General features: G+C 43.9%; 3 protein-coding genes and 1 pseudogene across 3 annotated transcripts in view; 1 reads left to right on the forward strand and 3 right to left on the reverse strand.

The window, feature by feature from the left end:
* IZUMO1R (IZUMO1 receptor, JUNO) overlaps positions 1-538 on the reverse strand; it is a 4642-nt gene extending 4104 nt beyond the window's left edge. Inside the window, exon 1 of the mRNA XM_045790846.2 lies at positions 487-538. Coding sequence (XP_045646802.2) covers positions 487-537 — 51 coding nt within the window. The 5' untranslated portion in view covers position 538. The remainder of the gene's footprint in view (positions 1-486) is intronic.
* Positions 539-60816: 60278 nt separating this feature from the next.
* Positions 60817-106201, reverse strand: PANX1 (pannexin 1). Its single transcript, XM_045790776.2, has 5 exons — positions 105713-106201; positions 80041-80177; positions 67504-67727; positions 65842-66500; positions 60817-65318 (listed from the first exon to the last, which is right to left on the reverse strand). Exons 1-5 carry the CDS (start codon positions 105891-105893, stop codon positions 65239-65241), a joined length of 1281 nt encoding a protein of 426 aa, XP_045646732.1. The 5' UTR covers positions 105894-106201; the 3' UTR covers positions 60817-65238.
* A 3616-nt stretch (positions 106202-109817) lies between these two features.
* On the reverse strand, positions 109818-196570 carry HEPHL1 (hephaestin like 1). Its single transcript, XM_045790844.2, has 20 exons — positions 196401-196570; positions 183357-183601; positions 175856-176068; positions 174967-175146; positions 171245-171499; positions 161731-161899; positions 159238-159377; positions 158955-159086; positions 157167-157378; positions 151909-152059; positions 148520-148732; positions 143537-143750; positions 138397-138536; positions 135563-135703; positions 132084-132190; positions 119834-120056; positions 118414-118553; positions 112415-112577; positions 111875-111946; positions 109818-111780 (listed from the first exon to the last, which is right to left on the reverse strand). Exons 1-20 carry the CDS (start codon positions 196568-196570, stop codon positions 111578-111580), a joined length of 3483 nt encoding a protein of 1160 aa, XP_045646800.1. The 3' UTR covers positions 109818-111577.
* A 20931-nt stretch (positions 196571-217501) lies between these two features.
* LOC123787883 (cardiolipin synthase (CMP-forming) pseudogene) lies at positions 217502-218084 on the forward strand (annotated as a pseudogene).
* The last annotated feature ends 70274 nt before the right edge of the window (positions 218085-288358 follow it).

The raw sequence follows: 288358 nt of genomic DNA on the forward strand, positions 1-288358 counted from the left end.
CCCAAAGCCCGCTGCTCAGCACAGGAGCGAGGAGGCTGTCTTTCCCCCTGGTCTTTGTTGAGCACTGTGTTTCCAACTCTGTTCTGGGTAGTACTGGTAACACGAGGGAGGAGAATGAGAGACTAAAAGAAGAAAGGCAGAAGAGCACCCTGTCTCAAGTGCCCAAGCTTTGGGAAACAGGGCTCGCTCAGCCTTCACCCACCTAGGAGCCCCTGGCTCCCACAGTCCCCTGGGCTTTGCAGGAAGGCTTGTGGCCCATCACAGTGAAACTGAACATCCCTGGCCTCACCTGAGTTTAGAGCGGCAAGCATGTTGGGGATGGGGATCTCGGCCCCACCTTCCGAGCCCACCCTCAAGTCCACATCTGCAGCTGCCCCCACTCCGGTGTCAGGCACAGCTGCAGCCATCCAGTGTCTTTAAAGAAGCCAGTGTAACAGGGGAAGAGAGGAAAGATGCTACCCCTTCCAGAGCTTTCTTCATACTTACTTTCAAAGCAGGAGCCGCTCCCTCCCACTTCCGGAGATAGGAGGCTGCCATCTTGCCCATTTATCACCCCCTGTGCTTCCCCGCAGCCCAGGTGTGGGCGCAGAGCTCCAGGTGGCACCTGTTACCCGGCATCCACCTCCCCGAGGCGGAGGGGCCTCCTGTGGCTGGAGCTCGAGGCTTTCACTTTCTTAGAGAAGCAGAGACCGGGTGGTGGGTAGGATCCTGGGCTCTGGTCAGCTACTGACTTCTGCTCTTGGCTCTGCTCCTGGCCAGCTGGATGCCCTGGAGAACGTGGCCAACTCTCTCTGTAAGTTTGTCTATCTGTATAAAGGGCTGTTTCATAACAGGGGTAGCTGGGGAAAGAGATGAAAGAGAAAATTCACAGAAAGGACTTGGCGTCGTGCCTGGCCCAGAGTAAGTCTTTTGGCTTTAATTCTTTTCCTTTATTCTGTGAAGCTTTGTCTCTGGGCCCTCCACCTGCCCCTTTGTCAGCGCAGACCCCAGGGATGCGTCACCACCATGGTGGCCTGAGTGACAGACACCTCTGTCAGCGCACAGGAGCTAAGGTTCATGCTGGGGAACAAACACAGCGACCCAGAGATAAAGCAGGGCCTTGGAGACCCAAGAATTTAAATGTGTGACCAAAGCCCAAACCAACAAAACCAAAAAAGTCTCCCCCACAGCCCACAACACGGCCTCCCTGAGCCTGCAGAGACCCTTGTCCTGTGAAATATTCTGCAAGTGTCCACGGTAGTGATCACATTCCCAAGAACATCCTTCTCAAGCAGGAGAGGCTGGGAGGCTCGAGCAGGACTCTTGGGAGAGGCCCAACGGTGATGAAAACGCCGGAAAAGAAGCCCCTCTTCTTGCCTGTTTCCTAAAACATGTCCCCTCTCCGAGGGACAAGCAGCCCAAGGGTCTGAAGTATTACCAATACCTAGGAAATTAGAACAGTAATTTTATACTTGAAGCAAACAAAGCCCACTCCAGGTTGCTCAGCTACGTGGCTGCTGTGCGGACGTGAGTCAGCACGCCGGAAAATGGAGTTCTCCGCACCATAGTAACCACCACGGTGTGTGAGCGCCACGAAGGATCCCGGCGCTGGGCTGGCGCCTTCGCTGCATGGTCTGCCTCGCCCCCAGAAACGACCCAGCCTGAACGCCCTCCCCGAGTTAACTGTGGGGAGCCTGAGGCTCAGCTGGGGGAGGGGCAGAGCTGCATGTCTGATGCAGAAGGACCAGCTGAGCGAGCTCCCTCCAAGACTGAAGGGGTAGATGCTGGCCGGGTCTCAGGGAGGTCTGTTTTGCAGAGTCAAATGCCAGAATCAGGTGGTGTGTTGGGAGGCATGTGTCTAGCTGTATTTGAGAACAGTGACGATTACTGGCCTGACCTCCCCAGTCCTTTTTTTTTTTTTTTAGATTTATTTGAGAGAGAGATTGAGAGAATGAGTGGGAGGAGGGGCAAAGGGAGAAGCCAACTCCCTGCTCCGGGAGCAGGGAGCCCAACCCCAGACTCGATCCCATGACCCTGGGATCATGACCTGAGCTGAAAGCAGACACTTAACCAACTGAGCCACCCAGGCACCCCAGCTTCCCATGTCCTCAAGCAAAGTTAGGAGTCCCCCTTTTCGGGTCGGATACGAAATGGTAACTGCATTTCTGGGACATGGGTCTCTCTTCATGGGCATCCCCTGGGCAGGAAGAGCAGACAGGCCAGCCCTGTTCGAGACCTCACAAACACGAGGTTCGAAGCCTCCCAAGGCTGTGGGCGTGCCAGGGACAAGAACCCAACGATGAAGCACAGAAGTAATTATGGAAATGGGAAACAGGTTCTCTGCTGAACGTCCTTCACATGGAGGGAGGAAGGGCGAGGAGGGGCTCGCTAACAGTCTCTAGGACAAGGCTTGCAGGAAATGAGCTGAAATTACAGTCCGCGCAGGTGCCGGGGAGGGAGGGATTCCGGAGGCTGCCTCTCCCAGAACCATCCGGCCAACATCTGCCTCAGCAAAGAGGCGGTTTGCAGCCCTGGAGGAAAACTCATTTTTGCTTTATTGTGATTGAGTCTTCCCGAGAAATCTGTTTTGTCACTGAAAGCTGATGAATTAAAGCTGGCTGTGGATGAAGAAGGCATTTGAAGCTGCCACCCGCTAACAATTTCGTCCTGAGAAAACAGAACACTTAAATTGACAAGAGCAGAGCCACAGCGGTGCTTGGAGAGGGCTGGCGGGGGACGACGACAGCGGGTCTGTCCAGGAGCAGCCCAGCCCTCGCAGGGAAGTAGTCTCTCTCCGACTCTCCCCCCTGCTTAGAAGTGCCACAGTGCTACGGCCCACTGAGTTCCAGAGCAGACAAAGCAGGCAAAGAATTCGTGCCAGGAACCTCCTGGTGAGAATCTGAAGTCAGAGGCCCATTGAAGGGGACACTGGTTTCAGAGTTCTTCATGGGTCTTATGAGACCTTTTCACCCTGAAATCTATTGGCCATCTTTGCTCAACTCTTCATTAGTCTGTGGCCAGGTTTGTTGTTTATCCCTAGCCTGCCTTCCCGCCACAGCCATTCCATCACCAAACTGTGGACGTCACTTCCTAGATAGCTCTTGAATTCACATTCTCTCTCTCCCTGTTTCTCCCCAGTTTCTGGGCTATGACCACCTCTTGCCTCAATTACTGCAATCACGTCCTCACTGGCTCCCAGGCCCCTTTCCAAAACATTCTCCAAGCAGCCAGAATGATCTCAATTTCCCTCTATTTCATTATGCAAATTTTCAAACATAAGGAAAGTCAAGAGAATTTTACATTGAGCCCCCCCCATCCCCACCACTTCGATTTTACCATTACCATTTCACTGTATTTTCGTTGTCCCACATCTAGCCAGCCTTCCAGCCTTCTAATTACCCACCAGGCTTCTTTTTCATCATGCATTTCCAAGTAAATCACAGACCTCGGTGTACTTCCTCCTAAATAATTTGTGCATCCTTATCATTAACCAAGTTCAGTAGTTGCCTGCAGGTGTTCCCCGCCCCCTTCAGAATGGAATGATCTTTTTAAAAGGTAAAGGTGGTTAAGATTTTCCTGTGTTTGAAAGCCTTCCAGGCTTAACATAAGTCCCAAATCCTAACCTATTTCATTAGGTCCCTGTTTACTTTCCGTGCTAATCTGTTGTGCGTCCCATCTGCAGGCAGTCCTCAGGCTGACCTTGTGACTGCCCTGTGCCCTCACTCTGCCTGGCTGTTCTCTCCAAGCTCACACTCTGTGGCTGCTACGTCCTACTGACCCCTCAGCTCAGAGGACAGATGGCTTCTCAGGGAACTCTCGTGCCCCCCCCCACCCCCGCCCCGGGATCGGTGAGTTCTTCTCCTGGGGTCTTATGCCGACCCCTGCCGTGGAATTTACCGCCCATCATTGTGAATGGCTGCTTGCAGCTCAGGCAGGCAGAGTACCGTTCACAGCACCAAACACAGTGCCCGGCCCAGGGTGGCTGGTCAGTACATGTTTGTTGAGTAAATGAGCAGAAAATACCTGAGTAGAATAAAACTGTGCACACAAGTGCATGGGGGAGGAGCAGAGGGAGAGAATCTCCAGCAGACTCCCCACTGAGTGCGCAGCCTGACCCGGGGCTCCATCTCACAGCCCTGAGACCATGACCTGAGCCAAAACCAAGAGCAAGATGCTTAATGGAGCCATCCAGGAACCCTTAAAACTACATTTCTTATATACACTGTTTCAATTCATGTGCTTTCCTAGTTTAACCTGACCTATTACCTCTCCTTGCCTCCCCCCTTCCTCTCCTCCCTTTATTCTAGCCTCACCTATGCTTGCCCCCTCAAGTTTGAAATAACTTCTCATTTTCTGTTCCCTGTCCTCTCTTCTCACCCTCCTCCTCTTTCTCCCCTCCTTCTCCACTCTGCCTTCCCTCACCCTTCAATTTTCTCCCTCACCCTTGGACTTTCACATGGGATCATCTCCGGTTTCTAGTGATTTCTGTGAGATTTCAGTGTGTTAATGCTGGGGCATTTCATCACCCTTGAAAAGCCCACTTTTTCGGTCTAATCATAACAAAGGAAATGAGTGTGAAGCCTGTCAGGTGTTGAAGAGAGTCCAAGTAGGTGGAGAGAGAGAAAAACCTCAAGGTCCTACAGGAAAGAGATGAGCTGAAAATCAGAGAGGGGAGAAAGGTATGTGACAAAGAACAAATGTCTTTGGTCTCCTACTTATTTTTCTTCTCAGGCTGCTAGATTCTTCTCTCTTCAACACGGTTTCCCCGTTGCCAGTGTCTCTTTGTGACATTCAAACCAGGCTGCTGCTGGGTGTCTGGGAGACCGTGTTAATAAGTCACTGAGGTTTGTGGGCAGTTTAATAATGTGCAGCTGAGATCAATCCATCTGCTTTTTCAGTCCTCCCAACTTTCCTTCCCCCAAATATCTCTTGACTCAGAATTGTTCCCCAGCTACAGACCTGTCTCTCTCTCTTTTCCAGCCTTGCTTCCTAAAAGACCTGTGTGTGCTCATTGTGGCTTCCGTGGGTCACCTCACGTTCACTCATCAGTCACTGCTACTCAGCGTCTACTCACCATCCCACAGAATCCATTTTGGCCGAATTCACTAGCAACCTCCAAACTGTTCTATACAACGGGAAGGGTGATTCTGTATCATACTTGACCTCCTGGCTGCCTTTGACCAAGGTAATCCCTCCAGCCTTCTTGAAATTCACCTCCTCCTTGATTCCCAGGGCTCTACTCTGTCCTGGTTTCCCTCCAACATCTCGACTTGTTCATTCTCTGTCTCCTTGGTTGGCTCCATTTCCTCCATCTGCCATTTAAGTGTTTTTGTTTTTTTTTTAACTCTGTCCTTGAGTCTCTTTTTTTCCCACTGTATATACTCTCACTGTGCAAGATCTCCTATATGCAGATAATTTCCAGATCTCTCTCTAGTCCTGATCTATAGAATGCCCGGGCTGTGTGTGTGTGTGTATGTATCTGTCTCCAGTAGTATTTTACTTGGATTTCCGACAGGCACCTTACTTTCAATATGACCCAGTTGTTCTTTGCTCCCCATTCAATCTGCTTTTCTATGTTGGTTAATGAGACCTTATTCTTCTAGTCATCCAGGTCATGGCCCAGGAGTTGTCTTGGACTCCTCCCTCACCTCAAACAAATACTTTAACATGACATGCAAAATTCTTCATGGCCTGGCACTCAGTTACTCTGGAAACTCCTCTTCCTCCCATTCCCATCCTCACTCCATGCACTTGCCACACTGAAATATTTGCTGCTGTCTGAATTTGCAACTGCTCTGTACCTTCGCACCTACAGCTCCATCTGCCAGGAATGCCCTTTCCCTGCTTCTTCACTCAAGTTCTCCTCCTATGGGGCTTCACTCCGGCATCGTCATCTCTAGGCAGGCTACCTTTGCCCCTCCCTGGGTTCAGGTCCCTTCTGTGGACTCCCATGGCTCTCTGTACTCCTTTTTAGTATTGCATTGATCACAAAGTGGCATAATCTTCTGCATATTTGCTTGTCTCCCCCTGTAGATTCTGAGTTCCCTGCAGGTGAGGACTTTATCTTACCCTGCTGCTGCTAGCCCCTAGTTTATGGTGCATAAAAAAGCCTCTACATGTTTGAAGAACTGAGTGAGTGGTATGCACCTCATCCGACAATGCACAGGGGCCTGCACCTATATGTAGAACCAGTCTTTCTGAGCCCCTGGACAGTGCTCTTTCCTCACGGTCCAATTTCCAGCACCCATCCCTTGAATGTTCCATCCTGCCTGCCTAGTATATTTAAAATAGAAAAGTTGTTTGGAAAGGCTCAAACCTATCAGCAGGTCCTCTCAGAGGATCTTTTAGACTAGAACAAATTGACCTGGTTATGATGCATATGGTTTAGTGGTCCTGTCAAGACATGGCTGTTTAGAGCATAACTCTTAGCACCACTGTGCCCTCCCTCCATTCCCCCCCTCCCACCATCTATGGGATGTGAGCCTATGCTGGTGTTAGCCTTAAAATCATAACCACAATCCTATCTTACCTGGTGAGAGAAAGAGACAGGGTCCTGAACCCCAGCTAAACTGAACTCTCTTTAATAATTTCAACATTCTGTGGTCATTCTTGCCCCAGGTCTTCACACATATTCTTCCCTTTCACTTGGGACCTTGCCCCTACCCTCAGTGCTCTTAGTGCTGCTCCTATCAAACACCTTAGTTTTTAGGTCTCAACTTGGAGCAGTCCATGTTCAAGGAAGCCCAAGTCCAAGTTAGGTGTCCCTCCTGGTGCTGTCACAGCCCATGATGCCACACTATCCCGGAATTGCCTGCTAAAGTGACCTCCTGGCTGCCTTTGACCCAGGTAATCTCTCCAGCCTTCACGTGTTCCCTACTGGTCTGAAAGCTCCTGGACCAGTAGAAACTGTGTCTGTCTGTTTCACAGCTGTGACTGAGTGCCTGGTACATGGTGGACACTCAGGTGTTTGTTGAATGAACAAGTAATTTTTTTGGTAAGAAGGATTCTCTTTTTGCTAAGAAGCACACCAGGACAAATTCTGGGAAACCTCAGAGTGTTTGTGTGTGGTCAGAGTGATAAGAGTTATGTATATGTGGTGTGCAAGCTTGTGGCTTCCACCTTTTTTTTTTTTTTAATTTGTTTTTCTGTCCCTCATTCACCTCTCACTTATTACTAAATGACCTGTGCTTGGAATGTCTCATCTTGCTCATTTTCTTCACTCCTCACAGTCCTGATAACCATGAAGCTTGGCAAATGTGGTTGGTGAATTGTTTTTCTCTTGGACATGTACACAATTTCAACTTCAAAGAATAGAATTGGGCCAATTGTATATTTATTTTCTTTGGTTTATGAAATACAATCTTTCTAGATTTGTTTTCATCTTTATGTCTTGGTCTTGATCTTACATTGAAAATGCCTGAGAAAATGCACAGAAGGGTTAGAAGGTCCATAATGTGTTTTGTTGTTTATGGAAAGAAAGTGGTAGAAAGCAAATCATTTTAAACTGGGAAATATTTGACTCCTTATGCCCTTGTGCCTACAAATGAAAAGATGGAGATGGGAAAAATCAATTTTGCAAGAAACTATGGGTAAACTGCCTTCTGGTAATGCCATGATTAAGCAGTTGCCATTTCTAGAAAAGTGAATTTTGTGATTCTTCTGTGACCTCTATTATAAAAAAAACCACTATAATATAACACTATGTGAAGCTCTTGAATGTATTGTGTTTACTTAAGACTTAATTCTCTGGAAAATGTTAATGGTTGTGAATATTCAATTACTTCAGTTTACAAAACTAGATTTTAATTTGCTAAGTGTCTGCTCACACTTGAGTTGATGATTCTGGTTTTGTTGTGTTTTTTGTGGTTTTTTTTTGTTTTTTTGTTTTTTTTACCAAAGCCTTTAGAACGTCTGGTTGCTATGGATACTGGGGTTTAAGAGGAACCACTGAGTCATCTTACTGTATTGTTCTTAAAGACAAAGCACTGCACACATCCACAGAAATGTGGAAATATCTCTATCTTCTCTATCTCTCTGGCATGGTGGTTTTTCTCAAAAGAAGTTTTCTGGACTTTCTACTGCAGGATGATTGGTCCCTTTGGGTAGAGTGAAGAGACACAAGTTACCACTGGTTATTCTGAGGGCTATGGCTGCCCCATTCCAGGAGGAAGGGGAAGTCAACTGAGGTTTCTCAAGCATTACTCTGTTCTAGGCCATGTGGCAAACTCTTGGTAGACCTCATGTCATTGCCTTATGTGCTAGTCAGGGGCAAAGATGTGTCCAGTTTAATACTGTACACTACATAGTTTGTATTGATTAATACAAATGATTGCTGAATGAATGAGCAAATAACCCTGCACAGGTATTATAAACCCATTTTACAGATGACCTCGGACAGCTTATACAAGTTTTTTGAGGTCTTATTGCCTTATCCTCTAACATAAGATGTATTAGTAATAGTTAACTTTATATCACAGTATTTAAGTTATAGGATATCAAAGGAGAAGAGTGAATATCACCCTGGGATCTGAATCCTCTTCTGGGGAATGGATTAGCATATATCTGGCCATATATGAAATAATTGTATCTTGTGGAAGTATGACTTTATTGTCTTTACTTGGAGATTAAGTATGGTTTAAGATCTGTATGGGTGCCAAGTTGACAAGAGTAGACTGTGATGGTCAGTTTCGTATGTCAGCTTGTCTAGGTTATTATCCCCTGTTATTCAGTAGCACTAATTTAGCTGTTGTTATGAGGGTGTTTTATAGAACTTATTAAAGTCCATGATTAGTGATGGAATAAACAAGGATTCGAGACTAGGTCTATCTAGCTTCAAAGTTTGTGTTCTCCTGTGTTACATTAAACAGCAAAAAAAAGTTCTGTTGAATTATTCCTTGGCCCTTAAAGCTTTTTTTTTTTTTAAAGATTTTATTTATTTATTTGACAGAGATAGAGATAGCCAGCGAGAGAGGGAACACAAGCAGGGGGAGTGGGAGAGGAAGAAGCAGGCTCACAGCAGAAGAGCCTGATGTGGGGCTTGATCCCATAACGCCGGGATCACGCCCTGAGCCGAAGGCAGATGCTTAACTGCTGTGCCACCCAGGCGCCCCTTGGCCCTTAAATCTTATAATACAATCTGCATGCTTGCAAGGACTCTGGGCCAGGGATGTCACTCAGGCTGTTACACAGCAACCCTAAATACCATCACCCCATCTACCATCATGGAGAATGTGGGGTATAGTAAACCTCCACATTATGTTTAACTCTTTCCTGCACCATTTCCTAAAGTATGTTCCCTGAAGCTCCAGTTTCCAAAATGACAGATTCTTTCCATGAACAAAAAATTGGGGGATATATTCATGCTCTTACCACCTCCCGAGGACTCAGTGTATATGCATGATAAATTACAGATTTCAAGGAATTCTCCAGTAAAGACATTTCTTGAACTCCTCATAACCCAGCATTTCCAAACATATTTGACCACAGCAGCCCTTGTGTGTGTTCTAACCATCAACATCATGGTATGAGTGTCTTGCTGGTCACACTTAGGGAAATCTTGGGCAGCGATGTGACACTAGGCATCAGTTTCACAGCAGCAACAGTGGGAAAGGTGCTCAGACCATATCAAGCTCCTGGGCCATGCGTATTTTTTAGATGATGTTTCACATTTATATTACATTTTTGCTAAAAGTCTTGTGTGGGCTAATTTCTCTTCAGAGGAGCCTCATTTTGCCCATAGGCTACATGTCAGATTCCAGTGAAAGACAATTCTTGCATTTTTCAGCAGAATAACCCTGAGAATCTCTAAATCCTTCTTTCATTTTTTATCTTGTGTACCATTTTGATTTCCTTTCATTTCTTTTTTGAATATTTTTAAAGTTCTTTTTTAAAAAGCTTATTTATTTTTTTCAAGTTATTTTCTAAGTGATTACCCTGGGGACTACAATTAACATCCCAAAATTCTAATAATGTAGTTTGAATTGATACTAACTTAACTTTAATAGCATACAAAAAGTCTGCTCCTGTCCAGCTCCATACACCTCTGTGTTGTTTTTGTCACAAATGACATCTTTACACATTGGTGCCTGTTAACATAAATTTATAATTCTTGTTTTATGCATTCATATTTTATTTTTTATTTCATCTTATATTTTTTTAAAGATTTTATTTGAGAGAGAGCGAGAGTGAATGAGCACGAGCAGGGGTGGGGAGGGGCAGAGGGAGAAGCAGACTCTCCGCTGAGCACGGAGCATGACATGGGCTGGATCCCAGGACCCTGAAACATGACTTGAGCCAAAGGCAGCTGCTTAACCAACTGAGCCACCCAGGCATCCCTATGCATTCTTATTTTAAATCATATAGGAAAAGAAAGAGGAATTACAAACCAAAAAATACAATAATACTGGTTTTCATATTTGCCTATGTAGTTACCTCTACTGATGTTATTTCTTTATATGGTTACGAGTTACTGTCTGGTGTTCTTTTATTTCCTCCTAAAAGACTCCCTTTAGTATACCTTGTAAAGCAGGCCAACTAGCAATAAAATCCCTCAGCTCTTGTTTATCTGTGAATATCTTCATTTCTCTTTCATTTTGGAGGATACTTTTTCCAGATATAGCCTTATTGGTTGGGGTTTTTTTTCTTTCCTTTTCTTTTTGTCAGTACTTTAAATATGTCATCCCATTGTCCTCTAGCCTCCATGGTTTTTGATAAGAAATCAGCTGATACTATATTGAGGATCCCTTGTACCTGACTAGTTGCTTTTCGGTAGCTGCTTTCAAGACTGTCTTTGTCTTTTGACAATTTGATTACGAGTCTCAGTGTGGATGCCTTTGAATTTATCTTACTGGAGTTCATTGAACTTTTTGGAGGTGTAGATTCATGTCTTTCATCAAATTAGGGACTTTCGGGACATTATTTCTTCAAATATTTTTTCTGCCTCTTTCTTTCCTCTCCTTTCTGAGATTCCCATAACGTCTATGTTGGTACATCTGCTAATGTCCCACATGTCCCTTCAGCTCTGTTAATTTTTTTCTTCTCTTCAGACTGGGTAATTTTAATGGAGCTATCTCCAAGTTACTGATTCTTTTGCCTGTCAGATCTTCCTGAACTCCTCTAGTGAATTTTTCATTTTAGCTGTTGTACTTTTCTGCTCTAGAATTTTTATTTGGTTCCTTTTATTATTGATTGGTAGTCTCTATTTGTTGAGATATCATTCCTCTGGTTTCCTTTAGTTCTTTGAGCATGTTTAGGACAGTTGTTTAAAGTCTGTCTGGTAAGACTAATGTCTGGGTTTCCTCAAGGAGTTTCTGTCAATTTATTTTCTTTTTCCTGTGAATAGGCCATGGTTTCCTGTTTCTTGGCATGCTCCTAATTTTTTGTTGAAAATTAGGCATTTTAAATATTACAATGTGATAACTCTAGAAATCATATTCTCCCCCCTTTCCATGATTTACTGTTGTTGCTTATCGTGAGCTGCAATCATCCACTTGGTGAATTTTCCAAATGATTTTGCACAGTGTATTTCTTGTTATGTGTGCTCATGCCTTCCATTATTTGGCAGTGACCTGAGAGATACTTCCTTAAATGCCCTGGAGCCAAAAAGAAAACAAAACAGAAAATACTTTATGGTATTTGCAGGCTTGCAGATTGTTTCTCAACTAGAGCCCTCAATGCTTAGCCAGACCACCTACAACTGTCTTAACCTTTACCTCCTTTTACATGGAGCCCAAAGATCAACCAGAGGTATAAGCATAGGATCACCTCAGGCTTTTTCTGAGTATGTATTCAGACTTGAGCGTGCACATGGCCCTCCAGGCTCCCTGGCATACCCGGGAGCCCTTCCAAGCCCTTATTCCTTCAGGTATCTTCCCCTTCAGATTCCTCTTTCAAGCTTTTTGGTCTGTCAGTTGCTTATTCCATTCTCCAACCCTTTCCCAGATGACTGTCAGTAGTATAATGCTTTTAAATCCTTTGACAAATGCTGTCCAGAAGACCATTTCATCCCTGAGAAAATTCCAAGAGGATCAAAACAAAGGCAGCCTCTGAGCCAATCACTTAGGGAACCACCAGACATTTTTTTGATAACAAAGTTTGAATTTGCCCATCTGGCATTATTAGCAAGCTGCACTACCAAGAATGTGAGTCATCATCACCATGGCCACTGGCCAAGTTAGGGAATTGGGGATGGTAGATGGGTAAGAAAAATGCCACATGCTCTTACTAAAATTTAGCAGCTGCTGCTTCATTAAGCATTCCCCTGGTGGTTGCAAGTCTTTTTTTATTACATTCCTGATTCTGGAGGTTTTTGCCAGCTTAATGTTTTCTTCAGTGGAGGGATAGATAGTTGGAGCTCCCTACTCCACTATTTTTGCTGACATCTGTCCTCCAATATCTAACACATATAGAAGCAGAGATGCTCTGATTGGAGCAGGGATAGGAGGCCTGGAGTTCCACTCTTGCAGGTAGCTATTCCACATTATCCCTCCTCATATTACCTGAGGCCTTTGTGGCACACAATTTAAAACCACCAGTACAGAGATTAGAGCATGAACTTTTGGGATACACAGCCCTGCCTGCCTGCTTGCTTGCTTTTTCATTTTAGTTATGCATTTATTTTTTCCTTGCTCAATAAATATTTATTGAAGACCATGTGCTAGGCACAGGTTTGAACCTCGGCCGACGGTTTATTAGCTGTGTGACTTTGACGTATTCTCAACAAAATCTGTTTCTTCCCTGCTGGTGGAGGGCTAAACACAGCCTGACTTCAAGAGTGGCTGTTAATGACTGGGTTTAGTACTGAACAGGTTTCCCATAGTTTCCACTAGCACCACTATAACATGTTTAAAATCATATCATTCAAGTCAGCAGAGAAAACTGTATACACTTTAAATTTTCTCTAAGGCCAAACACTTAATCCATTATACAGATGGTGTAATGGCGAAGAATGGAGGCTTTGGAGCTAGACTGCCTGCATCCAAATCCCAGTTCTCCCTCATATCTGTAGTGTGACATTGCGTAAGTTGCTTAATTTCTTTATGCCTCAGCTTTCTTGTCTGAAAAACAAGCATATTAATAGTACCTAGCTCATCATACTCTTATGATGTATAAATAAGATAATTTAAAACACTTAGAACATTGCTTGTCAAACAAAAAGCTCTCAATAAGTGTTGCCTCTTATTATCATTTTCATCATTTTTGTTTAAATGGTGCTTAGATAATATTTCCAGAACTCGGGGGAGTGGATGAGGAAAGCTTGGGTGAATTATAAGAAATAAAACCTTTGCAGGGTATGGGTAGGAGAGAGAAAAAGAGAAAATAGCATCTAGAAGGTGAACCCTTCATGGATTCATTTAGCTCTTACTATAAAGCAGGGTGATTGTATTCATATCCTTGGGTCTTTCCCTGCCTTCTCTCTACGGCTACAGCAGGTACACAATCATGATTGTGGAATGAGCAAATAAATGAATGGACGAGAAGTGAATGACTGATAAGTGAATCATTGGTAATGGAATGAACCACAGTCATGTTCCTTTTCACAGTCTTTGACACTCAGTTTATCATACTTCACCCAGACGCATAAGTCTACTTATTTTAGTCTCTTTCAAATGAAGAATATGAGTAGTCACCATACACTGCCCCCTCCTTCCTCCCACACCCACCAAAAAGAGGATTCTTAGGCTGTGGCTATGCTTTCTGGGCTTTGTGATTCTGTCCCAAATCCTCTGTGCTTCATAGGTCTACCCCTTACTTCCCTTCTCCAGTAAGGAACAGCAGGAACCCACCCGGCTGTCATAGAGAAAGTTGATGTTATCAGCAGGTCCTGACATTGTCCTGACAAGAAACAAAGATGGCACCATGTGGCCCTGCTTTCCAGAAAGATTAGAGGACAGTCACAGGAACACTGGGGCATTCAGGAGTAGCAGGACTGAGTTTTCTTGCAAGAACTCTTGTATTCAAATTTCATGATAGAATGTCCATATGAGGTCATAGAGTGTTAGCCTATCTGCTGGGTATTTCTGTTCCATGTTGATCCTAAGGTAGGCACTGGTTTTCTGACATGGCATTGACATAAAGTACCATGGGATGAGATGGTCCAGGGTATAATTTCAGAAATCTTTCAGGGGTGACCTGGTATAGGAGCTTTCCTTCAGTTTCCTAATGCACTGGAAGGGGAAGGAGGCTGGGCTCGCAATTTGGTCAGACCAAGTAGGTAGCAACAGTTCGGTTGAGCATAGGACACAGTGAATTGATTCCCTTTCCTCTCTCCATGTGCCACAGGCCCCTCTAACCCTCCTAGGCTCCAAAGGAGGTCACACTCCTGTTCTGTAATCTCTGCATCAGGAACAAGGTAAAGAGAAATGGGTCTGCCCCATCTCCATTTTAGGATGTGTTTTGTTTCACTTCCTCTTAATATTTACCAGATTTAAGGTTCTGGCTCCCAGGCAGTTTTTAGCCTATTGGCAATTTCCATCCTTATTCTTATCTCTCTCTCCACAATATTCTTCCTGATGTGTCCTTGGTACTTAGAGGGTCTCTTCCTGTAAGAGTTGAGATGAGGTGGCAAGCACTTGGGACTAATGCTAACACCACTTCAGTGATTCTTTGCAGTTGTGTTGTCAAACTTGTTCTAAAGCTCTCTCCAGTAGCTTCTTCTCCTGTGGCAAAAAGGAGTGCAAAATGGTGATGATGGTGGTGAGGTACGGGAAGGGAAAGAAAAATATAATTGTAGCACAAGTAAAGCACTTAATGCATTTTTGTAATTTCTATAAATGCAATTATAGAAAATATAGGTGATTGAAATCCACACACATAGCTTCTTCAGTAATACCATCCTTCTCTAGAAAACTTTTACTCAGACTGCATAAAAAGGTTCATAGCAGGAACCTTATCCCACAGAGTGCATGTAGTGAGGGACCTCATGGCCCAGGAGGCAGTATTTGGGATATTTGGGACTGGAAATTATAGGCTTGGGTTTCAGCTATGGCTTTGCCATCAACTCTGGGTGACCTTAGGTAAATTACATTTCTGGGTCTCAGATTGCTCATCTGTAAACTACAGATAATAGTACCTATCTGGCAAGGTATGCAAATTAAGTGAGAGAATGTGTATAAAGTGCCTAGCACAAGGCCTGGCACTGGGAACAGCCACTCCATGGGTACAAACCCCTTTGTTAATGAAGCATAATTTAGGTTTGCCTTGAGGACCTCATTGGTGATGAAAACGAGAATGTGCTTTGGAACGGGCCCTCCTAAGTGTTCTTGGGGTCCAGCACAGAAGGTCTGTTAATGAACAGCCCATGTTTGGCAAACAATTGAATTCAGTAATGAGTTGACGGAATGTGGGGAAGCTCTTGTTGGGTACAGTCTGAGCTTTGTGAAGAGTTCCCTGCTAGCTCTTTGGATGGCCTGCTTCATTTGCATTTATATTCAGGGGATCTCAAAATCCAAAAAGGAGGTTGTGGATTTGGCACAATTTACTGGGCTGTCCTTCACCAAGTTAAAACTGTTCTCGTGGTTTCTGACTTGAGGGGGAAGGAAGGGCAGATTCAGGGGTCTGCAGGAGCTTGGACCTGGGGTTCCAGCAGGGGGAACATGAGGGCAAAAGGCATGGAAATTAAGTTTCTGAGACCCGGGAACCCCTTGGAGTCAGGGAGAAGGCTTATTGCTTGTACCTGGCCGGTACTTGATGCAAAGTTGGTACTTAGTGTTTATGCCTGAAAGAATGAAAGAGAGCAAGTCCTAAGCTGGTGGGGCTGCGGGTCACTCAAAAATCCATACAGCTGAGCTCTGCTTTCAATTTTTTCATTTACTGAGTACTATATTTAATTACATATAAGGCATGACCAACCAACTTTGACAATTTATATTTTATTGATAATAATAGCTGTAATTTATTAAACACTACTTATAAGTCTGGCCTGTGCCAAGCACTTTACAAATACTATTAAATTTAATACTATAGCCCTGTGTCAAATCAAACTTCACTGGTTACCTACCCTTTAGCCATATCTCCCTCTTACTTGGTAAAATGGTTCTCAGACTCAATTCTAATATGGGGGTGGGGTCATTACCCACACCACCACCAATTCTCTGGGGACACCAACTGGGTGTTCAACACATCAACTCAGTTCTATCACTATCTACCTGGAGATAATATTGGACCTCACAGGTTGAGGGTTCAGTCCCATAAGACTGCCCCTCACCATCCCCCCACCCCCTCTTCAGATGTCAGTCACATGGCCAACTTACCTGTGCTTCTGACCAGCTGGCTATAAATCAGAGATTCCCAAGACCCCCTTCTTTGGTTCAATTAATTTGCCAGATTGGCCCACAGAACACATAGAAATGTTTTATTCCCTAAATTACCACATTATTGTAAAAGGATACAATTCGGGATGAGCCAGCTAGAAGAGAGGCGTAGGGCAAGGTGCTTGGGAAGAATGCGGAGCTTCCATGCCTTCCCCAGGTGTGTGGCTCTCCCACATCTCCACATGTTACATCAACCCTGCAAGTCTGAACCCTGTACTCTTGGGTTTTTATGGGGGCTTCATTACATAGGCGTGGTTGAGTAAATTGTTGACCATTGGTAACTGATTCAGCTTCCAGCCCCTCTCCCCTCTCCTGATGGGGAAGGAATGAAAGTTGTCTCCCTTTAATGGAAAGGTGGGCTCCATGGGCAGCCAGCCCCCATCCCTAGGTGTTTTCCAAAAGTCGCCTCAATAACATAACAAAGAGCGATAAACTCAACACAGGAAATTCCAAGGGTTTTGAGTTGTGTGCCAGAAATGGGGACAAAGGCCAGATATATATTTTTCATATTTCTTATAATAAATCACAGCATCACATTAGGTAACTAAACACTGACTCTTCTTTTTTTCCTGAACTGCAATGTGCCCAGACTCAAGATATGAATTCTGTTTGGTCTAAACTAACAACAACAACAACAACAACAACAACAACAACAACAACCCTATTCCCCAATTTCCCAGCTCCTTTGCTATAAGAGTGCCATATGTCTGAGTTCTGGCTACTGGCATCTAAAGAAAAGTCCAGTACAAGGACTACGGAGGCTTTCTATTTTCCTGTTAAAAGGAAAGATATAGGTACCTGGCATCTGGAGCCACAGCAGCCATTTTATGAGCATGAGGCAATAAGGTTGACATAAAGGCCAAAAGAATCAGGGAAATATTATTGAGGTACTGAAACAACACAATTAGTCACCACTTTCAGAGCTTTTAAGTGAGAGAAACTATATTCCTTTTTGTTTAAGCCATTGAGTCTGATTTCTTTACTTGCAGCCAGCCAAATGATAAAAAATGTGTCCTGTGGATACTGTAATTTTCATTTCTGGATGAGAATATAGATTAAAGTAACTAGCTTAAAGTCACACAGCTGGTAAATTGTGCAAAATTCAAATCTAATTCTATCCAAATTTAATACCCGTCTTCTCAACCACTATGTTATGTTGAAATTATCAATGTAGTTAATAAAAAGTATGTTTCTCAGTTGCTGGGAACTCTAAAAAAAAAAAAAAAAAAGAATAACACAAGAGCAGAGAAGAAAAGGGGAAAAGGCAGGCTCCTCAGAGCCGTTGCTATATCTGGGGCCCAGGTCTTTCTGAATCTGGGATGCTGATCTCCAGTTAGAGGCAAGAACTGTTCTGCAGACATATTTTCTCTCACATCTGGGAAGTTCTCCCAGCTGCTGAAGGAGATAGGTGCCCACATGGGGTGCGGCCAGAGAGGGAAAAGCTGGGATTGAGGTTTTAGTGTACTAGCTCTGCTGGGTTGGTGAGGGAGCCTGGAATAACCCTGGAGAGCTGCTAGTCCAGGGCCTGGATTGAGACCCAGCCTTAATGCTGACCTAGTGGGCACAAAGTCAGGGGGCGTGGCAACTCAAAGCAGATGTGACAGGAGCCAGAGATGGCACTTGCTTGTAGCATGCTTATCACGTAAACAGAAAGAAAGAAGAATCTGCCTGAAAATCATATCCTAGAATGTGTGGGTAGTGATAAGGGGGTATGGGCCTGCCTGGGGGGTATGGGAGGCAGCCGGATCCTGCAGTCCCAGGGTTTTCTACCTTGCCCTCAAGGATACTTTCAATACCAACTATGTCTAGGCACAGGAGAACAAAGATGAGTTTATTTCTGTACAATGTGCCAGACTCTGAATTAGGTACTTAATGCATAATATTTCATTTAATTCCCACTGTAACACAATGAGGTAATTAAGATTATTGAGTTGTTAATTTTTAAAAATTAAAGCGCAAACGAGTCAAGAAAATTCTCAGGCTGCACAGCTAGAAAATGGTAAAAATTAGAACTCAAGTCTAAGTCAATCTGCTCCCAAAGCCCATGGCTCACTACACCGACTCTCAGGAAGCTCAGCATGGAGGGAAACAGACCCATCGCTTCCTACACAGCAGAGGGAAGGCAGGAATGGCTCATGGTTCTTTGTGTTTGAGCTCTGCAGAGGAGAGGATTGATGACAGGTCTGGAATTAACAGTGCTTGGCAGCTGCCACCACCCAGGATGGCAAGGTTAAGAAGGGGAATTCTGGAAACGTCGGCCAGTAGAGGCAGCTCCTTTTTCTGAAATCACTACAGCTCTGATTGGGATGGTCAGGCACAGACTCATCTTCCCTCTGCGTTTCTTCACTCTCCAGGAGCTGTGACCCAGACCTGTGTCTCAGCACAGACTGGAGGTGGAGGCAGAAATGACTGCGTGAGTACATCCGCTCTAAGGATGGAAGCAGAGGTTGCCAGCAAATAGGCCACAGAGCAGACATGCAACTGAGCTCAGCTGAGGTCATGCTTCGTTGATAGGATTTTTTTATGGCTCTGAGTTCATTAAAGAGGCTCTCCATTCTATGTCACCGAGTCCCTGGGGTGGGCTTGGTTCCTGTACCAGGCAGCCAGAAGCCCCTCCAGATAGACCAAACGTCTTCTCAGGCAGGCCTGTGATGCTCATCCTTTCCTGAGCAATGCCTGCTATTATCACCACAGTGCATCTCTCTCACCACAGGGCTTTGGCTGTGTTGCCCTCCCTTTTCCTTCACCACACCCCTGCCTTGCAGTCCCTCCTGCCATTCCCTTTGGAGCCGCTCTGTTTACTTCTCTAAACTCCACACCAGCTCTCTCACTGCCCGCACGCCCTTTCCCTGCCTTTGGAGCAGATCCATTCTGCTCTGTGCCTCACTGGTCACCTCAAATCGAATGCCCCCAGAGACTATCCCAGACCAGAGCTGGCCTGTCTCAGTGTCTTGTTCTCTCTCACATCACCCCATCCTGAAATGGACCCCTTCTGACAACCATCCTTCCCCATGACTCTTCCTGCTCCCAAAGTTCTAGAGCTATGGAGGACCTGGCTGCAGGTAGTTTGGGGGAGAATGACGAGAGGGATTAGAAGGAGTCAGATGAAATGAACCTCTGGACACACCTGTTTCGGGGTCATTGTTGCCCATGGTGGTTAGATTCCAACATACTATTAGATATGTGCTATAAGAGTGGTTGAAGTACCCAAACACGTGTTTTTGTATATAGACAAGTATGTACTTTCTTAAACAGCTTTTCACAGTGCTTTTTAAAATATATATATATACTGCTCAAAAAAATGAAAAGTCAACTTATACCAATAAATAAAGCAGAAAGGCCAACACAGTATATTTCTAGAGGCTTATTTTATATCATACCACTATTAAAATATCCAGATGTACAATTATAGGACCAAAATCTTCTCAGTGTATATTGAGGCAAATGACTCCCAGCTGCACCATTTCACATTCTTTGCACAAAATTTGGGATCAGAAAGCCCTGACATCAGGTCTTTTATGCAGCATTTAGGCTTAGTGTAAGCCAACCTGATTGTGCTGGTTAAAAATAGCATTATTATAGTTTTTAAAAAATATATATTAAAACAAACCTTCTACTTAGAAGAGTTCAAAGTAGTGCAAAGTGAGTCAAAAGAAAAACTAGTTTCTTAAATTCTGCTACCTTATCAACCATCTTCGAGGCAAGCGCTTTTAACCATTTCTAACTTTATTTTTTGTTTTGGTTATTACCATAATTGTAGACACGTCTTCCGCTATTTCCCTGCTGTCAAAGAGGATGAATTTCGGTCACTTGCACACTCCCCCACATTAGCCTGTGAGCCCCAAGAGGGCTGTTAGCATTGTAGACATGTTTAGCATTGTCTCTAAGACCCAGAGCAATGAGTGGCATGTGGAGGGCATGTAATAAGTAATTGTAGACTGAGCTAAACAATATACTCCAATCTATATGTCTGGTTCAATGGACTTGACATGATCACTGGAGGCGAATGGGCACATTAGAGCCAATGCACCATTGACTGTTTCTTTTGTCAATTATAGAATATCATTTTTACCAGGTTATACCATTTGAGTTCTTTTCTATACCTATAATTATATCTCATGTTCTGTCTACAGATTGACTTTAAAAAATAAGATACCACCACCAATATTATAGTTATATATTTTTCACTTATTGCAGACCCAAGTACTAATTAAATCATATGTTGCTAGTCCTGTGCAGTTCAAAGAATATACAAGCCTGTGGAGCAAATGAATTCTCTTACATTCCACCATTGCTCAAAACCATGCCATTTTAAAGTTTGCTTCATCTTTCTACTGGGATTTTTCTCACATTTATTTGTTTTTCCTGGAGTTTCTGATTCTTTTTTTTTCTTATTGAGAGATATAAGTGCCTTTTGGAAATTAAGTTGCAAGATATTTCCAGGTTTTTAATGCTATCTATTGAGCAAAATCCATTTTTTTCTTGGAGATAGTCATCTTGGAGTACTTCGACTTCAAATTCTAGCTTGGGCTAATTGTTTTAGAAACTCCTTGTACAGTAGTCATCTAATATTCCTTTTCATTGTATCTGTGGAGTAATTCTTTCTGTTGTTGTGGTTGTAGACATGCCTCCAATCCATATTGTTGTGGTTTTATATATATATATATATATATGTATATATATATATAAAGATAGCATGAGCGGAAGGGAGAGGCAGAGGGAAAGGGAGAAGCAGACTTGGCTAAGCAGGGAGTCCGATGTGGGGCTTGATCCCAGGACCCTGGGATCATGACCTGAGCCAAAGGCAGATGCTTAACCAACTGAGCCACCCAGGTGCCCCCCACATTGTTCTTAAATGAAACTAAAAAAGCTTCATTCCTCAATTTCCAAATAAATTCCCAAGTCATCATTTTTTTCAGAAAGACTGTGGGACGTAAACTGATTGACCCCTTGGGGTTCTGAACTGAATTCAGTCCCCATGGTGACTGACTGCAGCAGGAACTGGCTTCAAGGCCTCATGTGTGTGTCGGCTGGAGGTCAGGGACGCCTGGGAGACTCATGGTGAATGACCGACCTTGGATTCACCCTGTCTCACAGTAAATGCTCCGGAACATGCTGGAGTTGTCATCAGTTGTTCCTGGTGGGCTGGCAGAACGGGGAAGAGGGTCCGACACAAAAACACACCAAACAGAGCTCCCTGAACGGGGTGCTCTGCTCAGGCGGGTGCAGCAGCAGCTGTGTACCTGCAGGAAGACGTGGAAGCCAAAGGGTTTGCGCTCTGGGTGTGCAGCTGCCCGTGCGCCCTGTGGCTGTCATCGTCCCTTCTGTCTGCATGGAGGGACCCCAATGCTCTGCTTGTGTCCGTTGCCTCGTTCCAGCCATCCCTTGGGACAGCCATGCCAGTGTGCATCGTGTCATGAGGTCCATTTCTCAGTACTTTCCAGGTGGTGCTAGATTATACTCCAGCTTCCAATATTGATGGTGCAGTGTCGGCAGTCAATCTAGTATTTCTCCCTTTGTAGTTGACCTACTTTATGTGTGCTTTATTTTTTTTTTTAATGGCGGCTCTTAAAGTATTTATTCTTAGTAAAATTTTATACTGATGTATTTGCATATGTATCTTTTTTCATTCTACTCAGCTTTTGGGGGACACATTTCATTCTGAAGATGTGAATGTGGGGGGACTCTGGGAAATGTATATGTTTTAACTCCTCAATTATGTCCTCTTTCATGTACTGGATTCAGTTTTTCTGGGATGCATGTTGGCTGCCTGGCTTGGTGCTTCGTGTCTTTTCTCTCATGTTTTGTATCCTTTTTCTTTTGTTCCATGCTCTTGACGATTTCCTTAATTTTATTATCCAGCCCTACTATTAAATTTTTATTACAGAAATCACATCTTTAATTTCCAATCATTTTCTCAATGTCCTATATATTAGCAGCTGATTCATGTTCCATTGATGTAATAGCTTCTCAAATCTCTGAGCATTTTAATAAAGATTGTTTTAAATTTTCCTTCTTTTCCCTAATATTCTGTTTCCTTTACGGTCAGATTTTCTTTTCTTTTTTAGAATTTTTTTTTTTGAACGAGTTTCTTGTTTTGTTTTCTCATCTTGGTCCTTGTCGCTAAACCTATTGATTTTCCTCAAAAAGATTGTGATCCTGGATTTCCTTTTGTATTTATGAAAGACTAGGTCAGTTAATAGAGATGCTGGCAGAGGTTCTGCCATTTCTCCAACATACATGTTCCCAAGTGAGAAGGGCTGGCTGCGAGCTGTGCCTTGTGCAGAGTACATTGAGTGAATCACTCTGTGTGTGGGAAGCAGACAAGCAAGGTCACTGCTCACCCCCATCTCCATCCTTACACATAAATAGATTAACTCTGAGGTGGGCAGCAAGCTCCCACACTGAGAGCCCTGGTCCCTCTAAGCAGACTCTTCCTAGTGGAGCAGGTCTCAGGTTTTGCGTCGGGAGCAAATACTGTGAACTACTAATTGCTCTGTGTGCTGAGGGCCTGGTGGTAGAAACAGAGAAAGGTATTTGAGTAACTGACTCTGCCGTTCAGTGGGTTCATTGCAGGACATGCCCCTTCTAGGCAGCTATATCCTGCCAAGGAGAAGGCAGTAGGGTATGGACCTTGGGGATTCGTGTGTACACACACACACACACACACACACACACACACACACACACACAGAGGAGGTAGAGATATGGGGTGGTACTGGAAGAATGAATGATTCACTGGTATTTGATTATGTGTCTGTCTCTTGATTAAACTGTAAGCAATTGAAAGGCAGAGATGTCTTTCTCGCTTGGCAGAACACCGAAGAGAGAGGTTGGGCTGCAGATCTGGATGTAGGTGTCGCCTGCAGGGATGGAATAGTTGGGACTGAAGAGACGGATGAGGCCCTGGAGAAAGAGTCCCAGAGAAGAGGACAAGGACAGGGCCCCGGCCTGTTCAGTCCATCGATCTTTACTGAGCACATTATTCTAGGGCCGAAAATACAGTCTGGAGCAGACAGCCCAGCTCTGCCATTTTCCAGCAGTGAGGCCCAGGATGAGCATCTTGAACTCTCTGTGTCTCAGTTTCCTTATCTCTAAAATGGCTATAATATTAACACTGAGAATTTTTAAAAGTTAACAGATGTCAAGGATTGAGAGCACACCTGACATACTCTGAGGGCAATGTGTGTTAGTGGTTGTTAGAGTTGAAGGCTCAGCCGTGCCCGTGGTAGTAGCTGTTATCATAAGCGCTGGGCATGGAGTAGAAGCTGTATATGCAATAACGAGTTAAATACATCCTTACCCTCAATGAGGAATCTAGTGGTGGAGACAGCGCGCAAGCAGCCTATTACAAGCGCCTGATCCCTGTTACCGTGGAGACAAGGGCAGGACACCTCTGGGCCTGTAGAGGAGAGGTGCCATCCCACTTACAGGGTGTCGGGAACTTCTTCCTTCCCCTCCCTATGTGCTTTTGCCTTGCCCCACCCCCACGAGCCTTCCGGTTGCAATCCCTGTGGCCTAGAGAGGCTGGCCATCCACGCTTCCTCCCAGCCCCCAGGCTGCAAGATACGTTTGCCAGGGCTGGGTAACCCAAGGCTTTGCCTTGTGGACTCGAAAGCTACCTTTCAGGTACCCACCTTGGAGCTCAGTCTTGCTCGGAATGTAGCCAGTCCCCTCCTGGCCCTGGTTTCAATTTCTTTTGTCCAAATTGCCTTTTGTAGTTTCCATAGACATGAAGGCTTCTGGCCGGGCCCATCCTTGTGGAAACTTCAAGGAGATTAACAGGCACCGTTGCCATATTTTATTTATCTCTCACTTTCTTTTTTTTTTTTTAATTAATGATTTTTTTATTATATTATTTTAGTCACCATACATTACATCCCCGGTTTCCGATGTAAGGCTTGATGATTCATTAGTTGCATATAACACCCAGTGCACCATGCAATACGTGCCCTCCTTACTACCCACCACCGGTCTATCCCATTCCCCCACCCCCCTCCCCTCTGAGGCCCTCAGTTTGTTTCTCAGAGTCCATAGTCTCTCATGTTTCATTCCCCCTTCTGATTACCCCCCCTTTCTTTATCCCTTTCTTCCCCTACCGATCTTCCTAGTTCTTATGTTCCATAGATGAGAGAAATCATATGATAGTTGTCTTTCTCTGCTTGACTTATTTCACTTAGCATTATCTCCTCCAGTGCCGTCCATGTTGCAGCAAATGTTGAGAATTCGTTCTTTCTGATAGCTCAGTAATATTCCATTGTATATATGGACCACAACTTCTTAATCCAGTCATCTGTTGAAGGGCATCTCAGCTCCTTCCATGATTTAGCTATTGTGGACATTGCTGCTATGAACATTGGGGTGCATATGGCCCTTCTCTTCACTACGTCTGTATCTTTGGGGTAAACACCCAGTAGTGCAATGGCTGGATCATAGGGTAGCTCAATTTTTAACTTTTTAAGGGACCTCCACACTGTTTTCCAGAGTGGCTGTACCAACTTGCATTCCCACCAACAATGTAGGAGGGATCCCCTTTCTCCACATCCTCTCCAACAATTGTTGTTTCTTGCCTTGTCTATTGTTGCCATTCTAACTGGCGTAAGGTGGCATCTCAGTGTGGTCTTGATTTGAATTTCCCTGATGGCTAATGATTTTGAACATTTTTTCATGTGTCTGTTAGCCATTTGTATGTCATCATGGGAAAAGTATCTGTTCATATCTTCTGCCCATTTTTTGATTTGTTTGTTTCTTTCTCGTGTATTGAGTTTGAGAAGGTCTTTGTAGATCTTGGATACCAGTCCTTTATCTGTAGTGTCATTTGCAAATATATTCTCCCATTCCGTGGGCTTCCTCTTAGTTTTTTTGACTGTTTCCTTGGCTGTGCAGAAGCTTTTTATCTTGATGAAGTCCCATAAGTCCATTTTATCTTTTGTTTCTCTTGCCTTTGGGGATGTGTCATGAAAAAGGTTGCTTTGGCCGATGTCGTAGAGGTTGCTGCCTATGTTCTCCTCTAGAATTTTGATGGATTCCTGTCTCACATCGAGGTCTTTCATCCATTTGGAGTTTATTTTTGTGTATGGTGTGAGAGAGTGGTCAAGTTTCATTCTTTTGCATGTAGCTGTCCAATTTTCCCAGCACCATTTATTGAAGAGACTGTCTTTTTCCCACCGGATGTTTTTTCCTGCTTTATCAAATATTAGTTGCCCAAAGAGCCGAGGGTCCATTTCTGGGCTCTCTATTCTGTTCCATTGGTCTATGTGTCTGTTTTTGTGCCAGCCCATGCTGTCTTTGTGATCACAGCTTTGTAGTACAGCTTGAAATCCGGCATTGTGATGCCCCCAGCTTTGTTTTTCCTTTTCAACAGTTCCTTGGAGATTCGGGGCCTTTTCTGTTTCCATACAAATTTAAGGACTATTTGTTCCAGTTCTTTGAAAAATGTCCTCGGTATTTTGATTGGGATAGCATTGAAAGTGTAGATTGCTCTGGGTAGCATGGACATTTTAACTATGTTAATTCTTCTGATCCATGAGCATGGAATATTTTTCCATCTTTTTATGTCTTCCTCAATGTCTTTCAAGAGTGATTTATAGTTTCTAGAATATAGGTCCTTTACGTCTCTGGTTAAGTTAATTCCAAGGTAACGTATGGTTTTTGGTGCTATTGTAAATGGGATGGATTCCCTAATTTCTCTTTCTTCAGTCTCGTTATTCATGTATAGAAATGCAACTGATTTCTGAGCATTGATTTTGTATCTCGCCACATTACTGAATTGCTCTATAACTTCTAATAGTTTGGGAGTGGATTCTTTTGGGTTTTCCATATAGATTATCATGTCATCTGCGAAGAGAGACATTTTGACTTCTTCTCTGCCGATTTGGATACCTTTGATCCCTCTTTGTTGTCTGATTGCTGTTGCAAGGACTTCTAGTACTATGTTGAATAATAGTGGTGAGAGTGGGCATCCTTGTCGAGTTCCTGATCTTAAGGGAAAGGCTTCTAGCTTTTCTCCATTGAGAATAATATTTGCAGTAAGCTTTTCATAGATGGCTTTTATGAGATTGAGAAATGTACCCTCTATTCCTACACTCTGAAGGGTTTTAATCAGGAAAGGATGCTGTATTTTGTCAAATGCTTTTTCTGCATCAATTGAGAGGATCATATGGTTCCTGAGTCTTTTCTTGTTGATATGATGTATCACGCTGATCGATTTGCGAATGTTGAACCACGCTTGCATCCCAGGTATGAATCCCACTTGGTCATGATGGATAATCCTTTTAATGTACTGTTGGATTCTATTAGCAAGGATCTTGTTGAGGATTTTGGCGTCCATATTCATTAGGGAAATCGGTCTGTAATTCTCCTTTTTGATGGGGTCTTTGCCTGGTTTGGGGATCAAGGTAATATTGGCCTCATAGAATGAGTTTGGTAGCTTTCCTTCTGTTTCTATTTTTTGAAATAGCTTTAGGAGAATAGGTATTATTTCTTCTTTGAATGTTTGGTAGAATTCCCCAGGAAAACCGTCCGGGCCTGGAGTTTTGTTATTTGGAAGGTTGTTTATCACTGACTCAATCTCTTCATAATTAATTGGCCTATTTAAGAAATCAATTTCTTCCTGTTTCAGTCTTGGTAGTTTATAGGTTTCCAGGAAGGCCTCCATCTCTTCCAGATTGCTTAGTTTTTTGGCATATAGCTGTTGATAATAGTTTCTAATAATCCTTCCAATTTCATTGGTGTTGGTCATGACCTCTCCTTTTTCATTCATAATTTTAATAATTTGGGTCCTTTCTCTTTTCTCTTGGATAAGTCTTGCCAGTGGTCTGTCAATTTTATTGATTCTCTCAAAGAACCAGCTTCTAGTCCTGTTGATTTGCTCTACTGTGCTTCTGGTTTCTAATTCATTGATTTCTGCTCTCATCTTGGTCAACTGCTTCCTTGTGAGTGGATTAGGCCTGTCCCTCTGTTGCTGTTCCAGCTTCTTGAGGTGAGAATATAAAAACTGCATTTTAGATTTTTCTATTCTTTTATTTAGGCTTGGATGGTTATGTATTTCCCCCTTAGGACTGCCTTTGCAGTATCCCATAGGTTTTGGACTGTTGTGTTTTCATTCTCGTTGGTCTCCATAAATTGTTTAAGTTGATTTTTGATTTCCTGGTTTATCGAGTCATTCCTGAGCAGGATGGTTCTTAGTCTCCAAGTGTTTGAGTTTCTTCCAAATTTTTCCTTGTGGTTGAGTTCCAGTTTCAGAGCGTTGTGGTCTGAGAATATGCAGGGAATAATTTCATCCTTTTGGTATCGGTTGAGACCTGTTTTGTGTCCCAGAACATGGTCTATTCTTGAGAATGTTCCATGGGCATTAGAATAGAATGAGTATTCTTTGGTTCTGGGGTGTAGTGTTCTATATATATCTATGAGGTCCAACTCGTCGAGTATGGCATTCAAAGCCTTTGATTCTTTGCTTAGTTTTTGCCAGGGTGTTCTGTCTATTTCTGATAGTGGAGTGTTGAGGTCCCCTACTATTAATGTATTTTTATCTATATGTCTCTTTATTCTGGTTAAGAGTTGGCTTGTGTATCTTGCTGCTCCCCTGTTGGGGGCATATATATTTATAATTGTCATATCCACTCGTTGAATACTTCCCTTAAGAATAATATAGTGTCCTTCTGCATCTCTAACTATAGTCTCTAATTTAAAATCCAATCTATCTGATATGAGAATTGCTACCCCAGCATTCTTTTGAGGTCCATTTGCATGAAAGATGGTACTCCATCCCCTTACTCTCAGTCCGAATGCATCTTTGGGTTCGAAATGAGTCTCTTGTAGACAGCAAATGGATGGGTCATTTCTTTTTATCCAATCTGCAACCCTGTGGCTTGTTATGGGAGCGTTTAAACCATTTACACTGACACTAAGAACTGAGAGAGAGAATTTTAATGATGGCATGTTGCCAGTAAAGTCTTTGTTTGTATTGGTTGTGACTTTCTGTTCTGTATCACTCTTGGGGCCTTTTTACCTTTATAGAACCCCCCGTAATATCTCCTGTAGGGCTGGTTTTGTGGTTACGAAATTGGTTAATGACTGGTGATTCTGGAATGTCTTTATTTCTCCATCAATTTGAATGACAGCCTTGCTGGATAAAGGATCCTTGGCTGCATGTTTTTCTCTGAAAGAGCTTTAAAAATGCCCCCCCCCCAACCCTTTCTCTCATTCCAGGTCTGTGTAGACAGGTCTGACGTAATTCTGATGCCTTTGCCTTGGTACGTGAGAAATTTCTTTGCCCTGGCCGCTTTCAATACTGTATCCTTGGATCTAATATTTGCGAATTGCACTATGACGTGATGTGGCGTAGGTTTGTCATGGTTGAGCTTGGGAGGGGTCCTCTCTGCCTCTTGGACATGAATGTTTGTTTCCCTCGCTAGATTAGGGAAGTTTTCAGCTACAATTTGTTCAAATATCTCTTCTAGACCTCCGTTTTTCTCCACCCCCTCGGGGATGCCGATGATTCTGACATTGGATCGTTTCATTGAGTCAGTAATCTCCCGTAACCTACATTCGTGGGCGTGGATTTTTTTAAGACCAGCTTCTGTTTTCATTTTTTCCTCTATTAACCCATCCTCCAATTCACTAACCCGTTCCTCTGCTTCGGTGACCCTGGCCATCAGAGCCTCTAGTTTTGCCTACATTTGGCTCATAGAATTTTTAATTTCTGTCAGATTCGCTCTCATTTCTGTCCTTAAGGATTCTATATTCTCAGTAACCTTTTCGTTAATAGTTTTTTCAATTCTACTCATCATTTTGACCATCGTTACTCTGAATTCCATTTTTGATACTTTGGTTACATCCGTATCCATTATTTCTGTGGCAGAGGCCACAGACTCACTGTCTTTTCTTTCCTGGGGTGCTTCTCCTTCTTGTCATTCTGATGAGGAGATGTTGCGGGGTTGTCCAGAGCCCAAATTATTGACTGGGTCCCAGGCCGTGCCCCTTGTTTTATAGGGATCTTAGGGATGTGGGCTTCTTCTTTAAAGATTTTATTTATTTATTTATGTGGCAGCCAACCAGCGAGAGAGGGAACAGAAGCAGAGGAGTGGGAGAGGAAGAAGCAGGCTCCCAGTGGAGGAGCCTGACATGGGGCTCGATCCCAGGACTCTGGGATCACGCCCTGAGCTGAAGGCAGACGCTTAACGACTGAGCCACCCAGGCGCCCCTAAAACCAAACTTGATATACAACAGATTCCATCTGTGTATTCATTATGTATTGCTGTAGAACAACTCACCCCAAAACTTAGCAGCTTGAAATGATCAAGATTTATGACCTCACTGTTACTGTGGTGGAGGCATCCAGGTACAGTGTAGATGGGTGGTTCTGACTCAGGGCCTTTTACAAGGCTGCAATTAAGGTAGCAGCAAGGCTGACCAGGGAAGGATCCACTTTCAAGTTCATTGGCTGTGGCCAGGCCCCAGGTCCTTCCTGGCTGTGGGCAGAAGCCTCAGTTCCTTGTCACATTATCCTCTCCATACGGTAAGTACACAGCACAGCAGTCAGCCTCTTCCAGAGTAAGAGCAAGAGAAAAGCAGAGTCTCCTGAAAGCCACGATCTTCTCAACCTCAGCTCCGTAGTGATGAACCATCACTTGTGCTATATTGATTTGTGGGAAGTCAGTCATTAGGTTTGACCCACACACCAGGGGAGGGCATCGCACAGGGTGTGAATGCCAGGAACTGAGGACCATCTTAGGGGCTGCCTGCCCCAGGTATAATGTTATCACGGTCTAATGCACTTTAAATCTTCAGGATTTAAGTCCATGCGTTTTGACAACTGTATACACCATGTAACCATCACTCAAGGTATAGAACATTTCCATCCCCATAGAAAGTGTCCAAATGACCCTTTCCAGTCAATTCACCCGACCCCCATCTCCCCACACACACCCACACACCCACCACCTGCTTTCTTATTTCTATCACCATGGATTCTTTTTGCCTGTTGGTGGACTTCATATAAATGGAATCATTCAGTCTGGTTTTTAATTCATGTTCTTTCATCCATGCTTGGTTATGTGGAAATAAACAAAGACCGCCCACATGAGGACAAGTAAATGCTATTTATTCAGAGCTTGCTCTGACAACGGAGTCAGCCATCATTGCTTGGATTTTGGCAGAGACTCAAAGGCAGGCAAAGGAGTGGAAAAGCTTTATAGTAAGAAGATAGGGAAGGCCTCGGGTGTGCATCGTTTGGAGGGTGTTTGCATGGGGACGCTGGAGATAGGGTAACCAGAAGCAGAGTCTCCCTGTGTAATTGATGAGGGGAACATATTTGGCTTTCTCTAGGTGACCCTGAGTTGGAAGTGAGGACAGAAGTTAGGGAAACTATCAGTTATTGATCAAATCCTGACCACCTGGGACCTGTTGCTACAGGGGTTTGCTTTCGGAGACTGGTTGCTACAGACTGTGGTTTGGCTTCCCAGGCTGGTCCCTGTGGAGTCCTATTTCAACATATGGTTTGGCCATTGTCCATTTGGGTATTCAAGTTTTTAGTTGCCTTCAAGGAAGTGAGGAAAGAGATCTGGGCTCAGACATCAGTGTTTGGTAAAAGCTTTCCTGAGCATCTTTGAGGTGTTGGAAAAATGAAGGGTCCTGGCTTTGAGGGCATCTCTGGGCCTGCTGCACAACAGAAAAACCCAGGCCGCCCCAAGCTCCTCCCTGAGCACCCTGTGTCTCCCGAGCTGGTGTCGCCGTGCCGCCTCCGCTTCACCTCAGTGGTGGCCGAACTCCCACTCAGCGACTGGTGTTTGTCCATCCAGAAACTGGCAGCTGAGCTGATTTTCCTCTGTAGTCCTGGCCTTACCTCTCAGGTGGACATGACTCTCACCCCGTACCCCCTTTTCTCTAGTCAGGACGCTCAGTCTCCATCTAGCTTTGAGCAGAGAAAAGCCTCCCCTAGCTGTGTGTGCTATTGTATGTGACTCTCAAGTTATTTCCAGAAAGCTTCACTTCCTTAAAGAGATTTTCACCTCCACAAAATCAGAGTCCCAGTCTATTTCCAGGAGGGACTAGCATACAGTTGTGCAGACAGTAGGCAGAGCCTGAATGTCTTGATCTGTAAGATGAGGTTATCTATAAAAGATCTGGATGTGCAAATTATATCCTGGGTCAAAGGAGATATTTGAAATGACGCATACAAGGTGCCCAGAATGATCTGGAACATAGCAAGTACTCCATAAGTGGTGGCTATCTTTGGATCCATTGAAACCCAGGCATTGTGACTTCCAGACCCATCCTTCCTCTAGATCTCAGCAAGTGCCCAAAGCGACCATGAGACTCAGAACTCTTCAAGTTTGGATGTGGAAGTGCTGAGTGATTGGCTTCACTGATTGACTACTAATTGCGAGCTCTGCTCAGGAAATGAATGTTTTGACCAGTGAGTTTTGCAAGGGCAATTACCATGAGAATGTTGTGTCAACATGACCTACCAGAAAACAATAGGACCTGAGTCACCCAGAGCACTCCTGATGTGACACTCAGGACCCCATCAGCATGAGCAAGCCTCTGGTCCTCCTGCCGCGCCAATGCTTAACTGACTCTGTGGAAGACATGACTGGCTGGGCTTGACCCCCTCTCCTCCCTTCATTCCCCCAGCTCTTCTGAGCAGATGGTGAGGACCTGGTGTTCTGGACTGTGTGCCACGTGGGCAGCCTGTCACTCAGCAGGAGGGACATTTGCTTTGCGTTTTGTCTTCAAAGGAAACTACAACTCTCAGATGTTGCGGTATTTCCAGTTCAGAGAGAAGGCAGAACTTCCCAAATTCCACCTCTGTTCAGTCTCTTCTGTCAAGAATGGAGAGTTGTAAGATTGGAAAGGACGGAGTCACATTAGCCGGAGTGTCTAGAGATCCAAGAGAAAAAAAGATCACAGGAGAGCTCAGAATTCATCTAAGCAGCTCCGGGCCCTCCCCAGTAGAATATTTTCCATTGTGCTTGGAGAGGTTGCAGATGAAATTTTGGAACGTTTGTTGGTGTGTCAGGGAAAATGGGTGGAAGAGAAGTTCAAGACAAAGGAGGCCAGTGTTATCCCATCTATTTTCGTTACGGTGACACCAGCTGCTCTAACAGAGAAACACCGCAGTCTCAGTGGCTTAACACAGTAAGGGGTTCCATCTCCCTAAGGCACAGTCTGCTGTGATTGACATGGCCCAGCAGCCTTCCACATCGACGTTCAGGGACCCAGCCTCTTTCCACCTTGTGTTCCACTCTCTTTGCAGGGGTCAGAGTTTTCCCCGTTCAACTGGGAGAAGGGAACAGCAATTATAGGAGAGGTACACCTGCTTCTTTTTTTTTTTTTTTTTCAGTGAGAGAGGGACACAGCAGGGGAGTGGGAGAGGAAGAAGCAGGCTCCCAGTGGAGGAGCCTGATGTGGGGCTCGATCCCACAGCGCTGGGATCACACCCTGAGCCGAAGGCAGACGTTTAACGACTGCGCTACCCAGGCACCCCCCTGCTTCTTATCCGAGTCTGCCCAGAAAAGACACACGGCACTTCTGGCCATATTTATTTCCTTGGATGGAGCTCTGTCACACAGCCACACCTGACTGCAAGAGAGGTGGGGAAGACTGTCTAGCTGTGTCCCAGGAGGAAAGGGAAAGGATATGACAAAGCAGAAAACCAAAAATTTAAAGTTAACTGAAATAAAGATGTCAGAGTGCAATGCCACACCGAGTCTCATTCCTCCTGAACTGCTGACTTTGTTTTCTTTCAATAACAGTCTGGATCTTCTTGCTGATGCTTCTTCTATCTTCACTTTAGCCACTGCAAAGCTCAACTGTAGAACTTAACAGTGTCTGCTTCTATGTATAATCTTTTTCTTCTGGCCTTATGTTTATTTCTTTGTACTAAATCTGCATTTATTTTCCCCTTTCTCAGATTTCTTTCTTTATTTTGGAAAGATAGGTTTGCCTATGAAGCAGATGATTTCGGGCTCCCGCCTTTGGGGTAAGCGCAAACCAAGGTTCAAAGTCTGGTGGTTTGTTAAGGCTCTTACAGATTTGTTCTGGGATCTTTGGGGATCTAATTTCATAAACTGGTAGAAAGGGCTTTTGCATTTCTGTGTGGTTTGGAGGAGAAAGGGGACATAAAGGATGGGAGAGCTGTGTGCCCTGGGGCTTGGGAAGACTGTCAGAAATGGTGCCCAGGAGAGAGTGGTATGGTCTGGCCCCAGCCTACATAGAAGCCTCTGTGAGAATACTCAGGGCCTCAGGCTGCAGGGATTGGCTCAGGACAGACTTTATAGAATGGGGCAGCAAGGTGACAAAGTGCAACCAGAGGGAGGGGACAAGGACCTAAACCCTTTCCTCGGCTGCAAACCACAATGCAGCTTTGGCAATGGAAATGCAGGGAGCCTACCAGTGGAGAGTACTCTCGGTGTCACCAGCCACAGAGGCGGTAAGATGTGGCCCAAGAGAGAGAATATGGTCCTCTTCCTTGATGTGGAGATCTCTAAAAAAGAGCTTCAGGTTTGTTGTTGTTTGGTTTGGTTTTCGAAGTTCGAAGAGGCTGCCACTATAGTTAAGAGATGAAGGCTGGTGTGAGTGTGACCTCCTCACACTATCAAGCCAATGAGGGACTTGGGACATTCCAGTTTCATTGTTTTGTAAGTTACCTCAAACCTTTTGAAAATGAGATGAAGCTTATTGTGAGTTGAGTGTCCTCCAAAAGATATGTTGAAGTTCTAGCCCCTGTACCTATAAATGTGACTTCTATGATGTAATTAAAAGATTAAAAAAGAGAAGAAGAAGAAAGACTGCCCAGACAAGCTCCTTTCAAAGTTAGAAATGAGTGCCTGTATTTTATTCCTTTGGAGTCTGGCATGAGATCTCTGCCCCCAATTTGCCTGCTGCATTTCAAATAGCAGAGTGATCATCAGACATTCAGGAACACCACAGGGAGAGCAAGATACCTCTATGAGGGCTCTTGGGGAGCTCAGTTGGTTAAGCATCCAGCTCTTTTTTTTTTTTAATGTTTGTTTATTATATTATGTTAGTCATCATACAGTACATCCCTGGTTTCTGATGTAAAGTTCGATGACTCATTAGTTGCGTATAACACCCAGTGCACCATGCAGTAAGCATCCAGCTCTTGATTTTGGCTCACATGATCTCAGGATCATGAGATCAAGCCCCACCTTGGGCTTACTGCTCAGTGGGGTGTCTGCTTAGGATTCTCTCTCTCCGTCTCCCCCTCCACCTACTCGTGCATGCGCTCTCTTTCTCAAATAAATAAATCTTTTTTTTTTTAAAGTTACTTCTATGAGACCAGCAGCTGAGAATGAGGGAGTCTCTTATTCCTTCCTGGACCCCCACCGTGTGGTGCCTAACATGGCATAGCTGCTCAGTAATGGTGTAATTCATTTATCTGTTATGCCTTTTCTTCAACTAGAATACAAGTTCCTTGAAAGTGGGAACCATGTTTTATTTTCTCTGTAGTCTTCTCTGGAAGCTATTGTTTTTTATCTCCCCAGCATGCCTTCATTTCTCTCTTCTTCCAGTAAGGGGGTGTTCTTTCCTTTGGAGATCTCTTCCTCACTCTGTGTGGTACTGGTAAACTTTTACTGATAATGATTTTCCCCATTCAGAGGAGTGGGCGTGTGACCCAGACAGGGAAAACCATAATTTGATACTCTTTCAAAGCAATGGATTAGTCCAAGGATGAGCACATGATTCAAGGTCAACCATCAGAGCCTTCATTAAATTCTCTGAATTGGAAGGGACAGGCTAACCCTTTTTCTTGGATTCTGAGCTGAAAGAACATTGCTTTTGGGCTGCAGCAGCCAGATTCCCTGATACCAAGTAAACCTATCTGCAGGAAAAAGAGTGAGGCCAAGACAAGGAGAATTGAGCAGTGATGTGTAGAGTGAGGAGCCTTGAGTCCTTGACTCCAGTTCCTAGCTCTTACACTTCATCCCTTGATTCTGTCGCCTCCCCATGACTGCTGCAAGCTTTGTAATTCAATAAGTCCTACATTTTTGTTAAGTTAGTCTGAGCTGAATTTCTATTGCCTGCTACATGCCAAAGTATATATGGTACATGTGTATAATGCCCATTGCAAATATTAATAGTGGAAAGTATTTATACATGCTATGTACCAGATATTGTTGAAATTCTTTATGTATATTAATTCATTAAAAAATAATGCCATTAGGTAAGTACTGTTTTTATCACCACTCTTTTAGGGATTAGAAAATTGAGGTATAGAGGCCAGAAAACTAGTAAGTAGCAAAGCTAAGATCTAAAACCAGGAAGACTGGTTCCAGAATATGAGTTCTTAACAGCTACGCTATTTTGCTTCTTTTAAAAAAAATTTATTTGTTCATTTATTTATTTATGAGATAGCGCATGTACATATGAGCAGAGGAAAGCGAGAGAGAGAGGGAGAAGCAGAGTCTCTGCAGAGCAAGGAGTCCAATGTGGGGTTCAACCTCAGGACCCCAGGATTATGACCTGAGCTGAAGGCCATTGCTTAACCAACTGAGCCACCCAGGCGCCCCACTATTTAAACATAAGGTACTTACTGATATTCCGTAGAGTGAACGAATGGCAGAAAAGGAAAAGTAGGAAAACCATATTGCTTCAATGGCTGTAAGGGGGAACTAATGCTGTGTTCCACACATGAAGGCAGAGGAACACTCCTGCACTGAAAGACTAGAAGGAACCAAATGTCCATCAGTAGGAACTGAGTACCCTAGTACTCAGATTGTGGTCTCTAAACACTATTTCTCAATAATAGGAATCAGGGCTCCTTGCAAAAATGACAGTTTCCATATCTGAGGCAGAAAAATGCACAGGTGGAGTGTAGAACATCATGTCATACTGGAATGCAAAATATCTTTTTTTTAAAAGATTTTATTTATTTATTCGATGGAGATAGAGACAGCCAGCAAGAGAGGGAACACAAGCAGGGGGAGTGGGAGAGGAAGAAGCAGGCTCACAGCAGAGGAGCCTGATGTGGGGCTCGATCCCAGAATGCCGGGATCACGCCCTGAGCCGAAGGCAGACGCTTAACCGCTGTGCCACCCAGGTGCCCCTGGGATGCAAAATATCTATTGAAAACCAGTAAGCCCTTGTCAAAAGAACTCAGGAAGTAACCTGAAGAGACTAACTGGCCGAAGATGGGACAATTTGAGCAACAATAAGGATATTAACTATAATGGATTGAAACACATTACATAGGTTTAAATCCATGTTTTTTATTATATAATGATGCCAAGAAAAACTTTATTGATCATCTTTGAAGGATGTTCTAAAACCAATTCATTTGAAAACTAACAAGTAAAGGAAATGACCTTTTTCCTGTCTTTTCCATGGATAACAAATGGTCAATGAGGGGAAGTTTCTCTCTATATAAATAATGAAGGAAAGAAAAACCTAGAGAATCACTGTTTGCAACCATTAATTAATAGATCCAGGCAATGATCAGCAACAACTGCTGATATCACAGAGAGAGAGAGAGAGAGAGAGAGAGAGGACCAAACCTTATACACCTCCTAGAGGAAGTATCCAACACCCCCTCAAAGATGTCTTGCCAAAAATATCAGATGTGAATCTGATTAAGTCCCTAGACAGAACCATCAATTTGCAGGAAATACAGAGGGCAGAGAAACATGTTAAATGATGCCATACAGATGCTATCAGCAAAATCAAGACTGTGGGAAACTCTACAGGACAAGCAGCTTGTTTTCTTCAACAAGGAATTGCAAGGGCAAGAAAAAAAGAGGTGGGGGGTATTGCTGGGTCAGAGAGACTTGTAAGATATAAAACTAAATGACAGTGAATGGGTCTTAGTTGGAACCTGGTTCAAACAAGAACACTAAATTAACAAAAAGATGATCCACTGATAGAATACTTACATTGATAGAATACTTAGGAATTATGAATATTAAGGTATGATAAATATATTATTTTTTTAGAGTCCTTATCTTTTAGAGATACATACTGAAATATTTATAAATGAAATTACATGTTGTCTGGAATTTTCTTCAAAATTATTCATGGAATGAGAAAGAAGTATGTGGGAGTATAAATGAAACAAGATTGGCCATGAGTTGAAAATTGTTGAAGCTGGGGAATGGGTCCATGCATCCATCATACTATTCTTTCTACTTCTGTATGTTTGTCTGTAGTAAACAATTTATAAATATATACCCACATGGGTCAAGACCGGCTTGGAAAAGGGGCACAACAGAGGCTGCATACTGGTGGATGGACATCAGTAAGGCCAATTATAAGGGGTTGTGGACCTGGGGAAGAGCCAGGTCAAAATGGAAACTGGGACTCAGCATGGAAACTTGCATCCGGGGTGATTGTCTAATCCTTTGCTTCTGTGCTTACACAATTCCTTCCATGCACCCACTTACCAATCCACCCCTTATTCCAGGAGTTACCTTCCCAGACTATGTATCTAAGTACCCTATACCCCCACTCACAAAGCCCCCATTTACTACTGCCTTGGCTTTCTTCTCTTCCTCTATGCCTGAGCATGAAGATGAAGTGGTGGGTAGGCCTGTATCTGCTCAATGACTAGGTTGGCGTGAATTAGTGAAGTTGAGTGTATCAAATGGCATTGAGTTCCTAGAATTCAGTAAACTTCTTGCTGGCATCTAGGGACTTCTATGTCTCTGTACTATATCTTCACAAATCCTAGTCCAGCCCTGTGCTTTCAGTTGGTGTTTCATCTGCAGTGCTTTTTAATCTGATTTACAGAGTGTGAAACAAATGTATGATTAACCCAGAGGACTGATATTTTCCAATTTGACTTCATGACATTTCTGGTCACCTCACTTTTTCCATGGAGTGAGGGGTAGCTCCTCTTCCTCTATGCTTCATATGGACCATCTTCGTAAATCCCCATACAGAAGGTACTGGAATTCCAAGGCAATTTAATGTTCAGAGGGGTGTATCTGCAAACCAAACAGGAGATGAGAGTGGGTAAACTAAGTTAATTGTCTTCTAATCCCATAGCTTGTTTTCTTTAAGTCATGTACACAATCTAAAGCATTGTTCCCAGAACTTTTACATGGTACAGACCAGTGGGGTAAAGAAAAAAATACCATAAAATTACAGAGTGCTTTTTTTAAATATGCCAATTGCCCCATTCAGATCTGTCCCCCCACCCTCTTCCCCTGCCCCATCACTGTAAAGCCTCATTCGAATGGATACGAAGAATAGATTTCCCTTGTGACAGCATATCATTTAGAAATATCATGTATATTAAGGGAAGGAAAAGTCAGAATCGACACTTATTAAGCATCTTTAATATACCAGGCATGGCTGTGTTTATCATTATTTACATGCATTGTCAGTTAATAATATAAGGGTTTATAGATGATTAAATGAGATCGCATATGTTAAGTGCTTATCATAGAAACTGACACATAGAAAACACCAAAAAATGTAGCGCTCCAAAATACATAAATAAGAATAGATTTTATTATTAATTATGAAGTAGTTATTCCCCTTATTTTATAGACAAGAAAGCAGAGGCCCAGAATCATTTAGTAGCTTTCCTAAGATCACAAAGCTAATGAAGAGTAGAGCTGGGGTTTTACTAGGGTTCCCATGAGTAGAAAGCTATGTCAGTCAGAGTTCAACCAGAGAAACAGAACCAATTAGAGATATGTAAGAAGAGGTTTATTGCAAGGAATTAGCCTAAATAACTGTGAGGTCTATGTAGGCAACTTGGAAATGTGCAGGATAGGCCGTCAGAAAAGGCAGGTGGGCATTCTCAGGCATGGATTGAGCTGATGCTAGAATCCATAGGCAGAATTCCTTTTTTGAGGAAGCCTCAGGTCTGCTTTTAAGGCCTTTCAACTGATTGAACCAGGCCCACTCATATTATCTAGGATAATCAACTGATTCTAGACCTTAATCACATCTACAAAACACCTTCACAGCAATACCTTGGTTAGTGTTTGGGTAAGTAGGGACTGTAGACTAGCCGAGTCAACACTTCAAAAGACCATCATAGTGTTCCTTCCATTTTGCCTTCTAAATAGAAATTCAGAGCAGGAAGTTGCCTTAGACCTTATAGATTCCAACTTGTGCATTTTAGAGGAGAGAAAAACAAGGTTTAGGGCCATGCAGTGACTTAGCCAAACTCACACACTTACCAGAGCCCAGGCCTTCTGGCTTCAGGGCTCTTTCCACAGTAACACCCCACGCTCGTCAACAAGTATTTGCTGAGTGGCCGTCCTGCACCCTGTGAAGGACAAGCTGTGACAGAACATCATGGATGCTACAATAGATGTGCGTGCAGCACACGAGAGAGGCACAAAGTGAGAAGATAAATTCCTTGCAGAGGAGTGTGGTAAGGAAGGGGCTCATGAAGGAGGTGAAGCAGAAACGTGGAAAACTTGCTAATGTTGGCCAGGCAATCAGCAAGAGAAGAGGTGTCAGTGATAGAGAAAACAGTGGGAGCAAAGGCCTGAAGTGGTGTTTACCTGAGGTGAGAAGAGAAAGACGATTAAAGTTCTGCCTTGGAGGAAAGCACAGGCTTTTTCACATTGTATGCAGTAAAACTAGTTGAGTCTATCCGTGTGTGCTCCTCTGGGCATTAGCGATCTCTCACTTTATTTTGAGAAGCATTGCCTCAGAAACCCATAAAAAAAGAGGCAAACAGGTATTTCATTTTTAAACAAAGAGGAAGATGGGCAAGTCTGGCAAGAATGTAGCTAGAACCGTCAAGTGTGTATGGGGCGCCTGGGTGGCACAGCGGTTAAGCGTCTGCCTTCGGCTCATGGCGTGATCCCGGCGTTATGGGATCGAGCCCCACATCAGGCTCTTCCGCTATGAGCCTGCTTCTTCCTCTCCCACTCCCCCTGCTTGTGTTCCCTCTCTCGCTGGCTGTCTCTATCTCTGTCGAATAAATAAATAAAATCTTAAAAAAAAAAAAAACCATCAAGTGTGAAGTGAAAGTCACAGTAAGGAAGAGCCGCATCTCTTCCATATAGGACAGAACAGGGTGTGTCTCTGGGGATTTCACTCTGCCATTGTCTGGGCCTCTGGCTGGAGTAATGTGAGGATTGCAGGGTCGCCATTCTGTTCCACAAGGACACTTTCACCTGGCAGAAAGGAGAGCCTTGGTGATGGGATGTGGGAACATTTGCCACCTTCTAACATAGAGGGGCCATGAGAGCAGCCCCATTGTTGCTCCCGTGTGCAGTGAACACTTCTTTGAAGCAGCCAAACATCTTGAGGAAATTGTAGCTAACTTGGATACTGCTTTTACACAGAAGACTTCAAGGGCAGGAGGACCCGAGCTCTCGGAATTCTGAAGTGTATGTTCTCAGGAGCAGAACAAAGGGCGAGTGGGGCTCCCACAGGCTCAGCGTAGCACAGGAAAGAGCCCAGCATGTGAGTCCATTGCAAACTAGTTGTGAGGCCTCCCTGAGCTGCACAGAAAATGAGAAAATACAACACCCTACCTCTCAGGGTTGTCGTGACATAATGTAAGGGCAAACATCCCATGTAGTGCCTGGAAAATATTTGTGGAATTTAAAGTCCTGGAAAATCCATACAATGTGCCACCCCCTAAGTCCCCACAGTTACATATAGTTAGATACATATTAAGGAAAAGTTCAAAAGGGACTAAAGCTATTCAAAAGTTTTCCCTGAGCTCACCCATCCTCCAAGGTAGTTTTCTCAGCTAGGCAATCCATAGCATCTGTGTACACACTCACCATAATACAAATTAGACTTTCTTATAAGTACTGGTTAATCGTTGTGCTCCCCTAACGGACTGTCAGCTATGGAAGGGCAGGACCATATTCATCTTGTTCTGCACTGTATTCCCAGAGGCTAGTATAAGCCTGGCACATGGTAGGTGCTCAATATTTGCCAAATGAATAAGGGAGTGTAGAAGGGAGCAGGCCGTCCCAGGTGCTTTGCCTTGGTCTTCTGGACCTCTGGCCTGGCTACGAGCATAATAAGATTTGGGAGGAGCATCCAGAGGAGCCAGAATTAAGTGACGAAAGACCCAGACCTACCTTGGTCTAAAGTTCATTTAGATGGTCTAGCCAAGCCCCTGAGGGTAGAGGGTAAGGATCACTGGATCAGAACTTCCCGTGAGAATACTACAAGTGCGCTGAGATATTGATCCCCTTCCGCCCATGAAGGAGGGCTTAGAATAGCTGGATGTCACGGGTTTGTCACCTCTAGCCAGAAGCAGGCCCAGCATTTATCCCAGAATGCCAGGTAAATATTTTCATGCATGACATAAAATAGAGAAAAACACGTTGGAAGCACTGCATTGGATGAATAAGGATATGGTCCTTGGCCTAGGGCATGACAAGCTCTTACTTGGGAGGCACTGGACATTTGGAACCTACAAGAATACTTCAAAGGCAGGGATAACTGGAGAAGATTGAGCTGCCCAGGAAAAATAGTAGAATAGGCTCACGGGATCTGTCTGTGGTGCTGAATCAACTCCCTGCCAGGTTGACCCTTCTCTCTAACTTGACCCTGATCTCTGGTACTTTGACCTCTTCCTTTCTTGCTGGTCTTGGAATCATGATCTTGACCTCCTCTCATTTGACCATCGCAATCCATCATGGGAAATTCATATGGGACCCAGCACACAGCATGTACCACACCTGTGGGGAATTCTGCCCTCAGCCATGCAGGAATCTGACCCTTCCCAACTCTCCTCCTCTGGGCTGTATCTCCTGGCATATCCATGGTTTAAATGTGGTAACTAAAGGCTCCAGGTACCAAGGAGATTGCTGAATTTGAGGAGGGAAGTACAGTTGGGCATGACTTCCTGGGCCTCTCAGAGAACCAGTCCGAGCTGTGAGGGAGAGAAGCCCAGTCCCATATAAAGTCTGTCAGAATTAATTAGGATGGGGCTAGATTAGGCTATGATAACAAACAGTCCCCAGATCTTGTCTGCCTACAGTAAAAGTTATGTTCTTGCTCTAGCAAAGTCAGCTGCAGGACCATGTGGCTCACCAGAGTAAATGTCTTCCATTTGTTGTCTCATCATTCTGGGCTGTTTTGATCTTGTGGCACCTCCATATTAAAACTTGCTTCTATGTGTTGGAAGTTGTAACAAGGAAAGAAGGAGAGCTGATGAGTTGACCACTAAGAATTAAATGCTTTGGTGCAAAAGTGACACAAATCTCTTTTCTCATTTTATTGGCCATATCTAGCCAATATAAACAATCGTGGCCAACTCCAAGGGAGCAGGGAAGCACAACCCTCTGTTTACCTTGAAGAGAACCCGATGTTGATGATCATTTGTGTTCTCTACCACACTGCCAGGCATGGGGCCTCAGGGTAATGAAGTTCAGGTCAAACGCATCTTATTTGAGTCCCAGCCGTGCCATTCATAAAATCTAGTCACTCCATCTCCCTAGTCTGATTTTTTTTTCTTTTTGTGTAAAACGGAGAAGACACCTGTTCTTCCTGTAGAGACATGAACTAATGTAATTGTGTTTTTAGAACTGTAAGCATCCACTATTGATTGTTAAAATTAATAGAAGCCCTTGCAACATTTAATAGAAGAGGGAGCTGAGGCCTCTAAATAGAGAAATAACAAAGTATGAAAATACCCTTAAGGGAACTATTTCTAACAGCTAGAATTAGAGAAGGAATTAATTTTTCATTAGGTTCTTAGTCCTTACTGCCTTGTACAGATATTTTTATACTTCTTTTATTCATGAATTATTGATCGACTTGTCATGATCATGTTTAAGATTTAGGGAACAATAAATAGCATCCCTCTTGTCTACCTGAGTTTAGGAACCAACTGAAAAATAGAAAGGAGTCAGGTTCAGGTAGAATAAAATACTTTCGTTAGTAATAAAACTGACACTGGAAAATATGACAATAGGTACAACAGTGGATTTCTTAATACTGAATCCTAGAATTAGACATACCTCCTAATGTCATTTAAATATAATCTAAGTGATGAGGGAAACGTAAGCAAGGAGTCATGGAGTGCCAGCTCTTTGGTACCAACCATAAAATGAGTATAGAATAGAATGCAGGACCATCATCCGTGGGCATACAGGTTGTGCATTGCACATTTCTACAGGGTGTTATGGTCTATGACTTCCCCACCCCCGAGAATTCTGTAAGGAACAGCCTGAAGGGCTGTACACAGTGACCCTTGTAGAAAGAATGGACACCATTTGGGGGGGTCTAAACTTCTTGGAGGATCAGATGAAAAACAGAGGTATCAATTATCCCTAGAAAGATGTACATGGGGACACCTGAGTGGCTCAGTTGGTTATGCGTCTGCCTTCGGCTCAGGTCATGATTTTGGGGGTCCTGGATTCGAGTCCCGTGTCAGGCTTCTTGCTGAGCAGGGAGCCTGCTTCTCCCCGTACCTACTTCTCCCTCTGCTTGTGCTCTCTCTCTCTCTGCCAAATAAATAAATAATATATTTTTTTTAAAAAAGAAAGATGTACATGCTTCTGGTGGAATTCTGAAAATAATTTCAGGAGTGACAGTAAGAGCCTGAAGCCCATCTCTAAAGAACTAGCTAAGAATTCCTTGAGAAGATGATCTCCAGAGTCCTACATTGCTCTGATATTCTGTGATTCTAGGGCAGTCTGGTTAGATTGCAGGGTTGGCCTGGCAACAACCTGGAGAAAATGCATCAAGGTAAAGAGAAAAGACCACCTGCAAAATGCAAGGCATACTTTAGCACTGAGGCAAATGGCCTAAGACTCTGAAAAGCTCATGCAAAAACCTACAGTAGCCATTAGGTTAGGCTTTTGAAATGATAGATTTGTTTCTCTTTCTTTTGACATTTAAAAATTGTGGTTATTTTTATTATTTTTATTTTTTAATAATATTTTTTATTATATTATGTCAGTCACCGTACAGTACATCCCTAGTTTTTGATGTAAAGTTCCATGATTCATTACTTGCGTATAACACCCAGTGCACCATGCAATACGTGCCCTCCTTAATACCCATCACCGGCCTATCCCAATCCCCCACCTCCCTCCCCTCTGAAGCCCTCAGTTTGTTTCCCAGAGTCCATGTTTAAAGCAAAAAAAGAAAGTGATAAACAACCCCCTGTGGTTTCGTGCTGTTGGCATATATTTGAGAACAGGCTTCGGTTGCTGGCTGCCGCCTGGAGCAGAGTTCTACATCACTTTCTGATTTGTCATTTCCATGGCCTCTCCAGTGGCTGCAGTCACGCCCACTCAGCCTCCAGGTCCCGCCCCTGCCCTGGTTTTGCTTCTGAAATCAGGTGGAGGAGAAAGTTAGACAAGTAGGGCTATGTGAGGGGCTGACGGTGACCAAACTTTGAGATCTCCGCCCAGGGTGTGGTGGACCCCCTGCAAAGACTTAACATTTCAGGTGTTTTATATCCATAAACAAAGGTGTCTCTTTCCTTCCCCCTCAACTTTTCATGACCCAATAATGCAGTATGTCCAAGCAGATTTTTTTAAAGACTTCACTCTTACTATGAAATGTATCCTAATCTTCCCGTGGGAAGAAACATTTTGCTTCCCCGTAGCTACAGAAGCACGGAAAGGGTACACAAGGCACTGATGTTGATGCCCTGAGGACGCCAGAAAGTGGGAGGAGGGAGAATATGGACAACAGACTGATATTTTCTCCGGGTAAGAAACGCCCTTCTCTGGGAGCCCCTGAAAAGTGAGAGGGCAGGACAAATGCCGCAGTCACCTGCTGGGCATGCTCCCTGGGAATCCTAGCTTAGCCTGGGCCAAACAGATACCTTATAGAGGTGCTTAATTTATCACCAAAAAATTGGTGCCTTCCATTCTATGCAATGGTTTGAACCAGTTGTTCTCAAGCTTCAGGATCATCTGGATGGTTGTTAAAATAGTTGGTGAAGACAGCTGGCCCCACCCCCAGAGTTTCTGAGTCAGTAGGTCTGGCGGAGGGGGGGGGGGGGCAACCAAGGGTTTGCATTTCTACCAGCTGCCTGGTGCTGCTGCTGCTGGTGCAGAGAGGACATCGTGAGAACCACCGGTGCAACTGTTTACATTTGCCCATTCCCTCTCTTTGTTTTAATTTATTTTTAATTTTTTAAATTTAAATTCAATTAATTTACATAAAATGTATTACTATTTTCAGCGGTAGAGGTCAGTGATTCATCAGTCTTCTATAATATCCAGTGCTCACACATCATGTGCTCTCCTTAATCACTCCAGGCAGACAAGGGATACACAGAGAACCAGAAGTGCTCATTGGGCAGTAGGGGGGACAAGCTGAGGTACGGGAAGCGGTTGAAGGAGCAGCGTGTGTCTAATATTGGTTTAACATATATAACAAGGATTCAAACTCTGAGCTCTGAAAACACGCTGTTAATTGTATCCAGCATGCCATCACCAAACCTTCAAATTCAGGTCTCCAGTTTGAGTCTCTATAATACTCATTTATCACATCGCATAAAAGGAAATAAATGTGGAAAAACAAGCATAGCCCACCACGCAGATCCTGGATATTGTGTAAATTATACCACAGTGCTTGCTGTAAATTTCCAAGGCAGAAAATAAGTAGTTACAAGAAGAATGGAAGAGGAAGGTGTCTCACCATATGGGAATGGGAGACAGGGTTGTACCATTTCAAGAAGGAGGGCATTTAGTAGTAATACATATTTATTGACGAGGGAATGGACACATAGCTGTGTTATTTAACAGTGTCCAATTCAAAACTGTTGAAAGGACTAACAATGGGGCAAACCTGTGAAGGCTATGAGCTCACTGGTTTTCAGATCATGCGAATCAGTAATCCCACTGGACCTCTGCTCTGTCATACGACAATGGAGGACGATGCTCAGCTCCTGCCAGGACATTTTGAGATGCAGTCATATGTTTCTGTGAACTGAGAGGAAGACGGCAGCTCTAGAAAATTCTTAGGTGGGACGTTGCCATGTCATCTTGTTTTGGATGATGGCTTCTGACCACCAGTGGAAAGCTTGGATCCTCCTGATTATCTCTACATGCCTCATTGCAAACCTCAGCCTCTGAATGATGACCGCACTTGGGCCCAGGCTGGCCCAGGCACATATGGGTTTCCTCCTCCACCGCCAGTCTCTACCCGCTCTGTTCCTGCCGCGCCGGAGCCTGGGACCTGGCCTGCAGCAACCCGGCGATTCTGACAACAAAAGAGATTTAAGATGTCTTCTCTTGCCCAACAACATCCCGTTTTTTCCCCTGCAGAAAATTCCTGACTTCTGGCAAGATTGTTTCTGGATGTTATGTTCATTTTATGGCTACATATGTCTTATAAAGCTGAGACATAGCTTGGCTGTGGTCTCCCCGTCTCCCCTGGCTCTGCTTTAGAACTGCCTGAATTTTATCTTCATCGCATCCTTTCGATGGGTCACATTTGGGTCACAAAAAGTTATTTCTATGGGCAGTTTGGACTTCAGAGCCCTATAAAACTCTGGGCGAAGCCCAGCAGAACTTTTGCATTAAATTTTAGTAGTTCACTCTTTTAATAGGCTCCATTAACTGCACAGGGGTGCCTGGCTGCAATCCGTGTCTCTTTCTGAAGCCAAGCAGTTCATCCCAAACGAAATCTGCTGGAATCAACAATGAGCTTTGAGGCAAACACTCTATCTCCTAAGTAGCTTCAAATCCATACAAGGAAAAAATGCACATGAAGCTATCCACGGAAAAAATAATTCTGTTTTTGGGTATGGGATTTGGGCACACTCAAATCGAAAGCTGGTTTCTTAAGGATGTCATGTTCTGTACATAATACTGGTAATGAAAGGAATGGCTAACTTAGATGGGGCTCCCTCCGGCCTAAGCTTCCTGTTACCTGATTTAACCACAGCATTGGAAGCGGTAGCATCTGCCATAGGGTGTGGATTTCCACGGGCCTCTGTGCTTTCTGTACATGATTCAATGGGTCTTCTCAATAATTCTGTTCTCACCCCCATTTTATAGATGAGGAAACTGAGGCTCTAAGAGGATAAGACCAGACTCCTTTGGGTGTGGATTCTAGAATCATCAGAAGCCTACATTCACTGGGCTCCTTTCAGAGTCAGTAAATTGGATAGATTCCCATTGTGAAGCGACCACCAAGAGCCTGAGAAGGTAGTAAAAGCTGACTGTCTGAGGGTTACCTTGTACGGCAAACACAAGGGGTTTGAATGGAGGAAGGAGAGCTAACAGACCTACTGGTGCTGGGCACGGGAGCTCTTTACATGTCTTCCCTCAGGTAAGCCTCACGAGGGCCTTCTGAGGTAGGTGATACTATCTCCACTTTTCAGTTGAATATGGAGTTGTAAGGAGGTTGAGGAACTCTGAAATCATGCAGCAAAACCACACTAGGAGCCAGCCTGCCAGCCTTATAGCTCCCCGCCTTAACCCGCTTTAAATCCACCCGGAAAACAATGCCTCTCAAGCCAGCACTGCTTGACTGAAACGTCACAGGTTGCTAGAAAAATATATGTGTTGGAAAACTATGACACTCTTCCTCTTCCTGAATGATTTCATCCTAAAAGCATTAAGTGGGCAGAGCAAGGCCCTGGGGCGAGGGAGGCAGGACCCAAAAGGAAGAAATGGGGAGAGCAACAGGAGCAGGGGCCCACCTGGGGCCTCACTCCTCCAGCCTCGAGGCCAGGAATGGGTGCGCGGCGCCCACCCTCAAGAAGTGGGGCCCACCCTCAGGAAGTGGGGCCCTGATGTGGGACCGTCGCCTCCGTCAGCACAAGGGCCCGTGGGCCGGGGGTCCCTGGGAAGCTTCTCTAGCCTCCGCTGCAAATGCTCCCAGGCTCACGCCCACAGGGCCCATCTGGCTTATCTTCAGGCGCTTGCTGAGTCAGGGACACTCCTGCATCGTTCTGGAAAGCCCCAAGCTACTGTCATGACCCTCCCTGTCTGTGGCCACTCCTGCGAGGTGAGCCGCAAAGCCTGGGGATTACGGGCATGGTGTCCAGCGGTTCTTGGAAAAGGTGAAGGTTTTCCTGTCTTAGCAATGACCTTTCCAGATACTTCCCAGCCAAATGTCTGGCCACTGGGTTCTATGAAGATACTCCAGTTCCCCTTGCCCTCAGCTGTTGTGAGTGGGTTTCTATTTGAGGTAAGATTAATAGCTACTATTTGCTGAGCTCCGGTTCAGTGCCAGGTGCCTCATTTCATTGAATTTTCACAACAGCCCTCAAAAGGGGACTCTGGTACAAGGAAAACATTTTAAAGGACTTTCACACAGTCCCCTCCTGTAAGTGTTAGAGCTAAGGCGCCAAGCCAGATTTTCTGGTCAGAACTCAAATTGAGCTTTTCCAGGATGCCAAGCTGCCTGTCATTTTGCTCCAAGGTTTGGGGTTTTCTCGTTTTCAAATGTGGCGTACTTTGAGGACAAAGAAAATGCTGTTAGAGTTGTTGTTGTTGTTGTTTTCCAAATTAGAATTAAGCGTTTCCTCTGTGTCGGCACAACGTTCATTGTCTTTATTTAGACGATCTACTTTGATCCTCACCAAAACCCCATGATGATATAGATATTATAGATAAGGAGACCGAGGACCAGAGGAGTTAGGGACCAAGGTCATACAGAGGTCAGACAGAAGTCTGGCAGCTTCTCTGAAGTATCCATTCCCTTAACCCTTTGATTAGGTCCGTCATCTCAAAACAAAGGGAACATTCTAACAAGATCGTGAAGGTTTAGCGAGCTACTGTATATTTTTAAATGCCTGGCATACAGGTGCTCAACAAATACTAATTCCTTCTTCTGTCTGGGGTCCAAGGACCTAGTGCCCGACAGTATGATTCCAGAAGCACAGACGTTAGACCTCGGAGGCTGGTTAGTGTGAGCCCCAGACTGAGGAGACAGCTAGGGGCAGTGAACTGATGGATGGAAACAAAGCCTTAGTCCTTCTCAGCCTCCCCCCCCCCCGCCCCCTTTGGCCACCAACATGCCCAGGAAGCTCCATGAAGCCCAGGGCCCACTGGTTTGTTCAACTTTACATCCGCCATCGGTCACGGCAGGAGTTCGAAAAGCCTTTATTCAATGAATGGATGCCAACCTCATCTTGCAGCTGAGCTGAGTTTAAAGTCGTGAATTCTCCTCCCTGGAGCTTTGTATCTAGGGAAAAACCGATCATCTTTGGCTCCCTGCCCCAACTCAATCAGTGTTCAGGGGTGACTCACTGGCTTGGTGAGGAGCCCAATTTCCCAGCTGATGGTGCTGCACACAGACTGCCCCCAGCCAAGTGGGGGATTAACCAGCTGGCGTAGACGGCAGGCATGGAAGCAGGCCCAGTACAGTGGAAAGAGCCCTAGGGAGGCAGTAGGTGAGCTAGGGGCTTGTACTTGGCCTCCTCTCTCTCTCTGGGCCTTATCGCTGTTCACGAGGAAGGGGTGGACCCAATGAGCTCTGACCACAGGGCTTTATACACCAGAAAGACAACCCGAACCGGAAGGTGAATACATGGACATGAGAATCGCTGTCCCCGGTCGGTGTTGGTCTTCACAAAGAGCTCAGCAGGAATGTTTGCCCGGAAAGGAATGTTTACCGACCATGGTGCTAGTGACTTGCCTTTGTGCTTTTCTGTACGATCCTCCAAACAAGCTTGTATGGAATACGCTCGATCAGTAAAAAAGGAACCAACTACTGACACATGCGGCAACTTGAATGGATCTCCAGGGGTGACATGTTGTACGATTCTACTTATACAGCATTCTAGAAATGACAAAGTTATAGAGATGGAGACTAAATTAGTGGTTGCTAGGGATTGGGAAGGTGTAGGTGGGGCCTTGACTCTAAACGGGTAGCATGAAGTTCTTTTATAGATATAAAACAGTTCTGTATCTTTTTTTAAAATTTTATTTTATTTAAATTCAATTAATTAACATATAGTGTATTATTAGTTTCAGAGGTAGAGCTCAGTGATTCATCAGTTGCATACAATGCCCAGTGCCCATTACATCACTTGCCTTCCTTAATGTCCATCACCCAGTTGCCCCAACCGCCCACCCTTCTCCCCTCCAGCAACCCTCAGTTTGTTTCCTAGAGTTAAGAGTCTCTCATGGTGTGTCTCCCTCTCTGATTTTTGTCTTATTTTTCCCCTCCCTTCCCAATTCTCTGTTTTATTTCTTAAATTCCACATATGAATGAAATCATATGATAATTGGCTTTCTCTGATTGACTTATTTCACTTAGCATAATACTCTCTAGTGCCATCCATGTCATTGCAAATGGTAATATTTCATTTTTTGATGGCTGCATAATATTCCATTGTTTATATATGAGTCACATCTTTATCCATTCATCTGTCAGTGGTCCTCTGGGCTCTTTCCATAGTTTGGCTGTTGTGGACACTGCTGCTATAAACATTGGGGTGCCCCTTTGGATCACTATATTTGTATCTTTGGGGTAAATACCTAGCAGTGCAATTGCTGGGACGTAGGGTAGCTCTATTTTTAACGTCTTCAGAAACCTCCATATTGTTTTCCAGAGTGGCTGTACCAGTTTGCATTCCCACCAGCAGTGTGAGAGGGTTCCTCTTTCTCCTCATCCTCACCAACATCTGTTGTTTTCTGACTTGTTAACTTTAGCCATTCTGACCGGTGTGAGGTGTTATCTCGTTGTGGTTTTGATTCATATTTTCCTGATGCCAAGTGATATTGAGCATTTTTCCATGTGTCTGTTGGCCATTTGGATGTCTTCTTTGGAGAAATGTCTGTTCATATTTTCCGCCCATTTCTTGACTGGATTATTAGTTTTTTGGGTGTTGAGTTTGATAAGTTCTTTATAGATCTTGGATACCAGCCCTTTATTTGATAAGACATTTGCAGATATCTTCTCCCATTCTGTGGTTGTCTTTTGGTTTTGTCAACTGTTTCCTTTGCTGTGCAAAAGCTTTTTATCTTGATGAAGTACCAATAGTTCATTTTTGCCTTTGTTTCCCTTGTCTTTAGAGACATGTCTAGCAAGAAGTTGCTGTGGCCGAGGTCACAGAAGTTGCTGCCTGTGTTCTCCTCTAGGATTTTGATGGATTCCTGTCTCACATTTAGATCTTTCATCCATTTTGAGTCTATTTTTGTGTATCATATAAGGAACTGGTCCAGTTTCATTCTTCTGCATGTGGCTGTCCAATTTTCCCAACACCATTTGTTGAAGAGACTTTTTCCCATTGGATATTCTTTCCTGCTTTATTGAAAATTAGTTGACCATAGAGTTGTGGGTCCATTTCCAGGCTCTCTATTCTGTTCCATTGATCTGTGTGTCTGTTTTTGTGCCAGTACCATACTGTCTTGATGATCACAGCTTTGTAATAGGACTTGTAGTCCAGAATTGTGATGCCACCAGCTTTGGTTTTCTTTTTCAACATTCTCCCAGCAATTCAGGGTCTTTTCTGGTTAAATACAAATTTTAGGATTATTTGTTCCAGCTCTGTGAAAATGTTGGTGGTGTTTTGATAGGGATTGCATTAAATATGTAGATTGCTCTGGGTAGCATAGATGTTTTGACAATATTTGTTCTTCTAATCCATGAGCATGGAATGTTTTTCCATTTCTTTCTGTCTTCCTCAGTTTCTTTCATGGGTATCCTATAGTTTTTTATATGGATGAGTACAGATCCTTTGCCTCTTTGGTTAGGTTTATTCTTAGGTATCTTATGGTTTTGGGTGCAGTTGTAAATGGGATCAATTCCTGAATTTCTCTTTCTTCTGTTTCATTGTTGGTGTATAGAAATGCAGCTGATTTCTGTGCATTGATTTTATATCCTGCCACCTTGCTGAATTCCTGTATGAGATCTAGCAATTTTGGGGTGGAGTCTTTTGGGTTTTCCACATAGCATGTGATCTGTGAAGAGTGAGAGTTTGACTTCTTTGTTAATTCAGATGCCTTTTATTTCTTTTTGTTGTCTGATGGCTGAGGCTAGGACTTCTAGTACTCTGTTAAACAACAGTGGTGAGAGTGGGTATCCCTGTTATGTTCCTGATCTTCAGAGAAGAGCTCTCAGTTTTTCTCTGTTGAGAATGATATCTGCTGTGGGCTTTTCATATGTGACTTTTATGATATTGAGGTATGTTCCCTCTATCCTTACTCTTACTGTGAAGAGTTTTAATCAAGAAAGGATGCTGTATTTTGTCAAATGCTTTTTCTGCATCAATTGAAAGGATCATATGGTTCTTGTCCTTTCTTTTATTAATGTGGTATAACACATTGATTGATTTGTGGATGTTGAACCACCTTTGCAGCCCAGGAGTAAATCCCACTTGGTCCTAGTGAATAATCCTTTTAATGTACTGTTGGATCCTATTGGCTAGTATCTTGGTGAGAATTTTGGCATCCATGTTCATCAGGGATATTGGTCTGTAATTTTCCTTTTTGATGGGATCTTTGTCTGATTTTGTGATCAAGGTAATGCTGGCCTCATAGAATGAGTTTGGAAATTCTCCTTCCATTTCTATTTTTTGAAACAGCTTCAGAAGAATTGGTATTAATTCTTTAAATGTTTGGTAGAATTTCCCTGGGAAGACATCTGGTCCTGGACTCTTGTTTGTTAGGAGATTTTTGGTTACTGGTTCAATTTCTTTGTTGGTTATGGGTCTGTTCAGGTTTTCTCTTTCTTCCTGTTTTAGTTTTGGTAGTTTATATGTTTCTAGGAATGCATCCATTTCTTCTAGATTGCCTAATTTGTTGGCATATGGTTGCTAATAATATGTTCTTGTAATTGTTTGTATTTCTTTGGTGTTGGTTGTGATCTCTCCTCTTTTATTTATGAGTTTATTTATTTGGGTCCTTTCTCTTTTCTTTTTGATAATCTGGCCAGGGGGTTATCGGTCTTAATTCTTTCAGAGAACCAGCTCCTAGTTTCATTGATCTGTTCTACTGTTCCTTTGGTTTCTATTTCATTGATTTCTGCTCTAATCTTTATTATTTCTCTTCTCCTGCTGGATTTAGGCTTTTTTTGCTGTTCTTTCTCCAGTTTCTTTAGGTGTAAGGTTAGGTGGTGTTATATATTCCCCTCTTAAGATTGCCTTTGCTGCATCCCAGAGGTTCTGAACTATTGTGTTTTCATTTTCATTTGCTTCTATGAATTTTTAAGATTCTTCTTTAATTTCCTGGTTGACCCATTCATTCTTTAGCAGAATGATCTTTAACCTCCATGTATTTGTGTTCCTTACAAATTTTTCCTTGTGATTGAGTTCAAGTTTTAAAGCATTGTGGTCTGAGAATATCCAGGGAATAATCCCAATCTTTTGGTACCAGTTGAGACCTGATTTGTGATCCTGTATGTGGTCTATTCTGGAGAATGTTCCATGAGCACTCAAGAAGAATGTGTATGTTGTTGCTTTAGGATGGATGCTCTGAATATATCTGTGAAGTCCATCTGGTGCAGTGTGTCATTCAAAGCACTTGTTTCCTTGTTGGTCTTCTGTTTAGATGATCTGTCCATTGTTGTGAGTGGGGTGTTAAAGTCCCCTACTATTATTATATTATTATCAATGTGTTTCTTATATTTTGTTATTAATTGGTTCATATATTAATTGGCTGTTCCCTAGTTAGGGGCATAAATATTTTTAATTGTTAGAACTTCTTGTTGGATAGACCCTTTAATTATGATATAGTGTACTTCCTCATCTCTTATCTAAAGATAAGAGATTTAAAATCTAATTTGTCTGATATAAGGATTGCCACCCCAGCTTTCTTTTGATGTCCATTAGCATGATAAATGGTTTTCCACCCCCTTACTTTCAATCTGGAGGTATCTCTGGGTCTAAAATGAGTCTCTTGTAGACAGCATATCAATGAGTTTTATTTTTTTTATCCAATCTGATACCCTGTGTCTTTTGATTGGATCATTTAGCCCACTTCCATTCGGAGTAACTATTGAAAGATATGAATTTGTCATACACACAATTCCTGTTGAAGCCAACTAGATCCGTATTTCACTATAAAACCCCCCAGCCCCTTCCTCAGGGTGGGCTTGTAGATTGTAGGCCTTAGCCTGCTGCAGCCTCCTTTGCCTGGCAAAGCAATAAAGCTATTATTCCTCTTTATTCCAAATTCTCTCTTTGAGTTATATTTTGGCTCTGAAGCATGGAGGTCAGTTTTCAACAACACTCTGACCCCAGAGCCATGAGCTTCTCTCTCTACCACAGGGCCTTGGGTGTGGAAAGGGAGCTGCTAGAAGCCAGACCACGCCATCCCAAGTTCTCCTCTACTCCTACTTTTGAAGATTTCTCTTTAGAGTTTCAGTGCTTCATCCTGTGATGGGAACATGTGAAGTATCCATGTTTTCCCACCTGGGTGGTAAGAGTCTAAGACTTAGCCAGCTCACAGGTGGGTAAGCCTTTTTGGAGGGCATCTACCATGAGCTCTTATTATACTTCTTTGCCCACCTTCATCAAGACTTTGGTTGAAGGAGAAAGAATGACCCTGAGCACTGTAGTTTGATTGCTCTCAGAGGAAGGAAACACTTCTTCAGCGACACACTGAACCTTTCTCCCAGAAAATGCCATCTCACTTCATCTCGCTGTGCTTGGCACTTGCTAGACAGAGGTTGGGTGGGAAGGTCTACTGTGAAGGCCCTAAGACAAGATGCCTGAATTAAACAGAGCCTACAGCCCATTTGAGAACAAGGACAAGTAGTAACAAACAAAACAACAATGAAGGCAAGAGAGCATGTGGTTGGGGAAGCAGCCACGAACTCTTACTCCAGATTAAAACTGCTTCAAAGGGAGGTATTTAAGGTACATCTCATTGTGGGCAGGTGGTAGGTACTCACAGACTTGTTGAGTTTCAAGGTTGTGGAGAATATGCACCCTTCCGATGAGAGGGACTCATATTCTTTCAGAAAGGAGCTAGGCTTCAAGAAAAGAGAACCCCAGACCAGAAGAAAGATATTGGCAAAGATACAAGTACATTAAAGTACATGCCTTTAGGCGGGAGCAGACGTGGGCAAAGCATTCTGTTGTGATCTGCCCCATCCAATACGGTAGCCACTGGCCACATGTGACCACTGAGCACTTTAAATAAGGTGGTGTGACCTGAGATGTACTTTAAGTATAAAATACATGCAGATATTTCAGAATTAGTACCAAAAGAATGTACTTCTCAATATTTTTTAGATTATATATTGAGATAGTATTTTTGATATATTTGGTTAAAATAATTATGAGCATTAATTTCACCAGACTCCTTTTACTTTTTTATGTGGCTACTAGAAAATTCTAAATTACTTACGTGGCCCTTGATGTGATATAAGGCCTGGGAGCAAATGGTCAACAAAGAGTTCCTGAGACATTTTCTGTGCAAAAAGGTGTTTTTATTATAGCATGGGCACAGGAACCATGGGCAGAAAGAGCTGTGCTGGGCTTGTAAGCAGTGACTGATTATAACTTTTTAGTTTCCTGGGGTTAGGGATAGTGTGTCTAAGAAATTTGGAAGCAAGGCTTCTGGACCTGGGGGTTACTAGCTGCTGTTAGAATAAGTTTATTTGCTACTGGCTAGTTAACCATTAGTTGTGAGACCCTTCGATGTCTATCAGTGGGGCTTATGTTTGAAGGATGATTGTTAAACATATATCTTAGGGGGTAGAGATAAAGGAAGTTTCCAAAGGGATTTTCATATGTTAAAGAAGACTTATTAGGATCTTGGAGGTCAGGCTAATGTCAAGCTAAGGTTGCTTTTTGCCTCTGGTAAGGCATTAACAATAAGGAAGTTGTGAGTTCCTGGAGGAATGTCATATTCTGCCTGCCTCAAGTGTTTGTCAGTGGGCTGCAAGTTGTATGGAAATTTCATTTTATCTGCATTTCTCCTGCCTTTGTTCTCCTCATCAGCTCTCCTCTTATTCTATTGGACAGCTTGTCCAGGCCATGATTATACTTACTCTTTTTTTCCTGCCCTCTTGCAGCAGCCATAGTTTGGGGTAATTTCTTTTTTCTTAAATGAGCTTCCCTTATCTCAAGGGTGATATTACTTATAAAGTACTTTAAGAGATGGTAAAGAGCCTCGAGGGCCTCTGTGATCAACAGTGCTTCCTTTGAAGCACTTTTGATATTCAAAACGAGCAAAAGAGATGAATGTTAAAATCTTTACCTCTGAAATTATCATCAGAACTTTCCCTTTTACATTCCTGAAGTTTCCAAGGAAGCTCAGATTCTGCTGGACTCGGCTTCCTGAGGGTGCTGTGAATCACAGTTCCAGGATGTGGAAGTGATTTTTGATAGCGTTTTAGTTTCTCTAGTTTTTCTTTTCCTTGCATCTGAAAAGCCACACTGAATCAAATAGGGCTCTTAGGAAACGTATTTTGATTTTCGTTCATTCACTGGATTTGACTTCTCCTTTCCCCGAGGGGTCTGCAGTCTCTACCACAAAGGAGCATTGACCTGGTCCTTCTCTTTTTTCATCTCACTTTCAAGAAGGGGAACCCAGAACACTGATGTTATTCGAAGGGGGAAGAAGAGGTAGGATTTGAATCAACAGATTTTCCATTCTGCTGTTTAGTTACTGTAATTCAGTTTTGTCAGGAAGGGCACAGAGCTGCCGGCCCAAGTCAGCAGGCTCCAGACCAGCCTCTCCCCTTCCCCCTGTCCTCACCCCTGGGTGGTGGTGGGGGTGGTGGGGTGGCGGAGGGGGTTAAGGTGGGGGGGAAGGTTGGCAGTGTAGTGGGGGCAGGGGAAACATCACAGACCAAGCCTCTTCCAAACTGTGACTAGAAAAGGTGTGGCTCAGTTGGTTAAGTGTCTGCCTTCGGCTCAGGTCATGATCCCAGGGTCCTGGGATGGAGCCCCCATATCCGGCTCCCTGCTCAGTGGGGAGCCTGCTTCTCCCTCTCCCTCTGCCACTCCCCCTGCTTGTGCTCTCCAGCTCTCTCTCTGTCAAATAAATAAATAAAATCTCTAAAAAAAAAAAAGGTGTCATGGTTCTCCTCTTCACTACAATGCCATCAGCATTTCAAATCAACAGAATGCCGAGGATTCATAGAAGGTGGTGTATGTTAGAGCTGCTGGAAAATGAACCGAGGCTACTCGAGTGTAAATTGGCATACGGACAGATGGAGAAACCACCCACCAGGAAACTCCTTAGAAGTGTTTCAGAAAGGCTCTCAGTCACTGAAGGGGGAGAAGGAAACGGAGGATGGTTGTCTTCGGCCACACAAATTGGGCAAACTGGAAGGAGGGGTGGCAGAGCCCGATGATGGGGATGATGGGCCCGGGGAGTGTCCCTTCTCATCTGATGCTTCCATCCACACCGGGCATTCTCAGGAGACATCACAGGGCTACGAGGGCAGAAAGAACTGCTAAGCTGTGGGCCAGGGATCAGGGACAGGAAGGCACTGCCCAGGCAGTAGGAGCCGGGGCGGAGTGTCATCTGAGCCTGGGTAAGGGGACGGGAGGTTGCAGAGAGCTGCTTGCAGCCGATCTCGAGAAGTGCACGTAACCTAACACTCACCACCTTAACCGGGCTTACGTGTACAGTTCCGTAGTGATATAAGGACATTCACGCTGTTCTGTGACCAATCTCCAGAACTCTTTCCATATTGCCAATCTGAACTCTGTACCCTTTAAACAACAACACTCTCTTCTCCCCTCTTTCCAGCCCCTGGCAAGCCCCATTCTGCTTTTTTTCTGTGAATCACCCTGCTCCAAGGACCTCATATAATTGGAACCATAGGTAGTTTTTGTGATTGACTTATCTCCCTGAGCATGATGTCCTCAGGGTTCATCCATGTTGCAGCCTGTGTCAGAACTTTCTTCAGGAGGGTCCGCGTATGTATATTTCCTCTCTCTGCTCATCTGCTGATGGACATTTTGGTTGCTTCCAACTTTTGGCTATTGTGAAGAATGGTGCTATAAACATGGTTGTACAAATACCTCTTCAAGACCCTACTTTCAATTCTCTGAGGTATATGCCCTGCTTTGGACTTGACTGGAAAAAAAAAGTCAACTGCAAAATAGGTTAGTAAAGGCTTTATGCCTCATCTCCTAAGGACTATAGCCTCCGAGACAGTACTCTGGATTGTTCTGAAGGACTCTTCCGAAGCTTGTTAGCTTACAGGGGATCCTATGCAAAGAGGGGAAGGGATACACGTGCTTGCAAACAGTTCTCTCAAGGTATAATTGCATGTCACAAGGTATAATTTGGTTATAAAAATTAAGGTTTACTGATTTCCATATAGACATGTGAGAGACCCATTGGTTGTCTTGTTTCTATCATATCTGAGTTTTCAGAAATACTGCCTGCCTGCCTCTGCTTAACTGGTCTTCTGGTTCTTGTTTTGGGTTTCTCCTTGAGGTCCCTTGAGATGGTCACAGAAGGCTGACATCAGTCACCTATCTTAATGCACTGCGCTTTTAGTGCATGGACTGAAGAGCTCTCCTCTGCCTACCCCCCACCCATTCATAGGTTGAAGCCCTAACCCCCAAGGTGTTGGTATTTGGAGACGAGTCTTGAGGACATAATTAAATGAGGTCATAATGGTGGGGTCCTAACACCATAGGACTAGAAGCCTTAGAAGAAGAGGAAGAGAAGGGCACCTGGGTGGCAGTCAGTTGAGCATCCAACTCTTGATTTCAGCTCATGTCATGATGTCGGAGTCCTGGGGTGGAGCCCCCACATCTGGCTCTGTGCTCAGAGTGGAGTCTGCTTACGATTTTCTCTTCCTCTGCTCCTGCCCCCACTTACTCTCTCTTTCTCTAAAATAAATAGAATCTTTAAAAAAAAAAAGAGGAAGTGAGAAACCCTACCCCTACCCCCAATCACCACATGCACCAAGGAAAGGCATGTGTGGACAGAATAAGAAGGCAGCTGTCTGCAAGCCAGAAAGAGAGTTCTCACTAGACACCGAATTGGCTGGAACCTCTACCTTAGACTTCTAGCCTCCAGAAAGAGTCTCCCTTCTCATAAGACAATAATTCTGTTGTGTAAGCCACCAGCCTCTGGTATTTCATTATGGCAGCCTGAGTTGGCGAATACTTACCTGGAAGTGGAATTGCTGGGTCAGGCAGTAATCCTATGTTTAATTTTTTGAGGCCCTGACACACCATTTTCCATAGTGGCTGCATGATTTTACATTCCCAGCAACACAGAGCTGACTTTTGAACAGAAGGTAAGAGGGGGTGGGGATAGGGAAGAGGGCCTGAGAGAGGAGAAAAGCCGTTAAGGAGCAGTGCATGGGGCTGCATCTGAGACAGGAGGCAGGGGGCCTGGGATGAGCCTGGAGTGGGCAGGAGGTAGGGCCTTTTGTAGCAGAAACCACAGGTCTGTTCTTTATGCCTAAATCCATGAAGAGTCACGCTCATGGGTTAATGCAATGCATTTTAAAGAGGGCTTTAAAATGGTGGGGGTGAGGTAGGGAGGGCTGGCATGATGGTGGAAGACGGTGAGATATGGTAACACTGTAAGAGGAATTCAGGAAAGAAGTGACCAGAGCCTGTAAGATGGGATTGGGAATGGAGCAAGGCCTCAGAAGGATGTTGAGGAGGTTATACTATGAACTCAGAAGAGAGGCGGGGATTTAGGATAACTTCCTTGGGTGGCCCCTGCATCATTTCCTCCCCGAGTGTGGGTGGGACCTGTGACTTGCCTCTGGGTGATAGGGTATGGCAAAGCTGAAGTGATCCCACAGATGCACTTAAGCTCCCGAAGCAGCTGATTTCATCAAAAGGGAGGATATCATGAGTGGCATGATTTAAGCAGGTATAAACTCGTAAAAGAAGGGCTGGGCCCTCCCTGAGGTGAGACACAACTCTTCTGGGCTTGATGGCACCAGCAGTCACGTTGGAGAGTGTGGCAGGGAACTGTGGGTGGTCTCTTGCCAACACCGGTAAGAAGCAGAACAGAAGGAAATCAATTCTGCCAGCAACCCGAGGGGGCTTGGGAGTGGCTCCTTCCCCAGCTGAGCCTCCGGAGGAGCATGCAGCCTGTCTACACCTTGGCTGCAGCCTTGTCAGATCCTGAGCAGAGGCCGCCGCTCAGCCACGTCCAGACCCCTGACCCAGAACACCAGGAGATGATGAAGGTGTGTTGCTTTAAGGTGTTACAGTTGTGGTGATTTGTTCTGGAATGATGGACACTGAGTGCAACTTCCAAGGCTCCTTGGGGTGCCGCCCTCGGAAATAGGGAGCAGGAGGAGGCAAGGAGGGCTGCAGCCGGCGTTGACGGATTACTTTAGGCCAGGCGCCGTACTAGCTCTCTGGAAGGCCCTGATTTATTACCTACGGCAGTAAGCTGTCTTAAGTGACCGTGTAGAAGGGCGTCCCCCTCTTGAGAGAGGGGGGCAGGCCAACCCGTACTTAATGCCATATTGTCTCCGTTCCTTCCTTGCCCAGCTCGCGCACACAATCCCCAATCAGAAAGCATGCGATTTCAGCTCTGGAAATTACAGAAGCTGTGGGCCCTTCATCAAGGACTTTCTTCCTTTGGTTACCGCCAGCTGGATGCTGGTAAGTACCATGATGCACCATGATGCCTACTGAATTTTTATGTATCCAGCAGAGAGGAAGGAGCCTTGAGCCTCATGACATTTCAGGACTCATCTGCCGTGACATCTTCCCTGAAGAGAAGGCAAGAAATACTAAAAGACACATTTTTCATTACTGGGGGAGGTTTTATTGAGGTGGACACACAGTACAGGACCAAAACATTGTTTCCACTTTCTCTACAGACACGGGCAGCCTTGCTTTCCAGCCTCTGCTCCCTCCTTAAAGGGAAGTCGGCTTGACCTTCCAGGTGACTTAGGTGGAAATCTAAAATGTCCACCAAACCACAGAGCTTTCAAGAGTCTTGTGCTTTTCTTAAGGATTTGATCTTCATGGCATAGAAAGCGATTGTTCTTACCAAATGACACAGCAGAAAAGAACACGTGTGTTTTTCTTTAAAAGTTTTGAAGATCTTTAGTCATTAAAAATAATTTAAAGTACGTCTAGAGCACCACTTCACAGAACTCCATTAGACTGTCATTATGGTGCTTTTAAGAAGCCAACTTGATAAAGAGGAACGGATGGCGTCAGCTTTTGTAGGGAACACTTGTGACATCGTCAAATTCTATAAGGATCTTCCTCCGCTGGTGGGCAGGGGAGAGCACTCGTGGCATGAGTGAGACGAGAACTTGACAATCACTGATCAAACCGCATGCTTTAAGTGACCAAGTATTTTTATGGCTAAGAAGAGAACCCCAAACACTACGTTTCATTTCAAGCAGGCCGAACAAACCAATGGTGAATTAACACCTATCACGTTCCACAAATGACACAATATCATCTTTGCCAACCCTTTCTCCAGGTTTCACATCACGTGTGAAAAACACGGTCCCTGGCCAATGACGGCCCCAAGGGACCATTTCATTTCCATGCCCTCCTATGAAAACCCCAATCAGTGCTAAGTGCACATTTCAATCAATGTTCCTTTTCAAGAGGTTGTTCTGGGAAATGACTGAGGTCAGGAGCTTCAAAACTCCAATTTCTCGAATCATTGCAGGCAACACTGAACTTGTACTGAACTTGGAGAGTGGCCACTGGAAGCAGCTAAGAACGGTCATACTTGTGGAGACCTACTCGTTCACACAAATATTCCTCTCTCCACCAAGAGGCCGAGGGAGTGTCCCCTCCCCTCTCCTGCAGAGGACCGTGTGCCTTTGCAAATCAATCACAAACTAGCCTTCTCCTAACCGTGTGTTCGGCTGTTCAGCAAATGTTTACAGAACGCCTATCACCCGCCAGTCGCTGGTTTAGCGTACAATACAGCAGATTAACAACTCCCATCCTTGTAGACAGTCTCTTGAGCCGGGACTCACAACAAGCAAAATAAACCAATGCGAACACATTTTAAAGAGTGTGCAACAGTCCGCCCATGGGAGTGGGGCTCTCACAGGAACGAGGCCCGCAGTGCCCTGCTGGCCCACCGTGGCTCCCTCTTGGAGAGCACCGAGGCTCAGCATCTACGAAAGAAACAGGAACATGCAACAAGGCCTGCCACCCAGCTGGAAGTTTCTAGCATTTTCACAGCACAGCCACAAAGTAGGACAAAGCACTGTACAAGTGTCACACTCACTGTCTCCACACGCTGGAGAGGCTGAACGGGTCAGCGGCAGCAGCCCGATGGCTCCCGGCTCCTGCCACCCACCCGCTCTCTTAACTGGCTTGTTCTGCCAGACTCTGAGCAAGGGGATCCACTCCTCAGAAGGTACAGCACACTCTAAAGTGTGCAAACACGATTTGACCACATGAACACCGAGTAGAGACATTGCTGGAAGCGGCTTTCTGCGAGGGCCGAGGCGCCTCTGCTGTGTGCCGGGCAGCCTGGTCTCCAGCCCCGGGTGCGCGCACGAGGATGGCCCGGCAGGTGCGTCCATGCTGTGTGTGCATCATAGGAAAGGGTTTGTAACTTCCCGAAAGTTTTAAGAATGTCTACACTGGAAGTCTCTGCCTGTCCTGTGGTAAAAGCGAACAGGTCGCTGGCCACTGCTCTCGGAGTGATGGGTTCCAGTCCCAGCTGGGGGTGTTCCGGAGAGGCGGCAGGAAACAAGGTCAGCAGCCTGGGGGCACTCAGTCAGGGTCTGCCTGTCCCTGTGTAGAAGCAATGAATGACTCTGTACCCTCAGGAAATGGAGCCCTCAAAAGTAGTCCTTGAAGCCAGCAACTCCCAGGGGATGGAGGAGTTCACTTTCCTGGTAACGCTTTCTCTCACGCCGGAACGCAGGGCCGGGCATCCACCGCAGCCTCTTCGCTCCAGACAGTCACTCAGGGGCAATGCCGCGGCCGCCGCGGGCTCGCCCTGCCCCTCCCCTGCAAGGTAAGGTGCAGAAGGCCAGTGGCACTCTTTCCTGTTCCAAACCACTGTTACCGTTTTGTCTCGGCTTCACACTGGAGGACTGGTGGTAAAGAGCCTCTGGGAAAAACTACAACTAGACTCGAGACCACCAGCTACAGAAGCTCTGGGAGATGGGAAAACAGGATGGCGTCTCCTGGGAACACAGCAGGTGCTGGGAGTTTTCTAGAAGGGCCTTTATTGTGGCTGCTCTTCTTTGTACCTGCCTCTGCCTTTGCTGCCTTTGACTAGGCTCTAAATTCCTCAAAGATGGGAACCGGCCTTATTCATCATGTCCACTAGTCAGTGATGGGCATGACGAGCCTGGGACATGCCAGAACCTACTGGAGCTCAGCATGCAGCCACAGGGAGAGGAAGAGAGGTCAAGGACTCCAACTACACCAACTCCGATGGAAGGGTTACGAGTGGCAGGGCTCGCGGAGTTGCTGGCTTCCTAAAAAAATGGATCTATTTTACCACTTCAAAGTACAAATTAGGGGCCGCCTACAGAGAAGATGAAGTTTTAGGGGAGAAAAAGAATATCCTAGAAAAATAGCTCTCAGAAACCTTTTCAAATTGTAAAAAGAAAGCAGTGTGGAGAGCTTGATGGAACGCTTGGATACGGCGATATAAAAATGAAGGAAAATGGAGTATCTGGGTTCCTGCCATTTCAAAGTCACACTAATTCAACGGTAATAAATATCATGTAATAAGAGTAATTTAAAGCACTGATTGCATCCTTAAGACTTATCATTAGCTTTCCATCTCAGAACCCACCACAGAAGCGCAACTAAAGTCTGATCCTGTGAATATTCTGAAAAGAGAGAATATTCTCAGAATATTCTGAGCAGCTTATTTAACTTTGTTTTTCAAACAGCAATTTGATTAGGTAAACAACTCTCCCAAGGAGCCAGACGTACCCTTTGAGGTGCCTGAGGATTACTTACTTTAGTATAATGTGTTACCTTCCTAAGAACAAAAATACGGAGATCCACAGACAGAATTTTAAAGGATTTTGTATAAAATGTAAACATAGTTTGGACCTATTTACATGGTTAGAACTGGGAAACGTTTTTACATACTCTGAACTGGCCTTCAGTGTTTATGAAATAATGCCTGGGTGTTACATATCCGTCTGTAACATTTCTTCTATAATTCTCCATCAACGCTAGAACATCCTTCCCAAATGGCCTCAGTTCCGACATCACAGGATTCTAAATTAAAATGAATTTTTAAAAGATGTGCTTAAATATAAATAAAATGAACCGCTAAGCTGGTCTGGGTCCAAGCACACCATATGGCAGATGTCATTTATACGTTCTGATCATAAGCAAAATGTCCCTTTTTTTTTTTAAAGCATTTTGTGTTCTGTTCATTTGTTTAAACCATCCTGTTTCGAGACTTTTGATAACAGAGGAATGAACCGCACAGAACCCCTCGGAAAACGGAAACAACCTGTTCTGTATGTCCAGATTTCCCCACTATGCTGAGAAACCTTCTTCTCAGAACAGAAGTCACAGTTAAATATCCCCGGGGCTCTGCCTTGTTCAGCACGTTTCCAGGCGGAGCGGTGTGGAGGCCCGAGCCCTCCAGAGTGGAACGCAGCGAACAGCGGTGGGCGGTTTCGGTTCGCCGGGGCTGACGAGCAGCAGTGTGCGCAGAGCCTGGGTGGACACGAGCCCACGGCGGCACTGTCCCCAGTGGAGGACGCCGCCATCAGCAGGTCCGCAGCTGGCCAGGGAATGTTTTTCTTGTGCAACAGTCATTAAGGGCACATAGGAGATTCATATTCCAACTGTATCCCGACACGTTTATTATTATTTCATACAACAAACACAAAAAGCCTCCTGAAGTCCTTGCTGGTCCCTCCGAGTCTCACGGCAGCATCTCTACAGAAAGGTGTTTCTTTGAGGTACGAATGGGGCCCGACTCTTTGATGAGCCTTCCCACTTTCCATGTGAGAGGACTCACACATGTACACTTGCTGGGGTTTACACATCTCCGTAGGGCTTCTCCTCGGCAGTTCGTGAACCATTCTCCTACAACGTTCTGTGGACCGTCATTTTCACTGGGGACTCAGTAAGGCACACTCAGCAGCTCTACCAAGAACCACCTGCTGCGGACCAGCTGGGAGCCTGACAGAGTGCTTCCGCCGATACAAATCTCCTGTCACAGAAGTCACGGATCTCAGGTTCAAGGGGAAAAAATCATCAGCAGGAAGAATCCAGAAGTCTCTGTCGAGCATTCGTCTCTCCATTATTTACTTTAATTTCACTGGGTACATTCAAATCTGTCAAAATGGAAAACAAATATTTATGACAAAAGTCACACAGCAGGAACTGACAGCAGGAATTACCTTCTCTTCTATCAATCTCATGTTCTTCGCCTTACAAGGTTTTGCTTCTTAGCCCACATTTCAGGGCACAAGGAAGTTAGGTCAGGGCTACAATTAAATCAACGAACTTGTCTCTTGAAAGAGATGGTGAACAACGGGCAAGAGGCCCAGAGGTTCGGCGACAAAGCGAACAGAATAAGACAGGCATACGCGAGAACGACAGCAAGGAGGGATGCCTGGGGAAGAGGCTGTGAGAGGAAGAGAGGACAGTCTGGAGAAAGCACACTGTCCTTTGGCGATCTGGGGCAGCACCAATTCTTGCCCTCTGTCTCCCAGGACTGAGGGGTTTCACCCAAGACCACACAGGAAAATGGTTTCGTGATAAGGGGCGGGGGCAAGACTGTCGCTCGTTGGTGGAGAACGGCCACAAAGGCGCCCCGTGGGCCTCCTCAGCCTCTGCCCCGAGAGCTCACCCTACCTTTGAGTTCCGTCATCGGGTCCCCCGGCTCCTCGGTCGTCATTTCCACAGGCTCCGGTCTCTTGCCGTCCGTGACGTCCATCTTGATCACGCCAAGGTGACTCAGGAGAAGCACTGGGTCGATGCCCTGGCCACTGCTTTTAATGTTCTCCAGTACCTTCAGACACCTGTAGGACTTGAGCTCACTTATATTCTCCTCCAGGAAGAGGTTGTAGAGGCTCAGGTCATTGTACGCCTCCGACTTGAAATGCAGGACGTCGAAAGTGGGCAGGATCTCATACACCCGGAGGACATCCGTCCTCTGTCGGAACGGGACGAAGAGCGTGTAGATGACCACGGGGACCAGCAGCACATAGACCACGAGGTTGATGAGGCTGAGCAACTGGAAGACGCCGACGGCGATGAGCTTGCACTGGAAGCGATCGGGGATGCTGCTGTCGTTTCTCAGGATCCCGGACTTGATGCTGCAGACAAACTCGTCGGACAGCGACGAGAGGCTGAAGTAATAGCCCAGGTAGGCGCAGGCGGACAGCACGATGCCGAGCGTCAGCAGCCTGCAGCTGACGTACTTGAGGACTAAGTTCCTACAGCTCTTCTTTGTCTTCAAGTACTGCTCCACAATCGGGTACTTGAAGTGGCTGTCGGGGATCTCCCACAGACTACGGACAACCACCGCAAAGGAGCAAAAGAACACGTGAAACCCTTACGAAGATCAGATATCAGAGACGTAAACGCACAGAACGGCATCAGGCTAAAAACCTCGAACACCTCTCCTCCCTCCCTGCTTTACCTTGAACTTCACTGGCGTTTCAGGGCATAAAAGCGGTGAGAAAAGAAGACGACACTCTCCCCTAGTATTTTAAAGGTCTGGTTAGTTAAAGGAGTCCTATTTGCGAATTCTTAGACTGCCTGGCTCCTAGTACATGCTACACGTGGACCGTTCTTATTCTACTGTTTTAAACGTGCAATTTTCTCAGGGGTGCAGAATAAAGCAGACTTTCTGGCCCAACTAGAACGCAAGCGCCTCCTACAGGCAAGGGCCGGGAGGCAGACCGCTCCATGGGTACAGGGCTCAGGCTTCCGGCCCACGGGCCTGGGTGGGGTCCCAGCTCTCCCACTGATAGCTGGAGGTCAGTGTTTTTATCTGGGGAAGAGGGAGGCAGTCAATAAATGCAGTTAGTTGTAATGTCATTCTGAGGGCTGAGATAATATATCCCTGAGACTGTGTTTTCTCTGGGTACATTAAGTATTTTACAAATGAGAGCTATTAATATGATGACCCTTGTTGATAAGAGGAACCAGAGGAAGAATGTGAAAAGACAAGGTGCTGCCTACTTGTTCCCCACTTCTCTCTCACCGGTTCTCCAAGCTCAGCGGCCCCATCATCCTCTGTGCTTCTCCATTATGGAGTAGCTCCAAGCCAGCACGTGGCTGGAGCCCTTACCTGTTACCGCAGCCACACCTGCCTTTCAGAACACGAGACAGTGGCTTTCCTCTCAACAAGGGAAAGCGTCTGGATGTGAGGACAGATGGTGGGGTGGGCAGGTGGATGACAGCCCCCTCCCCATCTACTACAGTGGGCACCCTAGGGCCAGATGGGTAGGAGGAGGGCTGAGACCACACCCCAAAACCCGCCAAGATCCCTGCTGGGGGCCAAGTTACCTCTGTCCCATGTTCTCATGAGGGCTCGGAACTGGGCTGGCACCATCCCTCAGGTCCTGATCACACACGCTCTTTGCGGCTTGAATTGCGCGGTTGTAAACTTTGTCAAGCTCTTCCATGATAAACTTCAAGTCTGAGCAAAGATGAGGAGCAGCTGCAAAACGCCAGAACAGGGAGGGCAGGTACAGGAGGACGGCCGCCAGCAGCAGGATGTAGGGGAAAAACTGAAAAACAAGAGAGCCGGTCAGGGGCCCACAGACCCAGTAGCCCGAGTGGACAAGTGCTCCTCTCCGTGTTCTCATTTCGAGACAAACGTGCATGCCCACGTCAAGTTCGGAAATCAGGCTCGTTACCTCGTAACATTTTAAGGTTAAATTCATCTGCCCTGGTACGTAACATCACTACCTTTTTTTTTTTTAATCCCCCTTCAATAGACTTTAATTTGAAGTAACTGGCAACTACACGGTGACTGACACACGGTGTCTCCTCCCTAATCACGGAAGGAAACAAAAAAATAAAGTTACTTCCATGTCCTTTAGAGTAATCCTTTAATAAAATCCCAATTAAGGAACAGGTACATGTCATAGTGGCCTCTGCTGGTTTCGGGGTGCTTTGATTTTCTTTGCCATGGTTTTAAAAGGTCACTAATCTTAGAACTCTTGTCTTTTCCCCTCTCTCTCCAATCTGGGAAAATGACACAGAAATGCCAACTTTGCCCAAAACAAATGAGAAAAACTGTGGCTTCAGGGACACAGTAATCATGCCATCAAACAGCTGGCATAAGCAGTTAAAATTCACGGAATGCAGAACGGGCCTTCCACGCCGGGACAGACCGGGGACTGCCCAACACCCTCAGCGTTCAGCTGAGCAATCTCGGGTGCGGACAAGCCAAGCACCGTGGGCCACATCCCCGCGGGGAGCAAAACAAACACGAGGGGATTCCGGGGCCAGGGAAGGCAAAGAGCGCCCAGTAACCAGGGCCACTGGGCCGTCGGGGCTAAGCCTTAAGAGAAGGTAAAGGCAAACTACGAACTACCGTTAGCACGGACCTGAATTTAAGGTTGTCTGTGTCGTTGGGTGCTGAGGTCACTGAGCCTCTGACTCTCAGGTTCCCGAATGATGACATGGTTGTGTGATACACATGTCATGAAGATTAAGTTAGATAACTTGTGCAAATGTTTAGCGTGGTGCCTGGCGTGTATGCACAACAGCGCACCAGCTAAAACCAACAGAAGGACGACCTCCGTGGACATATTACACCTTTAGTCCTCACAACGACCCTGCTAAGGCCTTTATTGATGGCTTCCCTTCACAAAGGGGAAGAGGAAGCCCAGAACAGTTCCTGGCCACAGAGCACAAAGCTGGAGCCAGGGTCCAATATGAAGCCTGCCCTCTCTGAACCCAGAGCTGCACCTTTCCCACCATAATACACTGCAACTTATTTTACTTCTCTGGAAAACTTCTCCCTGTCTTTGGATTGGTCCCTCCCATTTCCTCAGAGTTGTAGCAGTGATGGCCTTGCGAGGGCACAGAACTCCCACCCCACACATCTCTGGGAGCAGGCAGCAGACCCAACACTGGGCCTCTCACCATCCAGTCAGATGTACAGAAAAGTTGCAAAGACAGTACAGAGTGTTCTTGAGTGACACGCATCTGGTATTCCCACTGTTAACACTTTACATTTCCATGGTCCACTTGTCAAGACTAAGAAGCCATCATTAACTCGATTTCAGACTTTCACTTGGACTTCTCCAATGGTCCCATTGTTGTCTTCTTTCTGCTCAAAGACCCAATTCACGGTCTATCTGTTGATTTAGTTGTCATGTCTCCCTCATCTCCTTGGTTCTGTGCTAGTTCCTCAGGTCTTTCCTTGTTTTTCATGAAGAATAATATTTTTTCTAAAGATTTTATTTCTAAGTAATCTCCACAGCCAACGTGGGGCTTGAACTCACAACCCCGAGATCAAGAGTTGCATGCTCCACCGAGCCAGCCAGGCGCCCCAAGAACAGTATTTTTAAATGTATAAAATAATACCTAAAAGTTCACAAAAGAAGTGGATAATTGATAGTTATCACATTAAAAAACAAATTTATATGTGCTTATTAACACATTTATTAGGATGTGACACATGGCCTAACACCAACTTTGAAGTGGTGACGGTCTCTGACAAAATCACAGAGAGCACTTACCTCATTAGGGATCGCTGCCTGCATGATACGTATTTTTCGATGCTAAATTTTAGAGATGCATTTAAAAAAAAAAAAATCAAGGTGTCACGTATTTTCCTCTCCCGGGTCACGGGCTCCCTGACACAATCGTGGAGGCCACGTTCGGGACTGCCGCCCCATGGCAACGAGGGCAGTAGCACCCATGCCTCTAAAGCCCTGCAAGGCCCCCTTGCCGATGCCGCCGCCTCCGTCCTGGGTTGGGCTTTTTCAAAATCGCGAAGCCGATCGGCAGAGGCCTGCGGCACCGCGACGCACACGACAGGCTGTGAGCCGATGAAGTCTGGTGATGTCATTCACAGCCGGCTGCAGTGAGAAACACCTGCTCTGAAGGGCATCGTCAGCACAAAAATGGAACCGTGTGAGACGGAGTCTGTGCTGCTTCCAGAACCAAGAGAGCCAGGGGTTTTCTTGGGAAACTACAGGGAGAACACTATTTCTAATTTGGGGCTGTGGGACATCGTTACAAGTCACTTTTGTTTCCAAGCTATTTGAATTAATAGAATTTTACCTCAGACTGTTCTTCTGGATTAAAAAGTGACTGTTTACCATCTCTGGCACCTTTTCCAACATGCCTAACATGGTGCAGTAATTAGTACCAATGAATAGATCAGCATCGCTCATCGTAATTGGAAAAAATGAGTGTTTAAAGCTATTACGCATTGGGCGTTTGCTTTCTCCTCTGACAGCCTCATGCCTTGATCACCTCTGCAAGGAATGCCATTGAATGCCCCATTTCTCGGTTTTCTCCGCACTTAAACCTCATTTCTTTTTCATCAAAAATGAAAATGTGACTTTCAGTGACTCTGTAACAAGGTGGTATTAAAATCAATTCAAGTGAAATAGGAATCCAAAAAAGCATTAAATTATAGTCTTTAAAATCCTTTTGTCCACAGAAGGAACATGGGGAAATTGCTGAGCTTTGGGAGTGCATCTGCTGGATGGGAATGGCTTTGTTCATAAGCTCTGTCTGCTCCAAATGAGGTCTGAGACACTCGGCATCTCTCAAAGCCACAGCCGCACAATTCTGTCATGCGCTTCACGTCAGCACTGAGCTCTTGCAGTGACAGCGAAGCTTCTCAAAGTAGAACCAAAAGGCAGCACAATCTCCAGTCTGTTTGCCTTAAAAGTTTGTGTTGTTTCTGGAGGGGGTTGTAGTTAGAACACTAGCACATCCAGATGGAAGGAAGCCTGGAGGTGCTCTGGTACAACCTCCATCCACATTCAAATCCCCTCTACCTCGTGGAAGGTGAAGACCCGTCCAATTAGGACAGCTCCTCCCCTGAAACCTATGCGGTCACCGCCTACGGGATTAAACGCAGATGGGTAAATCCGTGCAAAAACGTCTGGGCTGGGGGCACCTGGCTGGCTCAGATGGTGGAGTGTGAAACGCTAGATCTCAGGGTTATGAGTTTGAGCCCCACGTGGGGTATGGAGATTACTTAAAAAAATAAAATCTTGGGGCGCCTGGTTGGCTCAGTCGTTAAGGGTCTGCCTTCGGCTGAGGGCGTAATCCCAGGGTTCTGGGATCGATCCCCGTGTAGAGCTCCCTGCTCTGCTGGGAGCCTGCTTCTTTTTTTTTTTTTTAAAGATTTTATTTATTTATTTGACAGGGAGAGACAGCCAGCGAGAGAGGGAGCACAAGCAGGGGGAGTGGGAGTGGGAGAGGAAGAAGCAGGCTCCCAGCGGAGGAGCCTGATGTGGGGCTCGATCCCAGAACGTCGGGATCACGCCCTGAGCCGAAGGCAGATGCTTCATGACTGAGCCACCCAGGCACCCCTGGGAGCCTGCTTCTTCCTCTCCCACTCCCCTACTTGTATTCCCTCTCTTGTTGGCTGTCTCTCTGTCAAATAAATAAATAAAATCTTAAAAAAAAATAAAAGCTTAGAAACAAACAAACAAAAAACCCTTCTGGGCTGGAAGAAGGGCTGGCTGGGAATACCAGCTAATAATTAAACAATCAAAACATAAAAGTGATGGCCACTAGGGGCTCCTGGGTGGCGCAGTCATTAAGTGTCTGCCTTCGGCTCAGGGCGTGATACCAGCGTTCTGGGATCAAGTCCCACATCAGGCTCCTCCGCTATGAGCCTGCTTCTTCCTCTCCCACTCCCCCTGCTTGTGTTCCCTCTATCGCTGGCTGTCTCTATCTCTGTCAAATAAATAAATAAAATCTTAAAAAAAAAAAAAAGTGATGGCCACTAAACATGTAGGTACTTAAGTTCTGAGCAACAAGAAATGTCCTTGGGAAGGTCAGGGAAGGCTTTACAAAAGAGGTGACATCTGAACCAGGTCTTCAAGTACAGTGAGGCAACAAGAACAAAAATGCCCTTCGTGCATTAAAACTCCACTCAAATTTCCCCTTTTCTGTGGCCCTTTGGACACACTCTTTCCTCTGCATGGAATTATCCTTTTCTGCCCACTGAATTCCTACCCGTCCAGGGCACCAAAGCAAACGAGAGAGCCCACAGTGAGGATGTAGTGAGAGCTGAGGCTGGAAGGATGGACTAGGTTGAATAGTGTCCCCCCCACCAAAACTCACACCCAGAACCTCAGAACACGACCTCATTTGGAAATACACCAGAGCCTGCTAGCCACCACCAGAAACAAGAAGAGAAGCACACAGTTCCCGCTCTGAGCCCCCAAGAAGGAACCCACCGTGCTGACACCTACATTTCCAACTCCTGGCCTCCAGAAATATGAGCAAATATATTTCTGTTGTGCCAAGCCATGGAGGGGGCGGTAATTTGCTACAGCAGCCTAGGAACTCGTATGAAGCATAAGCAGGAACTGAATTATGAAGCCCTCGGCTTCCCACATCATAGGCAATGGGAAGCCACTGGTGCAAGGCGTGATGAAAATTTATTTGAGATTACTACAGCCATGGAAAAGGGAACCCACTGGAGAGGAGAGAGACAAGGCAGGAGGTTAAGGTGGCAGAGCAGCGGGGAATGCTCTGCTGGACTGAGGCAGCAGCGGCGGGGAGAGGGGAGACAGATGTAAGAGCCACAGACAGCAAGGAGCAGCACTGTGGTGCCCACTTGGAAGTGACGGGTGGAAAAGGGAAGAACAGAGGCTAATTCTGGGTTTCTAGCTTATGCAAGGGTGTGGGTGGTAGTACCATTAGTTGAACTAAAGAAACAAGAAGGAACGGATTCCAAGCAGAGGGAGAGGGGGTGGGAGGCAGACCCGGGAAGATGAGAAATTGTGAACGTAAGATACCCGAACTCAAGAACTCAAATCCTAGTGGAGATGTGCAGTAGGTGACTGAGTATAAAGGGGAAAAATCAGGCCAACCTTACAATTCAGGATTCTGTAGCACACAGAGATGGCCAAAGCCAAGAACAGCCAAGAAAGCCAAGACCGCTGGAAGAGATGGGAAGTAACAGTCCGAAAGTAGGAAGCAGGTAACCCAAGAACAAACTGCACTGGGGAAGTGATACAAAAAGACACATGGAAGATGTCTGCTCTCAGCCGCATCTTGTTCAGACAGTAACTCACTTTAGAGATAATCCCACGTTTGGGAAGTCTCGAGTGAAGGGCTACTCAGGCTAGTGCAAACACGAGCAGCTTACAGAGGACAGAGAAGAAAGGTAGGTACCCCATTCTACTCCGCACTCAAGGGAACACACCCAAGGGAGCAGGCCTCATGACTCGTGACATTCGGGGAGGGGCCTGGCACAGGAGAGACCTACAGAAGAGAGGATGGTAAGCAGAGCGTTTGTGTGTGGAAGCAAAAAGAGGCTCCTGACTGCTGAATTAGAACCGAGTCATGAGGAAGCAAGGACAAACGTTCCGGTCTGTATGACAATGGCACCAAGTGTTCTAGGACGCAGGTAGTTCCCTTTCAATGAATCATCTGCGAGGCCCTGAGAATACTCCACGGGGGGCGGGCAAACTTTTTCCTGCAAAGGGCCAGACAGTCAATGTCTCTGAGCCATAGGACCCCTGGTGCGTACGTGAGAGCAGATGCAGGGAATGTGTAAAGGAATGGGCCCGGCTGTGGGCCGCTGAAACTACTCGCAGAAACAGGCGACGGAGGGGCTGGATTTGGCTGGAGCACATGCGCCAGAGCTTGTCAATCCCCGGCTCGGGACCCCTGGCTGTCAAGGAGTGGCCCACACAGCAGAAGCTTCAGCATCTCCTGGGCGCTTTCTGGGAAGGACACAGGCCCCATCAGACCTACTGAACCCGAGGCGACATCTCCACGAGGTTCCAGGGGACTTACGTGCACACCGAATCAGCAAAGCACAGGTCTAGATGAGTGGTGCCCACACAGGGGCCCAAGTCGAACCAGCACTTTCTGGGAAGCTGAAGAAAATCAGATTCCCGGCCCTCAGGATCCTGGATCTTCACAAGCCCCCCTTCCCCCTGGGGTAACGCTAAGGTTTGGAAACCTCTGGTCTGGGAGTCGCAGAGGTCCCCTCCAAACTAGCTTTCTGTGAATCACTTAAATAAAGATCTGTCCATTCTATTAATTTTATTTTCTTATTCTGTGGCTTTTTTCAGTCAAAACCTCGCTTTCCTGTTTTGGAAAATAAAAATCTTGCCTAGGAGCTGCCTACATTGTGAACTTGAACAAAGAACAGAACACTCGGGAAAAAAAAGGCCCGTTATCAAAGAGTCCTAGAGCGCCACCTGCCGGTCCCCTTGAATGCACACACGTGTCCACAAAAACCGTTCTAAGAGCTACCGGAGGCCACCCCAAGTAAGTGGAGGAAGAGGAAGGAGACATCGAAGAAGTAGCTGGGGAGAAATCACAGTATTGATTACATCAAGGCCACAAACTCCACACTGATCTGCACTTAAATATTCCAGTGAGTCATTTCTTTGGGGGAGTGTGGGCCTCCTGGGTTTAAGGCTGGTGTCAGAACGGAGTTGAGGAGCGTTCACATAAACCCTGCGTCTCTAACGCCCTCACCCTGGACTCAGGATGCTCCTGGAGAACAAGCCTGGTTCTGGGCAGGACACACGAACCGCTTCATTCCCCCCACCTCCACATTTGTGTGCTGAGCACCCCCCGTGGGTGATGCACTGTCCCAGGGGTGCACTGACGCATGAGATACGGGCACAGGCTCTTCCTGCCGGGAACCTGCGGGCTCAGAAATAAGGAACCACTTCCGTAGAATTAAGGCAAGTTACTGCCACCTCCCATGGTTGCTCCGGGAACAGCACAGGCTGCTCTGGGAACGCACAACAGAGACCAGAGTTCAGTGCAGCTGATGTTTTGCTCGGCTGGCACCCCATTTTTGGGATCTGACTGCCAGTAGGCAGCTAGTGAGGTTTCCTGTCCAGAGGCTTCGTGTTGACCCTGCCAGCCTGACTGCAATCTGACTTGGCAATAACCCTCATTCTAGAGGTTCAGAGGAAGCTTCCAGGTGGACAGGACATTTAAACCAAGACCAGAACTGCACATTAGGAGGTAGCCAGATTAGAGGGGAGGCGGGGTCACAGGAGGGTTTTTCAAAGGAAGGTGTGTGTGAAACAGCCAAGACACGTGAGCTACAGGAAGTCAGGGTCCCTGGGGCTGAGAGGTGGTGGGGGCGGGCCTGGCAATGAGACTGGGGTGGGGGGATTCGCAGGGGCCAGCGGGGAGAGATAACCTTGGTAGCCAAAATAGCTTGTTTTCTAAAAGAAATCTAGACATTGTGTAGGGACACTGGAGGGTTTTGTTTAGGGAAACGACAGGTGAGAAAAGGAGGATGTACGATTATGCCGAAAGGGGTAAAGGGGGAGTAGGAGCGAGGGCAGCAGGAGAGCACACGGCAGGAGTCCGGGAGAGAGAAATGGTGGCTGGCTGCCCCACGGGCAGGATGGGCGACCAAGGACACAAGAGCCACGTGGGAAAGCACAACCGCTGGGCTGGGTGGCTGACACGACGGAGCGGGGAGAGAACGTCAAAACAGCCCTCAGATGTCTGGCTAAGGGAATAGGGTAGATGGTGGCAGTCACAGAGGGGCCAGGCAGGGAAATGGCCTCTGGCTTCAAACACGTGCTGGAGGCACATGCTAGGTCTTTGGGTGCACGAGCTCAGAGTGCAGCTGAGGGTTCGATCTGGAGGTCAGGAGGGACAGGGCTTGCAGACAAAGACACGGGTGCTGATGGCAGAGGGGAGGACGCCGAGACAGACACAGGGTGAGGTGATCCAGGGAGAGGGGCAGCATGAGAAAGGGAGGCAACCTAGGACAGGGCCCTGGACGAACCCCAACTTCTCAGTGATGGGCAAAAGAGAAGGAGTCGCCAAGGAGACCCTGCCCCAAGAGTCCAGAGCACCTCTGCAGAACGAGGGCACGAACCACAGGACTGGATGGCTGAGACAAGTCAAGTGGCTAAGCCCCAGGGGGAGAGCATTTACGCAGCAACAGAGGGGCTGCCAGTGACGTGGGGAGAGCGTTCTGGTGGACAGATGTGCCAAAATGTTCGTGGGGACAGAGCCCGCAGGAAGGGAAGGCTGAGGACGCAAAGGAGAAAGACGGGGATGTGTGCATGCAACCTGGGGGGCGGGGGGTCCAGAACACAGGGGTCTGGCCCTTGGTCAGGAGAGGGGGGCCTCTTCCATTTCTCAGAAGGGAAGGAAAAGGCTAGGGCTGCCCTGGCGACATCTGGCAGTCTGATAGCAGGAAGCTAGGGCTGCTCTCACGTCAGAGCTTCCATTTTCTCTGGAAGTGGTGGGGAAGGCCTCGGAGGGCAGGAGGTGGTGGTGGGGAGTGGGGTGCCCTACTTTAGTTTCAGATAACGACGAACTCAGAGGGCGGTGGCCACGGGAGTGGAGGACACATGGAGCGGGGGGCAAAGTCCTCGGAGAGCAGACAGAGGATGGTGCGTCGGATGCATCATCCAGGAGGACAGAGTTCTCGTGGGATGGAAACGTCTGTGAGCTGTCCCCGCAGTCATGAATGAATGAGGGCTGACTGGGAGCATGACAGCAATGTGGAGGAGGTGGGGAGGACCCAGCCAGGTGTCCAGAAGAGCTGGGGAGCCGGGCTTTTGCACAAAGGAAGCACAGCCAGGGTAAGGAATAAAGCGATGGGGAGAAGACACACACCTTCATGCCCAACCTGAACCAAGCCCCCCTGCCCCCCAGAACGCTCTCGTGCTAGAAAATCCCTTTCTGTGTCGAGCTGAGTTTCACCACCTGGCAGCCACCCCCGGGTGAGCGTGCAGACTTCTGAAGCCATGCAAATTCAACCCGCACTCTTTCACAGGCAAGGACCAGCTGAAGTCTGAAGGAGGCCATACGCTCTCCCCCCATCGGGCTCTGGGGCCTCGGACACGGCTCCAGCTGCTGAGAGGGCCCCTGGCCAGCTCAGCAATCACAAGTCCACTGAAGGTAGACAGGCCAAAAAAGCAAACCATCAGGAAGAACCCTGCTGAGAAGGAATCCGGCAGCCCCATGTCTAGGGACAGGGTCACGAGACCTGCAAGCAGGGACTAGCACAGACGCCCGTCCACCCATGTTCGTGGCAGCATTAATGGTGAGAGCCATGAGGCAGAGGCCACCCAGGGGCCCATGGAGGGATGCGTGGACACACAAAACATGGTCAACACACCTGATGGAGTACGACTCAGCCTTAAAATGGGAGGGAATTCTGGTCATGTGACGAAGTGAGCAAAACCTGAAAACATTATGCAGAGTGAAATAAGCCAGACGTAAAAGGACCCATCTCATAGGACTGCAGCTACAGGAGGGACCTGGAAGGGCGGACAGAAGACAGACAGCGGGACAGTGGGTGCTGGGAAACACAGGGAGTCATTGTTTGATGGGTACAGAGTTTCCATTTGGGAAGGCAAGAAAGGCCAGACGATCTTGGCAGTGGTCGCACACGGTGTGAATGTCCATAATGCCACTCAAATGCACACCTGAGAAGGGCTAGGAAGGTAAGTTTTATGTGGTGTGTATTTTATCACAATACAGTGATAATCAGTCAAAGCTTTCCCTCTGAGTTCGGTGGCTGCACGTCTAAAATCAAGGTGTTGATAGATCTGTGCTCCCACCAGTGCCTCGAGGAGAGGACCTTCCAGCCTCCTGCACAGTGTAGACAGGTGTTCTGCTTGAGCCTCTGTGTCACACGCTGTCTTGTCCCCAGTGTCTCATATCTCCTCCCTGTCTGCAAACAAAGTTCCCCTCTGTTATGAAGACACCAGTCACATTGGATTAGGAACCCTCCTGCCCCACTCCGGTTAGGACCTCACCTTAACTAATTCCACCTGCAACAACCCTATTTCCACAAAAAGTCCTATTCGAGGGTACAGGCATTAGGACATCAATACATCTTTTAGGGGATACAATTCAACACACAATACCACCCAAATGAAGACTTGGTTTTCTTGTACATCGGTTATTTTTTTATTGACTGCTGAAATTATACGTGAAAAACTGGACAAGAATTTGAGGCTCTGGATGAAGATACCTGCCTCCAGAGAAGATTTATTTCTGCTGCTGGCTGGCAGGCAGGTTAGAGGTGCCAACCATCCCCCTATCTCCTCCTTCAGTGTGCAGTGAAATGATTCAAACCAGGATTCTAGTCCCCAGGAGGGCTGGTCTAATTTAGCACCATCCCTTACTCCCCAGTAATGGACTTCCGAGCCTAGGGTTTTGATCCGGGTCCTTCCAACTTGGTTGGTCCCAACTCTAATTTTTGCCCCCAGCCCTGTGAATCTGGAAAGATCTCTCAGCCAAACTTCCATCCAAATAAGCTGGGCTACCACCACCAGAAAGAGAGCTCCTCGGTCTCTCACTGACACTGGAGACTGAAGGCTTGGCTGCCCGCACTGCTCTACGCGGCTTCTCCTTCTCTACTGCAGGGGCAGTGGACGGCCAGGGCCCTGACTCGAGTCTTAGAGCCAGCAACTAGTCCTGAGTCCCCAGCTTGCTCTCTCTAGGTGCCCTTCACCTTACAGTGTAGCAAAATCCTTGAGTTTCTTTCAGCTCTAAAGATTTCACAGTCTCTACCATCCCTGCCAGCTCTGACACTGGACAAGCCAGATTATATATTCTTCTCCTGTGGCTCCATTAATGTCCAGTCCAGTGACTAATTACAACCTCCCTTCTCCTAAGAGCATCACAGCCAAGGCACCTAAGCTATAACAGCACGGATTTCGACTTGCAAACAAGGCTGTTCAGCTTCTGGAACTATGCCCATTCATATTACTGGTTGGCCTGGCTACTAAGACATGCAGAGTTGATGGGGACACAATGGACGCTAAGGCTGAAAGTCGAAGAGAAAAGCCCAACCCCAAAGAAGAAAGAAGTCATTGTGGGGCATCACTGTGCCTGATGGCATGCAATAAATAAACAGGAGAAGAGGCCTGAGTCATAGCAAAGGACTTAAACTGTTCTTTTTTAGAAAGAAGGATGCTGTGTGCTCAACAATAGGTCAAGGCTGGAGAGAGTCAAACTTCAGTCTTTGGCTTTTCAGAAAATAAAATAGCATGCTTTCCACAATGGAGAAGAAAAGCAGAAAAAACACAAATCTTGTATTTGTTTTCATGATGGACAAAAGAACCAGTGACTGAAAATAATGACAGGCTGATGCATAGTCCTGCTTCTATATGCACAGAGAAGACCTAATGGAGCCACTTCCTTACACAGAGAACGTTCTCCTGCACAAACCTGCCAACTCCAGCTCAAGTTCCTCGCTGCCCATCCTCTATGCACCCCCCACCTCCACTGCTCCTCCAACACGGGGCTCCTGTCTGTACCTCTTCTCTTTAGGACACTGGTGTCTCCCATGTAGTGTCCCTCCCTCTCCTTGCAATACCTGGACCCATCAGAAAGCAAAGCAATCTATCCCAAAGGCTGTGTTGCAGCCAACAACAGGGAGACATCACCAAGCTTCCCAATGCTCCAGCAACACCCTGGCTAGAAGAAACTAAAGTGTATGTTGGCCCTTACTTTCCCCAAGGAATCCTGTGAGCAGTGAAACGGCACTGGCCAAAGCTAGGTTCGAGTCCTAGCTCTGCCCCTGTCTAACACTGCCCACCCAGGCATTCCAAAGGGCACCGGGAGCCTGCTCTGTGTGAGACGCTGCTGGGCAGTAAGGGTAGAAAGGTGACTAGGACACAAGAGGTGTCCCCTGGTACGGAGCTAAAATCCAAAAAGTGCCTCAGCTCCCTCAGGGACTAGTGAAGGTGCTGGACCAAGTCATCTCTGAGGTCTCTTCTGACTTGAAAGTGCTACCACTGTATGATCCATGTGACAGCGCTGCGGGCTGGCCCCAGTCTCTATGTGGCTGTGGACTGGCACAGCCTCTCTGGGCCTCCGTTCCCACATCTACAAAGCACACTGGTGAGATTCGCAAACATCCCCAGTTACCTTGTGCAGGCACAGTGGAAGGCGTCCAGAATCACTCTGCAAGGAGCCCTGCTGAACAGCAGCCCAACAGTAGGAATCCACGAAGGCAGCCTGACGCCAGGAGAAGGAACTTGGGGAGAAACAGCTTATCTGGGTACCTGAGAAGCAAAACCAGATGGTACCAAATAAACGTGAGTGCAGGGTCTGGACCCGTCTCCCCGCCCCCCAGCCCTCCCTCCCGTGTTAGCGAAGTCACAGAGCGCCATGCCAGGCATAGGTTAGAACTAAGACCCAGCGCCCAGGTTCACATTCAGGCTGAGTGTTTGAGAGATTTTCAGCCGACACTAGTTGTGACGGCAGCTTGGGCTCAGCTGGGGAAAGCTCTGGAAAGAAGTGAAACCACCATAAAAAGAAAAAATGGCCAGGAAAAGAACTAGAGCCTAAAGTGTCCCAGGGAGACATGTACAGGGCTGCTTGAATTTGGGTGAGGACTGAGAGAGGGGAAGGGGTACAGGGCAGGGGGAGGAAAAAGACGGTCGATCAGAAAAATTGGACTAGAGGAGTCCTTCAGAGCAGAGAAGTCAGGACTTTTAGCCTGACAAAGGGAAGCCCAAATGAACATCTGGTGATAGGTCACCAGATGGCAAATCAGCAGTTTTCCGTCTCCTCCAAGAAAACAGGCGGCATGGGCAAGTACAGCCCTCGTGAGAGGGTGCAGACCCACAGACAGGGCGATGGGTGCTGGGTGGGCCAGCGCAGGAGGCCCGTGGGAGCATGAGCGCACGGCAGGTGCACGGACCCTCCGCTCAGACCCAGAACAGCCACTCCGCCTTCCACACCCCGCGCGGCCAAACAGACGCTAAGTGCTTGGGCCCTGATGCTGGTTCCATTCCAACCCAACCCTGCTGCTCACAGCTGAGTGACCTCAGGTCACTTCACCTTCCGAAGCCAAGGCTATTCAAATGGATGTTGGCGTTAATATCTGCATTCTCAGTACACTGCCTAGTTCCCAGGAGTTGGTCAGTAAGTAGTACATCCTTCTGTAGGAAGTAAGTAGTGGATTCTGTTAGTGCTTGAAAGAGTGGGGGCGTGCCCACCCTAGACAGGGGAAAGGAATGGTAGGAAGGCGCATGGGTGGCTTCCCTAGTGTCTGGGACAGAAAAAGCCCCAAAGGGTCACCTCCCTCCCGGCACGAGGTGGGCTTTATACTTGCGGCAGGAGAGGGCAGTAATGGGATGTTGTCCAGGAAGCAGTTTCTTGTGGTGGAGGGGATACAACAGGCCTAGGGCACCCCCCCTCATCGGGGACTTCTATGCCCACAGGCATCAAGAAAGGACTTCCCGGCAAGAGCCCTTAGGGGAGATCACTGTGAAAAGTCACATGCCATCTGAAAATCTCTGATAATAGAGTAAGTTCTTGCTAGCTTGGAATGGCTTAAACATGAGTTGGGGGTAGGTCACAGATTTCCAGGACCTTTCAATTCTCATATCCCATTAAACTTGAGTTCTTACATTTTATAAAAATAGACTAGTCAGAACAGTGCAGAGCCACAGGGCTGACTCCACAAAGCTCTTGCATTAGCATGACTTAGCTAAATGCTGCCCAGGCAGTCCCACCCACCAAGGCTCACTGAGCACCCTGGCAGACACACAGGAGGGAGACGGGCCTGGGGTTAGAAACGGATGGGCGACTGGCCAAACGCTTTCTCATAAAAATGGACAGTGCTATTAGGATTTCATGAAAATCTGTCTGCTCCGTATATCGTTTAGGTATTGTCCTTGCCACGCACATAGCCAGCACGTTGTAACTTTCTTCTATAGGAAACTATGCTACCTCCGAAATCTTCCCCAAGGCACTGGTGGAAACTGCGAGAGCATGAATCACTAAACCTTTTATACCAAAGCTTTTGCGAAAGAGGAAGAAAGCAAATATAAATGAGTCTAGAGAGATGGAAATTGAGGCGGCGCTGAGCTCAAAAGTAAATATTCTTCTTCTGGAATGGGATGTCAGAAGAAAAGACAACAGACAACCAACAGTCACGGGACACTAAGCATCCTGAACTCATTGCCTCATTCCAATCTCACAGCTAAATCAGAGAGGGAGGGAGAAAAGATGTCTTCCCACCCTTTTACCCTGGATGAAACCAAACCTCAAAGTAACCCCTATCCACGCTAGTAACTGGTACCAGCAGAATTTTAATCCCTCAGTCTCTTAAAACACTCCTCTCTGGGCCAGTCACTGCAGCGAGGGCATGTTGGGGAGGTCCTGGCAGCCAGGGTCTGTCAGAAAGGAGGTGGTTTGAGCAAGGGGTCCCTCCAAGTGACCAGGAGGGGCAGAGCTTTCTGGGAAGAGTCAAGGACAAACCCAGAAAAGGAAACAGATCAAGCACCGAGGAGTATTTCCAGGCCAGAAATGGGAACCAAGGAAGTCCAGAGCCAGGCAGCAGCTGGAGCCAAACTGAAGGGTGGGAGGAATGAGGGCGGAACAAGAGGGTGAGGGCGCCAGGAGCTGGGCTGTGCAGCCCTGCGCTCCTCCCGTGGGGAGCAGCCCAGCCTGGCTTCCAGGCACACCCGGCAGGCTGTGCAGCTGCTGCCGGAGCCCAGCATGCTCGGGACCTGGACCATCCCGACTCATCCTTCCAAACGTGCTTCCACAATCTCTATCTCATTCAGTCTTCAAAATAATATTGGGAAATAAGTAAGGTGCTTTGTATATTTTCCTACTGGTCTCCAGTATGGAAAGCTTCCAAGTCCCCCCCCCCCCCCAAAAGGCACTGAATTGAAACAACAGTTTTCCTTTAAACCAAATTAATTCACCAGGTCTCTGTTTTCCACACCCAAAACTGACTTTCTTTTTTTTTTTTTTGGAGGGGAAGGTGGGGCAGGAGGCACATAAGGGGCAAGGAAGAGAGAATCCCAAGCAGCAGGTCCCATACCCAGTGAAGAGCCTGACATGGAGCTTGAGCTCATGACCCCGAGACCATGACCTGAGCCAAAATCAAGAGCTGGACGCTTAACTGACTGAGCCACCCGGGCACCCTCCCAAACCCGGCTTTTAAAAAGAACCCAACCAGGGCTAACATCAGCCAAGACGCACATAATCAAGTGTCATCTTGTAAATGAGTTTGAGACCCGAGGTACTTCACTACCCGACCCTGCTGGAATAGAGGAGAATTAATGGTTTTCCCCTTCCAGGGCCCAAGAAATTAGACAGAGGCCCCATCGAGCCCAACGCCCTCACTAAATGGACGGGAAGAGCAGCCTGTACCTACCAACCTGCGGTCCAGGATGGGTAACCGCAAGACCGCACAGTCAAAGGGAGCACACGACCAACACGGAACCTACAAGGCTGCTTTCATTCAGTCCGGCATTGATGGTGCAAACAGCAAACAAAATACAGCTTGCTAAGTGCAGGAACAGGAGAAAAGAAAGCTGGTCTCAGACCCCGGGTGCACAGAACCATGCAGCCAGATTACACCCAGAAGACAAGACTGGAGAATTAAGTAGTGGTCTCTCTCCTGTGGGGGAGAACCCAGAAAGTCTACACCATAGGAAAGGGCTTGTATTAACCTGGTGTAAAACCTGACGACTGTCCAATGAATAAAATTCCCGTGACCTGGGTACCAGGGCAAAAAAGGCATGAAAAGAACTCAGTGTCCTAGGAAAGAGGCAAAATAGTACTCAGTATATCTAAATGTTATTTTATTTTTAAAACTTTTAACATCTAAGATTAACTCAAATATACAGAAAATAATATAACAGATACCCAGGAGTTTACGGCAATACTGACATTTTGCTGTATTTACCCACCCCTTTTTTAATAAAGCATTTTATTTTTATTTTTTTCAGACCTACAGAGAAATTACAGGAATATTGCTATAATGTTCAGCCATAAAAAAGGAAATTCTGCCATCTGAAACATGGATGGACCTTGACGGCATTCCGGTAAGTGACATACGTTGGAGAAAGACAAATACTGTACTTAGATGTTTTATCCAGTAGAAACGAACGCCTAGAAACAGAGAACAGTTTGGTAGTTGCCAGATGTGGAACATGGGGGTGGGGCACAGGAAATGGGTGAAGGTGGTCAAAGGGTACAAACTTCCGGCTATAACATACAGCATAGTGACCATAGTTAAAACTGCAATTCTGTATCGTATACTTAAAAGCTGCTACTGAGCAAATAGATGTTCCAAGTTCTCACCACGAGAAAAAAGACTGTAACTATGTGAGGCGATGGATATTAACTACACTTACCGTGGTCATCATTTTGCAATATACACATCTGTCAGATCATTATGTGTGGTACCTTAAATGTATACAGTGTTATAGGTCAGGTATAGCTCAGTACAATGGGAAAAATTACATAAAATCTGTAAACACCATAAAATATGGTATCAGCATAAAAAAAAGAACATTACAGTGAAATCACAAATACTCACCCACAGTCAACATCCTGCCACATGTCCTCTCTATACCTGTATACCTCATACACACATTGCTTTTTCTTCCTGAACCCCCTGAGAGTAAGTGCAGTGGTTATGACCCTTTCTCTCAGAAGTGTGTATCTTCTGAGAACAAAACATTTCTATATGACCCAGCGCAATTAACGATTTTTTTTTTAAAGATGCAATACTGCTATCGGTATTCGGATTTCCCCAACTCTCCTTTAGAGCAATCCCCTCCCCCCTTTCAATGGAGCTCCAGTCCTGCACCAGACATCATGCGTTCAGATGTCACATGTCTTTAGTCACCCGATCACCTTATCCCGGAAGGGTCATCTGCAGCCCTAACGGGGGTGAAGAGCACAGGCCTCTGTTCTGTGTGAGGCCCCCTTGATTTTTGTGCATTTGACTGCCTGTCCATGCTCCAACCAGCTTCTGCATTACAGGCAGGACTCCCCCAGGAGGGACACCCCAGGAGGCACCTAGCATCTGTTTCCTCCAGGGCCAGTGACGTCACCTACGACGGCTACTTGCTCAAGCTGCTATCAGGGCTCTGGCGGACAAGTGCCCTTCTCCCCGAGACAGTTGTCTGTGTGGAGATCTCAGGCTGTGTAAGTATTCGGTTCCCCAGCAAGCTTTCACCCGGTGGTGAATCGGACACTTCCACGGGAGTTGCAAAATGAAGGTTTTCCAACTTCATCCTTCCCTCTGCGTGTGTTAGTCAGCATTGTACTAGAAAGAGGAACTTCCCCTTCCCCCAATTTATGTTTTTTAGTACTGAGATGGACTCATTATATATAGTCTTATGTTTTTCAGTATTTCGTCATCTGTTGCTCTTATCCGTTTTGATGCTCAAAGCATTTCCGACCAGCTCTGTGCCCGTCGTTTCTGAGCACCCTGCACTTTGTGGTGCAGATGTCCTGGGCTCCTCTTGTACTTCCCCTGCCCCAGCCCTGCCACTGACCGTGTCTTCAGGGAGCTCCTGGTTCCTTTTAGTAGGTAATACAATTCCTAAATCCAAGATATAGATGCAAGATGTGCTCCCTGCTACTGGGGTGTCATTGCTCCTAGCTGCCTTCAGCAGACACGGCGAGGAAACCAATCTGTGTCCATGGGTGTGTGTATGTATGTGAGAGAGACAGAGCTTATACCAAACATTCAAATTCAGTTTAACACCCCTGGCCTGCCCGGGTCCATATTTGTATCTTCTATCTTTTACAGTGAGACCCCTAGATCCCAAATATACCAACATAGTTACTCATTTTCTCAATCCTAAAATTCACATAGAATAATTTCAGAATTTTTTAAAGCAAACCTATCTTTCTGATTTTCATTTTAAAAGGTTTACTCTGGATGCTGTGTCCATAACTGCCCATCCAGGGTCAAGAATAGAAGCAGACACCGGTCAGGAGTCTAGTGCAATAGTGCAACTGAGAGACAGTCTGAAGAAACAGTCACAGCACGCATCTGCCTCAAGTCTCTTCTACTATTACCGCTAGGTCCCAGCCTAGGGCATAGGGTCTGGGAAGTGAAGAGCAATGCAAAAGGCCAGGGGGAAGGCAGAAAAAGAAATCAACACACACGTCTCTGCTATAATGTCACTGATGTGTTAAAAAGAATGTTGGTGCTCTGCAAAATCACACCAAATCACACCAAACAGCAACAATCCTGATGGAAACACACTAGTGTGATGACGGGGTACATAAGGAAGGCTGCTGAGTTATGCACACAAGAATAAAAAGCAAAATACACAAAGACCGGAGAGAACTGCCTGACAGCACTTCTAAAACACAGCACGTGACCAGCGGAGCCAAGAGGAAGAGCCTGGGGCGAACAGGCAAGTGGAGGCCAAGCCATAAGAACAATGTAACCCCCCCATTACACTGGCATTCCCCTGTGTGCTGATCACATATAAGCTACTTCCCATCACAGAATCACCTACTGAAGGAGAACAGGAGTCATTTATTAAATACTGTCATTGAATAGGAATTAGAAGCTCTTGTTTAATCCAATAAAAGAGCCTATGGACTAGTTATCATTTAGTTCCATTTGTCTGATGCAGAAATAAGGCTCAGAGTAACTTCCAAAGTCAGCTAATACTTGGTACAGGTGTGACACAATCCCAAGTGAGTGGCCCTACTCTTTCTCCAATGTGATGACAGCCTGGGAACGAGGGACCAGGGAGGAGAGAAGGCAGAGGCGGGGCGGGGAGGCAGGGTGCAGTGGAGAAGGACAGGTGCGGTACAATGCCAGGCCAGCCAACGACACAAGAAGAAGCAGGGAAGGGCCAGCCTCAAAGTCCCCAGCAGCCTGGGCTTGAGCCCCAGGCCCAAGTTCATGAGAAAGTGTCATCAAAAACCACAGGGCCAGCCTCAGTGGCCAATGGCTGGTGTGTGAAGACCTAGCCCAGAGCACCTAATGCTGTCTTGTGCAGAGTATGAAGACTGTTGGTGAGGAGGAGAGGCGGAGACTGCAGACATGGACTTTACTCAGCAGGGATGGAGGCTGGACCCATGGAAGGGAAGGGCCAGATCAAAGAAACTGTATTATCAAAAATGCCAGAGCAGGAATCAGACGTGTAAGGGCTGGGATTAAGTTCTGGTTGCAGTGCCAGACTTGCCACATCTCTCGGCTAGAGGAAATGTGGTCTTGACTTCTGCACTGTAAAAGCACGGGGGAAATGAGGCACTGCTTCAAAATGAACATGAGAAATGGATGCCGCCCCAAAAAGGAGGTCGGGGCATGAGGTCAGCTTAAGAAAAATGTCAAATGAGCAGACCATTGGAGGCCCAGGGGCCATTTCATAGACACTTTAAAGTATAAAAGGGTTAGAAGAAAATTACCATCTAGCCAGTCTTTACTGACACAGAGGTCCAATTAGATAGGCGGAAGGCATGTGAGCCCAAAGGAACCAATGAGGCACATCTATAAAAAAAAGGCTTCTGGAATCTTTGGTCCTGAATGTTGCTTTTACAAAGATCTCATTATACAATAGCCATTGGGTTTTCTCTTTTACTAACGAGTCACTTAACCTCCGTGAACCTAATTTTTCTCATCCGCAAAGCCTCAGAGAACTGCTATAAAGATCAAAGGAAGCGCCTACCACAGCGCCAGCACACAGGAGGGCTCAACCAATGGCCACTCCTGTTTCTCTCTGGGCATCAGGCTCCACAATAAGCCCTGGAGACACAGACACACGTTCCGCTGTCACATCCTGTCTTCCTTTCTTTGGTGCACTTGGAATGATCTGAATGCCACCTGTACTGATTGGTTTACTTCTTGGTCTTCTCTTCTACAGCTCTCGAATACCTGCTCCACGAAAGCCTGCCGTGGATAACCGGGATCTTAGATTTAATGGTGCCACAGCCCGAGACGAGACCCCACTTTGTTAAGTCCTTTTGCATCCTCTCTCTCTCAGTGATGGCTTTTGAAAGCTAGCTCTTGGGGTTCTGGCAACAAAGGAACCCTATTGTGTAGGAGGCTTGAGTTTCTCAATCTGGTAATGAATCAGAGATTGATGACTCCAATAAAATGAAAAGAACTTATAACAACTGTTACCATTATTTAGATAACTGGTCATGAGACTTCTTTGCAAATACAAAGACATTCTAAGTAGACCAATGCGGGTTTCAGGGCAAATGCTCTTTTCTCAAGAAAACTTAAAAAAGAAAAGAGACATTCAAGTTCGTCTGAGCTGGGTATTTAATGGCACAGGGCCTTTGTGCCAGCAGAGTATCAGAGAGAGCCACGGACCCTTGCCTTCCAAGTGCACTGTTCTTCCCGTATCTATTACGGGGCAACAGAGCACAGATTTCTCCCTGAGGTACCAGAACTCATTGGTGTTGAGCTCAACCCAGCAAGGATTCACTGGGCATCTACTGTATACATGGTGCCACGTGGGACACGGGGGATTCAAAGATAAGACATGGTCCGTGTCCTCGAAGAGCTGACAGTCCAGCGGAGGAGGCCAAGACTATGAACCACAAATGATAAGAGACAACACAAACTGCATAACGGTAATGGCTAAGTCATGGCAGGTGTTCCTATTTGCAGGGAGGAGGACCCTGGCTGGGGAACCAGCACAGCGAACACTGGAGTCTCTGGAGTTGGTAGCTCGTTATGGAGGGGAGCAGGCCACTGTGCCTGGAACACAGAGCCCAGCCAGGGATCAGGCAAAGCACATCCTTGCAGACTTGATTCTGTGGTGCTGGCAGGGAGGGCTTGGCAGGCTGGGGTCGGGGAGCTGTGTTTTAATGTCCTTAGGGCTGTCCTCCGCACAGCCGCGGTCCTGATGACCGGCACAGGCTGAACTGCCGGGCTGGGAGGTGCTGGCCGTGACTGTAATGGAGCAGACGGTCTTCCCCCCAGCTCCAGTCCCCCCGCCCCCGCCCTACAGGAATGCGAGCAGCTTTGGTGCTGGGGTGTGAGCCTCCCCCGCTCTCTGTCCGCTGTTCCTCACCCACAAGACAGGTAAAGGGCTGAGCACACAGGCTTTGGAATCAGAGCTGCTTTGCAGCCGGGCTCCGCGGGCCCCTAGGCTGGTCATCTGACCTCGGTGGACCTCAGCTCCTTGTCTGTCAGAGCCAACCGTGCCAGGGTATGGTTACAGCCAATCTCCCCCGAGCACCCGCCCTGCCCCAGACGCCGGTCCTGTGCTCACTGTGCTGATCCATTTCATCCACCTCCCCATGAGATGGGCTCCAATACTACCCACATCACTGAGGAGGAAACTGTGGGACAGAGAAATTATGTAACTTGCCTGGGGTTTCACAGTGGATGTGTCACCCGCCAGGGTGAACCCAGGCAGTCTGGCTCCAAAAGTCACATCCTTTTTTAAGATTTCATTCATCTACTTGAGAGAGACAGTGATAGCGAGAGCACGAGTAGAGGGAGGGGCAGAGGGAGAAGCAGGCTCCCCTCTGAGCAGGAACGGGGCTTGATCCCAGCACCCTGGGATCATGACCTGAGCTGAAGGCACATGCTTAACCAATCGAATGAGCCACCCAGGAGCCCCCAAAACTTAATCCTAACCACAATCCCACAATTTCTCAAAAGTGAACATGTAACTGTCTGGCAGGACTGCTGCTAGCAAACAGTGTGCTCGGAGGACTAGTGCACAGGAGGTGCGGGTCCGTGGTGGCTTCACGCGGTAAAGGAGTGTTATTCAAAATCCACAAGGAACCCTTAAAACCCAACAGTAAGAAAACAAACAACTCAACTAAAAATGGGCCAAAGACCTTAACAGACACCTCACTAAAAAAGATATACAGATGGAAAATGAGTGTATGAAAAGGATCTCCACATCCTATGTCACCAGAGACATGCAAATTAAAACAGGGTACCAGCACCCGCCTACTAGAACGGCCAAAATCTGGAACATGGACAATACCAAATGTTGGCAAGGACGTGCCACAACAGGAACGCTCATTCACTGAGACTGGGAATGCGAACACACACGGATACTTGGAAGGCAGGTTCTTGCAAAACTAAACACACTTTTACCACATGATCCAGCAATTGTGCCCTTTGTATTTGTCCAAAGGACTTGAAAATTCACGTCTACACAAAAACTGCACGTGGCTATTTACAGCAGCTTTACCTACAATCCTCAAACCTGGAAGCAGCCGAGATGTCCCTCAGCAGGGAAATGGATCAACTGTGGTACACTGAGACAAGGGGACATTCGGCACTAAAAGGAAATGAGTTGTCAAGCCATGAAAAGTCACGGAAGAACGTTAAACGTATATGAGTAAGTGAAAGAAGCCAATGGGAAAAGGCTGTAACTGTATGGCTCCAAGTCTATGATACCGTGGAAAAGGCAAAACTAGAGAGACAGGAAAACCATCAGTGGTTGCCGGGGGTGCCGGGGTAGGGCTTGATTAAGCAGAAGATTTTTAGGGCCGTGAAAATATTCTGCATGATACTATAATGACGGACCCATGTCATTCACATTTTTTCCAAGCCCAGAGAATGCATGACTCTTGCGGGGGGTGTTGATGATGGGGAAGGCTGTGCGTGTGCAGGGGCAGGGGGTTTATAGCAGATCTCCGTACTTCCCCTCAGTTTTGCTGTGAACCTAAAAAATGCTCTAAAAAAGGAAAGCCTTCCTTAAAAAATGTAAACATGCATGCGTACATATGCACACACGGGAGCTGTTAATACTGGTCCCAAAGACAGCAGAGGAAGGCAAGCACTCAGTGCAGAGGTAAGTGGCATTTCCCTTCCACAGGCCCCCTCCGGGCCCGGCCAGGCCCGGCCAGAGCTGCGGCTTTTCACAGGCCCACAACAGACAGGGCTTCCTGCTCGGCCAGGTGACCGCTGGCTCCATCCAGGACCAGGCTTCCACACAGGTTCTGGCCCACTGCTTCCCTACCACCCCATGCCAGGCCAGGCTTCCAAAGTGACCATGAAGCCCCGGAGCAGAGCCACTGCATGGGACCAGCTTGGGTCCTTTCAGATCAGCTCCAGCATCCCAGGAGAGGCAGGTGAGCCCCCATGTGCTCACAGAGTGCCCGGCAATGGCCCCCGGTAAACTCTGATAAGCTATTTGTCCCATACGAAGTACCATGCGGAGTCCAAGACACCTGTAACAGTCCGCGTCGTCCAAGTGCACAAGAGACCGTCAGCCCGAAGTTAACTGCAGTCACCCCTAACTAGCGTCTCCACAACTCCAATCCATTCTCGTGGCGTACCTGGGGTGAGGCTTTAACATGCCTATGGGACCATGTCGCATGTAGCTAAAAGCCCTCTGACGGCTCTGGATAAACTCAACAATCCAAACACCACAGGCACTCTACAGCCCTGTTCTTTCCCCAAGAAACCACGTCTGCTCTCCCCTAAGAGGCTTCCCCTAGGCTGAGGGATAACTCAGCCCAGGGCCACTCCTCAGAAAGCTGTCCCCGATGTCCCCAACTGGCTGGGGCTCCCCACCAGGCACTTGGTCCAAAACATTTCTCACAGCCAAGAGGCGGCAATCCCTGGGGAGCCATCTCCCCGGCCAGGCTGCAAGCGGCCGGCCTTCTTTACCCAGGGCTCCTGGTGCACGGGGCAGTGCCCAGTGAAGTGCCCCAGGGATGAGAACATGAATTAATGGAGATGAGAGGTGAAAAAGAGTAAGGCTGGGCATGAACCACAGCGCCCGACTCAGCAGGAGCCTGGAGGGCATCTAATAACTAATTTTAGCCCACTGTCCTCATGTTACAAGGGCTAAAACTGGCTCTCGGGCCAGATGCCTTCTGGGCACACATGCTCCACACAGCTGCTCCTTGCTGTGAAGCCATAAGGGAGTTCCTTTCAGTTCTTTACAGTGCATCATTTTCCCATTCGGGTATTCACTGTGTGTGACAAAGAAAACCGAAAGCATAAAGGCTTAAAGAGTTTAGAGAGACTTAAAAGGAATGATGCCTTATTAAGACAAAGAATTTCAAGATCATCAGACTCTCCTTCCTCTAAGGGACACTGGGGGAGGGACAGGAGGCTAGTGAGTTACTCCTCTGGGGCTGAGGCTCCCGCACCCGTCTCAGTAGCGCCTGAGCATGAGTGAGAGCTGGGGAGAAGCACGAGGCCTCTCACCTCAGCTGTGCTGGTTTATGGTTTATCAGAATATTGCAAAACCTCCAGACTGGAGAAGCGTAACGTATGCCAGCTTCGGTGCCAACCCGCACGTACTAAACACAAACCAGCTTCCAGGCCTCCTTCCATGTACTATCTCACTAAACAGGAATCATTTTCTGTTCTGCAAAGAAAACCTGGTCAAAGGAGAGGTGAGCCTCCCCAAACGAGGGAACAGAACTTTCTCTGCTTTTCGAAACTCTAAGAACTCTTACACATGATCAACAAATGTGCAGCAGATGTTAACATTTAAAAGAAAGATTTCTGAAAGATATCTTTACAGTCCCCAATAGATACTTGCTAGTTTTGCTCATTGACCAAACTTAATCAGGGAACAGAGGGAAATGACTTTTTTTTTTTTTAACTTTCAGCTTAAAACAAATATAAAGAAATAGTTAAGATAGATTGGGGATGGGGGAGATTTCATAAGGCAATGATAACCAGCTGAGACCTCACGGTCTCCCTAAGATCAACTACCCCCAGCCAAAAGCACGAGTAGGTAGGCTGGAAAGAATGAGCAGTTCCTAGAACGGCGCTAAGTGTTACAGCCAGAGCCCAGAACCACGTCTTGTGAAATCCCAGTGCAAATAGGGAACTATGAACTGAAACAGTGAGATGCCATTTCAACGAGAAGAGCAAACAGAAAACTCTGAAAATATTAAGCATGTAAAACAGTGGGGGCAGACCTGCTCCCCTCTATCGCTGGTAGGAGCGTGAGCTAATATTCTGGAGAGCACCTGGAAGTACCTTTTACGTTTGGAATGTGCATACCTTGTGATCCTTTAACTTCCAATTCTACCCTCCAGTTTGACCCCAGAGCAATGGTTCTCCAAGTGTGGTCTGGAACCTGAGAATCTTTCAGGCAGGTTGTGATGTTAAGCCTATTTTCACAATAACACAAAGTTTTATTTGCCTAATTCTTATTCTCAGTCTGAGTTTATACAGTGGAATTTCTCGAGGATACTGACATGGGACATTGCCACACGATGAATGAAAAGCAGATGTGAAAATCAGTGGTCTCCTATTAAGTCAGACATTAAGGAGATTTGGTAAAAGTGGAAAACAACACAATTCTTCTTACAAAATTCTTGTTTCTGAAGTTGTTTTTTTAAAAAAATTTATATGTTGACTTGTTACTTTAAACTGTTTTTAAATTTTCTCAGTTTTAATTTCTAACACGATAAATACTGATAGATACAACCCACAAACAAAAGTTCTTTGAAATCTTCAACAGAATTTAAGAGTGTCAAGTGTAAAGGGGTCGTGAGACCAAAACGTTTGAGAACCACTGACCTAGAGAAACACATTTTGCATGAGGAAGCATGTCCAAGGACGCTCCCTGAACCACCATGTACAGCAGGAAAATGTAGAGCGAATGTACATGACCCTTAACAGAATGGCTAATGAACTGGGGCGTAGTCATACTGTGGAAAGTTATGCCACGCCTAAAAAGAATGAGGCAGACCTGCGTGCAGCGACATGAACATATCTCCAGGACACGCCGCAGACAAACGAGCAAATTGCAAGCTATTAACACATGCATAATATTTAGTTAAAAATTTAATAATAATAAAATACAAATAAAATCCTGTTTTTCCACAGGAACAAAGAGCAGTGGAAAACACTAACAAATAGTAATGGCAGTTACCTCTGGGGAAGAGACCAAGAGTAGGTGTGTCCAAAAAAGGGCAGGGCTTTACTTTTCTCTTACTGCCTGAACTTGAACACAGACACACACACAGACACACACAGACACACACACAGACACACACACACACACACACACACACACACACACACACACAGACTTACAGGCACGTGGCAAATTAGAATTTTGGATCGCAGAAGCTCCCTCAACACCCCAACAGCAGGTGGTGGGACAGACCCAGGCTGGTTGGTGCAAGGAGCGTCCAGGAGTCTCAGAGCCTCAGCCTGTCCCAGCAGCCGAGGCACTCAGGCAACCGACAGCCTACTCATCCTTCCTCCTGGAATATTCACCACTTTCCGAACCCATCTGGAAGTTGTAATTCTTCTCAGAACCCATTCATAATCAGTTACAACTTCCTGTAATCATAAAGACAGTAGTAATAGCAGTGATCAAAATATAGAACGTTAAGTGGCCTTAATAACAAGCACCCCAAAATGTAGCAATGTCCTGGTTCTCATAACTATCAAAAATAAGTGTCCAGGAGTTGAGATGACCTGACAAGTTCCTAATAAGGACCTGTCGGTAATGCTCCTCTTCCCATAACTCAGTAGCATTCTAAATATTCACTATATTATGAGGAATTTATGTCCGGAAGTTGCAACAATCTGCAGTAGGCAAGTCGGACACTTCGACTGCTGAACTTTGCCTTGGTTTCCTTGTTCACAGTTTCAGTGTTCCCTGATTTTATTTATTTAATTGACCCAGGTATCTCCTTGCATCTAGAAACAAGCCAGGATGAAAGCAGTAACACGATGGTCTGGTATTTTATGAGAGTTAATAGACCACTGAACAATACAAATAGCCCAAAACATGCTCAGTCACGTAAGAGTTGATAATAAAGAAGTCACCATGACCAATGGGTAAGGAACAGGTACCTCAATAAAGAACAACGGGGGAATTATCAGCTGGAGTCTTGACTCACACCATCAACAGACCAAAGCAGACTGAAGAGGTAAATGTTAAATAAAATCATCCAAGAGAATTAGAAAAAAACGGGATGGATATTTAACTGTTCTAAGGAGGAACTACACTAGTCTAATCATAACAGAATTGAAGAAATAAAAAATGAAAAGATGGATAGTTTTGACAACTTAAAATTAACTTCTGTTCATCAAAATTGACCATAGTCACAATTCAAGGGTAACTGACAACTGGAAAGGAAAGCATCTGCCATCAAGGACAGCCCCAAAATATCTGAATCCATGTTAGCTGTTAATAAAATCCACTGAGAAACCAACATCCCCTCTGAAACACAAGCAAAAGATATGAACAATTCACAGAATTATGTAAATGATAAAAGTACATATGGAAAAACGTTCAACACCATAACTGAATAAATGGGACCTGAAACGACAGTGGACCTTTATCGATAGACCTACTAAACTGTCCAGGACAATGACGACATGCTGCGGATGGAGGCAAGACGGGCCCGCTCCCACCTGCTGGTGGAAGTTGGGGGACAATCCTTCCGGAGGGCAGCCTGCCACACCAGAGTCCTGACAATGTCTGCTCACTCAGCCTCATCATTAGACTTACACAGTTTGTGGAAATACTGAAAGTTTCAGAGGGAAGAGGGCTCTGTTCAGGTGTATTCCCCAATGAAATTTATATTAGCAAAAATATTGCGAAAGGGTTAAATTTTGATATTCCTATTCAACATTCAGTTTTGTAGCCAACAAAAAGCAAGTTTAAGACTATGATAAGATGGGGAGCGCCTGGGGGGTTCGGTCTGTTGGGCGTCTGCCTTCAGCTAGTCATGATCCCAGGGTCCTGGATCAAGCCCCGCATCAGGCTCCCTGCTTGTGGGGAGGCTGCTCTCCCTCTCCTACCCCCTTGTGCTCTCTCTAATAAAATAAGCATTTTATCTCTCTAATAAAAATAATTAAATTCTTTAAAAGAAAAAAGAATATGGTAAGATGGCCCCAAATTAGTGTTTGATGTTTTAAGAAGTAGAAGCTGTCAGCCATGTATATATAAAAAGCCTCGGGGGAAAATACAACAAGATATAACAGTGGCTATCTCGGGTGGTGGAATTACTGCTATTTTCTCTTCTGTATTTTCCATATTTTTGACACTGAGCCCTGTCTTTATCATCAGATAAAAACACAGAAATTCAGAGAAAAAGGAGTACAAGATTTGGAGAGGATGAATAAATACATGGGAATGAAAAACCCTTTTCCCCACCACACACCTGTAACCCATGGAGAGCCAGGCTTGCCTCAGTTCTCTACAGGCTCTGTCTACGGCCTTTCCCCGCCAGCCACCTATGTCCTCACGCAGCCTGCCTCACTCAGCCAGGGCGCTCCCAAACTGCCTCCCCTTCTCCACTCTGGACCCAACTCACAGGCGCAGTTAGGGGTTTGAGCAAAAAGCAAACCAAGGAAGCAATCTGCAGTGAAAGCAGTGCTTACGTGATTCTTTCAAAGGATCTTGCTAATCCAAACTTGGAATCTGCAAAGGTTCCAAGATGTACTTTCAGTTTTTGCTAGTGGTGGAAATTCCATCTATTATGAAAGAACAGACTTTCTTCCATGGTTTCATTTCCCTTTCTTCTTTTTTTCCTTGGGGCAGGGGTGGGGAGACACAGGAAAGGGGGTAGTAAATCATCAAACGTGGGTCTTCTAATTTACTAGGTCTCTCCAAGTCAGGGACTAGCATGCACTGAAACAGAAAACAGAACACCTTCCCACCAAAAGCACATGAGGGTTCCTTTTTCTCCACATCCTTGCCAACTTATTTTTTTTTTATTTTAGCTATTCTGACAGCTACAAGGTAATACCTTACTGTGGTTTGTATTTGTACTTTCCCGATGCTGAGTGATGTTGAGCATCTTTTCATGTGTCTGTTGGCCACCTGGATGTCTTGTTTGGTGAAATGTCTGTTCATGTCTTCTGCCCATTTTTAATCAGACTGTTCTTTTTGGGGGCTGTTGAGTTGTATAAATTCTTCATATATTTTGGATATTAACCCCTTATCAGATATATCATTTGCAAATATCTTCTCCCATTCAGTACATTGCCTTTTTGTTTTGTTGATGGTTTCCTTGGCTGTGCAAAAGCTTCTTATTCTGATGTAGTCCCAATAGTTTATTTTTGCTTTTATATCCCTTGCCTTAGGAGACATGTCTAGAAAAACGTTGCTATGGCTGATGTCAAATCACTGCCTATGTTCTGTTCAAGGGTTTTTATGATTTCAGGTGTCACATTTGGTCTTTAATCCATTTTGAGTTTATTTTTGTGTATGGTGTTAGAAATTGGTTCAGTTTCACTCTTTTGCATGTAGGTATCCAGTTTTCCCAGCACCATTTATTGAAGACACTGTGTTTTCCCCATTGTAAAACTGATACAGCCACTATGGGAAACAGTAGGGAGGTTCCTCCAAAAACTAAAAATATAAATACCGTATGATCCAACAATTTCACTACTGAGTATTTGCCCAAAGAAAACAAAAACAGTAATTTGAAAAGATATATGCACCCCTGTGTTTACTGCAGCATTATTTACAATAACTAAGATATGGAAGCAAACTAAGTGTCCACCAATAGATGAATGGATAAAAATGTGGTATGTGTACACACGTGTACACACACACACACACACACACACACACACACACACACACAGAGGAATATTATGCAGCCATAAAAAAGAAAGAGATCTTGCCACGTATAAAAACATAGATGGACCTGGAAGGTATTATGCTAGTGAAATAAGTCGGACCAAGAAAGACAAATACCGTATGATTTCACTCAGACGTGAAATCTAAAAAACAAAACAAATGAATAAACAAACAAAAAGCAGAACCACACCTATAAATACAGAAGACAAACGGATTGTTGCCAGAGGGAAGAGGGTTGGGGGGAGTGGCACAATGGGTGAAGGGGAGTGGGAGACAGGGGTTCCAGGTATGGGATGAATAAGTCATGGGAAGAGGAGGCACAGCATAGGGAATAGAGTCAATGATACTGTAATTGCATTATATGGTGACAGATGGTGGCTACACTTGAGGTGGGCATAGTGTAACATATAGAGAAAGTGAATCACTATGTTGTACACCTGAAACTAATAAACATTGTATGTCAACTCTACTCAAAAAAAATTTTTAAAAAGAGAACAGACCAAATGCTGCTTGGGTAAGTTCTAGTTATTTTAGTTATTTATTTTATTTATCTTTTCAAAGATTTTATTTATTTGACAGAGAGAGAAAGCGTGCATATACACAAGCAGGGGGAGCAGCAGGCAGAGGGAGAGGGAGAAGCAGGCTCCCTGCTGAACAGGGAGCCCAATGCGGGGCTCGATCCCAGGACCGTGGGATCCTGACCTGAGCAAAAGGCAGACACTTAACCAACTGAGCCACCCAGGTGCCCCCAAGTTCTAGTTATTTTAAAACTTGATCTCATCATTACTAAATGTTCGCTTATCTTCTCTCAATTCATATTCCTTGCTCTATTATTGTTATTCTAATCAGTTCCAATGACACTATCCAGAGTTTCCAAATATTTTTGACAATTTTTTTTACACTAACTCTTTGAAGATACATAAAATTCCATCTCACAATATAGTAACTAACACTCAGGATCCAATCCTGTTGATATCACTATCATTCTGTTCATTCACACGCTCTGTTGAATGCCTACTACGTACTGAGTTTTATGTTGGAAACTATGGATAGAGCAGTCAACCAGAGAGAGGACAGATGGTTCCTGATGGTTCCTGCCCTCAACAAACTTACAGTGTGGTGGGGAGATAATATTTAACAAATATTTACAGAAATCATTACCTAACTGCAACTTATGGTAAGTGCTAAGAAGGAAAGTTACAATGTGTCATGAGGATACTTTAGGAGCCCAATGAATGTTATAATTTTCTTCTGGGAAGAGGCTAATCTTTCCTAAAACTGAAAGCACATGAAAATGCCTCTTCCAATCTTCTGACAGAGTAACATTTAGAGGGAGTTAGTGTGGAGGGTATACAAGGTGGCGCTTTTTTTTTTTTTTTTTTTTTTTGTACTTACTTGCAGTAAGAACTCAGGAATGCAAGACTATCCTGGAAAATGATTTCATCCTGGAAACTGATACTGGTCTCTTCTTTCCTTTCAACGTTGAGGAGGGGAATATTCACAAAGACTTACGTGCAAACAAGCCTTGCGTGTAATAGTAGAAAGTCTGAAAGAACCTAAATGAGCATCACTGAGAGTGCTTAGATGAATTGTGGTAAGAACGTACTATGCTCTGCAAGAACACGGAGGGAGCTAGAGAAAGACAAACACCCTACAATTTCATTCATATGTGGAATTTAAGAAACAAAGAAAAAAGGAGACAGACAATAAAAATACACTCTTTTTTTTTTTATAATGATTTTTTATTATATTATGTTAGTCACCGTACAGTACATCCCCGGTTTCCGATGTAAGGCTCGATGATTCATTAGTTGTGTATAAGTAAGGAGGGCACGTATTGCATGGTGCACTGGGTGTTATAAAAATACACTCTTAAATACAGAGAACAAACTGGTCGTTGCCAGAGGGGAGGTGGGTGGGGGATGGGCGAAGGGGTGACTAACGGACGGAAGTGTTGAATTGTTATCGTATACACCTGAGACTAATAAACACTTTAAGTTAATTATACTTCAATTAAAAAAACAGCGAGGTAATGCCTATGTGCTAACATGAAACGCTCTCCAAAACATCCTAAATGGGAAAGAGCAAAACCACTACGTTTGACTCAATTTGTTTTTACAAGAATGTGTACGCACATTGCACTAGTGAGAGAAGGGGGACGTTAAGGCAGTACCAAGCGCCCATGGTGGTTACCTCTAGCACGTGATGAAGGAGGCTTATGCCTCATTATCATGAGAATGTACTTAGGTACTATCTGTACAACCAAAATAAAGAGTAAAAAAGAAAAAAAAAAACAACATAAAAATTAACCCAGAAAAATTGTACCCATCAGTAGTCTCTCCCTGCAGGAAATACAAGGAGCACTGCAAGCAAACAGGACCGGCAGCAGCTGCAGTTGTCATCTGTCCTTTGGCTCTGTGGGGAGCGGGGAGAGGCCCATGCCTGCCCTGTAAAACTAGCTGCGGAGCGGAGCTACCCTGGAGGGACAGAATCCCTCTGCCCAGAACTGTGGGTGCTCACTGGGAGGGCAGCAGGGAGCGAAGGCTCCCAGAGTAGACGAAACACCCTTTCCCAGGGGTCCGCTGGCTGCCCTGCTGTTCATCGGGTCCAGCCACCCTGGCTCAGGGCAAGCAGCATCCTGGCGGGAGACAGGGGCTCTCCTCTCCCAGGGCCTCCTGACATGCCCGGTCAGGGCACCGGAGAAGCAAAGCAGTCGGTCAGGACGACTCCCACAGCATCAGGCCCTGTACAGCCCTGAGCCAAGGGCACGGCAGACCCTGTCAAAAGACTCCAAGAACATGAATCCCACTCATGGTGTAAGGTAGCACACTTAGGGCCTCTATTTCTTCAACAGTTTAGATAAATCCTCTTAAAATCTCAGAGCTTAAAGGCCATGCAGTCTACCAAGGCTTGTATTGGTTTTTTTGTCTGTTTCTTAAGTAGGCTCCACCCCCAGCGTGGATCCCAATGTGGGGCTTGAGCTCACAACTGTGACATCAAGACCTGAGCTTCACTGACTAAGCCACCCAGGCACCCCTACTTATGCTTGTATTCTAAACAGAGTTGCCACCCACCTATTTCCTAATCTCTCTCTGGGGGCAGGTGTATTCGAATGCGGGTCCCCCTGCAGCTCCCACACTGGGGACACACGTGTGTTCTCCAAGCCACAGGAAATGACATTCATCAGCCCTACGTAGTAGAGCCCTTCAACACTACAAACACAGCTCCCTCCTTGCCACAAAACACTGTAAAAGGGAATCTGAGGTACTTGGAATATAACCTACCCTTATAAGGCAAGTGGGGCAACTTGGCTCCCTCCCATGATGGCCTGTATCCGTGAATGCTATTATCGGGGGCAGACGTCAGGAAGGAATCCATGACCGGATATAACTTGTGTTCTTAAATGCCATGGGTAGCCCAGTGACTGGAAAGTCTCCCTCTCCATACCAGGAACCCCTTGCCTCTAGCTGGTGAATTCCAGGCACTGGGTGGGACCTGGCAACTGCAACTCTGGGCTGACCTTAGCATCTGGACCTGGCTTCCCTTCTTCCATGTGTCCCCTTTCCCGGAAGGCCCCTGCTCCCCCTCAGACCAGCCACAGTCTAAGGGAGGACTCCAGAGAGTCCTCACTGTGCTCCAGCATCTCCTTCACCATATTTTTATTGACCACTTGTTGTGGACAAGACAGGAGGCAAGGCAAGGGGAGAGAAAAAAGGAGGGCTGGTAAAACAGAGCGACAGTTCCCCCTTCTCTGGCTTCCATCCCAGTCTTCCTAGTCCAGTCATGATGACATTGAAACTTCTGCTGTGTGCCAGTTAATGCAAAATTGAGTGGTTGTTTTTTTCTCCATACCCAACTTGCCCTCTGGGGAGCCGGGACTGGAGTGTTTTAGACAAGCTGAGTAGAAGTATTAGGCCTCACCACACCAGACTCATATTTTAATTCTTACATCAGTTCAAGTCAGTGCCTCATTTTCCAAAAGCCTTCCAAATGCTCCCAGCAACAACTCAGGGGTTAAGAAAGTCTCCCAGCAACTCCCTCCAGAATGCTTCTGCTTGTAATTCTCCCCATCACAGGGCAGTCAGGATCAATAGGCAGTCCCAGCCCGAGGCTGCTGCAAAGGCTACCAGAGTTCCCTTGACTCTGACCATGGCACCAGCCCCTCTCTGCTCTTCTGCACCGCATTACTTCCACGATGACCCGCAGCCTGTGGGCAGACAGCAAGGCAGAGTCCCTTTTTGCTCCCCACCCCCACAGCACTCCTCCCCAGTGCAGGCCGCCCCACACCAGCACCCACCATGCCGGGCCATGTCTGCTGCTGCGGGAGGTGTGGGGGCCAGAATCTCTGTGGCATGTACTCTGCCTGCAGCCCCCCATGCCAGCACTCAGGGGGGCCTAAATAACGCTCCTCCCCTCCCCACCTGCGGGTCTCTGTGGCCTGTGCAGGGTCTGTCCCTCTTTTCTAAGAGAAGCCCAGTGGGCTGAACCAGTGAGAAAATGGGCCAAAGACTAAGGAGCAGCCTTTAATATAAAGCCCAGTAGGTTTTATCACAAGGACATTCTCCAATCTTCCACACTCTGCTTCTGTACATGTATACTTTTTTAATTCTAAAAAATCTGTGCAAATTTTCAGATTTAGAACCTCTTCTTTAAAATAAAATGTTTCCTTAAATTAAAAATTGTCACCCAGTTACAACTTGGACCCTATTTTATAGAATACTAGTTAATGGAAAGTTTAGTTTTCAGAAACTGGAAAACAAAATGTATTTGATGCTTAAGAGGATTTTAGAACACGATCAATGAATTTTTATGTATCAATGTAAGAGGAAGAGAAGAAAATTGGTATCGGTAGCCATTAAAGGTGATTTTCAATGAATTTTTATGTATCAATGTAAGAGGAAGTGAAGAAAATTGGTATCGGTAGCCATTAAAGGTGATTTTCACATTTTATATACACACACCAACACCAATGGGAAAACAGTGAGATTTACTGCATCCTCTTCCCTATCAGCCCCTCTGGACTGACCTGACCCCCACTTTCCCACTTCTCCACATGACTGTGCCTGCCCCTAAATCTCCCACAGCCACACAGCACCCCACACCTCCCTGCTTCAGCTCGCACTGCTCCACACATCTGGAACCCTTCTTCAGAGTTCAGTTGCAACTCTTCCCCGCCCTGAGCCTGTGGCTGTTACCCTGAGTCAGAAGCAATCCCTTCCTCCGCTTTCCACTGCATGGGCTGCACACCTCTGACACCACCCAGATGCCACGAGTCCTGTATGAGGAGGTTATGACCATCTTCTCTGCTCAGCCATCTTCCAAGGGGCAGGTCCTATGTCTTACAAGAGTCTGACGCCCCGCTGTCAAGAACAGCATCGTGCACACCGGGCTCAATAAATGTCTGATGATGCCAAAACCTACCTTTCATCCACTCAACCAACATTATAGACGGGTTTCCACGTGCCGTATAAGACACCAGCTTCTAGTGATCAACAGAAGATGGAATATCTCACAATTAAGGGGGCACGTGAACAAGTTACAATGCCACGTGCAAAGTACAACAATGAAAGAACATTCCAGGCACCAGCAAGGTGGGCAGTACTTCTCCCGAGAGGCTGCATGAAGTCATGTTTTAAGTGTGCAGGCCCATCTCGCACTGGTTCTGGGGCAGTGCTCATGTGAAGTGGTGGGTGCCTGCTCCATTTAAATCACTCCTCTCTCTCTTCGTTATCGTTCTCCTCAATCACTCTGCTTGTTTGTGCTTTCACACAAAAGCTGGCACTGCACCAAATTCAATGCTGCCTAACATGACTACGTTGTACGGACTCCATGCATTAACGTATGTACCTCTCTTCTCCTCCCCAGTGTCTTTCTTTCTGGCATTATCTAACGAGTACTCAACCTGACAGGTCTTCCCCCAGGCAGCTGGGTCATCCCACATGCCTGCCCTCCCCTTGGAAGTCCTGAAGCACCTGAGAAGATGGCAAGTCTGCTCCACAGCATCATCCAAGTCCCTGCCAACCTTCACTTGCTTGGTGCTCAGAGCTTGACACCATCTTGTCACTGAGCCACATGCTGCTGAATGTCACCTGTCAGCACGTCTGTCCCAGCGCCCAGATGGGTGGTAAACTCTTGCAGGGCGGGAAGAAGACCATGCCTCAAACTCAACACACAGCAGTGCTCTGCACACAGCATAAGCTCAGCCTCCTGCTGGATAAAGCCATTCCCAATGCCAATCAAATGCCTCTCCGGCAGCCCATCAACTTGAATGTATCAAGAGTGTTTCTGCCTTCAGAATCCCTCTACTATATGGGGTAGACATTAAGTTTGATCACGGAGGGTAACCAGCTCCCTCCTCCTGGCATCAGATGCCCAAGACTGCTGCTTCTTCATAATGGGACCGTGCCTCATTTATTCCTGGGCCCTCGGTGCCTAGCCCTGGCTCCAGCCCACAGCTGGTACTCAAAGAACATCTCCTGAAGGGACAGATTATCTCCAGGACCCAAGCTACTTGGTGGTTTTCCTTTCTACTGCAAGTCCCAACTCCTGGTCATCTGGAAGGCAGAAGGAAACCCCATGACTCTGCCTGCCCAAAGACAAATAACTGATCACTTGTTTTCCACAATGAATTTGGCAACTTCCTGCCAAGTTGAACAACTCAGTGATGTAGATCACAAAACCAATTCCACCATAATCCTTTTCTAACCAAGTCCTCCTGCAACTTCACTATTCCTATCAAGAATACCACTCTTGGGGCGCCTAGGTGGCTCAGGCCTCTGACTCTTGATTTCGACTCAGGTCACGATCGCAGGGTCATGAAATCGAGCTCTGTGCTCAGTGGGGAGCCAGGGAACCCACCTGAGAGTGTCTCTCCCTCTGCTCCCCCCCCCCGCCCCACACGCCCTCTCACTCTCTAAATAAATAAATCTTAAAAAAAAAAAAGACCACCACCATACTCCAATCACTCAGGTCTGCAGCCTTTCCAACAACTCTGGTCAGTATCTGCCCTTCAAGACCTATTAAAAACTAGGTACCCAAACACTGCTATTGCTCCTTGATCTCTTAGAAGTCATCCCTTCCCATCCTTTCCCTTCAATCTTGGCCCCACCCATGCACAAGACCTCAGTTAATGCCCCGTCGTCTAGTTATCTGACCTCCCTAGCTCCAATTTCCCTCCTTAACCCTAGACCCTACATGCTACCATTAGGCTTATTAAGTACTGTTTTCAACTGGTCTATCCTCTGCTCAAACAATAACTTTGCACTTTTAAAACCAGCAAGTCTATACTCCTCTGTTCTAAGGCATCTAGACCCATATTCGTGCTCATATCCCAAGAACTGTGACTAAGTCTCCTGCCTCAGCTGGGACAGTCACTCTCTCTCTCCTTCCAGGAACATGTAACATTCTCTGCGATCTCAAAATCTTAGCAAAGGTCTCACCTCTGCTAATCCAAATCCCACCCATGCTCCAGGGCTCAGGGCCAGCACAATTTCTCATGTGAGATTCCCCAAGGTCCAGCCCCACCGGCCTCTCTTCTGTCACACTGAACAGTCTCTAGCTGTCATACACTGCCTTCCTGTTGACTCATAAGCATCCTCTCCTATGCTGTAAGTCAGAACAGCTGATGAGGAAGACCACAGTTTTATTAACCACATGACCCTGCCCCAAACACTTTCGCATCTCAGAAGTGTTATTATGAGTAAACGACAGTCTACATGAAGGGGACTTGTTCATCCCACATTCATAACAAGGTTGTCCGGGTGGAGGATTCTGGTATCCCTCTATCTGCCAAGTGCAATCATTTCCCATCATTCAGAACCCGGCAGAGCTAAAGTCTCGGTATCAACTCAATGTTAGGTAATGAAGGGAGAACACACATTTCATGGAGTACTTTTCTTCACATCCTCTATTCAGCCACTCAGGAACTTCTCTGTAGATAATTACAAAAATGTAGGGATGGGGGGAAGGGAACAGAAGACCGCTGTTTTCGACAAGTCTGATGGCAAGGGCGCCGGTCCTAAGGACAGGACAGGCATGCTAAGCCACACTCAGGATCAGTGGGGAGCAGACAGAAGAACTGAGAAGCAGGGACGCAAGCAGGATCCACAGAGATATACAATGAACCACGTGGGCAAAGAATACTTCAGGCCATAAAACTGGGGCTCCCTTTCTTTCGTTCACGCCCATCGCAGCTGAGAGGGATTCCGGGGGCAAGCAGTAAAATCACTTCCTCCCCAGACCCCGACACCTACCTCGGCTAACGGCGGCTCAGGCCAGCCGGCCCCACCCCGCCCCTCCGGCCCGGGACTTACCGATCGAGATCTCCTGCGCGAATGCCAGCGAGATGAGCAGCAGGGGCAGACCCACGGCGATGCACGTGACCATCTTATCCACGGCCAGCTCCAGCCGCAGCCCTTTGAACTTGGGCTCCGTGGGCTCCTTCAGCAAGAAGTCCGAGAACACGTACTCGGTGGCCAGGTGGGCGATAGCCATGGCTGCGGCGCGCCGGGTTCAGCCCGACAGGCCCAGGAGGGCAGGCCCGGGTACGGCCGGCGTAGGGAGGGCTGCGCGGCGCCTTCGCCGTCACCTGCCGCGCCCGCGGCTTTCGCTTTCCTTTTCCCCTTTCCCCGGTTGCTCACGCATCCCACCAGCCTTTGTGCGTCCGGGCTCCCGGCTGCCGGCTCGCCACAGCGCCGCCGCCGCTCCCGCCGCGCGCCAGGGCGCAGGAGCTCTCGCGCTCGCTCCTCCGCCGCCGGCTGGGCGCAAGCCCGCCCCCGCGCGCTCGCTCGTACAGGTCCCTGGGATGCGCGCGCCGCCCGCGCTCCGCGCCTCGCCCGCGTCCGCAGGCGCGAGAACCAGCCGCTCCCGCGACCCCTCCGCCCAGCCCCGGGGCCCGAAGCCGCCCCCGGCCGGCCCGCGCGCTCCGCTCGCCTGGGCGCGCTCTTCCGGAACCCTGGGCGAGCCGGAGAAGCCGGGCGCGTGGAGCTGCCGGAAACCGCGGTGACGCGGGCGGGGTGGGCGCGGCAGCTTGCAGGGACCCCGGGATCCACCTCCGCAGAGGGATCTTCGCGCCCAGCGGTACCTCGGCTTACTCGCGCCCGCCTTGGCCTCAGCATCCCCGGTTCCTAGACCGGGATTTTTGAAATCATTTCTGAAAGGACCTCTCACCCTGTAGACAGGATGGTCCCCCTTTACGCCCCACTCCTAACAGTTGTACACTGTGGAATCAGCTTCAGAGGAGCTGTGAACGCCTCAAAGGGCAACGGCTGCCATAAAACCCAGTCGAATGGTGTAGGAGAGGGGACTCTGGACCCTTCCAGGAGCTTGCATGAGTGGAGGCGCGAGGTCTGTGGGGAGCCCTGCGTGCTCCAGAGTCTTACACTTCAATTAAAACTGCCCCATGCGCGCTTTTCTTCCAGGCTTTCCAGTTGGCCGAGCCTTGGTGCGGGAGCGGGCCGGGCTGCCCGCGGGTGGGTGGGATTGGGGGCTGGGGACAGCTGCTTCTGAACCACTCACAGGAAGTGGAGCAGGAGAAACGGGAGGAGATGCTCTACCCAGCCACATTTGCCGCTGACAGGAACTTTATACAGGAGTGCTCCTTGGGCTGGGCTGCCTACTCTGCCCTTTGTACCTGGGCGGGCCCAGGCAAGCCTTCTCCATCTGCCCTCTGAGTTCCTCGGGCATATCTCCACCGTGACCTGTCCTCTGAACACTCATCCCACAGTGTACACAGCTCTGCACTGGGATGGCTCACGGGACTTCGGACTCATAATGGCCAGGACTGCAATCATCTTCCTCTCCAGCTGAACTCCAGTCTTCCCTATCTGGCTGAATGCACCACCATCCACCCAAACACCCAAGCCAGAAGCCTCCGTCCAGCACCATCTTTAGCGCTTCCATTTCTCCCAGCTGCCATAACCAATTTCCAAGTTCACTTGCTCCTCTCTTCTAAATATACAAAATCTGATGGTTGATCAGATTACATTAATATTATTACATTAATATTAATAAAAATCCAGCTTATTCGTATCTCCTTAATGTTTACCTCGTATCCTTTTTTTCTGTTCTAGGATCCCATCTAGGATGCCACATTGTGCTTAGTTGTTATTTCTCCCAAGCTCCTCTTAGGTGAGACAGTTTCTTAGACTTTCCTTATTTTTGATGACGTTGCTCGTTTTTCTCATTGTAAAGTGCATTTAGGGATTGAATAATACATGCTCTTCCCATGTGCTCCCTGCCCCAACCCCTGTTCCAGTGTCATTTATTAGAAGGACTCCAAAGCAGCTGTGGACCTCACAGCTACTGTCCCAGAATCTGTTGTTTGTTTCAGACCCTTGACATTTGATATTTGAATATGAGACTTTTTGCAACTAGAATAGTCAAGCTTACCACATTTTCTGTTATGTTTATTCATTCATTCAAGTAATATTTGCACAACAACTATTATATATCTGCACTGTGTTCTGTGCTGGGGATGCAGCGATGAGCAAAAAAAGGTCAGGGGTCTTTGCTTCCATGAAGCCTACACTGCAGTCAAAGAGGCAGAAGAAAATTAAAAAATAAAAAAATAAAATGGTCATGTCCTGTAATAAATGCTGCAAAGGAGAACAGTGCAGATAGGAAATAACAAGAGGAGGGATCTGCTTTAGAGAGAGCAGTCTGGAGAGCTCACAGATGAGCTAGGAAAGGTAGGAAGCAGGATGAGAGTGCTGGAGAGGAAGAGTACTCCAGGCATAGAAAGCAGCATGTGTGAAGGTCCTGAGGCAGAAAAGAACTAGCAGGGCACAAGAACTAATCAAAGCTAGAGCAGAGAAGAGTTGGAGATGAAATGAGAAAGGTGGGCATGGGCCAAACCAGGCTGGGCCCAAGACCAAGGTAAGGAGTTTGGATATAATTAAAAGTGAAATGGATGAAATAACGTACGGAGAGAGCTGTAACAAAATGACCGCAAACTTGATGGCTCCCGTGTATTCTCTAACAGTTCTGGAACTCTTAAATCCAAAATCATGTTCACTGGACTACAAGATGCTGGCAGGGCCAAGCTCCATCTGGAGACTCTGAAGGAGAACCTGTTCCTTTGCCTTTTCCAGGTTCTAGAGCCACATTCCCTAGCTTGTGACCCCTTCCTCCATCTCCAAAGCCAGTGGCATAATGTCCTCCTTCAGTTGTCACATGGCCTTCTATAGTCAAATCTCCCTCTGCCTCTCTTTGAGAAAGGCACTGTGACTTTTATTTATGGACAACCTGAGTAGTCCGTCTCAGGATCCTTTGCTTACTCATAAGTGCAAAGTCTTTTTTGCCATGTAAAATAACACAGGTTCAGGGATGAGGACACAAAATCTTTGGGGACATTATTCAGCCTACCCCAGAGGGCAAAAGAGAGAAGAGGCCCCGGTGTCATGCCAAGAGGCCCTGAGGCATGCCAACACTTAAGTTAGATGAGAGAGAAAGAACTAACAAGAGACTAAGAAGGAAGAGCAACCGAAGAAGAAGGAAGGCTGTCAAGGGGTCATGTTGAAGGGACGATGCGGTGTTTTGAAGGAAGGAGCTGTCAATTGTTGAGGACAGGTTGAGTGAGATCAAGATGGGGAAGAAGCCACTGGAAATGGCATCATGGTTGTTGATTTTGAACAGCAGACTGGGAGGTGGGAGCAAGGCACACTGGATTGGAAGTCACTGGAATGGGTTGAGGAATGCATGAGATGAGGGAGTACAGGTCGCAAGTTCTGCTATGAAGGGAGCAGAGAAACTGGGTTAGAGAGGGTTATGAGGTTAAGGACAACAGCCCTCTGTGGGTGCTGCTGATGACTTCATGCAGTAGAGAAAGCTGAACACTGAGGAAATGAAGTCCCTTGGAGAGCAAGAAGGGATAAAGTCCATGGGGCGCCTGGGTGGCACAGCAGTTGGGCGTCTGCCTTCGGCTCAGGGCGTGATCCCGGCGTTGTGGGATCGAGCCCCACATCAGGCTCCTCCACTATGAGCCTGCTTCTTCCTCTCTCACTCCCCCTGCTTGTGTTCCCTCTCTCGCTGGCTGTTCCTATCTCTGTCAAATAAATAAAATCTTTTTTTAAAAAAAAAGAAGGGATAAAGTCCAGAGCCAAGTAAGAAACCTGCCCTGCTAGAAAGCAGGGACACTTCTTCCATTGTAACAGGAGATGTATCTAAATGTAATTGATTTCCTTAAAGGACTGAGGCAGAGAAAGAAGTATGGTACATTAGAGGAAACAATGTTTGAGGAGAGTCATATGCTTTGGGAGATGTATTGTTATTTTGTTTCATTTCCTTTAGCAGGTATAACTTGGATAGTTGCTAAATAACTAAAAGACAGTTCTCCTTTAACCAACCCCCTGCCCTAGGTCTAGTGATCAGGTCCTAGTTAGTGGGAAAAAATGCAAATAGCCATTTTATAATCTTTGAAACTTTATTAAAAAGAGAAATGGTGTAATCAAACTACTTTATGGTTTCATTTTCATTAAAAAAAATAGACTAAGAGAAAAGAAAAAAACTAAATTTGTTGTCTAGGTGAGTTATAAATAAGGCATTTATCATGATTATTACTATGAAATTATACAGCCTACACATGTATGAAAACCGTAGAGCACATACTACAAAATCACATTATCAGTGGCTAGCAGGCTGGAATTCAAAATCCTTTGGGTACACTGTTCCATATGACATTCAAGCAAACTAAGAACAGAACTATTAGCATTCGCATCCTGTTTTATGTAAGACTACAACTTCTATCAAATTACCCACTTCCCCTCACCAAGATGAAGATGAGAAAGTATGAAATATCCCTCCACCAGAGTATTTTTTTAGGTCCTACTTGTTCATCTGGACATCCTGTTATCTGCTAAGGCAGATGTACTGATATCACTCATCTGGCATTGACATTGGCATCGCAGGCATCTTGCCCTGAGTTAAGGGCAATTTCTCAGTCTAGTAAAAAGCAAAGTTGCTTTTATCAATCTTAACCTAACACTTAGGCATGTATACAGAGAGTATGGATCGCCTTGTAATGGGTTCAGTTTAGTTGTCCGATACTTTAGTTTTACATTTGAGCCTTGAAAACTGTAATGCATATCTTCAAAGCCGATTTAATGATTTAAAAACTTGCCACTGGGACTCTCTTTTTTCTAGCCTTTTTTTCCCCCTCCTCCCACAAAGGTCTGTCTTTAAGAAGCATGGAATCAAGAATTTTGTGAGAGCTCTTCTCTCCACCGGTCAGCTGAACTGATGAATTCTCAAATGACGAGACTGTTTTTATTTCCTAGAAGATGCAGACTTGGAATGATCCCGCTAGGTGAATGAAAAATCAGACTCAAGGCTCAAGTCAGATTCGCCTTCTGCAAAACTTCCATTCCACACAGAAGCTCACTCTAAACTTCTAGGGAGTCTCTGCCTCACACTGGGAGAATCTCTCCTGCTCTTCCGGCCCTCCACATTCTAAAATACAAATTCTCTAGATGATTTTTGAAATAAAAAAAAAAAAACGTTGCCATGGAAACATTGTAAAAACATATAACATGAAGTGAGTTGTAAACATTAAAATATCTCTACAGGTTTGCATTAAAACAGCAGCAATTTTTTTTTTAAATGCTGGTAACTTTGCCTCTGTAGCAAACAGTGCCCAGGCTATTTATATTAGAGTGAAAAGGCCAGGAGAGCTGGATAAAGCCTCCAAAAACTTCATTTGGTCAAATTCTATCAGCAGATACTGAGTTAGACATTTCCATGAACTCCTCAGAAAGTTATTTTCCCTGGAACGACTAAGGGAAACATCTTATATAACAGTGTTGAAAAATCAGTGCCTTTCCAGTTAGGTGTCTGAGGCAGCATAACTCCCAATGTCGTCCATCTGGAAACTTGGATGGTTAGCTGAGGAAGCACCGTCTAATCTAAGAATTACAAAAAATGGAAAACAAAGATATCTTTCAGAGGGTTTCCCCCACTTCAGCAAATTCGTTCAGAGAACAGACTGTGTTTTCTGAGTCACACCTGTTCTTCTTTCCGTATTTTATACCTGAGGATTATTCACAGCCCATTAAAAAATAAATAAGTAAAAGCAAAATGGCTTTGATTGTGTTCCGGAGGATCAGAGCCTGATCCAGGATATAATGTAAACCTTTCTTGATGAACGATGCCTTGTCCAGTTTCCCTGAGGAAGACCAGCTGGTTCACAGAGCATCCGTGGGGAGTGCACAGGACTGGACTTCCCGATATGCAACTTGCTTCCTTGCAGACTGCAGTCTGAGGGAGAGAATCACTGTGGAGATCAGGAGGAGGAGTCCAATGATGAAGAGGATGACCAAGGCTGCTTTGGCTCCACTAGGACCCAGATTCTGGCCAAAGAAATAGAGCTGCTCCTTGCCAGATTCTTCTGTGAAAAGAAAAGTGAGGTGTCAGCCCTCTGCCTTTCCCTAGGGAGTGAACGCTGACCATTCATGTGCGGGATTCAGGGAGGGTATCGTTACCATTGGAGGGCACTGTGGTTGGGCGGGATGCTCCTCCAGATGGAGACTTGGTGGAGTAAGGGATCCTGTTGTCTGGACAAAGATAACAAGTTGATTGTTTTATAAACAACAGAAGTAGATTCTTTTCATGACATGAGTTATTTCAAGAGTTATGTCATTTTACCAATGAGGACTTTATCCCATTTGTATCTGCAGGGCTTTCTTAAATTCTCAGTATTCTACTTCCTACCCATAAACATGCTGTCCTTACCCCATCTACCTTTTAAGCTTTTGCTCACCCGTTATGATCCATCTGAAGCAATCTAGCCTCTAGAATGTTTGCTCAGATCCCCACACTGTTAACCATTACCTCCTACTGCTGTCACTGAGCCCTGTACTCTGCACTCTATGTTGGCATGTATCATATTCTATTTTAGTTATTATTTATATGTCTGTCTCTCTTACTTGACTCTGAGTCCTTGGGGGCTCTCGAGCCCCTTATTTTCAGGGCCTAGAAGAAACCTGGTGTTATCATCCATCATCACTGACAGAGAACAGTACCTATGTTCCGAAGGACTGTGTAGGTTGTCTCCATGCCAGCATGGATGTGGTCAGACACATGACAGTGTAATAGCCATGTCCCTGGGTGATCTGCAAACAGCTCAATGGTTTGGAATGTCCCAGGAAAGAGATCATACACATCTTCTCGGTAAGATTTATCTATCTGCAGAAAGAAGGTAATAAAGATAAGAGCAGAAATCAATAAAATTGAAAATAGAAAAATAATAGAGATGAATCAAAGAAAGCAAAAGCTGATTCTTTGAACAGGTCAATAAGATTGATAAACCTCGTGATAACCATCCTTCACAATGGCCCCCAATGACCCCTGCCTCCTGCTATTCATAACCTTCATAGTCCCCTTCCACATTGTATGAGAGTTGGTCTATGAGACCAATAGCATATGGAAGAAGTGATGGCATTCTACTTCCAAAAGACTTAGATTCTCTCTTGCTCTCTTCTCTTATATCACTCACCCTGGGGGAAGTCAGATCCCATGCCATACCCATGTGGTGAAAAACTGAAGCTTTCAGTCAATAGCCCTGTGAGAGAGTTTGGATGTGGATTCTCCAGTCCTAGTCAAATCTGATGACTGCAGCTCCAGCTGACATCTTGATTATAGCCTCATGAGAAATGCTGGGTCAGAACCAACTAGCTAAACTACTCCCAGATTTCTGACCCAGAAAAATTGCGAGTTAGTATTTGTTGTTTTAGGCCACTAAGTTTTGGAGTAATTTGTTATAAAAACAATAAATAACTAATAGAAACCCCTAGACAAACAGATCAAGAAAAAAAAAAGACACAAATTACAAATAGTAGGAATGAAAGAGGGGACATCACTAAGACCTTATAGACATTGAAAAGGATAATAAAGGAATATTATGAATAACTGTCTGTGAATTCTACAACTTAGATGGTATGGATAAATTCCTTAAGATGAAAACTACCTAAGATCATTATTCAGATTATCTATTAAAGAAACTGCAATTACATTAAGACTTTCCAATAAATTAAAACTCCAGGTCCAGATGACTTCATTAGCAAATTCTACCAACATTTAAAGAAGAAATAATACCAATACTAAACAAACCCTGCCAGAAAATAGAAGAGGACAGACCACTCCCAACTCATTTTATAAAGCCAGCATTACCCTGATACCTAATACTTTACCGGTACATTACCTTAATACTTAATGAGAAGAGAAAGCTACAACAAATATCCTTCATGAACATAAATGTAAAATCCTTTAAAAAATACTAGAAAATTGAATCCAACAATATATAAAAAGGATAATGCATTGTGACAAAGAATGATTGATCCTGAGATTGAAAACTGGTCCAATATTTGAAAATCAATCTATGTAAATCACCAGTATACTAAAGAAAATCATCCACAAACTAAAGAAGAAAAATGTGATCATCTCAAGAGATGCAGAAAAACATTTGATAGAATTTAACATCTATTCATGAAAAAAAAAATCAGCAAACTAAAAATAGAAACTTCTTCCACTTATTAATAGGAACTACAAAAAACCTACAGCTAACTTTATATTCAGCGATGAACAACTGAGCACATCCCCTCCAAGACTACTGCAAGGATATTCCCTTTCACCATTCAGATTCAACATTATACTAGAGGTCCTAGCCTGTGCAATAAGGCAAGAAAAGAAATAAAAGGCATACAGATTGAATAAAGAAATAAAACCAACTCAATTCACAGAAAAGAAGATTGTCAATGCAGGAAACATCACCCCAAAATCTACAAAAAAAGCTACTATAACTATTTAACAAAGTTATAGCATTCAAGGTCAATTATACAAAATCAATTATATTTCTATATATTGGCAATGAACAATTAGAAATTGAAATAAAGACAATACAACTTACACTATCACCAAAACCTATGATATTACTTAGGTAATAATCCAACAAAATATATGCAAGATCTGTATGCTGAGATGGAAAAACATTCCATGCTCATGGATTGGAATAATAAACATTGTTAAAATGTCTATGCTACCAAGAGCAATCTAGACATTTAATGTAATCCCTATCAAAATACCATTGACATTTTTCACAGAGCTGGAATAAACAATCCTAAAATTTGTATGGAACCAGAAAAAACCCTGAATTGCCAGGGGAATGCTGAAAAAGAAAACCAAAGCTGGGGGCCCACACAATGCCTGACTTCAAGCTATATTACAAAGCTGTGATCATCAAGACAGCATGGTACTGGCACAAAAATAGACACATAGATCAATGGAACAGAATAGAAAGCCCAGAAATGGACCCTCAACTCTATGGTCAACTAATCTTTGACAAAGCAGGAAAGAATATCCAATGGAAAAAAGACAGTCTCTTCAATAAATAGTGCTGGTAAAACTGGACAGCCACATGCAGAAGAATGAGACTGGACCATTCTCTTATACCATACACAAAGATAAACTCAAAATGGATGAAAGACCTAAATGTGAGACAGGAATCCTAGAGGAGAACACAGGCAGTAACCTCTTTGACCTTGGCCACAGCAACTTCTTGTGAGACATGTCTCTAAAGGCAAAGGAAACAAAGGCAAAAATGAACTATCAGGACTTCATCAAGATAAAAAGCTTCTGCACAGCAAACAGTCAACAAAACTAAAAGGCAACCTACAGAATGGGAGAACATATTTACAAATGACATAACAGATAAAGGGCTGGTATCCAAGATCTATAAAGAACTTATCAAACTCCACACCCAAAAAACAAATAATCCAGTCAAGAAATGGGCAGAAGACACGAAGAGTCACTTCCTTGAAGAAGACATACAAATGACCAACAGACACATGAAAAAATGCTCCATATTACTTATAATCAGGGAAATTCAAATTAAAACCACAATGAGATACTTCCTTACACCAGTTAGAATGGCTAAAATTAACAAGATAGGGAACAACAAATGTTGGCGAGAATGTGGAGAAAGGGGAACACTTACATTGTTGGTGGGAAAGCAAGGGGCATTTATCCCAAAGATACAAATGTAGTGAAAAGAAGGGGCACCTGTACCCCAATGTTCATAGAGAAATGTCCACAATAGCCAAACAGTGGAAGGAACTGAGATGTCCTTCAACAGATGAATGGATAAAGAAGATGTGGTTCATATATATACAGTGGAATATTACTCAGCCATCAAAAAATGAAATCTTACCATTTGCAATGACATGGATGGAACTAGAGGGTATTATGCTAAGTGAAATAAGTCAATGAGAGAAAGGCAGTTATGATTTCACTCATATGTGGAATTTAAGAAACAACAGAGAATCACAGGGGAAGAGAGGGGAAAAATAAGACAAAATCAGAGAGGGAGACAAACCATGAGAGACTCTTAACACTAGGAAACAAACTGAGGGTTGCTGGAGGGGAGAAGGGTGGGGGGATGGGGTAACTGGGTGATGGACATTAAGATCTAGAATAGCTAAAACAATCACCACCAGATTTTAAGACTTACTATCACATTAAAGTAATCAAGACAGGATGGTATTCAAGAAAGGACAGATACATAGATCAATATAACAGAACAGACATCCCAGAAATGGCCCCACATATATACGATCGATATGATTTTGACACAACAGGAGTAAGGGTAGCCTTTTCAATAATGGTGATGGAATGACTGCATCCATATGCAAAAAATGGATGTTAAATTAAGTTAAAATGGATCAGAGGCCTAAATTAACACGTAAAGCTGTAAAAGAGCTCAAAGAAAATCCTTGTGATCTTGAGTTAGGCAAAGATTTCTCAGATATGACACCAAAAGCATGATGCAAAAAACAAAAAAATCATAAACTATAGGTCATCAGAATGAAGATTTTTCTGTTCTTTGAAAGATAACATTAAGGGAATAAAAGATAAGCCACAGACTGGGAGCAAATATTTGCAATCATGTAGCTGGTAAAGTATTTGAATGTAGAAAGCCCTCAAACTCAACAATATGGAAATGAACAACAAATTTTAAAATGGGCATAAAATTTGGACACTTCACCAAGATTTACAGATGGCAGATGGTAAACAAGCATATGAAAAGATACTCAATATCATTAGCCATTCGGAAAATGTAAATAAAAAACAATGAGGTACCATGACATACTTAATAGGGTGGCAAAGAAAAAATGAAATAAAAATGGAAGATACCAAGTGTTGACGTGGGTATGGACCAAGTGATGTTCTCATACCTTTCTGGTGGGAATGCAAAAGGGTACTGCCTCTGTGGAAAATATTTTGGCAGTTCTTATGAAGTTACATATACACTTATCACATGGTCTGGCAATGCAACTCCTAGGTATTTTCTCAAGGGAAATGAAAACTTACGTTCACAGGAAAATATGTACACAAATATTTACAAAGACTTTATTTGTAATAACCAAAACCCAGAAAGAACCCAAATGCCCCTTAATGGGAAAATGGAATAGCAAACTGCAATGCATTCATACACTGGAACACTACCCAACAATCGAATGGAACAAAGTACTGACAAACACAAGACGCACGCAATTCAAATGCCTATGCTAAGTGACACAAGCCAGTTTCAAAATGCTGTAGATGGTATGATTCCATGTATACGACATTTCAGGAAAGGCAAAGCTACAGAGACAGAAAATAATATCAATGGTTGCCAAAGGTTAAGCATGAAGAAGTAGCTGATTCTAGAAAGTGCAACAAGAACATTTGAGGGAGTGATGGAGATGTTAATCCGTATTGATTACAAATTAACATGCTTCCCCAAACAGAACTGTACGCTAAACAGAGGGACTTTTACTCAATATCAATTGTACTTAAAGTTTATATAATATGTATACAAAATAATTGCATAGGTGTATCGAACAATTTTTATAGTTTTATTAAATTTTATAAATTTTTAATTTATTTTAAAGATACTAAAAAAGCCAAGTTCTGAAAAGCAGCATAGCCATTTAATATGTAAAACTGTAATCATTGTAGGCTAATACTTGGCATCTTAAACTATGTTGAATAAATACACAGGGTGGAAATATTAGGCATTTTATTAAAGTTACTATTTATTGCTGTATAACTGGAAAAGGACCAGCGCAGATACTTCCACAGATTAGATGTAATTATTCTTTTCTATTCTTTTTCCTTATAAACTTCACCAAACACTTGGGATGATGGCCTATTTATTTATTTATGAAGACTAGATTTATTTATTTGGGAGAGAGCACAAGCAGGAGGAGGTGCAGAGGGAGAAGGAGAGGAAGAAGCAGACTCCCCGCTGAGCACAGAACCCGAAGCAGGGCTCGATATCAGGACCCCAAGATTGTGACCTGACCTGAAGTCAGACACTTAACTGACTGAGCTACCCAAGCACCCCCAGGATGATGGCCTATTTAGACCTTATCCCTGGGATTCTGATTCGTCAGAACTGGGGTGGGGCCTGGCAATCTGTTTCTTAAACAGCTCCCTGGATGATTCTATACAGCCAGTGCCACCGAGATGGAACAGCTTGATGCTAGACAGGCAGGCCACACATGGTCCAGCCAGCTCAGTAGGGCAAAAAAAGAAAAAGAAAAAAAGCAAGATAAAGCTTTGGAGCCCAAGCCAGAGCTTGAAGTATCTCCTTTACTGGGTAGCTGGATAGGACTATTCTGTTAGCTAATGACATAGAAAAGAAAGGAAATAGAAGGAAAGTAAAAGAAAAGGGGAAGGTTAAGGAAAAGGAACAAACCACTACAGGTGCTTTCATATATAGTACTAACAGCATAATCCAGAGTGGTAAAAATTATCCCCATACAACTGATAAGAAAACTCTCATCTTAGGCTTGGAGATTTTCTCACAAGCACAGCAAAACATACATGCATATTAACAAATACCTACCAGGGGAAAGGTATAATCACATTGTTCTGTTCCATCTTCTAATATGAACCTCACAAGCCATCTTTTTTCACAGTGAACATACATTGAACCTTTTAGTTCAAAAAGTTTTCCCCAAAGCATATTCCTTGTGCTTACTTTGAAAAGAAAGCTCTCAGCATGATAGTGGATGGTATGAATGTCCACTTCACTTCCTATTCCCAGCAGATACCAGTTTGTCATTGTAGCTTCATTCATGATAAGGCCATGGAGATTCCCAAAAATCTTTCCATTGATAGCTAAGAAGGTGAAAAGAAAATAGTCTTTGATTAGTCATCATTACTTAATCTGGTTTTAGAAATGGTTCAAGATCTTAAGGTTACCAATCTTTTCATCTGCCAGATAAATATGTAACCATCTTACTCATACCAATGTCCCCACCATTCTAGACCCAAAATCCAGGTCACTAAGAAATCCTTATAAAAAAGAGCCAGAAAAGAGAAGTCACAGTTTATTTTTTAAAAGCTACATCGTGGTACCAATGTGTGTTGTCTGTCTGCTTGCTGGTTTGGCACATTCTGTTTATGGAGTGGGTTACAGGCTCATTTCAGAAGCAGCTATTATTTATACGATTCTATAGATGAGTGAACTAAAGCACAGAGAATCAAGGTCGTATAAGTCAACAGTGAATGAATTAGAAGCTATTCCCTTAATACTTCCCTGAGATCTAGTTTGGGGCAAGTTCCTAAGGTTGGGTTTGGCTGAACTGCCAAAAGAAGGAAAGCTTCACATGGGCTGAGCCCATGCTGTCACAATGACCAAAGCAAACTCGAGCTGGGTTGACATGATGGGGACTCTCACCCTACTTTCTACTAACTTTTTATTCCGTGCATCACGCCACAACAAATAAGTTACATTTATTAAAAATAGAGAACATACTAAGAAACTTTGGGGAAATGGAAGCGAATTAGTAGCTGAATCAGAAATCAGCCTACATATTCTAATCAGTGTTAACATTAATTAACTTGTGAACTTGGGCAAGGCCTATCTTTTTGTATATTTTGGTGAGAAGTAGATTTTGGTGAGAGAGTATGGATGTGTCAATTAGAACATATTACTCCCACTTAAAAAAAAAAACTACCTTAAATTACATAGAATTTAAAAATAGCATAGACACATTAAAACAGAAAATTGGTGATGGTATTTCATGTCCCAGAATCAGTTAAACCAGGCCTTTAAATTTGATTAGCTAGATATTATGATGTATTCTTATAAAAATATATGCATAAGTGATAATTCATTTTTTAAGAATTACTTTACAGTCTTATAGTTTAGGGATCCCAGACTTCAGAGATAGAGCTCCCTACACAATTGAACCAAAGTTGCCCTGGATCTTGCTGGCAGCCAACCAATGGCTTAGTTCATTCCCTCTACAGGAAAGTTTTAGAGGACTTTCTTTAGTCCAGGTGCCCCTGGGAATGGGGAAGGGTTCAGAGAAGGAGGCTGGGGACCTCCTACAGTTATAGGAATTTCTATGAGCTTATATCAACAAGAGTCTTCTTTTTAACCTCTGATATACCATGCATTTTGTTGCTCTCTTCAAAATCGTCAGTGCGCTTAAAATGTCGTGGATCTTTATTGAGATATTTCTTAATATTGTCATCCAGATACCAGGATTCATTCTCATTAAATACCAAAAACAAGAGAACAAATTCATAATCAACGTCGCTTCTTCTTCCCTTCTCATTCAACACTCCTTCTCTGCAAATAATCAGAGGACCCATCAAACCGCTATATGTGTCCTGAAAGAAAAATAAACTGAATTAGAAGAGCCTTTAAATAATTTAACAATAAAGATTAAGTGCTTGTAAGAAAGTCATTGAGAAAAGACTGTTGACCAAAAAATAATAATTTTTTTAAAGATTTATTTATTTGTGAAGGGAGGGACAGGGGACGAGGAGGAGAGAGAATCTCAAGCAGACTCCATGCTGAATGTGGAGCCCCATGTGGGGTTCGATCTCATGACTCTGATATCACAACCTGAGCGGAAACCAAGAGTCAGCCATTTAACTGACTGTGCACCCAGGCCCCTACCACAAAATAATTATTAAGAAGCCCTGAAGATGTAGGAGTGTTCCTAAAAATGAGCTATAGCAACCTCTTTGAGGGCTGAATCAGTGTCCCACCCTCATCACTGAGTCAGAAATTGAGAGTTCAGGAGAAGGAAAGGTTTTGAGGGAAATAATAAAACCCACTTTAAAAACGCTCAGCAGATTGAACTGTTGCTGGAAGCACATCCAGATAGAGTATCTAAATAGGCAATTGGGAATGTGGGAGTTTTCCTTCAAAAGGAAGCTTAGGGCTGAATAATTTGACATGGAGTTCATCCAAATAGTTGGTAGTTTCAGTTAATATGTTTGGAGTGTGCTTTCTTTCCTGAGTCCAGATAGCAATGGTAATGCCTTTAAAAATGATAGGCTTCACACATCAAAAACCATGATATAAATTACATTGAAATATATTTTCATTTTATGATTATCTATTTACATATCCTCTTTTGCTTCCTGATATCTTGCAAGTTCTAAATTTGGTAAATGAAACATTGGGATTTTGGGTTTTTTAACCCATACTTTATTTTTTTTAAGTTTTTATATTTTAATTTAAATTCACTTAGCCAATATATAATACATCATTAGTTTTAGATATAGTGTTCAATGATTCATCAGTTGCATTTAACACCCAGTGCTCATCACATCACATGCCCTCTTTAGTGCCTATCACAAGGTTACCCCATCTTACCACCCATCCCCCCTTCTGCAACCCTCAGTTTGTTTCACAGAGTCAGTAGTCTCTCATGGTTTATCTCCCTTTCTGATTTCTTCTCATTCAGTTTTCCCTCCCTTCCCCTATGCTCCTCTGTGCTATTTCTTATATTCCACATATGAGTGAAACAATATAATTGTCTTTCTCTGATTGACTTATTTCACTTAGCATAATACCCTCTAGTTCCATCCATGTTGATGTAAATGGTAAGATCTCATTTTTTGATGGCTGAGTAATATTCCATTGTATATGTATGAACCACATCTTCTTTATCCATTCATCTGTTGAAGGACATCTCAGTTCCTTCCACAGTTTGGCTATTGTGGACATTTCTCTATGAACACTGGGGTGCATATGGCCCTTCTTTTCACTACATTTGTATCTTTAGGATAAATGCCCCTTCTTTTCACTATGTTAACCCATACTTTAGATCGAGGGTTGGCAAACTTTGTTTTTGTAAAGCACCAGACGGTAAATACTCTTTTTACTTTTTTGGCCATACTGTTTCTATCACAACTACTGTTTACAAAGAAACAATAGAATCCACATGGAGTCACTTATGCTAAGTCCAGATCACCAAACTGAGACTTAATACCTAACTTAATTACAGTTTCAACCTCTCCCAGGAGTAGAATCTTAATCTGGAGTTACCTGGTCATCATCGCCAGTAAGGTAATCTGCCTCTTAGACCTCTGCCATCCCCTAAAGAAGATGACCTTGCCACAAACAATCAATTTTTCACTAGTAACTTCCTTATCCCATCCCCTTTTGCCTATGAAAGTCTTTTATTTTCTGCAGCTCTTTGGAGCTCTATTCTATCTGGTAGGTGGGATGCTGCTTGATTCATGAGTTATTGAATAAAGCCTGTAAGGACTTTAAAATGTACTCAGTTGAGTTTTATTTTTTAAGAGAATTGGTAGCAGTGATGGAATCCAAAGAACACTCTTGATGGCTTCAGGAACAATGAGAGACACAGGCAAGATACCTGCAGACCCTCTGAATTTTCTTTCTTGCCATTTCTGTGGGCTGTAAGTTTTTCTTCAAATTCCAAAGAGTTGAGCTTGCCACCTTCTGGCACATCTGCTTATTTTATGTCTTAGAACTACAGTCCCAGAAGCTATAAATACTACCAAAATGGCAAAATCTAACTAAAGACAACCTAGAATTACAATGGCCATTGGGGAACATTCCAACAGGCAAGATCATTTATTTAAGAAGTGCACTTACAAACAAGGGTTTCCAAATCAAGCAAGCACAATAGGATACCTATTCTAATTGGTATGTAAAAGCTTCCAAAAGGCTTTAAGATTCCAAAACAACTTCATTAAAAGTTTCCTTGAACAAGGCTAATGAAAAATTAAAGGTGCAAAAGGTATCTAAAACAATACCTAGGCCTTCTTCATTACAACCTCCTAGGGGTCCATCATCAAAATACTGGCCCAGAAATTGATGTTTTGTTTGTTATCAACTGGAACATAAGGAGAAAGACTGTCCTCAAAGGTTTTGTGCAAATTCTTCAATATCAACTCAGATGCCCCTATGTCTACCAACAAAGGAGAGCCCCCACTATGGAGTCCCCCAGAGTTGATAAGACTTTGATGGATTTTCTGGAAAACTGCTATGTTATTCCCTTAAAAAGCCCAGGGGAAACTAAAATTAAAATGAATGAAAAACCTGGCCAAATTCTAATAGATAGTGGAGACTGCAGAATGGATCCTGAGAAAACTGGCAAAAGCCAGAAAAGGGTAAGAATTCTTACCGAGAGTCAGCTCTCCTGAACCTCTGTCTGCAGTGTCCAGTCAAGAGAGGAAAATAAAACTTCACCTTGTCCTTTCCTTTCCAAATCCATACCTGTTGGTTATTGGTTATTTCTCTCCCAGGGATAGCTATTGCCTTCTTGCTTGCCTTGTTTTATGTCTTAAGAACTTGACTTGGCTTTCTGCCTGCCTGGGACACACAGGTTGCCATTTCTTTCTGTGGCTATCTTTGGGTGTGACTCTGGGTCTTGGGAAAGTAGTATCCTTTGTACCCTCTTCAGGGACTGCTTTTATATAGAAGGGGGGGTTCAATACTGCCAGAAATATTTTCCTGGCTGAAAAGTGAGAAGATATTTACAATAATTTTTTAAGTAGTTCTGTGGCCAGTAGTTGCCCAGATTGGAAGATGATAATCAGACCTGATAGAAACTTTTTTTAGATCTCCTTCCCCAAGCAAAAGTGAAACTACGTATCCAGAGGGAAAAAAACATCTCAAGCATTTGTAGAAGGATTTACTAAAACATTCCAGAGACAAACAGTTCTAAATCCATAGAAATCTTTTTTCATCTTAGTTGGAAATCCTCTACTGAGATATATTTTTTTAAAAAAATCAAATTGAAAATAATGGGGTTAGGTGGGTACATCAGCCCATTGGTATCATTTAGGCTGCAACCCAATTCTCTGAGGAATTAAAGCAACTACCCTTATTTCACAAATCTTGACAAAACCAAAAATGCAGCTCTAGAAGCAATTCAAAATCCACCTATTCTATTTACCGATTTCCAAAACCTCACCTATTTATTGCAAAAGGCTTGTAGATAAATATAAAAATTCTGGTCTTAGGAAGCAAATGTCTTTTTGGAAGGATTTGTGTTCTTTCCCTGTGCCTTTGAGGTTGTAAATATTCTACCTGGTCTTCTCCAGGAACTCTTATCTAGCCATCTCTCTGAAATACAAACTTCATGGAGGTAATTCTTATCAGAAGAAAAACAAGTGGGTGGGGAGTTTCTTTGGAACTTGGGCAAATGAAAAATTGTGTCTTCTCCACAAATATCAATAAAAAGCTTTGACCATCTTAATAGGTAACCTTAACTTCTTCCATCTACCAGAAACACAATTTGGATCTAACTTCTTTTATAACTAGTGGATTTTGTATTACTGTGCTTGATTCATGGCAAAATTTTAGAACAGAATCTATAAGATCTCCATTTATATCTGCGTGTGTGTGTGTGTGTGCATGTGCGTGCACACACGCGTGGATGTGTGTGTTATAGGTGTGTGATATTTTCTACCTGGGGATGGTATTGCCAAAATGAATTTGTAAAAGAGCTCTGTTTAATTGACTTAAAGAAAATTAAGTACTTATATGAATTAAGTATTTATAAAATTCTCGAAAATATAATAGAAACTAACACAATTGTTTTTTGGGTTCATGTGATCTGGAAAAATATTCAGTATTAAAGCTAATTTAAGTTTGATGGCTTAATTAAAATGTATGTGTCTTTAGAATTATTAACATTAAATAATGCAGATCTATAACTTTTATTCTACCTGTGTTTATGAAATAAGTCCACTGTTAAAAATTTTGTCAGCAAGAAAAATAACTTGTATGCTGAAATTTACTTAAGTATTCTAAACATAATTGTTGAAAACAAGTGAATTAAATAGATGTAACTGAACTTAGAGTTTTTAGGGGAACTTTTTTTAATGTTTGAAGTTTTTGTTTAAATTCTTGTTAGTTAACATATAGTGTAATATTATTTCAGGGGCAGAATTCAGTGATTCATCACTTACATATAACAGCCAGTTCTCATCACAACAAGTGCCCTCCTTAATACCCATCACCTATTTAGCCCATTTTCTCTGCTCCCCTCCATCAACCCTCAGTTTGTTCCCTACAGTTAAGAGTCAGCCATGGTTTGCTTCCCTCTCTCTCTTATTTTCCCTTTCCCCTATGTTCATTTGTTTCTTAAATTCCACATATGAGTGAAATCATAGGCATTTGTCTTTCTCTACCTTATTTCCCTTGGCATAATGCTCTTTTGCTCCAAGCACATCATTATAAATGATGAGATTTCATTCTTTTTGATGGCTGAGTAATATTCCATTGTATATATATATACCACATCTTCTTTATCCATTGATCAGTCAATGGACACTTGGGCTCTTTCCATAGTTTGGCTATTGTTGATCAGGCTGCTACAAACATCGGGGTGCAGGCACCCCTTTGAATGTGTATTTTTATATCTTTTATATAAATACCTAGTAGTGCAATTGCTAGATCATAGGGTAGTTCTATTTTTAACTTTTTGAGGAGCCTCCATACTGTTTTCCAGAGTGGCTGTACCAGTTTGCATTCCCAACAACAGTGCAAGAGGGTTCCCCTCTTCCTCATCCTTGCCAACATCTGTGATTTCCTGTGTTGTTAATTTTAGCCTTTCTGACAGGTGTGAGGTTGTATCTCATCATGGCTTTGATTTGCATTTCCCTGATGATGAGTGATGTTGAGTATCTTTTCATGTGTCTGTTGGCCATCTATATGTCTTCTCCGGAAAAATGTTCATGTCTTCTGACCATTTCTTAACTGTATTATTTGTCTTTCGATGTTGAGATGGGTAAGTTTTTATACATTTTGGATACTAACTCTTTATCAGAAACATCAATTTGCAAGCATCTTCTCCCATTCCGTAGTTGCCTTTTAGTTTTGTTGATTGTTTCCTTTGCTTTTTTAAAAAAAGGTTTTGTTCATTTACTGATGTATTGATTGATTGATTGATTGGGGGGAGGGGCAGAGGGAGAGAGAGAGAATCTCAAGCAGACTCTGCAATGAGTGTGGAGCCTGATGGGGGACTTGATCTCACAACCCTGAGATCATGACCTGAGCCAAAATCAAGAGTCAGATGTTTCAACAACCAAGCTACCCAGGCACCCCCAGAAGCTTTTTATCTTGATGAAATCCCAATAGTTCATTTTTGCCTTTGTTTCCCTTGTCTCCAGAGACCTGTCTAGTAAGAAGTTGCTACAGGTGATGTCAAAGAGGTTGCTGCCTATGTTCTCTAGGATTTTGATGGTTTCCTGTCTCACATTTAGGTCTTTTGTCCATTTTGAATTTATTTTTGTGTATGATATAAGAAAGTGGTCCAGTTTCATTCTTTTTCATGTTGCTGTTTTACCAACACCATTTGTTGAGGAGACTGTCTTTTTTTCCACTGGATAGTCTTTCCTTTTTTGTCAAAGATTAGTTGATCATATAGTTTTGGGTCAATTTCTGGATTTTTTATTCTGTTCCATTCATCTAAGTCCAGTATCTTTATGACCATTAGTTTGAATTCTTTATTAGGCATATTGCTTATCTCCATTTCATTTAGTTCTTTTGCTGTGATTGTGTCTTATTCTTTCATTTGGCATAATTCCTCTGTCTCTTCATTTTGTCTAACTCTCTGTGTTTGTTTCTATGTATTAGAGAGGTCAACCACATCGCCTGCTCTTGAAAGTGGTGGCCTTTGCAGAAGAGGTCCTGTAGCACATTGCTCTCTGGTCACCAGAATCAGGTGATACAGGGGTGTCTCCTATGTGGGTTGTGTGTCCTGTATTGTTGTGGCAGAAATGTGTTTACCTTCAGAGCAGTGAGCTGCAAGGTTCTGCTTTGCCTGCTATGGATGCACTGGGCAGGGTTTGGTCCCTGTGCTGTTGAGGGGCCTACCTGAGGCTGCCATGGGCTCATAGGTGGACAAGATCAGTATGTTACCCTGATAGCAAAACCAGACAAAGACACTATAAAAACTAAACAAAACAAAAGCCAAAACTACATACTAATATCTCTGATGAACATAGATACAAAAATCCTTAACAACATATTAGCAAATAGAATTCAACATTACAATTAAAATCATTCCACACAATCTAGTGGGATGCAAGGGTAGTTCAATATTTGCAAATCAATCAATGTGATACATCATATTACAAGAGAAAGGATAAAAACCATGTTATCATCTCAATAGATGCAGAAAAAGCATTTGATAAGACACAACATTTATTTATGATAAAAACTCTCAATAAAGTGAGTTTAGATGGAACACATTTCCACATAATAAGGTTGTATATGAAAAACCCACAAATAATGTCATCTTCCATGGTGAAAACCTGGAATGTGTATTTTTATAACCTAACATAAGGAACAAGACAACAAAAAAATCCACTCTCACCATTTCTATTCAACATAATATCAGAAGCCTTGGCCATAGCAACAAAATGAGAAAAAATAAATAAATAAAAGGCATCTAAATTGGTAAGGAAGAAGTAAAATTGTCACTATTTGCAGATGACATGATGCTGCATATAGGAAACCCTGAAGACTCCACCAAAGAGAATTATTAGAACTGATGAATCAATTCAGTAAAGTTGCAGAAAAAAATTAATATAAGGAAACTGTTGCATTTCTATACACTAATAATGAAGTAATAGAAAGAGAAATTAAGAAAATAATTCCATTTACAAGTGCACCAAAAAGAGCAAAATATTTAGGAATAAACTTAACCAAGGATGTGTAAGACCTGTACTCTGAAAACTATAAAACATTGATGAAAGAAACCAAGGACGACACAAACAAGCAGAAAGATATTCCATGCTCATGGATTAGAAGAACAAATATTGTTAAAAATGTCTGTACTACCCAAAGGAATCTACAGATTCAATGCAATCTCTACCAAAATACCAATAGCATTTTTTGCAGAACTAGTACAAATAACACTAAAATCTGTATGCAACCACAAAAGACTACAAATTATCAAAGCGATGTTGAGAAAGAACAAAACTGTAGATAACACAATCTCAGATTTCATGATATACTACAAAGCTGTCGTAATCAAAATAGTATGATACTGGCACAGAAATAGACACATAGGGGGCGCCTGGGTGGCACAGCGGTTAAGTGTCTGCCTTCGGCTCAGGGCGTGATCCCGGCGTTATGGGATCGAGCCCCACATCAAGCTCTTCTGCTATGAGCCTGCTTCTTTCTCTCCCACTCCCCCTGCTTGTGTTCCCTCTCTTGCTGGCTGTCTCTATCTCTGTCAAATAAATAAATAAAATCTTTAAAAAAAAAAAAGAAAGAAAGAAATAGACACATAGATCAATAGAACAGAATAGAGAGACTAGAAATAAACCTATGATTATATGGTCAATTAACCTATGACAAAGGAGGCAAGAATATACAATGGGGAAAAGACAGTCTCTTCAATAAATGGAGCTGGGGAAACTGAACAACTACACGCAAAAGAATAAAACTGGGACACATTCTTATACTGTACACAAAAATGAACTGAAATGGATTAAAGACCTAAACGTGAGATCTAAACCCATAAAAATCCTTGAAGACAGCACAGGCAGTACTATCTCCGACATCAGCCATAGCAACATTTTTCTAGGTATATGTCCTCAGGCAAGGGGAGCAAAAGCAAAAAATAAACAATTGGAATTATACCAAAATAAAAAGCTTTTGCACAATGAATGAAACCAGCAAGGAAATGAAAAGGTAACCTGCTGAATGGGAGAAGATATTTTCAAATGATTTTTTAATAAGGGGTTAATATTAAAAATGTATGTGGAACTTATACAACTCAACACCGAAAAGCAAGTAATCAAATTTAAAAATGAGCAGAGGATTTGAGTAGACATTTTTCCAAAGAAGATTCACAGATGGACTGCAGACACATGAACAGATGCTCAACATCACTAGTCACCCGGGAAATGCAAATCAAAACCACGATGAGATATCACCTTACCACTGTCAGAAGGGCTAGAATCAAAAAGATAAGAAATAACAGGTGTTGGTGAGGATGTGGAGAAAAAGGAACCCTCTTGCCCTGTTGGTAGGAATGTAAATTGGTGCAGCCACTGTGGAAAACAGTAAGGAGGTTCCTCAAAATTGAAAATAGAAATGCCATATGATCCAGTAATTCCACTACTATGTATCAAAAAGATATATATAACCCGATGTTTATTGTATCATATTCATGATAGTCAAGATGTGAAAGCAACCCAAGTGTCCATTTATAGATGAATGGATAAAGAAGTTATATATATATAAATATAACAAATAAGCAAACAAACAAAACCAAGACCCTTAAATACAGAGAACTGGTAGTTGTCAGAGAGGCAGTGGGTGGGGGATGGGTAAGATAGATAAAGGAGATTATGAGGCACAAACTTCCAGTTATACAATAAATAAATCTAGGAGATGAAAAATATAGCATAGGAAATATTGTCAATAATATTGTAATTATGTTGTAGGGTGACAGAGAGTGACTACTACTCATTGTGGTGAGCATTGAGTGATAGGTAGAATTGTTGAGTCAATATGTTGTACCCCTATAACTAATAGTATGTTAATTATACTTTTAAAAAAAGGGCACTGGTATGAAGTTAGAATTTGATTTCCTTTCTGTTAAAAAGACAGTTTTCTTGGATTGTTGGTTTGCTCTTGGTAAAAGATAATAACAGTTGTGTGTGTGTGTGTGTGTGTGTGTGTGTTTTACCTTCTAAGTAATCTGCCTAGAAAACCAAGATTCTGTCTTACCAAAATAATTTTCTGCATTTCATGTTGTCTTTATCAAGTCTTTGATTACTTAAAAGAACTGAGTCTTCTCTACTAAAAGAGCTAAGATTTTTTTTAGAACAATTTAGCATTCTGTATTTGCCTTGTGAAGTCTTGTCACTATGGTTAAATGGATAACTACTTACTATTTCACAGAGACCTATTATACTGTTTGGCCAAGTGTTTTTAAACCTTTTGATATTTTTGAGAAACTTCCCCCAAATCAAATTCTAAATGAAGTCTTTTTGGCCTTGAACCAACTTTGGGGTATTTTAAGAGGGTCCCTGGCAAATTTCAAAAGATTTGTTCTCGGGGCTCCTGGGTGGCTCAGTTGGTTGAGTATCTGACTGTTGGTTTTGGCTCAGGTTGTGATAGCAGGGTCATGAGACTGGGCCCTGCATTGGGCTGCACACTCGGTGAGGAGTCTGCTTGGGATTCTCCCTCTGCCTCTCCTAGCTTTCTCTCAAATAAATAAATCTTAAAAAAAAAAAAAGATTTGTTCTCTCTCGTTATTAAAAGAGAGATGTTAAACTAATTAAGTGTATTTGATATGCTAAATTACATGGGAAACATTGTGAAATAAGAAGTAATATTAAGCCTTCTTTACATTATATTTGTATAGATATAAATGTTCTAGAAATTGTATAAAATTCCTAGAAATTTGATATATCCTAATATCACATTATCGGTCGTAATTCCAATTATTTTAAAATGTCTTATGTTACAGAAATAACCAAATTTCCTTGTGAATTCCATGATAATGAACTCTCATTAGATCTTTAACCACGGGCAATGTTGATGTTTTTTATTATTCACAGAGAGTTATTATTTTACTCATATTTTTGTAAGAATGAGACTTATGGGAAGGGCCTTATCAAGTGCTCCTGACCACTGATACTTTTGTAAAACCAAATTTTGAGTACCTCTCAAAGCTGAAGAAGGCTCTGCCTGTCATCTGCTCCTGTACAAACATTGGAGATTTCCAAATTAAATTGACTAGGGAGAGAAATAGCCTACATTGAGGTAGACTTCTTCCATCCAAGATACCACATCAAAGCTTCATACTTTCACTAAACACGAAACCCTTCCTTCTTCCCTTTCTTTCCTTTACTCTGGCATTGGTCTGAAAAGATAACACCATCATCCATATCTCCTAAGCCCTTGCTAGGAGGGGGTAACATTCAGACTGCTGAATTTGACATCAAAAACTCCCGTCCGTGATGCTCAAGACCCTGTGGTCCTCCCTCTGACCAATTTTTCTTCTATTCTTAATTGACCCCCCCCATACCACCACTTAGGAGTCACTTACAAAGTCCAACTTTTATCGTCAGAATATCCACGTCTTGTTTTTACCTTTCTCCAATTATAACTGTACTTTGTTCAGGTAAACACAATGCCTATGCAAATCATAGCACATTTGCACCCCTACATTCTTATGATTATCTGAATCAGATCTGCCCCAATCTCAAAAAGATCTCGATAGCAGTACCCATCTTTCCAAGGCCAAAGTTGTTCTGGATCATAGGATAGCCTTTTATTATCTTTTAGCTGAACAAGGAGGTGTTTGTGCTGTGGCCAACACCACTTGCACCTGGATAGCATTTCTGGGGAAGGTGAAACTCAGATACACAAAACCACTGAATAAGCCACTTGGCTTTAGAAGTGACTCCTTCAACCTGGTCTTTCTTTGACTTATTTGATTTTGATTGGTTTGCCTTGGGGATCATGGCTCCAAAGTGCACACCAGAAAGTGGGGATTATTCTGCTTATAATCATCACAGTAGTCTCCCTGGTGCACTGTATTCCTTCAAAAGCTTGAAATGTATGTTCATAGCTGTTAAGTGAGCAAATGATCTTGCTAAGACTGGAACATCAGAAAAAGAATGAAGAGAATGACCAACTTAAGAAATGTGAAGCTGAAGTTGTGACCCACGAATACCACAGAGGTTCAACAAAAAGCATCATGACCTGTGAATACCACACAGACGATCAACAAAAATTGGGAGAGCGTCAAAGCAATAACTGGGAGAGGTGCTGATGCCTTAAATTTTGATCACATCTCTCAGTCAAGATGAGAGTCTGATCAAAAGGGAGGAATTGTTAAAAAAAAAAAAAAAAAGACAATAGGTCCAAAATGGAGTTACTGTGCTAAGTGACCAAACCAAGACTTACTTCCTAGGTTAACTACACTTTCAGTCTCTCCAAGGAATGCAATCTTAAGCTAGTCCATCACTATAACTAGTGAGGTAATCTGCCTGACAGAGTCCTGCTGTCCCTTAAAGGAAGGTGACCTTGCCATAAACAATCAATCCATTCTTTGCTAGTAACTTCCTTGTTTTGCCCCCTTTTGCCTACTATACGCATTTGTACAGCTCTGCAGAGAGCCTTTCTATGTGCTAGATGTGAAGCTGCCCAAACCACGAATTTTTTAATAAAACCAATGAGATCTTTAAAATTTACTCAGCTGAATTGTGTTTTCTTAATACCACTCAACTCAACCATAGCCAACGTTAACAAATGTGCACGGCTCTAGTTGAAATCCCTCCCTGCTCTCAACCATTACACCCTTCACATATAATCATCAGAGTGGTGATAACTTGAATCATCCATTTAAAGCCACATTACTTGAAGCATTTTGGTTGCTCTCTCAGTCTTACCTTCACAAAGTTTACCGTTGAATAGTAAACCCAAGGAATACAGTTTGGGTCATTTGGTCCTGGACCAGACCTTCTAGGGACATTCCACCTGTAGGTGTTTATTTCTCCTGAAACAAATGAGAAGAAATAGAAAGAATTTACTAGTGTTACCTTTGTTTCAGATGTTTTACCTGAAGAAATAACAAACAGATCTTTATATATTTTGGTGAATGTTTATTGCTGGGGAGAATTACTTATGCATTAGAAATATTCCAATTAAACTTACATCTTGATTTTCTGAATTTGCAAAATGGCAGTGTTTTCATTCCAGACTACAGCTTTCTTTCTAATTTGACCTTTCTATTATCAACTGATGTTTACCCAAGACATGAAGACTTACTGTATTCCTCACTATTTTTTCTCCTCGAATTTCGTATCTCCCTCCCAAGAGCTAGGCTTCAGCACGCTTGAGTTACTGTGAGACTCAGCCTTGATTTCTGACTGAATCACCAAGGAGCTCTGCAAACTCTTACTGCTGAGGTCTCACCTCAAACCAAGGAAATTAAACTATCTAGAGTCTAGGACTAGGGCATCAGTATTTTTTTAAGCTTCTCAGGCGATTCTAATGTGCAGGCCGGTGACATCTAGTTAGAACCAGAGAGAATCAGACTTAGTTCCAAATCTCAACCCTATTACTTCCTATTTATCTAACTTTCCACAAACTACTTAACTTCAGTGATCTTTAGTCTCCTTACTTGTAAAGTGGGTTAGTCATCCCACTTTTCAGATTGCTGTGAAGATTAAACAAAATAAAGTAGCTAGGTTAGTGCCTCACATTGAAGGCAGTTAATGAATGTTCCTTTGTATGTACACTAATAAGGAACGAATGCCAGGTGCCACGTCTATGCATTCCTGGTGGCTGACCAAGAGCCTTGCAGAGGCGTCACGAATAAACGCACATAAATTAGCAAGATAATCCCATTGTAAAAGTCTCACATAAAAGCCACATTTAAATTGTTATCTCCTTTTGAACTGTCTAGGTCCCGTCCCTACCCCGTCAGGACATACAGCCTATAGCTGAACGCAAGCCGCAAGGCAAAACAAAAATGATGCTTGCATGTAACTGCTCCATATTTGCTCATACACCAGTAGGTTAGCAATATAACCTTAGGTCTAGTTTCCACTACCTTTCATTATAGCCCCTCTGCCTTGTTAATTGCAAGATAAACTGCTCAGTGCAAGTGGCTAAAGGGTGGTATTGTTAAAGTTGGAATGATCCATTATTCACCCCAGTGGGGAGCACAGCTCTGAACAAAAGAAGATGCTCAGTATATGCATGCTGAGTGATGGCGTGAAAAAGAAGAAGGAAAAGGAGAAGAAGAAATTTGAGAGGGATTGCTTTGCTTATCTCATGCATGCCTGAATTAACCATTCTTCTCCAACTTGTCTGGATTTTGTGCACAAAATTAGTTTCTTGCTCCTACCCCCAGTCTCTGGGATCTCCCAAGCCCTTCAATCTTGTCAGACAGAGACCCTTGTGGGGATTCTCTCCCTCTGAGTTCCAGTGAGATAAAAGCTCCTTACCACATTCTAATCATTCTTCCCTCTACCCCATTACCCCATCAAGGACCCTTAGAAGGCCAGTCAGCACTGAAGAGCTATGTCCCTTGCCAGTCCTCACCATCAGGGCACAGCAGTCTGTGAGGGCTCACCCCAGCTGGCGCATAGCCCTGTCAGAGCCCTTCCCTATGCCTGATTAGCACCTTTCTTCCTCCCTCCTGAGTTACTTTTCACCATCAAAAATGAATAACTTTAACTGCTCTTTTCACCCAATTAAAACCATTTCCCTCTTCATAAAAGCAAGACATCCAATACAGAAAATGTAGAAAGTACAATGTAAAGAACTAGAAAGGAGCATCACCCTAACTATTAGTTAAAATGCTACCCTGAAAATATAACCATTATTAACATTTTGGCTTATTTCCTTTTTAACCTTTGTTCTATATTTGTATTTTTCTTAACATGATACCACAAGTTTTTTTCCATGTCATTAAAACCTTCTTAAACATCATTTAATGGCGGTGTAATAGTTCATTGTAGGATATTCCAAAGTGTGTTTAAGTATCTCCCTATAGATAGACATTTAGAATGTTCATGAGAGATTTCTTGAAGCAGCAAAACACAGGTTTCTGAATTAGGGGTAGGGTGGAGTGTGGAGTGGCAAGAGAGGTTGGAATCATGACCAGTGAAGATTTCTTTTCCTCAACCCCTTTCTTGTAGGAATACCCTGCTAACTTTTTCTAGTGATGCATTACATTGTTTTCTTTTCTTCCTTCTATGCATCTTTAAATTTTTAAAAGTTTATATGACCTTTATTTCAATTACTATAGTATTTAGTATTATATATATATATATATACACACACACACACACACACACACACACATCAGAAGTAAAATGGAATATAATTCCCCTGTAATTACACCTATGATTGCTCTCAATTTCATAGCTGAAGGTCACAGAGGATCTTGACATTTACTACAACCACATTTCAGCTGTGTAAATGTTATGGGAAGCTCTTTAAATTATGAGATCTTCTCTCCCCTCAATGAATATTTTAAAACCCAGCTGGAGTTCCACCTCTTTTATAAAGCTTTCCCTAATTACTCCTTTCTCTATTTGCTCGGAATCAATCAATCTTTATGGATTTTTCTTCTCTGAAACTTTTATAAACACTCCCAGATACATACTTGATACTCTTCACCACTTAGAATTCCATTATGCATAATCCACAATACTACTGAAATGATTCATCTTATTCGTCTTCTTTTTCTTCCAAATTCATTTTAAGCAACTCGAGAGAAATGCATGGCTAAGAGCGTAGGTTCTAAGTCCAACAAATTGAGGTTCCACTGTCACTAATGTATGACCTGGTCAAGTTCTTTACCCCTCTGTTCTTTAGTCATCTGTTAAACGGACATAACAATACCATATTTCCTCGATTATAGGATGTGCTTTTTTACATTTTAACATAACTGAAATCAAGATGTATCGTTCAATCAGTGGCATGCTAAGGTTTAAGTAGCCATGTGTTCTTCCTTTTTTTAGTAACAGATAAAAATAATGATGGATATTCTAATCAATGGTAGCAGAGTCAATGACCTATGTTAGTGTCTACCTTGTTGGGTGATGATAAGGAAAATGAATTGTTTTGCTTTTTTTAAAATATAAAGCATGGCACCTGGCAAAAGATGAACATCCAATATGTCTTAGCTATTATTATGTCTTACTACACTTTTAGATCCCTAATGGAGCCCTAGAAATACCATAACCACTTGGTCATTGGATGAATGATGATCTCATATTAGGAGTGACCAGGTGATGGCTGGAACATATTGACATTAAGAACTTTCCAAGAGTCTTCAAAGATCAGAAAAGATCAGAAGAGAGTTGAGTCCAGTGTCTTTATCAACATGGAGCAGATCTCCTGGGTAACTTACCTGGCTTTGTGACGGATGCTTGGAGTTGCTTCCCACTATCCATGTCTTCAATACCATGGGCTGAGATGGAGTAGGGCCGCCTGGCTTTGTTCTTAAATATGATCAGGATGGAGTCACCCACCTCGGCATGAACCATTGGGCCTAAAGGCAGAACACAAGCCTGTGTGCATTATCATTGCTCTTTTCAACACTTACGTAATATAGATGTAGGTCGTTTTTAGCAAAATAAAACAAAGGTTAGCTTCTTCATTAGCATACTTCCTTTAGAGGGCAATATGTGTAATATTAAATACTCATGTACTCTTTGGCAATTGCACCAACCTGGCTTCAAATCCTGCTTCCTTCACTTATTAGAGAGACCTTGGGTAAGTCAAGTAACCTGCCTGACTCAATTTCCTCACCTATGAAATGGGTTTAATATCACCTTTCTCATAGGGATACAGTAAGGATTAAATAAGATAATGTATGTGGGGCGCCTGGGTGGCACAGCGGTTAAGCGCCTGCCTTCGGCTCAGGGCGTGATCCCGGTGTTCCGGGATCGAGCCCCATGTCAGGCTCCTCCGCTGTGAGCCTGCTTCTTCCTCTCCCACTCCCCCTGCTTGTGTTCCCTCTCTTGCTGGCTGTCTCTATCTCTGTCAAATAAATAAATAAAAAATCTTTAAGAAAAAAAAAAATAAGATAATGTATGTAAAGTGCTTATTTCGGTGTATTGAAACACAGTAAGTATTCAGTAAATGCTTAAATTTTTATTACTGCTGAGACATAGTCTCCAGGAAAAGCCATATCCACATGATATGGTGACTTTCCATTGTAATCCTTCTGTATGTGACCTTTGGCAAGTCTGAAGTTGCTCATTATCTAGTAAAAGGATGTATAATAACCATAATAGGATCTAATGAAATATTGTGTATAAAAGGGATTTGAAAGATAAGAACAAAATTAAAACACCTATGTACTGATTTATGATCAATACAGTGATTTCACTCATGCATGTCCACTGCCATTTCTCAGTACTTGGATACCTTGATGAGATGTGTGCTCTCAGCAATCACATGTACATGTTTCTATTAGAAGCAACCAGCCCATGTGGCAGTGGAAATCAGCCCACATCCTGCCGGAAAGGCCCGTGCCAGCATGACTCTGGGATGCCCCTTGTCTATACCAGGTGCCTCTCCCCTTTCGATGCCACAAAAGTGGCACAAATGCAGTTTGCTCAGCGCATATACCACATGGACAGACACACAGGGGTCTTCACGCGCATTGCTTCAAGGAGATGTGAACAGACTGCCATTTGGGAATCATCTCAGACCTGATCCTATGATCGTTGGGGATTTATTTGCATCCTTGGGTGTTCACGGCGTTCTACATTCACAGAGAGATATGCTCTCGGTGGGAGGGTCTGACTGCACCCATCCACTCTTTACTGATTCAAACCATGGTTTTAGTTGCTTTTTTGAGAAGACCACTAAAGTCCTAAATACATCTAAAACCTGTTGGGCTATTTTTATCTTTGGAAGAAAATATTTAGTATGAATCACAAAGTGTCTGAAAAATGATATTTTGTTTTTAACGGTAAAGCTAGAAAAGAATGCATGTTTTTTAAACAGCAAAGTTGGGTATAGTTACAGAGAGGTGCACGTGTATGCATATATTAAAATCATTATTTGTCATTCATTACCACTTTAATTTCACATGGCTTGCTGTACTAGCAAGAGTGAATGTCTTCTGATGTGGGGCCTGAGAGGTCACAGGGAGCAGTAAAGAACAAAGGGTTGCCTGCCCTGTGCCCTTTGCAACTTCAGGAGCACAGGCCTGTCTGTGAGCTGCAGAAAACAAGGGGTTGGGCCTCGTGCTTTCCTGGGGGAAGAACAACCGAGCTCACCTCTGACGGAGTCACTACTCTGTGTCATTTGACTGAGCAGACCCAAACTGGGGCCTTATGAGGGGCAACCCATCCTTGTTGGCAGCACCAATGAGCTTTCCTTTCTGGAGCTCACTCGACATACACAGCTCAAAAGAAGGAATGCTCAGTTCCCACTGGGGCTGACTCATTTAGTGTCACAAACGAGCTTGCATGCCTGTGTTAACAGTGAGGGTGTGAGGAAGATGGAGGGGGCATTTAATAATTTACCAACCTAGCTGTCCTGGCACCTTTTTTAATATTAAGAAGCACCGTGTAAAGTCAAACTATTTATATAAGTCACCTTGTACATTTAAAAATGAGAACAGGAAAAAAAAAGGGATGGATTTCAGAAAGTCATCAAGACTAGCCCTCTGCCTAAAGATCTCATCTTCATGTTGGGGTCGGGTTTGGTGGCTCGCAGGTGAAAGCGGGGAAGGAAAGCTGGGAGAGCTTATCTGATCACCACATCAGGCAGCCCAGAGCATCAGACAGGCCCAGTACGTCCTGAGAAGGCCAAGTTCAGGGCCTCCTGAACTCAAACCAGGCCTTCCACCTTTAGCGCTCCTCTCATGTAAGAGGTTTCTCTTTTGCTTGAATCATTTTTATGGTGTGTTCTTATGGCTGGTTGCATGGATAATCCAGGACCTCGAAGCAGTTATGCAAACACTCTGCCTGCTCTTCTGAGGCATCAGATTATTCCAAGTTAAAATGTCCTGGCTCAGCAGAGGGATGGGAAAGGAACTTCTGGGCAACGGATGTTGGTTAGACAACCCTGATGAGTGTTATCTGGTTATCTGGTTGACTATTCTTTGAATGAGCATGCTCCCTGACAGTGGAAAGACGTCACACTTGGATGAATGCAGTCAGGCTACTCTGTCCCTTCGTGGGCCACCCTTGGGCCGGCCACACACGGCTGCAATCTGTGCCATACCCAGGAGTTCCAAGTGCTTCTCTCGTGGCGGTCGGGCCTTGATCTCCACAAATTCTCCATCAGTGTATTCTCTGTAAACCACCTTCCTGTACTGAGAGCCAATCCAGTTTTCAGTGTGGTTCATAAATATATCTCCATGTCTGTAAATCAGAAGCATCAGAAATTAAAGTTGCCAGGATGTAGAAAACCCTTGAGTGCTTCTGAGTGATTCAGGGGTACTCCAGAGCAGTGTTTCCCAAACCTGGCTGCTGTCAGGATCTCCCTGTGGAGCTGGACCTTTGCACCAGGAATCTGCATTTGAAAGCACGGGTGGGGGGGGGGGACTTCTGATAGGGGCAGGCCAGCACTGGCCCAGATCTTACTCTTGGGGACCATTGTTGCAAAGCCCTGCTGGGTGCTGAATGGGGTCAACCTTAGTTAGAGACTCACATGAGATGGCACGTTTCTTCTTGGGACTAACTCATCTCACACACACGCACATGCATGCACACATGCGCACACTCGCGCTCTACCATCCCGAATTCCTTCAGATTTCACAGGTATCATTCCATACCTTGTTCTACTTTTCCACTTTAAAGATCTCAAGAAAGACTCTGGGTTGTATATTATGCTTATACTCATATACAAATATAGGCACAGTTGATTCTTGTTATTCACAGGAGTCATGTTCTAGAAAGTCACCTTGAACACTGAAATAATGCATACTGAACCATTGTTCCGACGGGAAATACAAGGTTAGGTTTTGTAGGTGTTCACAAGGCATGGCCCCAAGATGTGCCATTTTGGCATGTGGATTATTTTAAGCTGACACAATCAAGACCCAAAAGATCCAAGAAAAAACTTTGACCTTCTCTCTAATTGCCTAAAAGTATTTAGGTAGCCTCCAAGAAGAGGCTATTACCATATAAGTAACTACATTATAATATGAACGAGGGGTGGGAGACAGGGAGGAATTCAGCAGTGTGTTTGTTAAAATCCTTCTCTCTGTCCCATTGTTTCGGAGTGGCCCAGCCCACATTGTTTACCTAACATTTACTCTTCCTCATCTTCTTATGAATTGCTCTCCTTTTCTTTGAAGTCCCAGACTCCTTACCCCTTCTTAGTTCAGGATGACACATAAATCTTGTTTTGCCTGACTGTCTTTGGAATCTCTCATGTTTATGTGGATTCTCCCTGTGTAAGTAAATTTGATTTTCTCATGTCAATTTAATTCTTAGACCAGCCAGAAGAATTTGAAGGGTAGAGGAAAATCCACCTCCCCCAAACCTCCAAAAAAACCCAGTTTCTTCAAACCTCTGGTCACAATATTTTCATCGACAGATTAATAAATACCCTTGTTTTATGTGTGTTTCTGTTTAACGACATCTCATTCAATATGTATTGCTGATTCATTGACTGAACTCATGGCCAGTAGCACTCTAACTCATGCCTGTCTGAAGCTTCTCTAACACGTAGTTCTGTAAGGCACGTCACCGCCTTCTTGCTCTGGAGAACTCTAGGCAGCACTACTCTGGGGGCCCATTTTAAACAGCTAAGTCACCAAAAAAAGCACACACACACAAAAGTAGCACTAACTAGACCACAAAGAGGATGTCTGTTTACAGTGTGAAAGCTGAAACAAGAAGGCAGAGGGGTGCCTCACGTGTCTGACCTCAGCTGGGAGCATGCGCATTGGGTGACGCAAATTCTTTGCTACTTTATGCATCCCTGTAAAACCACAAAAGCACCAGGAAAATTGATTTTGGTGTTACAAAGAAACTTCAGTGAGTGGGCAAATTCACAAACATGGACTCTGCAAATAACGAAGACCAACTATATATTTCATCCATCACCAAGACAGATGGTCACAAACGATGGGGGGAAAAGAACCTATAGGTTTTCTCTACAAAACATAGTAGGTCTCACATCCTTTCATTTCCCTCCACGAAACTACCTGCACTCCAACCCAAGCCACCTGCATCACTTACCTGCATGAACTGAGTTGCTCCTGATCATTCTACCTGCCTCCCGTGCTCCTCCCGTCCCTTTGTCCTCTATACCACAGGTAGAGCGATCCTAAACTATACATTCAACCAAGAGAGTCCTCGTGGAAAACCTGTTGATGGCTTCCCACTGCCCAGTTCCCCAAATTCCTCACACCCCTTCGCTATCTGCCTCTGCCAACCTCCCAAGCCTCCTTTTCCATCACTGGCACCCACACGCTCTAGGCTCTGGTCATTCTAAACATTGCCTCTTGAACTCCACGTGCCGTCCCCACCTCCAGGCCTTCCATGTGTTATCCCCTGTGCCAAGAACACCCTTGCCACCTCTTCAACTGGCCTATTCCTCAAGTCCCAGGACAAAGACTACTTCCTCTCAAGAAGCTCTCCCTGACCACCTCTCCTTTCCCCCTGATGGGGCCATGTGCACCTGCTGTGAGCTCCCCCTGTGCCCTGCACTTCCCCTCTCACAGCGATGGCTTCGCTCAGTGTGCTTGGTCTAACGTCTTCCCCACGAACCATGAATTCTGTGTGGGAGAGGACCTCACCTACCCTTGTTGGCACCATTTTACCAGCACTGGGTACAACGCCTAGCACACAGCAAATGCTTAACAAACGTATGTGTATCTTTGACCTAGACCATATGCTTTCCAAAGGAAAATTCTTCTTTTTATTTTCCAGGAGTCCTAGTAACATGTGTGGTAGTGATCCAGACACCTCTGGAGCTACGCTTTACAGTTTGTCAGCTTTCCTATTCTGTAAAGTGGGGTGATGACGATGCAGCTCCCGAGGACAGGTGTGTCCTGTCCCAGGATGGGTGTGGATATGCTGTGGGTTAAGTGCTGTAAAGGGCTGTGCCAGACACATACTGAGCACCATGTAAGCGCTTCCTCTATCCCCCTCTTGCTGGGATGTCCTGTGGGATGCTGGCCAAGGCTGACCAAATGGGTCAAGGACATTGTGGGGGTCATTATGAGATAGGGTTTGTAAAACCCTAGCAAAATGAGTGGCACATGGCGGGTGCTCCATACGTGGCAGTTATTATCTCAAATCCTACGCTGGTGAGAGTAAATGCATATGAGGCCACAAGCTCAGGAGTAAAGGAATACAGCTTTATTTCCCTAGAACAACTTAATCTCGGTTTTTGAATCCTCTCCCACTGCACAAACCCTGGCATTGTGCTGATGAGTCCCATTCGTTGCTTTTCTGGGATCCTGAGGCCTTCTCAGTGTGTTCTGAGAAAGCCCTAGGGAAAGACATCTGGGTCCCAAGGTGAGGCAGAGGGTCTGTGCTAACCAGGAGAATAAATGTCTCAGGGATGACCCACACTGACAGGTGGTTTGAAAACCAGATGTGCTCCCTGACAAGGCTTTGGCTCAAAAGGCGGAGGCATAACAGCTGGAGTGCGGAAGGGGCATTTGTCCCTGGGCTCCCAGTTGCAGAGTGCAGCAGTGTGCCTCTAGGAGGCCTGGTCATCTCCATCTGTACTGAGTTCTTCTCTACAGATCCGTTGTACTTTGAATATGTGAACGGGCTCTCCTCGTTTTACTCTGTTTTCATTTATTTATGGGCAATATCCCGAGTGGCAGGGCAGAGTGCAAACACAGCCAGCGCCCTCTATCTCTCTAGGTCCTTGGGGAGACAATCCCAGAAGACTGAGGCTGGAGCCTCCTGCCCTCCCAGAGAGCTGGTGGTTGGAAAACCGAAATTACACTGAATTTTGAGAAAATCATGATGGCTGTGTTTCTTATACTCTCACGGACTAAGAATATACATACAAAATTATTATGCAATTATTTCTTTAGTTCTAGCAGCCTTTTAGTAAAAATCATCATTTTAGAAAAAGCTGGATCACTCTTCATTTCACTTTCCACTGCCCCAGTATGAGTCTTGAGCTTGTATCGGCAGCACTGGTTTTGCAGGAGAGGGGTGTCTGGTTTAATAAATAGGTTGGTGAATCATGGAACAAATTTTAAATCGTCCTGTCCCTGAGGCAAATCTTTTTAAAAGGGAAGAATCATTTTGTTTCTTCTTTTATCCATAAGGTGACGCTGTTCTACTCTCTTTCCCAGGAGTCTAAACCCTCAAAATAGGCCAACAAGTCAGAAGAGAAAAAAAGACATGTTAAGCTAGGAACAGTTGGGTATAGAGGCTTTGTGTGCGGCATGGCCAGAGAGAATTTATATGGGGGCAGGTAGGGAGCTGATAATACAGAACAAAGAGGAACAAAGCCGTGCGAATTAACATGGTTTGGTGGTGAGAACACAGATCTGTCCTTCAAAAGGTCTGTGTTCAGTTTCAGTGCCCCGATTAGCGGTTAGTCTTAGCTCTCTGCACTGAGTCTCCTGGTCTGTATATGGGGACAGGGAATTACCCACGCAGCAGATTCTTGTTGAGTGGAGGGTATGAACTTGGGGGAGGAAGTCTACCGGTCAGAGCCAGGCAGATGCCTCTATACCTTGTTTGACTCGACCCCAGTACACATGGGGCGGGAGGCGAAGTGTGCTGGGGGACCAGCGCTCACATGCCTGCGCCAGGCTCCAGCCTTGCTGACTCTTCGGTGCTTAGCACTGGCCGACAGTACTCTCACGGGAGGCTCAACCTTGGGGACTTTCTGGATACAGGACCTAGTAGAAAGACCGGCTCTGCCCATCTCAATTCGGGGATCTCTGCCAAAGCAAAGCCTCCTAGCTGCTCGCTCCTAGGCTCTTACCCATCTGGATGAATGCCCTTTCCCTGCGGTCTTCAATCTACGCAGCCCATCCGCTCACCTTGCTGCACACCCCGTCTCTGCCTCCCTCTGTACCATTTTGTCTTCACAGTCCCCCTGTCACTGGGATCAGCCTCTTAACCTAAGCCTTTCACGCTAGGCGCTCGCTCAAAGGCACACGCATTCTTGGGCCAGCCACACTCGCAACTGGCCACCGCCCCCAGGGGATGCACTGAGCCTGCGGGGCGGGGCGTGCCCCCAAATGACTTCAGACTCCCCTCCTGGGGTGCAGGCAGGCAGCTAGCTTCATTTTTTGTGCTCATAGTAACAGTCTCTGTCCTCCAGAATTGTGCAGACAAAACCAAGGCAATGTTAGGTTTCCCCGTTTGATAAACGTCTACAGAGCATGTGCAATCCCACCCAAGAGACTTGGCGGCTTCGCCCGCGGTACCTTTCCCCTCCTGCGTCCAAGTGCTGCTTTTCGAACTCCCAGTTTTTGTTAGGGGCATAATCCCATTCTACCTCTTCAGCAGCGATGTAAAAGGTTCTTATCATCCCGTACGGCTGCTCAGAAGGGTCCTTGTTGCCACAGCTGTTGACCTCATATATCTGATTCATGCCTCTCACGAAGTGGTGCATGGTGGAACAGAACAGCCTGAAAATACCTGGAAGAGAGAGACGGCTTGGCATTGTGTGTTGAACTCGATTGTTTTGGTTTTGGCTTTGGTCTGCTAGCGATGTATAGCATTTTGTTCCCAAAGAAATAACTGGTAAGGTGGATTTTCAAAATACCAATTTTCAAAATACCATATCGTATTTTCCAGCCAGACTCCAAGGGGAATAAATTACTGTGAATATATTTACTTACCAGGGGGAAAAAAATACCATCTGAAATTCATTTGTAATCAAAAATGAAAACTTGCAAAGTTACTACCAAGAAATCATTTCTCTGGGTCTTCCCCATTGTACACACCTGTTAGAAGAGCGTTGCTCCTGGAAAATCACTAATAGGTATGATTATCTTAGCCCAGCCCAGTTTAAAATGAACTAATTACCTGTAAGATTAATATTTCTACATTGAAATTAGAGCAGATTTCTGAAATTATGTATTTTGCCCTAAAGGATTTCATAAACTATACAACATGAAATATACACATAAGTTATTATTATTAAAGCCAGGTGTATTACTTCATTAAGCCTTTGAGTGAAGGAGGTTCTCATTACCAGGGGTTGATCTATCTTATGCCAGATGAAAAGAAAAAGAAAATCAACTAGATTTCTCTACATAATGCCAACAATCATGTCTGAGAATTACGTAATTTTATAAACTGATGCCATTTTCCAGATTGGCATTCTAGATTAGGTAGATATATCTTAATTGAACTTAGCATAAAATCATATAAAACAAGATTATTGGAAGATATTAACTGTCAGTGGAATTATTGGATCACTAAATCTTCCCTTCCTTTCATAGACTGTAATTAGAGGCAAGTGATCAGTGATTAGTCTCATTAACCATCCACAATGCACAGTGATAGCTTTTATCATGCTACACATATCAAAGTATTGCAAATTACCCCTTGAGAATGAGAAAAACCCATTGGTTCGGTGGGTACTCCAGCCCCCTCAGCACCGACCAGGACCCTCACGAGGAAGGGTCTCTGTGGAGTCCCGCAGAAGACACCCTGACGTGGAAAGAGCTCCCGCTGTGTGTGTTCTTTGCCAGACAGCACATTTTTCATGTGTTCGTCATGTTCTTTGCTAGCCAAGGAATTATCTTCTCTGAGAACAAAGAGGAGTTTAAGGCCTTGATTGTGGTGATAGCTTCATGGATATATACTTACCTCCCAACTCATCAATTTGTTGGGTTTTTTTTTTTAATGCATAAATAGCCATTTACTTTTTCTACCATTTTGTTTTTTTTCATCCCCTCTGGTAACCATCAGTTTGTTCTCTATAGTTAAGGGTCTGTTTCTTGGTTTGTGTGTGTGTCTCTCTTTTTTTACTTCCTCCTTTCCTTTTTTCCTTTGTTCATTTGTTTTGTTTCTTAAATTCCACATATGAGTGAAATCATATGGTATTTGTCTTTCTCTGACTGACTTATTTCACTTCCCATTGTACTCTCTATAGCTCTGTCCATGTTGCAAACAGCAAGATGTCGTTCTTTTTATGACTGAATAATATTCCATTGTATATATTACCACATCGTCCTTATCCACATTTGGGCTGCTTCCATATCTTGGCTATTGTAAATAATGCTGCTATAAACATAAGAGTGCATGGACCCCTTTGAATTAGTGTTTTTGTATTTTGGGGGTAAATTCCCAGTAGGGTGATTCCTGGATCTTAGGGTAGTTCTATTTTTAATTTTCTAAGGAAGCTCCATACTGTTTTCCACAGTGGTTGCACCAGTTTGCATTCCCACCAACAGTGCATGAGGGTTCCTTTTTCTCCATATCTTTGCCAATACTTAATGTTTCCTATGTTTTTTATTTTAGCCATTCTGACAGGTATGAAGTGATATGTCATTGTAATTTTGATTTGCAAACCCTAAGATTCCACCAAAAAACTCTTTGAACTGATAGATGAATTTAGTAATGTCGCAAGGTAAATCAGTGTACAGAAATTTGTTGCACTCCTATACACAAATAATGAAGCAGCAGAAAGGGAAATTAAGAAAACAATCCCATTTACAAATGCACCAAAAACAATAAACTATCTAGGAATAAACTTAAAAGAGGTGAAAGATCTGTACTCTGAAAACTATAAAATGCTGATAAGAGAAATTCAAGATGACACAAAGAAATGGAAAGACATTCCATGCTCATGGGATGGATGAACAAATATCAAAATGTCTATACCACCCAAAGCAATCTACAGATTTAATGCAATCTCTATCAAAATACCAATAGCATTTTTCACAGAACTGGTACAAACGATCCTAAAATTTATCTGAAATCACAAAAGACCTCAAATAGCCAAAGCAATCTTGAAAAAGAAAAAAATTGGAGGTATCTCAATTCCAGATTTCAAGTTACAGTACAAAGCAGTAGTAATTAAAACAGTATGGAGCTGACATAAAAATAGACACATAGATCAATGGAATAGAATGTAAAACCCAGAAATCAACCCACAATTGTATGGTCAATCAATCTTCAACAAAGGAGGAATGAATATGAAATGGGAAAAAGACAGTCTCTTCAACAAATAGTGTTATGAAAACTGGACAGCAACATGCAAAAGAATGAAACTGGACCACTTTCTTACACCATACCCAAAAATAAACTCAGAATGCACTAAAGACCTAAATGTGCGACCTGAACCCATAAAAATCCTTGAAGAGAGCGCAAGCAGTAATATCTCTGACATCAGCCATAGCAACATTTTTCTAGATATGTATCCCGAGGCAAGGGAAATAAAAGCAAAAATAAACTATTGGGGCTTCATCAAAATAAAAAGTTTCTGCACACTGGGTGTTATATGCAAATAATAAATCATGGAACATTACATCAAAAACTAAGGATATACTGTATGGTGACTAACATAACATAATAAAAAATTAGTATATAAAAAGTTTCTGCACAGTGAAGGAAAAAATAAAACTAAAAGACAACCTACTAAGTGGGAGGAGATATTTGCAAATGACATATCCAATAAAGGGTGAGTATCTAAAATATATAAAGAAATGATACAACTCAGTACCTCAAAAACAAATAATCCAGTTAAAGAATGGGCAGAAGATATGAACTGACATTTCTGCAAAGAAGACATATAGATGGCCAACAGACACCTGAAAAGATGTTCAGCACCACTCATTGATTTGTATGTATTAAATATCTATAGGTTTTTGTTTATCAGTCATATCTGAATAAAGTAGTTAAAAAACAAGAACAAAGAAAAAATATGTGAGTTGAAGCCTAGGGTCTACTCATATTTTGGGCACTATTTTTGGCCTGTAGACATGGGACAGGAATTGGTGAAATGACCAAGCTATTAAGCAGTCACAGATTTATACTTGCCACCGGATGTAAACTGGGAAACATTGTCATAAGCTCTTTAGAACCTTGTAGGGCACATGTGTAATATGCAAGGCACTGGAATAATTAACCAAGTCCCTAAAATTAGTCCAGCCAGCTGTTGCTTTGCATGTCGGTTTCTATGGATTAAAACTGGCTGTTTCCCTTCTCTCCCATGTTTGGTCTTGAAGAGCATATTTTTAAAAATCATTGTGCCCAAGCACCCCTTGGCTTGGGTGATTCATAACTGGACAATTATACTAATGTGGAAAGCTTAAATACTCCAAGTCTGTAAAGCAGGGATTATGGAGCTCCTAGTTTCAGGCAGTTCTCAGTCAAAAGTTTTGAAGCACACGCCTTAAGTTTTTAAACAATGACCCCTTGAGGGGCATTGAAACTGCACTTCTAGTGTGAAGTAAAGAAGTAGACATCAATTCATAAAGGACACAGTCAGCAAGTGCTCATCTTGGGTAGAATATTGGTTTCTTTTTTTTTTTAGAGAGAGAGATTCATTTATTTATTTAAGAGAGAGAGAGAGCACGTGTATGTGAGGGAGTGTGTGGGGAGGGGCAGAAGGAAAGGGAAAGAGAATCTCATGCAGACTCCCTGCTGAGTGGAGAGCCCGAAAAGGGCTCCATCTCAGAACCCTGAGATCATGACCTGAGCCTAAGTCAAGAGTCAGATGCTTAACCCAGTCACCCAGGCCCCCATATTGGTTTCTTTTAAAGACTAATGAAAAAGTTGGGTTGGAGAAATATTTTGAATGCCCATAGCATCTGCTATCCTTATTTTTCATGCGACAGGTAGCATATGCTGCCATGTGTTGCCCTGTCTTTTATAAAAATGTCCCAATTATGTAATTAGCTTGGGAATCTTTAAGAGAAGGGATGAGTACTGGCACTTCAGTGGGCCCTCCATGGATTTCAGACCCAATGTAGTTTCCCCTCTAGGGAAACCAAAGGTACCCAACACAATGAAAATGGAGAAGTCTCCAAATAACTTATCAAAAGGCTACTATCAGTCTCTAGAGAAGGGAAACCAGGTCATGCCCATAACCTGGAAGCCTCCACGAGGCTGTCCATGCCTCCTACATGCCTCAGAGCAGCAACTAAAATGCTGGTGCTTGAAGAGAATAAGAAATATCCTCTTTCTTGGGGCCACATCATTCCTGGGAATGAATCAAGAACACTCTCTTAGGATTCGTGTGGTAAGGTTGTTTAGAGGACTTTCACTTCTGCTTTATGTCATTCTAGATACTTCTCTATTCTTTATACCGTGTGTTTGGAATAAAATAGTTAGGATCGTCTGATTGTAACCAAGGCTGTTTGCCTTGAAGTGCCCAAATTCAACCAATTTCTTCTAGAGTGTATGCCTGAAGATAGGAATTTGGTCACCGGAGACGGTCCTGCCAAGTTTACCTGCGTGGTCCGGCTGCATGAACACCGTTGTGGAGGTATGGGGAAACAGGGCTAGGGTGTCGCGGTGAGTCCCTCGTCGGTGGATGGTGTTCCCTTGAAAATAAACTCCATGCATATCCGTGTCAGTGCCCATTCCAATCATATGCCAGGAAACTCTGTCCTTTTTGCACATGCTTAGGCCTGGCTGGTTGCCAAACATAAAGCCATTAATAGCTAAATGAAAAGAAAAAGATAGTCAGAGCCCACTAGGATCTCTTAGATACTGAAAACACACCGTTTTAGTTAAGGATTATCAGCATGTGGGGGTGGGCTGTTCAAGTGTTCAAGTTCAAACTGTTTACAGAAGATCCTTACTACCAGAGAGTAAATAGTACTGGAAAAGTCACACCGTGAATCAATCCAAACTGGAGACTAAAATGAACAGTGAAGAATGAAAATATACAAATTGTGAAAATATCATATTTAACAATGTATACACAAGGGCACAAGTCCTAAGAATCAATAAGGAATAAATCAGGTTGTTTTCTGGCATAGTTTTTTTCTGACAAAATTGTTGGATAGTGTAATATGATACCCTGCAATTCACATTTGAGTTTTGCAGATTATAAGAGCATCATCCTTGTAAAAACGTTTATGAACTTCATCAATTTCCCCAAAGCCTGCTCTAGAACTCTTTTTTTTTTTTTTAAGATTTTATTTATTTATTCGACAGAGATAGAGACAGCCAGCGAGAGAGGGAACACAAGCAGGGGGAGTGGGAGAGGAAGAAGCAGGCTCATAGCGGAGGAGCCTGATGTGGGGCTCGATCCCATAATGCCGGGATCACGCCCTGAGCCGAAGGCAGACGCTTAACCGCTGTGCCACCCAGGCGCCCCCTGCTCTAGAACTCTTGATCTGAAAATCATTTTCTTTTGAGATTCTTATCCTGTTATCACTTTTAAGTGTCTCTTTCTCAGTTTGTTCATTCATTTCATTTTGTTAGATCTTCATCTGTCAATGGATTTCCATTTGATTCCAAAAGTTGCCAGACATCCCTTTACTGAGTTCATGGATCCTGCACCATTTGAAAGATTTGCAATTGATTGACATTGTATTTGCATGTCTGGTCGGTGGAGAAGGATTTTTTTTGCAGGGGAGGAGGTCCTAAATTTATAAGAGGTTAGTCTTTGAGTAAGTAATTTTGCCTTTTGAGTACTTTTACTTCCCTACCTGAATAAAATAACTGAAGGGCCTTTGAATAATAATGACTTAGATAATGAAGACCTTCTGTATCTCCCGAAATGAAAATAGTTTTCCTCTTTTGTATCAACTTCAGTCCACGGAGAGTGACTCCCTGGAGCAGTGCCTTGAACAGAATTTAGAAACCACATTCCCACTCTGTGGGGGATGAATATATTAACTGAAGGGCACTGTTTGAGGGGTGACTACACATAATTATGTCTCGTGCTTGATGTCCCTTAGAGAGATAAAAATTCTACGCTGCCCTACTCGTTACTAATTTCCATAGTAGGAAAGAACAACTATCATACATATGAATGATCTTCTTTTATAATCCCATTATCAGATAAAACTACTTTTTATTTCTGTGTCTGTAGAACCAGTGGTACTTGGTAATTTTACTCAAATATCTGGGATTGTTAGTAGAAAGTCTAAGAAGGCTGGAGGCTTCTGAGAAGAACACTGCATTTTCTGAAAAAAATCTTTGATAATGCTTTTGCAAATAAATTATGTAAATCTTGTCCATTGAACGTTAAAGAGATTTTTGTAATCTGGGGTGTTAATAATTTAGTCCTTGGCTGGCTGGTAGAGAACCTTCTCTTGCCCTGGAACTCTGTTTAAAGCCTCCCTTTCTGGAATATTCACTCACGCATTCAACAAACACTTCATATAAAGGTAGCCCAAGCACATGATAAGGTCTGGTAAAGAAGTTACGCTGTTCTGCATACGTGTGCAGCCTCGTCGCCTGACCCAATCAGTATTTGTTGACTAACCCAAGAACTACTGTAGGCATGCCTCTTTTTTGTCATAAAAGACCCCCAAGGACAGCTCACAAGCCCCTGGGGATGCCCTCGAGGGAAGGAGGTCAACAAACACCTTTGAATAGAGACTATATCGTAGGTGTAAGGCAAAGCACTGTCCACCATGTGAGCTACTTTCTCTTTGGTACTGTTGCAAGCCTGGAGATAGCATTTAATTTATAATTACCATAAATTTTAAATTAAAATACATTGTTTTCCTTGCATTTTGTTTTAGGTGTCATGTTCTACACGTCCAATATACGAAAGTTTGACGTTGTCAAACCAGGGTGGGGTTGGATGTGACATGGTCCTTTAGGGGTCTAATGCTTTCTCTTTACAAGCCTATCTTACATTAAATGTCTTTTGCAACTTAGCTTTTCCACAAAGGAATTGCTCCTTTTTTTGGCTACTAGGAAGGTTGGAAACAAATTTCATTATTCGGTTATAACAAAAATTTTATAGAAGATGGTATTGAAAATGAGTTACTCTGTGCTTTTCATTGGTCCAAGAGGAGACTGTTGGCATAAAGCACCCGGGATCATAGGAGTCTGTGAGCTGGCCGCTGTGGGTCACTTGGAACCTTGGACTTTTTTGGACTTCCTTGTGGGGAAGGGAGAATAGGGACTATTTTGTTATTTTCCCGAAATGTTTCAAAGGCAATACATAGTTGTTATCCTTGGTCTTAAAACAAGCAATTTGGCGCCTGTTCTCTTAGAGTGCTTGCTTCAGGCCCCTTTGTTGCCTGCAACTTGAGTAATTGTTTGAGTCTGGACTTTTCGCTCATTATTTCGTCACCTCAGGTAATATGCCCAAGACTAATGAGAACCCTGTGTTAGTCACACCAATTACAAGGTGGTTTGCCACTGTTACAACTGATATAAGAGACACTGAGAAGGAGAATTAAGTAATTCCTTCTAAGTAAGATCTGGGATGGGAATGGGTAGCTTTTTACAAATTAGCACTTCAGACAGTCCTTCACGTACTTGATAAGAGATGCTTTGCTGTTTAATGTGTATCTCTAATGATCGCTTGAATTATCAGACTTAATGATCTGATTATAAACCCAAGGGAGGGCGTTTTGTCAGTAATTTTGTACTTTTATAATGTACTGTGATCTTTGCTAGCTCATGTTCCGTGTTGCTTCATCTCAAGCTGATGATGTATTTCAGAAGTATTAATTAAGTTTCACAATATCGTTGGGAGATAGGGGGGTTTCACCATACCTTCTGAGATGAAGTCATGAAATAATTTACTTGTGACCAAGGACAATATCCAAGAATCCAAAATTAAGGTAGTTAAAACATTCAAAACATTTTCACTTCAAATGCAATTACTCCTTTCCCTTACAGAAGGGAAAGTCATTTTTCATACCGTGCATTCGGTTGGACTTCACAAAATCCTTGTCTTCTTTGTCAATACTGAAGGGGTGCCATGTAAACCTCTGAATGTTTTCGTCAAGGTACTTGCTCAAATTCTCATCAAAGACTGTGAATAGTAGGTAAAATTCCTTGTCTATTCCTTTCTACAGAGAAGAAAGAAACGAACGTATCAACAGTACAGCTTGGAGGGAATTCTTATCTCTACTTCACTTCCAAAGTGAACAGGAAGTAAATGAGGACAACTGGGTCATTTTGAAAATCAGGATTCCAAGCATGATTCTGATAAATTCATTTTATTTCCTAAAATTTCACCTTCCTAATTACATCCTTCTCCCTCCCCAAGAGACTTGCTCAGAGAAAATAAGTCCTTACTCAGAAACTTTCCTATACTTGGGACTCCTGTTTTCAGGCTGGTTGTCACTCTTTTATTCTCCATGCCCTGTCCTCTCTCTCTCTCCGACTGTGTCTCCTGGTCCTCACCCCTTGCTTACTCCAGCTGCCCTGGTCTTTTGCTCTTCTGTGATCACCCAGCTTCACTCCTGCTTCAGGAACTTTTCATGTGCTGTTCCCATTTCCTAGAAATTTCTCCCAGGCCTTGCCTGGCTTACTCCCCTACTCCATTTAGTTCTCTGCACAAATGTCACCTCCTCGAGTGCCCTTCCCTGACCACCCTGTCTAAAACGGTCACCTGGCTTCCACCCTGCCTGCAAACTCACTCACTCCCACTATACTCTTCATCATAGCATTTATCTCCACCAGAAATATTTTATTTATGACCTTTTTTTTTTTTTATTGTTTTCCCACCACATTGTAGCTTTGTGAGGGTAGGGGCATTTTAGGTTCCTCTCTGTGTCCCCAGTTTAAAAAAAATGCCTGGAAAAGCAGGTTCTCTATATGTTTTTGAGTGAAATAATGAATTCATATAACCCGTGAGACTTTGCTAAATTATGTTAGCATAAGTTGAAATTCAGGGGACCATGGATTACTTCCCACTGTGTCTATTACTAATCTATTTGAGCATGTCTGACCACACAGCATCCCACATTGCTGAAATATGCTTTTTTTTAAAGCTGAATCAGAGAGGCAACTGTATTTTCTGTCCCTCAACCATCTTCCTATCTCTAATGTGCTCCCCTCCAACCCACCCTTTACCCTGCTGCCTGCTCTGGAGGGATCCCCAGCAATGCCACTGATCGTATCTCTCTCCTTCTGAAACTGGACAATACAGTCTAAACGTGGAGTGATCTTGTCCTTGCCTACCTGCTCAGCCTCATCTCTTGGTCCTTCCCTCCTGGCTCTTTGACCAAAGTGAGACCAAGCTCCTTGCAGCAATCTGAACTCACTGTGTTCTGCAGGTCTCTGTCTTTCATGCGTGCATCCCTTCGACTTGAACATCTCCCTCCCTAACCAACCTCAAGGGCCAGTTTAGCTGTCCCACCTCTGTGAGGCTTTCCTAATGTATCATCGAAGATGTGGGTAGCCTTTGCTTTATTCTCATACCATACCTTATATACATTTACTGCTTTTATCATGTGGTGTTTTAGAAGGCAGTAGTTTAAGATCATAAACTATGAAAAGGAACAATGTAGGCTTGAAATTTTTCAAAGTAAAATATAAAAAACTGGGGAGAAATAAGAGATCGAATATATTTTAAAAGATTCTGGGGTTCTAATATCATTCTGCTGATCCACTGTGGGAACTAGGACAAGTGATTTACCCTCTCTAAGCTGTAATTCCCTTATCTGCAAAAGGACGATAAAAGTAGTCACCACTTCCTGTTTTTTGGTGAAGGTTAAATTAGATAATATAGGTAAACTCAGCATCTGGCAAATTCTAAGTGCTCAATGTTAATTGTGATTATTAGCTGTGATTGCAACTGTCCATAAAATAAGAAGCAACCACTGAAAGGTGTTGAGTTGAAGAACCTCATGACCTGTGAGTAATTTGGAAAGTAACCGGGTCTATGAGGGTGGGAAATTAACCCAGGAAAAGGTTAGAAAGTGAACCTGAATGATGGTTAATTTTTTGTGTCAACTTGACTGAGCTGCAGTATCCAAATATTAGGTCAAACATTATTTTGGGTGTTTCTATGAAGATGTGTTTGAATGAGATTAACATCTGAATTTGGTAGATGGAGTAAAGCAGATTGCTCTCCCCAGTGTGGGTGGGCCACATTCAATCAGTTGAAGGACTCAATAGAACAAAAAGTCTGACCCTCCCACAGGTAAAAGGGAATTCCTCCTGCCTTTGAAGTGGAACACTAACTTTTTTCTGCCTTCAGACTCAACCTCAAACACAGGTTCTTCCTGGGTCCTGAGCCTGCTGGACTTTTGTGTCTCCTGGGTCTCCTGCTTGCTGACTCTCTCTGCAGATCTTAAAACTTGTTAGCCTCCATAATCACGTGAGCCAACTCCTTATAATGAGTCTGTTTCTGTTTCTATATACATCCTTATGGTTCTGTTTCTCTGAAGAACTCGGATTGATCCACCCTGCTACTTGTGCATGGAATGCATCTGAGTGGTGGCTAGAGTACACAGCACAAAGCTCTTTTGTGAAGAGTACTACATCAGTACAATTTAGGCTCCCATAGCAGCAGGGAAACTGGGAGGTCTGAATCCTGGTCCATCACACAACTCTGAGTGTTGAAATGTGGATACGGGAAGTGAGTTTTGCAAATAAGGTCATCCTGGAATTTTTAGTGTCTACTCGCAGGCCACACATTTACTGTTTGAGTGTGTGTAATGTGGCATTTTCTGCTACCCAAAATTCTTAATATGATTTTGGAGTGCTTATCCTATATTTTATTTATTCAACCATAAATATCGGTTGAGTATCAACAGTGTACTGGGCATTGTTCTTTGAAATGAAGATAAGACAGACAAATTCCATGCTCCATGCTACTTATATTCTTGTTAGAGGAAACATACCAGACACATAAAAAACAAACAAAGAAACTGTCCGATGGTGGTAAGCGATATTAAAATCAGGTGATGTAATAGAGTATGACTTTAGCTTGGTGATCAGAGAAGGTTTTTCTAAGGAGGTGACAGGAAGAGCCAGCCATGCAAAGGTGAGGGGAAGGCATTGCAGGCAGAGGGAGCCTAGTAAAAAGGCCCTAAGCCAAGGATAAGGTTGTCTTGTTCAAGGAACAGCAAGGCTTATATGGATGGAGCAGAAGCAAGCATAAGGGAGTGTGGGAGTCATATCAAAGGAAGAGTCAGAGGCTGCTAAGAAATGTAGATTTTTATTTCAAGTGTGATAGGAAGCTACTGGAGGGTGTTTAACATGGATATGATTTGATCTTATTTGCATTTTAGAAAGTCACACTTGCTTCCCTGTAAAGAAACAGATCACAGGAGAAACAGGGGCATGAAGAGGGGATGATGCATGATCTAGGAGAGCTTGGACCAGGCAAAATATATTTTCCTTTTGTTATGAAGAACACCGGAAACACAGCTAAATTTTCAAGTGTGCTCAGATTTGATAATAGTACAGTATCAAGACTCATTTCCTGACCTGGATAATTATGTTGTATTTATGTCAGAAAGTGACTTAGCTTTCTGGAAACATGCCGAAGAGACATCAAGTCTACAACCTACCACAAACAGGTCAGGAAAAAACAACAACAACAACAGAAAAATGAAGAGAAAGCTGATAAAGCAAATGAGGCAAAAGGTTTATATTTGGGGGATCTGGGTAAAGGATATATGGGAATTCTTTGTGGGGTTTCTTTTTTTTTTTTTTTTTGGCAACTTTTGCATAAGTCTGAAATTATTCAAAGTAATTATTCAAAATAAGATAGGTATAGATGGCTGGATAGACAGAGAGTAGAAGTAGGGAGTCTGATTAAGTGGCCATTGTGGAAAGCATGGGTGTTAGCAAAGGGCCCCATTAGCTTCTGGTTAGATTCTGTGATATCCATTCACCCCCGGGAGAATTTCCTGGAAAGAGATGTAAATACGTCTTTCATGTTCTCCATCTACCTGATGAGGAGAGACCTAAGCTTTGACCTATAGAAGGCCTGGTTTAGTATGTGTTTCATAAGTACTTTTTGCATTGAAAAAACTTTGGCCAAATGGATTTCTCTCTCAGCTAAGTCCCAGGTGTGGGGTATTTCAGGTTACTATTAATTTTTTCATGAACTTCGCATAAATGGACTGTCTATGAGCAGTGTTTGGCTCAGGCAACAAGCTTCAGATTCTATGAGGTGCTTCTAGCAAGCATCCAAGCTATCGTCAAATGGATGTAGCGGCAAAATCAGAACTACCTTACAGAAGCTTCTGGCACTCAACTTCCTGGGCTCAGTATTTAACTATAGGAAGCAGGGTAGTGTATTGGAAAAACAAACAAAGTTGGAAGCTCAAAGCTTAGTTTCACTACTTACTACTTGGGATATCATTCAGTGTCTCTGGGCCTCCATTTCTTTAGCTTTAAAATAGGAATGGTCATTCTGCTTTGCCTTATATGACTGTTGGGGTACAGTGTAACTGTTCAGTCTTATTACACATGCATTATTGAGGGCCCATTTGGAGGGCCAGTGACACACCGAGCCTCTAATAGACATTTCTAGGATTAGACCTTTGTGCAGGGAAATGAAAATCTGAGGTGGACCCAGACACTTTGCGTCCTCTACCTAGAAATTCCCTGGAGCCCAGAAGTGGGTGCTTATAATGCCAAACATTATAAAATATACCATGTGAATAAATAGTCTTGCTATTTCTGATTGGTGAAGTAAATCGAAATGGTTGCATGATTAGATTTTCCTCCTTTCATCAATGTGTTTAATATCATGTAGACATAGCTTGAAATGCTATACTTTGCCACACTAGTCAGTGCAACCAGCAAAGCCACCAAGTTGGGATTCTAACATGTGGCCAAGTTTGAGAAAACTTGTCCAATAAAAAAGGGTCCCAATTCCTAGTCCATGCAGATCTCTGAAGATTCTAGAATTAAAGCAATGCACAAGGACAGGGACCCACCAAGTTCCAGCCACAACAAACAGAAATCCTGAGTTTCTGGGTGGGCATCTATAACTTTCAGATCTTAAATTTACCTTAAATTTAAATTCAGATCTTAAATTTACAAAAAATAAAATAAAATACTCATTCTGTATCTTAAGTCAATTTTAAGAAGAAGGAGGAAAAACCGCTTTTCATACCTGACACCTTATTATACTCTAATCCCTAGCCATATTACTGCTCTCTCCCACATACAACCCTGAGGAGAATTTAGTGACCTTTGATGGCCTACCTGTGTCCCATCGGCATTGAGAGCACCCTTCTTACAGACTAGTAAGGGCCCCACAAGGCCAGCACTGGTGTCCTGGATGGGTTCCACCGCTGAGAAGTAAAGATAGGTCAGACAGGGGGGATCATCGACTGTTGGGCTTACACTCTCAGGCACCGTCCATTTGTATGTGAAAGTTTCACCTGGCTTCACATGGGCCCCTGGCTTCAGAAATCCTGAGCAGATAAAAGAGACAGTTACTCTCAAAGCAGGAGCCAAGAACATTAAATTTGTCAGACTGGGTCTTCCAGCCCTGGGGTCTCTCTTTGATGATGTCTTTTGTAGAAGGACAGTTGTTTTCACTTATGTATCCTACCAGGGAGGTCACTGCCACAGTCTGCTGTTGTATGAGATAGAAACTTGTATCCAAGGGTCATCAGAGATTACATTTAGTGTCTTTGTAGATACTATTTCCTACTCAAATACTAGGTTTAGCAAATATGAGAAGAGTGATAGTTGCCTAACAATTAAATGTAAATCCATAAGCTCTCACTGAATGTCTTAGTATGTGGAATACATTATACTCAGCACTGCAGAGGATACCCCAAAAAGTTAAGCAAGCACCTTATCGTTGAAGCGTTTGAAATCTAGGCTGAACTGGGGAATGAGCCAAATAACCATAAGATAGAAGAAGTAAGTGAAGACACTGGGTGACAAAGCTGGTAAGTGGCAGGTCTGGGATTCAAACCGATGGCTGTCTGATTCCAAAGACTTGGCACTCAGCCTGCTCATTAGATTGCCAAATGAACACGCTGAGTCTCCAGCCAGGCTGAGACCAGAAACTCTCTGCACCTTGTCCAGAGCTTTGCAGAAAGGTGCCCAGTAAGTTTGCTAAGGTAAGCAATAGAAAATATAGACATTTGGGCTGTCACTGGTGGTCTTCCTACACACACACACACACACACACACACACACACACACACACACACAGAGTCATTGTGAGCACGTTGACCAAGGAGAGAGTATAGGTAAGAGAGTGTTGCTGCAGGATGGGGGATGATGATGGGTCTGGGGAGGTGGAATTCTCCCTCCATTGCTTCCTTCTCTGTTCCCTTACCATCACCTCAAAGCCTGCTCTGGACTGGGCCTGGCCCCAACCTTGGGCATGATGTATCCCAGACACTCATGTTGTCTGTTGCAGTGATGGGAAAGACTTCAAGGAGACTAGGAGGCTCCCAAGAGCAGTATCATGAGTGGAAGGATCGTTCCTGCAGCCACTGGGCAGAAGCTGCCTTTCTTACATGTAGGGAGTCTGTGCTACCCCCTCTGTGATGGGGAGAGGCCGTATATGATGGTAAGTACAGAAGACTGATTAAAAATAAATATTTGTCAACAGAGACAGAGCAAAGACCATGTGCATGATTTTGATGTCAACCAAACATTGGAAATCAGATTTTATCCTCAGCCTTTATCCACAGAAATCCCCTATAACCTGTGGTTAAAAAGCTCTCTGTCTTAGGGAAGTGAGGGTGACCGTGAACGTAGCTCACTTTAAGATTTAAAAAGGAAAGGAATGAAGATTTCCTAAGACTACTGTAGAGCAGACCCTGCCCTGAATTCTCTCTAGCTCCTTCTGAAGCCCTGTCAGGTGAGAGTCAGTATCTTCATTAGTAGGGAGAAGAGCAAGGCACAAACTCACACAAGCTCCCAGGGCTGGTAAGAAAAGGGGCCAGCATTTGAACCAAATCTATCCAGTTCTAAGTCTTCTGTTCCCTCATTCTCTTTCCTCCCAGAGGCCAGGCTGAGACTCACCATCTATATTTGGGGCTGCATCAGAGGCCTTGTCATAGATCACGCCATGGGGCAAAATACTGTAGACTTTGTCGGCTTTGTTGGCAAAGGTCACTAGCAGGGTATCACCCACCTCTGCCCTGATGACGGGGCCTGAAAGATATCAAGAGTAGCAGGGAGAAGAGGATGAAAAGGGGCAGAAGGAAGTGAATATAGGCAGGAGAAGAAGAGTCATTCCATGTACATATATGCCCCGCTAATGCATCTCCCCCCATTCAAAACATGACAGATGGTTTTATTCTACCAAGAATTCCAAGATGGGCTTCTGCCTCAGAGAGTCTCTTTCTTCGAGTAAAAGTTGCATCAACATACTCCATATACTGAGCCTTCCAATATTTTCCTCCAATTCTGTTGTCCCCTTGTGTGAAGTAGAGCTCGGAGTCACTGTGTAAAGAATAGGAACCTGAGAGCACATCTCTACATATTCACCAGATGTCTTAATCATGGAGCTTCCTTTTATTATCTTTAGCTCATTCACCCACCCATCTCCCCGGGAAAGATGGTCCAGTCTTCAACCAAGTTCCCCGGAATAGTCAGCCAGCCTTGAAAGTCTCCAGAAGGCTGGATGATGGTCAAGCTCATTCCTCTCTTAGCCACCGTACTTTCTTCCCCAGAGGTCCCGCAACCAAAGAAAGCGCAGGTGAACTCCATTCTTACTGGAGTTGGAGTTCCAGAACGGTGTTCTACAAAGTAAAGAGCTAACTGGTATCTTTGCAGGGTAAGTATCCCTCTATCTCTTGCTGATGTCAATATGAATAGTTTCTGCATATAGTAAGCTCTTTGATATCTGGCATGATTAAGGAATGGAGTGTCTAGTTAATCAAATAGTTTAGTCAATGGAGAGTTATTGTATAAGCTATATACGTGAAATACCAAATTCCAAAGTTGTGAACTATGGTGAGGTGAATTCTGATGAGCACTATCTCTAGATACCTTATTTTTGCTGATGGTGCCAGCACTCCTGCAGGTTGGTTTTGTCTTCTCTCTCTGCCTCATCTCCTTATTTTGTTTGTTCATCCTTCCTTCTCTGTACCCTTTTTGCCTCTTTTCCTTGCCTTTCTCCCCGCTGTCACCACCTCCGTACCTGCCCCTGTCACCTTGTGTTTGCAATATTTTACAGAGCTGCAGCTGCACACTCCACGCCCTCCCTCTGGCCTCAGCTCACTCCGGGTTCGCCCTCAGCATACGCACAGCTACAGCATTAATCTCCAAGATGGTTATTTCAACGGCCATTTACCTGCTCTAACATCTTCCTCTTACAGCCGCCAATCTGATAAAGTTCAAAAGGATTATAGGACCTCTGCAGTTGAGATCCAGTTTACCCAATCCTCTCTCCATGGCGCTAGGCAAACCTCCACTCCCCTGCGCAAATCCTCCATCCAATCATTTTGATGTCACTAACCCTGGCATTTAAAATTTCCTTCCTTACGATTCACTTATATAATTTCCACTATTCTTCAAGACTCTGCTCAAGTCCCATTTCCTCCATGAAGTGTTCCCTGGCTGTCTCAGCTCTCTCTGAATGCCCAGAGAACTCACTTGTCTGGACAACTCATCTTAATCTTATTTGCAACTTGCCAAATTACTTCTCTTCTGCACACATGGGTTCTTTCTGACTTGAGGGTGGGAACACTGCCTTAGACCTTCCTGCAACCCTCATGTCAGTTTTTATGTTTGTTTTCACATGTCACATTAAATATCAGTTAAATATAGTTTAATAGTTCATATTTTATAAGGTGCTTCAGAATTCTGGAAGGAAGGCTTCTAAGACAAAATTCCCAATGCCAATTCTCATTACTCTGCCTATGGAGAAATACTGGTCAATAGAATGTCAATATCAAACAGGTTCATATATGGTTCATACATATTCTTTAGGTTAGGTTCAAGGGCATTGGTTTGATGGAAGAATGAATAAATGAATAAAATTATGATTAAAGAAATGAAGGGTATCTTATCCATCACAAAGAGAATTTTAAAAACACTCCCTCAAACATAAAAGAGATCATGGGGTAATAATGATCATTCTTGGTATCATACTGCACGTCTTTAAATGCTTTCACAGACACCATTGCACAGGATTCTATAATATAAGTCACAGGAGTCCACATCTACTTAATGAATTGCTAGATTTAATTTGAAAACTACTACATGCTATGGGAGAGAAAATGATTAACAATGACTCAGGGGTCAGGGGAGGCTTCATTTAAGAGGTGACATTAGAATTAGATTTTGAAGGAAAAATAACATTTTGTTGGATAGGAAGGAAAAGGACACTCTGGGTAGAGGGGGTATAACTTATCAGGCTATCCTTGAACCAAAAAGGGTAGCTTTCCTTGGCCAGTTCACCTCCACTGAAAGGGATCCTGTCTTATTCTCTCTTCAAAACTGTCTTTTCCACATGTGCAAAGGCCTTATTCTATTCTCTATCAGCTTAGTATTTCTCATGGCACTTAGCACTGCAATTTGCACCCAAGACGTGCTCAAGAAATGTTTGATGAATGAATGAATGAATGTACTGCTTTGATTTAGGCAGCCAATCATGACACAATAAATACTCTTCCAATTCTCAGCAATAGGTTCTTTAAGGGGCTCAGAACCCTTTAAGTGGTGTCGTTACACCATCTATGGAGTATGTGCTCATAGGAAATGGGCTGGGAATACAAGTGAAGTCACAGGAAAAAGTCTAACAGATGCCTCTCTTAAGAGAAGCTTAGAAACACCAGCAAAGAGTACTTACCTGCCAGAAGCATTTAGGGGAAGACCACTGAATTTGTTATAGCCTTGAGGAGCATAATCCCAAAGAACTTTTTCAGCTGCTATAAAGTAGTGCCTCTGCTGACCCTTCATTTTGGGGTGAGGAATGTCACCTTTGCAGTTACCAACGTTGTACTGTCCCAGCATGCCAGCTGCAGAACAGAGGAAAACCACAAGTCAGAGTTTAAGTGCTCACAAAAGAAATCAGACAGGATAAGACTGATAATCTGACTTCGTAAACATTGAAAACTTTTGTACAGAAAATAGGAACTCAACGAAGTTAAAAGTGAAGGATAAATGGTGGGTAAGGGGATACCTTAACACATAGGACAAAAGATTAATATGTGAATATATTTGACAAATAAGAAAGAAGAGAGTAAATCTCCCAATGGAAAAATGGACAAGAGACATCAATAGATTATTCATAAAATCTATCTAAATACCATTGACCTATAAACACATGAAAAAAAACCAGTTCAAGGTTAATAGTAATCAAGCGACACTATTGGGGGATTGGGAAGATGGCAGATGAGTAGGGGACCCCTTTTTCAGCCGGTCCCCTGAGTCGAGTTGAATAGGTACCAGACCAGCCTGAACATCCACGGAATCAGCCTGAGACGCAGGAAGATACATCTGGATCTCTACAAATGAACATCTCCAGCGCTGAGTATTGAGGTACGAAGCGGGGAGCCGTGAAACCACACACAGATATCGGAAGATAAATGGAAGGGGGAGGGAGCCACTGCGTTCGGCCCCGGGAAGCATTAGCCACCTGCACGGGGGAGCGGGCAGGCTCACGGACTGGCACCCGCGAGAGAGCAGACTGAGACCATGAGCCGGGGAACGCGCGTGACCAGACTGAAACGGAGCTCCAGTGTGCTCACTGGATTCAGACTGAGACCGGGAGCTCCGGAGTGCGCGCAGGGCAGCTGGCAGCTGGTGGTGTTAGAAACACAAAGGACAGAAACGCGCTGGCCCTGGAAGTGAGGGCTGGGACACCGGGTGTGGGGCGCACATCCCGGGACGCTGCAGGGTTGAGCAGCACCAACACAAACAGAGTTAAAGTGGCCAGAACATCAGTGGAGAACGGGCAGCAATCCCTCTGTTCTGAGACAGAGGCTGAGATTCGGCCGCTGCTGCTCTGACTCTCAGAAGAGGCACAGCAAACCGCCAGGGAAAGCTGCCAGAGAACAAAAGCCTGGAAAGACCGGCTCACAGGGTGCCTATCCCCTACCCCCTCGCATGGGGACACGGAGACTCTACCCAAACAGGGCTGCCTGAGTATCGGCGCGGCAGGCCCCTCCCCCAGAAGGCAGGCTGAAAAATCAAGAAGCCCACATCCCTAAGATCCCTATAAAACAAGGGTGCACGGCCTGGGTCCCAGTCAATAATTTGGGCTCTGGACAACCCCGCAACCTCTCCTCATCAGAATGACAAGAAGGAGAAATCCCCCCCAACAAAGAAAAGACAATGAGTCTGTGGCCTCTGCCACAGAACTAATGGATATGGATATAACCAAATTATCAGAAATGGAATTCAGGGTAACAATGGTCAAGATGATGTGTAGACTTGAAAAAAGTATTAACGAAAATGTTAATGAGAATATAGAATCTCTAAGGGCGGAAATGAGAGCGAATCTGGCAGAAATTAAAAATTCTATGAGCCAAATGCAGTTAAAACTAGAGGCTCTGACGGCCAGGGTCACTGAGGCAGAAGAACATATTAGCGAATTGGAGGATGGGTTAGTAGAAGAAAAAGCGAAAATAGAATCTGGACTTAAAAAAATCCACGCCCACGAATGTAGGTTACGGGAGATCACTGACTCAATGAAACGATCCAATGTCAGAATCATCGGCATCCCCGAGGGGGTGGAGAAAAACAGAGGTCTAGAAGAGATATTTGAACAAACTGTAGCTGAAAACTTCCCTAATCTAGCAAGGGAAACAAACATTCGTGTCCAAGAGGCAGAGAGGACCCCTCCCAAGCTCAACCATGACAAACCTACGCCACGTCACGTCATAGTGCATTTCGCAAATATTAGATCCAAGGATACAGTATTGAAAGCGGCCAGGGCAAAGAAATCTCTCACGGACCAAGGCAAAGGTATCAGAATTATGTGAGACCTGTTTACACAAACCTGAATGAGAGAATGAGAGAAAGGGGTGGGGGGGCATTTTAAAATTACGTCAGGCCTGTCTACACAAACCTGAATGAGGGAATGAGAGAAAGGGTTGGGGGGGGCATTTTTAAAGCTCTTTCAGAGAAAAACATGCAGCCAAGGATCCTTTATCCAGCAAGGCTGTCATTCAGAATTGGTGGAGAAATAAAGACCTTCCAGAATCGCCAGTCATTGACCAATTTCGTAACCACAAAACCAGCCCTACAGGAGATATTAAGGGGGGTTCTATAAAGGTAAAAAGGCCCCAAGAGTGATACAGAACAGAAAGTCACAATCGATAGAAACAAAGACTTTACTGGCAACATGGCATCATTAAAATCATCTCTCTTAATATTCAGTCTCAACGTAAATGGCCTGAATGCTCCCATAAAACACCACAGGGTTGCAGATTGGATAAAAAGACATGACCCATCCATTTGCTGTCTACAAGAGACTCATTTTGAACCCAAAGATACCTTCAGACTGAAAGTAAAGGAATGGAATACCATCTTTCACGCAAATGGACCTCAAAAGAAAGCTGGGGTAGCAATTCTCATATCAGATAGATTGGATTTTAAACTAAAGACTATAGTTAGAGACACAGAAGGGCACTATATTATTCTTAAAGGATGTATCCAACAAGTGGATATGACAATTATAAATATATATGCCCCCAACAGGGGAGCAGCAAGATACACAAGCCAACTCTTAACCAGAATAAAGAGACATATAGATAAAAATACACTAATAATAGGGGACCTCAACACCCCACTATCAGAAATAGAACACCCTTGCAAAAACTCAGTAAAGGAACAAAGGCTTTGAATGCCATACTCGACGAGTTGGACCTCATAGATATATATAGAACACTACACCCCAGAACCAAAGAATACTCATTCTATTCTAATGCCCATGGAACATTCTCAAGAATAGACCATGTTCTGGGACACAAAACAGGTCTCAACCGATACCAAAAGGATGAAATTATTCCCTGCATATTCTCAGACCACAACACTTTGAAATTGGAACTCAACCACAAGGAAAAATTTGGAAGAAACTCAAACACTTGGAGACTAAGAACCATCTTGCTCAGGAATGATTCAATAAACCAGGAAATCAAAAATCAAATTAAACAATTTATGGAGACCAACGAGAATGAAAACACAACAGTCTAAAACCTATGGGATACTGCAAAGGCAGTCCTAAGGGGGAAACACATAGCCATCCAAGCCTCACTCAAAAGAATAGAAAAATCTAAAATGCAGTTTTTATATTCTCACCTCAAGAAGCTGGAACAGCAACAGAGGGACAGGCCTAATCCACGCACAAGGAAGCAGATGACCAAAATTAGAGCAGAAATCAACGAATTAGAAACCAGGAGTACAGTAGAGCAGACCAACAGAACTAGAAGCTGGTTCTTTGAGAGAATTAATAAAATTGACAGACCTCTGGCAAGACTTATCCAAAAGAATAGAGAAAGGACCCAAATTAATAAAATTATGAATGAAAAAGGAGAGGTCACAACCAACACCAATGAAATTGGAAGGATTATTAGAAACTTTTATCAACAGCTTTATGCCAATAAATTAAGCAATCTGGAAGAGATGGAGGCCTTCCTGGAAACCCATAAACTACCAAGACTGAAACAGGAAGAAATTTATTTTTTATTTATTTTTTATTTTTTTAATTTTTTAAAAAGATTTTATTTATTTATTTGACAGAGATAGAGACAGCCAGCGAGAGAGGGAACACAAGCAGGGGGAGTGGGAGAGGAAGGAGCAGGCTCATAGTGGAGGAGCCTGATGTGGGGCTCGATCCCATAACGCCGGGATCACACCCTGAGCCGAAGGCAGACGCTTAACCGCTGTGCCACCCAGGTGCCCCGAAATTGGTTTTTAAGCAGATAATTAATTCTGAGGAGATTGAGTCAGTGATAAACAATCTTCCAAAAAATAAAACTCCAGGCCCGGATGGTTTTCCTGGGGAATTCTACCAAACATTCAAAGAAGAAATAATACCTATTCTCATAAAGCTATTTCAAAAAATAGAAACAGAAGGAAAGCTACTGAACTCATTCTATGAGGCCAATATTACCTTGATCCCCGAACCAGGCAAAGACCCCAACAAAAAGGAGAATTACAGACCGATTTCCCTAATGAATATGGACACCAAAATCCTCAACAAGATCCTGGCTAATAGAATCCAACTGTACATTAAAAGGATTATCCATCATGACCAAGTGGGATTCATCCCTGGGATGCAGGGGTGGTACAACATTCGCAAATCTATCAGTGTCTTAGATTTTATCCAGAAACAAAAATTCAGAAATCATATGATTCTCTCAATAGATGCAGAAAAAGCATTTGACAAAGTACAGCATCCTTTCCTGATTAAAACCCTTCAGAGTGTAGGAATAGATGGTACATTTCTCAAGATCATAAAAGCCATCTATGAAAAACCTACAGCAAATATTATTCTCAACGGGGAAAAGCTGGAAGCCTTTCTCTTAAGATCAGGAACACGACAAGGATGCCCACTCTCGCCACTATTATTCAACATAGTACTAGAACTCCTTGCAACAGCAATCAGGCAACAAAAAGGTATAAAAGTTATCCAAATCGGCAAAGAAGAAGTCAAACTGTCTCTCTTCACAGATGACATGATACTCTATATGGAAAACCCAAAAGAATCCACTCCCAAACTATTAGAAGTTATAGAGCAATTCAGTAATGTGGCGGGATACAAAATCAATGCTCAGAAATCAGTTGCATTTCTATACACGAATAATGAGACTGAAGAAAGAGAAATTAGGGAATCCATCCCATTTACAATAGCACCAAAAACCATACGTTACCTTGGAATTAACTTAACCAGAGACATAAAGGACCTATATTCTAGAAACTATAAATCACTCTTGAAAGACATTGAGGAAGGCACAAAAAGATGGAAAAATATTCCATGCTCATGGATCGGAAGAATTAACATAGTTAAAATGTCCATGCTACCCAGAGCAATCTACACTTTCAATGCTATCCCAATCAGAATACTAATGACATTTTTCAAGGAACTGGAACAAATAGTCCTTAAATTTGTATGGAACCGGAAAAGGCCCCGAATCTCCAAGGAACTGTTGAAAAGGAAAAACAAAAGCTGGGGGCATCACAATGCCGGATTTCAAGCTGTACTACAAAGCTGTGATCACAAAGACAGCATGGTACTGGCACAAAAACAGACACACAGACCAATGGAACAGAATAGAGAACCCAGAAATGGACCCTCGGCTCTTTGGGCAACTAATCTTTGATAAAGCAGGAAAAAACATCCAGTGAAAAAAAGACAGTCTCTTCAATAAATGGTACTGGGAAAATTGGACAGCTACATGCAAAAGAATGAAACTTGGCCACTCTGTCACACCGTACACAAAAATAAACTCCAAATGGATGAAAGACCTCGATGTGAGACAGGAATCCATCAAAATCCTGGAGGACAACATAGGCAACAACCTCTATGATATCGGCCAAAGCAACCTTTTTCATGATACATCTCCAAAGGCAAGAGAAACAAAAGATAAAGTGAACATGTGGGACTTCATCAAAATAAAAAGCTTCTGCACAGCCAAGGAAACAATCAAAAAAACGAAGAGGCAGCCCACGGAATGGGAGGATATATTTGCAAATGATGCTACAGATAAAAGACTGGTATCCAAGATCTACAAAGAACTTCTCAAACTCAATACACGAGAAACAAATAAATCATAAAATGGGCAGAAGATACGAACAGAAACTTTTCCAATGAGGACATACAAATGGCCAACAGACACATGAAAAATGTTTAAAATCATTAGCCATCAGGGAAATTCAAATCAAAACCACACTGAGATGCCACCTTACGCCAGTTAGAATGGCAACAATAGACAAGGCAAGAAACAACAATTGTTGGAGAGGATGTGGAGAAAGGGGATCCCTCCTACATTGTTGGTGGGAATGCAGGTTGGTGCAGCCTCTCTGGAAAACAGTGTGGAGGTCCCTTAAAAAGTTAAAAATTGAGCTACCCTATGACCCAGCCATTGCACTACTGGGTATTTACCCCAAAGATACAGACGTAGTGAAGAGAAGGGCCATATGCACCCCAATGTTCATAGCAGCATTGTCCACAATAGCTAAATCGTGGAAGGAGCCGAGATGCCCTTCAACAGATAACTGGATTAAGAAGATGTGGTCCATATATACAATGGAATATTACTCAGCCATCAGAAAGAACGATTACCCAACATTTGCAGCAACATGGACAGGACTGGAGGAGATTATGCTAAGTGAAATAAGTCAAGCAGAGAAAGACAATTATCATATGATTTCTCTCATCTATGGAACATAAGAACTAGGAAGATCGGTAGGGGAAGAAAGAGATAAAGAAAGGGTGGGGTAATCAGAAGGGGGAATGAAGCATGAGAGACTATGGACTCTGGGAAACAAACTGAGGGCTTCAGAGGGGAGGGGGGAATGGGATAGACTGGTGATGGGTAGTAAGGAGGGCATGTATTGCATGGTGCACTGGGTGTTATACGCAACTAATGAATCATCGAACTTTGCATCAGAAACCAGGGATGTACTGTATGGTGACTAACATAATATAATAAAAAAACATTAAAAAAAATCAAGTGACAGTATTGCCCATTTATCAGATTGGTAAAGATTTAGAACCATTAATATTTCTCAGTGTTGGCAGATGAATGGGAATGCTCACACACTAAGGGTAAAGAGTAAAGGGAATTTGGCAATGCATGTTGTTCCATAGCTTTAAGAGAAAAATCAAACTCTTTGACCTAAAAATTCTAAATCTAAGAGTTTTCCTAAAGAAATATCAGACAAAAGTGTAACATAGCTGTAAACTGAAGTTTTTTAGTATGGTTTATGATAGTCCCCCCCAAAATGGGGGAAAATACAAGTGTTAAGCAAGAGATACTGGTTGGGTAAATCGTGATCTCCTTTGAAAGGACATTGGGAAGATTAACAATGATGAAGTGGCTCTATATTCACTAACATGGAAATATATTTCTGGCATATCAATAAGTGAGAAAAGTAAGATCAAGGGCAGTATTAATAGATACATTTTATAAGTAACATGCACTTATGTACAAAGGTCTAAAAATAGAGGGAGAATGTTCCCCAAAATGTAACACCATTATCCTAAAACAGGATTGCTGATTTTAAAAATTAAGTGTATTTCCTAATTTTCTATGATAATTTTTTTCTGAGGGTATGGACAATTCAGGGAATATTATATTTCAGTAATGTATAAACACCAGCTATGTCCACAACCACTGGCCATGCTTAGCAGTCTTACTAGTCTCAAATAGCTGCTAAAGCCTTGATTTTATTTGTCCACTTTATTTTTTTTTTATTAATAATGATTTTTTATTATATTATGTTAGTCACCATACAGTACATCCCCGGTTTTCGATGTAAGGCTCGATGATTCATTAGTTGTGTATAACACCCAGTGCACCATGCAATATGTGCCCTCCTTACTACCCATCACCGGTCTATCCCATTCCCCCACCCCCCTCCCCTCTGTAGCCCTCAGTTTGTTTCTCATAGTCCATAGTCTCTCATGATTTTAAAACTAGTTTCTCCCTACATATAACAGCATGAGAACCTGTAAGAATAGGGATCTTGCAGTATGAACGCTTAATATCTGCCCTCTTAGGAAATTTCAAGTACACTCGACAGTATTGACCATAGTCATTCTGCTGTACGTTAGGTCTCCAGAACTCATTCATCTTGCATAACTTTCTACTCTTTGAGATCTCAAGTGTTCTCAGCATGGGCGCACATACATACAGTTAACCATGCGAGGTCATGGGTATGTTAATTAGTTTGAGTGCAGTGAAGTGTTCACAGTATGCATATACCAAAATACCAAGTTGCACATCTTAAATATATGCAATTCCTATGTGTCAATTATACCTCAACAAAACTGGGAGGAAATAAGAATGGGAATCTTGTCTTTATCATCTTTGTCTTCCCAGAACAGTATCTGGTACATGTTTACTGACCCACTGAACATTTGTTGAATTGAATTTAATTGGAATAACCCAGCTGACTAATGTTAAGATTAGCTGCTTAAGGTTGACGGGAACAAGAATGTGTTATCAAAGCTGCCCTGGAGAGTAGCATCCCTGTACCTGCTGGTGACTGTGGGTAGTGAGACAGTATCCAAATTTAATTACACATTATTTCTTCTGTGTCTATTCTATGGACACCTTTTTTTTTTCTATTTTGTTTTCACCATCTTAGGCCAGACCTTTTCTATGTCTAACTCTAATGTTGACAATGTTTCCTAACTAGCATCCAGTGGCCAGAATCTCTCCATCAAATCTTCTCTGCACACAGGTATCATACTTATCTTCCTAAATTGCTGCACTGATTATGTCACTGGTATGCCTAAGGATCTGGAAGAACCCACCTGGCCTTCCAGACACAGTGCTGACTCCTTAGCCTTGCCCTTCAAATCTCCTCCCACTAGGCTCTGCCTCTAGGCTTCTTTCTTATCACTCTTCTGCCATAAGCCTAGGGTCCAGCTGAGGAGAGACCCATTCTGTGTGGTCCCAAGGGACCAAGACTAAGTCATTCAACAGGCATTTAAGTAAAAAAAAATTGTTTATCATGTAAATCATAGGATTTTGCAACTATCATTGGATCTTGTCTCAATATAAGGAAGAACATTCTAACACAGCAGCTCAGAGATGAAATGGGCTGCTACAATTACTTAAAAGAGATGTCTAGAAGGAAATTGAAGAATTAGATGGTGGGTTGGTCCAGATTATGTATAAATTTCTCTCCAATGCTAAAATATTATTATTCTGTTTACAGTTGCTTATGTAGAACATGTCTTTTTCCTGGTTCATGGTGCTTCCTCTGCCTGGAAAGCCTTTCTTCCCTTCTTCATCTGTTCAACTCCTACCCATATTTCAGGACTCAGATTAGGAGCCAATGCCTCAAGAAGTCCCTCTGTTGTTCCAGAGAAGTGACTATAAGAAACAAAGGGCATTTATCTTTCTGCCTCAAATTTTATTGATTTATAAATGTCTAAGTCTAGCTACTAGACCATAGTCTCCTTGAAGTTCTTACCATTTCTTTCATTCACCTCCCACCTTTTTCATAGGGAGTTGATGAATAAATAGCTGTTGATAGGATGGCAAATAAATGAGCATTGTACATTTTCCTCTATATTCAATATTTAATTAAATATAATACAAGAACCTATCTAACAACAGACAGTGAATGAGCATCATTGACTCTAAACATCCACACACTACACTGGTCTTTGTCCTTTTTACCTTGTAGGTGATCACTAACTTGGCAAGTTATCATCCACTTCCCAGGATTCTCGACTACCATTTCCGTTGTCAGGAAGGTGGCTGGGAACAGGTTGATGACATCAGTCCGGTGCCCTCTGCTGATAAAGGTGTTACCATAAAAATAGATGGAATGGATATCTATCTCATTCCCCATTCCATAGAGGTGCCAGGACACCGATTCACCAACACACATCTCAGGCTCAGGGAGGTTTCCAAAGAGGTATCCATTGAGGGCTGAAAAACAGAAACACACTGGTGGAAGAGACTCCCCTGTAGAGGTGGTAACACATTCTCTAGCAGAGCTGAAAAATTATCGCTGATCATTGGTTGTAATGTTTTTGTGCAGAAAAGCATGGCTTCTTTCATAAACTATAGTTCCAGAAAGGAATGAAAGGTATTAGGTTTTTCAAGGGAAAAGCACTCAATAAAAGTGGAGATGAGGGGCACCTGGATGGCACAGCGGTTAAGCGTTTGCCTTCAGCTCAGGGCGTGATCCTGGCATTATGGGATCGAGCCCTGCATCAGGCTCTTCCGCTATGAGCCTGCTTCTTCCTCTCCCACTCCCCCTGCTTGTGTTCCCTCTCTCGCTGGCTGTCTCTATCTCTGTAGAATAAATAAAATCTTTAAAAAAAAAAAAGTGGAGATGAGCACACAGGAAAAGAGCCTTGGAGCTGCTGTATGAACACAATAATGGGGTCAGGAGAAAAGAGAGCAGTGCTCAGACTTTCAGGATGGCTTAGCCACTTCTCGAGGTTCCTTCATTTTCATACCAGACTTCCCTACAGGACTCTGTTCCCTGACATTAGAAACCCTGTCTCACTCATTTCACAGCCGAAAAGCAGGCACATAGTAGCTACCTAATTTAAGTAGCCGAAGTGAGCAGCAAAAAGGAAAGCAGGGAGAAAAAAACATTGTTACTAAGTCTGGCTGGGGCAGCATCTAATTGATTCAACTCACGCTGGAAGTCTGAGACCTAGTCTTTTGAATCATCTGAAGGGCAGCCAGGACTTGACCAAGTGCAGAAGAAAACTTGATTCCAGGTTTTAAAAAGTCATAACATTACTTCTTAAGTTCAAACTGAGTTTAAAAAAAATAATTGTTACTAAGATAATAATGATTAAGACAGCACAATTGATTCTAAACAATTTTAGTAAATTTAAATAAATTTATCAAAAATTTTATATTGATTGAGTATCTTCTATGGACTAATATTTGCCGTTTTTTTTTTTTTAAGTTGATGTTTTTCTATTCTTGGTTAGGTCTCCTTTACTAGTTCGAAGAAGATGGATTGTTTACAAACACCTACTTCAGTATACAGGCTGAGTTTTACTTTTTATTTTTATTTATTTATTTTTAAAGATTTTATTTATTTCTTTATTTTAGAAAGAGTGTGAGAGAATATCCAGCAGACTCCAAGCTGAGTCTGGAGCCCAACGAGGGGCTCGATCCCACAACCACAAGATCAGTTGAAACCAAAAGTTGGATGCCTAACTGACTGAGCCACCCAGGTGCCCCTACTTTTTATTTATTTTTTTAAGAGTTTATTTTTAAGTCATCTCTACACCCAGTGTGGGGCTCAAACTTACAACCCTGAGATCAAGAATCACATGCTCTACCAACTAAGCCAGCCAGGTGCCCCCAGGCTGATTTTTATTTTAAATACAGTCTATATTTGCTTGTGTAATTGATTCCTTTTTTGTTGGACATTTTCATTTGAAAGAGTAAAGGGAATTATGTGAGCAGCTGAGTTGTAAACCATCACAGTAGTCTTCAGCAAGATTTGAGATCATTGCCACCATTTTGTAAAGCATAGGGATAAAAGTTGACTGGACACAACAATGTTTCGAATTTAGGTCTTTGTTTATTCCATCCTTCACTTCCTTCCCTGCCTCCCTCCCTTCTCTCCTTTACTTCTTCCCTCCTAAAAGATTTTCCAAACACCCCCCTTACACAAGGTGCTGAAATACCACTAGAAAGAACAGAGACCTGCACTGAGGGTTACAGAAGGGAGGGGGTGGGCAGGTGGGGTAACAGGGTGATGGGTATTAAGGAGGGCACATGTGGTGATGAGCACTGGGTGTTATAGGCAACTAATGAATCATTGAATACTACATCAAAAACTAATGATATGTTGGCTAATTTAATATAATAAAAACAAACAAATAAATAAAATTAAAATAAACATGATTATCTTTTGAAGAGAAAAAAAATAAAGGAATGGGAGGTAACTAAAAAAAAAAAAAAACCAAAGAAAAAAAGAAAGAACAGAGAGGATGTGCGATGCAGCAGAAATCGTCAGTATATGGTCACTCACACCTAGACACACTTTGGAATCAAACACAACCAAACTAACATTTATTTGCTCTGGGGCTTCTCTCTCAGCTTCTCTCAGGCACTTCTGGCCCTAAATATCACTTTGACCTTAGGCAAGTCATAGATAGTCTCTTCACTTCAGTTTCTTCACCTGTAAAATGGGGGAGGTCCGATATCTTCAGCTCCTTCCCTCTCTCCTATGATTTTATAACTACACTGATGCTGCTTGTTTAGGAGGATTCTGAGAGACAGACAAGCAAATATGGAGGAAATTTATCAATGAATGACATGGGGCATTTGTTTACCCTGAAGATGTTCTTTATGTTCACTAGAATTCTCTGGGAAAATAGAGAAATGAGACTACTTATCCCCAAGTCCTAAAATTCTGTATTAAGCCACTACTCTGCAAAACAGATGTGGGTAAGTGGTCTGTCTGAATGGAGAGGATAACTAAAGAAATTCACTATTTTCGAATATGGTATCTGGCACATAGTGAATGTTCAATAAATGTTGATTGAAAGATTGTCTGGGAGGCTGGGTGGCTCAGTCGGTTAAGCATCCAACTCTTGATCTCGGCTCAGGTCATGGTCAATCATGAGATTGAGCGTTTGTTGGGCTCCATGCTGGGCATGAAGCCTGCTTAAGATTCTCTCTCTCTTTCTCTCTCTCCAAAAAAAAAAAAAAAAAAAATTAAAAATTAAAAATTAAAAAAAAAGAATAGCTGGGAAATATAACAAATTCACAAGTGTGTATTTAAACACAGTATACAGCATAGTTTTTGAAATTTAGCAGTCACTCCGAAAATGGTTACTGGATAAATGTAAAAAGTTGCAAACCACAGGATTGTTACATGATGACAATTCATTCTCCTTTCTCCTGTCAATATAAACCCACCCATCCTCTCTAGGCTCACCTTCTTTCCTAATTATAACATTAATCCTTCCATTTTCCATACCATAGCTTGTCATACCCCATTTAGCTGATATCTATTGCCTCATCTCTTCTCAGATTTTTTTTAAAGATTTTATTTATTTATTTAACAGAGACAGAGACAGCCAGCGAGGGAGGGAACACAAGCAGGGGGAGTGGGAGAGGAAGAAGCAGGCTCACAGCGGAGGAGCCCAATGTGGGACTCGATCCCGGAACGCCGGGATCACGCCCTGAGCCGAAGGCAGACGCTTAACGACTGCACCACTCAAGCACCCCTCTTCTCAGATTGTTTAATGTTCTGATATGGATTGCATTTCATATCACTTTCTAACCATTTTTATCACTGAGTTATCAATCCTAGAAAACCAGGTTGAACATTTCTGTGTTTCTTCACCCCTCGTAGTAGCAGAGCCACAAAAAGCATTCAGTATATATTTGTTAACACAGGAGACACTCACCATGCATTTTGTTACTTCTCTGGAAAACAGCATCTTTTTTGTCAACTGAATCAGGGTCAGTGCAGAAATGTTTGATATTTTCATCAAGGTACCAGCTTTGATTTTCATCAACCAGAGTAAACATTATAATGAACTCTCGGTCCACATCTGTCCTTGTCCCTGAATATTTATTCAGGACACCTATCGGGGGGAACATCCAAAGGAGTGGAGAAAAAAGTTCAAAGTGAATTAAATCAAGATGAGTTTTGCCTCTTGCCAATTGTATCAGGTAAATTTGAAGTCAGTCAAAGAGTAACCACAACATGAAAGCAGCAAAGGATTTTAACAGAAATTACAGAGTTGCAGAAGAGAAAAGTCATAAAACAGAAGCTTTCACAACCACAGACTTGAAAACCTTGCTCCTGAAGGGAGCCAGTGTTACTGACAACACGTATTAGACACACTAACACGATTAATGGGGAACAAAATCACAAAGTGATTATGCAGGTGAAATATCAAAGCAAAAGCAAACCTGGCCATTTGGTTACATTCTTCACTTCCCTATGTGCGGTGTCGGGCTCGCATGAATGGCTATCAATATGATATGTCCCTGGTTTTTTTTTTTTTTTAAAGCATATAAGTTTCAGAATGTGATGATGGTTCCTTGACAGAAGTCTGAATTATTGTCCCTGCTGTGGTGTCAGGATGACCTACATTAGAAGAATCTCCCCGATCTTACAGAAAGCTTGTAAGAAAAGGCACCTTCTATATGGAGCAAAGGAGGGAGGCAAAACAAGTCCCAAAATTTACACGCCTTTTAACATATCTGGGAAAAGGCTTCTGTGTGTGTGTGTGTGTGTGTGTGTGTGTGTGTGTGTGTGTGTGTTGGGGGGGTGGAGGGGGTCCTTACCTTCCTTGCACACCAGCAGCGGGCCAATTAAGCCAGAGCAGATATCCTTAGGAGCGTCAATGTGTGAATGGTACACCCAGGTCAGACAATTGGCATCTGCAGGAGCAGGGGCATATTCTTCTCTCACTGGCCAGACATAGGTGTAGTTTCTGCCAGGAGGAACCATATCATCATTCTTATTCCTTCCAGATGTTCCATCTGGGTATAGGGCTCCTTCCAAGGAAAGATAAAACATAGTTAACATACAGAGATCACATGCTATAGTGGGCGGGGCCAGAGCTTTGGAATCAAATGCCTATGAATTAAAATTTATTTCCCATGGGATTGAGGCAAGTTACTTAAACTCTCAGTGCCTTGGTTTTCTATCAGTGAAGCTAGAATGTTGATACCTACCCCACAGGGATGTGAAAACTAGCTGACAAAATGTATATAAAGTGTCCTGCACAAAACCAGATGCTTAATAAATGTTCGTAAGGACCCCTCCTGATGGGCCTCTTGTACCAATCAGGAAGATTTGAATCTACCTCACTTAACATCAATTCAAGAAGCAAAGGAGAGGGGTGCCTGGCTGGTTCAATAGGTTAAACATCTGACTGGCTCAGATCATGATCTAGGAGCTTTGGGATCAAGTCCTGCGCCAGGCTCCCTGCTCAGTGGGGAGTCTGCCTCTCCCTCTCCCTCTGCCCCTTCCCTCCACTCGTGCTCTCTCTCTCTCTCTCTCAAATAATAAATAAAATCTTTTTTAAAAAAAGAAGGAAAGAAACAGTAGAAAAAATAATGAAATTCTTGGCCACTTATTACAGATTCAGCACCTGTTTGAGTTCTCACGAAAGATAGGAAGGAAGAGTAAGACATTCATCTTTCCTCCAGAGATCTTACAGTTCTGTTGAGCCGACCAGAATGGGACAACTGGAGAGTAAAATAGGGTGACATGTTGAACATAATTGGGGTTTTGCTAGGTGTGGGGGAGTCTACCACAGGGGGGTAGGGGTGCATAGGCATGGCATTCTCCTTCTCTGTTTTGTAAACTAAGATTGCATAAGATCTTTCAATTAAGGAAAGTCCACTGCTAAAACTAGTTTGATATGAGAGACTATGGACTATGAGAAACAAACTGAGGGCTACAGAGGGGAGGGGGGTGGGGGAATGGGATAGACAGGTGATGGGTAGTAAGGAGGGCACATATTGCATGGTGCACTGGGTGATATACACAACTAATGAATCATCGAGCCTTACATCGAAAACCGGGGATGTACTGTATGGTGACTAACATAATATAATAAAAAATCATTATTAAAAATAATAATAATAATAAAACTAGTTTGATAACCACCTGGATAGAAGGTAGGGTCCCGGAAGGACTGGGAGGAGCTGGATGGCACTGGGAAGAAGGCTGGAGGGTCCGAGGGGCTGAGGAGATGGATGTAGACACCCTCCAAGTTCATTCTCCATTGTTTCACTTGTTCACCAATCCATTCAACAAACCTGCAATCCTGAACTCCATGGACTAGGTCGGTTTTTTAAAATGCATTCATACAGAGAGAAGGGCAGTAGAGCCAATGGTTAAGTTCTGAGCCATTGAATTTAGACTGCCTGGAATCAAATTCTATCTCCATCACTTGTTAGCTGTAACTTGGGCAATTTCCTTCTCTTCTAGGAGGCTTAGATTCTTATCTGTAAGAGGATGATAATTATCATACCTATCTCATAGAGTTGTTGAGGCTTACATGACGTAAGATCTACAATACATTTAGCGCAGCACCTGGCATATCGTAAGCTTTCAATAAACATCAGTTATTCATTCATGGCACTTGCCCAAGGTTTTAATTATATGTGTATAATATTGTATATATAATTGTTTGATTAATATCTGTCTCTCATGTTAGTCTGTAATTTCCACAAAAACCAGGTTTCTTTTTGTTCATAATTTTATATGCAAGGTCTACCCCAGTGCTTAGTATAGTGGGTGCTCAGTACATATCTGTTGAATAAAATAATGAATGAGTGGCATGAGTGCACACCATACACCAAAGCCTTGTGAATAAAATGCATGGCTTGGAAGCTTCTGAATTTATATATGGAGAGACTGAGAGTCAGTAGCTGGGGGAGGGTGGGTGAACAGTGGACTTGTCTAGAGGCTTCAACTGAGATCACTCATTTTGCTTTGATTATATGATACAAATCAGTACAAATACTAATTTCTCTAGAGACTCTTTTATTCACAATTTATTTATGTGCTTTCTGTTTGCTCATTATTATTAGGAGGTATTGATGGCTATTATTGAAAGGAAGGGCTAGAGTCTGCAAACAAATCCTTAGTGTCACCACTCAAGGTGAGGAAGATCATTTAGAATCCAAACTATACTGTAAACATGAAGTAAAAAGTGATTTGGGGTGGGTAGCTTATTAAGTTGTTCTGAAAGTCATTCCCAGGAAGGGATTTTGATTTGTCAAAGGTTTTAAGCAATGGCAACATTAACAATATAAGAATATTTTTAAACCATTCATTTGGTTTTATGTAATCTAGAATGTGTGGGCTTTTAGAAATTAAAATATACAAGTTTTCACCCCATCGGGTTTGAAAATATTGAGGATTGGTGAAGTTGTAGGAGAAACAGGCCAGCTCATAAACAAATGGTAGAAGAGTAAATGTGCAATTTTTTGGAAGACAATTTGCCAATTTGTATTGAAAGAAAGAAAGAAGAAAGAGTATATGAATATAACCAGCAATTTTACTTTTAAGAATTTACTCTAGACCGGGCACCTGGGTGGCTCAGTCATTGAGCGTTTGCCTTTGGCTCAGGGCGTGATCCCGGAGTTCTGGGATCGAGCCCCACATCAGGCTCCTCTGCTGGGAGCCTGCTTCTTCCTCTCCCACTCCCCCTGCTTGTGTTCCCTCTCTCTCTGGCTGTCTCTCTCTGTCAAATAAATAAGTAAAATCTTAAAAAAAAAAAAAAGAATTTACTCTAGAAACATCCTTGAAAATGTTCTTCAAAATACATGAATTGGAATATTCATTGTAGAATTGCTGGTATCAACCCCAAACTGAAAGCAACCTAACAATCATCATCAATCATTGATAATCATCAATGTACTAGACTGATACATTCATATGACAGGACATTGCACAACTGTTAAAAGTAGATCTTTCTATGTGTGCTAATATGAGAAAATCTCCAAGATGAAGTAAAAACGGAAAACAGAGAATACATAACAGAATTACAGTATAATCTCTTTTGTACAAATGAACAAGTATACACATACACATAACCACACACATACAAATATATGTGTAGAAAATTTTCTAAGGGAAATTTATAAGACATTTTTAAAGGCGATTGCTTTTCAGATAAGAAACAAGTAAGAATTTTTACTTTTCTTATTATACCTCTCTGTACTCTTAAAATTTTCTTTTTTTTTAAAGATTTTATTTATTTGTCAGAGAGAGACAGAAGACAAGCAGGGAGAGCAGCAGAGGGAGAGGGAGAAGCAGGTTCCCCGCTGAGCAGGGAGCCGGACGTGGGGCTCAATCCCAGGACCCTGGGATCATGACCTGAGCCAAAGGCAGATGCTTAACCAACTGAGCCACCCAGGTGCTCCTAAAATTTTCTAACCATGTTCATATACCACATTTCCTTTAATCTTTGGTTTTGAGCTCATTTTAGTGGATAAGTAGGGAATCAGAATGTGAAACATTTACCCCTTCTTTATGCTTTTCTGAATTTAAAAAAACCAATAAAATTTATTTTTAAATAGTCCTAATACTTAACTATATTTCATATGGAGATCAAGAAAGCACTAGCTAATTCCATTATTAAGTGAGCTATTGTATGTAAGAGCTCTAGCATAGGCATTGATAAACTAAGAACTGCTTAATCAGGGTTAATCCCACCTAAGGACTTCTTCTGACTTCATTCTCAACCACTCCCCAGATGAACTTAGAAGCAACAGCTATGTATTTATTCATTTTTGCAGCCCCAGTATCCACCATTGGGTCTAGTTCACAGTAAACACTAAGCTGAACTGAGCAGGGAATTTCAGACTAGTAAACTTGCAATGGTAGCCAAGAGAAAAATTCATTGAAAGAGAATGGGGAGGTCAGCAAATCCTCTCCCCCAAAAGTAACGTAAAGTTGAATGAAATTGAGAAAACCAACCATTTCATTGCTCTGGAAATCAAATAAAGTCACCCAGCAATGTTTATGCTTGAAAAATTGCTGAACATCAGTTATTTGCCCACTCCTAGCTGACTCTAATGCTGTGTGCTTGCAAAGAGGAGAAGCAAAAGGCCCAGCAAAAACTAAAATCCAAGGCAGACAAAAACCACCTAAACTTTGAATGGCTTCTCTACCCACCCACAATTCTAACTACAGAGAATTGAGGACTTCCTGACGCTTAAGCACAACCTCTCTCCAAGCATCTTCTGACTTCAAAGCTAAGCAGATTTAGAGGTGACCCTTTAGAAGCCAGCCTTGTAAATAAAAACAAGAAAAAGAAGGAAAAAAAAAAGCAGAAACCTTGGTGGCCTCACACTATAAGGAAGACAGATTTCCTGGATTTAGCCCAGGCAAGTTACTAAACAGAAAAGCAAACCAACAGCAAAAATAACCTTGGATGAGGGAAGGATTTGAATCCAGAGTTGCTTCAATATATGCTTAAAATTTTCTAGTTTTCAACAACAAGAACAATAACAAAATGAGACATACAAAGAAACAAGAAAGTGTGACTCATTCTTAGAGAAAAAAAAAAAAAGCAGCCAATAGAAATTATCTCTAAGTGTCTCTAGATGTGAAATTTAGCAGATAAAAGCTTTAAAGCAGCTATTATAAAAATGTTCAAGCAATTGAAAGACACCATGTTTAAATAATTAAAGTAGGACATAATGATTCAACAAATGGAAAAACCTCAACAAGGAGGTAGAAATTATAAAAAGAACAAAGTTGGAGTTTTGGCCTTGAAAAGTACAATAAATAATATAAAATTCACTAGAGGGTCTTGACAACAGACTCAAGATGACAAAAGAATCAGTGAATTTGAATATAGAGCAACAGAACTATCCTATCTGAAAAAGGTGGGGGGAGATCAAAGAAAATAAACAAAACCTCAGAGGCCTGTGGGTCAACATCAAGCGTATTAACATGTGTAATAGTAGCCTGCCAAAGGAAAAAAGAAAGAAAAAGGGACAGGAAAAAAAAAAAGTTTGTAGAAATAATGGCCCAAAGTTTTCCAAATTTGATGGAAAACATTAATCTACACATCAAAGAAGCATAATGAACCACAAGTAGAATAAATACGAAGAATCTATACATAGATGCATTGTTGTCAAATTGTTAGGAAAAAACAGCAGAGAGGTAATATTGAAAGTGGGATAAAAATGATTCGTCACATACACAGGCGCATTGACATGATTAATGGTTGACTTCCCATCTGAATATTGGAGACGAGAAGACGGGGATGACATACTCAAAGTGCTGGGGTGGGGGGAATGCAAATGGAGAATACCATCTCCAGCAAACTACCCCTCAAAAAAGGAAGGTAAAGTAAAGATGTTCTAGATAAACAAAGACTTAGTTTATTGTTAGCAGACCTGTCTAGCATTGGCTAGCATCTTCAGGACAATATTTAATAATAGCGGTGAGAGCAGACATTCTTGTTCTTATTCCCAGTCTTATTATTCCCAGTCTTATGAAGAAAGCATTCAGTCTCCCTCCCGTTAAGGGTGATGTTAGCTGTGGGTTTTTCTTAGATAAACTTTATCAGGATGAGTAAGTGCCTGTCTATTCCTAGTTTGTTGGAAATTTTTAATTTGGTAAGTACTAGATTCTGTTAAATGCCTTTCTGCCCATTTGAAATGATCATGTGGTTTCTGTCCTTTATTATGTTGTATTACATTCATTTATTTTTTTTTAATTTTTTTTAGAGAGAGAGAGAGAGCATGAGTGCATGAGCAGGGTGGGAGGGAGGGGCAAAGGCAGAGGGAGAGAGAATCTTAAGCAGGCTCCACCCTCAGCACAGAGCCTGACCCAGGGCTCCATTTCACAACCCTGAGATCATGACCTGAGCCAAAATCAGGAGTCAGATGCTTACCTGACTGAGTCACCCAGGCACCCTGACATTCTTTTACTTTTGAGTGTTAGACCAACCGTCCCATAATAGGATAAATTCCATTTGGTCATGATGCATAACTCTCCTTATATGTTGCTGAAGTCAGTGTGCTAATATTAAGAATTTTTTTGTCTACATTCATGAGGAATATTGGTCTGTAGTTTTCTTGTGATGTCTTTATCTGACTTTGGTATCAAGATGATGTTTGCCTCATAGAATGAATTTGGAAGTATTCCTCTCTCTATTTCCTGAAAGATTTTGTAAAGGATTGGCGTTATTATTATTATTATTTTAGTAGTTGATAGAATTTATAAATGAAACCATCTGAGTTTGGGTTTTTCTTTTAGGGAAGATTTTTAATTGCTAATTCCATTTCTTTACATTATATAGGTCTGTTCAAATTTTTATTTATCCTTAAGTCAGTTTGGGTAATTTTTGTCTTTCTAGGAATTTGTCAGTTTCATTTAAGTTGTCTAGCATTTTGGCATAAAATTGTTTATAATCCTCCCTTATAATCCTTTTAATTTTTGTATGGTCAAAGTGATGTTCTGTCTTTCATTCCTGACTTTGGTAATTTGTGCCCTCTCTCTTCGTTTTCTTCGACAGAGTTTTCTCAATTTTGTTAATCTTTTTCAGAGCCAACTTCTGGCTTAAACAATTTTTGTATTAGTTTTCTGTTTTCTCCCTCTTTGAATTTCTGCTCCAGTCCTTACTATTTCCTTCTTGCTGCTTGCTTTAGGTTTTGTTTTCTCTTTGTTTTCTAGTTTCTTAAGGTGGAAGCTTATGTTATTGATTTGAGACTTTTCTTCTCTCTTGACATAGTGACTACAGCTCTAAATTTCCTTTTAAGTACTTCTTTAGCTATATACCATGAATTTTGGTGTGTCTTATCTCCATTTTTATTGAATTCAAAATACTTTACAATTTATCTTGTAATTTCTTTCTTTGACCTACGGGTTACTTAGAAGTGTACTGTTTTAATTCCAAATGTTTGCAAAAATTTGCAAGATTTCTTTCATTGATTATATCAAATTGAATTCCATTGTGATTAGAGAATAACTTTGCATTCTATCTGTTCTTCTAAATTTATGTAGATTTATTTTATGCACGGCCTACTGTCTATTCTGAGGAGTGTTCCATATGTTCTTGAAAAGAAGGTGCATTCTTTAGTCATTGAGGGGAATGTTCTATAGATGTCAATTAGGTCAAGTTGGTTGATAGTGTTGCTGGAGTTTTCTCTATCAGGAGCAACAGATGGAGATGGGGAGAGAAGAAGATGGGGAAAAGACAAATGAACATGTGAAATCACTGTCTCTTAGATCCCTTTAACTGTAGCTGACAATTGCCTTACTTACAAAATAGAGGCAAGACACCAATAATACGGGATTTATATTTACCTTCTGAATCTTTGTTGTAGAAAACGCCATGTGGATGCAAAGAGTATGGTCGGGAAGCGAAGTTCTTTAAATGGATGACAATCACATCACCCACTTCAGCCCTCAAGATAGGGCCCAGGAATCCAAGCCAGGGAGGTTTGGGGATCTCTGTGGAATAGGTCTCATCCGTGTAATGTCTGTAAACAGCCTTTTTGTAAAGACCACCTATCCTGTTGGGCCCTCTTTCGAGAAATAAGGTTGCAAGTCTAAAAGTAAGAAGGAAAATATTTTATAATTATATGGCATTAAGAGAAAATTCTAATAGCTTACCTTAACAGTTCATAAAACGCTTGCATGTATGATTTCTTGTTTGGTGTTGGACATAACTCTGTAACCTCTGTAGAGCTGGTAAGACTATCTTCAATTTACTGATAAGGAAACTGAGGCTAAGAGAGTTAAGTGACAAGACAAGAGACACAAATAGTATCCACAACCAAACTACAACTAAACAGAATACTCTTGAGTGTCGCTGTCCATTTGCCCCTTTTCATTTCAACACATTCCCCTTCACTTTTTCATTTCACAAATACTTAGTATGTGTTTGCCACGCTCCCAGCACTTTGCAATGTGCTATACAGGGACACAAAAGAGTTTATGACCTAATGGGAAAATTAAGTAATGACATTCAGCAGTATATGATTAAGTGCCAGTTGAGTTGATGGAGTCACATCAGGTCTGAGAGCCTCTCTACTGACTAATGGATTTATGTTTGCTTCATGAAGTTTGGGGAAAGCACTATCAATCAAAAAGCCAAAGACAGGTATTTTCAGGGCTTCATCCTCATTTCCTCAATGAGATTATCTAGTGTTTGTATACCGGTGACTCAGATACAAGCTCCTAAGCAGTTCCTACTACTGCCCAGCAGTCTCTAGCATGAATGGCAGCTTTGCCCACCCTGCAGACTTTTCAGGATGATGGAGCTGGAGAGCAGCTCGTCAGGTGCCCAGGCATGCAGCCTGCCATGGAGCAGAAGACATAAGTGCAGGCAGGCGTAGGAGAGGGTGTTTGGGTCAAGCGGGGGACAAATCCAATGGCTCAAGTCAAAGTAGGAACGATCTTCTTTGGTGCGTCATCTCTCCAGGCTCATTTCCTCATTTCCTCTTTGCCTATCTCCCATGGCCTCACCCTTCCACCAGACCTCATGCTCAGTCTTCCCAGAACGCACCATGTCCTTTCAGCATTCCAAGACTTGTACACATTCTTTTCCCGCATCTGTGTGGTATCCCTCATTCTCTACCTGCCAAGCACCGTTCCGGGTCAGTTCCAACTCTTCCTCCTTTCCCCTTCTATACACACACAGTTCAAGCACTAATAACACACTTGCCAACACGTGTCACAGTAAGATATGTACATCTCTGGTTTGTGAGCTAATTGAAGACAAAAATCCTTCAAATATCTTTTTTATTGTAGTGCTGAGTAATTGCCTGCAAGTGTTGGTGCTTAGTGGCTTTGGAATAAAGACAAAGAAAAACCTTGAATTTGTCCCCAGATGGGCAAGTTAAAGCTGGGATAATTTTGCAAACTATATTTGCAGAAAAGTATATGTTGCCATACTGGACTTTGAATATTCTCTAGGTCGGGGATGGCAAATAGGTTTTTTTTTTTTAAGATTTTTTATTTATTTATTTGACAGAGATAGACAGCCAGCGAGAGAGGGAACACAAGCAGGGGGAGTGGGAGAGGAAGAAGCAGGCTCCCAGCGGAGGAGCCCGATGCGGGACTTGATCCCGGAACACCGGGATCACGCCCTGAGCCGAAGGCAGACACCTAACGACTGCGCTACCCAGGCGCCCCATGGCAAATAGGTTTTAACTTGCACACCAGATAGGGCCGGTTGGTAGTGACTGCCTAGGAAAAAAAGTCAAGGTTGAGTTCAGTCAAGGGGAAGAATGAACCACCCGGGGTGTCTACTGTGGATGTGGGGTTGGAGGTATATTCAGTACACTGTTGTTCTCTTTGCTCTACACAGACAGCCAGGTAACACGATATTTTGGGGTCTTTGGGTATGGCCTTCTCTACAACTAGATGACATAATACTACCACTACGAGCAGAACGTACACAGAGTTGTTCTGTCATTGCTGCAATAGCTAGGGGATGAACTCCTCATGCTCATTCGTCAGGTCCCCTTTGTAACCAAAATACATAAGGTGTTCTATCTGATGATGGTTGGGTCCAGGGCAGAGTTTGTGGACACCAGAAAACATCCAGCGACCATCTCTGAAATCCAACCTGTGACCTTATGAGATTTGGTTTGCTGGATGTGCCTTCCAAAGACTGTTCTCTAGCTCCCAGGGACCTGCTGACAAACAGGGTATGCAGCCACCTTCCCTTTTTGCAATTTATAAATAGAAGCTTATAGAATGACAAAATTTTGAAGAAAAGCATTTAAACAGAACATAGCATGGTTTTAAAATCAAATTGAAAAGTGATTTCTTCACAACGTCATTACTTCCTTGTTCTAACCAGCTGGGGTATCCAGCCTACTCCAGACCACCTGATATGGTCACAGGACATGGTCAAACCTGTGGCAATAAAGCCCCTTTTAAAGAGACCGGCCTTAGCCTTGGAGGCAGGGGAACTTCCAGGGGTCCTCAGCCGAGCCAAACTAAGGGGTGGAGCTGCTAGGCTTCAGCTCTAAAGGGCATTGCAACATCACTGGGGAGCTGGATGTCATTGCTGGGGGGATAAAATTAACTGGACATGACACTGGGAGTGGAGAGAACAGCAACTTCTCAGAACTTCTCTGGGGATAGGTATTGTATATGGTCAGAAAGAATCAGCTGCTTCAGATGGGGGTTTGAGAGGTGGAAGGAGGAGACCCCAGGGGATGTGTGCAAGTAGTCACTGAAATCCCTTCCAAGAAGGATTGCTCCAGTGAGCTGTAGAGTGGGTTCCTTCTTCTTGTGACCAAGAGGACAGTGAGAACTGCCACCATCAGGCCACCTTCTTCTCTCCTCAGCACTCAGCCTTGCCTCCAAATAAGAGCTGAACAAGTATTTTTCCAAATATCAGTTGAAGGAGCCCCAATATTATTTATTTTCCCAGAGCACCAGATTACTAGCCTGCCCAGCCACCCACATGTGTCAACCCTGCCCTGCCCTTGGAGTGGAGTCAGTAGGTAAGATGTTCCTAGGAAAAAGGGGAAAACATGGGTTGGGGCTTCCCTCAGAGGAGCCAGGGACCACAGGGCTAGTCCTCCCAGAGACAGCAAAGCTCTTTCTCCCCAACCTGCCAGATTCAACACCCAGAAAATGAGACTCACAAGACAGGAATCCTGACAAAAGGGTTGGAGTGTTACAACAATGATTTTGGTAGCAAAAGCCTGGAAAGACCAAAATGTTCTTCAACTGGTAACTGGATAAAGAAATTCTGGCACCTTCCTACCACATAACCACACAGCAGAATGAGGGGGTTCTTCTGGTGGCAATATGGCATGATCACCAAGATACTACATGGAAAAAGCAAACTGCAGGTCAGCATGTAAAGTGTGACCCATTTCTATGTTTTTTAAACAATGTGCATATATACATATATGCAAAGAAAACATTTGGAAACTGGCCATGGAAACCATAAAGGTGTAACCTCTGTGCCATGAGACTGAGGCCAAAGGCAGCAGCCAGAAGGAATGAGATGTTTACTCACTGTCTTCTGTACATGGGAGTGTTTTACTATGCATCTTTTATTTACTTTCATAATAAAAACAATTTTATTTAGAAAAGAGGGGCAACTGAGGGACCAAATTTCACTTCTTGTTTGCCTTCTCCCTCTGAAAACATACCTGCCACCACAATGTGTGTTGTTTCGGTGAGTTCTCCTCCACGGGGGGTGGGGGGGTGGCGCCCTGAGAGGGAGCACAGTGCCTGTGGCCTGAGTTGGAGGGAAGAGAATCACTGCTCAGCCTCCGGTTTGACAAGTCCACTCTCAGACGTCAGGACTGAGGACTTGGGCAGTCGGGTGTGTGCACAGTCGGCCCTCTGCCTCTGTGCATCCACTGAGCCTGCGAGTGTCTGCCTGGGAGCTAGAGTCGGTCCTCTTCTGATCTGTGAGGCAGAAGCCTATATTTCCTTGTGTAAGGAAATGGGATGAAAAGTCTGGCTGCCTGACACTGGGACTATATGATAGAAGCTCACCTGAGGCTTGGATGGTCATGCGACACACTTCTAGCCAATGAGATGTATGCATGTGTTGTTCAGTGGTAGTTCTCTAGACTCAGCTGGCAGAGAGCCTTGTAGTTTTTTGCTCTTCCCCTTATTCATGCCTGAAATGGAGATATGATGACGTGCTCCAGCAGCCATCTCGAGAGAAGGGGGAAGAGGGTCACAGCCGATGAATGGATGGTCAAGTGGAAAGCCAAAGGAATCTGGGCCCTGAAGATTGCCAACCTCTGACTTTTGCATAAGCCAAAAACTACATTTGAGCCAGTGTTTTCCAGGCTTTTGTTAACTAACATTTGAATACAAGTCCTAATTGAACAGGCTGTTCCGGGAAGGAGGAGGCAGAAGCAGAGGAAGAACTGAGTCATCCCCAGGCTGGCTAATTAGCCCCAGGGTAGGCAGGGTTACCTGGCTTTATAGCTGACGCTGGGCCACCCAGTAAGGCAACGACAGAGGAAGGATTAGACTCAGCACCACTTGTGTCCTCTCTGGGCTCAGGCTGATGGGTAAAAAGCTAGAATGAGGTTATTCATAGGGAGGGCCCTGTCATTCCAATGGGGAAACATAGACACTGAATCTCTACACTACTCTACTCTGAGCTCCCAGCATGCCCAAGAGCGTGCACGCGTGCGCGCACACATACACACACACAAGCAAATGCACGTGGAGCAAGAGTTCCTTATCATGTACAAGTTGTCTGGCAGAGTCACCCAAACAAGAGGCAGGCATATCAGAAGGAGGGGAAATGTTTGTTGACTTCCCACAGCACTTAATGCATATGCTGCATATTTCAGCACTGATTATATATATTGACTTGTCTTGCACATTCCTGGACGAGTGTCAGTCTTATCACAGAGACAGCCAATAGTCACCCTGAGAGGGGATCACGTTTTCTAAAGCAGTAGTTCCCAAATGCCCACCCATGTATCCAACTGCATCAGAGTTATTAGGGACTTTTGCCAAAAATTTAGGTCCCCGGGTCCCATTTCAGGGCAACTGAATCAGACTTTCTGGTGTGGCCTCTATATTTTCCCTAAGTTCACCAAACAACTCTACAGTGGAGCTGTCCAGTGCTTACCCATGCTGATTCTCTCCTTCCAGCAGAAAGGGGGACCAAAGAGTTTTTGCAGATAGATAGAGCCATGGAATTTTGGCAAATGGGCTGTGAGTGGAAGCAACATGTGTCACTTCTGTGCCAGGACATTTAATTGCCATTGCAAGACCCCCTCACATTCTCTGCAGCAGAAAAAGCCTCCAGTGAAGATCGTGAAGGCTCACGATCCCAGCAGCCTGGCTTACTAATTGTCCCAGGAGGACAGTTGTCCTAGAGCCACATGGTCCTCTATGAACCTGAGTGGAGAGAAATATGCCTCTGCTGTGTTAAGCCCCTGAGATCTGGGGGTTGTTGTTGCTATAGCACAACCTGACCTGGTCTAACTAACACAATGCTGAGTGCACATACAAGTTGGGAAATCACCTTTCTGTACTACTCAATACAGACCAAAACCCATAGTAGCTATTTGAAACTAGAACATAGTAACTATTTGAAACCATAGGAACTACTCAAAGTGGAAAAGATAGGGACAGAGGAAAGTAAGAGAAATCAGTCTCTTCAGTGTCTCCGCAGCAAATCACTCCTAAGAACACAGTATACATTTGTAACGTGGGACAGAAGCTCCATCTCCTGTGAGTCCTGGAAGAAGCAACCTTTGCCCAAGGAACAAGACAAATGGGTAACTTTGAGGAAGGCGTCCACAGAAAGCAGCCTCTGACATAGTGGGGAGCACTCGGTGGAATGCCTGTGTTGGTGGGCTTTCTGTCCTTACAGTGCAGCCACAGGATGGCCCCACTATGAGGCACTGAGCAATCACTACCCCTCAGGCTGATCCCAACCAACATTCTCGCGTTTTGACTCAGACTGAAGAGGTGTCCATTTTATGCTGTGAAGAAATCCAGCTGGGTTGGAAAGTTTCACGTGAGCAACTGCTTTAAAGACAGAAGGAGGGTGTAGAATATTTACATTGCCAAGGTCAAGGGCAGTTCCATGAAGGAAGATGGCTTCTAAGAGCAGGAGAGATTAACCATTGCTAGAAGGAAGCTGCCCAGGAGAATCGTCTAGCCAGTGCAGAGATGGGCTTTCAAGTCAGATTCCGAGCAGTTGGTAGCTCACAGGGGGTGTGCACCTCACCAGCTCCCCTGTCCCCCACAACCTGGATCTTTCAGTCAGATTTTTCCCCATCCCTTCAACTGAGCAATTGTTAAACCTCTGCACCATATGGGACATTAAACCAGAAACTGGGGCCAAGATGTATGAATGTCAGTCCCTGCACTCAAGAGACTTACCATCTGGCTGGGAAGACAAAATCCACACATTGGAAAGTAAATAGCAGCAGCCAATTTGCTACATTAAGCAGCAACTGCACCATTCAGATCCTGCAGGTCTGAGCGTGTGGAGGGGAGGTGGGGTGAAGGTGACAGCAGCAGAGGGTGAGGTCAGAGCACACGTGTGAGACCATTATGATTTCAAGAAGGACAAGCAGTGCTGTTGCCTGAGCTTGAGAAGGGACACTGAGAAGACAGGACTAGATTGGGGCACGGGCTACTTGGCAAAAGGGAGGGTGGAGATGGTGATGCATGTTGCACTTGGATGTAGCCACGTCCTCCCTAATTAGATTAATACATTTTAAGCCTCCCAAGGGATGCGTTCCTCTACACGGTCTCTCGCCCTGGTTCCCCTGGCACCACTCAAGTGTTGAGCTCTTCCTTCTCCCACTTTATGTCCACAGAAGCCCCTCAGAACCCATGCAGGTAGCTTAAAAACAAATACATGCAGTAAGGAGAACAGAGAACAACCTTGAATCCCAGCTTGTCTACTTGATGCGAGATCTTGGGGAAATAAGTTCTCTGAACCCCAGTTTCCTTGGCTAAAAACTGGTGACCATGACAGAGCCATCATGAGGAGTAAATGAGACGATGTGGAGCCCCATGCACAGTGTCTGGGAGAGTGGGTGTTCAGCCAGTGGGTGTTATGGCAAAGCTCTAATTAGAAAGAGGGAATTGTGACCATTTGCGGTCTGTTTCCCACAGAGCTCCTGCTCTCCAGAGACCCCTTGAGATAGCAGAGCTATCGTGATGACTAACATCTCTGGCACGCTAACCCAGTACCAGGCAGCGCATCTGAGCACATTTACAGACCCTGTGTCATCTGAGCCTCCTCATCCCCGCTGCGGGTGGGCTGATAATGGCTTCCAAAGATAAGTCCCAGTCCTAATCCCCTTATTTGGAAAAAGAGTCTGCAGATGTGATTAAGTTAAGGATTTTGAGATGAGGAGAAAGATCAGACACACTTAGAGAAGGTGATAGGAAAATGCAGGCAGACGCCAGAGCAATGCCACCACAACCAAGGATTACCAGCAGCTTCTACGAGAAGCTGGGAGAGTCAGCAAACAGATTCCCCCTTAAAGCCTCCAGAGGGAGTGTGGCCATGCTGACATCTTCACTTCAGACTTCTGCCCCCAGAACAGGGAGAGAATAAGTTTCTGTTGTTTTAAGCCACCCAGTTTGTGGTAATTTGTTCCAGCAGCCAAAGGAAACTCCTATACCCCCAAAGCAAGTACTATCATTATCCTCATTTTACTGATGAGCATATTGAGGCAAAGAGAGATTCAATTAGTTACTCAGTTGGTGGAACAAGAATCGTAAGCTTGTCAGTTGATGCAAGAGCCCCACTCTTCCCCAGCAAGCCAGGCTGCCTTAGCTTCTCTGTTAGCCCACTGCTTGGCTACACTTGGCTGGAGAAACCCACCTTGGGCCTCCCTGTCCCCCAACCAGGGACAGATCATCTGTCACCCCACTTCTTGGCATGGAAAGCTTTTATGACAATGCCTGAAACAGAGTGAGGACGCAGGGACAGTTAGCTGTTATACTGTCCGTGAGTTTTCTCAAATCCCACTAACCAGGCCTTGGGACCCCACTGTCTGGAGGTGGGAAAATGAAGACAGGGACTAAGAGGGTATTTGTGAAGGATGAGAAACAGGGAAAACTGAGGTCGGGAAGGTGTCAGGGACTTCCTGCTGCTTTGCAATATTCATGTTCGCTTCTTTCCTAGTAACAGAATCAAATCCTGCTTTTACTCAGAAACAAATCACAAAACTAAAAGACTATATTTCTAATCCCCCTTTCTGGCTTTGAGTATCCAGTGAGATGTACATAGAATTGGTTGTATGGGGTTTCCATGAGAGCCCTTTAAAGGGCTAATGGGCTAATGCAGCAGGAATTGTACCCTTCTACTTTTCCCTTCCTCTCTTCCTTCCTGGAACATAGACATGAGGGCTGGAGTTTCAGCAGCCATGCTGTGACCATGAACTTCCTTGCGGAGTGAAGTCACATGCTAAGGATCATGGTTCAAAAATAAAGAAGGCCCCCAAAATCCTATCATACCACCTGTCTCACCAGCCTTGGACTGCCAACCTCTGGGATTCTTTTATAAGAGAATACAGGGAATAACAGTAGTTCCAAGATCTTCATATGGAATCAGAACCAGCACATGATTTTTTTGCTGACCCAACAGAAGTAGAAATTTGAAAGTCACCCTCTAAGATCAAGCCCAAATGAGTTGACACCCTTCCCTTTATTTCAAAGCCTACAAGACTCTCTTCCCCCGCCCGCTTCCCTTCAGTTGGCTCTTCTTTCAGATGGATATATAGGTCTCTCCCTTGAGCCTAGCCTAGGATCTGCTTCAGGGGGGTACCCAAAATCTTTACCATCAACTGGGCTGACACAGTGATATAGTTAAGTGAACTCCTTACCAGACCCTGAAACTTGGGGTTTGAGCAGTGGTCAGCCTCACTCATGTCCAAGGGTGGTTCTGCCTGTGAGTTAGCACCCATGAAAACCCTACATTTCACTGGGAAGAGGAAACCTGCATGTGTGTTGGTTGCCTAATGAAGTCTTTGGTGAGAATTGTAGCTTTAAATAAGGTGACCCCACTCTGGTTCCATTAAAGACTTGGCTTTACCACTGAAGCACAGGAACACCTTAATTAAGCACTTTATGAGCCAGAACAGGACAGGCACGAATGGATCAAATGCTGACACCATCCCCAGGCAAATCAAAGGAGCCCGGTGTCCCCATTAGGCCCAATGGGGAGCAGAGAGGAATATATTCACCTGGATAAAATATTTCTAAATAGAATATAACTCCTAAACTTTATGTTTTCTAGGAAATATTAGTGCTTACAGTATCAATTATATTTCTGAACTCTATGATTAAGCAAAGGTACCAAGATGGAAAATTAAATTATACCATCTGACTGCTATGGAGTCTTGGCAAAATGATCTCAATTTATTTCCTATCCCATCCTTGTGAATAAGTATTTATTAGGCTCTTGGTACTGCCTAATTTTGGTTTCCAAGCCTTTTTTACATCACGGAAACTTTGGCGCCCACCATCCGGTTCCCCTCATTTCTGCCATTCCCATAGTCAAAGATTAAGCAACTAGAATAACTAAATTGACAAAGTGATTAGTTTTTAATGATTCCAAATGAATAGCCTTGTGCTCAGTCCTTTGTGGATTATTATCACCGTCAAAGCTGGGGGGGGGCATTACTAAATACACTCTGGTTCTCCCTCTCTGCCATCATGGTGCTTATCTTTCAGTTGCCGAGGTGACCAGTGTACATCAAACACCCCCACACCAATGTGGGGAGAGGAAACGCTGTGTCTAAGGCTTAAGGAAGACACCAAGTTCCATGAACAGTGAGGAAGGAAAGAGATCAGAATAACCCAGGGTTGTGGGAAAATGCTTTTTGCACGAAGAATTGGAGATAGTTCTTAAAGAACAGGAAAAAAAAAAGGATAGGCAAAGAAAAATATAGAATACTTCAAAATTGTCACATATCCCTACTCTCAGATATTCTCCAACTCTGATTCTTAGACTGAACATTTGCAAATCATCTCTCTCTCACCATTGCAAAAATCTTTCTAGAACTGGAGAGTCAGGTGAGATGTTTCTCATTCAGTTTCAAAAATTATTTTTGATTCCTTGGAATTACACTTCTCAAGTGACTTTAGGGATTATATTTCAACTCCCTTGTTATACAAATTAAGGAAATTGACGTTCAGAGAGATTATTTAAGGTTTCACAGCAAGTTGGGGGCAGAGCAAGGACTAGAAGTCAGGTCTCCTGATTCCTATTTCAGGCTCTTCCCACTCCTAGTGAGATACTAGGCACCTGGCTCTCCAAATATTGGGCATTTGTCTGGGTCTGAATATCTTCAACAGCAGAACATCCTCAGAAGTGCCAGAAGCCAAATGAGAGGCATGGTCACATTATTCAAGATGACTCCTTGCTTCTGGGGAAATGGCACAAACTAGAGTACACACACTGAGCTCCATATGTCCCACAATTGTGGCATCTTCACCTGTGACACCTGTGGCAGCTGTGACACCTGTGAATCATGACATGTGTCCTGTATTCTTCAAGCAAGAGTCAGCAGCCCACTACAAATGTGCCTTCTTAGGGACTTGCCCTGAGCCACCTGCCATACCAGTAGCACTGCCAGACATGATTGCTAATAAAAGCCACTATGCTCCATGTAACCCAGGCTCACCTTTTAAGAGTCAGGAGGCAGCCCTGCATAAACACCATCCCTTTACACACTTGGGGACTTGGGCATTACAGGCATGACATCTAGAATGCCACCTGTGCCTAAAGGGCAAAAGTCCTCTCAGGTGGGACCACAGCATTTGTTAAACTATCCTACTCTAAGCTGACACCAAACTGTGTCTTAGTCATGCCTATTCTCTTTTTTTCTTTTTCACCATAACTATTTTCAAACACTTTATTGTATGTTCATCAAAGTATCTTCTTCTGGCTGAAATAATTAACAGGGAGCCGCTAACTTCTTCCTGCACTCAGCTTTGTGGAAAGAGCATCGTAGTGTTTGAGTATTTAAAGTATGTTGGGTTTTTGAATGAACCCAGGTAACTGGTTTGGTCACTGACACCAGTGATCATTTTCAATGTCTCTCTGGGAAGTGACCCATGAGACTAAACCTACTTTTGGTAAGAATAGGGACTTTCTAGAAAGTTCTTTTTACTGGAATCCCTGGCTGTCATCACAGCTGAGTTTAATGCAGTGGGAAAGGATCACCTTTTCCAAGAAATGGGTTGCATGGTGAAAAAATGTGACTTTGGTGTTGCCTTTACTCTGTAAACTCCAACAAGTACTTAACCTCAAGGTCTCAGTTCCTGGTTTGTAAAGTGGAAATAATACCATCTGCAAACAATCATGAATTGAAAGTCTCTGGTGGAACTCCTGGGTCAGAATAAATGCTCACAAACAGCTACACTGACATTTTAGGAGAAAGATGGACTTCTAAGCTTTTTACTCAACCATGTGGAAAGGCAGTCTAATGTCTCATTGTGCTTAAAGACTGTATTCACTATGCTCAGGGTACACATCTTGAACAGTCGCACGTTCAACAGCTGCTCACAATGACTATTTCCTATTGAGCCCTTTATGAGGACAGCAGAGCTCTATTTTAGGGAAGGATACTAGCAGTTAGGGTAGCCTGTCAGTCCCAAAACCATTTGTCACAGTAAAGACTACCACAACCAATGGCCAGCACATATGAGATTGAAAGAAGTCAGGAGCTTTCTTCGGAAACAGCCCCCCTGGACATTTAGTTTCCTGGTACAAAGGTTAAAGAAGAGTCTTTCTTGGCAGCCTGGCTGGCATGAGTTTCATCCTTCTTTAACCAAACGTGACTATGCCACTTTTGTATTGTTAGAAAACCCAGAAGCTATGCGTCTAAGCCAACTGGATCTTTGGTCTTCCCCCAGGGCAGGGGGACCTGGCTCCTAAAGACTTGCTGGAAGACTCCATGGTATTCCTGAATCTTAGCAACTAACTTTGTCTTTAGAAAATGGAACTTGGATGTTGAAGGAACTGGGTTCTTCCTATCAGAAAGAAGCCAGTGCATCTGAATATCCAACAGCGATTGCCAGAACATCTCAAAAGATGTTCTAAGAACCACAATATTAAATGTATGCATTACAGCTTCTGGAGCTGGGAGGTGACTTAAGAGGGAGCTCCAGGGAACAAATAAGAGACATAAGACACTGGATCCTGAGAGAGAAAGGGAGAGCAAGGGCTACTTTCCACAAAAAATAAAAAATCAAGGACACACAACACTCTGACACCATCTCACCCAGCTATGCCATGGGCCTGGGAACTAGAATATTGCCCTCAGATTGAATGAGTCGGAGCTGAAACAAACCTGTCACCAGTGAAAAACCCATTTCTAAGAGAACTTGGGGAAACTCTTAAAATACCAGCCAAAGCTAATGTAATTGCCTCCATTTTAAACGTTGCAAAACAAAACCAAAACTCAACTACTTATAGCATACTTATCTCCAATTACGATATTTCATTCCAAAAATAAAAACTAAGAAAACATTGTGTTTTAACAGGAAAGAATTCTTAAAAATTCTCAAATGCTCATTCCAAGGTTTGCCATATTTTTTTTTAACAGCATCCAGAACTCCCTGGAAGTCCCTAGTGGTGCTCGATGAAAATTGTCCTTCTAAAGAGTAAGCCATTATTCAAAAACGCCTGGTTGTATATATAGCACTTCACAGACAAGGTTCAACAAATAGGCAGAGCCAAGAAAACCTCTTCCCCGTTCCATACCTACCCTTGTGAGGGCTCTCCAAACAACCACGAAACCCCTCCACTTGGTTTAGATCAGCTCACCCCCACCATGACACCTTAAGGACTATAAACTTCTCCACACAGAGTCAAAAAAAGCGAACCCAGGAGTCTGTGAGAACCCCAAATGTACTCACTTGTCTTCTGAGAAACTCCCCCCAGTAACAACGTTCTTCCCTTGGGGTACATAGTTCCAGTATTCTTCCACAATCCCAATGTGGTATGTTCTGGTAACTGCACCAACCAGCCCAGACAGACCCAGGAATGTGAAGAGAACGATGCAGTCAGCCTGCTGCTTCCGAGGCATTTGTGGATGTAACTCCAGCAAGCAGCCTGCCCAGGAGGCAACCCTGCCTGTCCCTCCCCCTCACTAGAAGCTAATTATAAATAAGGAACGAACAAGACCCGCCTCCTCCTCCTTAGGTAGCTTGGGGTTGGGACAGAGGCTGATAACTTGTGCAAGCAGAGCAAACGATGGGGGGAGTTGCTATGATAACAAAAGTTGCCTGCCATCCAAGAAATGTGTAACTGGCTTATTTATTTACCACCCAAGCCAAGCAGGCCTGTTTCTGTGTTTTGGTGCTCTGCTGTGACATTAGTCATTCATCTTTGCCAGGAACGGCAGTGTAACAAGTCGGGCCGATGGGTTTCCTCCCTTCTTCCTCATTTTTTCTCCACACCTATTACAGGAACATATTAAAATCTGAAAACTGGGCTGGCCTGAGTGGGGCATCAGGAAAGCTCTTGGGCACTAAAGAAGGCTTCATCTCTGTTGGGAGGGCAGAGGGAGTGATGTAATCACCCTCCGCCATCTCTGACTTGTTTTATGAGGCTACATGAAACAATCAACTCACATCATAAAGTTTGTAACAACATTGTAAAACCTCACTAATTCTCCACTTGGTCACGCACCGTCTCCCCCAAATTCTCTCAAATCCTACCAGCAAAAATAGAGAGCCCGGTGGCCCAGTTCAGCCAAAATTTAGAGGTCACCAACTTCAGTGAGCTACTTTTGCAAGGATGAATGACAATGACACAGGAGGAGTACCCTTCAGGCACATGAAGATAAAGTTCAGTAGCAGGTCTTCAAGTCAAAAAGGCCAAAGCAGTACCCATTCTTCTCTGTGCTCTAATCTGTGACCTAGAATCTGTGCCGACAGAGACCTCGTCCAACTCTGGACGAAAACCAATCTGATCACCATTGAGAGTTGCTCTTGAGGCAGCAGCCATAGAGTGAGGAGAGAGCCTCCTGGCTTGGCTTTGAGGTTGGACAGACCTGTGCTTGAATCCAGTCCCACCACTTACTAACTTAATGGCATTGAAGAATCACTCACCATCTCTAAGCCCAGATCTGTAAAACAGAGATGGAGGGATTGTTAAGAAGACTTAAAGGATCACACAGGAGCAAATATAGATGACCTTGGGTTTGATGATGACTTTTTTAATACCACACCAAAGACACGATCTGTGAAAGAAATTACTGCTAAGCTGGACTCAAAAAATCAAGAATTCCTGCTCTATGAAGGACACCACAGTGAATGAGAACAGAAACTACAGACTGGAAAATGTTTTTGCAAAAGGCGTATCTGATGAAGGACTGTTATCCAAAATATACAAAGAACTTTTAAAACTCAACAATAAGAAAACAAACAGCCTGATTTAAAAATGGATAGAAGACCTCAATAGACATCTCATCAAAAAGATATACAGATGGAAAATAAGCACATGAAAAGATGCGCCATATGTATGTCATCAGAGAAATGTAAATTAAAACGAGATGCCACTGTACAATGGCCAAAGTCCGGAACGCTGACTACACCAAATGCTGACTGTGAAGCAACGGGAACACTCATTCATTGCTGGTGGGGATGCAGAATGATATAGCCACTCCGGGAAGAGAGTTTGGCAGTTTCTTAACAAAACTAAACATACAAGTGAAACATTCTCCAGAACTGATTACATGTTAGGCCACAAAACAAATCTCAAGATTTTTTTAAATCTAAACATATGGCACTCATTACCTATCTTACAATTTTATTTGTCAACTATACCTCAATAAAACTAAAAAAAAAAAACAAACCACCTCTTACCATATGGTACGACAATTATGCTCTTAGATATTTACCTAAAGGACTTGAAAACTTACGTCCAGACAAAAACGTGCTCATGAATGTTAAACTTGGAAGTAACCAAAATGTCCTCCAGTAGGTTAGTGAGTAAATAAACTATGGTGCAACCAAACAATGGAATATCATTCAGCATTAAAAGGAAATGAGCTGGCAATCAATGAAAAGATACGGAGGAAACTTAAATGCACAGTACTACGTGAAAGAAGCCAATTTGAAACTCTATGTGTTGTATGATTCCAACAAGATGAATTGTTGGAAAAGACAAAACTATGGGGATAATAATAAAAAAAAAAAGATCAGGGGTTATGAGGGGTTAGTGAGGAGGCAGGGGTGAATAGGCAGAGGACAGAGGCTTTTTAGGGCAGTGAAACTACTCTGTATGATATTAAAATGATAGATACACATCATTTTATATTAGTTCAAAGCCATAGAATGTACAACACTGAAAGTGAACCCTAATGCAAACTACGGACTTTGGGCGATGCTACGTCAGTGTGGGTTCATCAGTTGTAACAACTGTACCACGATGGTGGAGGATGTCAATGATAGGAAAGGCTAAGGACGTGTGGGGGCAGGAGGTGTGTGGGAAAATTCTGTACCTTCTGCTCAATATCGCTTCCAACCATTCTAAAAAATGAAGTCTATGTTAAAAAAAAGACTTAAAAAGATGTCTGCAAAGTGCCTACCATGGCCCCCAGCACAGGGTAGTTGAGCAATAAACGTTAAATTCATTCATCCCCATCCGCACCCTCTAAGAGAGACTCCCTCAGTCTCTGTGATGAACAGACTGGCATTTCCACTCTTCTCCTCTCTTTCCCAGAGTCCCACCAGACTCCCAGCAGCTTCTCACCAGCCTCAAGTAATAGAGTTCTTTTCCTTTACATTATAGTTTATAGATGTGCTGCAGCATGAGTTTTGAATTATCATCCATCTTAGCTAATAAAATACATGCTGAGTATTCTGTTTCACAACCAGGTTCTTAACATCTTTGATTTATTGATTTGTTTTTATGTCAAGACACTTATAGAGTAATTACCATAGCATATTTCCCTTTAACTGAGATCTACTCTTCAATATGCGTTCGGAAGCGCTTTGTGTGAGCTTGTCACTTTAACAGCTACCACAGAGCAAGGACTCACAGGGTGAACCCGAACCTGGCCCCAAAGGAAGCAGGGCTTCAGGAGTTCTTGGAATCTGGATATGTCTTGGACCAAATAGCTTTGTGTTTATACCCTGGAGAAGCAGATTATTATTGGTCAAGCAGGCTCTATATAGTATCAAAATCTTCATTAAGATACATTCCACCCCAATTTTTTTAGGCAGAAGAAACAGAGGTAACATGGCACAGGTCAAAAACACGAGAGTTAACTTTCCTACCCGGGACGCTGAATGCCTATGCTTGAGTCCCTGAGGAAGGCATCACCCAACCTCTGATTCGAACCAGGGCTTACGGGAGGATAGAAGAGGCATAGAGATCTGCTGGAGCAGAGCAGTGCATTCAACCTGTCTGAAGCCAAGAGTGCAGTTACTGAGGGGAGAAAGAGTCACGGAAAGTGTACTGAAAGCCATGAAATAGTGCCTGGAAAACACTGAGATTCTTCCTTACCCTCGGACAATAAAGATGCTCAGCAAGCATCTAAATTACCCAAGAGCTGAAGAAAAGAGAAGAGACAGTCATAAGTGAACGCAGTGTTCCTGTAACACTCATTTCTGAGAACCCACAGCAAAATGCAAGGTATGATTGACAGTGCCTAGCATTCGATTAGGAAACCTGTGAGCGATAACGCTCACAAATATTTTCAGCTCCTTTGGACACAATGCAGATATAAAAAACCACAGAAGCCCATCGTTTCTAGAGCACCTACTGTGTGAGATAGCCAGTCCATCATTTCCTCAATACACTCATTAGGTTGGAGATACGGTGAATTTGAAGTCATTCATTGATAGAAGAGAAACATAATCTTGGATCAAACCATATTTCTCTGAAACACAGCACGCGATATTCAAAGAAAAAAACTTTTGTGGGAGACACCAATTCGGAGAAATAGTATTCTAGCTATCCTTGGCTGAGGTTCCATTCTCAATAATACAGTGTGAACGTTGAAGTTGGCTATCCCATTCTATAGAGTTTTGCATGTTTTAGGAGATCCATTAAATATTCCTTAAGTGATTCTTCATATCCTAAGCTCTGATTGAAAATTCCCATCAGTCTGGCCCTCTTACTCCCCTGCTACAGCCGATCTTGGCTCTTGGGTCTCAGTAGGACCCTCAGTTCCTTGATGGTACCTTATTCTTTCTCACCTGGAATTCTACAGCTGCCTAACTATTCTACCTGGGGTCAGAGTGACCTTCCTGAATGCAGATGACATCAAGTCCCTCCTCTGTTTCAGATTTTTCAGTTGCTCACATAGCTTTCGGGATAAGGCTGACATCTTTGACTTGACTTTCAAGGCTGGTCTTGATCTGACTCCTGGGCCCTGGGACGTCTCCTCGACATTTCATCCATGCTCTGATGATGATCACCATCATCACGACAGCCAGTGTGCCCTTCATCTGTGCCCCCGTCAACACTCTGTGTGCGCCTTCGCCACAGCACCCATCACTCGCGTGGTAATCACCTGTTTATCTGTCTTTACTCCCACACAAGTACTCAGCACAGCCTTCTCATGGGCAGGGGCTGGGCCTTGTTCATACCTGTGTTCCCCATGACTGATGTTAAATGGTGAACCAGTGCATGTGTGAATGATTGATGCTTACCATTCTGTACCAAGTGTGTGTTATATAGTGATTTCAATACTAAGCCCTTTACATGCATTATCTCATTTGATTATTACAACAACCCTGTCAAGTGTGCACCATTTTTTGTCCCCGTTTTACAGATGAGGAAACTCTAAGTTTAGAAAGGCGAGGTGGTTTTCTGAGTGCCCCACAACTGATAAATGGCATAGTTCTGTGAGACTCCAAAGCCAGTATTCCTACCCAGCCCACCCAGACTGAGAACAGGAGAGTGGGTGCCTCAGGGATCATGGTGACCTGCTTCACCCCAAGTGGGACCCGCTCCCAGTAAAGAAACATGAGGCTGACCTGTTCATTGGAAAAGGATCCCAAAATGACCCTCCAGCCTAGTCCATGACCCAACAGCCCAGATAAAGTCCTAATCATGACAGAGCCTTGAAAACGCCCAAACATACCGTTCTGCATCATTCCTCCATTTTAGGTCCCAACCCTCCACCCACTCCATCCCTCACCCCCACTAAATTCTTTCTCATCCTCCAAATCCTCCTAGGCTGTTCCTCTCTGAAGCCTTCCTTGGTTCCTGCCACACCCACCACACCTTCCCTCCCATGCCCTGGCTGTAACCACTCCCTCCTCTGGGCTTCCTCTAGACTTTGCGTGCACACTTACCCCTGTTTATAATATTGTTTGCTTACACATCAGTTTTCTTTACTAGACTCTAAACTCCTTGACAGCAGTATCTGGCTAGCCCTTAACACCTCTCTCACACTACACCTGAGGTCTCAAAGCTTTACTAAAAGAACCTGCAGCTCAGGGACTGCTCCAGCCTCCACTTGTCACCCTTGGGACTGTCGTCTCTACAATCTTCTGAAAATCTCCTCCTCCCATCATTTTTGAACTATCGACTCACCTGAGTCAGGGTTTTGGCCTCCCCCCTCCCACAGTGCTATCTTTCATTCATGCCTCTGCTCCAAGCTCTGAGGCCTGAGAGCTAGTCCTGCCTCACCCTCACACCCAGGTCTGGTGCTCAGGCACTTCTGTCTGGACTGGAAGATTTAAAAGGCATCTTGTTCATCTCTGTACCATCAGTGGTTAACACAGACCAGTGGTTAGCAGCAGACACTGGGCAAAAAGCGGTATTAATAGCTGTAGCATTTACAGCATGCCAGGCAGTGTGCCCACTTACCAAGCAGTAAGATGTATCATACCATTATACTCTAGGAGGTAGATATTTTTGTCCTTGTATATCAGATGGAGAAACTAATGTTTGGTAAGGTGAATAACTTGCCCAAGGTCACCTAAGTAGAAAATAGCAGAGCCAGGATTCAGACCCTCTCCAGTTTGCATGTCTCAGAAACCTGCACCCCAGATCACCAAACTTGAGAGATGTTAGTGGGACTGGACTGAACTGAAAGGCAAGGCAAGGGCAGCAGACCATTTCAAGGAAAGAAACGTTAGCAATACACAAGAAGTTCCTTCAAACATAAATAGGACCTAAGAATTTAAAAGGAACAGAATATAGAATGCCTACGGGCAATTAGTCTACCAAACAAAAGTCCAGTGATAAAATCATTCATTTAACCATTGGAAGATATTTGTTGAGCATCTACCTTGTTAACTATTCTAGTCAACTGGGAATGAGACACACATCATCCCTGGCCTCAACGACTTTATATTCTAGTGAGGAAGACCGATTATAAATAAGTTTTAAAATATTAATTAAAGGGGTGCCTGGGTGGCTCAGCTGGTTAAGCATCTGACTCTTCATTTCAGCTCAGGTCATGATCTCAGGGTCCTGAGACCAAGTCCCCCTCGGGCTCCCTGCTCAGCAGGGAGTCTGCTTGAGATTCTCTCTCTTTCCCTCTCTCTCTGCCTCTCCCTGCTCCCCCCCTAAAATAATAAATAAATCTTAAAAAATAAAATATTAATTAAAATATTAACTATGTATTGTGTTGAGTTCAGTGAAGTTCAAGTTAAATTCAGTTCAAATGGTGTGGGGAGAATGTCAGGACCGCACCCAGAAGGTATCTGAGGTGCTTGGGAGGTGGCCCAGCAGCTTGTTCTGAAGCACATTTATATTTTTTAGGGTGGAATAGAGCATATTGAGGTTCCATCCCTAGAAGCTGTCATTTAAAAAAAAAAACAAAAACAAACCAAAAAAAACACAAGTTCAGACCTAAGATACACTTTGGTTGAGTTCTGTGAGGAGAGTTCATGGGCCACATCCCCGCCCAGTGGAAACTTCCACTTTCAGGCACTCATTTGTTCCTCCAGTAGGCAAGTGCCTGACAATGTCTCACTTCCCAGAGACCTGAGGGAAACCCTGGTGCCAGAGAGTCAAGAGAGCCAGCCTTCAATCACAGATATACTAAAAGGAAGAGCAGAGGAAATGGACTCCCCTACACTTTCTCCTCAGACTCCTCTGTCTTCCTCTTTTTCCACACAAACCAACACAGGTGGGGGAGGTAATTCAATCCCCTAATGCCTCCTTGATGTATGGATGGGTTCGGGCAGGGCTGTCACTCAAGCGTGTGTGGCAGAGTGCTAGCACCCTTCTGGAAGCCAATCTTACACAATCCCACAAAAGAATTGTCACACCTGCTAATAAGAGCAATCTGTCCTGCAGGACCCCTCCAGGAACTAGAACTGGAACTGGCTCTAGAGCCCTGGGACAACCATGTAAGAACAAGTCCTAGAGCCTGTGGAGACATGTGGTCAACCCCATGCACAAGCCAGAGGGTGGAGAATTCTCAGAGAGTTAGGACGAGACCACAGACCAAGGCCCATGTAGGTTCCTGTCTGGGCACAAGGGACCCTGTCCAGATAGCACTGCTAAGCACAGACAGTCTCAGACACCAGAGGAAAACCACCTTTGAGGAAGTCTTTCTAAAACAAGGAAACTCCTAAGGGCCAGAGCTCAGAGTGTGGGCTCCATTGTCAGGTCTAAGGACAGTATTAGGTTCAGGTCTATTCCCAGCTCCTCTGTGTGTGTGTGTGTGTGTGTGTGTGTGTGTGTGTGTGTGTGTGTGTTTGGAGGGGAGGGGAGTGATCTGGCCATTGTGGTCCAGACACAGGGTCTTCCCACAGCATCTCTTCAGTGACACTTCTAGGCCCTTTAGGATGATTCATTCAAAGAGAGAAACCAAAGCAAAGAGCTAGAAGAGACCCACCCCTGTCTCTTTCCGTACCAGGGATTACTTTGCATCATCTCTGTGACATCCTCACCATGCCTTGCTGTCCTCCATGCTCAAATTTCATGGCCAGCTCTGTTGTAACTTGGATACATGGCATGTGATCATAACTTCTAAACCCAGTCTCTAAATATTCTTGAGACTCCCTGTGTGCACAATTCATAAACAAGGAAGGCAATGGTCTGACAATTATCTGGGTGGTCAGGAACAGTCAGATTCCATTGCAATGAAACTCTAAGGATTCTTTTGTGGGACCTAGAATTTTTTGTGTGTATCCAATACTCTCTTAAAATAAGTGGGTCCTCCCTGAGCCTTAAGGCTTGTTTTGTAATAATCTTGATTGTAATAGCCTTCCTTGATTTATACCAGTGGAGGAAGCTACATTTCCCTTAAACATTAGCGACCAAAGAAGAGGTCTTAGAGACTTAGAATTCTCTTGTCTGAGGCCCTAGGATTTGAGAGTGGTATCTGCGTGAAGGCATTTGGCAAATCAAGATGGTATAGGATTGGTTGGCTGAAGGTCAATCCAGACTCTAGATCCCCCATTTTTAGGAGATGGAAAAGCCCTTCTACCTTCACCTACCCTTCTCTGGTTCTTCCAGTAATGGCTCAGTAAGGGCTGTCCTTAGTACATCCCTGGTGCCCTGGCCCTATGGAGTGTAGAGGAGCAGGGCAGGGCACTCAGAAAGGGATTTATCAACTTTCCAACATGTTTTCTGGGAAGATAGCAGGCTGCTCATCTCAACACTTCTGAAAAATCCCACCTGAAGAGCAGAGCTCTTCAGGAAGCCCTGATATATGGCATCAAAAATGCTGGTTAACTGTAGCAAATTCCTATGGGTGACTGCAGGAAGTGAATTCCCATCAGAAAGGAGGGCCCTGGTTCCAGGTGGGGCCTATTACCTGAGACGTCCCTGGGACATAGATTCCCAGGAGAAATGCCTCTGACGATCAAAGCACCTAGTGATTCTGTGGAGAAGATCTTTATAGGTAGTGCTTCAACTCCCAGGTTTGGGCACGTAGGCACATGTAGAGTGGATTCTGGAGCACAGCCAAGGCTCTCTGCTCTGGTCTCATCAGTGATGCTCAACTTCCAGCATCAGAGCTTCCTGATATTGGCTTAAGACTAACACTGTAAAAGTGCAGATATGTCTCATGGTGTTGGTCTCACTGGTTGAGGTGGCCTTCAATGAATGAGTTTATTAGATCCTTTCCCATGAATACGTTTAGGTTGGGAGGAAGAAAAGAGGGGGCACGAGGCACCTGGTCTTCCAGGAAGAGGTTCAGTAAGTCAGAAGGAACCCAAGTAACCATTTGGTTCAAAAGTTCCAACTCAAAGCCCACAGGCCAAATCCAGCCTGTGTGGTTGGTCTAGAAGAGTGCCTAATACAAACTTTGAATTTTATTTCCTTTAAGTAGGATATGAGCCCTCCACTTCATTGTGGATCCCACCACGCCTCACTGTCTTGCTTCAGTTTACCTCATTTGCTCAGGACGCCTAGCCCCAAAATATGTGTGTTTGTGACCCTGAATTCTGGTACAAGTTTCTACTCAATGTAGTCCTTTTGACAACATCATGCAGTCTGTCTTTATTCACTTTTTCACACATTTATTCAAAATATATGTACTGAGCACTTATTTCAGGCAGGCTTATGAATGCATAGTAATTTAGAGTATGAAGAATCTTTGGAGATGTTCTAGTCTTACCACTTCATTTCACAGGTGGTGCAACCGAGGCCCAGAGAGCTGCATGACTCATGTAATGCCACAAAGCTGCTCCGAGGCAGAGCTAAATTTAGTAAGAAGCTGGGTGGGCAGAGGGGGCTGCTGTCTCTCTTGAGTGCCAAATGCACTTCGATTATGACGCTCCCCTAATATGCTTAGTTCAATGATTCTTAAAGTGTAGTCCAGGGGTCTCTGGGGTCCCCGAGAGCCTTTTAGGGCATCTGTGAGGTCAAAATTCTTTCCATAATGAAACAAAACCATCTTTTGGTTTCATTACTCTCATTCTCTCATGTATGTATGGAAGTTTCCAAGGGGTGTGATGTGTAATATAGCAACAGATTGAAGGCAGAAGCATATATGAGAATATCAACCCGTCACTGAACAGGTTAGCCTAACTGTATAACTATGCCACCGTTCTCACTAAATATTTGTTTGGAAAATACATTTTTATTTAAAAATATGTTATTTATATCAACATTTAACAGGTTTTATATTCACATGTATTGTTATTCATTTAAAATATAATAATAAACGGGTTTTAAATTTCTCAGTTTTAATTTCTAATCTGGTAAATATCAATAGACTTAAGTCACATCAACTATAGTTTTTGGGGGGGGGTCTTCAATAATTTTTAAGATTATAAAGAAGTCCTGAATTCAAAAAGTTCGAGGACTGATAATTTATTCTGATAAACCTAGCCAAGGAAAATTATAGTACTTGAATTTTTCCAATAGGCATATGGTCATGTAAAAGTTGTATAATTATTTTTTAAAAAGGAAAAAATTGAATGGGATTCATTCTTGCTTCTTAGAAATGAAAAATGGTGCCTTGCAATGTGGTAGGCCCTGTGTTACTTCAAGGATTGGTCTGACTTGAGCTATTCCATCACCAAAGACTGGATGGAATAACCCTGGTCCTGTGGTGATTAAAGTATGAAATGAGGGCCAGTGTTGCCAGGATTTACATCTCAACCCCCACACCCACTCCTCCTACTTTTGTCTTAGCTACAAGTACCGCCATTACAAGGGGCATGGGCCAAAAGCCTGGATTCCTCTACCACTCTCCTCTCACTTTCTGCCACACTCACCAGTGCTGTCTCCCTCAACAGCTCTGGTACCTCTCCTCTTCACTGCAAGAGGAGTTGAGACAGCCATTACATTATGCAGAGATGGCTTCTGTCTTGCTGATCTCCCACCCCTCTTGTCCCCTCCATGGTGGCTCCGCTCTGCCTCCAGATTAAGCTTCAATTACATGAATCTGATCACGATCCATCCTGTTCCACCTTCTTCGAGGCCCTTGGTAATTTGCTCCCTGAGGACCAACCAGCCTCACAGTCTCACACACTCTTGCCAATTTTACCTTTCACCAAGGAGAATTCTCTATATGTCTGCAAACCCACCATGTGCAGTGGGGTTTCAGGGCCTTTCCACCTGGTGTTGGGAGTTCCCTCAGCCTGGAATACACTTCCTTCCTGCTTATCTACCTGACCAACTCCATGCCTCAAGCCTCAGCTCAAGAACTCCCTTCCAGGGCACCTGGGTGGCTCAGCTGGTTAAGCTCTGCCTTTGGCTCAGGTCATGATCTCAGGGTTGTGGGATCGAGGCCCCCATTAGGCTCCCTGCTTCTCCCTCCTCCTCCGCAAATAAATAAATAAACTTAAAACAAAAAACAAAAAACACCTCCCTTCCTCTGGAGGAAACCCTCACTCCTGAAAAGGCCCCATACAAAGTTAATAATACAGTAAGGATTTGTTAAAATGAGTGAATCCTTCATTCGGAAAAATATTCTGTACTGTCTGCTAAGTTTCCCTGCCTTATTGAGTATAGCATAACCGAGCTGATAATTGCCAATTTGCAGGGTGGTCTTTTCTCTGGACGCCAGCCCTCAGTGTGCACGCCACAGGATAGAGACAGTGACTTGGAATGAAAGTCCACCGACCTCAGGACTTGACCCAGAAGTTGGTTTTCTCTTATTATATCTTAGTATCAACTGTTTTCTCGTCTTCTACTTATTTCTCCTTAAAATGGAATCACAGGGTGAGATCAAGATGATTTGTGTTTCTAAATCGGTGGATGGGGATTAAAGAGTACACTTAACCATGATGAGCACTGAGTAATGTATAAAATTGTTGAATCACAGTATCATACACCTGAAACTAATTTACCACTGTATGTTAACTATACCTAGGAGTTAAAATTGAAAACTTAATAGAACATAAAGAGAAAAAAAACCTTTAAAAAATGATGATTTGTAGGTTAATAAATTGACTTCTGGTTAATTGGTTCTGTCACTTTAAGGTTTAATAATATAATACTTATGAAGCTTTTACCTAGTGTAAATAATTCAAGGATATTATTCTTACCACTTTCTCATTTAAAACAGTACTTTGTTAACATTAATTTGGGCAGCATCTTTCTTATAGTGTCAACATGAAATCGGATAGGTTGTCACAGAGCCTTTTGCCTAATTAAAATAACCTGTGATCTCTATTTCTTTTTAATAGAGACAACTTTATAGAAAGAATAGAATCTGTTGAAAAAAACCTTTTCAAGCACATAAAACCCTTGTCACGTGGTAGTGAACAATAAATGCTAGTTCTCCTCCCTTCCACCATTAAAGTCAAATTTGACCAAACCAAGTCCAAAGTTTTCAGCATGGCACAGAAAGCCCTACTGATTTGACCCCGCCCACATCTGAAACCTGCTACTCTCCCCATGCGACTCCGCCTTCCAGCAACCTGCCTTGCCCATGGTCCCCCGGATACACCATGCCACACTGCCTCTCCTCTATGGCTTTATTCACTCAGTTTCCTTGCTGGGAATGCCCTTGCCCCATCTGTCTCCCTCCTGTCCCATCAGACTCAAAGCAGGTATCACCCTCTCTGGAAACACTTCTGGTCCTCCCCAGCTTGCGTTAGCTGGTCTACCTTGAAGTTCCAGCCCAACCTTAGGCTGACCTCTCTCAGAGCTCTATGACCTTGGGCACAGGACCTGACCTCTCTTATCTCGGTTTCCTCATCTGTAAAATGAGTAATGGTTTCCACCTGGAACATACTAATTCCCCACTAAGTGCTAGCTGTTATATTTGTTTTGGTATACTTACCATAATGAAAATATCTGTGCACTTATCTGGGTATATACGACTTTTTTTTTCTCTGTCTCTGAGAACCTAACATACCTTTTAGCAAGTGTTCTGTAAACTGAACTAACACTTGATATCACTTGAAATTCTAATATCTATCAATGTACATATAAAGCTCTATACCATAGTAGTCAGCAGAGACAATAGTCCACGTTCTGATCTTTCACTTTACATCATCCATGCTTTTATCATTTTTTTTTTTTTATGGAGCCAGTGCTGAGCTTGAACTCAAGACCCTGAGATCAAGACCTGAGTGGAGATCAAGAGCAGGATGCTTAACCAACTGAGCCACCCAGGCGCCCATGTTTTTGCCGTTTGTAACAGCTATGTACATGTCTATTCATTTCCCTTTACATTTTTATAATTGAGTTGGTTACAAACATCTTTAGCATGCAACAATGAGTGTTTCCCCGTGGCAGCAAGCAGTTATTTGGTCAAAACTTACAAACACCTTTACAACCCTTGAGGGGGATCACTACACTGATCTCCAAAGAGGCCGAGCTAATACACAATTTCTCATGAAACTATTTCTTCCCAGACTTATCATCATCAGATTTTATCACTAGTTTTGTTACTTTAATGGGGGATGTAATTGTATCTCTGGGTTGTTTGTCTGTTTTTAATCACTAGCAAGGATGGACATTTTAGAACATAAGATACTATGTCTTTTCCATCAGCAACAAAACAGCTATTCATTCCTTACTACATTCAAAGTAGAATCCAAATGGTAACCTTATATATTTCTTTTTTTAAAGATTTTATTTATTTGAGAGAGAGAGAGAGAGAGAGCACAAGTAGGGGGAGGGGCAGAGGGAGAAGCAGACTCCCCGCTGAGCAGGGAGCCCAACCTGGGGTTCCGTCCGAGGACCCTGAGATCATGACCTGAGCTGAAGGCTGACACTTGACTGACTGAGCCATCCAGATGCCCCATGATATATTTCTATAAAATTTTTCACTTCTTCGGATATACAATTTCCCCATGCCTTTTCTTTTTAACATATATATATATTTTTAAAGATTTTTTATGTGTTTATTTGACAGAGATAGGCAGCCAGCGAGAGAGGGAACACAAGCAGGGGGAGTGGGAGAGGAAGAAGCAGGCTCCAAGCGGAGGAGCCTGATGTGGGACTCGATCCCGGGATTCCGGGATCACGCCCTGAGCTGAAGGCAGATGCCTAACGACTGCACTACCCAGGCACCCCCTTTTTAACATATATTTACAACATCTTCTGCTACCACAGAATTTTGTGCATGAACAATGCCCCACAATGCCTGTGATACTGACATTCAAGCTGTCCCATGACAGTCTTTGATAGTATTCAATTATGCTAATTTTTTTATTTCAAGCTCCTTTGTTTGGCAGGTTGTTTTTAAATAGTTTTTGTTGTTGCTGTTCTTTTGTGTTTTTGGTTTTTTTTTTTACTTATTGAAGGTCTATTCTATGGTATAGCTTCCGGTTTATTCTCTTCCCTACTGAGATCCAGTTTCTACAAAGCATATTGAATAGTGATTCTTTTCCCTGCTGAGATACTGTTTCTGGCATGTTATAAAATTTTATACAATTTTGAATTTCTGAAATTTCTGTTCTATTGCACTGATGAATCTTTTAAATTGCAAGTTATATGGTTTCAATCACTGTTACTGTTTTTATTAAGTTTTAAATTTTAATTCCAGTATAGTTAACAAGTGTTATCTTTGTTTCAGGTGTACGATATAGTGATTCATCAGGCCTATACATGACTCAGTGCTCACCATTATAAGTGTCCACTTAACCCCCTTCACCTATTTCACCCATCCCCTCTGGTAGCCCATCAGTTCTCTCTAGTTAAGAGTCTGTTTCTTAGTTTGTCTCTCTCTTTTTTCCCCTTTGTTTGTTTTGTTTCTTAAATTTCATACATACAAGTGAAATTATATGGTATTTGTCTTTCTCTGACTGGCTTATTTTGCTTAGCATTATACTCTCTAGCTCCAACCATGTCATTGCAAATGGCAAGATTTCATTCTTTTTACCACTGAGTAATATTCCACTGTATATACCACATCTTCTTTATCCACTCATCAATTGATGGACATTTGGGCTGCTTCCATATCTTGGGTATTGTAAATAATACTGCAGTAAGCATTGGGGTGCATGTATTCCTTTGAATTAGTGTTTTTGTATTCTTTGGGTAAATACCCAGTAGTGTGGTTACTGGATCACAGGGTAGCTCTATTATTAACTTTTTGAGGAAATTCCATACTCTTTTCCACAGTGGCTGTACCAATTTGCACTCCTACAATACTGTACAAGGGCTTTTATTTCTCCACATCCTATCCAACACCTGTTGTTCCTTGTGTTGTTGATTTTAACCATTCTGACAGGTATGAGGTGATATCTCATTATAGTTTTGATTTGCATTTCCCTAATGATGAGTGATGAGAGATGATCTTTTCATGTGTCTGTTGGCCGTCTGTAGGTCTTCTTTGGAAAAATGTCTGTTCGTGTCTTCTGCCCATTTTTAATTTAGATTATTTGGTTTTGGGGTATTGAGTTCTATCAGTTCTTTATATATGTTGGATAATATCTTTATCAGAGATGTCAGTTTGCAAATATCTTCTCCCATTCAGTAGGTGGTCCTTTAGTTTTGTTGATTGTTTCCTTTGCTGTGCAGAAACTTTTCATTTTTTTTATTTAATAATATTTTTTTATTATATTATGTTAGTCACCATACAGTACATCCCTAGTTTTTGATGTAAAGTTCCATCATTTTGATGTAGTCCCAATAGTTTATTTTTGCTTTTGTTTTCTTTGCCTTAGGAGACATACCTAGAAAAACGTTGCTATGGCTGATGTCAGAGAGAATAAGTGTGTTCTTTTCTACGATTTTGATGGTTTCCTGTTTCACATTTAGGTCTTTGATCCATTTTGAGTTCATTTTTGTATATGGTGAAAGAAAGTGGTCCAGTTTCATTCTTTTGCATGTAGCTGTCCAGTTTTCCCAACACCATTTGTTGAAGAGACTGTCTTTTTCCCCATTGCAGATTCTTTCCCCTGCTTTGTTGATGATTAATTGGCCATATAGTTGTGGGTTCATTTCTGGGTCTTCCATTCTGCTCCATTGATCTATGTGCCTATTTTTATTCCAGTACCATATTGTTTTGATTGCTACAGCTTTGTAGTACAACTTGAAATCTGTAATTGTGATACCTCCAGCTTTGCTTTCCTTTTTCAAGATTGTTAGGGTATCTGGAGTCTTCTGTGGTTTCCTACAAATTTTAGGATTGTTTGTTCTAGTTCTGTGAAAAATGTTGGTGTTTTGATAGAGATTACATTAAATCTGTAGATTGCTTTGGATAGTATGGACATTTTAACAATATTTATTCCTCCAATCCATGAGCAGGGACTATCTTTCCACTTGTTTGTGTCATCGTCAGTATCTTTCATCAATGTTTTATAGTTTTCAGAGTGTAGGTCTTTCACCTGCTTGGTTATGTTTATCCTTAGGTAGTTTATTTTCTTTGGTGCAATTGTAAATGGGATTGCTTTCTTAATTCTCTTTCTGTTGCTTCATTATTAGTATATAAAAATGCCATGGGTTTCTGTATTGTGATTTTGTGTCGTGCAACTTACTGAATTCACTTACCAGTTCTAGAAGTTTTTTGGTGGAGTCTTTATATAGTATCATGTCATCTGCAAATAGTGAAAGCTTTAACAATATGGATGCCTTTTATTCCTTCCACTTGTCTGATCACTATGGCGTGGACTTCCAGTACTATGTTAAATAATAGTGGTGAGAGTGGGCATCCCTGTCTTGTTTCTGATGTTGGGGAAATGCTCTCATTTTTTCCTCATTGAGTATGATGTTATCTGTGGGTTTTTCATATAAGGCCTTTATTATGTTGAGGTATGTTCCCTTTAATCTTACCTTGTTGAGAGTTTTTATAATGAATGGATGTTATCCTTTGTCAAATGCTTTTTCTGCATCTATGAAATGATCATATGGTTTTTATCCCTTCTTTTATTGATGTGATGTAGCATATTGATTGACTTGCAAATATTGAACCACACTTGCATCCCAGGGATAAATCCCAGTTGATCACGATGAATGATTTTTTTTAATGTATCATTGGATTCAGTTAGCTAATATTTTGTTGATGATTTCTGCATCTATATTCATCAGAGATATTGGCCTGTAGTTCTTTTTTGTAGTGTTTTTATCTGGTTTTGGCATCAGGCTAATACTAGCTTCATAGAATGAATTAGGAAGTTTTCCTTCCTTTTCTATTTTGTGGGACTATATTAAGAAGAATAGATATTAAATCTTTTTTAAATGTTTGGTAGAATTCACCTGTGAAGCCACCTAGCCATAGACTTTCATGTTCTTGGAGTTTTTCGATTTCTGATTCAATTTCACTGCTGGTAATCGGTCTGTTCAAATTTTCCATTTTTTCCTGTTTCAGTTTTGTGAGGTTATATGTTTCTAGGAATTTATCTATTTCTTCTAGATTGCCCAATTTGTTGGCATATAATTTTTCATGATATTCTTTTATAATCTTTTGTATTCTGTCGTGTTGATTATTTCTCCTCTTTCATTTCTGATTTTATTTGAGTGCTCTCTCTTTCTCTCTCTCTCTCTCTCTCTCATTTTTTTTGTGAGTCTGGCTAAAGGTTTATTCATTTTACTCATCTTTTCAAAGAACCAGATCTTGGTTTCATTGATCTGTTCTATTGTTGCTTTAGTTTCTATTTTGTTTATTTCCAATCACTGTTACTTTGTAACATGCTGTACAGTCATCAGGATGAGAGGAATGTTATTACCCATATAAAATGCTTTTGATGTTTTTGCCCTCATTTCTTCCTCAGAGGTGGCGAAGTGAGAACAACAAGAGCCAGAATGATCAGGGAACCTTACCGTTCTTCCCCATCTGCAGAATTTGGATGGCTGTAATGGTATACAGTAGACCTCAGCAACTGGCTGTCCTACCTGGCCTACGGTCTTGTTTTGTTCGGAGGACAAGGGTAACATGGAGTTAGTGTTTCAAGGTGTTACAGAGTTTCAGCTTGGGATGATGAAAGGTCCTGGAAATGGACAGTTGTACTGGTTGTACAACGTGAGTATACTTAATGCCACTTAATCGTACAACTAAAAATGTTAGAATGGTGGAGTGCTGGGTGGCTCAGTCAGTTAAGCATCTGACTCTTGATTTCAGCTCAGGGAATGATCTCAGGGTCTTGAGATCAAGTCCCGGGTTGGGCTCAGGGCTCAGCACTCAGCTGGGGGTCTGCTTCTCTCCCTCTTCCTCTCCCTCTGGCCCTTCCCCTGCTCATTCATGTGCACAGGAATGCATGCACACACACACTCTCTCTCTCTAAAAATAAACACACATAACTAATGAATTGTTGAACACTACATCAAAAACTAATGATGTGCTATATGTTGGCTAAATGAACATAATAATTAAAAATAAAATAAATAAAATCTTTTAAAATATGTTAAAATGGTAAGTTTTATGTTATGTATATTTTACCACAAGAAAAAATTTTTAAAGGAATTATAAACATAAGGAATGACTTGAAAAATATTTCTGATCTAAAAAAGCATAAAGTAAAATTATATCTATACTGTCACTAAAGAATGTAAAATTTATACAAGTGAAAAAGGATAAGAAACGATCATGGATAATTAAAAGTATGATATTTTAGGTCCATGGGGTTATGTGTGAATATCTTCTTTCTTTTATTTATAATTTTAATAATGTTGGCACAATGTTTTTAATTTCATTTAACATAACTGGGTAGTGAGTGACTATCTTCTCCCTCCCCTCCCCTAAATGCTGAATTTGAATAAAGGAATGTATATAGATAAGCTTAAAAGTACATAGAAACACCTCCTTCAGACATGAGGGCTCAAAGAACAAGTCGGTCTGGAAATGCTTGAAGAGCAACGGAAAAAAAAAAAATTCTCACTTGGATAAGTCCCTGCTCTAGTCTCACTGTTGAGCTCTGCCTGATAGAATGGCTTTCTATAACTCTTCTTTACTTGTTCCTTGCCAGAGGGTACTACAAATGCATCTTTTAAAATTACTTCCTGTATCAGGAGCAGAATCAATTAATATGAATGCCTCCAGAGGTCATGGTGTTTGCGACCCTAGATGCTTCCTTGGGTCACTTGTGCAGGGTAGGGTGCAAAGTAGCTACAGCACATTATAGTTCAAGGAAGGAAGTGAACCTTATTTGATCACTTAGTACTGACCACGTGCCAGGCTCTGGACTAGACATTTAGGTGAGTATTTTAGCTTACTCTCAGAGCAAGGTGGTGAGACAGGTATCTTTATTTCTGTTTCAAAGGTGACAGACTTGAGGTTTAAAGGATCGAGGAACTTGCTAGTGGCTTACAGAAGAAAGAGGTAAACTACATGAACGTCCTCCACTCTCATCCCCTGGAAACACTGGATATACTTATGACCAAACGGATAACATTTTAAATGCATAGATGAATTCACAAGAAAAAGGAAGAAATATATAAACATCAGCAACAAGGGAAAGGCATAAAGGAGAGTAGTGAGAAGAGTAAGTAGTGAGAACAGAGCCTGTGGCATCCTGAAAAAAATGCTAGAACCCAATAACTTAGACACTTGGATTTTACCACCTTGTGAGAACTGAAAATGAGTTCTTGATCCTGCAAAGAACAGAAGTTAGAACTGAGGCCCATACACACGGCCACGATCATCTACAAGCAGAATGTTCAGTAAAAAGGTGAACTGGGCGGGGGGGGAATACATTCACCAGCACCGAATGACAACAAAGAACGTCCCAGGTTTTGCTTGGAATCTAAGTGAGGGGATAAAAAAGAAAAAGAATATAGTTTTAGTTGAGAATATGAAAACTTGGAACTTTATTTCATGAGGATTTGTATTTCATTTTCTCTTGGTTACTTCCTTTTGGTTATTCTTATGGTCCCAGAACCCTCAGGTCAAGGAATTCTTCTAATAATTGATCCCAAGCCAGTGATACCTCACTTAATTCTGAGAGAATTAAATGGAAAACTTCTCTGGCAAGAGGACAATCCAGGCCACAAGGATTTCTCTCAGGAAAAACAAGCAAGTCTCATCAGTGATGAGCTCACAATCAAAATTTTAAAAAACACATAAGGTGAATGGAACTAGAGTGCATTATGTTAAGTGAAATAAGTCAGAGAAAGACAAATATATGATTTCACTCATACGTGGAATTTAAGAAACAAACAGATGAACATATTGGAAAGGGAGAAAAAACAGTGAGGGAAACAAACCTTAAGAGACTCTTAACTACAGAAAACAAACTGAGGGTTGCGGGAGGGAGGTGGGTGGGAGATGGGCTAAAGGGTGATAGGGATTAAGGAAGGCACTTGTGACGAGCACTGGGTGTGATACGTAAATGATGAATCACCAAATTCTACTTCTAAACCAATATTGCACTCTATGTTAACTAACTAGAATTTAAATAAAAATTTGAAGAAAAAAATAATTTTTAGTATGCTAGGTAATTTCCAATAAAAACGTGTTTGTAGGGGTGAGTGGGTGGTTCAAGCAGTCAAGCATTTGACTCTTGATTTTGGCTCAGCTCATGATCTCCAAGTCGTGAGATGGAGCCCCCCTTCAGGCTCTGTGCTGGGCTGGAGCATCCTTAAGATTCTCTCTCTCCTTCTCCCTCTGCCCCTCCCCATTCTTACATGCAATCCCACACTCTCCCTCTCTCAAAAAAAAAAAATAAAATAATAGGGACATCTGGATGGCACAGTTGGTTGAGCAGCTGACTCTTGGTTTCTACTCAGGTCGTGATCTCAGGGTCATGGGACTGAGCCCTGTGTCGGGCTCTACACTCAGTGTGTAGTTTGCTTGAAGATTCTCTCCCTCTGCCCCTCCCCTGCTCTCTAAGATAAATGAATAAATATTTAAAAAAATATTTGTAATAAAAAATAAAAACACATGAGAAAAAAATCACTGTGGGCACAAGTTAGCAGACACAGTAAACATCAGGATTTGAGCCCTAAGAACTTGAGACAATGGAATTGAAATCTAAGAGATACGACATAAGTATATTTAAATTAATGAATGAAGAAATAAACCCAAAGAAAATGGTATCACTATGAGAAACAATGGGTAGATATTTTAAAACAGAATTTCTAGAAATAAAAAAATAGTCATTGAAATTGCAAGTAGTGGATGGGCCAAATAGCTTATTAGACACCTGAAGACAGAACAAGTCAACTGGATAATAGATATGAATCCATCCCCTGGGAGGGGCCGTTGCTTGCACACAGGGAAGGTGCTCATTATTCTGCTACTGAGGCCCCAGGCTGACCATGGGGCCTGACAAGCACCACCAAGCCTGTGTGAAAATCCACGGACAATTCCACATACCTTGTCAATGAGAAGAACCAACTTGGTGCCAGTTTGGAGCTATTTGGTTACTGGAGAAGATTTTGATATTGCACTAGGAGTTTTGCTCTAGTTGGGCTCACTGATTTATTGGGTGGATTTATCGCTTGAAATTGGGACAACTGTTAATCATCTTTGGAAAATGTTCTTGGTCCACTTGCTGATGAAATCCCTATCAGCATCCTCCATGTTAGCTTGACCTATGCAGATCTTACTCCAGTTTCACTTGCTCATACGATAATTTCAAAGATGTAATATTGGTTCCTACCATTTTTATGTCAGATATTGAATTCTTCCAACACTGAGAACAGTTGCTAAGTATTTCAATTCTTGCTGTGTCACCACTAAATTAAAACCAACATGCATCAGCAATGTAAACATAGCAGTCCAGTTAATCTTGGCGGTTTCTTAGGCAGCTCTGGTTTTCAATTATGCTGACAGTATTTATCTTCAGATACTGTGGTGTTTCATAGTTTGCAGTCCAGCTGCATCAGCTTAGTTACTATCGCTATGCTCAGAATGCTGGTCAGGGGGAAAAAATGTAGATGAAAGTCATCCATCATCATTAGGAAAGAAATGGTACAGACCACTGGCACCAGGGCCACTTGGAAGTCTACAGCAATTTCTCATTTTGGTGTTCAGCCTGAAAAAGGACCTGTCAGAAAAAAACTGTCATCAAAATTGAAGTACTGCACATTGAAAACAAGCTTTATCATGAAGATATGCAGAATTTCCAATGTATTTTTTTAAAGATTTTATTTCTTTCTTTGAGAGACAGCATGAGAGGGAGAGAGAGATCACAAGCAGGGAAGAGATGTAGAGGGAGAAGCAGACTCCCTGCTGAGCGGGGAGCCCCATGTGGAACTTGATCCCAGGACGCTGGGATCATGACCTGAGTGAAAGGTAGATGCTTAACCAACTGAGCCACCCAGGTGCTCCCAATAGATTTTTAAATGCAAATAGAACTGAGCATAGCATTTTATTTTAGGATTCTTGATTAGTTTACAGAATAACAATTATTCCAGTTACTAGCAATCATTTTTAAATACATTAAAAAAGATAGTCCAGAACATGGAAACTGAAATCATCACCTCTTTTAAAATAGAATTTAGATTTGTCACAAAGCAAGAGGGAGTTTTGTGTGTTTAAATACATATATTTATGCAACCTGGCTGAAGAGTTTTGCATTTGATTTTTAGATTTGTGGCCATTAATATTTCATGTGGTTAATATCTAATCTAATATCTAATAATGACAGAATAAAGGAAGGTTAGCTATAGATAGAGAAAAGTTGTAAAGAGATTTAAAATGCAGGACATTTTGAAAATAATAAATAAGATCAAACACAAAATAGAAGTTGCTGAAGTTTACATTCAAAAATGTCTTCCAACTCTCAGGCGCCCAGTGGTTTATGTATTGGAATAACAAATAACACAGGTGGTTGGAATATTACAGGATGTCCATTACCCTTTGCTGTTTAGAAGGTGGTGATTTACATCATGCCTTTACGTTGTGTCTCTTACATAGTGATGTTTGCATTACATTGGAATGGAAGGGTTTTTTCAGTTTTTAAAATTTTATTTAAATTCAATTATTTTAGAAAATCATGATGGTAAGTGATAGCCTGAAAATAAAACTGACTAGAGCCAGATATCCCAAGATCGAGGGCCGGTTTGGTAATCTGGGCCTCTGTTTTCATATGTATAACATGTGCTAGATGACCCCTAAGATTCTTTCCACCATTTAGAATATGAGTCTACAAACAGGTGAAGAGCATTAAGACAATTTCTCTGGGCTGCTTGAAGTTGAAGTTTATGTAAGGTCAAGTGTTTTTTTTTGTTCTGTGTTTGTGGCAGGTGGTGGGGAAATCCCCCTGAAAGATCCCCATCAACTGCTTTGTTAGAAACACCAAAATCAATTGGAAGAGAAGAAGGAAAAGGCTATGAAGCCAGTAATTTAATCCTGGCTGTGATGTTGGAGCCTTGATCTGGTCCTAGGCAGTCCTTAGGGGACTGGGCCAAGTTCCAAATCACCCATGATGAGTTGCAACCCAGGCCGTTGCGGTCCGCCCTACACCCATCGCTCTAATGCCAGATTTGTATTCATAAGTTATGCCTATCTTTGTCTGTATAGAGAAAAATTTAGTATATTAATCCTCATTCTGGTTAGCTCCAGAATACAGAAGCAGGCAATGTGTAGGAATTGCTGCAAGCTTTGGCTCAAAATAAGAAGAAATTTTCTAATAATTAAAATGATAGGAAAACGGAGATAATATGGTGAAAGTCATTAGTAGACATGTCCAAGAAAGACATCATACCACCAAGATTGCAATAGAGCAGTTCTCAAACTCTCTGCATCGGAAACCTGGGCAGCTTGTTAAGCCACAGATTGCTCAGCTCTCTCCCAGAGCTTCTGATTCAGCAGGCTTAGGGCAGAGCCAGACAATTCGCTCTTCTAACAAATTCCCTGGTGCTGCTGGTGTTGCTAATCTGGGGACCGCACTTTGAGAACCATTGCTAAAGAGGGTCTCCTGCCATGGGGCTGGATGCCATAGTAGATAACTTCCAAGTTATCTGTCAGCTCTGAGATTCTGTGAATCCATGGAAGGCCCATACAAGGCCAACAATAGGTTCCAAAGAGACGAATTTGCTCCAAAACTAGAATTCAGTTCACTTGAGTTCAAAGGACCAAGTACTTATAGAACACTCATTATATTCTTAGCAGTATGCTACCAAATACTCAAGGTACTATTTAAAAAATTACAGCAAATGATCCTGGCTCTTAACTAGCCTACATTTGAACTAGAAAGGCAAACCCTAGTTCTTCCAAGTAAATTTCACCTATTTGACAAATATTCATTGTGTTTCTACTATTCTTCCATCTATAAGCAGCTACACATGAGGGTACGGGGTGGGGGGAGACGATCCAATCTAAGAAGTACATAAAGTTATAACCTTTCTAAAAATTTATTCATATGTAAAAGAGAAAAGATACCTACTTCCCAAGATTATTGTGAGAATTAAATTAGATATTTTGTTTATGAAAGTGCCTATAATAAGTGCTCAAAAAATACAGTAGCCCCTCTAATCCATGGTTTCAGTTACCGCAGTGGTTCATGGTCTGGAAGCAGATCAATAGTAGCCTAACACTAGGTCACAGCACCTACATCATTCACCTCACTGCATCTCCTCACACAGGCATGTTCTCATCTCACGTCATCACAAGAAGAAAGGTGAGTACAGTGCAATACTGAGAGAGAGAGACACCATATTCACATAACTTTTATTACAGCATATTGTTACAATTCTTCTATTTTATTATTAGCTGTTGTTAATCTCTTACTGTGCCTAACTTATAAATTAAACTTTATCATAGCTATGTATGTATAGGAAAAAACAGTGTATGTGGGGTTCGGTACTATTTGTGACTTCAGGCATCCACTGGGGGATCTTGGAACGTATCCCCCGTGTATTAAGGGGAGACCGCTGCACTTCTTTTGTCTGGGATGCTTCATATCAGAGATAAAACTTGATCTGGTCCTTGAGAGCTGACGAAGTAAGTTCATGGCCATCGTATCTCCATGGAACAAGTGAGCAGGGTATTTTTCTAAGCACTCCTCACTGTGATCTGGTTCCTCCCACTGCCACCGTTTCTCCCCCTCTACCAACAGCAGCAGAACAAAGTCTCAGAGGACCCCAGGAAAAGCTGCAAGAATCGTGTCATCGCTGGCGCTGCCACTCCGAAGTGTCCCGGCTGGTGATGAGCTGACGAGCAGCGGTGCACGGAGTTTCTCAGCTTCGGCACCATGACTTCGTGGATTGGAGAGTGTTTTGTTACTGGGGGCTGTTTGTGCATCAGAAGATGCTTAGCAGCCTCCCTGGCCCCATCCCCTCAAAGCTAGCAGCACTCCTTTCCCGGTTGTAACATTCAAAAACACTTCCAAATGTCTCTGTGGGGTAAAATCATCCCCTGTTGAGAAACACCGATGTAGATGGACTCTCCTACACATGGAATTGTGAGATTTAGCAAATAAGAATACAGGACCCCTGAAAAGGCAACCCATAAAGTGGGAGAAAATATTGGCACATCATATATATGCTATACGGTACCAGGGATGAATTTCCAGAGCATACAAAGAGCTCTTACGATTCAACGACAACAACCAAAAACACCCAAATTCAAAAATGGACAAAGGACTTGCATAGACAGTTCTGCCCAAGACATATAAATGGCCAATAAGCATGTAAAAGGCTGCTCATCATCTCTAGCTATTAGGGAAATGCAAATTAAAATGACACGCATGGGGGAAAATGATGGAATAGAAGAAAATATTTGCAAGCCACATATCTGATAAAGGATTAATATCCAAAATATATAAGAAAATCCTAAAATTTAAGAGCAAAGAAATAACTCAATTAAAAAATAGGCAAAGGATTTGAATAGACATTTCTGCAAAGAAGACATCCAGATGGCCAACAGACACATGAAAAGAAGCTCAACACCATTCATCATCAGGGAAATACAAATCAAAATCACAAGGAGATATCACCTCACACCTGTTAGGATGGTCATTATTTTATTAGTTTTTTTTATTTTAGAGAGAAAGAGAGAGAGTGTGTGTGTGCACAAGCAAGGGGAGAGGCAGAGGGAAAGGGAGAGAGACAAGCAGACTCCACGCTGAGTGCAGAGCCCAATGCAGAGCTGGATCTCATGACCCTGAGATCATGACCTGAGCTGAAACCAAGAGTCAGACACTCAACCAGCTGAGCCACCCAGGCGCTCCTAGGATGGCCACTATTTAAAAAAAAAGAAAAGAAAAAGATGAGTGTTGTCAAGGATGTAAAGAATGGAACCCTGTACACTGTTAGTGGGAGTGGAAAATGGTGCAGCTGCATAAAAAATAGCATGAAGATTCCTTAAAAAAACAAAACTAAAACAAAAAGCAAAACAAAACAAAACCTACCCTATGATCCAGCCATCCCACTTCTAGGTATGTATCTAGAAGACTTGAAATCAGAATCTTGAAGAGATATTGACACTCCCATATTCACTGCAGCATTATTCACAATAGACAAGACAACCTAAAAGTCCATGATGGATAAGTAAAGAAAATACGGCATCGTATATACAGCAGACATGCGTTGTACATGGAATGTTATTCAGTCTTTAAAGAAGAAAGAAATTCTGTGACAACATGGATGAACCTTGAGGACATCAAGTGAAATATGTTAGTCACAGAAGGACCAATACCTCATGATTCCACTTACATGAGGTATCTAAAATTGTCAAACTCATGGAAGCAGAGAGTAGAATGGTGGTTGCCGGGGGCTGGGAAGGGGGAAATGGGGAGATGTTATTCAATGGATATCAAGTTTCAGTCACGCAAGATGAATACGTTTCTAGAGACCCACTGTACCACATAGCGCCTGTTGCTGACAATACTGTCTTGTACACGTGGCAAATGTTAAAGGAGTAGATCCCATGTTCAATTTCTTATGACACTTCAAACAATAAGTAATAAAATAAAATGGAAAAAGATATTTCTTCACACTCATTAGCATGGCTATTCTCAACATTCAAAAACATTCTGTTTTAAGCACAGAAAATGAGAAATGTTGGCAAGGATGAGGAGAAATCGAAATCCTTGTGTACTGCTGGTGGGAATGTAAAATGATATGGCTGCTGTGGAAACAGTTTAATGGTCCACCAAAAAGTTAAACACAGAATTACCCTATGATCTGGCAATTCCACTTCTAGTGAATTCGAACAAAAATAAAAGCGGGGACTTCAACAGAGAGTTATACCCCAATGTCCAAAGATTAGACAAAAGATGAAACACCCCAAATGTCCACCAACAGATGAATGGATAAAGAAAATGTGGTACATACAATGGAATCTTATTCGGCATGGAGGAACCTTGAAAACATTATGCTAAGCAAAGCAAGACAGACACAAAAGGACAAACGTTGTATGATTCCACTGATAGAAGGCACCTAGAAAAGGCAGATTTGTAGAGACAGAAAATACAGTAGATGTTCCTGGAGCATGTGGGAAGGGGTGGGGGGTTCTTTTACTGTGGGTACAGCTTTTTCTCCATGAAAAGCATCTCTGTGCTATAAAACAGAAGTCTCAGAGGGAAATTCTTCCCTCTTCAGCATGTGTTCATTCCATTTGTTCACCAAGTCCTATCAGTGTTAATCCCAAAACATCTCTGGAATCCTCTCCATTTCTTTGTTTCTACCTAAGTTAAGACATACTTATGATGGTTGCACAATATTGCGAGTATAGGGTAAATTTTATGTATATTTCATCAAGACAAAAAAAAATGTTTAACACAGGACCACTCAATTACATTTGAAATTGAGGTGAGCAATGAATTTCTTGGCATAAGTGTGTCACATGCAATTTTTAGGGCATACACTAAAAAAAATTTTGTTTTTCTAACATTCGAATGTAGCTGGGCATTCTGCATTTTCTCTGGCAACCCTGACAAGAGATGCTCTGAGTCTTAACTTAGGTAGAAATAAAGCAATGCAGAGGATTCCAGAGATGTTTTAGGATTAAGACTGATAGGACTTGGTGACCAAATGGAATGAGCACATGCTGAAGAGGGAAGAACTTCAAATAGCACTGAGACTTCTGTTTTATAGCACAGAGATGCCTTTCATGGGGAAAAAGCCACCACGACCATTCAGTCCATTCATTTGTGCCACTTAACCTGTATACTTTGCTGACATTGTTGGATGGGCTATTCAGACCTCAGTGAGGAAATAAGGAGCGTCAGGTCCAGCAGGGTCAAGGACAAGTAAGGAGACGTGACAGTGGGTTATGAAGATTTCCATGATAGAGGGAATAGCCACTGCAAGGACAGCATGTGGCAGGGGTTCCCAGACAGGATCAGATGGCAGCTCTCTGGAATCTGGAATAGGGGAGAAGCATCATCAGAAGCTCTTGGAAGACTACTGGGGACAGTCCTGGCCTCCTGCGCTGTCACCTGGGGTGGCCCTGCAGACCATGAGGAATCTCACTTTTTTATTGTCTTCCAAAGATCAATGTCGTAAGGAGGAACTTCACAGCCCCCAACCCAGCCCAACTGGCTGCCAGCCGATTCAGATGTTATCTTGCAAACTGCAATGACTACCTTCTGCCCTGCAGCCTTCCTGGAATAATGATTTTAAAGAGAAAATATAAAATATATTGTCAGGGTCCTTCCCAACCACAGGTTTCCCAGCATCCGACATGGGGCAGCCAGTGGGACCCGGGAAATGGGCAGCTTCTCAGTTGGGTTGATTCCTTGGCTTCCCTTCTGCACTGGCTAAACTGGCCCCCTTTGCTGCCTCGTATACTGTGAGCATCCGTAAATTATCACTTCATTAGGCACGTTGTAGCACCACTTAAATTACATCTGCAAAATGTACTATTAAAGGACTGGGGCTGGCTCAGGAGGAATGAGTCATCAAGATTAAAGAAAAGCCATTTCTAAAATCCTGGCATTTCTTGGGAAATTCCCTGAGGCTGCTCAGCGGGAAATTAAACTGCCTTCTTAGCCAACTGGGTTCTTTGTAACTTTCTGCGCCTAGAGACATAGCCTCTTCTCATCTCCTTTTGGATCTTTCTACTTGGTAGGCAGAGTGAATTTCCTGTCAAGTTTGGTGAAGATTTAGAGGTGTCTGGCTGGTAAATTAGCCAAAATCCTGGGGTGGGTGGGGCAAGGCAACCTGAATATACGCTGCACCTTGATTTCAATCCAAGTGAGTGTACTTTTACCTTATTCCTGCGCGGGCATGGGAGGCACGGGGGCAGACCCCGAGAATAGAGATGAACAGAAGGGGCTGCAGATGGAATTTTTAGAGCAGTAAAACTATTCTGTATGATACTGTAATCGGCATATATGTCATTACACACATGTCCAAACCCATAGAATGTACGACACCAAGAATGAGCCCTAATGCAAACTGGATTTTAGGTAACAATGTATCAATATTAGCTCATCACTTGTAACAAATATACCCCAGTAATGTGAGCTGTTAATAATAGGAGAAACTAGGTAGGGAGTGAGGGGAACTCTGTAACTTGGGCTCAATTTTCTGTAAACTTATAACTGCTAAAAATAAAATAAAGTCTTCCAATTTAAGAACAAGGCGGGGGGGGGGGCTGCAGAGTCTTCCCTGGGTAGGACTGGGATGGAGGCAGGACAGGCAAGGATTGGATTCATTCATAAATGAATGAGGTTCAAGCAAGCAGGACTGTAACCACTTAGAAGGCAGGGACTATTAATCTCTATCTGTGTACATCATAGTATGTTTGCTGTATGAGTGGATTAATCAATGAATGAAACTGATTTAAGGCAGTTATCAATGGGTAAATGATTTAGAAACTCCAAGGAATCTTTCGTAAAAGATACAAGCCCCGTTGTCTATCTGTCCAGCCCATAAGATTTGTAATACACACCCACACGTGTGCACAACCCCCCCCCACACACACACATGTGCACACAAGGCTGCCTCATCCTCAGCCGATGCCTAGGTTGAGAGTTACAATTTTTAAGGATCTCCTCACCCTTCATGCACATAGCTATAGGATAAATGTGTTATTGCCCTGTGTTGACTGGGGGAGACCCAGGCTAAGAAAGAACCCATCTTTGCCAAATTAATTTTGCATGTAGCAGAGCCCTACAGGCAGGCAGAGAATGTGGCTTCCCAGAAGCAAATGCAAGAAGTTCTCTGCTTCTCTTCTTACTGCTTCTCTCTACCTGGACAGAAGCCTCCCTCCAAGTGCTTACTGGACTTCATTAAGGACCCCAGAAGGCTTCTATTAAAACACCTGAACCACTCCTATTCTCTCCCCACAGCACCTAAGCATGACCCATTTACCTGATGATCTAGCTGGCACCTTACTCCTTGGGAAGAGGGGGCAGAGTAAGAGGCCAGCCTGGATTATAAGACGGTGCAGAGGAGGCCGGCAGTGGAAGAGTTATCATAGCTTCGTGCCCTGGAAGGTCAGTTCTAGAAGGGTATTGAAGGCCTGGGGTAAGTTTGAATTCAGGGAATCATGGAAGAGTTTGCATTTAAGCTCAGGTGTAGGAATAAATTGTAATTTCCATGCAGGCAGAGAAGGCAAGAAAGAATTAAAATCAGGGTTTGACTGTTCCCGAGATTGTTGAGTTGGCCCATTGCCCACTGCCCAAATCTGATGGCAAGAGAGAGAGAGGCAGTTTTAAGTTGCTTATGCATGGGGTCCTGGGCCCACATTAGCTTTAGAGGAAGGGTTGGTCTCAGAGCTGAGCAGCTACCCAGTGAGATCCAGCCCTAGACAGTCTGGGCATTTCTGGCTTAGAGTCCACTCTACCTGGGTAAACTTGGCCCTTCTCCCTTCCTCTCTCCCTCCCTGTTTCCCTTCTGCTCATCTTCTTCCTCCTCTTCTTCTTCCTCCTCCTCTTCTTCTTCCTTCTGCTTCCCCCCTTTTTCTCTTTCTTTCTCTCCCCCTCTTTCTCTCTCCCTTCCTTCTTTTCTCTTTCCTTTCCTTCCCTTCCCTTTCTTTCCTTCTCTTTCTGTTGTCGTTAGAAATACCAGGAACATGTGCCAGCTGTCCAATTTCTTAGGTTGTTAAGAGGTAAAGAAGGGTGAGCTAACTCCATGGAAACTTGGAAAGATTTCCCCAAGCCCAGGAACAGCACAGTGTGTCTCACATTCAGAAGTCCCACAGAGAAGCCTGTGATACCAGCTGAGCAAAGTATTCACTTTATGAATTACACTAGTGCTTCCCAAACTTTAATGTGCGTACAAATCACCTGGGGATCTTGTTAAATTGTAGGTTCTGGTTCAGTAAAGCTAGGCTGGAGCCTGAAATTCTGCATTTCTCACTAACTCCCAGAGGTTGCTGCTGATTCTGATGGGTAGGACCCACTCTTGGAGTAGCAAAGGATCCCCCTACACCAGTGTAGAAGGGAGCCGGCTCTCAGCCTCGTTTGTAGGGTATATGAAAGGGTGTTCAGCTACCACCTTCTGCCCATGGCTACTTCCAGGTGCCAGTTCTGGGATCTGAAGGGGCATGCTGTGGTCTGACTGGTTGGTTCAGAAGTATTCATATACACTCATCCCCACCCCCAGAGAGGAAGCATCACCTTGGACTAGGCGTCAATAAGGGTCTTTCAACTAAACTGTGTGAACAAGGCAAGATGAGAAGAGTGAATCTAAATTCTCTTTTTTTCAAGTGAAAAAAAACTGTGCTAACATTCACTAAAATGAAAGCCCCAAGAGGACAGGGATTTTGTCTTTTGGTCATCACTCTATTCATAGCATCTTCCGTAGAACAGTCTTGGGCACGTGATAGGCACAAAGCGTGTGTAAATGAGGGAATAATGATAGTCATCATGCACTGAGCGTAGAGTACGTGTCAGACTCCACACGAAGTATCGCATCTCTTTTCTTTCCTACAACCAGACAGGAGGCTTTATGAATTCCAATCCTCTGGTAGGTCAGCTAATGCTTGAGTAGCTTGCTGAGCTAATAGATTTAGAGGTAAAGCGTGGGCTAAAGCTTTCTTTATACCTTCTGTGGCCAGTCGTCCTTCTAGTCTGTACTCTGGAGCCTTTTCAGTGTGTGGGCATTCCCCAGGCTTGTCTTTTCTGGCTCAGGAGGGCAGGAAAGGGCAGGAAAGGTACATTGAGGAAACAGTCAAGCAAAGGTTGAACTATCTTTGTGGCACCCCTGAGGCCAGGGGCACTCCACAGGGACCATTTGTAAGTAGGCCCCATGTATTAAGAATGGTAACAGAGCCATGGTTCTCTCTCAGACCCCTTCTCTGCATTTCACAAACTCCCTTGTCTACTGGCTTCTTGGGGGTGAGGCCAGTACGATGCACTGGCAGAGGAGAGCAGAAACCAAAATAATTCTGTCTTTCCCAATCTGCCTTGGGTGGCCTTTCTGGCAGTGGCTATCTCCTCTGAGCTCCAGCTTCTGTGACCTCTCACCTTATAGTTCCTCCTCTGACTGGCTGTTCCCACTGTGGTTCTAACGGAACCACACAGTTCCAGCAACACACTTTGACAAGGCTACCTGGTTCTGTTGTGCAGCTGGACCTATGGATGGGGCAGCTTCCTGCTGTTGCCAATCATAGGATTGTCTCGCCTTCTCATGCTTGGCTTCTAAGCTCTTTCATCTTTTCTATAACCAATTCCTTATATTAAATTCCCTCTGCTGAAAGACTGAGAGTTGTACCCAAATAATCCAATTAAAAATGGGCATAAAACATGAACAGACATTTTTCCAAAGAAGACATCCAGATGGCCAACAGACACGTGAAAAATGCTCAACATCACTCAGCATCAGGGAAATGCAAATCAAAACTACAATGAGATACCACCTCACGCCTGTCAGAAACACAAGAAACACAAGAAACACAAGAAACAACAAGTGTTGGCGAGGATATGGAGAAGAAGGAACCCTCATGCACTGTTGGTGGGAATGCAAACTGGTGCAGCCACTGTGGAAAGCAGTGTGGAGGTTCCTCAGAAAGTTAAAAATGGAACTACTCTATGATCTAGTAATCACACTACTGGGTATTTACCCAAGAATACAAAAAACACTAATTCAAAGAGATACAGGCACCCCAATGTTTATAGTATTATTTACAACAACCAAGATATGGAAGAAGAGCAAATGTCCATTGATAGATGAATGGATGAAGATGGAGTGTGTGTGTATATATACACACACACGATAGATAGATAGATAGATAGATAGATAGATAGATAGATGATAGATAGATAGATAATAGATAGATAGATAGATAGATAGATAGATAGATAGATAGACAGATACACACAATGAAGTATCATGCAGGCATAATTTCTACTGAAAGGCCCAGTTTCAATCAAATAAAGCATAGCAACCAACATGTATCAATATCCAACATCAGACAAATTAATCCATGAGTTTCCTCTCACTGGAGTAGATGACATTAATGTCAGTGACACTTGCCAAGACAGCTGGCTCAAGGATTCTTTCAGCAGGTAAAAGGATTACATCAGATGGTCTCAAAAATCCCTCCTATATTTATGATAAATATGAGGTAGACTAAGAGCTCTTTGAGATCTGTCTTGCCCACCATAATATTCCCAACACCTAGTACAGTACTTAGGATTTAATAGGGACTTGGTAGACATTTGTTAAATAAATTACTGGCAGTTCTTGGGTTCTTGGGCCTATGATTCTATTATTGGTGTCTGAAGCTTACTTTATAGCACTCACCACACTGTGTTGTAGCTGTTATTTTATCTGTTATCTGCACTCCTTTCTGACCTCCCCAAGGACTGCGCTGCTTTTTTAGTCTTTACTAACCAGGACTGCACACAAGAGAAAGCAAATTCTAAGTGAATGTTTGTTGGAGATAGGGAGAACAGCATAAGAACAAATGAGTAAGTCCTTTGAGCCACAATTTAATGAATTTTGAACATATCAACTGCACTCCTCTTGTCAGTGATTCACTTTTAAAAAAAATCAAGACATAAGTGGTAACAAAATGGCAGAAGGGATTCCAGGGAGGAAGGTGACCATGGAAATAATTGCGTACATTCCAGAGGAGACGATTTGTACCTGAAATCAGTCAGGGTAGAGGAGAAACCTACTAGGTTCACGTCCCCTCCCTACGTGCGGGGAGGTGACGATTCCAACTTTCCAGAACTTATCATCTAGATTAGCGGTCAGCGAAGCTTTTTTGTAAAGGGCCTGGTGGTAAATATTTTCAGCTTTGCAGGCCACATGTCCTCAAGGCCACTACTCCACTCTGCTGTAGGGCAAAACTGCCATAGAGAGTATGTAAGCAAATGGGTGTGACTGCTTCCCAATAAAACTTTATTTGTGAACCTTGCCATTTGAGTTTCACATAATTTTCATATGTCATGAAAACATTATTGCCTTTTTGATTTCTTAAATAAGTGAAGCACAGGGACTTTTAGGGCAGCGAAACTATTCTGTATGATACCATGATGGTGGCTACGTATCCTTATGTATTTGTCGAAGCCCACAGTATGTCCAACAGTAAGAGAACCTTAGGGGTTTTATGAACCACGGACTTTAGTGAATAATAACATCTTAATATTGGTTTGTGAATTTTAACAAATTTGCCACACCAATGCAAGATGTGAATAGGGGAATCTATGTGTCGGGGGGGCGGGGAGGGAGGTGGATACATGGAACTTTATGTATTACCTGTTCAATTATTCTGTAAATCCAAAACTGTACTTTTAAAAAGATCTTTAGGAGGGATGCTTGGGTGGCTTAGTTGGTTAAGCGGCTGCCTTCGGCTCAGGTCATGATCCCAGGTTCCTGGGATCGAGCCCCTGCATCACTGGGCTCCCTGCTCAGCTGGGAGTCTGCTTCTCCCTCTGCCTGCCGCTCCCCCTGCTTGTGCTCGCACTCTTTCTCTCTCTCTCATAAATAAATAAAGTCTTTTTTTTTTTTAAAAAAAAAGTCTCCAGATTTTTCTAATACTGTGGAACAATTTTCTGCATTCATTTCAGAGATTAATCCTTACAGAAGGGAAAACAGGAGTAGGAAGGGAAGAAGGATTAGAAACGAAGCAAAAAAAAAGGAGAGAATTTTCAGATCAGGTTCTGCTGAGCCCTCTTTTCTGCATCTCTGCTCAACGCTCTCTCATTCAGAGCCCCTGAGAGGCAGGCAGGAACGTGCTTCTGTGTCCCCTCTCTGTGCTCAGATGCTGATAATGACAAGAAGGTGCTCAGGGGAGCTGTAAATTCAGACAAATATGAACCAAGCATTGTGTCCTAAGAAGGATGAAAAGAATTCAAGACTTAAGTTGGCATGGTTTCCTTAGGTCAGTCAATATTTAACAAACACTTACCATGCATCAGGCCCTGAGCTGAGCGAGGATAAAAAGAAAAGTGAGCAGAATTTGTGTCCCTGTCTTCGGGGAACTGATGATAGAACATTTGTAGACAAAAGACAATCATCTTTAATCTGTCTCTTGGAACAGAGAAATTGATGTGCCGCCTCTGCTCTTTAGGGCAATAAAGTAAGCACAATTCCAAGGGGACTCCCACACGAGCTCCTCTTAAAAAAAAAAAAAGATTTTATTTCTTTATTTATTTGAGAGAGATAGCGAGAGAAAGCATGAGCATAGGGAGGAGAGGGAGAAGCAGGCTCCCTGCTCAGGACGAGTCCCCCAGTGCAGGACTCGATCCCAGGACCTGGGGATCATGACCTGAGCCAAAGGCAGACGCTTAACCAACTGAGCCACCCAGGTGCCCTTACTTTTAACTTTTAATTTAATAAGTGATAATCAATTCAGTCATTGGGAAACATTTAAGTATGTTTGGAACAACTTGAGTATGCAAATCAACTTTTCAGCTGGAACTTTTAGAAAATCTAAGTACAGATCAAATATTTTCAACGAATATTTACCAGCTAGATGGAGACGCGCCGACCGCGTACATGTACGCAGGACTGCAAAAACTCAGGAGAAAAAAAGCTGCTACGAAGCTTATTGATAATCTGTCTATTGGTGACATGTTGAAATGTCCTATTTTCAGGCTCTCGGGACAAAGTATATCCTTTGTATTAACTTCACGTTTTCTTTTCTACCCTTTCAATGTGACCACAGGAAATCTGCAATTCCACATGTGGCCTGCCTGCTACTGCTCCTGGACAGCACTGCTCTGACATGATTCCAGTCTCCTCGCTGGGCTCCAAACCCCCCAGGGGCTCTGAGTTTTTCTCCGTCCTCTGTGCCAGGAAACCCCTTCTCAAATTCTGTTTTTCACATGGCAGTTTTCCATGGAGTGCCCCCGATTTACAACCGGGATCAGATCTCGGTTCGCAGTCGCGACTCCCCAGGCACAGCCCGGTCCCACGCAGCTCACACCACCCTGCAGAATGCACGTCTGTGGTCTCTTATCTACTTCCCGCCGCGCTGCCTCTGCTCTCGCCAGACACATGTTCGGCCGAGTGCATTTTAGTGTTGTCACGCTTTTGTTCCTCTCCCAGCACTCCTCCCCTCAAATCTCACCGCTTCTCCAGCCTACGGCTTTCACCCCTTCAAGGTGGGTCTCAAAAAAATCCAGCTCTGCCAGAAATACTTTCCATAGCAACGTCAGCCCTGCCCCATTCCCTCCCTTCCCTCAGCCCTCGGGCCTTGAAGTCCTGTTGCACTTGCTGCTCTGCTGACGCGCCTGACACCGTGCCCCTGCCTTGTGCCCCCAGCCGGCTAGCCAGCTCCGCAGAAAACAGACGCACGCCTGCTCTCGCGCAGCGCCCAGCAGCACCTGCCGCGGCGCTTGGTCGATACGGAGGAAGGAACGTGCGCTGGCAGAAGCCCTAATGAAAGGCGCATTGACAGAGAATAGGGTTTTCATGTATTGATACTTCTTCCTACAGACTTGTTTTATGTGGTGTGAGACCACGTCTGGCATGTCACCTTTCATGTCATTTGTAGAAGGGACACACCTTCATCAAAGCCTTCGTTTGCCCAAAGCATTTTACAATAAAGGCCCCTCGGTTTTATTTAAAGCAGCCATTTGTACAGGCAGAGCTGTTAGCATTCTATCTAAAAGATTCCTTAGCATTTCCCTATGTCAAAGCGTCTTTACTAGAAGGCCTTAGTCCCTCTCAAGCTCACGGGTTCTTGCTGTTGGGATTTCGTCATTTTTCACGACAGTACAGTATTCGTGAGCTAATACAGCCTTAGAAGAAAAGTTCCATGTAAATTTCAGTCTGAAAACATCCTTTCCAACCTCTGATACTTACACAGTGAAAATCGCCTTCAAAAATGAGGATGAGGGACACCTGGGTGGCTCAGTTGGTTAAGCGTCTGAGGTTGGGAGAAATACTACCAGACAGAAACTTGATTCTGCAAAAAGGAAAGAAGAACATCAGAAACCGTGGGTAAATATAAAATGCTGTGGTTTGTTTTTTCTTCTTGAAATCTCTTCAGGAGGACACTGACAATTTTAAGTCACAGTAATAACATTGTATGGACAGGTTTATAATATATGCATAATTGAAAGTCATGACAACACTAAAACAGAGAGTAGGGAAAGTAGCTGAATGGAGTAATGCAGATGGAAAAATTATCATACTCGTGAGGTAGAAAGTGTCAGGTATGAAGCGGACAACTGGAAATGTGAAGGGTAAGGCGAAAAAAGAAAAATAGAAAGTGTGAAGGGGGGTGCCTTGTGGCTCAGTTGGCTAAGCGTCTGCTTTTGGCTCAGGTCATGATCCCAGGGTCCTGGGATCGAGCCCCACATTGGACTCCCTGCTCAGTAGGGAGCCTGCTGCTCCCCCTGCTTGGGCTCTCTCTCTCTCTCCTCTCTCTCAAGTAAATAAATAAAATCTTAAAAAAAAAAAAGTGTGCAGGGATGTGATGTTGACTTGAACAGCTTTTGATAAGTTAAGGACACATATTGCTATGATGAGAACAGTCACAAAAAGTGTTTTGTCTCAGCTAAAGTATTTTACATCATCTGCACATTACTGTTTGTGTTTGCTAAATTAGCACTTTTACGTTAACTATGGTGTCCTCTTCTGCTACCAATTTGAAAATTGGATCAAGGCCTCAAATATGATTCACTGAAGTATCAAAGTCATGTTAAAATAATAACAGCAACACCAGATTTCAGAATAAAATCATAAAGAGTCTATGTAGAGCCTGTGAGTCTGTACTGGGACCAGTAAATCTCTGAAAGTGATGATTTTCCATGGCAGCTGAAAAAGGAAGTTACCCATGTGAAATACCACTTCGATCTGAAAAGATCTGACGATGGGACAATCCACTCATCTCTGGTGCCCAGTGCCCTGTCTGTTAGGGAACGTCTCAGGCACAAGGCCACTAGATGTCTTGTTTCAGGTGCAAAGACCAATGGTCTTACTTTTCAAGAAATAGGTTAATCTAAAAAAAGAAAAAGAAAAAGGTAAATGTGGTCATTGGAGAAGAGAAAAAACCTGCAGAGGCATGGCTCAAACTTGTGTTCCTTGTGACAAAAATTAATAAGTAAATCATAGATTTCCAAAGCTTCTAAATCCACCCCCAAAGTTCAGAAAAACAATATGATATTTACAGAGAAAAAAGGAGCTAAGGATAAATTTCCTGTATCAGATGATATCAACAGCATACACTGTGGGACAACGGTGATGAGCCCGTGTGCAAACTAGCAGAATTTTGCTTAAGAGCCGGATGAAGTACACTGACGTGGAGAGTATGATTCAGTTCCTGAAATGGGAAGTACCCATAACAGAAAGAAGTGCTTACAACCTTCCTTTTCTTTTTAGATTTTATTTATTTATTTATTTGAGAGGGAGAGAGAGAGCACACATGCAAGCAGGGGGACGGGAGAGGAACAAACACAGTCTGCACTGACCGTGCAGCCCAACTAAGGGCTTGATCTCACCACCCTGAGATCATGACCCGAGCTGCAATCAAGAGTCAGATGCTTAACCAACTGAGCCACCCAGGCACCCCACAACTATTGTATTTGTCACTGGAAACCAATGTTATAGGAGCAGAACATTGTGTTAGGGGGCGCATGGTGTTATTTATTTACTGTTTCCTTCTACGTTAAATGGGGATGATGTGGTGAGACCACCTACCACAAAGTGTTGTGAGTTTTAAAAACGATCACTTAGGGGCACCTGGGTGGCTCAGTCATTAAGTGTCTGCCTTCAGCTCAGGGCGTCATCCCAGCATTATGGGATCAAGCCCCACATCAGACTCCTCCGCTGGGAGCCTGCTTCCTCCTCTACCACTCCCCCTGCTTGTGTTCCCTCTCTCGTTGGCTATCTCTCTCTCTGTCAAATAAATAAATAAAATCTTAAAAAAAAAAAAAAGAACATTGTGTTAATTCACAATCAATGTGTGAATTCTGATATGGGCTCGAAAGGTGTTTGGAAATCATTGCTGACAAAAAGGTCCTGTTACAGTGACTTGAGCAAGTCACTCCATCTCTTTATCTTGATTTCCTCCCCTGTGGACTAAGGCTCAGTTTCCATGACCACCAAGGTTCTTTCTAAATCTCCCAAGTGGCCACTGAACTAGGGCAGAAGCTGGGTGTTGCTCCATGACCCTTTTCCTTCATGCTATTCAGGAAGCTAGTGGTGTATGGCAGTTCAGAACAATGGCTCCACGTTAGCCCTCTACAGCTCTGTTTCCTTCTACGTTAAATGGGGATGATGTGGTGAGACCACTTACCACAAAGTGTTGTGAGTTTTAAAAACGATCACTTAGGGGCGCCTGGGTGGCTCAGTCATTAAGCGTCTGCCTTCGGCTCAGGGCGTGATCCCGGGGTCCTGGGATCGAGCCCCACATCAGGCTCCTCCGCTGGGAGCCTGCTTCTTCCTCTCCCACTCCCCCTGCTTGTGTTCCCTCTCTCGTTGGCTGTCTCTCTCTGTCAAATAAATAAATAAAATCTTTAAAAAAAATAAAAATAAAAATAAAAAAAATAAAAACGATCACTTAGCAGAGACTTGACATGTAAAAAGCACTCCATCAATATAAGCTATTATTACTGTTGTTGTTAGTTGTTTATTATTATTAATTATTATTATTACCACCTTCCCTCTGACATCAGCTGGCAAAGAGGACAGCTTGTAGGAAGACATAAATTTAGGAAAGGAAGAAAAGCAAAATTCCAGTTATATATCTTTACATCTCAGAGAAAGAAACAGTTCTGGTCAGACCTGTTCTTAAATGGGGAAACTGAGGCAATGAACTGTGAATTGCAAATCAAAGGCTATCCAATGAGTCAGTAATAGAACCTGGAACGAAGCCCAGAAATAGATTGTCTGAAGAGAGTGGTAAAGGCTGTTCAGTTCTCAAGTCTAAGGAGATTTCCCAACAAGAAAGCTTTCCACTTTCTCCACCCTAACATCAGCCTGAAGGCCATCAATCAAAGAAAGGCACGTGGGTACTGCACTGAGGTATAGAGGGTATTGGTATGAAGCAAAATTTTAAGGATAGGAGGACTCATGATGATAAGCTCTCTGAAATCAATTTCTTTTTTTTTAGTTTTTCAATTTTTTATTATTTTTTTATTATGTTCAGTTAGCCAACATATAGTACATCATTTGTTTTCGATGTACTGTTCAATGATTCATTAGTTGCGTACAACACCCAGTGCTCAACAAAACACATGCCCTCCTCAATACCCATCACCCGGTTACCCCATCTCCCCACCCCCCTCACTTCTATAAACCTCAGTTTGGTTCCCAGAATCTAGAGTCTCTCATGGTTTGTCTCCCTCTCTGATTTCTTTCCATTCCGTTTTCTCTCCCTTCCCCTGTGCTCCTCTGCGCTATTCCTTATGTTCCACATATGAATGAAACCCTATGATAATTGTCTTTCTCTGCTTGACTTATTTCACTTAGCATAAGCCCCTCCAGTTCCATCCATGTCAATGCAAATGGTGGGTATTCATCTTTTCTGGTACAGCCACTCTGGAAAACAATATGGAATTTCCTCAAGACATTAAAAATAGAGTTACCCTATGACCCAGCAATTGCACTACTAGGCATTTATCCCAAAGATACAGATGTAGTGAAAAGAAGGGGCACCTGCACCCCAATGTTCATAGCAGCAAAGCCCACAATAGCCAAACTGTGGAAGGAGCCAAGATGCCCTTTGACAGATGACTGGATAAAGAAGATGTGGTGCATATATGCAATGGAATATTACTCAGCCATCTGAAATAAATTTCTCTTCCCAGAGCTCTCGTGGAGCCTCAGAGTATTGACCAATAAGAGGAGCCGTAACTCCCCATCCCACTACAGAGACAGAGGTCACGGACAAGTGCTCTAGATGACCCGGCTGGCCATAAATGGAAACTCTGGAACAATCACTGACCGCACACACGCTCACTGACAGTAAAAAATGTGCTTTGTCCTCATCTTCACTTGCCTTCCAGAGACACAGTAAATGCTCACTAAATACTACTTCGATCAAATCCTTACTGCTTCTCGCCATTATTCCACTGTTTAAATCCCTAGACTTATGTCATGTGAATGCATTTAAAATCAAAAATCAAAATTGAACCTAGCATTTATAAGCTTTTGTTTTTGTTTAGCTCCCCCACATTTACTCCCTCTACTGAGACAATCATCGCTTTCCCATTCTCACTCCATGCAGTTTGGACTCAAAAGGGGCATATGTGACACAGGACTACGTATCAGAGCACCTCATCTTCCTGGTCTTAGTAACTAGCTCAGAACATGTAACTTAAAAGGGCCAGCAAAGAACAAGGAGATTTTTCTGAAGCCACAGAAAAAGAGGTGGAGATTCTTTTCCACTGGATTTAAACCTTGGAGCCTATGACCCAACCCCACCCAGGGCCAGTGAATAAAGGCAGAAAGGTAGGACACAGAGGTGAGATATGAAAGAAGCCACATCTGGTGTTGTCGTGGGGCCCCCAAATTCAGCAGTGGTTAAAGCCAGCCTTCCACCTATTAGTTATGTGGCCAATAAATTCTCCTTATTAAAAGGAGCCAATTGAAGTTTGTTTATATCTATACCTGTCTCTTGAACTTGACCAGTGTGTGAGTCTGTTGGGGCTGTCATAACAAAGCAGCACAGACAAGGCAGTTTCGAGAACTGAAATGTATTTTCTCACAGTTCTGGAAGCTAGAAGTCCAAGATCATGATGTCAGCAGGTTTAATTTCTTCAGAGGACTCTCTCCTTGGCTTGCAGATGGCTGCCTTCTGGCTGTGCCCTCACCTGGTGTCTCCTCTGTGTGTGCATCCCTGGTGTCTCTCTGTGTGTGTCCAAATTTCTCCTCCTCCTCCTCCTCCTCCTCCTCCACCTCCTCCTCCTCCTCCTCCTCCTTCTTCCTCTTCTTCTTCTTCTTTTTTTAAGATTTTATTTATTTATTTGGCAGAGAGAGAGTGAGCAAGCACAAGAAGGGGGAGCAGCAGGCAGAGGGAGAGGGAGAAGCAGGCTGCACACTGATCAGGGAGCCCAAAGTGGGGCTCGATCCCAGGACCCTGAGATCATGACCTGAGCCGAAGGCAGACACTTAACCAACTGAGCCACCCAGGCACCCCTAAATTTCCTCTTCTTATAAGGATGCCGGTTATATTGCAAAGTTTTGGGAAAAGGATAATTCAACCTTGAATTCTCTACCTGAACCATCTGTCGCTTACCTTGAGGGCAGAATAAAAAGATGTCTAGGCATTCAAACCTCAGAATTTATTTTTAATAGGACTTTGGGGAGAAGCTATTGAGGATATTCCCCAGCAAAACAAAAGGGTAAGCCAAGAACAAGGAAGATGTCCACTTCAAGACACGGAACCCATGAAGAAACCCTAGAGGGGCGACAGTGCAGCACGCAGAGAACAGGCAGTCAGAGGAGAGGGCCTCGGGAGGGGGCAATGGGGGGAAAGAGACACAGGGTATTTAACAGGATGTCTATTTGGATCAAGTATTTGAACATAAATTAAGGATGTAACAAAAGCAAACAACACCAGAAAAAGAAAGGACTTAAAGGAAAAAACCAAAGCTCTACAAGAGAGAAAATATAATCATTGTACAAAATCAGACTCTGCCCTGAACAGTTAAAATGACCTTCCACTCTTAAACTAAACCTACAGACAGAGCCCAGCATACAGTTATGGTGTCAGGACAGAATGTATGTATCATCCAGCAGGACAACGCGCAAGTCCAATGGAGAGATGCTGGGAGGTGGGAAGCAGGAAGGGGAGCTGTAGGGCAGGGTAGGGATGCGAATGGCCCTGTTTTGCAAAGTGAGAGTCAACAAGCATCTAGAGCTGAACAAGAAAGATATAGAATGGTAACCCAGTGATGTGGAGCATTTTTGCATGCGTCTGTTGGCCATTTGTATGCCTTCTTTGGAGAAGTGTCTGTTCATGTCTTCTGCCCATTTCTTGACTGGATTGTATGTTTTTTGGGTGTCGAGTTTGATAAGCTCTTTATACCACTTGTCATCAGGGAAATGCAAATCAAAACCACAATGAGATACCACCTCATACCAGTCAGAATGGCTAAAATTCACGAGAGGAAACAACAAATGTTGACGAGGATGTGGAGAAAGGGGAACCCTCTTATACTGTTGGTGGGAGTGCAAGCTGGTGCAGCCACTCTGGAAAACAATATGGAGGTTCCTCAAGAAGTTAAAAATAGAGCTACCCTATGATTCAGCACTTGCACTACTAGGTATTTACCCCAAAGATACAAATGTAGTGAAATGAAGGGGCACCTGCACCCCAATGTTCATAGCAGCAAAGCCCACAATAGCCAAAATGTGGAAGTAGCCGAGATGTCCTTCAACAGAAGAATGGATAAAGAAGATGTGGTCCATATATATGATGGAATATTACTCAGCCATCAGAAAGGATGAATACTTAACATTTACATCGATGTGGATGGAACTGGAGGGTATTATGCTAAGTGAAATAAGTCAAACAGAGAAAGATGATTATCATAATTTTTCACTCATATGTGGAATATAAAAAACAGTGCAGAGGACCATAAGGGAAGGGAGGGAAAACTGAATGGGCAGAAATCAGAAAGAAAGACAAACCATGAGAGGCTCTTAACTAGGGGAAACAAACTGAGGGTTGCTGGAGGGGAGGGGGGTAGGGGGATGGGGTAACTGGGTGACGGGCATTAAGAGGGGTACGTGCTGTAATGAAGACTGGGTGTTATACGCAACTGATGAATTGTTGAACACTACATCTGAGACTAATGATGTATTACGTATTGATTAATTGAATTTAAATTTTAAAAAAAGATACAGAATGGTAAGTTTGTGGCAAATTTCCAAGGAAACCAACAAAGGAAGCGGAACAGTGATATAGCTACATTCAAAGGCCGCGTGGAAGGGGATGGAGGATGGTGAAATCACAATAGACCAACGGCAGAAATTCAGTAACTGATTTCTAAATGTGAACAACCAAAACACAGGACTTTACACATTTTTATTTAGAGATATGAGGAGTAATACCAAAAGAACCAGTAAAAAGGTGACAAGTGGCTGCCCTAGGGAAAAGGACGGGAGTTAGGAAAGGAGGAGGCAAGGAACTATGGCTCTTATGACCCGAATTCTATACTATTTGATGTGTTAACCAAAGTCAGTTATTTTATAAATTTATTTTTTTAAATTTTAAAGCATTTTAATGTTTCCTTTGGGATCACTGCTAAATTACTTTTTGGCCCTTGCTTCATGTACAGATTCGAATTCTCATGGGCAGCTGCCAGGCCCAGCGCCAAGAAGTCCTTGGGTGCAACCCCCTGTCTTTTCATCCATCTTGCTGTGAACCCCATAAGCAATGAAGCTTCCATGAGCTTCCATAAGTCAAGGGTTTTTAATAGCATTTGATATTTATATGGTACCTTTCATCTGAGGGCTGCAATGCATGTTACAACATTATCTCACTATGTTCCTGTGGAGAAGGTAGGAGGCAGGTGTTATTAACCCCATTATACATATGGGAAAACTGAGCCAAAGGGCTCTCATGACCAACCTAATGGTTGGATCTGTCACTCAGGATTAAGGGAATAACTGCTGAGCCTCAGGACCCTTCTAAGGGATTCTGGGAAATTTAACCTGTTTTTTAAAGTCCTGAAGAAGATTCTTTCTGAAGACGCTTGTGAGTGGGCCTCATTATGGGTGTCATCTTTTCCCTCTTCTGGAGTGGAGCCACGGAGAGAAGGGAGTAAGTCACAGAGAGTGGCTGAAGAGAGGCAGAAAGGAGAAAGAAAGCCCTAGGTAATTATGGCCGGAGTCTTACCATTCACTAAATGGACCAGCAAGTACCTATAAAGCCCCCTATTAGGTTTTCAGTTCTAGGCTTGAGGCCAGGGAGAATTCCAGGAACAGCAGAAGTAACGCTCACTGATCAGTAGTTCATCATATACCCGGAGTCATAAGAACTATGTGCATCAGAAAACATACAATGTCGCGCAGTCAAGTAGAAGCAGGAGACGTCGTGAAATCAGATTGTAGGGGAAAGTAAGGTGAGCAAGGGCTTGAACAGTTATTTTTATTAAAACCGTGGGGTTTTTGTTTTGTTTTGGTTTGGTTTTTTATTCAAGGGAATGGGTCCCTAGTGTCTCTGTCTGAAACAGGAACACTAGGTGGCAGGATACATAACTCGGTGGTTTCTGTGTATGGGGCCAGTCCCCAGCTCTCCAGTGCCCTCCCTCCACTGCCCTACTCTGCTCCTTCCTGGCCAGTTCCTTTAAGTGTAAAGAGCAAATCTCAGGAACGCCCTCTGGACGAGTCTGAGTAGAAATAAGCAGATCTGCAGTCTGTGCAGAGCCTTTGCTGAGTGCTGGAGCCCAGCCCTCAGACCCACTGAGCAGGCTCAGCTCCTCAGGGCGGGGATCCCCTCTTGACTCCACTGCAGGCCACTTCCAAGTTTCCTGGGGTCCCCAGACATAGCCTATTGCCTGCGTCTCTCTGCTCCCCTAGAAAGAGATGATTGGTCTTGTTACCACTAATAATCAAGTTTTTTTAAGATTTTATTTATTAATTTGAGAGAGAACGCATGTGCCTGTGTGAGGGAGGGGCAGAGGGAGAGGGAGAAGCAGGAACACACACATACACACACTCCACCCTTGCACCCCCACCTCCCCACCCCGAGCTGAGCAGCAAGCAGGGAACCAGCCCTGGGGTTCCATCCCAGCGTCCTGGGATCAGGACCTGAGCCCAAGGCAGGTGCTCAGCCAACTGAGCCACCCAGGTGCCCCAATAATTAAGTTATTATTAGGAAATATTCTCTTTGTTGCAACCAATGTAATCAAAATCAGCATAAATACATATAATCATTACTACTAATAGTAAGTTTAACTATTTGTTAACTATTAAGTTTAACAAAAACCCCTGTAGGGTTAAATGGACTTGTCCGTGATTCATCAGGAAATAGGCATGCGGCTTCCCAGGCATAATATTTTCTTAATTAGCGAAGTTAAAACTGAATAAGAGAATCCATGCCTGCTGCTCTTTTCATACAGCCCTCCTTTCTCCCTGGGGCTTTGTGCTCTCACAAGGTTGAGGCGCCCTCTAATGGTCATATGTGGTTACAAAGGAGTCCCTCAAGTTCACCCAGAAATCCGCTGAGCTCCGTCCACTAGAGGGACAGATGGTAGCCCTGAATCAGACGTGGCCTCTCAGACCCTGAGGTACCTTCTGATATTCACAAGCACTAAAGCCCAAAGAGGTAAAGATCAATCCAAATTCCTCTCAACTGATCATTAGAAAAGGAGCCAAAATAACATTTTGAAACATACATGAAATCTATTTAGTAACTTCAGTAGAGAGGCTGAGGTCATGAGACTTTGATGCTTGAATCTGAAGAGCTATGAAATTACAAATGGACATTAGACCCCACCGGTGTGAGAGAATGTGACACTCGTGTGGTTCAACTGCCCACCTGATCTTCAGTTCCCTCCCCCACACCCTGTCAAAGGAGCCAGCCAGCCCCCCAAAGCCCAACTCCAGCATGAGTCCAAGTCAGTGACGAAAATAAATAAGCTGGCTGTTCATGGGGCAAAACTGGAGAGGAAAGTCCCATCATCCTTTTAAAAAAGAAAAGAAAGAAAGCAAAGTCAAGATCTATATTCTGCATTTCCTATTTAATTAATTATCCAGTTCATTAAAGGCAGATGAATTATACATGTGTAGTTTCATGCAAAATCCCAAACAATAACTAATAAAAGCAAAATCACTCTGAAGTTATTTTAAATATTATATTTCCAGTGTCAATTCTAAAGATGACCAAATAGGATTGTTGTTTAACCACAAAGAATGGTAACTGTGTTTGTCTCTACCCCTCCTGAAAACTCCCTCCAAAAACATAGTACAAGAATTGAAAAGGATAAAAGAATGAGAGAGGAAATCACAGAGCATGAAATGTGAATGTATTTGGGGATGATGGAGAGCAAACACAAGTGTGGTACCTAACTTAATCAGAAGGGAGGAAGCTGGACTCTAAATGCCTAGGAAAGAGGACACTGATATGAATCCCACGAACCCAGCATTCAAGCTGGAAGGGCTCAGGAACCAGAGTCATCTGGTTCGGTAGTGGAGGTGGAGGAGAGCTGAAAACATCTCACGGCTCAAGCATCCCCTAGGATCTCTGCATCCAGCCAGCAGACAAGAGAAAAAGAGGATGGAGAATCACACATGAAAGATGATTATGGGCCAAGCCTGGAAGGAGCACACGTCACAGCAGCCTGTACTCCACTGGCCGGAATATAATCACATGGCCACACCTATCTGCAAGGGATGCTGGGAAAGTATTCTGGCTCTTTGTCCCGGAGAATAAGGGAACAGGATTTGGTGATTACATAGCAATTTCTCTTTTTTTTAAATAATAATTTCTTATTATGTTATGTTAGTCACCATACAGTACATCCTTAGTTTTTGACACAGCAATTTCTTCCATAGGCTGAAACTCTTCTAATCGATAGAGCAAGTTATAAAGTTCTCAATGCTTGGTTATAGGGTGCTCACCAAACACTAGATCCTTTATAGTCATATAAACTATAACTCTTCCAGGGGCTAGTGTTGCATGTTTAATAATAAATCCCATAGTGTCTGTATAGTGTTTACTCTGCGGCATAGTTTTAAGTACTTTACACATATGGACTCATTTAATCCTCAAAACAACCTGTAGGATAAATATTATTACCATCCCCATTTTACAGATGAGAAAACTGAGGATGGGGAGGCTTGTAACTGGAGAGCTGAGATCAGAAATCAGCCGGTTTCAATCAATACGGTTCCAGAGTCTAAATTCTTCCACCCAAAACTGACCCTCTATGGCATCAATAGGAACGTTCTTCAGGTTGCCTCAAAAACGGGGAAAGAGGATATTTAGCGTGTTTCTCAGGAACTGTCCCAGTATTTGCAGCTCCACACGGAGCAGCAGCCATTTTCAGTCTGGATTGTAACCAAGAAGCACCGTCTCCTGCCATGAGGCATTTGCCAACCCTCCCCATGACAACAGTGAGTGTGACCAGGATGCCAGCATGCAGACTAAGGAGCTGCCGAGAACGTCACACCAGCGGCTGTTCCTGAGGCTGTGGTCAGGCTCCGGCATTGCTCAAGGCAGGGTGGAGGGAAGCCCCCTCCTCGGCAACGCCCTGGCTCATGGGGATCAGAAACCCGTCCTCAGAGAGTGCGACTAAGGGGCAGTCAGTCCTCCCTCATGCGATATAAGTGGGTGGCATTTACTGAGCTTTTGCTCCCCCTCACTGTCATGTGATGTTTTGTGACTATTGACAAATCGGATTTGCATGGACTAGGAACCTGTAATTCTCACCGTAACCCTTTGAGTTTGGAGGTCATCCTGTTATTATTGTGATCCCCATTTTAGAGATAAGGAGACTGAAATACGGAGAAGTAATTTACCCAAGTACATACAACAAGTAAGGGGCAGACCAAGGTTGTTGGTGTCCAAAGACTTTGTGCTATTCAGCAGCATAATGCATGAGCAGCGTGAAAAATGTAGGAGAGGATCAACAGGGCCTCGGAGGAGAGGAAGCTCAGACTGGACCCCACTGAAGCGACCTCCCTGACTGTGCGTTTATGCTGCCTCTTTAGTGGGATGGAACTGGTGATTCAGGAAAACTCTATATAATAAGAACTCAGAGCTGTGAATATGTGTTTGCACTAAGAATTACATCCACTAGATCTTTTTTCAAAAAGATTTTATTTATTTATTTAAGAGAGAGAGCACAGAGGGAGAGGAAGAGGGAGAAGCAGACTCCCTGCTGAGCAGGGAGCCCAATGTGGGACTCGATCCCAAGACCCAGAGATCATGACCTGAGCCAAAGGCAGATGCTTAACCGACTGAGCCACCCAGGTGCCCCTACATCCACTACATCTTTCTGTAGTCCCTGTAGGGTCCCTCCAGTTGCGAGATCAATATCTGGACAGGGCGGACTAGAATCCTGCAGCCAGGATTCTGGACATCAGAGGGGCAGACTCGATAAGCACATCACCCCATGATGTTTTAACAAGTCAAACAACTGTGAATGTGCCTCATGTTTCATGTGCTGACATATAATCACGAGTACATGTAAGGACTATGGAAACATGTTAGAAAATGTGTGTATAATACTCGTATGTAGGTGAGCAAGCATATACACACACAGGGTTCAAGTCCCGTATCTTCCATCTATTCACTGGAAGACTCGGGGCGATTTTTTAATTCTCTCTGAAGCCCAGGTTTCTCCTTTATGAAAGAATTCCTCTCTCGCAGGGCTACTGTATGAAATGTATCTGAAATCTCTTTACAAATCAGAAAACTTGATTTAAGACGGTGAGTTATTGTGTGTATATGTATCTAAGTATAACACAGATTCTTTTTGGCCTCCTTGACATTTTTACCTTATTACCTCTATACAAAACTCAAGGGAAATGTCCCCATCTCTCCCCATCTGCCCCTAGAAGCACATTTGTCAGGGAAGATGTTAAGGCTATGCTTTGGAGGATGGTGCACTATTTGGGATCCTTAAGAACAGTGTGCTCTTGTTAAAGGGAATCAAGTAGAATGGATATTTGGCAGCACTGAATAGAAAAATCTGCCAAATGCCACCTCTACCAGGCCGACCTGGGGACCCAACAAAGCCACGTCTTTATTAAAATTTGCCAAACCACCTCCCCACTCCCCGGCTTGAGTGCTATCTTCCGTGGAAGGCAGCCTGTCCGGGCACTTTGTGTAGGCGACGAGCAATGTGGAGTTCATCTGAGGGCCCAGAATCCCCTCTGGTGGGACAGCCCAAGATCAGAAGTTTATCTCAATGTCATGGGAAGAGCACCAAAGTGAGAACCTTGACTGCTCTCTTGATCACACTGACCTTGGGGCTGTCGATGGTCATACCTCACATAGATGGGCAGGGGGAGCCTCTTGGCTGTGCCTCAGCTTCCTGGCTGGACCTGGTCTCTCAGCAAGTCAAGGAAGGGAAATGCCTTGTCTTCGTCACAGATCTTCACTGATCCTGGTTCCCCACCTGAATAATGAGGAAAAAATAATATCATGCTGACAGCCCCTTGGGCTCGCCAAGAAAAGAGCGTAGGCACAACCCAGGGAAGCACATGGCGATCACTGTAGTTACAGATGATGACATAGTCAGGCCTCGAGAGCCAGGTGTCTGACCAGAGGATCCCTGGTTCGCTTTCTCAGGGGCTTAGCAGCACGTCGGTAGTAGCTGCGTAGCAAATGTTAAGACTTGGTAGGTTGTTAAAGGGACGTGTGTTCTCACGGGCGTGCACAGGAAGGGGCGGCAGCAAGGCCAAAGACAAAGAGGGCATTCTCCCATAGCCTGCAGGGGTGCCTGGCTGGGAAAGCCAGGAGACAGCTAGAGCAGAGCCCCTGGGGCTCATCCCACTGGGCAACTGGGTGACCAGGCTCTGGGCACTGTGCCCCAAGTGGTTACATTGCATCCTTCTCTTGCCACATTAATATCACAGCTTCAGGGGCAGGAGGGATGAACGAGACGGGAGACAAGGCCCCCTTGACAAGCCATTTCCCTTCCTTGACTGGCTGAGAGACCAGGTCCAGCCAGGAAGCTGAGGTACAGCCAGGAGGCCCCGCTGCCCATCTATGTGAGGTATGACCATCACCAGCCCCAGGGCCTTGAGCAGGGAATATTCGAGAAGACAAGATGGCCAGGTGATGCTCTGACCCACTCCCCACCCCCGCCAAGTCCGTAACCTGGGCCCTTCTACACAAGTGCATGCAGGGCCAGTGGGCCCATCCTGCCCACCAACACCCACAGCAACCACATCCCCCACACCCTCTTCCCGTCGCAGCTGAGTGGAAACACATCCACCAGGGAAACTTTTCAGAGGTTATCAGGAGTGACCCAGAGAGAGGAGCCGAGAGTGGTGAGCACAAGTGCCTTTGCAGTTGGGTGCCGGGGCCCATTCCGGGGGGCCACCTGGCAGGGGAGGCAGTGCTGGCTCTTATTGGGGGACTTTGAGCCACTGTGCCCAACCTGGGGGAGGAGAGAGGCGGGGCCAGACAGGAAGTGGGGAGTCCTGTGCCTCTGAGTCCAGGGTGCCAGCGTGCTGGGGGGCCTCAGAGGGGCCTGGCAAGGGCTTCAGCCTCCAAAGAGACAAGGGACCTCCTCGCCAAGAAGAATTTGGGGAAGATCAGACGGCTGTGGTTAGATGCCCGAACTGCCCTGTGAGGTGGGTGCCTGTTGAAAGGGGGAAGGATCCAGACAGAGCCTGCTGGAAACTTCCAGCAGCTGAGCTAGAAGATTCTCTGGAACTGCCACACAGCTTGCAGGCCCCCTTCACCACCGCCTGCCTGGCCGGGCCAGGGTGCCTGTGCCCCAAGTTCCCACTGAACAGGTACCGGGTTGATGGGTATGCCTGTGTGTCTCTGCTTAAAGATGGGCAGGACTGGGATGGAAAACCTCAATGTAGCAACCATGCTGTCCAAGCCAAATTTAGGGTGTAATCATTTGACAAGTATGAATATGAATATATGGGGAACATGAGACAGATTATTTGATATGAAGTCTGTGATTGGGAATTCAAGGGATTGTGATTTTCCCACCTGCCAAGCATGTGGAGGCCCGAAGCTTTGGTAACTGGAACGACCCAGAAGAAGAGCTGCCCCATTGCAAGACAAGTTCCTTAGCTTCTCTGAGCCTCGGAATGATCAGCAGCAAATGAGTAAAATAGGCCTAATAAGGATGTGCCTGTCTCTGGACTATTGCAGAGTGAAATGAGACAATGCCTGTGAACATGATGGCGACTATTTTTACTATTATTTCCAACTACCTAGCTGTCTAACCTTGAACAAGCGGTGACTACTCTCTATGCTTCCTAGGAAATGAAGGGACTGGATTTCCAGGAGTCCTTAGCACCTTTAACATTCTCTGCCAGGAGCCAAGAGAATGATTAGCTTCTCACCGCTTTATTAAGCGCCCACCTTGGGTGCTGCATGGTTCCCCTTTCCAAATGTGGCCCCAGTCTCCCTCTCCACACCCTCCCTTAAAAACTTCTCTTAAGAAGTTTTCCTGGAGAGTTAGCTCAACTGTATTCAGCAACTGTATGCAGCTAAAGCTGTGACATCCAGGCATCAAGGCGAAATGGGGGGTTTTGGGCTTGGTACCCTTCTGCAGGATGCAAGAAGGCTCAGCTGTGCTCCTGGGGCTGACTCAGCTGCCCTAACTAGGCGTGATTCCAGGTGGAAATGAGCAGACCTACATTTGAGTAACAGATCTGTTATTTAGCAGCTGGGAGACCCTGGAATATTGCTTTACTGCTGTGAGCTGGTTTCCTCTGTAGCTATGGAGCTGTTACCTCATAGGGATGTTCTGAGGATTGAATGAAATCCTGTCAATCATGTGTCGGGAGTGAGTAGCAGTAGTTGTATGTTATTGTTACCTATCGTAAAGTATTATTTCCCGTTAAGTGTTACGTTCTCATTATAACTACTGTTAGTGATCATAATGGGGCGTGACGTCAGCAGTCTCGATCGCCTTCATCCACACAGAGGAACCAGAGGCAGGCGTCGGCTTTCCGCAGCCCTGAATTTGTGTATCGGATAGAAATAAAACCCCCCAAGCATTCTCATCCTACTTAAGCCATTGTTCATTAGTAACTTTGGCTCCTCTGGGGGAGTAGAAAGCTAAGGCTGGACATTCTCAGTTTTGTCCCCGAAGAGAGGGCCCTGGTTCTGCAAATTGCTCCAGGCTACCTCCCCCGCCCCCCACCTGTGTTTGAAAGGGCCAGTAGTGGCATCAGGCCCCTGTGTCTGGGGACCGAGGTAGTGAACGAGACGCTATTCATGAGCCAGTTAACAATCTCAGCGTGCATCTGAGTTGAGAATGGGCACAAAAGGGGTGAAGAGAGTGCCACTTAATCCAAAATAGGAACCCCTCCCCGGGTCACAGAGACAGTTCCAGAGCCCCTGAGTCCCCGGCTCCTGAGTCCCCGAGCACCAGCGTGGCAAGCTTCTCCAGCAGCCTTCACTCCGCAAATGAGATACTGAGTTTACTCCAACTCATTTATGCTCAGGAACAGCGAGTGCGGAGAAAAAACAAGATGCAAAACCTTTCCCTCTTTCCATGTGCCTCCATCCTGGCTTCTCGGAAATCTCCAGGGTCAATGTTAGCAAAGAGAGCGAGGAAGGAAATTTTCCATGTAAATAAAATGAGAAGCCAAGAGGATTCAGATCCCCTTCATTCTTTATTCGGTAGCTGCCATGCATTGAGAGCTTTGTAGGAGGACGTTTTTGAATATATTGTCTTATTTTCATCCTGTCAACAATCCTACAAGGTGAGTGCTATGGTCAGTCTCACTTTCCAGATGAGGAAGTTAAGGCAAATGAGGCAAAATGTGTGACCTTGACCTTGCCCAAGGTCACACAGCTGCTAAGCAAGGGAGTCAAGTTTCGGATCCAGGACCTAATTCATAATCATTCGGGGAGCTCCCAGGGAATGGATGAAAGAACCAAAACAGGGTAACAGCGAGTCCTGAACATCACTTCTGTCCGCCAATCCTTTAAAGAAAGCCTGTTGAGCTATCCATTATGAGCCAGATGCTTTTGCATTTACTGTACTTCCTTTAGTCCACGCACCACCAACTATGAGGCCGATATTTATGGGGGGAACTGAGGCCCGGAGAGGGAAGATGGCTCGCCAGTCCATGTCATCCACCACTAGGGGAGCTGGCCTTGGCGTCTCACCCTTGGGGCTCTGAGGCCAGTGCGCTTCCCCCTGGGTCTGCAATGGCTGGACCAGCTTTCTGGTATTGGTTGTTTTCTCTCTCCCTTCCGGGAAGGATTCACCATGCGTTCTGAGACAGGCTCCAGGTGCACAGGCATGCTGCTCTTGGCCTTGGCCACCATGGGCATCATTGCCAACCTCCTACTGTACTTTCCCAATGGGCAGGTGCTGGAGATTACAGACTTGGTCTGGTTTTTCCATGGCTTTCTTGGAGCTGGACTCTTGGTAGGAATGGGGCTTAGCTACCTTGCCTCTTCCAAGTCACAAAACAATCATCTCATCTTGGGCCCACTTTCCCTGGGCCCCCAGAACATGGCTAGCTCTCTCCCTCTGTTCCCCACAACACAGGACACATAAACACTCAGTACATGGTACTGCAAACATGTATTTATGTCCTCCCCCATTGGGCTGTGAGCCCCTCAAGAAGACAGCCCAAGACTCATTCACCTTTGTCCTCTAAGTGCCTACCTAGCAAAGTGCTGGCTTTGGCCAGAGTTTAATATGAGCTTGTTAAATACATGAGTGATACACTATAAAAAGCACAATAACCGAGTATTTGTCAGGTTCATCAGGTTTCAACCTCCCATCAAGGCTTCCCTAGGCAAAATTATGGGGTTGGCAACCTTTTCCTGTAAAAGACCAGATAGTAAATATTTCCAGCTTTGTGGGCCATGTGGTCTCTTGTTTCAACTACTCACCTCTGCCACCAAAGGGCAAAAGCAGCCACAAACAATACATAAACTAATAGGTGTAGCTATTGTTCCAATAAAACTTTATTTATAGAGTCAGGCAACCTGCTGGATTTAGCCCACCACCTTTAGGTACTGAGTAGGTGGTCAGCAAACGGACGGTTGCATGCACAGGGCATAAAGAACCCTCAGAAAAATGTGACCATCTCCCTTCCTATTTCTTCTCCCCACACAGTAGTACGCGCAGTGACCCTCTGTCCCTCCCCTGAGCCTCAGTAAAAGGAGAATCACACCATTTCCGTGCGGAGAACATGAAATGAGAACATACACAGGGGCCCCGCACACACCTGGCAGCCAGTAACATGTCCTCTTCCCTGGCTCAGATTACCAGCTTCTCTACCTCGTCCATGGACCAGGACCGGCCTAGAGCCTTCTCCTGCCTCGCCCCAGCTTGCTTACTCCCCAGGACCGGCTTGCATTCGTCAGCTCCGCCGGCGAGCAGAGGGTGAGCTCCACTTGGCCCCGCGCTCCCCACCTGCAGGATATGTACGAACATCAGGCCCAGCTTCTCTCAAGATGTAACGAGCGAAGGCAGAAACTAGTGAAGGAGTCAGGTCAAGCAGCTGGGAGGGAATTTGGGTTCCGTAAGAGCAGGATCTCAGAACGTTTATTGGGAGCGAGTGACCCAGAGGGAAAACATTGCCCAGTCCTCAGGAAAGCAGAGTGGAGCCTCACTCAGTCCCTCTTTCTCCTCTTTCTTTCTTTTTCTTTCCCCCTTTTCTTCCTTTTTTCCCCCTTTTGGCGTTCAGTCAGTCTTCGGTGTCTGTTCTGTGCCTTCACCCGGGCCCGCTCTAAGGCACGCTAAGGCGGTGGCCCTGGGGTTGGAGAGCGGAGGGAGCATTGGAGCACTGGAGCTGTATTGAAAGGTCCAGCTGGCAGGGTCTGAAGACTGATGGGGGTGGGGGGGGAGCAGTCCCGGCTGGCTCCAACATTCTGGCCCAGGCCCCTGGGGAGACAGTGGGGACATTCTCCAAGGCAGGGACCTCAGGGGTGGAGCCGGGAGGGAGACAGAGGTTCCCCATCCCCCGAAGGATCAGCGGAAGCTTGGCTCAGCCTGGAGCCCAGGAGAGAGGCTAGATGGAGAACCACTGCGGAGAGGTGATGAGGAAGCCCAGGAGCAGAGTTCCACCCAGGGCTCTGGAGCGGAATGAGGGGAGAACGGAAGCCAGGTCAAAACCCCAGGCTGTGCTGCAAATTAAAAGGCATGAAGAAGGAGAAAAGCAATGGGAAGGCGACTGAGAAAGAAGACCTAGAAAGTCTCAGGCGAAACCGAAAAGAGGCAAGTGAGAAAAGCTGAGAACATTTCAAGGAGTGAGGAATCATAGGCCCCATTGCAGCGGAAAGGACAGGGGCTGGGCTTGGCCAAGCATCTGGGGCACAGCGAGGTGCCCAGGGGTTCGTGGCTGGAGCGGTCCTGGGGCTGGCAGGGCTCCAGGCTGCAGAGGGCTCAGGAATGAGTGCAGGTGAGGAGCTGGGCTCCAAATGGGGGAAGAAAAGGGCAGGAGGCCAAGCTGCCTTCTGGCTGCGAGGAACAAGGCCTCAAAGGCCACAGGGCACAGTCTCCAGGCAGTAACAAGCAAACCACTTAGGCTCAGCTCCTTGCAGAACATGATTCAAGGATCTGTAGGAGATCAACCAGGATCCATGGTTCCTGCCCTTTAACGATAATTCTAACAGGCATTTGCACAAAGGCTTAAACATACGACTTCATTTACTTCCCACAGCAGCTTTGCTAAGTGGGAATCACTGTCCCCTCCTTATGGGCAAAGAAATGAGGCCCAGGCTGATCAAATCATGTGACCGCAGCCGGCACGGGGCAGAAATGGGACTTAAACACCCGTCTGAGTCCTATTATCTCTCCATTTCTCACCGTCTGCGGCGTCTGAGCACCCACAACACAGGACATGGAGAAAGATAGCATGTGTGGGGCTGTGGCAGCAGGGGCCCTGCTCCATGCCGCAGCCCAGGGAACAGGACGGGGAGGCACCTGGAGGGCTGCTCTAGACTGGGCTGCTTTTCGGATGAGACACAAAAACTGGGCCACGTGAGTCACCACCACCGCCACCCCTGCCCTCCCAGCCAGGTAGACAGCCTTTCAGGGGCTGACTTCCTCCCGCAGTCAGTCACAGCCATGGTGTGTAAGGACACGTCCAGTGACATGTCATCTCCTTGGCGGGGAGGTCCCCGGCAGCCTCCCCCTATTGTCGCTGGAAGGCAGCCTCGGGACATCAGCAAGGCTGTTGTCTCAGGAGGCCAACACCAAGAATCAAAGCTCTCCAGTTGCATGGTGCCATGGGCCAACCCAGAGCTGGCAGGCTTCTGTGGTTAAACCCTGGCATCTGGGACGAGCAGACCATGAACTGGGTAATCTGGGGACTGAGAAACAGAGCCCCCATTTTTTCTTTCATGTAACCGGTGGTGGTTTTCCAGCATTATCATTTGCAGACATAGCAGGACCTCTAGGAGAGACAACTTCAGACCAGTCAGTGGTGTGGTTTGGGATCACTCAGGGGCCCGATTGGGAGTAGAAGGACTGAACCCAGCAGAGATGGGGTTCCTATGCTCCTTCAGGCCAAGCGAGATGGACAAGCACACAAATGATTCAGCCCAATGGGGCGAGTCCCTGCTGCAGTGGAGTCAGGGGTCTGCAGAAGAGGAAATCATTGACCTGAAGGAGCTAAGAGAGGCACCCCAGAGAAGCAGGTATCTGTGCTGTACTGCAGAACGAGCAGGTGTTTGCCGGGCAGGGAAGGGAGGAGGGTGGTCCGGGCAGAGGAAGCTGTTTGCGCAAAAGCATAGGAGCATCCGTGATCCACGTGCTTCCGTGGAAATCGTGCATCTTGTGGCAGCGGGGCCGAGCTGCTCAAGTGACAACGCGAAGGCAATGGTGTCGGAATGCGGACGAGGGCAAAATTCCACGTGACCTTGTGCACCATGCTGACCAGCAGCTTCTCCCCCTTGAATACTTCACCCACAAGCATTTCTTGAACACCTACTATGTGCTAGCACTGTTCTCGGCGTGAGGGACACAGCAGTGGAAAAAAGGCCAACAAAATTCCTGCTTTCCTAGCGCTTCGTGGGAAAGAGAAAGACCACGAATAAGCAACTATATTATATAATGTCAGGTGGAGAGGGCTCGGAAGAAAATAGAGTGAAGAAAAGATGGCAAAATGCTTATGCGAAAATGCTTGAAGGAAGTAAAGAATATCTGGGAGGAGAGCATTCCAAGCAGAGGGAATGGCACGTTCTATGGCCCTGAACTGGGAATGTGCTAGAGAGTTCAGAGTCAGCAAGAAAACCACGGTAGCTAGAGCCAGGTCGAAAAGATTTGGGAGAGAGGGAAAGAAATGAGGTCAGAGAGAGGCAAAAGTAGCCACTGGAAGTTGAAAGCAAGAGAGAAGCTTGACCAGGTGCCATCCAGCCATGACAGTCTGGCCTGAAGCCATCCTTGTGTTCTGACCCCTAACTTGGAGCCTGGTTTGCTCTAAGCACCAGGCTGTGCTCCCCAGAAGGTGCTCAGAGAGATTCAGCACACACATCCTCCAAGGTGATTCCCACGGTTCCTGCATGTCAGCCCCGAACGTGTCCCCTCACCACACAGTCTCCAGCTGGTCCTCTCATTTGACTCAGGGGAACTTTGGGTCCCACAAAGGCACAACATAAGAACAGAAGTAATTCCTGATGCCAGAAGAGTCATCAGAACCAGGAAAAGAAGCTCCCGAAAGGGAGAGTGTTGTACCACCTTCCAGAATACAAGTGTACAGGGAGCTGAGGCCTAAAGCTGCCCACAGGCCCCCCACCCCCTGCCACCAGGGGTCCTGGCCTATCTCTTCCTACCTGGAAGGTTCTCATCAGCTCTATATCCCAGCACTGCATTACCTAGGAATGCCTTTGAAAATGTGAGGTTTTTGTGAAAATATTTCATTTAAAGAAATATGTTCATTGAATAAATGGGAAGCACACACACCCATTATACTCGTCAATCCTTTCCTGAAAATTTTAGTATGCTTTATTCATGCCGTAAAACAGTTCAGGGCACACAGTCATTCAGTAATTTGCATGAGGTCTGCAGGAAGCACCGGCAATTCTGATCTACGAATAGTCCTCCCCTCCAGGGGTTAAGAATTAAACTATGTAACCTGATTTATATTGTTGTTGGGGGGAAAGAAAATGAGGTAGAACTCCAGGAGGGGAAAGGGAAAGAGCAGTCTACTGGGTCCTTAATAACTTCACCTCCTCAGCCCCCAGAGCAGGAAAAGGCTCCCACAGCAAACTTCCCAACTGAAAGAAAAAAATGGGGGCACCTGGGTGGCTCATCGGTGAAGCGTCTGCCTTCGGCTCAGGTCACAATCTCAGGGTCCTGGGATGGAGCCCTGTATGGGGCTCCCTGCTCAGTGGGGAGTCTGCTTCTCCCTCTCACCCTGTTCATGTGCGCCCTCTCTCTCACTTGCTCACTCTCTCTAATAAATAAAATCTTAAAAAAAAAAAAAAAAGAAAGAAAGCAGGAAGGAAGGAAATGTACCCTGTTTAAGGCACCTTGGAACTGAATCTTTGAACCGGAAAGAATCTTAGATGTCAATATTTTAATCCCTCCCCTTTTATAGATTAAAAATGAAGAGCCAACAGCCCACAGAGCTAGCGTAGGGCACAGCAAAGGCAGAACGCCAGTCTCCTGGCTGAAGTTTAAAGGATGCCCAGGACAGATGCCAGTGACCGCTCAGGGCAGCGGTGCCTCGGTGGGGTCAGCTCCGGTCAAGGTCTGACACGCAGCATCACAGATCAAGACCCCCATTTCATCTCACCCAAGCGAGACCTCTCAGGAACCAAGAACAATACTATCTCACCAAAGCTTGACTGCTAAATCAGAGTGTATTTATCCCAAGGAGAAATGCTCCTGCCAGGAAAGGGGTAGCTGGGGAAAGCCTGGCCTTCTCTCCTGACTCCGTGGGAAGTGGCATGCAGGGTGGCAGGAGCCAGACAGAGCAGGGTTTGAAACCACGCTCCACGGCAGGCCAGTGTGAGATCCTAGCAAGGCACGTCGACTCTCCGAGTCTCAGATGCTTCCTCTGGAAAATGGGGATATCCACAGTAGCCCCCTCCTGCAGTGATGACGAGCTCTGCCTGAGATCACAGAGACCACCGGGTCCCAAGCCTGGTCCCAAGCCTGGCTCGCGGCTGCGTTCCGTCAATGGCAGCTCTGAGAGAACGAGAGGAGGGGCTGTCGAACCATCTCTGTACCTAGTGCTGGGGCGTTGTGGTGGTCAGACACATTTGCACTAATGAGAGCGAGCTGATAATAAAGCGAACTCAGCACATCTTTCTCCAGCACAGTGGACACACAGTGCTCAATCCTAACACTAGGATTCTCCCTGTACTAGATGCCGTGGAAGCAGCCCGCCTCACTCATCAAGGTGTCATAAAGTTTCCAAACGAGCCAGGAGTTGGCCCCAGTTTCTTTGGCACAGTGTCTGTCTGTTTTGCAGGGGCTGACCCAGAGCTCCATGCCCAGTGCCGACAAGCAGGACGCAGTGTGCTCAGCGCGGTAGGACAGACCGGCAGGTGCGAGGGCGGGAATGACTCGCTTTGCCTGGCAGGGGTCACGGAAAACTACAAAGAGGAGATGTATAGTTTTCCCACAGGCTCTATAACAAATTAGCACCCACTGTGGCTGAAAACATTGGAAATGTATTCTCAAACTGCTCTGGGGGCCAGAGGCCCTAAGTGAATGTGTTGGCAGAGCCCTGCGTTCTGGGCTCTGTGGGAAGCCTGTTGCGCCCCCTTTCAGCGTCTGGTGGCTCTTGTATTCTTCGGCTGGTGAACACGCCACCCCGATCTCTGCCCCCATGCCCACTTTGCCTTCTCCTCTCTCAAAGCTCCTCAAGACTCCTTCTGCCTCCCTTACAAGGATACACATGATTGTCTTCAGGGCCCACCCAGATAAACCAGGATAAACTCCTCCTACTCAGAGCCCAACCGAATCCTAGCTTTTGTCATACAAGGTGATATTCGCAGGTCCCGGGGTTAAGAAGCAAACATAACTTTGGGGGGCAGTTGCTCAGCCTACCACAGGAGCCCTTGGAACTGGCCCCTTGAGGGTGAATTGGAGCTTACCTCACGGCAGAGGGTGAAGGGCATATTCCGAGACCCGGTGGCAGGGAAGTCCTGGCCCTATCCTGGGAGCCCAGAAGCCGGTGTACCAGGAGGTCTGGATGATGGCGAGGTGAGGCTTTGGTGGTCGGGCAAGACCAGGCCATGAAGGGCTCAAGCACAATGTTTCGGGCCAGTGCTGTATCCTGCAGGCAATGAAGAATCATTAGGCATTTTTAAGTAGCTAGAGACACCATCAAGATGTTCCCAAAAGGTAACATTCCCTTTATTCCAAGAGGATTTTCTTTGCCACGGGTAATGGTGCCAGTGCTAACGCTGTTGAGAGGAGGTGGAGGGGGCTGCTGTACTCGCAGATGCGGGGTAAGTGCTGTGGGGTCCACGGAAGGTTTGCCCTCCCACTGCACCCATCCCGAGAGGGCTTATTTCCAAGGCTGTGTGCTTTCTCTCTTCTGAAGGGTAGGCTATGGACCAATGTCAGGTACTTCTAATACCCTCCTTTTATAACACAGTGATATAGGGGCACCTGGGTGGCTCAGTCGGTTAAGCATCCAACTTTTGATTTCAGCTCAGGTCATGGTCTCAGGGCCGTGGGATCGAGCACCACATTGGGCTCTGTGCTGAGCATGGCGCCTGATTGAGATTCTCTCTCTCCCTCTGCCCCTCCTCACTCTCTCGCTCTCTCTCTAATAAAAATTAAACAAAAAAACAAAGCACAGTGATACTATGCAGGGCTCTGGCCAACAGAGAGGGGGGGCTGTTGCAGGAGATCCCAGGAAAAATGAGCCTGGAGAGAGGGTGTTGGAGGGAGCCATCTGCAATGGCTCCGGTAGACCAAGCTGCTGGGGTTTGTTGTCTGTTTCTGTCATCGGTGAGAAAGTCTAGGACCCTCCCATCCTTTGGTTTTCTTATTTCCCCAGTAGCCAGTGGAGTAACACATCACAGAACTGAGATTCAAGCAAGAAGGGACGCTGGAGATCTTACTCCCAAAATCCTTCTTCAGATACGCTCTTCCATGGTCCCATGAAGGACAGAGGCTGACACTCTAAGTTCAACCATTATGCTTTTATTTCCTGTTCCTGATTGTGGTCCTCTTACACCACTGCTCTTTGTCCTACGCAGTGCTGCTAGCAGAAAGGTGTGGAAATGTCCCTACAAACTTTGCAAACTTGTTTGCATTGGACAACGAGGAAAGGGAAAGCCCAAAGAGGCTGAGCGGCCTGCCCAGATTTGCATGGCTTTAAGTTGACATCCAGAAAGGAAGTTTAGGATTATTTAGCCAACGTCAGGGAGCGTGTAAATTCCTTTCTTCAGCACCAGGCCCACATCTTACCGTCTGTGTACCCTCACGTGCCTGACACACACATGTTGGCTCTCAGGGCAGGTCCCCCCAAATGAGGGCAGGAATGGCCAAGTTGGGACTCAGACTCTGTCGCCTGACTCCTGGGATCATGCTATCTCTCTCCCACGTGCAAAACTGCTTCCCAGTGTCCCTGATGGCAGCTAGCTGTTCATCGCCCTTACGATTCTAGTTCATACACCATCTCACTTCTCTGTTCTGCTCTAAAGCCCCCTCTCCTGTCTCTTGCAGCTGCCAGTCAGACCCTCCCCAGATCTTTAGCCCCCCATGTTGTCCGAGGACCATCTCCAAGGGGCTCCCGAGCCCTTCCATTCAACCCCGGCTGTCCCCCTCCCTCGGGCCCTGTGGTAGGAAAGACACAACATGGACATGTCAGGAATAAAAGCTTATGCTTTGAAGCAAACATGTCCCTCAGCTTTGTCTCAATTCATTAAGGCACTAATATGCCAGAAGGTCACTGGCCCTTGACACAGGCGTCACTGCCACACTCACCCACCCATCCTGTCAACATGTATTTATGGAGTTTGTACACAGTAAAGCCCTGTGTTGCTCACTGACTCAGCCATTAGAAGGACAAGTATTCATTGACTCGCCCAACCACACAACGAACATTTGCTGAACCCCCACCACCGGAACGGCAGATAGCTTTCGTTTAGAGCGCCAGCGCCAACTGATTGACCGCATGTTCTGTGACGGACTGGGAGGCCTTGTCCAGGGTTGGTGGGGAAGAGTGCTGAGATCAATCACTCGTGTCTACCATGAGCGCAGACAAGGAGATGGGCAGCACACCTTATGTCTGCGCCAGGCAGTGGGTAGGCACTGGCCATTCAATGGTAAATAAGTCACATTTCCCGCTCACAATTTTACAGTGAATTATTTCATTCTTTAGAACTGCAGCTGGGGCAGGTGAATGGACAGAGGGCTTCTCAGCTCCAGTACTCCATTCTTTGTGCATTTGGGAAGCAAAACAAAAACACCTACCCGGTCTGGCATCTACAAGAAAAGATTCAGATTGTCTTCAGTTTACCAGGAGACTCAGGGAATACATCTTTAGAATGCACTGCCACCTTCTTCTCCCTATTACGGCACTGAGTTTTGGGCTCTGTTCCTTCCCAGATGCTGTTCTTGTGCTTCTGGCCATGCAGGGCACTACAGGGGCTGTGTACTGTGTGCTCATTTCTTCACTGGGTTTGCTCAGCAGCCCCTTCTGTGACACAGGCAGTGGAAACTACACCTACGCTTTCAAGAATAACACCCCGGAATGAGTAGCATTCATGGCCTTGGGTCTGTGTTCAACATCTAAAGATGATACAGCTGACGACCAGAGAGTGTGTGCTCTCAGTACTGGCTGTCCAACAGTGCGGCCAGTTACCTCCATCCACACCCAGGGTCTTGTTCCTCTCTCCACACCTGCTCCCAAAGCAACAATATCTAGGAAGTGGTTGGCCAAGGCATGGAGCTCTAGTGTGGCTGAGGAATTAAGCCATCCATCTACGGTATTCAGTGCAAGAGCTTGACTTCATTAGCCCTAATTATTAAACTCAATTGAGTATAGTATGTGCTAAGGACCTGACTAGTACTGACTAGGCACTGTCCTGAGAGAGAGGAGTACAAAGGAGAGAGAAGACAACTTGCCTATTTGCAAGGAGCTCACACTATAACTGGGGAAACAATTACCACACTTGGGGTTGCACAAATATCCTGACATGGCTGGGCCCTATGATGCACATTTCTTTTCCTAAAGGAATAAGAGACCCAGCACCAATGATTGCGAGAGACCCTGCTTCGCTTCTCATTTTGTGTTGTCTCCCTAGCAGATCTCATCTGTCCCCATGGCTTTCAGAACCATCCATCTACATGTGTAAATAATCCCAATATGTTTATCTCTAGTCTAGGTCTTTCTTCTGAATTCTTAGTCCAAATATCTAATTACCGTCTTGGAATTTGCTCTTGAACATCTCACAGTATTTCAGTATTAATATGTCCAAAACCCTTGATGTTCCCTCACAAATCTCCTTTCTCGGTCATCCCCAGCCCTTAGATGGCACCTAGAACCTGTGAGTCATCTTTATTCTTTCCTTACTTTCCCCATTCAGTCCACCACCAAGTCCTGCCAATCCTTCCTCAACAGTATATCTTGAATTGGCCACGGCTCTTCACCTAGACTGCCATCACCTGCTTCCGAATCCTACCCAGCACCCTTTGCCTCCAACAAGTATCCCACTTCCATTTTGCCCTTCAATCCCTTGTCAAAGGATTTGTGAAAGGGGTTTTGTGAAATGGAAAGGTGCTGATAAGGCCAAGGCATCTTTACATTTAAGAAACTTGTGATCTCTTTGGGAACTATACAGAAATAGGTATGGGTATATGGGTAAAGGCGGAGATAGAGACTGAGATATCGAATAATATGTTGCTCCATGAAATATGGCCTGAAGACCTATCCCATTTCCCTCTGTTCAACCAGTACTCTCTGATTCCAAATTTCCCTTATGATTTTTGCTTACACGCTATTTCTTCTTACAATTCACGGCTCTCCTCTCAGCTGCTGCTCCTTCAAGACCAGGTGACTCCAGCTTTCTCTCTGATGTCTTCTCCAGTTACTCTAGACCCCTCGGGTCTCCCCTTTCCACAATAATGATTATGATGGAACTAAAATATATCACCTACCACATGGCAGGCACTGCACTAACACCCTATCTGATCCTCCCAACTGCACTATGGTATTGATGCTATCATCAACCCCATTTTCCATATAAAGAATCTGATGTATGACAACATTTAGGAAACTTCTTAGTGAGGGGGCTGGAATTAGGAGCAGGTCCATGGGACTTTGAGACCCAAGCTCTTCACCACTCCTAACTGCCCCTGAGATCCGTACAGCAGTTAAAACCTTGTATCACACAATTTCCCGCTTCTCCATATGCTCTCTTGTGTGGCTATGTCTTGCTGAAATGTTGTGCTATTAAAGGGAAAGATCATTGTGTTCAACCCTCCGACCAATGGGCAATAATAATCTGCTGTCTTTATGAAGATGAGAGCAACGAAGACCCGTAAACTTTGTAAGCTTTGTAAGCACCTGTGTTAGACTCATGCTTCTGCATGCTTTGGGTAGCAGTTCCCTCCCTTTACCATCTCTCAAGGCCAGGCTAACGTTCTCCTCTGTCCTGCAGGGACAACTGCTTGTTCAGCCAGCCCACCTGGGCCACCTGCCAGGAGCCTGAGCATATCGTCCTCTGGAACGTGGTCTTGCTTTCCATTCTCCTGGGCATCATCGGTGTGGTGGAAGCTTAGCCAAGTTGCCAGTGGACTCTGTGACATCTTCTCTGGTACATGTGTCAGAAAAGGACAAGTCAGTGCTTCTAGAACCCAGGAATTTTCAAGTCATTTCCCTCTGATCTGTTCACACTTTCTCCCTCCTACTCCAACCCCAACACTCTCACAGGTAAGCCAGTAACCAGAAAATGCCTTTTAAAATATAGATCTTCATTTGACACTTTGGGCTTAATTTTCTTCCAGGTGAACATCACTGGCTTCTGACCTAAGAAATCACAACTGATTGGCACACGAAGGAGACTTCCTCAGGTTCAGAAGAACTGGATTTGGTGAATGTCAGTCACCAGAGTTCTGAGGAGCTGAGGAAAAAACCCAGTCTTCTTTCCAGAGTAGATTTTTATAAAAAGACAACAGTTTTGAAAACTTCATCCTCTTTGTTGGAATCAATATTGTCATTTCCCCCAAATGACCTCTAAGAATGATATAAGAGGACATAAGGCTGTACAATAATAGAATGATAATAAATGATAATCTAACAGGAGGTGTTTAATATACTCATTCCTACATCCCAGGTTCTGTATTAAGCACTTTATCTACATTATTTCAATTAATCCTATAAAGCAAATGGCATTAGAACACCATCTTACAATGAGGAAACAGGCTCAGAGAGGTTCAATTACTTGTCCAAAGTCGATGAATCTAAGTTTTCAATTTGAGCCTGATGTCAACATTTATATTCTTGACGACGCTCCAGAGGTTCTCAGACTTCATGGCTTAGACGCTAGTTCCATGGATCATCACATGGTGTTAGTCATTCACAAAATAAGGAGTGCCGAGCACTCTCTTGTCAAGTTAATTTGAGATACACTGGATTAAACAAAGTTTAATAGGTTTCTTCACTACAGAACTTGTCAAAACCTTTACAAAGCCAGTATAAAATATTGCTAATCGCCAGGAAGAGCATAGCAAATGCATAGTTGCCCAGTCTACTTTGACCACAAAACCCTTTTACCCCGGAACAATTTTTATGGCATTAATATCCCATGGAACACACTTTGAGAAACACTGCATAGCTCAGTGATGAGGTAGAAACTACCCTTACTTGACCCATGAGAATCCAAGAGACTTCCCAACCACAGAGAAGCAGAAACATATAGGACGAAACAGGTTAAGGACTACTCACCTGTGCTTTAAAAGAAAAAAAAGAAAAAAGAAAAGAAAAAGTTCTGCTGTAGTATCCGGAATCAGAAGTTTTCTTTTCAGGTTTCTTTACTGTCATTGCAACAAACATCTTTGAGAACCCAGTCTACTGTACAAGCTATGACAATTACCAAAGAAGCATCGGACAGCATCTCCGCTTTATAAGCTTGCCAACTAATGGATCCTGCATAGTTGATTGCTTCCGTAGAAGATATCCAGGACCCGTGCCAGCTCAAATGGCACTTTTGTACACGTTAGAAAAAAGGCAGAGGATACAGGTTGGCAACCGCAAATTGAAAAAGGCATCTTCTCATCCAGGTTGATGCAGCCTGTAGGGGTTGAATAGGAGCCCCCCAGCCCCCAAAATTTCATGTTTAACAGAAACACCAGAATGTGACTTTATTTGGAAATAGGGTCTTTGTAGGGCACCTGGGCGGCTCAGTCGGTTAAGTGTCTGCCTTGGCTCAGGTCATGATCCCAGGGTCTGGGGATCGAGCCCTGCATCGGGCTCCCTGCTCAGCCGGGAGCCTGCTTCTCCCTCTGCCTCCGCCTACTGCTCCCCCTGCTTGTGCTCTTTCTCTCTCTGTCAAATAAATAAATAGAAAGAAAGAAAGAAAGAAAGAAAGAAAGAAAGAAAGAAAGAAAAAAGAAGGAAAGAAAAAAGGGTCTTTGTAGACAGAGTTAGTTAAGAAGTGGTCATACTGGGTTAGGGTGGACCCTATGGGAGACCATAACCCCAAGCCCAACATGACCAGTGTCCTTATAAGAAGAGAAGAAGCCACACACAGGGGAAAAGGCCATGTGAAGATGGAGGCAGAGATTGAAGTTAGGCTGCCACAGACCAACCAATGCCCAAGATTGCCGGCAACCATCACAAGGAGGGAGTCATGGAATCCAGCCCCCTCTGAACCTCCAGACAGACCCAGCCAGCCTCTGGATTTGACTTCTAGCTCCAGAACTGTGAGCATAAATTTCTGTGGCTTTCAGCCACTCAACTGGTGGTAGTTTGTTAGCCTGTTGGTTTGGTAGCGGCTCTGGGAAACTCGGACACAGCCCCACGCCAGGGGATAGGCGAGCAGGCTGCATCTCAATACTCTCCCCACCCCCCATCTCCTTGTGCAGAAGCGACCTGCTCAACCGAACGGGGCGACCCCACTGCACCCAGCTGCCCTGCCAACACAGGCTGCCTCTTCAGCTTCCCCTTAACTGGCCCGCTGCCACAAATCCAGACACACATGTACCCCCAGAGACGAGATGTACCATGTGCCTGGCCATGAGCCCAGCCCTGCGCTGGCACCCGATTGCTCCCTCAGCTTGGACAGCGCTGTGAGCTCGTCACCCCATGAGGAAGCTGGGCTGAGAGAGGGCAAGATTTTAGGACCGTCGGTCCCCCAGATAGAATGGCTCAATAGGCTCCAAGTATCATTTCCCTGGGAGGGAAAAGAAAGCCAAAGCAAAGGCTTTTATTAGCTTTTCCTCATTGAAACACGCTCTGTGCAAATTGATGGATTTGGAGCAAGGGAGGAGAAAAGTGTTCTACTCTGGCAAAAGTCCCTCCTGTGGCTCTTCTTTGGTGAGTAAAAGAACTCGCTGTTAAAAACACCAAAGTACAAACATTCTGTGGCCAGTAAAATGGGCGGAGGGGGCCCTGAGCCGCCCTCGGGCGGGGCCCAGCTCATAAAGGCAGCCGGGCTCTGCTACAGCGCTTCGCAAAGAGCTTTGGAGGGCGGGAAGGGCGCCTCCAACATTTTAAGTGTGGGGCCAAGCATGAAATGGTCATGATTAAGCCACTAAAAATAAGTGTTTATTGCCAAGTAGAAAATAACTCTGAAATTAAGTAGATTTTCAAGGCTGACCTAGGTCTAGTCTCTAGCTACTCCACAATTATTTTCTGAATTTCCACCATGTGCCGAAGCAAAAGTGCCTGGAAAAAGGAGGGTTGGAAGGGCTCTCAGTTCTGGAAGAAAGGGTCTAAGTGGAGGGAAAAATCTCACTGCACAGCCGCCCAGAGGAGCGGCAGAAACGGGAGAGCTTGAATTTCCACTTCTGTCTTCCAGCACATCTCAGCTTTTAAAATTCCTTCCTCTCTCAGGAGAAACCGATGTTTTCCAGACCACTGTGGACTGACATTTCTCAAACTCATCTTCCGGCCGTTTAAAATTGTTTTTTCCTTCAGGGTACAACACATTTAGAATATGATACACATATTGGAAGGAGAAAAATAGCTCTCAACAGTGAGTTCGAAGATTCTTCCCATTTTACTCTTTACACTTTGCTAGAGTACAAAAATTTTCCCATTTTCTAGAATAAGCAAGGAAAACTGCTATAATTATAAGTATATATGAAAAAAATTGAGTTTGCCATGTGTAGAAACCATCTAGAAGACTCCTCTCTCTGCCATGTCTGGTGAAATGCTCTTGCAGTCCTAATCCCGACTTGAGAGAAACTTCAGGGGTCAAGGCTCTTGGACAAGCCAACATACAGTATTTCCTCCAAGTCAGATGGGCAGAAATAATTTTAACACAGGGAGATGCACAGGTGGGTGTGTGTGTTGGAGAGGGGGGCTGGGAATGAAGCTAACCTAAATGGCTTGAGAAAATTTGGAAAAGGTTGTTTTGCCTGGAAACTCGAAGGCTAAAAACCAAGGGACTTGTATGCAAACACTACACTCTAAAATTGTTTCTCAGAGAGGTAGGAATGAACAGTTCTGAATCTGCTCCCTGTGTATTCTGGGGTTGGAGGGTGGAAGGAAGAAGTTTCAGATAAGCAAGGACGGAGGCTAGAATGACCCACAAGGTACTGGATTAGAGTCAAGGGCATCAGTATAACTCATATTTAACTTAATATAGATGCAGATGGGTAAGTACAGAAATGTAGATGTATGGATATGTACAGGTTATTATATGGCAGGTATTTCCTGGCTCTGTCTGCTGAGACAGCTAGAAGCAATGGCCCTTCCGCAGCGATGAGCACACCCAGGGCTCATTTTTATTATTTACTTTAAATAATATATGATTTTAAATTTAAAATTTTATTAGATTTATTAAGTTATTAAGAAAGAAAAGAAAAGGGAAAATGGGCTTCCTTGATTAAGAGGTTTTGAGCTTCCCTGCCTACCCCAGCGGCAGTCTAGAAAACCAAGTCATCCATAATTGGAGGCAGACTCAACTCGCTCGTCCCGTGTCTGGGCATCATTGGCACAGCCACGAAACACAGGGCTCATCACGTTCGCTCCTAGCTGCAGCCTCTTCCTCCACGGCAGCGTGCTGAGAGGGGGTCTAAAGAAGTGAGTTTAGGTCGTAGAGACAATATCCATGCCCCGTGACCCCTGAGAAATGAGCAGCTCAGCCCTGAAGGGACTGGGAATGTGGGCGCAGGAATACAATACAGTTGGACGGATTCCTTTGCCTTATTGGATGCTTTCTTTTCCTACCACCACGTGCCGTCACATGCCAGCCACACCGTCTATCCCTGTGGGCAAACAATACCCTGAGGATCATCCACAACCCCCTGGTTTGAGCAGGTGGCCCCTTCGTCCCCTGGACATGTCCCCATTGTCGCACCCGCCTTGTTCACACGCCAGATCCCTCCAACGGCCGTGATGCAGGATAAGTCTTATTCTGCTCTGTCTCCCCAGTGTCCAGGGCATGACAGGCTCTCAATAAATGTTTAGTGAATGAATAAATGAAAGAGTGAATGACCGAATGTTCCAAACCTGCAAAGGGGTTCCGGAAATCTAAATATACCAAGTAGTTTATACAGAGTGAATGCACAGCTCTTTAAAAGTCACCTTCCTTCTTTTCGTCTTCCTCTCTCTCAGCACCCTGGCCCACATGTGGACCTTTCCAGAAAGAAACAAAGCCAATCCGAGTGGAGTTTCAATTTGCAACTATCATCAAAATACACTCCATCGCTTGCCACCACCCTTCAGCTGCGGTTTATGTCACATTCTCAGCATGGGCCATGTTGGTCTAGATGCAGCACTGTGCTGTTACGATTTGTAATAACAATATATATTTTGGTCTCCAGCTAGAGCTCCCGAAATCCTTAGAATTTCCTAAGTGATAAGAGCAATCAAGGCGTCTTTTGTTGCTCCTAATGAGCCCCTTTCAAACCACACTGAAGTTTACGTTAATCACTTGACTTTTAGAAAGCCCCTAAGGATGGGGACTGAGTGTCAGGGGAACCAATCACGTGAGTAGAGAGTTGGCCCTTTTGGCCCCACTACCTCTGACTTGCACCTGCAGGGAGGGGAGAGGGCTTGGAGTTTGAGTTCCATCACCAATGGTCAATGACCGAATCAATTGTGCCTGTGTAAGAAGCCTCCATACAAACCCAAAGGACAGGGCTGGGAGAGCTTCCGTGCTGATGAATGCTTCAAGGTGCTGGGTGGGTGGTCCACCCCCGAGCGGACAGGGAAGCCCCCTGCCCCTTCCCAAAGACCTGCCCTACGAATCGCTTCCACCTGCCAGCTGCTGAGTTAGATCCTTTATACGGTCATCCAGCAAGTAAGATGGTTTCCTCGGTTCTGCGGGCCAACTGAGCAAATTAATCAAACCTGAGAAAGCGTTGTGGCAACCTCTGACTTATGGCCGTCAGATGCACAGGTAACAGCTGGGCTTGCAACTGGCACCTGAAGTCGGGGGGTGCGGGGACAGTCTTGTGGGACTGGGCTCTTAACCTGTGGGACCTGATGCTTTCTCCAAAGCAGATAGTGTCAAAATTGAGTTAAGCTGTAGAACACCCAGCTCGTGTTGCAGAATTGCCTCAGTGGGAAAAACCACCCCACACTCGGTACCAGGATATGGAAGTATTCAGAGTATTGGATGCAGAATAAAGGAAAATAATAGAAGGTTTTTTTCCTTTACAACATAACACACAAAAATCCTGTGATGATAATGTCTGGGATACTTGCAAAGGCTAGCTCATTTCCCAAGCCCTTTTTCTACATGATTGGATCTGACCCTAAAACAGTTATGTCACATTGTCCAGGGACAAATGGTGATCACCGTTTTACTGGGGAAGAAACCAGGGTTCAGAGGTAGCTGCCCAAAACAAAGCGGATGCGTGGCCCAAAGCTGAACTTCCGACTCCGAGTCCAAGGGTTCTTTCCATGGAATCCTGCTGCTCGTAGCCTCACTGAGGAGATAAGGCCAGTCAGTGCAGCGGAAAGAACCGGAGGGCTCTGTGTCGTGGGCTAGGGCTGTAAGGGAGGCCTCGGGAGGAGAGGAGCTTGAGCTGGACAAGTGGACAGGAGAGGCCATCCGGGGCCGAGCAGGAGCATAAGGGGGAAGCAGGACTTCTCAGGGCCTCCGAGAAGCACACTGAGAAGGCCCAGTGATGGGGCCAGTGGTTCGCGCTATGCACATCTGGGAGTAGAGAGGCTCTCCTCTCAGTGAACTTGTGATGTACGAACTTGCACAAAAAACAAAGCTGAACTCGGGAGCCAAAATGCCCTTGACCAGCACGTGGTGGTATTAACAGTCATTTTGCCCTCTGACATATTGTTAGGGCACATTGCTATGTTTAGATAGATGTTTTTGTTTTTGTTTTGGCTTTTTAAGTTTTTGCTTAAATTCCAGTTAGTTAACATACAGTGTTATCTTAGTTTCAGGTGTACACCATAGAGATTCAAAACTTGCATGCATCACCCAGTGCTCTTCGCAAGTGCAGTCCTCAATCCCACCACCTATTTCACCCATCCCCCTGGCCACCTCCCCTCTGGTCACCATGGTTTGTTCTCTATAGTTAAGAGTCTGTTTGTTTGCCTCTCTCTTTATTTCCCTTTGCTCATTTGTTTTGTTTCTTAAAGTCCACATATGAGTGAAATCATATGGTATTTGCCTTTCTCTGATTGACTTATTTCACTTAGCATTATACTCTCCAGCTCCATTCATGTCATTGCAAATAGCAAGATATCATTCTTTTTATGGTTGAATAACAGTCCATTGTATATATATACCACATCTTCTTTATTCATTCATCAGTTGATGGACACTTGAACTGCTTCCATATCTTGGCTATTGTAAACAATGCTGTTATAAACACAGGGGCGCATGTATCCCTTTGAATTACTGTTCTTGTATTTTTTAATGTTTTTTTTGTTATATTATGTTAGTCACCTACAGTACATCATTAGTTTTTGATGTAGTGTTGTTCTTGTCTTTTTGGGGATAAATATTCAGTAGCTTGATTGCTGGATCGTAAGGTAGTTCTATTTTTAACTTTTTGAGGAACCTCCATACTGTTTTCTAGAGTGGCTGCACCAGTTTGCATTCCCACCACCAGTGCATGAGGGTTCCTTTTTCTCCACATCCTCACCAACACCTCTTGTTTCTTGTGTTGTTGATTTTAGCCATTCTGACAGGTGTGTAGTTTTGATTTGCCTATTTCCCTGATGATAAGTAATGAACATCTTTTCACGTGTCTGCTGTTGGCCATTTGTAGGTCTTCTTTGGAGAAATGTCTGTCCACGTCTTCTGCCCATTTCTTAAGTGGATTATTTATTTTGGGGGTATTGACTTTTATAAGTTCTTCACATATTTTGGGTACTAACCCTTTATCAGATACATCATTTGCAAATACCTTCTCCTATTCAGTAGACTGCCTTTTAGTTTTGTTGATTATTTCCTTCTCTGTGCAGAAGCTTTTTATTTCGATGTCGTCCCAATAGTTTACTTTTGCTTTTGTTTCCCTTGCCTCGGGAGTTTAAAGGCTTTGCTAAGATTATTAAGGAAAGGAGCACCCTTCAATGAAAACAAAGATAGAGATTTAAAAAAAAAAAGGAGTTTACAAATGATGAGGAAAGGATCATGTTGTACATTCTAATGGCTGAAGCCTTTGACAATAGAAATGATTCTCACAATCAAAGAAAATTCTGCCACGTCAGGAGTGCTGTAACAGCAAACACGTACCAACCAGGAAGATATCGGAAAAGGAACGAATGAAATGAAAGCTTTTGAGTACGTACGCAGCTTAAAGGTCAGCATAGACTTGGAATATGTGAGAGACTAATTAGAAGTCAGCTGGGAGTTATTTATTTAGTCATTCCATAAATATTTGTTGAGCATCTGTTATGTGCCAAGAGCTGTTCTAGAGACTGAGAATAGATCAGTGAACAAAATTAAAGTCCCTGCCCTCATGGAACTTTGTAAGTGAGGAGAAATAGGTGGAAAACAATGTACTTATCAGGTGTTGATAAGTGTCATAGAGAAAAATAAACAGGGCAACTGGGTTCGGGAGTAATGGTGTGGGCAGGGCAAAGGAACACTGGCATTTGTACTCAGTGGTCAGAAAGACCTCTCAGAGGAGGTGGTTTTGGCCAGAGACCTGCCAAAAGTGAAGAAGTGATTCTTGGAGATTCACAGATTTAAACACGATGAAAGTGCTGCCAACGAAACCTTTTGAAATTTTAAAAATTTGATTTTTGTTTAAATGTTTGAAGATTTCTGCTTATTTAATGTGGGCTGGGGCAGAGGACTTAGGCTGCAAGACACAGGGAGTCTAGCAGGTTCAAGGGCCCTGGGGAATCTGGTCACGATTAAAAGCCCTGCAAGCCAGCCGGGGCGTGGGGACACCAGAGCTGCTGGAGTTTTCTTAGACGCTCACAGAGATTCCCGAGGAGCAAGTTTCCTGCCTGCTTTGCTTCTGCTTCAGCCAACCACCCATGGAGCAGAAACACGTCTATTTTGGGAAAAGACACATGACGATATAGTCATCGGTAATAGCTGTTGAGTGTGTTTGATTTTAAAGCCTAGTATTAACTCACATCTCTATTAGGTAGCAGTGATCTGGGAAATACAAACTTCAACAATTTTCATCATTTTGATCTTTAACACTGACCTCACTGGCGAACTGTGGTGCTGGGAATTCATTTCCTCCTCTTGTAGTTCTTCATGGGAAATAGACATTTGCTTTGCCTTCCAGAGGCAGGCAGGCAATCTTGAATGCTGTCACTTTGGGCACTTCTGACGAACCACATGTAGCCTACACTTAGCCCACAGGGAACATTCCTTCCAATTTCGAGAGTGCATTTGTCACGCATCTTGCTGGCACCAGCCTGACACAGAAACTCTCATAATTCAAATCCAGTGGCATGGTGTGACGAGGCAGAAGCAAAGCCAGCAAGACTCAGAGGAAACACAAACCTGGCCAAGCTGTCAGCCCGGATGGCCTGACTCAGGGCCTCCATGCCCAGGGGGAGATGGGTTGGCCTCTGGTGACACTCCCACAAGCCAAGTCAAGCACTCTGAGTTGGACTGTTCTGGGAGGAAAATGGGAACTTATCCCTTAATTACTTAATATCCCAAGAGTCCATTCCCCTGGGTTGTGGAACTTGAACTCTGGGGCCACTACCTGGGTTTCCAGGTCAGCTTTGCTCCTGACTGTGTGACCCTGGGCAAACTGCCTCTTTCCCGACTTCATAGGAAGGTTGTCAGGATAAAATGAAATAAAATGGGAACCTGCTATGTGCCTGGAACATAGTAAGCTTTGAATCAATGTGAGCTAGTGGTGTTTTTTCTCATGATCTCTTGCCTAGATTCCTGCAGTGGTCTCTCAGCTGGTTTCCTGCCTCAGTCCCCATCTAAATCCGTTCCACACACTGTGGCCAAAGTCATCTTTCAGCACACAAATCTGATTCTAAAACCCTCCAGTGATTCCTCTGTCAGGATATGTCGAGATTCATGTGCAGGACATATCAAACCCTTCACCATATGACATCTCTGCGCCTCGGACATGCCGCATGCCCAGCCAAGAAGGCCCTCTCTCACCCTGACCATGTGCAGAACTCCCAACTCATTCCTTAAGCTTCAATGTGAGCATCGTTTCCTTCAGCTTCTCCCTACCACTCAGGGCCTAGTCAGGCACCTATTTCTTTCTTTCTTTTTTTTTTAACGTAGGCTCCACGCCCAGCATGGAGCCCAACACGGGGCTTGAACTCATGACCCTGAGATCAAGACCGGAGCTGAGATCAAGAGTCGGACACTTGACCCAAACACCCCTTGAGCATCTATATCTTTGCTTCCTACAGAACACTCAGTGTTGGCTTGTACGATGGCACTTACTGCATTGTGCTGCCATTGTGTGCCTGGCATTCTTCCCCTCTAGGCAGTTTCGTTTAGTCAGACCACAGGAGTGATACCAGGTTTGAGAACTAGAAAGAATGGTAACTCAGACAAGAGTGGTGCTTTTACTCTGGTTTTCTGGCACTTTGGCCAGCTGGCAGGGCGTAGAACATGCATAATGCAACACCATCCTCTGCTCTGTGATGCCAAGGACTTCAGGTGGTATTCTGAAAGAGAATTGTTGTACGAAGGGGAAGTGGGTGGTCAGTTTTCAAGCACCGATTATAAGGACCAAGACCAGAGGCAGAAGATGAGTGAGAGGAATAAGAGCTTGCAGTTTCCCAGACTAAAGGAGATGACAGCCTGAACTAGGGCAGTGGCGGTGGGCTGGAGAGAAATGGAGAGATTTGAGGGTCAACTCAGGGTCATAGAATGCAATAGATGATTGGAAGCAGGGGTGAAGAAGGAGTTGAGTGGGAATGCTATTAATTGAAGTAACCCAGAGAGTAGAAGTCTGCAAGAAGAGATTAATTCAGTTAAAACAAACAAACAAAAAGAATACACACAAAATCAAGGGTACATAATGATGCAAATGGTGAGTGACACTCCTGGTTCCCACAGGGAGTGGCCAAAGTTCAGGAGTCTCAGAAGACTGCAGGGAGCGAGGAATTTGCTAGGTCAGGGAAGCCCAGAAGTGAGGGCTTGCTGCTTTTCCTGCAATGTTAGGGTCAGAATAAGAACCAGGTAAGATCCTATCACTGGTCCTAAGGTTGGGTTCACAATATTTTGCTGCACCACAGTTACACATTTACTTACCCAAATGCAAGGTTTCAAGGTAGTAGGCCTGACCCTGGCTTACCAGACTGTGCATAATCTGTTGACAGAGATTATATCTACATACATAGAGAGAGAGAGAGATACAGTAGGTGCTCAATAAGTGTTTTTTTGAACAAAGAAATCAATGGCATCTATAAATACATATAATACTAACTTCATAATGTTATATAAGTTTGATGAGATAACTAGGTAAAGGCAGACTATAGTTCATACAGAAAAATCCTGCTGGCATCTATTGGAAATTTAAGTAACCATGTATAGCCTTACCCAAAGGGAGCAAACTATTTTATCATATTCATTCAATTTTAATATCAACTCATTGATATTGAATTCACTTCATTGAAAATCAGTTAATTCAATTTCAATATCAATATCAATTCATTCAATTTTATAAATTATTCAATGTTTTGACTGAATATTTACTTTATATTAGACATGTCAAAGCAAAGACATATCAGAGACACATATAAGCTAATGATCAAATGCTGGGAATAAAAATAAATAAATAAAAACAGGATGAGGGCATTGAGATTGACAGGTGAGGACAATTTTGCATATCAGGGAAGCTTTCCCTGAAGAGGTAAGAATTGAACAGATACTTAAATGAATTGGGGTGTTACACAGACATCTGGGGAAAGACAGTTCTAAGCTGAGAGAGCAGCAAATGCAAAAACCCTAAAACATCAACAGCTATGGTCACATTTTCCTATGTCTTGGAGTGTCTAGTCATTCTCGTTGGGAAGCTAGACATCATATATTTTATATTATTGAGTACTGAATCTTGTTCTACAAAAAGTATTGGATTCTTTTCTGGTCAGGTAGGTAAATTACTTGGAGTTCAGTCTGATCCTTTTGAGCCTTGTTTTTAAGTTTGGTTAGTGCGGGTCTGAAGTAGTCTTCACTTTAGGACTAGTTTAGCCCTATAAATATGGCACTAGCCCTTTGAGGTTTTTACTGACAGCTCCAGGAATTCACTAGTACTACCCCCTCAGCTGATTAGAACACAGACATCTTCCAGCTTTCTAGGCATAAGCACTGGGAATTTTTCAACTTCTAGGATCTAGTCATTCTCTGCTTGGTCTCCTGGAGGTTTACCTTATGCATACATAGTTTGGTACTCAGCAACAGACTCGAAGGGATGCTTAGAAAGATTTCTTCCTCTGTGTGGCTCTTTCCCCCTCTTCATTACTCTGCTTTACCAATTTTAGTTACCTTAGCCCCTCCAAACTCGAATCTCTCCTCAGCTCAGCAAGGTTGCCATGTTCTGCTTGGATTCTCCCAGCTGCACTACAGTCTGGAAAGCACTTCCAGACAGCAAGCTGAAGTGATCAGAGGGTTCACTGTGTGTGTTTCTAGTTTTCTCATTTGAAGTTTTAAAAGTTGAGTCTGGCTGTTATGTGAATAGAATGAAAGATAAGAAGAGTGGCAACAGGGGACCAATTAGGAGCCCATAAAGTAGTCTGGGTAAGGGTAGGGTAGAGCAACTGAGGAAATAAGAAAAAGTTAGATTCCAGATATATATATATATATATATATATATATATATATATATATATATATACACACACATATATATATATTCCAGATAGATAGATATTCCAGATATATATATATATATATATATATATATATATATATATATATTTAAAGATTTATTTATTTATTTTAGAGAGAGAGTGTGTGTGAGTAGGGGAAGGGTCAGAGGTAGAAAGAGAGAGAATCCCAAACAAACTCCCCACTGAGCATGGAGCCCAACACAGGACGCAATCCCACAATCCCAAGATCATGACCTGAGCTGAAATTGAGAGTCAAACACTTAACTGACCAAGCCACCCAGGCACACCTGAATACATTTTGAAGGTAGAACCCAGAGAGTTTGCAGAGGAATTATATGTAGATGTAACGGAAAGCGAAAAATCAGGACTTTTTGACATGAGAAGCAAAGTAAGTTGTAGTACCACTTACAGGATGGAGAACACTGAGGGAACTGGTTGGCGGGGGGGAGAATGAGAAGTCTGGTTTCAGGCATGGCACGTGTGAGTTTCCTACTGGCATCCCTGGGGAGATAATACATAGGCAGTTGGTTTTATGTCTGGAAAGTAGTGTAAAGGTCAGGATTAAAGACACTAATCTGGAATGCAGAAGGAATTTAAAGTCAGAACTAGGCTACATCACCTAAAAAGTGGGTATAGCTAAAGAACAGGTTCAAAGCCTGAGGCTTGGGGACTTGCACATCTAAAAGGCAAGAAGTCAGCAAAGCACACTTATTTTTCCTCCCATCATCATAATATCATTTCTCTGTGGCATCTAAAATGTGAAGCTTCCAGAAAGAACACAAGGCCCACATCACAGTGCAGCCCTGAAGAGCATCCTATGCGTAATCTGCCAGAAAGCACAACCACCCTAGATGGCCCACATGTGCCTGAGACCCATCTGATTTGGAGTTGGCCAACGTGAGTTTCTAACTATGGCATAATGTAGTGACAAATGCACAGAATAAGCACCAGAGATATGAGTTCTGCTCCAGAAAATGGCTTTACTTAACTGAACTCAAGCAAGTATCAACTTCTCTTAGTTTCTTCACCTATAAAATGAAGAGATTGAGCTAAGTGGTCCTGAAAGTCTCTTTCAGCTTTTTATTTTAAAAATTCTAGAGAAAAAGTGCTAAACACCAGGAAAGAGAGATTTGTAATTCCATCCTCCACTGAAGATATGCCCCCTAGACCGCTCCGAATGTTCTGGAACGAGCAGTGCCTCTTCATATATCTAACTGCTCCTGTGGCCCATGCTTCCCTTCCAGAAAGGTGACTATCCAGAGAGGACCCACCAGCTCCTACAAAGGGAGAGACTTCTCACCAGAGCCCTTAGGAGTTTCCAAGACTCGGGGTGCCTGTCAGAGTGCAGTCCGTACCACACCAACTACCACAGCAGTTATTTGCAGAGAGAGAATTTCATGTAAAGAATGGCTAGTTAGGTTTGGAAGAACTGAAAAGCCAAAAAGAAAAGTCTCAGCTATCACTGAGGTAACACATTCAGGAATTAGTTCCCACCCCTAGGCCTGGGGAAACAAAGAGAAGTGGTTGGAATGAGTAATACCCAGAAGCAATGCGACTGGGGTCCAGACCTCAGAGAAGGAGGCACTAGCCTCCTGGAGCTGTTGGTCCACATCAGGTGGGGAAGAGTGGTGCCATGAGCCTGATTCTACAAATGATGGGGAAACTGCCAGCTGGATTCACCTGCCGCTATTGGACACACTTGGCCCTGCCATGGTGAAGAAGAAGATTGCTGGGGTCATGCTGAGAGGCACCAGAAGCAAAAGGACAGGGCCATGTCCACATCTGTTTTTCCTTTTCCAGCCTTCCTCTAGCACTACCTACTGGTGCTACCTAGGAGCAGCCAGCAAAGGAGAAAGGTGATTTGCAGAGTGCCAGCCCCAGAGCCAAGTACAACGGTGCCCCTTGTCCAAGACACCCAGTAGATGTCTGAAATGGCAGATCTTTATAGGCAGTTTTTTATAAGAAAAAACTATGCATACATACCAATGATAAAGTTTAATTTATAAATTGGGCACAGCAAGAGATTAACAATAGCTCGTGATAAAATAGAACAATTATAAAAATACACTGTAACAAAAGTCATGTGAATGTGTTCTAGCTCTCTTCCTCAAAATATCTTAGTGTATTGTACTCACCTTCCTTCTGGTGATGATGTGAGATGATAAAATGCCTACGTGAGGAGATGCGATGAGGTGAATGACATAGGCCTTGTGACCTAGCTTGAGACATCTGACCTTCTGACGATATGTCAGAGGGGGGCCATCAGCTTCCAACATTGTTGACCTTGGGTAACTGAAACCGTGGAGATCAAAACTGCAGATAAGTGGGGGGGACTCGGTATAGAAGAGCACATTTGAAGCTGGGAGATAGTTTAATTACTGACACACTCGTTTATTTTGAAATTACTGCAAACAATACTGGGTTTGTAATCTATAAGACATAATGTAGTATTTTTTAAATTCTCTGTTGAGCAACCCAGAGCTTCCTGTGTTTATTTGTAATGGATCTAAGTTCCTACACTTAAAGGTGTGCTTCTGAGCCCAGTAAATAAATGCTCCCACAATACCCAGAAGGTATCTACATATCACATTCCATTACACACCGTCAACTAATGTTTGAGTGGCTATCGTACACCGTCTGTTATTCTAGGCACTGGCTTCTTATCTACGTGACTTGAGAGTCACCAGAAGTGGGGTTACCCTGCAGTGGGCAATGAAAAGTATTTTCTCCAGAAAACATCATTAAAATGTAGACATCCACTGGCATGTTGGTTAGTCCTCTAAACCTCTCCTGACACTATTCACAAATCCCTTTCCAACATCCCCTTACCGTTCACATTCATTATCCCATTGATCCCCCAAATCCCGTGTGGAAACAAGAGAGAGATGAGAATACCCACATCACTGAGTGAAGAAAGCAAGATTTGGAGAGGTGGTCAGTTTACACACAGCTTTGTGATTACCTGAGCCATTATTTACACCTAAGTCTTCTGATTTAAAATTTGGGACTCTGGATGCTTGATTACATTGGTTGACTTTTGAATGTTGACCCAGCCTTGCGTCCCTGAAGTACTCCACTTGGTCGTGGTGTATACATTGTTTTCATGTATTGCTGAATTCTATTTGCTAACATTGTGTAGAAGATCTTTGGATCTATGTTCATGGGGTTATAGGTCTGTGGTTTTCTCTTTCTTTCTTGCTTGCTTTCTTGCTTTCTTCTTTCTTTTTTGTACTGTCTCTGGTTTTGATATCAGGGTAATACCAATTTCATGAAAAGAATTGGTAAATGCTCCTCCCTCTTCTTTTTCCTGGAATAGGTGTGTAAAATTGGTGTTAATTTTCTCTGAAAGTTTGGCGGAATTCTCCTGTGAAGTCATCTGGCCTGGAGCTTCCTTTCTGGGAGTTTTTAAGTTACAAATTCAATTCCCTTACTTGTTAGGGGGTTACTAAATCCTCTCTTTCATGTTGGCTCCATTGTGGTAGGTTGTGTTTTTCCCAGGAAGTGGCCCATTGGGTCTAAGTTTTCAGATTTATTTGTGCTATTAAGTAGTCTTAATAAAGAATACATTCTTTTTCATGGATTTTTAGATGTGTGTGAAATTCTACAGTTTTTACAGAATTTGTAATCTGTTGTGACTTCTCTCAGTCTAATAAAAATGCACCTTTGACTGTAAAAAAAATGAATAAAAATCAAATCAAATCAAATCTGGGACTCTGCCTACCACACTAGGATGTCCTTTGCATGAATAGTTTATCAGGTTGCCTGCTGGTGTAGGCCTTCTGGAACGATTTCATCGTCTCCCCAAGCAGGCCCAGATCCCCTACAGCCCCACATCAGTACACCTCACCAGTGTTAGCTTGGCCACCTCACTCGACTGACCACAGACAGCATCTTATCTGAAATCTGGCAAGGTGGAAGTGCTGGGTGGCCTGATGACTTGAAACTAAAGGTGATGGAGAGCCTCACCCTGGCGTGCAAAAGAGGAAAAGAAGAACGCTCCATTCCTCTCTCTTTTGCCACCCCCCTCCCTCCTGCACTCCCCACATAAACATTCGTGGCACCTCACATCGACATACCCAATTAATAGAAGAGGGGTCGATGAAAAAAACTAGAGCCAATAAGGGAAGCCAGATGAGCCCCCATGTTCACTAGTGGAAACAGACATTTATAGGGCTCCCATTATATACAGGGCACTGAGGTGGTGAGGATGCAGGGTGGTGTAACATGTCTTTGATGTTCACAGATGATTTAATTGCCCTCCATCCCCAATAGCAGACAAATAGATCAATGAGAACTAGCAAAGCTCCTTGAAAAATAGGGCATGGCCTTTTATCTCAGAAATTTCAAAGACCCTTTACAAACATTCATTAGGCCCAACCTCATTCCATCGGCAGTGAGTGGAAGACCCAATATTAGTCATAGACTGAACTCTACCTCTATCTCTTCCAACCCAACCTCACGCAATCACCTCTCCAGTAGGGTCTGATCAGTGAACCATTTTGCTTTACTTATTTACTTCTTTTATTCAGCTCTCAGCGAGCTAGCCAGGTGCCATCTTTCCGAGGAAGCAGCTGTATTGCTGTGGGGTGGCCTTCTCCCTTTCCAGAGAGTGTAAGATGATCACTGGGAGAGCAGATACAGCAAGAGAGAGTAGTAGGGATTGAGGCGAGTCTCTGGCTTCCATCCTCAGGACATTTGGTCATACCCAAAAGCTAAAGAACTATCAATCTCGCCATACTCCATATATTCTGTTTAACACAGTAAGTAGCTTATTTTGAGCACCAGCTATATTCTTAGTATCATCTGATTATCTGGCCAAGAGGTTGCCTCTGGAATCAGAAAGATGTGGGTGTTGATCCATTTTTGTTACATAATATGTGACCTTGAACAAGACTGATTACTCTTGGAGCCTCAATTTTCTCATCTGTACAATGGGAATGATAATAATAGTATCAGTCTCACGAAGTTGTGAGAACTCGATGAGGAAACTCACCTGAAGCACTTAACATATGCCCAGCACAGATTAAATGCTCAATAACTATTAGCCAATATTAAAGTTCACCACAATCCCCTGAAGCAAATATTAGATTTTCATTAGTCCCTTTTTATAGATGAGGAGATGAGGATTCAGAGATAAAGTCATTTCCTAAGGTCACCATCTGTAAGTAACAACCCAGACTCGGTGGGGGTGTAACTGACCCAGATCCCACACTGGTAACCACCATCATGTACTGAATGGGTCACAGTGCCACAACCAGGGGGCTCATGGCCGCCATCCTAACCCGGCCTTGCTCCAGTCATCCTGACAGAGTGCAAGGATCACTCAGGGCAGAGAAGACGCAGGAAAGCAAAAGATTGGAAGAGTTGGTTGGCCCAGACATGAAGCTCAAACCATCATATATAAGTGTCAAAGCAATGGCGAGCAAAGAAATTCTTTGGTGTGAGATACTATTATCAACACTTTTATTAAAATAGGGAAATTGAGGCTCAGAGGGGTTAGGTGACCTGCATTAAGCCACATAATGAGTAAGAGGCAGAGCCAGGACTGAAACGTAGGCTTTCTGGCTCTTACCTGCTGCATGACATGGCTACAACCTGATAGACACCGTGTACCGTTGGCTCTTTCTGGGTCTACATACAGAACATGTCCTTGCTTCAGCTGAAGGAGAACAGGAAGCAAATCCACTTTACTGCGCACCTCCTGCGACATACGCTGCGTATAGTCATTTCGTCATTACAACAACCTGGAGAGGCAGGTTTAGTTTTACAGAGAAGGAAACAGAAGTTCAGTCTCTGATTCAGGCAAATCGACCAAGGTCACCACCTAGTAAGAAGCAGGGTACTTGAAACTCCAGCTTGGCTCTCCCCACTTGCCACATCACACTACCCCTTGGGGAAGGCTTCGGAGAGCCCATTTTCTCATGGGCATGGCAAGCTCTGGACATCCTTTAGCCATGTGGATTTTTTTCTTCAAGAACTGGGGCGAGATCAGCTCAGACTGTTGAGGGGAGAATTGTAGTCAAAACCTGTATTATAGCCACTGTGAAGCTGTCTTCAAAGCTCAGCAGGAAGGTAGATAAAACCCACCACCTAAAACCAGCCTCTCGGACACTTCAAGATGCGCGGAGGGGTGCCAGCGCTGAGATGACAGCCTCGAGGCCCATAGATTTCGCGGAGGAAGATTTGTATCCTCGTAGCTTCATCTGGCCAGTAACAATAATACACAGTAATGGTGCTTACTGCAGAAAACCATAAACTCAGAGGACCGAGCTTGACTTAATTCCCAATCTAAAGCTATCTTTCTCCTATGATTACAGCTATGAGTTTGCTCCAAGACGATTGACCGTTTCCTTTCTGCAGGTGCGTTTTGGGCCATCACTCTCATTGCAGCCTGCACTAAACTTTGTGCTCTGCAAGATGGGGCTGGAGGGGCTGGGTGGGAGCCACAAAGCAAGTCCCTTCTCGAAGGGGTCCCAAATCCCAGGAACCCCAGGACCCAACAGGATCTTAGCACTGCCCCCCCCCCAATAAGTCACTTTGGCTCCCGTCTTAGGAAACTGGTCCCTTGTTGGCGCACAGAAGTCTGGGTTTTCTCCACAGTCTGAGAAAAGCTTGAGCCCTTGCCGGGTTAATCAGTACATATTAACAACAATGAGCATTTTTCTCTCCTTCCTTCACACTTGGTGAAACGCTTTCGATTAAGCAAGTTATTCACGGTACATAAAACTGCCACTTTTCAAGTCAGGTCATGTTGAAGGAATGTCAAAAGAGGGTGGATAAGAGAAAGATTCAAATCACTTTCAGGATGTCTGTAGATTTCCAAAGGATTAAAGGTTTGCTCTGTGGCCAGCCCGGAGGCTGTATGGTCTCTTATCTGGACGGGGAGCTGAGACACGGCTCCAATTAAGAGGGCTGTCTCCCAGTGTGTTCGAAGAAGAAAAATACCATTAGTCATAATAATCATGTGTATTTATATAAGCCCTTTCATCTGTGCCTCTCAAAGTATTCTAACCACCATTAATTATACCTCCCGACACACCTCTGAGGTAGGTAAAAACTATTATACCCATTTTACAGGTGAATAAAGGACTACCAAGGGAGGAGGAGTGAATTATCTGGGGCCACACATAAGCCAGTGGCTGAGCAAGCAATTCCTGCCCTCTAGGTCAGGGTTAGGGCTGCCTGTTGTTGGCTCTTCTCCCTGAAGGACTGAGCTCTGGGAGAAGGTCAAAGAGGCTACTGTGATGCCATGTCTAGGGGTCAAGGGAATCAATCCCTCTTAGCCCAGGCTCTTAAAAAAAGTAAAGCAGCCTATTATGGAAAGCATAAAGGCGGAATAGTCTCAGGCTTTGGTCATTGTCCCTTAGGTTAGATGTGGCCGGTGATCCGTGCGATGCTTAGGATAAGCCTTGGGCCATGACTCAGCTTCCTTGGGCCCTGACCAAGATGTTCTTTTCAATAGTCACAGAGTTGGGTCTCAAGGTAAATCTGAACCACAGACATTCTGCACGGTGGTTCTTCCTAATGACCAGGGCTCTGTGTTCTCAAAGCATCGTCTCCCACATTCGCCCCTCACCTTCCGTTCCCCGTTGCCCACACCACAGGAACGCACAGCAAGCATAGCTCATCTATTCTTGGGGACTCGGGATAGCCCAAAAGAAGGGCGCAAGAATGCCAGCAGAGGGATGGGGAAGAGAAGTACGTTAGTCAGAGGTGACAGCAGCATAAGGTTGAGAGGTGAGAGAAAGCCTAAGTGTGAGGAACGCAAGGCGTTCTTTATGGATGATACGCAGCATGTATGAAGGAGGAGTGAGTGGTAAGAGCCAAAATAAGGAATTTTACCGAAGAGCATCAGTAGAGAGCAGTGAGCTGTGGAAAAACACAATCAAGTCTGTATTTTTGGAGTGGTTTGTAGTTTGGAAGCCCGAGAGGAGTCCCAGGTGTGGGTGGACAGATGCTGAGCTCAGCTGGGACACGAGAACTTCGAGGCGCCTGTAGAGAACCCAAGTGCGGATGACCAGTGGGTCTGAAAGCAGAGGTCCAAAGGTCAGAGCCTGGGCTAGAGAAGGCAATTTGGGGTAGTCAGAGGCACCATCTCTGATGTTTCTAAGATCTCAACAAAAGATCTGACAGTCACACTTCATCTTCAGGTTTTCCTGGCAACGTCCTGGATTTGATCTTTGCTCAAAAGCCAGGTATTAATTCTAACACCATGTGCCATCTGGAGAGGTGGGGAATATTCGAAACAATCAAGTCCTGGCTTCCTTTTGCTTCATGGTCCTTCCATCAGGTTATCCCTCTCTTCTCACATTTTGCAACAAGCCACGGGGAGAAATCAGGAGGCACCTTCAACTCTTCACTGGAAATGCCGTCACGTAGATCACCGACTGCATTCAGCATATTCTCTACTTTCTACTGTTGCCGGAGGCAATCGGGGCGGTGCTACTTAACCACTTCTGCCACTACAGAAGGATCGCCTTTCTTCAAATTTCCAGTAACATTTTCCTTACGCTCCTTTAAGCCCTCACTTAACGATGTCCTCAAAGTCCAAAATTCTGTGAGCCGTGGGCACCTAAAGCTTTTACTAACGTTCTCTTCAAAACCCTATGGCCTACTTCCAAAGACACTCCCACATTTAGGTTTCTGTTACAGTAGCACCCACCTCCAAGAACCAAAATCTGTATTAGTTACCTACTACTTTAGAACGAATTACTCCAGAACTTAGCAACCCAAAACAATGAACATTTATTATCTCACAGTTTCCCATTGTCAGGAATCTGGAAAGCAGTTGAGCTGGGTGGTTCTGGGTGGTTCTCTCTAAGACATTAGTCAAAGTAATCGACAACCAGGATGGCTATCTTCTCTCAGACTGGCTGGGGCTGAAGATTCTTCATCGGAGCTCAGTCTTACAGCTGTTGGCACACCTCAGGTCTTCACTAGTTATTGGCTGGCAGCTTCAGTTCCTTGCCACATGGGCCTCTCCATAGGGTAGCTCACAACATGGCAGCTGGCTTTGCCTATAGTGAGAGATTAAAGAGAGAGAGGGAGAAGACACCTAAAATAGAAGCCCAGGTCTTTTTTCAGCTTAATCTTAGTGGTGACATATCATCACTTTTGCCATATGCTATTGGTCACACAGACCAACGTGTGTGCAGACCACTGGGCAGGGATCATTGGAGCCATCTTGGAAGTGGGCTACCATAGCTGGGAAAAATCGATTCATCCAGTTTTGCCTCCTTTCTCCTTCCTTTGTTAGTTCCTAGCTTCGCAGACACCAAGCATCCTTCTTTCTGGGGCAAAGACTGTGCTAGGCACTGGCTGCAGAGACTATCAGACCTTGCCCTTCCACAGTTGTTTGTCTTGTCTAGTCAGTGGAGATGAAATATGGACACAAGTAAGAAGAAAGAGAGAATTTACATATACACTTCACACCTATTAAGGACCAGGCACTTTGCTAGATGCATCTGTGCATTTCACGTCCACAATAATCTGACAAGGTGGACACACCAATGTCCAGTTTTATGGATAAGAATACTAAGACTCAGAAAATTTAGGAACATTGACCAAATTCTCATAACTAGTAAATATCAGGACTGAGATTTCAATTTAGGCATTCAGGTTATGGAGGGAGGCATAAGGAAGGAGCCTGCATAGAAACACGAAAGAGCTAAACTATCAAGAAAGAGCTCCACCGTTCAATTATACACCATAAACTATCTGATGAAATATTGAGACAGAAGGAGAAGTAGCTAATGGTGGACTTGCAGATATGAGTGACAGTTACTAGGGAGCCATGAAGCAGATTCTGACCCTTCGGCTCAAGCCCTTCAACCTGGCCTTGCCTTGCCTTGCCTTGCCACCATCTGCTGAAAACTTCCTCACGCTTGAGTCCCCTCAGCCACTGACTCGCTGAGCTCCCATTTTTGACTGTCATCTTCATGTTGTAACACCTGGGATTTAATAACCTTGGGCATGGACCCAGCCTGAAAACCCACTGGGCCTGCCTGCTTGTTCCCAGAATCCTTCACTCTGGCTATAGCCATAAGTACCTCACACCTTCTCTGCCCCCAGCCAGTCTCCCTCTGCTCCCCCCCAACACACAGCCTAAGAGGAGAGCTGAACCACAGATACGGGATGGTGTGACATGAGAAACAGAGTCACCAGCTTTTTGGTGGGCCTTCCTGCCCCTGTGCCCAGCAAAACCCCTCTTTTGGGGTCAAGCAGCAGCCTCCCCTAGCAGTGCAGGTGGTTCTGTCAGAGGCGGTAGCCTGCTTGGGTGTGTTTAATCTGATTCCTTAGTCTTGAGTTACCACAACTGGCTTGTGAGGAAGATGTACCAGTCATAGGAACTGAAAAGCCGTAATATTCTCTTTTTTTTTTCCCCAAAGGTTTTTTTTAAATATATAGCTCAGTGATTCATTAGTCTTATATAACTCCCAATGCTCACTATATCACGTGCCCTCCTTAATGCCTGTCACCCAGTTACCCATCCCCCCGCCCCTCTCCCCTCCAGGAACCCTCAGTTTATTTCCTATGATTAAGAGTCTCTTATGGTTTGTCTCCTTCTCTGATTTCGTCTTCTTTTTTCCCTCTCTTCCCCTATGATCCTCTGTTTTGTTTCTTAAATTCCACACATGAGTGAGATCATATGATAACTGTCTTTCTCTCAATGACTTATTTCACTTTGCATAACACCCTCTAGTTCCAACCACGTCATTGCAAATGGCAAGATTTCATTTTTTGATGGCTGAATAGTATTCCATTGTATATAGATACCACATCTTCTTTATCCATTCATCTGTCAATGGATAGCTGGTCTCTTTCCATGGTTTGGCTATTGTGGACATTGCTGAAAAGCCATATTTTCTTAGCACATCTCAGTATAGAGTGAAAATGTTGACCCCACTTCCATTTAGAGGGTTGGTTATTCAATTAACAGCTGTCTCTCCTACCAGACCTTGTTGGTTTGACTCACCACTGTATTCCCAGAACCTCACACATTATAATAATTAAATGCTAATGGGTAAATAAATGAAATGAAAGAATGAAAGAGTTTAGGTGGATAGAATTCACCTGACCTAAATCAAAGACTAGCTTCACAGGGGAGAGTAGGAGAGGAAAGATGGGAATCTGAGGAAGGTCAAAGGCACAAGGTAGGAAGCTGAGGGAGTCTCCACAAGATGTCTTTTACTTTTTCTGTGAGTTGGGATGTGAGGGATTATCTCCTGAAAGGGAAGGGTGGCAAGAAATAGGAGGGAGGGGTGAGGAGAGAACTGAAGGTTTGAAACCTGTGTAGGGAATGGGACTGAATGCCCACCAGAGACTCGTGGAGGGATGGTTGGCAGCAGATGGCTCTAAGGATTCAACCACGGTGCCATAGTTGGCTCCAAAGGGCAACAGATGCCATCAACCAAGAAAGGGAATGGATGGGGAGAAACCTAATGCAAAGAAGAGTTATGGGAGGTCAGACTTGTACATGGAGCTAGCCATCTCAGGTCAACAAGAACTTACAAAGTTCCTACTACGTGCTGGACCTTTGTATTGAGTACAAAGAAAAATAGGAGAACTCCTGATTTGGAGGAGCTAGAAAATGCATCAGATGTGAGGGAGTCATGAATCCCTAAGTAAAACCACAGGAGGTCTCATGCTGTGGCTCAACTGTAAATGCAAAGAATGACAAGACCAAAGGTGTTTTCTCTTCTCTCTCTCCCTTCTCCTTCTTTCAAACTAAACATCACAGTCAGCTCCTTGTCTCTGTGCGCAGAATTCTTCTTCAGCAAGTATGACCTACACTAGGTAGTCTGAGAACACCACCTGGTGGGTCTTCAAGGTATTAAACATTTAGCTTTCAAAGGAAAGAGTTCTAGATTGTAAGAACGGGAGGAAAATGTATTCATTCAGCAGTATTTATTGCCCCAAAACATTGCAACAGGCACCAGGAGTATGAATATATGCCCTCAAATTTCTTCCAATATGAGAAAAAATTTTAATTGAATTGAAAGCCTATATGAAAGCAAATTTAATGAGAGCTACAATCTGTTCGCTGAATTAGGGTTCTTCAGAGAAGAGAACATAGCATCCACTGTTAAATAGAAAATAGAAAATCCCAAATCCAGCTCATCCATGTGGACTCTTTTTCCCCTGGGCCCACTGTATCTTCTCTAGCTCTCCCAATTTTGCTCTGAGCAGACTACAAAGCCCACATCTTCAAAGATGCCAACAGGGATGGCAGCTATGGGCAAGGAAAGGAACCAGACTGCAGTCAACAGTCCTGAGCTTGAGCTGAAGAAAGCCAACTGAACTTGAGCAAAATCTTTTGTACATTCCTGAGCTTTCATGTCCTCACTAGTTAACCGAAAATAAAAATGCCTACTTTTCAGGATGGTTAGAAGAATTAAATAACATAATAAAGTGGGAAATGCTTTTCAAAGTACAGGTCAAGTTTTGGTTGTTGCTATTATTAGTCCATAGAAGGGTACCTTCCTTAAAGGAAAAGTACATCCCTTTGTCCTTGGTGAGCCATCACGGACCCAGGTACGTGAGGGTAAGGTGAGGTGAATGCAGAGGCCTTATCAAAGACACCTGGGTGGCTCAGTAGGTTAAGAAGCAGACTCTTGGTTTTGGCTCGGGTCATGATTTTGGGGTCGTGGGATCATGCCCCATGTTGGGCTCCATGCTCAGCATGGAGGCTGCTTGCGATTTTCTCTCTGCCTCTCTCTGCCTATCTCTCTCTCTAAATGAATAAATAAAATCTTTTTTAAAAAAAGACTCTTTCATTTTACAGATAAAACTATATAGAAAAATTTTCTGTATCTGTGGCAGACAGACTCCACCTTTTTTTTTTAAAGATCTTATTGATTTATTTGTCAGAGAGAGAGAGTGAGAGCACAAGTAGGGGGAGTGGCAGGTAGATAGAGAAGCAGGCCCCATGCTGAGCAAGGAACCTGACTCAGGGCTCCATCCCAGGACCCTGGGATCATGACCTGAGCCGAAGGCAGACGCTTAACCAACTGAGCCACCCAGGTGCCTCCAGACTCTCTTTTATAATCACATCAAAAAAATAGGAAGTGCCAGGGCACCTGGGTGGCTCAGTTGGTTAAGCATCTGACTCTTGAGTTCAGCGCAGGTCATGATGTCAGGGTCTTGGGATCGAGCCCTGCTGCCAGCTCCATGCTGGGTGTAGAGCTTGCTTGGTATTCTCTCTGTACCTCACCGTCTACCCCACCCCTCATACTCTCTCTCTCGCTAAAAGAAAAAAAAAATGAAATGCCTAGGAATAAATATGACAATAGTTGCATAAGATTTTAATGAGGAAAATTTTAAAACTTTTATTGAGAAACATTAAAGATAACAATTAATCAAAATACCACGTTTGTGGACTGGAAGACTCAATATTATAAAAGAGTTAATTCTTTCAGATCAGTTATAGAGTCAACGCAATTCCAATCAAAATCCTGACAGATTTTTAGTAGTATTTGACAAGTTCATTCTCAAGTTTATATGAAGATGCAAAGAGCAAAGAACGGCCAAGATACACTTGAAGAAGAATTATAAAAATGGAGGACTGGCACTATCGAAAAGCAAGAATTGTTAAGAAGCTACAATATTCAGAACAATACGTGGGTCCAGGCCAATAAATACACCAATAAAATAGAGTCCAGAAAGAGAACTTTGTATTGTATGAGCACTTGATATAGGCGGGCAAAGGACAGTTTAATAAGTGCTACTGGTACAATTAGCTACCCGTGTAAGTTAAACAGAAATCAATTTCAGGTATATTCAAGTTGTAATGTATAAGGCAAAAAAAGAAAAAAAATATGTATGTATACATATGTGCTGAATCAGCATTTTGCCAAAAGAAAAAAATATATAAATATCCAATAAACTTCATTACAGGGAAATACTAATTACA

The sequence above is a fragment of the Ursus americanus genome, chromosome 16 (assembly GCF_024610735.1).
Source record: "Ursus americanus isolate L20-20 chromosome 16, mUrsAme1.1.p, whole genome shotgun sequence".
Taxonomy (NCBI): domain Eukaryota; kingdom Metazoa; phylum Chordata; class Mammalia; order Carnivora; family Ursidae; genus Ursus; species Ursus americanus.

Coding starts and splice junctions, on each gene's coding strand:
- PANX1 (XM_045790776.2), bottom strand. CDS start 105,893: ATGGCTATCGCCCACCTGGCCACCGAGTACGTGTTCTCGGACTTCTTG. Junction 80,178..105,712: donor CGCGCAGGAGATCTCGATCG/GTAAGTCCCGGG, acceptor TTTGCTTCTCAG/GTACCCAGATAAGCTGTTTC. Junction 67,728..80,040: donor TTCCACTGTGCCTGCACAAG/GTAACTGGGGAT, acceptor CTTGTTTTTCAG/TTTTTCCCCTACATCCTGCT.
- HEPHL1 (XM_045790844.2), bottom strand. CDS start 196,570: ATGCCTCGGAAGCAGCAGGCTGACTGCATCGTTCTCTTCACATTCCTG. Junction 171,500..174,966: donor GAGAAGTAACAAAATGCATG/GTGAGTGTCTCC, acceptor TCTGTTTTTCAG/CCCTCAATGGATACCTCTTT. Junction 111,947..112,414: donor CACAGTCCTTCGGAACATAG/GTACTGTTCTCT, acceptor ATCTTTGTCCAG/ACAACAGGATCCCTTACTCC.